The following is a 288,358-nucleotide window of genomic DNA, read 5'->3' on the forward strand; positions in this document are numbered from 1 at the left end:
CAATCTCGAGGCCGTTACTGGCGGTCAGCTGCAGCCAGGTTGGGGGTGGTGATAACAGCTGCTCTTTGCCCCAATACTTGTGGAATGTAGGGAGCCGGATGGTCGTAATCTGTGACCCCGTGTCAAGCATAGCCAGGGTCTCCACTCCATTAATTGTAACGGGTAACGTGGGACATTGTCCGATGAACTGGGGCCTCCAGTTTTCTGGATCTATTCCCGGGGTTTGCCCCGAGTTTCGGCCCTCAATCTTGGGGTGTCGGAGTTTAAATGTTCATTTTGGTCGCAGTTTCGTTCTATGTGTCCTATCCCATGGCACCGGCGGCATATCGGGCGCCCTTGACTATCGAATTGGTTGGGCGATCGCCGTACATACTCGCGAGGTGGTTCCCACCTGCCTCGGACTGGTCTTTGTATTTCGGGCCTCCACTCTGGTTCCCCGTAGGTGGGTGCCGGTGGCCTCGCCATTTGGCGCATCTCTCGCTGGATTTCTGCCATTCCGACGGCCAGCTCCTCCATTTGCTCTTTAAGCGTTTGCATTGGGTCTCCGGTGGGATACTGACCGCTCTGTATTACCGATTCTTGAGCCCGTGTTGATTTTTCTGTGCTGCTTGCTATGGCTCCCGTCGAGCTTGCGCTTTCTCTGAAGCCTAACAATTCTGGGTATTCTTCCTCCCTTCCCCGTTGGTTACCGACAATGGCGATGGCTGTCTCTTTAAACTCTCGGAAGGTTTTGCTTGGCATCTGTGCTTTCATCAGTCGTAGCTGAATCTTAATGTTTTCTTGGGCGACTCTTTCTACGAACTGTACGGTTAGGGCTTCATCCGCGTTTCGTACTTCCTCTTTGTCCACTGCCTGAATGGCTCTTAACATCTCTTGTAGGCTCAGGGCATAGTCCCGCAGTGTCTCGTTCGGTTGTTGCTTGCGAGCATATAGTTTCATCTTCAACTCCGGAAGAGTTCTCGTCTCAAAGGTTGTGGAAATTTTTTTTAAAACTTGTGCCGCATCTTTCTTGTAATCCATCGGCCATGAGATTACTTCTCTGAGCGCCGACCCTGTGAGTTGCCCTATTAAGATCTCCACTTTCTGCTGTTCATTCAACAGGTATAGTCGGAACATGGATTCCAGTTTGTTCTCGAATTCTGTGAATGAAGTCTTCTGTAGCTTGTCGTCGTCCCCGCTGTACTTCGGGAGCCATGGGGCCCCGAAATAGTATGGTAGGGTTATGGGCCCTGCCGGTTGCTGATCCATTTTTTACTGAGGGTATTACTCTCCTGATGCACTCGGATCCTGTTCGGTTTGACGCCAAAGTTATGTGGTGGCCGAGTACTGATGGGATTTCCTTCCCTTACCTTGTCCTCCAGAGACGAGTCAGGTTTTTTTTTATTCGGACATCCGGTGGTCAGGAGATAAATACTTCAATGAAAGGGACAAGGATTGGTCAAATAACTTGGGTTTATTAATAATGCGGTAAAGATAATTTTGGTAAGCCACCGCGCCACTGACCCCTTCAACTCAATGGTAATGACAAAATATTAATTTGATCAACATAGAGCACAATAGCATTTAACATATAATAACAATAAATAAATTTTTAGGTAAATCACATAACATTAACGATCAACTAAAACATTTGGTGCACCAATATTATCCCTGGTAACGTTACCATATTTTACACTCAGTCCTGGGTTGAATTGTGCACAGGAATTTAGTAGAAGTGCTGCACGTGGTTGGGGCCCATAAATTACTTTTTCACGCCAAATAAACTGATGATCTTTTGTATTACACAGTCTCTTTTGTGTGTATTCACAGACCTCTCTATTTTCTCTCCTCTCACACTGTTCTCAGTACATAGCTCAGTCTGTTTAGTGTGATGTCACAGATCTCTATACTGCTTACTTGTTTTCAGTACTTTCCTTTTTACTCACACCTCTCTTTGGCTCACTTCTTATCTTCTTCTCTTCTTACACTTACTTCACTTTTAATCTGCTTATAGATCACTTTGTCCGATTTTCATTCTGTCCCTATTTTTCTCTCTCAGTCTATGCAGACACAGGGATCTCTCTCCCTCAGAAGTCTAGAACTTTCCTCTTCCCACTGCCTTCTGGGAGTTCACAGTTATTACCAAAGTTAGTGGACTTGTTGCTATGCCACACACTCCTCCTTCCTGTTACTCCCGGCAACCACCAACCACTCCCAACTGTCACTTCTCCCTCAAGAAAATATATATATATTTTTTTTTTTAAATCTTTATAAACACTTTTAACAATTAACAAATTAAATTAACAAATTAAAAACATATAGATACACCCCAGGGTACTCAGATTTTGGGGCACCACAAATGCATTTAAATGTAGCGCTAGCAGACCCGGCGATCTGCCTATTTGCACAGGTACCTGGCGACCAGTGGAAAAAGAAAGAAAAAAGAGAAAACAGCCTGTACAAGCAGAGAAGATAGAAAGGCATGCTGGGAGGATAAAAAATGGAAAGATGCAGCAGTTGGAAGAAGACAAATCACAAACTGGTGAATAAGTTGAGGAGAGAACCATATGAGGTGTCTGGAGATGTCTGGGTCACCTGTATACCGATTGAGGCCAGAAGGACAGATGGGACTAGTAAAAACTTACCACAGGCAAAACCTAATACCCATCGGTAGGGATGTGAGATTTCAAAGTGATGATGAAGTTGACCACATATAGCTACTCAGCGGAAACAACCAGTTATATTGAGAACTAACCAAAGAGAGTGTCCAGCAGTGGAAAATAAAGAGGATAAGTGGGGGTATAACTTGCCTAGTCATGAAACTAAAGTCCCTGTTGTTAGTCGAGTGTGTGTATCCCAGTCAGAATCAATGGAGACGATTGCAGAGAGGCCAACGACTTTTGGAGGTGATAGATTCAGGAGCAGGACAAAAAGTTTATTCATTGGAGGAAGATGCAAAAGTTCTGTTCTGTTATTCATTAAATATTTACAAAGAGGATATCATTTATTTGGCAAGTAGTTTGGATGTTACTGTATGCTATTTCTACTAAAGAAATTCAGTGAAGAAACAGGGGAAGGGAAAAGCTGCCATTATTATGGATGTTACCAAAGCCCATAAACTTCAGTTGGGTACAAGTAAGATTGTTGTTTAACCAGAAATTGCTATTAAAGTTATTGGAGTGAATTCTAAGGCCGGGAGTTACGTGGACTGGGTAATTGTTTTGTATTTCAGGCTGCAAACCTCTTTCTATTGAAGCTGAAAGAAGAAGGGGCCTATATTCAAACTACCTTATGCATAGCTATATCCACTATATGGACAAAAGTATTTGGCCACACCTGTTAATTATTGAATTGAGGTGTCTCAATCAGACCTGTTGCCAGAGGTGTATAAAATCAAGCACCTAGCCATGCAGTCTCCATTTGCAAACATTTGTGATATAAAATGGGTCGTTCTGAAGAGCTCAGTGATTTAAAGTGTGGTACTGTGATAGGTTGCCACCTTTGCAATAAGATAGTTCAGGAAATTTCATCCCTGCTGGATATTCTACGGTTGACTGTAAGTGATATTATTAGAAAGTGGAAGCGTTTAGGAACAAAAGCAACTTAGTCACGAAGCAGAAGACCACATAAAATCCCAGAGCAAGGGTCAACAACCGCTAAGGCGCATGATGCATAAACATTGCCAACGCTCTGCTGATTCCATAGCTGCAGAGTTCTGAACTCTAATTTGTTTATTCAGGATGCATTGCAATTTTAAGTTTTTATAGATGTTTAAAGTGATTCAGACAGATATATGAGTAGACTTGTATATCAATATTTTAGTCTAGCAAGTGTTATATAAGTGGTATTAGAGGTACCTTTACTTTACAATAGGTCAGAGAGATCTGTTTCAGGTGTTATATGTCAAATGTTGTAGCGTGCTTTTTGTTAAGTTGATGTGATTGTATTGTTCACCCTATAATAGTTTAATTTTATAAACAATTAAAAAAAAACCTTTTCAAAGCTTTGCCTCAGCAATAAATGGGCTTCTAAATTCAATTCAGTGTGATTACATTTAATGTGGGTACCTGTTGTCCAGAAAAGGGGGGTGGAGGGTTCCTTAGTGTCAATCTGGTGTTGCTTAATCCAGGACACTACACAATGAAAACTCTGATGTAATTTGACTAAGGTGGAGGCACAGCGCTACTGTTGAAGAGAGTACGTTCAGACCATCTATAGACAGGACAAACGCATTGACATGCCTACATACAAGCCCTAACACCTCAAAGGGGTGTTACATTGGAGGCACTGCTGCTATTTCAGTCACCAACTCAGAGTTGCTTACCAGAAGATGAGCTCCGAAGTTGCCGCAAGGGGAGATGTACAGCTGGCGTGAGCAGCTCTCTAGAGACGCAGAAAGTTGCTTTGCACTCACTAGGGATTTGTCCAAAATTAATGTAGCACTAGCAGACCACATATATATATATATATATATATATATATATATATATACAAGTTAACCCGTGCATGATACTCATGCATTCTAGTCTAATCAATATTTATCTATCTATTTTTGTATTGATATATATATATATATATATATATATATATATATATATATATATATATTTCTTTTTGTATTGATTTTGTTTTTCCAGCACATCCCACAAATGGTTGGTCAGATTGAGATCTGTGAAATATTTATATCAACTAAACAAAATTTTATATTGAATAGTTGAGAAAAAGGGGCTGACCCTGGTGGAAGTGGATGAGATTCAAAAGTAAAAATTGATGAGAAGCGTTGGATTTGTACCCCATTGCTATAAAGTTGCAAAGTAGCTGTACTGGGAGGACAGCACCTATCTTCAATCAGTTTATACTAGAGGTCAAACAAGAAGAAGCATTTAATAGATGTAAGATATGGAGTGACCAAGAAGGCCAACATTATCAGTCTGAAGTCAGAATCCAGCATGAATGCGGAGTAATTGTTCAAAAGGAACAGATATAGCATTTGTTAGCCATTCAGCTGGCCAAGAAGGCTCCCAGACCTGCACCATCACCACCTTTTAACCCATCACAAAGAGGGAGTGACACCAGGAATTGATTTGAATCTGCCCAAATGGGTCACATAGCTCAGAGATGTCCCGGTAAATGGATTAAAAGAGTGCCACCAGAGAAGATGCCTTTCTTTGAGCAGTCATTGAGAAACGAGAAAGGGGGACCAGAAGACCTGAAGCTGGTACCCCGCAGAGAGCCAGTGTAAACACTATGGGGAAAGTGTCAACTAGGTGGAGCAGATTGCCACCTGGTCAAGTAGGTCCAGCAGCTCCACTTGTGCCTGCTCTACTCAATGGGACAATGGGAAGAAGTGTACTGCCCTCTTAGATAGTGGTTCACAGGTGTCCATAAGGTTTGAGATGTGGTAGGTTTTGGGAAGAGAATTATATATGTATATATATATATATATATATATATATATATATATATATATTGTGAGAAAGTACAGCATTCACAGGAATTCGACACATGTATGCTGAGCCATTTAACCGTTTATTATCAGTTGTCAGGATGGTAAACAGTTCCATCGCTGGTTCAGCAATCATATCCAGTAACAGTACACAAAAATCCCCACCACCTACATCCGGCTAGACATAGTTCCCCGCAAGCCGGCCACTTACTGGCATCGGTGGTCAGACCCACACGTACAGACAGTGCCTTTATCCTCCATCCCAGCACTACAACAAATCACAGCAAAGCAAACTGATTACACCAATGTGGAACACCTGTCCCTCTTTGCCACAATATATATATATATATATATATATATATATATATATATATATATATATCCATTCCTGAACAATGTTTGCAGTGTGGGTGCCTTATCCTGACCTGAGGGGGCCACTGTCATCAGGGAATACCATTGCCATGAAAGAGTGAACTTGGTCTGCAACAAAGTTGCTTGCCTTCTTCCATAGTGCATCATGGTGCCATCTCTTCCCCAAGTAAACAATGCATACGCAGCCGTCCATGAAAAATGAAAACGTGATTCAACAAACCAGGCCACTTTCTTCTATTGCTCCCCACGTGCATCTATGAGCCTTGGACACCAATGATTCAGTCGCCGGTTCACTAGTTGTCCTTCCTTGGACCACTGTTGGTAGGTACTAACCACTGCATACTGGGAACACCCCACAAGATCTGCCAATTTGAAAATACTCTGACTCAGTCGTCTAGTCATCACAATTTGGCCCTTGTCAAAGTCACTCAGATCATAGCGCTTGCCCATTTTTCCTGCTACCAACCCAGCAACTTCAAAAAGTGACTGTTTACTTGCTGCCTAATATATCCCACCTCTTAACAGGTGCCATTGTAACGTTATAATCAATATTACTCATTTGACTTGTCAGTGGTATTACTGTTGTGGTTGATCGTTGTAAATATATAATACAGGAATGGCAGTTGCTCAATTAATTTATAGGTTCACAGCAGGTGCTTGAAAGGGTGGGTTTATCCATAAATTAAATAATACAGGGAAAAATCCCCCAGCAACACTGCTGTGAGCCAGTGAAAGAGCTGCCTTTCTACTTGTACATAAAAATGCAGAATTCTCTGTTACACACATTTGCAAATGCATGATAAGCCACCGGCAGTCTTCCTTCAGCATTTAGGGTGGTACAAGCAATGTGTCCAAGATTCTATAGAGCAAAAAGAGAAGTAAACAGGGTGCCAACTAGTGTAGTATTATAGGAAGATAGTCCCAAAACCAATTAGGTGTATAGTATGCATACCAGAAATATGTAGCACATCAGCTCATCAACACATCATCCTGGATAGTTCCACTTGGACCGTATTTATATTCTCCAGTCGTGTGTATGAGATAGTCATTCAGTATTGCTTAATCCATTATACCTTGTCAGCAGATATAGGGAGAACACTTACAATGATTACAAGAATGAAAGGTTTATCTGTAATCTGCAGATAGTTTGTCTCTCTGGATTACAAATTACAGATTACCAGTTGTCTCAGTTACAAAATTGACCCTCCAGTGGGTCATAGGTTCTGAGTTTTCTGCTGGTCATAAGTCTGGGAACAGATGCTGATAGGGTTCTAAGAAGCAAGTTCACAACCTCAATGCGTTTCGTCACATCAGGACTTCATCAGGAAGATAAAATATACTGCCCATTCAGACAAATATTTATACCTATGTGGTCAGCCATTTTGCACATGTGTAGTGTGTAAAACCTACTGCGCATGCGCCCTACAGGCAGCATGGCAATAATTAAGCTATTTCACCATAAAATGTATAGGGCTTATGGCAAGAGAGGAGAACATTCATATGTTTAAAAAATTAACAAGATGCAACATCAGGATGACAACAATAAAAAAGTTCTTGTGGCCGTGGTCACAGACATTTGGTACAGGCGCAGTGCGCATCCGTCACTGCACATGCATTCCTAACAAAATCGCTGGTTTCAATTATGGAACAATATGAAATATGCACTCTGCTACATTTGTATGGCAGTGGCTTAGAGCCCTCTATATGAACAACCTACTATCCGATGCGGTTGCAACCTCATAACTGATACGGTTGCACCTAGCCAAGTGTAAATATGCACTCATTCCGGCGGCCATATTACTTGAGGGCATAAATACATAGGTATACATTATATGGCCATGTTACTTACAGGCAAAGGTACGTTAGTACATAGTATGGTATACAGTATGCATTATATGTGAAATAAAACACCATATTATAAAAGGGCATACATTGATTCACTAAGATCAACTTGTAATACCATTTTAAAATGGTTTGATTAGCTAAAAATTGGGAGCCAAGTTTACATATAATAATAATAATTCCAGAATACCTGCAATCGGCATAAAACATTAAAAAAAATTTTTTATCATCATGTTCACCTAGTCATGGTGAATACATACATTAATGGTTGTGGAATATTAAAAGATCACATCCTGTAAAGAACATATTGAACCAGACTTGTAAGATGAGGAGAGCCACAATAAAAAAAACAGTAAAAAATTCATCCAAGGAAACATCATATAAAAAAACATAATGTAAAAAAAAAAACATATAAAGCATAATAGAAAATCATAAAAGGCATCATAAAAAAAAGGAACAATTTCATATCCTTCATTAAAGCCATTTCAGGGCAAAGTATTTAACTGGAAAATCCAAAATATCTATCTTTGAGATGATTTAGTTTGGATATCCCCTCCTCTTGGGCCTAAGCGGACTTGTTCAATGGCCTTAAATGTGATATGGCTTGGATCTGAGTTATGCTTATTAATAAAACAAGTTCCAGATGTATATTGATATTAATAAATATACTAGGAAATTAACCTTAAAAAGGCATTTTTCACGTAAAGAAAAAGCTATAATTTCTAATTTTGAAACTACTTCTAAATCCGGATTAAAACCGGCATCAAAATGTTATCCCCTTGAGTCAAGAAGCAGTCACATTGATCTTTTTCAGGAACTTGTGGTTAAAGATTTATATTATCATAATTATGATAGGCCTCACAGTAAAAATCTCACCAAGGAAGACTGCACCAAACAACTGCACTGTAGATCAATATATAGACATAACGTATGTATCATATAATCTCAAGTGATTACAATGTCAATTTAGTCATATGAATTAATTGCAATAAAAAGGTTTCATTCACAGAGAAAAGAGCTCCGCAAAATACATACTAATAGATCCTTTCCAAGGAGCCCTTTCTTATTTTACTCCCATTATAATTCAGCCAACATTGAGGCTGCTTTGTGGAAAAAGCATATGAAAAGTCTCTGTTGAAAAGTGTGTGCAACACAATGGAGGAAACTATGTGTACTGTAGAAATAGACTGTGAGGCTTCAGTTAATTGTTGAACCTCCTAAAATAATGTTTTCATCACAAGATATCTTACAACCTTTACAGTGGGTGGCAGTATTTTGTACTTATCGTACTTAAATGTGGTGATTATAATTCAAAAAGACCTTCTTCTTTATTCAGAAGTCCTGTAGCTCACATAAGGAGCAACATTATTAGCTACAGTTTGATTTGTATAGGTATCAGCAGGGTTATTTCTTTTATAGCTAATTATAAAATATTATATATTTGAATGAATGAATGAAGAATATGAGAGAAGTTCAGCTTTCGTAAGTATTGTCCCCAATTTCCTTCCTGTAAGACTGCATCTAGCTACAGCAGAGGTGAAAGTTTGAGCCGCTCCCATTGTCCAATAAGAATCCAGTTCAGGGGCAGAATACTACATGGCCAGTTCCCATAGCAAAATTTGGGACAGGATCCAGAGCTGCAGCTCCCCAATGGAACTTCACTGCACATGCTCAGAAGAGGCTGCGGGTCTGCTCTTCTGAAGGGTCACATGAATTTCAGAGTCAGCCTCCCTTCTGGGCCCTGTAGTGGCGGTGGCTGCATCTCCTGCAGTGTCGGAAGTCCAGCCACTTTTTCAGTTGTACAACATTAGTTACTCCTTGAGCATCCTCTTTATATTCCTTCTGCTTCTGTTCACTATAAGGACTGGGCCAGGGACCAGATAGTAACTCAGGCGCATCCAGGGGGGTTTCCTGGTGCCTGGAAACACCTTCCCCGCCTGGGGCACAGTATGCTTGTGGAGGCTGGCCCTGCCCCGGGACCAGCCTCATTACAGTTCATCATCATCATCACCACTTATTTATATAGCGCCACTGATTCCGCAGCGCTGTACAGATAACTCATTCACATCAGTCCCTGCCCCATTGGAGCTTACAGTGATCGTTTCTAGACTCTATCTAGACCAGTGTTTCCAAACTCCAGTTCTCAGGGACCCCTAACGGTGCAGATTTTCCAGGTCACAAGTGAAATAATTAGTTTCACCTGTGGATCTTTCAAAATGTGTCAGTTAGTAATGAATAAACCTGTGCTCCAGCAAAGAAATATGGAAAACATGCTCTGTTAGGGGTCCCTGAGGACTGGAGTTTGGAACCAGTGATATAGACTGTTCACAGCACTCTCTCCCCCTGCAGTGTGTCCCTGCCTCTTTCTCCCTCACATGTCTCGTGTGCAGCAGCAGGACACAAGACATAGCACTGGATGAAGAAGGTTAGTGTGGGGAATTGTGTTCACTTCTGTGTCACAATGAGGGAAGGAGCTTTTAAGGTAAGTGGGGGAATTTTTTATGTATAAGTACAAATAGTTTAATTTTAAATATAGCTTGTTGCAATTGGTTTTGTTGTGATCTCCATAAAAAATAAAAAAATTAATATTTATACTTATTTATGTACATTTCAGTTAAAAGTTATGGCTACAGAGTTATTGTACTGTAGATGGTGACCCGTATTCAACTAAGATACGGTATTAAAAATGGAGCCTGGCTTGGATGGCATTTTAATGTAAGTGTGGGGGTCGGAAAGTGATTGTAGTGTAAGTGTAGGGGTGTCTCTTAATGTAATGCGGGTGGTGTGTAAGATATTAATTTCAAAATAAGGTGAGAGTGGAACTAATCATTTAATGGTGGGTGGGAACTTTTCATCTATTGATGGTGGGATATTTATTTAATGTTGGGGACTATTTAATTTAATGGTGGGGTTGGTGCAGACCTATTAATTTGGGACGAGATAATGAGAATATTAAGTTAATGCTGGGGTGGTTTGGGTGCTATTTAATGTGTGGCTGAATTTTGGGAGAAGGATTGCTATTTCTTTTTTCTTTTTTTATTCTTTTTTAAATATATTTTATTAAATTTTTGTCAAATATAAACGGTACAGCATATGCTATGATAATACAACTCATAACAGTATTAATAACGAGAGTTTATAATGCCAGGAGGATGTAAAACTCTGAACCACTACCGGGGGAGTGATCCCCCAGGATAATAACATGTAGACAGACGTGAATCAAAAGTATAATAGTTATGGAGTATCCAGAGTACCATAAAGGGAAGACGGAGAGTGGAGAGGAAGAGGAAACATCAGAATTTGAAAACAGAGAGGAGGAGGGGAGTAGTGGGGGGGGGGATATGTTAGTAGAGGGAAGAATAGAGAAGATGAAAGGGAAAACAGGTCCTAGCGAGACTCAGCTCAGAGAGTTACTGAAATATCTATGTTTTCATTTTTTAAGAAGAGGAATGTGCAGTGGTGAAGTAATCCTGCCATCTATGCCAAGTGGAGAGAAATTTGTAAGGGCGATCGTTAACTACACTAGTCATGTGCTCTAGGTTATATAGATACCAAACACTCTGAATTAGTTCTGAAATAGAAGGTCTCTCTGGCTGTTTCCATTTCCTGGCTATTAAGCATCTGGCTGAGGTCAGAATATGGCCCAGGAGTAACCACATTGTTTTGTGGGTGTCAGGAGGTAGTCGGGATTGCTATTTCTTAAAAGTGAATGTTAATTATTTAATGTTTGGGAGGAAATTGGTTTATTTGGGGGCTGATCCACTCAGTCAGGACTTTGTCTCAACTACAGTGACAGTTGGAAGGTAGGTGTTGTGGAGACGCCGGCTCCACACACGGGCCGCGGGCCAATCACGGCGCCCGCCCACGGACCAATCACGGCTCCCGGCCGTGATGAGGTCATAGGGAAGCGCCTGGCCCGGGAATATCGTCGGCGGCCACGTGGGAAGCGGCCTGTTCGGCGGGAAGTGAAGCTGGAGGAAGGACGTCTGGACACAGCAGCACCCTCAGCAGCAGCACCCTCAGCAGCAGCACCCACGGTAGCAGCAGCAGCAGCAGCACCCTCAGCAGCAGCACCCACGGTAGCAGCAGCAGCAGCAGCACCCACGGTAGCAGCAGCAGCAGCAGCACCCACGGCAGCAGCAGCAGCACCCACGGTAGCAGCAGCAGCACCCTCAGCAGCAGCAGCACCCACAGCAGCAGCAGCACCCACAGCAGCAGCAGCACCCACAGCAGCAGCAGCACCCACAGCAGCAGCAGCAGCACCCACAGCAGCAGCAGCACCCACAGCAGCAGCAGCACCCACAGTAGCAGCAGCAGCAGGACCGAAGAGGAGTTACGCTGACGTCGCGAGCGGAGGACCTAGACCAGGTAAGACCCCAGTGGGGACCACCCCTCCCGGGCCCACGCCCGCATCCTATCGGACACTCTTTACCCGGGCCCAGGGCCTTCTGCCGGCGTCCATTAAGTCTGCCTTTCCATTTGGTAGCTCCCGTTAGACCCAATAGGGCACCAGGCCCTGAGTAGATTCCCTAGGGCGCGAGGCCCTCAGGTCACCCCTGGGCTTTAGGCCCTGCCTTGGAAGTCTGTCTTTGTTCCCTCTCTCCCTTTTCCTAACCGTATCACCCTTGGGGCAGAGTAGGACAAGAACACACACACTCTGCTTTGATATTACACTTTTCCGTGTTAATAGTGTCCTGGGTATTGTACTGTGCAATTGAGTATTGTATTGTGAGTATTGTACTGTCAATTGAGTATTGTATTGTGAGTATTGTACTGTCAATTGAGTATTGTATTGGGGGGTATTGTACGGTGTAGTGGGCGGTTGGGGCGTGTTGTGTCTCCCTGCAGGGGTCGGAAAGTGGTGTGTTGGGACTGATCGCCGGGTGGACTCAACTCGTTCCCGAGCCGGTAAGTATTGTCTATCCCCTTTCCCTTCCCCCTTCCGTGTAGGCCCTGGTGGGGCAGATCCTTGGGCGGCGGTGTGGCACGACTTCTTCGCGGGCTGGGAGAGATCCAGGTCTCCCTCGGTGCCTTGGAAGTAGTGTAGCACAGCCCTTCTGAGTTCCGAGGGCGGTTCGGGCGTTCCGCGGTTCCACTGGGGCAGTACAGCCCTGCCCTGGTGAGTTCCGGGGTTGGTCACAGCCGTCCACGGTTCCATTGGGGTGTCTGGCCTGAGTTCCGGCAAGGTTGCCTGACGGTTCCAGGGCAGACGGTGCCTCGTGGGGTAAAACGGAGTCCGCCCGCACGCCGGCAGGAGACTGACGGTTCTGGGTGGGGACTGTGATACCTCGCGGCGCACCGCCGGCGGAGTGAGTCTTGTCCCCACACTTGTGGCCCTCCCCAGAGGGGAGTAGGGAGTTCGGGCGAGAACGTTCTCTACCCCGAACTCTTGGAGCCGCGTGGCTTGGCCAGAATAAAACGGAGAGTCGCCAAGCGGGGCTGAGTAACCCTCTAGTCCTGGGCGGCATTCCGGACACCCCCTTCCACTTCCCCCATTGTTTTCGTGCCTCTGTTCCTCTCGCACGCAGCAGGGACCGTGACTGCAGCAGAAGCCTCCTGCACTTGACGGGTTCCGCCCATAGCGACCCTCGGGATCAGGTGAGAACCTTTCCTCATTACAGGGGATCCTTTGAGACGTTCTTCGGGAGTACCGCTCTCACATTTGGCGTAGTCGGCAGGATCCCGACAGGTAACTATGGAGCCCACGGGCAACAACGACGATCCAGAGGGCCGGCCGTCTGGAAGGCCGGCGGGCGAGGAGGATCTGCCTAGTGCCGCCGGGAACGTCCCACGCGACGTGGAACCGGTAGGGGAGCCGGCGGAGCGCTCCCGAGTTGTAGCGATAGGGGCAGCTCTTTCTCACGTACCGAAGTTCGATGGTACGAACATAACGTTAGCCGACTGGGAGATGCAGTTACGAATGGTCATCCGGCTATATGGTGTGCCCCCAGACATGCAAGCGGAAGTGGCCGTGCTCGCCTTGGAGGGAGATGCCCGCCAGGCCGCACTTCTATGTGAGCCTGAACAGCGAAAGACTTTGGCGGATGTGTTGAGGGTCTTAAGCGATGTGTATGGGGACAAGTCTACCACCGCGACCCTGCGCAAACGTTTTTTTACCCGATTTCAGCGAGAGGAGGAGACCATCCCCAAATTCGCTATAGCCCTCCAAGGCCTGCTGGCGAATTTAAAGAAAAAGGACACTAAGGTATTGGGAGAAACAGATACCGTACTACGGGATCAATTTATCAACGGCTTACGTAGTGAGCACCTGCGAACCTATATGCAGGACCGATTGGAATTGTTGCCGAGCATGACCTTCCATCAAGCACAAACCACGGTCATCGCCCGGGACGACAATACAGGCAGCGGCCCGAGCACCGTGGCCGTGCAGCAGGTCCGCGCCCCCATCCCAGCGTCCGCCGCACCATGGGAAAGCTGCATCCGAGACCTGACGGACGTAATTCTACAGATGAAGGAGGACATGGGACGGATGCAGAAGCGGATCGAGGGAATACCGTCCGGCCGCGGGGATAGAGAGTATCCACGGAATGAACCAAGGGACGCCCCACGGCGACGCCCAGCGGACGGGCCCCGGTGTTGGCAATGTGGGCAGGTGGGACATCTGGCCCGTAATTGCCCCAACGCCGCACCCAGGCCGACTTTAAACTAGAAACCCTTGCGGTAGTGGGACCCACCGCAAGGGAAGCCGACTCAGAACGACTGATTGTTAATTCGGCTGAATTAGTAGGAGAGTGTCCCGTAGTTGTGGCTCGCTTCCAGGGTCACAACCAGCGTTGCCTATTAGACACCGGGTCCCAGGTCACCACGATGACAGCGGCCTGTTTCCAAAAGAACTATCAACATCTACAACAGGCCCAGACGGGGGACTGGATTCATCTCACGGCCGCCAATAATCTACCCATCCCTGTGGTGGGAGTCGTGTGGATGGAGGTGGAGCTCTACGGGCGCCCGTTGGGGAAGCAGGGCATTGTGGTCATAGACAGCCCGGAACTACGACATGGCCCCGTGATTCTGGGGATGAACATCCTCCGAGGATTAGACCATATGCTGTGGTCCGAGAGGGGTCCGGCTTACTGGAAGAAACTGGGGGTCCAACGACCGGTACAACAGGCGCTACAGCAGGTGAACCGCCTGCGAGTCCCAACATTTCCCCAAGGCCGTCCTGCTCCCCTGGGATCCATCCGCACGAACTATCGGCAGGAGGTGGTCGTTCCCCCTCGGCAGGAGCTCCTGTTGTGGATGAGGGTGGGGACCAAGCGGATGCTCGAAGGCCGGGAGGTGCTCCTCGAACCGGTATCCTCGGGCGGGACGGAGGAGAGCAACCAGAGGACGCCAATGGTTGGCCGTGCACTGGTCAGGATACGGGAAGGACGAGTCCCCGTTCGTTTCTGCAATATGGGCGACCAACCACAGAAAATACCGCCCAACACCCTGCTGGCCTTGCTCCACCCAACCACCGGAGAAGAGGTGGAAACCACTCAAGATGTGTCGTTGTTCCCCGACCCCCAAAGACCTTGGACCATGGTGGTCCAAGTAGCACCCCCGGAACAACCCACCTCCACCTGGAACGGACGGGTAATCCGTGAAAGCATGGATGTTTCAGAAGGTGACCTACCGCCGAACGAAATCCAACAACTGGAAGCGATGCTGTGGAGAAGACAGCGAGTGTTCTCCCGACACGAGGACGATTTCGGGCTAACGGATCAAATGGAGCACGAGATCCATACGGACGGGGCCGTGCCGGAGAGAGAACGTTACCGTCAAATACCCCCGAAGCTGTACCAGGAGGTCAAGACCATGCTGCGTCAGATGTTGGACAACGGGGTGGTGACTGAAAGCCGTAGTCCCTGGGCGGCACCGATCGTCCTGGTGCGGAAGAAAGATGGCACTGTCCGGTTCTGTGTGGACTATCGGAAGCTTAATCACTGCACCGTGCGCGATGCATACCCATTACCACGCATAGAGGAATCCCTCGCGGCGCTGGGCCGGGCCAAATACTTTTCTACGTTAGATATGGCAAGCGGCTATTGGCAGGTACCCGTGGCCGAGAAGGACAGGGCAAAGACGGCGTTTATTACACCCATGGGGCTATTCGAATTCCAACGAATGCCGTTTGGGTTAACCAACGCGCCAGCCACCTTCCAGCGACTCATGGAGCGCTGCCTCGGAGATCTGAATTTTGAAGCCCTGTTAATCTACCTGGACGACATCATCGTATTCGCATCCACCCTGGAGGAACACTTAGCCCGCCTAGACCTGGTGTTCCAACGACTGGAACGGTTTGGGCTGAAACTCAAGCCGAGGAAATGCCATCTGCTGAAGGATCAGTTGGAGTACCTGGGCCATGTGGTGTCGCGGGACGGAGTGCGTCCCACCCAGGACAAGGTATCCGCGGTGACCAATTGGCCAGCCCCCACGACCATCACGGAGCTTCGAGCGTTTCTGGGCCTCGTTGGGTATTACCGCAGGTTCATCAAGGGATTCTCCAAGATCGCCGGACCATTGTTTGACTTGCTCCGAGGAAGCCCTGCGGGAGCCAAGTCCCGAGTGGAGGCGTGGAATGCCCCCCACGAGGCTGCTTTCACCCAGCTAAAAGAGGAACTTACCCGCGCCCCCGTGTTGGCATACGCCGACTTCAGCCAGCCGTTCATCCTGTACACGGATGGCAGCCACCAAGGGCTAGGAGCAGTACTGGCCCAGATACAGGATGGTAAGGAGCGCGTGATCGCCTATGCCAGCCGGACCTTGCACGACTCCGAGCGAAACCCCGCCAATTACAGCTCCTTCAAACTGGAGTTCTTGGCAGTAGTGTGGGCCATGACCGAAAAATTTGCAGAGTACTTAACGGCCGCGGAGGTGGAGGTAGTCACCGATAACAGTGCACTGGTGCACCTGGACTCGGCCAAATTAGGAGCCTTAGAACAACGGTGGCGAGCCCGCTTGGCCAAGTTCTCTCATCGCTTCCGCTATCGCCCCGGCCGGAATAACGGCAACGCCGACGCACTCTCCAGATTCCCAGTGGTCATGACAACTCACTCCAAAGACGAAGAAGAGGAAGAAGTGGAAATCCCAAACTTCACGCGGTTTCACAAAATGGTCTCCAAGACACCGCTAGACGCCAGAATATGCGCCACCCTCCTTGCCAACCAGATGCCAGACTGGGCCGCAGAACAACAACGGGACCCCGGTATACGCCAGGTCTTCCAGTGGTGCCAGCAGGGACACTGGCCCTCGAAGGGGGAGAGGAAGCGCCTGCCGGTGAGCGAACAGAAACTTGTGGAGCATTGGAACCAGCTGGCGGTGCACGAGGGCGTGCTGCGACGCCGCGCCTATTTGGAACATGAACTACGGCCGGTGTGGCAGATTGTGGTGCCAGCCGAAACCACGCGGCGCCTGGCCGAGGAGGCCCATGTTCGAGGCGCCCACCTGGGGGCCATGAAGACAACCCAATGGCTAAGACAGCGGTTCTATTGGCCAGGGCTGCCAACGTTAGTGGAACAAGTGTGCCGTGAATGCCGAAGATGTGGCGTGACCAAACCCACCCAACAACGGGTGCCCGTCCACACCATCTCGTCGGGACGGCCCCTGGAGCTCCTCATGATCGACTACGTGGCTATCGGAGAGTCTACCCGCGGACACCAGTATGCATTGGTCATGACCGATCATTTTACCAAGTTCACCGTCGTGACCCCTACTCGGGACCAGACGGCTGAATCCGCCGTCACGGCCGTCGTGGAAGACTTCATCAGGAAGTACGGCTGCCCGGAGCGAATCCACTCCGACCAGGGAGCCTGTTTCCAGGGGCGCATCATGCAAGGACTCTGCGACATGTATGGGATACGCCGGTCTAGGACTACCCCCTACCACCCCCAAGGGAATGGCGGGTGTGAGCGCTTCAATCGGACCCTAATCCAGATGCTGCGAACCCTCGAAAAGGAACAGCGCACCCACTGGCCAGCCGCGGTGCCGGATCTTACGTGGGCTTACAACAACCGAGTACATAGCACCACCGGGTACACACCCTATTTCTTAATGTTTGGCCGAGCAGGGAAGGACATGCAAGAGCTGGCTCTGGGACCGGCAGAGGAGGAGCAATGGACATGTCCTGCCTGGGTCATGGAGCAACGGCGGCGGCTGAAGATCGCATGCAGCCTTGCCAAACACCACATCGAAGCCAAGATCCATGATGGCGCCCAGCGAAAGGCACCCCCGGACTTCACAGAAGGGCAGCGCGTCATTGTCCACGTGTCTAAACCGGCAGACAAGCTACAAGAGAGATGGGAAACCGCCCCCTATGTGGTCCGGCGGCGGTTGAGTCCAGAAAGCCCCGCCTACGAGGTTGAGTCCACCAAGGTACCCGGACTCACGAAAATACTACACCGAGACAAGCTGAGGCCCTGCCTGTTCCACCAGGCCCCAGCAGAGGACCCGGTTCCGGAAATCCTGGGACCCGCACCATGCCCAGGGGGTGAAACCGAGAAAGGGTGGGTGGAGGTACCCCGACCAGCTTTGCCGGGCTTCCCCCGAGATAAAAGATCGGACGACCTCGCAGAAGCACCCGGAAACGTAGGATGGGAGGCGACAACCCTACAAATCCCCACCCTTGGACCCCAGACGCAAACGGACCCGGATCGCCCTGTCCCTTCCTCTCCGCTAAGACTCATGGCGCCTCGGCAGTCACAGAGGAGCAATCGAGGCGTTCCGGCCCCACGATTCGCCGATCCGCATTTCGATTGGTCCCAAGCCGTCATTGCAGGGACTGCAATGGGAAACGTAGGGGGATGTGTGGAGACGCCGGCTCCACACACGGGCCGCGGGCCAATCACGGCGCCCGCCCACGGACCAATCACGGCTCCCGGCCGTGATGAGGTCATAGGGAAGCGCCTGGCCCGGGAATATCGTCGGCGGCCACGTGGGAAGCGGCCTGTTCGGCGGGAAGTGAAGCTGGAGGAAGGACGTCTGGACACAGCAGCACCCTCAGCAGCAGCACCCTCAGCAGCAGCACCCACGGTAGCAGCAGCAGCAGCAGCACCCTCAGCAGCAGCACCCACGGTAGCAGCAGCAGCAGCACCCACGGTAGCAGCAGCAGCAGCAGCACCCACGGCAGCAGCAGCAGCACCCACGGTAGCAGCAGCAGCACCCTCAGCAGCAGCAGCACCCACAGCAGCAGCAGCACCCACAGCAGCAGCAGCACCCACAGCAGCAGCAGCACCCACAGCAGCAGCAGCAGCACCCACAGCAGCAGCAGCACCCACAGCAGCAGCAGCACCCACAGTAGCAGCAGCAGCAGGACCGAAGAGGAGTTACGCTGACGTCGCGAGCGGAGGACCTAGACCAGGTAAGACCCCAGTGGGGACCACCCCTCCCGGGCCCACGCCCGCATCCTATCGGACACTCTTTACCCGGGCCCAGGGCCTTCTGCCGGCGTCCATTAAGTCTGCCTTTCCATTTGGTAGCTCCCGTTAGACCCAATAGGGCACCAGGCCCTGAGTAGATTCCCTAGGGCGCGAGGCCCTCAGGTCACCCCTGGGCTTTAGGCCCTGCCTTGGAAGTCTGTCTTTGTTCCCTCTCTCCCTTTTCCTAACCGTATCACCCTTGGGGCAGAGTAGGACAAGAACACACACACTCTGCTTTGATATTACACTTTTCCGTGTTAATAGTGTCCTGGGTATTGTACTGTGCAATTGAGTATTGTATTGTGAGTATTGTACTGTCAATTGAGTATTGTATTGTGAGTATTGTACTGTCAATTGAGTATTGTATTGGGGGGTATTGTACGGTGTAGTGGGCGGTTGGGGCGTGTTGTGTCTCCCTGCAGGGGTCGGAAAGTGGTGTGTTGGGACTGATCGCCGGGTGGACTCAACTCGTTCCCGAGCCGGTAAGTATTGTCTATCCCCTTTCCCTTCCCCCTTCCGTGTAGGCCCTGGTGGGGCAGATCCTTGGGCGGCGGTGTGGCACGACTTCTTCGCGGGCTGGGAGAGATCCAGGTCTCCCTCGGTGCCTTGGAAGTAGTGTAGCACAGCCCTTCTGAGTTCCGAGGGCGGTTCGGGCGTTCCGCGGTTCCACTGGGGCAGTACAGCCCTGCCCTGGTGAGTTCCGGGGTTGGTCACAGCCGTCCACGGTTCCATTGGGGTGTCTGGCCTGAGTTCCGGCAAGGTTGCCTGACGGTTCCAGGGCAGACGGTGCCTCGTGGGGTAAAACGGAGTCCGCCCGCACGCCGGCAGGAGACTGACGGTTCTGGGTGGGGACTGTGATACCTCGCGGCGCACCGCCGGCGGAGTGAGTCTTGTCCCCACACTTGTGGCCCTCCCCAGAGGGGAGTAGGGAGTTCGGGCGAGAACGTTCTCTACCCCGAACTCTTGGAGCCGCGTGGCTTGGCCAGAATAAAACGGAGAGTCGCCAAGCGGGGCTGAGTAACCCTCTAGTCCTGGGCGGCATTCCGGACACCCCCTTCCACTTCCCCCATTGTTTTCGTGCCTCTGTTCCTCTCGCACGCAGCAGGGACCGTGACTGCAGCAGAAGCCTCCTGCACTTGACGGGTTCCGCCCATAGCGACCCTCGGGATCAGGTGAGAACCTTTCCTCATTACAGGGGATCCTTTGAGACGTTCTTCGGGAGTACCGCTCTCACAGTGTCACAAAACAAAGTGGAAATTTAGGATTCTTCAAGATCTGAATGGTCTGGCTCTACCCACCATAGAGGGGTGTAATTTAAAAAAATGAAAATGTTCACCAGGGATCTCCGCAAGGATGCTTGGACTTTGCTGCTTCAACTTGCAGGTCGCGGCTCTGCGGATAGGTACCAGACAACACTGACAGGAGAGGCTAGTTAGAAAATAGGATCTGTTGGAGAGATATAAATACAGAATACCAGGCTTAGCTTAGTTACAGAAGACCCTGGATACCAGGAACAATTGGAAAGATGCAGGTAAAAGACACCAAGTTTAGCTTAGAAGCAGATGACGTTGGATTCCAGGAGCAATTGCAGAGGTGCAGGTAAAGAATACCAGGATAACAAACTAACACAAATCCCAAGCGCTCTAAACCCAAAAAAGTGTAGTCTCTTGTCGCATTCCCAACAAAGGGTTCCACCCCTTATAAAAATGGAACAATATCTGAAAGATTAGGAGTGCCAAGAAGACCAAACATTTCATAAAGAAAAGAAAAAAAGAGAGATGGATGGCTTCTTCTAAAATACAATGAAAATGTATTTATAGTCGATTTAAAAGATAAAAAATAAAAATTAAATACACTCTTGAGGGTGTATCCTTACTTGTACATAATGTGGGGGCGTCCAGGCTGCTAAGGAAGAAGAGATCCCTCATATGGTTCAAACAGCTGGAAGTAAAGTTTCAGTCTCCGTCTTGTGTGCTCCAATGTTAATGGATGATCAAGCTCCGTCAGGTGCACATCGATATGTCGATAATATCCATATAAGTACAAAATCAGGTCTATAGCTGAAGTGGGTCTACAGTTACAGGTATGCAACAAGATATTCCAGTGTGAATTATTGCTTCATAGAACACGTTTCCACTGCTCCACAGTCCAGTGTCGGTGTGCTTTACACCACTCCATCCGATGCTTTGCATTGATCTTGGTGATGTGAGGCTTCCATGCAGCTGCTTGCCATGGAATCCCATTCCATTAAGCTCCCGCCACACAGTTTTTGTGCTTACATTAATGCCGGTAGAAGTTCAGAACTCTTCAGCTATAGAATCAGCAGAGCATTAGCGACTTTTACACACCATGCGCCTTAGCAGTCATTGACCCTGCTTTGTGATTTTATGTGGTCTTCCAATTTGTGGCTGAGTTGCAGTTGTTCCTAAACGCTTCCACTTTCTAATAATATTACTTAAATTTCACGAACCGTCTTATTACAAAGGTGGCATTCTATCACAGTACCACACTTGAAGTCACTGAACTCTTAAGAATTACCCATTTTGTATCACAAATGTTTGCAAATGCAGACTGCATGGCTAGGTGCTTGATTTTATACACCTCTGGCAATGGGTCTGATTGAAACACCTCAATTCAATATTTAACAGGTGTGGCCAAATACTTTTGTCCATATAGTGTATATGTGTTAGTTTTCTGTACTTTTTGACAATTATTATGTTTATTTTTAGTAGTATTTGTGTGATAGCAATCCATTTATCTACTTTGTAGATTAAAAACAAAGGTGTTAAAATACTAACTAATGGCGTATTCCTTTTGTAAATACAGTTCTGTCCTTTCCCCTGTATTTAACCAATACCACTGGAGTCCTCCAGACAAGGTAAGAAGTGGGGGTCAGGAGAAAGCCGGAGAAGGGGTTAGCTGACTAGGAGAGCTAAGGGTGTCTTCTTAGGCACTGTTAGTATTGGAAATAAATGTTGGGTATTTTTGTAAGTATTTTAATTCCAATACTAGTAAAAACAGTTAATTATATATTTGGATGCTGTTGTGTGTAAATTAAGTTGATTTGTATGCTTCTATTGGCAGACACATTCAAATGTCCATATTTTCAAAACTGACAAACTGTTTAATACAATTTCTCTTATTTTTCTCTATCACTATTATTCTCCGGTCATTTTAACAAACAAACATTTTAGAGTATAACGATTGTTAAATGAATATGTAATGGTGCAGATTGTAGTCCACTAAGGTCTGTTTAGAGAGGACAATACGTAACTTGCTTACATCCACCATCCCGCCAGCAAAGCATCCCTGCAAATAATTTTCAAATGGTGGTAATTATGTATATGTTTACATTATGATGTTATCTGATAAGCTCTGTTTTTAAAGTTGTGTGCATATGGCTATAGTTTATAGTTAGCCATCATTTTCGCTCATTTGTTCAAATTCTTCTCTACTCCATGTTAGCATTAGTTAACTATGATTTAGAAAACTGAAAGTATGGGGGAAAAATGTTTTAATGACCAGTTACTTCTTTTTTCTAAAGATGATGGGAAATTAAAATCTGAGAAACAAAAGCTATTGATATTGCAGCCACATAATACCACATTAACAAAGAAATGAGCAGAAGAATTCTGGAGGAAAACCATCGAGGTTTAAAGAATTGTTCTGTCTCCATGCCCATTAAATCATTTAGTGTTGAGACTGCCAGCTATGGTTCCAATTAGTGCCAATTGTGATGTTGATTTTTTCATCGTGTGGACACCTGCCCACTTAAATTGGACTGAGACCACCAACTCATATTACATAGGCAACTTAATGGCTATCAAAAAGATTTCACTCGAACAATGGATTAATCAAGGGAAGTTTTGATAGGCAGTGGTTTCACACACTTTATGCAAAATTGTAAATCTCTGAATGTGTAATGCAGCAATGGGTGTGGAGTGGTAGCCCCCAATTCATAAATATTTTGTTAGTTGCATATATCTAGACATATATATATATATATATATATATATATATATATATATATATATATATATATATATATATACAGGGGTGCACGCAGGGGGGGTTTCTGGTTCTCCAGAAACCCCTCCCCTCCGAGAACAGGCACTAAACATTGCCCTGTACTGTACAGCAGCCGTGGCGTTGTCACAGAAGAGTCCATGGCAGTGCTGTATTGATACAGCACTGCTGCGGACGCTTATTTGACAGTGCTGCGACTCATCATTGCCTAAATGGAGCTGCTGCGCAAGCGTGGCCGCATGCGCAGCAGCTCTCTCTCTCTCTATGTATTTTTTTTTGGGGGGAGGAAACCCCCCCTTAAAAATCCTGCGTTTGCCCCTGATATATACACACACACATATATATATATATATATATATATATATATATTAGAGATGAGCGCACTCGGATTTCGTGAATCCGAGCCCACCCGAACGTTTCCGATCCGAGCCGGATCCGAGACAGATCCGGGTATTGGCGCCAAATGAAAACCTGAAACCGAGGCTCTGAGTCATAATCCCGCTGTCGGATCTCGCGATACTCGGATCCTATAAATTCCCCGCTAGTCGCCGCCATCTTCACTCGGGCATTGATCAGGGTAGAGGGAGGGTGTGTTAGGTGGTCCTCTGTCCTGGTAGATCTCATGCTGTGCTGTTTAGTTCTGTGCTGTGCTGTGTTCTGCAGTATCAGTCCAGTGGTGCTGTGTGCTGTGCTCTGTCAATTTTGAGTTCAGTGGTGCTGCTGGGTCCTGTGCTGTGTCCTGTTCAGTCCAGTGGTGCTGTATCCTGTGCTCTGTCCTTCTAAGGGCATAGTTATTTCCCCATTATTCCCCATTTTCAAAAAAATTAAAAAAAAGTTATAAAAAAAAAAAATAATTACAACAAAATTTGCAAAACCAATCCTGCAGTATAAGTCCATTGGTACTGCAATATTACCAAGTTCACACATTCAGCAGTTAAAGTCCAGTGGTACTGCAATATTACAAAGTTCACACATTCTGCAGTATCAGTCCAGTGGTGCTGTGTCCTGTGCTCTGTCCTTCTGAGTTCAGTGGTGCTGCTGGGTCCTGTGCTGTGTCCTGTTCAGTCCAGTGGTGCTGTGTCCTGTGCTCTGTGCTTCTAAGGGCATAGTTATTTTCCCATTATTCCCAAGTTTTTAAAAAAAAAAAAAAAAAACTTATAAAAAAAAATACAAATTTTTTTTTTAAGTCGGTCATCTTCCCAGAGGGGAAGTCGTAAGACCGCTAAGTCTTTCACAAAACAATTGACCGTCCAACAGTCGTTTGCCATGACCACAAAATACGATAGTAGTCACCTTATTGCAAAGCGTATAACTGCGGCTGTAACTGCTATGTTGGTGTTAGACGTGCGCCCGGTGTCCGCCATCAGTGGAGTGGGATTTAGAGGGTTAATGGAGGTATTGTGTCCCCGGTACCAAATCCCGTCGAGATTCCACTTCACTAGGCAGGCGATACCAAAAATGTTCAGAGAAGTACGATCAAGTGTCCTCAGTGCTCTAAAAAATGCGGTTGTACCCACTGTCCACTTAACCACGGACATGTGGACAAGTGGTTCTGGGCAAACGAAGGACTATATGACTGTGACAGCCCACTGGGTAGATGCATCCCCTTCCGCAGCAACAGCAACAGCTGCATCAGTAGCAGCATCTACAAAACGGCTGCTCGTGCAAAGGCAGGCAACATTGTGTATTACAGGCTTTAATAAGAGGCACAACGCTGACAACATATTAGAGAAACTAAGGGAAATTATCTCCCAGTGGCTTACCCCACTTAGACTCTCATGGGGATTTGTGGTGTCAGACAATGCCAGTAACATTGTGCGAGCATTAAATATGGGCAATTTCCAGCACATCCCATGTTTTGCCCACACCATTAATTTGGTGGTGCAGCATTACCTTAAGAGTGACAGGGGTGTGCAGGAGATGCTTGTGGTGGCGCGCAAAATTGCTGGACACTTTCGGCATTCAGCCAGTGCCTACCGCAGACTAGAGGCACATCAAAAAACCATGAACCTGCCCTGCCATCACCTCAAACAAGAGGTTGTGATGTGCTGGAACTCCACCCTCTATATGCTGCAGAGGATGGAGGAGCAGCAAAAGGCCATTCAGGCCTACACAGCCACCTACGACATAGGCAAAGGAGTGGGGATGCGCCTGAGTCAAGCGCAGTGGAGACTGATTTCGGTGTTGTGCAAGGTTCTCCAGCCATTTGAACTTGCCACACGAGAAGTCAGTTCCGACACTGCCAGCTTGAGTCAGGTCATTCCCCTGATCAGGCTGTTGCAGAAGCAGCTGGAGAAAGTGAGGGAGGAGCTGGTAAACCATTGCGATTACACAAAGCATGTAGCTCTTGTGGATGTAGCCCTTTGTACGCTTTGCCAGGATCCGAGGGTGGTCACTCTTTTAAAGTCAGAGGAATACATTCTGGCCACCGTGCTCGAACCTCGGTTTAAAGCGTATGTTGTGTCTCTGTTTCCGGCGGACACAAGTCTACAGCGGTGCAAAGACCTGCTGGTCAGGATATTGTCCTCTGAAGAGGACCGTGACATGCCAACAGCTCCACCCTCATTTTCTTCCACATCTATGGCTGCGAGGAAAAAGCTCAGTTTTCCTAAAAGACCCGCTGGCGGGGATGCTGATAACATCTGGTCCGGACTGAAGGACCTGCCAACCATTGCAGACATGTCTACTGTCGCTGCATTGGATGCTGTCACAATTCAAAAAATGGTGGAGGATTATTTTGCTGACACCATCCAAATAGACATGTCAGACAGTCCATATTGTTACTGCCCTCCAGATAGTACAGAGGGACCTGTGGTTGTGTAGTCCAGCGGGGACGAATTGATAATGTGTGAGGAGGAGGAAGTGCACACTGTAGGGGGAGAGGAATCAGAGGTTGAGGATGAGGACGACATCTTTCCTCAGTAGAGCCTGTTTAGTTTGTACAGGGAGAGATGAATTGTTTTTTTAGTGTGGGGGCCCAAACAAACCAATCATTTCAGCCACAGTTGTTTGGTAGGCCCTGTCGCTGAAATGATTGGTTTGTTAAAGTGTGCATGTCCTATTTCAACAACATAAGGGTGGGTGGGAGGGCCCAAGGACAATTCAATCTTGCAACTCTTTTTTTGGCATTATGTGACCATTCAACAGTCGTTTGCCATGTTCAAAAAGTAAAACAAAATGTCAACAAATTCAAAAAATTAAACCAAAAGTAAAATGCCCTGTCATAATTTAAAACAAGAGGTATTGACGTGCTAGAACTACTGTAGTGTTTATATGTTATAAACACTACACTTGGAAGTTGGAGGAGGTATTGTGGCCCCGGTACCAAATTTAGTACCGGGGCCACTCCACTATGCAGTCCAGATAGAGGTGTATCAGATATTAAACAATGTTGACTGTTGCTGCAAAATTTTTTAATAATATTGTAGAGAACACTACACTATGCAGTCCATAAACTTTTTTGGTAGAATTCAGACCCGTGGAGGGTTTTTTAATTATATTGTGGCCCCGGTAAAAAATTGTGTACCGGGGCCACCCCACTACGCAGTCATGAAACTTTTTTTTGGGAATTCAGACCCGTGGAGGGTTTTTTAATTATATTGTAGGGACCACTCCTCTACGCAGTCCAGATACAATTTTTGGTGTAATTAAGACCAGTTGATGCCGGTTTTCTTATTATATTGTAGGGACCACTCCTCTACGCAGTCCAGGTACAATTTTTGGTGTAATTAAGACCAGTTGATGGTTTTCTTATTATATTGTAGGGACCACTCCTCTACGCAGTCCAGATACAATTTTTGGTGTAATTAAGACCAGTTGATGCCGGTTTTCTTATTATATTGTAGGGACCACTCCTCTACGCAGTCCAGATACAATTTTTGGTGTAATTAAGACCAGTTGATGCCGGTTTTCTTATTATATTGTGGGGACCACTCCTCTACGCAGTCCAGGTACAATTTTTGGTGGGATTCAGACCATTTGAGGGTTTTTAAATTATATTGTGACCACTCCTCTACGCAGTCAAGGTACAATTTTTGGTGTAATTAAGAGCAGTTGATGGTTTTCTTATTATATTGTAGGGACCACGCCTCTACGCAGTCCAGATACAATTTTTGGTGTATTTAAGACCAGTTGATGCCGGTTTTCTTATTATATTGTGGGGACCACTCCTCTACGCAGTCCAGATACAATTTTTGGTGTAATTAAGACCAGTTGATGCCGGTTTTCTTATTATTTTGTGGGGACCACTCCTCTACGCAGTCCAGATACAATTTTTGGTGTAATTAAGACCAGTTGATGCCGGTTTTCTTATTATATTGTGGTGACCACTCCTCTACGCACTCCAGGTACAATTTTTGGTGTAATTAAGACCAGTTGATGGTTTTCTTATTATATTGTGGGGCCCACTCCACTACGCAGTCCAGAAAGATACCTCGTTGCAACATTTTGGACTAATAACAATATTGTGAGGTGTTCAGAATAAGCTGTAAATTAGTGGAAATGATTGTTATTGAATGTTATTGAGGTTAATAATAGTGTAGGAGTGAAAATAAGCCCAAAAACTTGATTTTTGAACTTTTTATGCTTTTTTCAAAAAAAAATCCGAATCCAAAACCTTTCGGCAGGTGTTTTGCGAAACAAATCCGAACCCAAAACCTCAAGAAAATCCGAATCCAAAACACAAAACACGAGACACCAAAAGTCGCCGGTGCACATCCCTAATATATATATATATATATATATATATATATATACATATATATATATATATATATATATATATATATATATATATATATATATATATGAATATTTCCGTGAGCTACACTCAATAGAATTACTATTTTGGTTCAGCTGTCCTATCTTATTTACAGTAAAATTATTGTGTGAATATCTTGGTGTATGTAAATCAGTGAAAGTGTGAAATAATCCACTTGTGTGTTGCATAGGTGGTTAGCAGTCCCCTTCGTCCAAGACCAATCTCCACAATGATTTCTCTTACCCAGCCCTTTTTTATGTGATATTATATACTCAAAGCCACTCTGGAAAGGCCACCTCTAATGACTTTGTAACCTAGGATTACCTGGACCCAAATATATTTACTCCCAGGAAAGAGCTGGATTTGGCTAGATTGAATCTTAATATGAAATGTTCATTCCATTTACAGAGTATCTTTAGATGGTTCCTATATGGAAGCTTACATTGTCCTGGCAAAGCTAAAGTTAAATTAAAGAAGATGAGATATTTGTTTTCTGTATGGAAGCTGCAAGTAAACCGGCCTGGTAGCGAGAGCATAGAAAAGTCTCAAGCTTGACATGGAGGAAAGCAAATTTACATTCTGGGCATGATGGCAGGGGTCATGTTCTATTTTTTATTGGATGAAATTAAGCTTCAATGGGGGATATGCCTTCTCCATCTCCCTTAATAGAAATATAATGACTTCCCTGCCTGATCCTCAGGCTATACATGCACACTCAACACTGGTAACATCTACTGTATTTCTTCACTGAAGAAATAATAACAAATCTCAGCTAAAATTGCTTATCTAAGGAAAAATACCTTTAAGAACACATGCAGATATTGAAAAAGTGCTATGTATAATGTTCATCCCTTACTCATAGTTGTGCAAAATAATGAACTTCTGTGGGTAGGGGCACCAAGAGGGAAGGGCGGGTATACAAAGTGCCCAGGCCTCCTTTGGGGACATGGTGGTGGCAGATTATACCAGAGGCAGATAAGCGCCATCTACTCATCCACTGCCACACATGACCTGGGAAAGTGGTTGGGTGGATAAATAGCTTCCTATTGGTCCATGTGGTTACACACCCCCAGACTGTGTGCACAGCACTAGCTTCTGCCTGTGCAAGTGCCCGAGTTTACTCTTAACAGCCCTTTCTGTAGGTATTCACAGACCTTCCATATTTTCCTGAAAAATTGCAGTATAACATGAATTGCATTTAATGTTATACTGCCCCCCCCCCCCCCTATTATCACAATTGCAACTTTGCATTTTAAATTTTTAAGGTTTCAAGGGAGAGAGTACAGAAATAAAAAAAAGGGAAGAAAGGAAGGGGGGGGGGTAAAGAGTGGGGAGCAGACATAAAATCGTATAGCTAACCAGAAATTCTTCAACACAATACATTACCATATACACTCTTCAGATCTAACTAGACAGGGAGTTAGGTTGTATTACAGAGGAGAGATCCTGTTTAAGGGCCAATGATGGATTCACTGATGCTGAGTCTGTGGGGCTAGACAAGTCGATAGCATGGATAAGCTTGGAATCTTCATCATCTGTAGTAAATACACGACATCCATTTGACAATAGGGGAGGACGGTGACATAGAGTATGGGGCGTCTAGTGTCTCCATGCGAAAGCTATAATGGATTTTCGCAATCACTTTGGAGTGTAAGGGGAGACGTTTGTTTCCAATTGCTGCCCTTGCAGCTATCAAAATGTGCCCCCAGACATATCTATGGTGTTTAGGTAATTGGACAGGATAAAGATGTAGGAGGGCCGCAAGGGGGGTTGGGGTTAATGATATGAACGTCATTTTTCGAGCTAGATCAAAAACCTCTTGCCATAGTTGTTGACCAAAATACATGAAATAGATCACTTACAGTTCCACACGCCAGCAAAATTTAGAGTGGTTAGGCCAAATCTTCTGGAGACGAGCTGGGGTGAGGTAGGTGCGATATAGTAGCTTTAATAACATTTCTATATGATTAGTACATGTTGATACTGCAGATAAGTTACTGTAAACAATTCCCCATTGAGCCAGGGAAAGAGAGATGTTAAAGTCAGCATCCCACCTGGTTTGGGAAACCTGCTTAGAGACATCCACTAGTCCAAGTAAATTTTGGTACCAAAATGTGATACCTCCTTTATTGTTCCCTTTGGTTAACGTGACTCTTTTTATCCTCTCTTGTTAAAGGTAGATACTGCATTCCTGATCATAAATTCATTCTTCAATGCAAAATCCACACCAGACAAGAGGATACCACATATTTTCAGGCAAGTATTAAATTATGATGCTGTTGCCCAAATTGTTGTTCAATGCTGCACATCGTCTTCCATGGCATGAGAGCTGTACAAATGTGTGTGATTTTTTTTCCATATTTTCTTGGTGGGAAAGGTCAGTCCTTTTCTCTTCAATGTCGAATAAGTTCCAAATGAGTTTTTCTATTTGCCATCCAAAAATTAGTGCTACATTTATACTTTCTTCATCCACTTTTTAAGTGAGTTTTTGCATTTGCCATCCATGTCTATTTTTTAAAAGTTAGTTTTTTCTCATGTGTCACCAACAGTACTGTATGTATCATTTTTTTCATCCACCAATGTCAATTGATGTGAAGGAAGCCTTGCCATTTGTCGTGCATGTCAATTAATGCAAAGTGAGTATTTTCTGTTTGCTATCCCTTAGTAGAAAATGCTTGTAATTGGCTGCCAGCGAAGAGGAGTCCTGGGGACGCTTTGCTTTGATTATCACTGAGCTGGTTGGTTTTTTATCTTTTTTCATCTGCAATACAAGAAGGAAGAAATTATGTTTTATTTTATACCTAAGAAGTGTTTTTCGTTGGGATTCTTTTATTAAAATAAAGTTTATTTTAAAATTGAGAGTACTTATTTGCTTTTAATATAATTGACAGGCAAATTAGGACCTGTGCTTATTATACTGTGTCCTCTGGTAAACAGTTTTGCCACATTAACCAGGCCACAACAGCCTAGATGGAGGTCATGTTGTTTTTTGCAGTCTTTCCCCTCCCCATAGAAGCATCAGTCCTGAGCTAACAAGCTTGGGACTGGCATTTACTATTATAGGGGGCCTGGTCTTTCTGTTATAGTGGAAACCAGCCCAGAATTTTTTGGCCTTCAAACCACCCTACTCCCGGCAACAGTAGAGAGGGGACATGATGAGACACGAACCCACAAAGTAAGGTGCAGGTATTGTAGTCCATTACGTTTGCCATATAGTCGAGACTTGCATGTGCGACGTTGGCCTCAGATCGTCTTGATCCAGCTCTGTTGCCATCCATGGGGTAAATGTATCAAAGTGCGAGTTTTCCAGCGTGTTTAAATCGTGGTAAATTGCGGGTGTTTACCCGCGAGTTTTGAAAAAAAAACTGGAAATGTATCAAGCTGCGATTTTGACACTGATGTTCAAAATCACTGGTCAGCTCTGGCGATTTTGGGCGAAGTAAACACTCCCGAGTTTAGCTAACTCTCCTGTGTTTGGCAAACTCTCCTGTGTTGTAATAGTGAGTTACAGCTCCGGCAGCTGTCAAAATGTAAAAGAATAGATAACAGTTGAAAAAAAAAAAAGCGTGAGGTCTCCCCACTATTCATGCTTAACCCTAGTGCTGCCTGACTAGTGCTGGTCCCGTGAAAATCGGGGAAAAATTTTGCGTGGGGTCCCCACGATTTTCACTTTACCAGCACTAGGCAAACCAGCCAGGGTTAGCGGCACTATAGCAGGGGGACGCGCGGCAGGGGTCCTCCTGCCATAATAACTAACCAACCCTCGAATGTTCAGCGCTGGGCTGGATTCCCTAGGGAGTGGGGTCTGCTGAAAAAACGAGCGGGGCCCCCCCCTAGAAAGAACCAGCCAGTGCTGATAGCACTAGGGCTCTTCCTACTACCCCTGGGCTGTGGGTAGTAGGGTAATACGGCGATAAAGTATAAAAAAAAATGGACGCCATTTTGTTTTGTGGAACTACAAGTCCCAGCCAGGTTGCCCAAAACAGTGTGGCCATGCTGGTGCTTGTATAACTACAAGCACCAGCATACTCACGGCAGCCAGGGCATGTTGGCACTTGGAGAACCACAAGTGCCAATATGCCCTGACATCCCTGGCTTGCTGGGACTTGTAGTACCACAAAAAAAAGTTAAATAAATAACAACACCCTTGTAAATACCACACATATTTATTAAAAATAAAAACCCCACAATAAATACACTAACCACCCTCATTAAAGCCACATCTATTTATTAAAAATAAAAACACCCCAAATACTCACCAAAGATGTCTTCTTTCTTCTTCCAAACATCCAGGCTTGCCCCAGTCCCAGGGCAATGTAACAGTGATGTGTTTCTACAACACACTGCTATCAAGCAGCGTGTTGTATCTGGCGTGTTTTGAAGCAAACTCTCCTGAGTTTGCTAACTCGCAGCTTCATACATTTGAGAGCTGTATAGCTGCAGTGGCAAACAGTCGGGAGTTTGATCTCTGGCGATTTTGCAAGTAGTGATTTTGACAGAAGCAGAACTCTGGCGATTTTGCATGAAATCTCAGCTTCATACATCGGCGAGTTTCAACTCTCCCGAGAAAATCGCTGGAGTTGCAAAATCGCACTTTGATACATTTACCCCCATATCAGTATTTGAAAAGTGAGCACAGTGCTATCAGATTTTTTTCAAGTGAGTCTTTCTATCTGCAATCCATATACATTTTTAGAAGGGAGTCTTTCTTTATTTGCTTATACAATATACGATAACTATATGAATTGTTGAAAAGTTGTTACACCATTATCAGCAGTGGCTATCCCCAGGCATCGTGGTCCTCATTCATATTGTCCCTGTTTGTACACACAGAACTGTACAATAGTTGGTGCATTCTTGAAACGCTGTATTTTCAATCATGCTTACAGGTGGACACTGAATACCCAGGACTACTACACCAGGAAAAATTACCCAGTTTAAATGGACATAAGAGTAAATCTCACGGTGTGACTGTTCCACAAAATCTTTTCCTATGGATTGTTATGAAGTAAGTGTTTTGCAGCACTGTGACCATTTTGTTTCTCTCTATTTGGTTGATGTCTACAATAAAAATGTTGTCATTGCAAAAAAATTATTGTTCTCTTTCAGTTTTTGGACCTCTGTATAAATTGTGTCTCAGCTAAGTGTCTTTGCCTTGCTGTGAATTGTTCTCCTAAATTTTGAACCTGTGCTCAGTACACACAGAACTCTTGAATACCCGGTGCAGTGTGACCCTGGGGTTGCTTTTGTGTTTTTTTTCTTTTGCAGTATTCCTTACAGATGGCTGCTGAATCCCTGGGACAACCACTGTAGAAGAAAAGAACACTGGGGGGCTCATGCTGGGTTGGGCATGTGCCCATTTGCCTAGTGTAAAATAAGCAAATTTGTTCTGGACTTGCCCACAAATAATGCGTGCCCATATCTTTGTGCCTCCCTATGCTTGGAGAGGAGGGGAAGGGGGGGCAAAAACAGTAAGGGAGTGTTCCTGTAATTGCAAACTGATGCAGACCCGCATGGGGACACAGACATGCCTGTCAGTAGCAGTATCACTTGCGGGTGCCTGACAGCTGGTGCAAATACACACTGATAATGGTGACGCTTGTCAGCATTAGCTAGACACATCTAATTGGCTGATTGTGGATTGACCTCTGAGGCTAATAGTGCTTTCTTTAATGATTATGTATTTAATGAATATTTGCTACCTTTATTTGTACAATTTGAGAAGGAATGTAATACCTGCTGAGGATTTCTAATATAAATCAAAATTAATACCGAATGTATTTTTATAATAAATGGTAAAAAGCTTATCTTGTGCTTATGACATGGTTTGTATCTGATGTACGCCTGACATAAATCTGGCGCATATGCTGCTGGTGCAGAGCTGGACACATCTAGAGATGCCTGCAACTCAGCATATGGGCGTAAACACACTCTTTTATTTCTCTTTGATCATTCTTTTTAAATGCATATGCATCCAACTCAGCATCTACCAATAGCTGTGAGCCCTTTTGCCCAATGATCAAAAATGTGTATTTAGCCTAAATTCCAGTCTTATAAAATACCTATGATGAACGTGTAAATGGATTAGTGAAAATATTTAAAAATATATGTCCATTTTTAAATCCAGGGTGAAAAGTACCAACATCCTACTTTTGCAAGGATGTAAAGTTTTAAAGCCTGCTTTTTACATTACATTGTTAGGTGTGCATTTATTATAAATGTTTACACATTATAGTATTTGTGCATGGTTAACAATGAGTATATTTAAAACATACACATCTAAAGGGCTCTGTATCTTGTTGCCCATGTAACCCTTATAAGCACCCAGATAATAGGGACAATTTGACATACTTCATCACACCTGTAAAATCACTATGATAATGACACAGAATAAAATTTTAAATTTACTGTACCGTAAACAATTTCATCTGCAATAAACCATAAGCAGTGATAAACAATAGTAGTAATGTTATGTAGCTTTATGTAACAACATACAATGACAGTGACATACAGTATAAATGTCATTGTGTAACATCATGTAATATATCATGTAATATACTGTAGTACCAGAGGGCAATGTGTGCAAGCGTTACATTACATACAGTGTTGTCAAACTTTAATATGTGTTCACATCATATCTGATGAGGTGTCAGGACAGAGACATAAACGTGGGAAGCAATATTGCTGATGCGTTAAATGACACATTGCATTTCTTTGATGTGCCATCTGTTATGCATGATTATTATTGCAATTGATCTCCTAACCCTCATTCATAGTTCACAGCTGCTTTTATTTTGAATTCTGGTTGTTCTATCTGCGCCCATTCCCATTTGCTCTATCAGCGTTATGCCTTTATTTTAAGCAATGGTTTTTTTCTTTCTGTTAAGTACATTGGTTTATATGCACATATTTCTGTGCATTGTGTCTTACTTGTGCTGTAACTGTGCCTAAATAGAGCCTACAAGGGTTCGCTGAAGAAGCACAGATTTCATCCTCATCTGGTTTCAAGATAACAGATCAGAGGATAAGACATTAACAACTTCAATGTAACTACAGTAAATAAATTTGATAGTGGAGAGAGGAACCCTAAACGCCCAGCGTGTTCATAGTGAAAGACTCTGGGAGGTCTACACTTGGGCAACAATGCACAGCAAATCCAAGCAAGTGCCATTATTTTGTCCCTGTGCTATCATCACCATCATCATTATTATTATATTTTTCTCTTCCCTCCTCTTCCATATTATTAATAGTCTTATTAACAGTTTTGTATTGTACTGCCACATTTTGGATGGATGCACTTGTGAGACTCCGCTGAGCAATGTGGCATGAATGGAACCACGTCTGGTGCAGGACAGTAGTGTAGTGGCAGGACAGGAGCATTTTAATGTGCCCTTTAAGTATATTTTGTACCTCATCTTCGAGTTTTAACACTAAATGCCTATGCAATAGACCGCCTGGAGGGCAGTTCCAAGTGCAGGGGGTGGCACGACAATGAATTTTGTATCATCAGGCTCCTACACCCTACTGCACAATGGTACAATTTGATGCAAATCACATCATCATAGCAGGATCCAGGCAGGATCTGGAAGGGTGGCCTACCCTGCTGGTAGTCCGGGATGACTCCCCAAAATTCATTAGTCTCCTGGACTGGAGAATAGGCAGGTATGGTTTATACCCCTATCTTTGGGCAAAACTCTTGGTTAATTAGCAGTTATCTATGCCAAAGCCATCTGACATTTATCAGGGCTAGAAATAGTGACAGATGTAGAGTGATACATGTGAGCCAGCAAGAATTCAAATAGAGTAGTGTACCACATTTTTTATTTAAAAATGTGCTTTATTTTGCATACAATTACAAAAAAACAGACATAGACATTGCATTCAAGTGTACTGCATCGTAGCACAACTGAAACACAATACACCATGAAGCATACTTTATAGCACAATACAAAACATGGCATATGGTATGTCATCCTATGCTATACATCAAGTACTGTAACTTCAATAAGACAACTGTATGAGCATAAATCTTTGCTTGCTGCTGATCTTACCTCTAATTTTATTTTATAACCCCTCTATGGGCACAAAGACTAGGATTGGAGTCTTAGACCCAATCATACCCTATCATCATCACCATTTATTTATATAGCGCCACTAATTCTGCAGCGCTGTACAGAGAACTCATTCACATCAGTCCCTTCCCCATTGGAGCTTACAGTCTAAATTCCCTAACACACAAACACTAGGGTCAATTTAATAGCAGCCAATTAACCTACTAGTATGTTTTTGGAGTGTGGAAGGAAACCGGAGCACCCGGAGGAAACCCACACAAACACAGGGAGAACATACAAACTCCACACAGATAAGGCCATGGTTGGGAATTGAACTCATGACCCAAGTGCTGTGAGGCAGAAGTGCTAACCACTTAGCCACCGTGCTGCCCTTATGTTTAACCTCAATGTTAAGTACCAGCTACTGTTAGTGGAACAGCATAGTGTGCAGTGTTTTGCTTGGCAGATTGCAGAAGAATGAGCTTTAGGATTAAAGAGATCGTTTGTGGCTCTGATATACCTGTTCAGGACTGTCAGTAGATCCTAACTGTAATAATCAGCAGGGACATTTTTTTTTGTAGGAGATCTAGTAGGAATAAACTAGAGATATTCACTGACACCCGTGTTCTGGTTCTGGTTTTGAATATGGATTAACTTCGTGTTTTGGTTTTGGTTTTGGCAAAACCACTCTTGCGTGTTTTGGTTTTGGTTTTGGATCCCTGATTTTTTTTCTAAAATCCCTATTTTTTTGCAAAAATGTTGCTAATTTTGCTTTTTTTTCCCCCCTACATTATTATTAACCTCAATATCACTTATTTCAAGTCATTTGCAGTCAACTTTAACCATCTCACAGGTCACAATATTATTTTCATACACTTTCAAACAAAGACTGCAGCGACCTGTCTGGATGCTAAGCAACATAGCAATGACTCAAACACATGGCAGTTCATAGCACATCTAGGAAACATTGCCACACAGCATTGGCAGAAAAGAAAAGTGGTGCAAGATGAAATTGTCCTTGGATCATGAAAGTTAGGCTCATGGTTCATTTGATCGCTCCACCCATTCCTTGGATAACTGTGGCAATTCTACAGCTAATACATGGCGACGAGCGCTGCCCCCCCCCTCCCCTCCGGGATGCGTGCTTTTATCAGACCCAGACCAATCCAGGGTGCCAGACAAGTTCATCACTGAGCATCAAATCAGCCCCAATTCCCAACAAATTATAACATAGTTAGGTACCTTTGACGTAAAGTGCAGATTACAAACACTTTGTGCAATACTGATGAAACAGCAGCAAAGTGGAAGGTAATACATTTACACGTCTATTTAGACATCCATGCTTACATTACTGTAGCTTTACAAATGCTACAAATGGCTAGACAACTGTTGTCAGGATTTGGGTAAAAATAATTCCACACATAAGAGGTGGATTTTTTGGTCTTATGACCAGGCATGACAATGGCCTTCTTCTTATCCCATGCAAGAACTGCTTTCACTAGGGCAGGACTTACACAAACAACATCATCCTCATCAACATCCTCATTAGCACCCTCGTTAGCTACATAAATATCCCCCTTATACTGTTGCAATTCCAAAGTGGCATCCTCAATTTGTGTATGACCGGCTACACTTGGGCTGTTCAGGCACACATCTGCAGATATGCTGAAAGTGGCCTTCTTTAGACAGGTCAGGATTATACATAGCACTCGGGGATAGACTCTCCTCAGGGATTTGTGTCATTTCTGAATCTGAACATACATTTTTCTCTATTGCCTTACTGTTTTATTTCAGCTTGGCTTTTACACGTAAATGTATTTGGACACCACGTTTAGAGTCTGAATGAAAAGGTCTTTCTTGGTCATGACTGACCTTACAAGAAGATGCCTCTGTGCCAGTTGCAGAACTAGCACTCATAGAGAAAGGGGAAGTCCTCATTCTTTCTTTGCCACTGAGTGTGTAGAATGGCATGTTGGCAATTTTATTTTTTTCTGCAGATAACTTTACCTGCATTACAGGTCTTTGTTTCTTGACCAAGGTAAAAGGTGTTTTTTTAAATTTTTGTTTCCCTGACTTAAAAACACTATGCACTTTAACATAGGCTTTAGCATATGACGTAGAGGGATTGCTATCATCATGACTGGTGCCAGCAGCTGCTTGGTGCTCCTGGTCTTCTGTGTACTGCTGTGAATCCATTTTAATAACACAGTACAATGTGACTGCAGATTAAGAACAACACTGCCAGCCCTATTTTTTCTATTTCAGCAATGACAATTAGCAATGGAGCTCTCCTCTTTGTGTTTTACCTATATAACACAGTACAATGTGACTGCAGATTTAGAAGACCAAGCCTGCCAGACCTATTATTTGTATTTCAGCAATGACAATTAGCAATGGAGCAATGGAGCTCTCCTCTTTGTATGTTAACTATATTACACAGTACAATGTGACTACAGATTTAGAAGACCAAGCCTGCCAAACCTATTATTTCTATTTCAGCAATGACAATCAGCAATGGAGCAATGGAGCTCTCCTGAATGTCACTGGAGACTTTGAAGAACACTGCTACCCCTCCTCTTTCTTTTCTACCTATGACGCTGCCCAACTGCACTAGAGATTGCCAAGAACTGTGCTACTCCTTCTGTGTCCCTCTGTGAAATGGCACTGGATCACCGTGGAAGGCGGTACTTATAGAATCCAAAACTCGCGAGATCCGAGATCCAACAACGTAACAATGATGTTTTGCCTCATTTTCAATTCCGAGGGCGCACGAAAGTACAGAGTCGGCTTGGTTTGGTACTCGGATCTGCTAAGTTTGGGTGTGTTCGGTTCTTGGGGAACCGAGCCTGAGCATCTCTAGAATAAACCATTGATGAATGAGCATGTGAGTGGGTACACTGCTGGTCCCTGGGCAAAGTGGCCCTGAGAAGGTTTCCTGGGCAATGAGAAGTCACGAGTGCGTACCTAGACAGATCAAAGAAGCATGGTTTCCCAAAAGCACAAAGTGGAAATTTGAGGGGCCTATAAATCTGGTGCTGAAAAAGTGTGGTATCAAATGCACCTCAATGTATGAAGCAAATAAAACCATCTTGTTTTTATTTTAAATAAACATAGGGAAAATTAAGTACAGAACTCAATATACTTTATGTTTGGATGACCTCCCATATGTTCAGCTTAACACTCTGCTGAATTGTTTGCTTTTTCTTAGGTGGGCTGCATCTCCAATGGTTTAATCCTTGATTGGCATGTTCACTTAGTATTTGTACTATAGCAAATTTTCATCTTTCAATGGATAGACTTTTCCAGTGCCTTTTAAAGTGATGTAAAAATCTTATAATTTAACTAGTGACTTTGACACAGTAAATGTCTACAAAAAGAATGGGTTTATATAAAACTACATATTTGTAATCAAAATGACCACTGACTAGGAAAGACTGAAATAACAGGAGTTCCAAGCCAAAGAGTGTGTCACATTATTGGAGGTGCAGTGATTACATGACATAAACCTCCAATTATCTCCAGGGGGTAAATGTATGAACATGCGGGTTCTTCAACACCAGCGTGTTCAGCGTGTTCGGCGATTAACTTTCAAGCGGCGCTGCATTGTAAAGGGAAACTTCCGTTTACAGTGCAGCGCTGCTTGAAATTTAATCGCCGAACACGCTGAACACGCGGGTGTTGAAGAACCCGCATGATCATACATTTACCCCCAGATCTCTTCAGCCAGGAACGCCCACAGCTTCTGTCTAGCTCAGCCAATGGTGTTAAACAATACAGTGAACTTAACCTTGTCCAAGCCTTCAACCAGGGCCGGTGCTAGGGTTCTCAGCGCCCTAGGCAAAATTTCAAAATACCGCCCCCACCCCAGGACACGCCAAATACCCACTTCCCAGACCCTCACACACTTCATTGGTAAAAAAAAAAAAAAAAAAAAAAAGATAAGCCTTACCTCCTACAGCGGTCTGGCTGCCGTGATGTTTTATAGAGAACGTTGTCCAGACTCGACTGCTGTCCAGGGGCAATCACAGAATTTCTAGAGGGGAAGTATCCAAGTATTAGATATGGGAACAAAAACTTGTGAGAATGGCCCATCACACTGCTCCCCGTCACTGCTTGATCATGTCCCCCCCTGCAGCATACTGCCCCCCCCATGTCCTCTGTCCCACCACCCCCTGCAGCTCCGTGTCCTCTGTTCCCCCCTCCCTCTGCAGCACCATGTCCTCTGTCCCCCCTCACCCTGCAGCACCATGTCCTCTGTCCACCCTCCCTTTGCAGCACCATGTCCTCTGTCCGTCCGCCCCCCCCCCCCCCTGCAGCACCATGATTTTATTTGCACGTCATGCTCTATTTTTGACTTGCAGCAAGTCAATAATAGAGCATGAGATGCCAATAAATTAATTATTTTATCCACCATAGTGTCTAAATCAAAGATAGAGCATGAAGTGCCAAATAATAGTCAGTTTTCCACCGCATAGTTTGCAAATGAAATATAGAGTATGATGTGGAAAATAGTCATTTTTATACCATTGAAAAAATACTATTTTCCACCTCATGATCTATATTTAATTTTCAAGCTATGTGGGAGAAAAATTAATATTATTTGGCACTTCATGCTCTATCTTTGATTTAAAAACTATGGTGGATAAAATAATTATTTTATTGGCACGTTATGCTCTATTATTGACTTTAAGCAAGTCAAATATAGAGCATGAGGTGCAATAAAATAATTATTTTATCCACCATAGTTTTTAAATTGAATATAGATCATAAAGTGTGACATAATAATAAGAAATCCCACCCCCAACATTTTTTTGGGTCTCCACACTTCCCCTTTGGGTACCCCATTTTTTATAAAATTAAATTAATAATACAAAAAATAAATAAAAGATAAAGATACTTACTGTTTTTAATCCTGAAGGCTGGTCAGATGCAGAGAGGCTCTTCTGTAATGGCTGCCCACCGCTCCTCAGCTTCTTTACACCAAAGGAGAGGGGTGGAGCAGCCGGTGCATGCTGGGAAAGGAGGGGGGCGCTGGGTAGCAAACTTTATTCACACTGTCTTTCACTGACAGACAGTGTGATATACATATTGCACAGGTGCCGCGGCCGCTGGGAAGAGTGACCCAGTGTCATCTGATCACTGACATCAGTGATCAGGTGTGTGACAGTGCGAGCGATGCGCCGGGCGCACAGTGAAGAAACAGTCCGCCGCCGCTGCACCTCTCTCACTTCTCACCGCTGACTAGATTATCAAATCTAGTCAGCGGCAGCGGCACCCTGCAGTTCCCGGCGCCCTAGGCAACTGCCTAAGGTTGCCTAATGGGAGCGCCGGGCCTGCCTTCAACTTAGACCTATCATGGTGCTTAGAAATTATTTTAGTCACCATTCAATATGTGAATCAAGAAAGTAAGTTAACATTCAACAGTAAAATAGTATGGTTAAGTAGTTAAGAATTGTGTTCACTTTGCTGATTCAAGAAAAAAGCCAAACAATGCGAGTAAATGCAGGTAAGGTATCAAAGCTTGAGCTGACCATTGACTTGAAACAAGTTCATTCATCTTATGTAACATTTTATATGCTAACAGATGTGAATATTGTGAGACAGGTAGGGTAAGAGTGTAAAAAATGCAATTCTATTAAAATGCAGATACCTGAGCTGTGTACTGTACATATAGTTTAGTAATGGAAGGTAAAGTCAACTTAAGCAGTGGATAGATGTTAAACCAAGTGTAAAACTCTTCTCTATGATGTGTATTAGCATTCGGACACTTTGAAAATTTTGATAAATTGACGGGACAAAGCTAACATCTAAATTCACAGTTTTCAAGGTCCAGTGAAGTTGAAAGGTGGCTTTTATGAAAGTGCATATGTTTAACTATGTGTTTCTATGGATTACAGTAAAGCTTTGTAGTTTTCAAATAATAACAAAATAAACCACAAAGATCTGTGAAGATTGATTTACTGTTTTCTTTCATCCATTTTATTTTATGGGCACAAAAGAAATGCTTATGAAAAAAATATTTAAAGTTATATTTTTAACCACTGCACTCTCTGCAGGAGGCTTATGCCTTTCATGGCACATATTTCCATATTGACTGTGATTCTCCAGAAGGTTTTGTTGACCTGTCAACAGATATTTGCTCTTGTTAATAATTGGGATTCCTCTGTCCTCGCACTGCGTTACAAGTACTTCCTTTGTTGGGTGTTTTAATGCAGAAACTGCCATTTTTGTGCATAATGTGCAAAATAGGATCTAGTGGAAGAAAACCAGAGAAAATCTTTTATGTATTGAATTCTGCCCTTGGTAAATTAGTTTTGCAAGAACAGACGTTCCCTACTTAAGTTCTTAAATGAAAATATCCAACAAGCTACTACCAATTTGTCTTGACAAGATCCATCTGGGCATGTGTGGCATGTGGGTGTGAAAGGGTTCGTCTAAAATGGCCCAAAATTAAATCTCACAATCTTTATTCACACTAAATTCTGCCACTACTAAAAATTTGTTCAAGAACTGTCACTCTTAGGAATTCTACAGTTACTCTCTTTCTTACCTGAAAATGAAATCATTACCTAATTTAATCAGAGATCTGGTAAACCAAACAATTTCTTGCATAAATATAACATTATTAAAAGAAAGCTTATATGACACATTAATTATTTAACAGCACAAAGACGGAATGTTATTAATTGTGATTTCATATGACAAAAAGTCCTAAAAATGGTGATAACAAATTGACATACAGAAATATAAATGCAAACCAGTTTCAAAATCATTTCACTACTTTTTAAACTTTCTTCTTTGGCCAAACCCCCTCCTCTGTGACATCAATGAAAGAGGTGTGCTGGTATGCTAATCTGCTTCACAACTGATTTATCAACCTTCTATTCAAGAAGTGTTATACTAATAAGTTCTGAAAGAATATGCTCAATTGTTTTACCACTTGAAATTCTGAAATGCTTGTTTAAAAACACCCTAAGGAACACATACACAGAAGTGCAGCTCAGCATACACACATAATTGCATTTTACATCTGCTTTTTGAATGTAAAATGCATCCAACTCTACATGTGACTTGTGTCCTTTGGCTAGATATTATATTTAACATGCATGTGTTTGGTATCAAAAGAGTTGTTATTTTTTCTGCAAATCCTCTTCCCCACTGTTTGGACACCAAATAATCTCATGTAAAATCCCCATGGTTTTGGAGATACAATCAGTCAGTAACTTTGACCATTATATGTCTTTTGATCGGCAGGCCCGATGAGAGAGAGGTAGCCTCTAGGGTGGCCCAAACTAATTAAAACAAAGAGCAGTGGCAGTATGGGGGCGTTGGAGTGTAATCTATGCATTAATATGTTGCAAATATACAATATATGATTGGCGGATCACTCCATGAATTGTTCATTTCTGTAAAGATAAAGTCGTAAATGGTACAGGCTATAAAGTGTGCCTCACTAATGTCCTGTTCTTAAGGACTGGAATGACGTTAATGACCAATTATAGAATAGTGCAATTATTGTATATATAGCTTGTTCCATGTATAACTATGTATGGAAATACCTTCTGTATTTGAGAAGCACTTTAAGACTAATTGTGGTGTATGTTTAAATGTTTTTGTATGGTCACTTTTTTGTTATATGTGACTAAAAATTCAATAAACAGTATCTGATTTAAAAAAAAAAAAACAAAGAGCAGGCACCGTGCGTCCCCACATCCTCTACTCGGCAGGGCCCGTGATCACTCTCCAAGGCCAGGGTCATCGTTCAACTGGAATAATTGGCCTCCTTGGATATTGCCTTGTTGCCAGAGTAGCATAAAGTTGGAGGACTTGTGCAGTGATGCCCCCACAATAGGATAGCTATGTCTCATCCGACAGTGCGCTGCCACTGGGAGACAGCATTTACTCTAACAAAGATTGGTGGGGCACCAGTGGTCTCTCACCTGGCACCAAAATGTCTATTTACAGCTCTGTTGGTGATCTTAAATATTATATTATGCCACAATCCACATTTCATTTTATTACTATTAAATTGCCTTTGGTGTAATAGTTTACCGAAGAAAACAAAGCTTTAAGTGCTAAGATTCTGCAGAAGGGTTTCTCACATTTTTACAACTTTTACAGACATATCTAATAAGGAAGCAAAAATGCAAAGTACAGATATGTTTATCTTTGCTCTTAGCAGCTAGAACAATTCAGAAGCCACAATGTTATGAGCTGTATAGGTTTGCTAAACATCCTCAGCAATTATCTTTAGCAAATAATCTCTCCCTTAACTTGTCAATTTCACTGTGTTTTTTTTCTAATTGACAATAATGATAATTGCATTGCTATTTGCAACATTGTAGTGACTATTTTGCTCATTTTTGCTAATCGTTATCTTTGCTATTTTGACCCTTTTAGACTTTTTAGCACTATCACATCAATAACTCATTCCTAGTTTTATCTTGTTACCCTGATGATGGCATTTATCTGTATCATCCTAATGTACAGTGTTGTGGAAATTTTCCATTTTATTTAGGGTGTTTTTAATAACTTATAATAACTTTTAATATCGAATGATATACAAAAGAAAGGTCCTGTGTTGCCTTAAAGTCTACCTGACACCTACACTCAGCCATGAGTTGAACCAATACTCTTCAGAATCCATTAGGAACTAGTAACATCAGTGATGGCTCAAGCCAGTGGTTCCCAAACTGTGTGCCTAGGCTCCCTGGGGTGCCTCGGTGATCTCACAGGGGTGCCTCGGCCAGGGCCAGTGGTAAGCAAGGTGGGGGACTACTTGGTAATTATTTTTGTTTAAGGGTGCCTTGAAAAAATTATGGAGACCCTAAGGGTGCCTTGAACTGAAAAAGTTTGGGATCCACTGGGTTAAGCAATTTGCAAATGGCTACCACTGTATGTAGCTGATGTTTACACTTGAAATAAACCTTTTAGACAATTTTCCTATCAATACATTTTATTTTTATTTTGCTGTTTTTTTTTCTCCTGTTGCTTGTATTTATTCGTCCAGCGCCTGTTAATCAAACCAAGTTTACAGTCCTGTTCCACACCTGTCACAAGTGCTGATCATTAATGAGTTATTACAGCAGTTTATTCTGCTGTTGACAACTTGCAATTTCTCTGTGATTCAGCTAGTTTGTCAGGTGGGAATTATGGCATGCCGTATGTGACAAAACACATCACTATTTTTTTTCCCTTTTTTTTTTTTTTGCATTTTCAGACTCACTCTCGTCCTCTCTTCACATCTCCCCCCTCCTCCTTTTAGACAAACAATATCTGGGAACTCAGAAGTAATAAGGCGGAATGCATAATTAATTACCCAGCTTGCTCTAATTAGGGATGAATAAGTTGTGTCCCTCTCATCATCGCAAATGTGGTGATGGGTAATACCAGTTTATGCTATATTAACTGCAAATATGCAATCCTTCTGAGTGCACTTTCCTTGATGAATTTGATGAATGTGACAATAATTAGCAGAGACAGATGAGAGCTAAATTACTACTGACAATGTAATGTTATCCCGCTCGAGGGCCTGGGAACATAGCAGGCTAACATGCCAGGGACCAGGGCCTCCTATTCCAATTAATATTCTTTTTTTTTTTTTTTTTCAGCGGGAAAAGGAACGGTAATTGTTTTCGTCAAAGGCTGCAGGGAGTTATCAGGGTAATAAAGTTAATTAGCAGAACAAACATCCTTTCACTGCTTTACCAGATTGAGGAAAAGAGGGTAATTCAAACTGCAGAAAGATATGACTAGATGAGATGATAGGGGAACGTCATTTTACATAGGAGGCCAGTAGATAATGTTATTTCTCTCCGCCTTTGGTTCTTGGCTTGGGAACCAAATATTTTCCTATTGTCATCCTTTATAGCATTTACATTCTGAATGAGAATATTATTTTAATATGGGATGAGCAGCAATGTAGTTTTCATGGGTTCACAAACTAGATATATACTTACCTTGTATACTTTGGATACAGAAAGGGAACTACAGTCCTTTCTGCATACCCTGTCTTCTGGGGGTAAAATCATTGAAGGCTTCCTAAATATTTGGCAGCTACAAAACAAGGAATAGCAAAATTAACAATATGGACTTTGAACAAATCAAAGAGGAAATATAACGAAAACTAAATACATTTAGTATTGTCCTCAGATACATTGTCTTTGTCATTATCTACTGATATTTAATTAGCAAAATCACAAATCTATGCTGATTTTCTGCAGACCTCCTTCAAAGAAACATGTTAATTGTAATATGTTCTACAAATCGGTGAACTGATTCTCATGAAGTGAAACATCTGGTGGAATTTGTAAACAGGAAAGCCTATGCCTTCTGCAGCTCTACTTTATACCTGTAAAATGCATTGGGGATATAATTGAGCAAGGGAGAAACACATGAAATTTGGGTCCCAGTACACCAACTATTTTGCTCCCTTCCCCCCTCCATAGATGAGAAGGGAAAGGGCTGTGTGCCGCCGACAAGTGGTGGAAGGGGCGTGGCCACAGCTTTTGGGTGTGGTCAACATGGGGCGTGGCTGCATCATTTTAAACAAACATGACATATTGAGGAAGATTCAATTAGGAAAAATGATGCAAGATGTGTCTCTGGAACGGCCACACAGACACCTTACGTGTATTTTTTTAGAGAAATATCTGCTGATCTTTGCTCGTGCCCGATAGAGATGCAAGCAAATATGAGCGCATATTTCACAAAAAAAATTAGGTAAAAATGCACAGCGGTGATGTTCCTGAGAACATCGCGGCTAATTGAATCTCCTCCGTTATGTATTAAAACAGTGTTGCTCTCACCTACCTGTTATTGCAACTTTCACAACCTGGTACTGGATTCTTGTATGGATCCTGGAATGTTGGGACCTGTTTGGAAAATGTATAAGTACATAAAATATTGAAATCTGAGCAATAAGTGAACACAGTACATAACACAGATCACGCAGTATTTAATACATACATTATAATAAAACATTACATTTATGACGCCATCCGCAGCCACTTCACGCCAAACACCAGTTGCATCATGCCTACCCCCAGCCATGTCACACCAAACACCAGCAACATCATGCCACCCCCCAGCCACATTACGCCACCCCCCCAGACATATCATTTATCTCCTCAGCCACATCATGTCACCCCTCACCCACATCACGCCACCCCCCCAGACATATCATTTATCTCCTCAGCCACATCATATCACCCCTCAGCCACATCACGTCACCCCTCAGCCACATCACGTTACCCCCCAACCACATCACGCCACCCCCCCAGACATATCATTTATCCCCTCAGCCACATCATGTCACCCCTCAGCCACATCACGCCACCCCCCCAGACATATCATTTATCTCCTCAGCCACATCATGTCACCCCTCAGCCACATCACGCCACCCCCCCAGACATATCATTTATCTCCTCAGCCACATTCGTCACCCCTCAGCCACATCACACCACCCCCCCAGACATATCATTTATCCCCTCAGCCACATCACGTCACCCCTCAGCCACATCACGTCACCCCCCAACCACATCACGCCACCCCCCCAGACATATCATTTATCCCCTCAGCCACATCATGTCACCCCTCAGCCACATCACGCCACCCCCCCAGACATATCATTTATCCCCTCAGCCACATCACGTCACCCCTCAGCCACATCACGTCACCCCTCAGCCACATCACGTCACCCCCCAACCACATCACGCCACCCCCCCAGACATATCATTTATCCCCTCAGCCACATCACGTCACCCCTCAGCCACATCACGCCACCCCCCAACCACCCCCAACCACATCACGCCAACCCCCCAGCCACATCACATCAAACACCAGCAACATCACATCACCCCCCCAGACACATCATACCACCCCCCAAAACACATCATAACTCCTCCCAGACACATCATTAACCCCCCCAGATACATCATTAACCACCCAAATGCATCAGTGACAACCCCACAGCGTACTTACATAAGCTGTGCTGGTCCTGCAGAGTGAGGAGGGCAACTGCAAATCTCGTGAAATTACTAAAGGTTTAGAGCTCCTCAGACGTGTGTGTGATATCAACCCCCTGACACCCCCCCCCACACACACACACCCCACACACACACACACACACACACCCACACCCCCACACACACACACACAAACCCCCCACACACCCCCACACACACACACACACACACACACACACCCCACACACACACGCCCACACACACACGCCCCCCCCCACACACACACACACACACCACACACACACACACACACACCCCGCACACACACACACACACCCCTGCAGGTGGGCACCTCACCCGCAGATTTTTTTTAAAAGCCATTTAAAAAAAATAAAAATATCTTGCTTGCCAATGGAGGTCCGGGCCCCGGTAACCTGTACCTCCCCCCCCTCTCTCGGAGTCATTGCTTGTGCCTTCTGAATGTGTACTTATACTGGGCATCATTATCGTATGCTATGTTATTGAAACTAAAGGTCATTTACTAACTGTAAAATAGGCAGACATACCTGTTTGATCACCTTGTGCATAGATAGGAACTTGCCAAATTTACGTTTAGGAAGTATCTTCACACAAATGTTTGCTATGACCATTTCTGAAGTTGCAGTCCCAGATATAAATGTATGTGGTGGAAAACTAAATACTGTCATGTTTAGGTCACCTCTTGCATAAGTAACTGCTTTTTTTCTTATAAAATATTGTCTGTTTGTCTCATGTTTTAAATTAAAGATAAGTAAGAGGGTAAGTCACATTTGTACTTTTTAATTTTTCTCAGGTTTGTAAAACTGTGAATGTCTGGAGCAAAAGGTGTCTTATTAAAGTTTTAGGTTGATATCTGTTGCCATATATTTTTAAGAGAAAGATGCTCTGAAGCGAAGAGGTCACTTAGCTGGGAGCCCCTGTCCCCCAAAAATGCACAGTCTCCACCCCCTGAAGCTTACTTAATTATCTTGTCCTGTAATATGAAATTGTCCAGATATATGCACATCATGTCATCAAATCACATTTGTGCTGTGGAACTGCAGTTTTGCAGCTTTCTAAATGACCCATAGTGCTTGTTGGAAGGAGATTACTTTGGAAATGGTAACAAGACTATATGAGGTCACAGTAAGAAATTAATTTTAAAGGGGGCTATTGAAAAGGGGAGCTTGGGGCTATACATGTTAGAAGATTGGAGAAAAATGAGTGTCAATGTTATAGTGTGAAAATGGCGAGTTGAAGACAAGACATTTTATTAGACACCACAAACTAGGATCCACTGAACGATGATTGTTCTAGATGTGAACAGTTTGTGCTGCCAGCAATCAGCTTTGGCTAGATTTGAGATGCAAAGTCTAATGTTATACTATTTTTTTTACTAGGGACCCCCACAAGGAAGTGATTGTTTTAATGGGCCACAGATCTTAGACCTAGCCTCACTAGGCTTTAGAGGACCAAAGATTATGGTCAACTTACAGGAAAAGGTTGAGGCAGGTGGAAATGGTACAGAAGTGATAACAAGTAATGCTTAAACAAAACAAATGCTAACACGACCTGAGTCTGACACAATTACTACACACTTACTAGCCACTAATAATGTCTATTATGGTAGATGTGCTTATTCATGAAGTAGGACAAGCATGGACACAGCATCTAAGGAGATGGAGACACAAGGACAGGTCCTTTATACTTCTTGTTTGGATATAGTAGTACTTTATCATTTGTTTAATTCAGATCAAAAACATGCCTTAAAGGTGACTTTACTTGTGCAAATATATGCAGGGTCTGTACAAATAATGAACTAATGAATTTTCATATCCAGTACTGTGCAGGTCACAAGTGAGGTCACCAGGGATTGTTTTGGTCTCTCTTTACAGTAGCCATTGGGTTGTTGTGCACTAGCATTTAAAGCAACCTTTAAGGTGCCCATGCACAGCCAGATCCAGACACATTTATGTTACATGTGACCAATAGCCAAATAGTCAAATCATATAAATCGAGCACATGAGGTTATTGTCTGCATGTTTTACCTGTCCCAGATGACATTTAATGTGTGGTCATTTTTTTGCTACACATGCTATGATTTGTCTTAGCCAACAATGTCTTAGCCAACAATTTGTTTTTTAACACATTGACATTCCCACAAGTGCCAGTGAAACTGGGAAGGTTACTGTGTTAGCTAGGGCAACATTATCCAAATCACTAAGCAAATATACAGGTGCAGCAGGGAGACCGTGAATATCGACACTTTACATTGGAGTCCAGAGGTCAACCGAATCACTACCTGATATTTTGGAGACTTTGCTGAAAACTAGATTTTTTTCCCCTCTTCTTTCGAATTAAGAAAGCAGGTGACTAAATCTGAATAAAATATTAAGATTCTTAATCACAGCTTACCGGTCACGTGAGTGATAGTGAGCTGAAAATAAGCCGCCCAGTAGTGAGTATTGTGCAAAATGTGGGCTAAATCTCACACTCACATTTACATACATGGCGTGTTTTCTTTTCTAGGCTCTCCCACAAGCCGTGGAAGAATAGATACACAACTGTTCTTTCTGCACTTCAATAATATTATTTAAAATGTCACAAGTTCAATATAATAAAAAAGAAATACTATATCACCAAAACATTTTCCTAATAAATTGCAAATAGGGACTGCTATGTGCAACAAAAGACACTACGATTACAATTAGCTTTGATGGTTGCTTAGCAAAATTGATTTCAATTATTTTTATTTAATTATTATTATTTTTTTAATTTGTTGTATTTTTACTATATTATATATTTATTTTATTGTTTTCTTTGTCTTATTGTACATTCAATACTAATATATATCTTCCAATTTCTATTTGAATGTTGGCACCAACACCGGTATCATTATCTCTACTATACTATCACATGCTATTTTTGCTCTTTTGCCATACATAGGTATTCCAGCCTCATCTAAAAAGATACCTTTACATATTAGGCAACTACCTACTAAAATCGCATGCATCTCCCAATCCACCAGCTACGGATTGAGGCAAACAGTGACAATGTCATACACTGTCCAATTACTGTGTGACTCTTCGTGCATCTGTATATAACAAGGGCACCAGTATCCAGCATGAAAAAATGTGAGGACTCCCCTATCCCCTTTTATTCAGCCAAAATCATTAACTTACGCCACTTAAGTTCTCATTATTTAGACTTAAATAATTAACATTTTAAATGGGAAGACATTCCTGTACCTGTGTTGTCTTATTTGATACATAAAAGGAAGTTCTAACTTCAGGTCATATGGTTTTTCATTTCAACAATATGCCAATTCTAATGTTGGATGGGGATTTTGCCGGAGAGCTTGTTAAAGGCCAGCTTACATAGATATTATCCATAGAAAAACTATAATTGAGATTTTTTAACAATTAAAATATAAACAGCCCTGTATTTCCAAGATCAGAATATGAAGATAGGTAACTTTTGCAGTTGTAAAAGTGTTAATATTTGCAGTAACACAGGGAGATACATTTGTAAAGGAGTGTTACAGGCTGTTACTATACTAAAAATTTCTCAAGGTGGACTAATTTGCCTCTGACATGTGTGTGTGTGTGTGTGTGTGTGTGTGTGTGTGTGTGTGTGTGTGTGTGTGTAACTGTGCACATATATATATAGAGAGAGATGTGTGTGTGTGTATATATATATATATATATATATATATATTTATATCTATAATATAAAAGCCTAGCGGCGTGTGTTAGTCTGTGTGTGAAAAAACAAAACAAGCTGCAGCGCCACCTGCTGGGCGGAGTTTACACTGACCTACTAAATTCTTAGCATTATCTAATATATAAAAGTAAAAGCCTAGCGGCGTGTGTTAGTGTGTGTGTGTGTGTGTGGAAAAAACTATTTTCTCAGAAAGGGCTCATCCAATTGACCTGAAATTTGGTATACTGACATTATTTGACAAAAAAATTAGAATAGTGAAGTCAGTTAACTTCCATCATCCCCCCTTCCCCACATGGGAGGGGTAGTAAAGGCTAAATTTACGAGTTGAGGGCTCAAACTAATTTTCGTGAGGTAATTTTACCTCATGAACACACATGTGTAGCGGCGTGTTTTAGTGTGTGTGTGTGTGTGGAAAAAGCTATTTTCTCAGAAAGGACTCATCCAATTGACCTGAAATTTGGTATACTGACATTATTTGACAAAAAAATTAGAATAGTGAAGTCAGTTAACTTCCATCATCCCCCCTTCCCCCCATGGGAGGGGTAGTAAAGACTAAATTTACGAGTTGAGGGGTCAAACTCATTTTCGTGAGGTAATTTTACCTCATGAACACACATTAAGAAGGGCGCTTGCGTCGGGAAGTAACGCTCTTCACCTGAGGAGGCCTGGGCTAGGCCCAAATGCATGACAATTTATGACAACCTTTTTAAGACCTTAAGTAGCCTGATTTGACTAGAATGCATGAGTATCATGCACGGGTTAACTTGTACATATATATATATATATATATATATATATATATTTATATACATATATATATATATATATATATATATATATATATATACATATATATATATATATATATATATATACATACAAAAATATACATGAGGATGCACTCAATTCACAGTAAGTAAATCAAAGCTTAAAAAGCTGTGCATAGTCCATAATTCAAAAAACAGGATCCATAGTTATTCAACAAACGAACAGACTAGCATCAGCTATAAGAAAAGTACAAAAGTTAATTGAAAAAAATAGAAAGATACATCACAGTTGTATGCTCTGCCCAATGATCGTTTCAGCTAGGTAGCTTTTATTAGGGGCCCCCCGATGGAAGCAACCTAACTGAAACGATGTATCTTTCTATTTAGTTCCATTAAATTTTGGATTTTTCTTATTGCTGGTGGTGGTCTGTTCGCTGAACAATTATATATATATATATATATATGTAGATAGATAGATATAGATATACACACACACACACAAGTGTCACAAGTCAGTGTTTTAATCCTGCTCCAACAGTTTACTTGCTTACAATTTATGACAACTGTTGTATCGTAGCATTAGCTAAATTAACTACAACCGCTAAAAATTGAGCATTGTTTAGACAATGGAGGGACATATGTAAAGTTGGCAAATATTTGAATTACATTTTCAGGCACCAAGTAATTCACCAGTGAAGGCAAGTTTTATAAATGTTTCTAAGTGTATTCACAAGTTTGGATCAGTCTGTTTTAAATTTCCCTTCAGCTTTCCTGACTATCATTTATAATTTATTTTACATTTAAAAATGTTTGTTTTTATTAAGTTAAATGTGACAGTTGATAATCTTAAAGTGCCAACTTCAGTTGCCTATGTGGGATAAGATCCCCTGAATACTTTGGAAGCTTTCCCTCCGCCAGTCCTGGATCTTCCCTAAGTCTGTCTTTGCCTCTGAAAGCACTGACAAAGCCATAGCGTGAACAGGCAGCAAATAAATATTTCCTCAAAATAAAGAATGTCAAATCATGTTGCAGGATGGTTGTTTATTGAAGGGGTTTATACAATTTATTCTGAAACTAATGAACAATTTATTCACATATTCAATTTACAACTAATTAAAAGGTGGCTCATGAAGTGTTTGAGCACAGAAGCCTGTATATTGCTAATTAGAAACATAGTAAAGTGCATGATTCATTAAAAGATAATAAACAATCACTAAAATTTTCAAACTACTTGCTGCACTTAAATACATCATAATAATTGAAATCATTGTGTTAATCACTGCAGCACCCCACCAGGACAATTGCTACTGAAGATGCACAGGTGTTTACTCAATGCAGCTCAAAGCCAGGTTCTAGCAACCTCTCACTCCTGTCTGCATCCGAGAGCAACTGAAACATAGGGCCAGATTTATTAAGGCACGCAAAACAAACGTAAATTGCATTTTTTTTCATTTTTTTTTTTTTTTTTTAAAAATGCACATAATTCGGGCATACACACATCCGTATTTGACTACCAACTCATCTGAAGAAATGTATCTACTGAATACAGGTCCAGGTGCGATCTGCTTTGACAGACACAACACAATATACGTCTAATACATATGTGGAATATAAAGTCCCAATAAAACCCAAAAAAAATTATTCAATCATTGTCATCTGTTAAAAATATTGTCTTTAATGATAAATTTAATAAAAAGAATAAAAAAAAAAATTCTTTCCTTTTTATTCCAATGAAATGCATTTATCCGGATGTTATCAATGTACACTGTACATGAAATGCATTTTTAAAGTTGCTCCTAACACTTACACCTGCCCTGTAGCAGGTGCAAATAGTAGAAAAGAAAACCATGTACCTTTAAGATGCCCAAAGTTTGAATCGGGCGCTGCTCCGTGCGCTTGAGCTCGAGCTTAGCATGCCCTTACTGTACATTGACTACATAAATACGTCCATTCCCCTCCCCCGTTCCGCCCATGAAATCGTCGATTGTCGTAAGTGTCCTTAGCACTGGATGATGAATTGGATGTTCTTGCGTTCACTGGTGTACAGTCCAGTTCTGGGCATGCGCAGAGCGATTTTCTACAAAATAGAGCACGTATTAACATTTACGTTCCCTAATGAATCAGGCCCATATTGTTCAGGATATTAGCAAAGGGACCCATCTGAGGTAGATGAGTGTCCTCAATCTGATCAGAATGCAGTTCTACATAATAAATATATATTTAGATATTTTCCTTTGGGTTGAGTTTGGTCTTAAGCTACCTACACGCACAGCCATTTCTACATTTTACACACAATCTTTTTAATTGGAAGATATTTTCACACTCAATATTTTCAATTTAAAGAATGACTGTATTTTTTATAACAAGCTAATGCATTTATTAAGGCTGTATTATATCATAGAAAACAATTTTGAATATATATATATATATATATATATATATATATATATATATATATATGTGTGTGTGTGTGTGAAGCAGCACCTGAGTAAACTTCTGTATGTGTAAAATTAAGGAAATGTCTAATAATACCTCAAACTTTCAATGCACGAAAACACATGCAAGGCAATTTAGAGTTGGTTAATTTTGCTAGAGAGTTTGTTCCACCCAGTAAAATCTGTGCACCTGGTGGACTTTCCAAGGCACATACACTATATGGACAAAATTATTCGGAAGTTTGACCATTACACCAACAGGGACTGTAATGACATTGTATTCAAATACATATACTTTAATATGGCGTTGGTCCCCTTCTGCAGCGATAACAGCTTCCACTCTTCCTGGAAGGCTTTTCGCAAGATGTTGGAGTGCTTCTGTGAGATTTTGTGCCCATTAATTCTGTAGAGCATCTATGAGGTCAGGCACTGATGTTGGATGAGAAGGCCTGGCTCACAATCTCCGTTCCAGATCACCCCAAAGGTGTTCGATGGGGTTGAGTTCAGGGATCTGTGTGAGCCAATTAAGTTCTTCCACACCAAACTCATCAAACCATATCTTTGTAGTCCTTGCTTTATGCACTGGGGCAAGTCATGTTGGAATAGAAAAGGGCCTTACCCAAACTGCTGCCACAAAGTTGGAAGCATAGCATTGTCCAAAATGACTTGGTATGCTGAAGCATTAAGATTGTCCTTCACTGGAGATAAGGGGCCTAGCCCAAACCATGAAAAACAGCCCCATACCATTATCCCTCCTTCACCAAACTTCACAGTTGGCATAATGCAGTCAGGCAGGTAACGTTCTTGTGGGATCTGCCAAACCCAGACTCACCCATCTGACTGCCAAACAGAGAAGCGTGATTCATCTCTTCACAGAACATGTTTCCACTGCTCCACAGTCCAGTGTCGGTGTGCTTTACACTACTCCATACGATGCTTGGCATTGGTCTCGGTGCAGTGAGGCTGCATGCAGCTGGTCGGCCATGGAAAGTCCTTCCAGTAAGCTCCCAATGCACAGTTTTTGTGTTTACGTTAATACAAGTGGAAGTTCGGAACTCTTCAGTTATGGAGTCAGAAGAGTGTTGGCAAATTTTACACACCATGCGCCTTAGCAGTCGTTGACTTTGCTCTGTGATTTTACGTGGTCTTCAGTTTTGAGTTGTTGTTGTTCCTAAATTCTTCCACTTTCTAATAATATCACTTACAGTTGACCATGGAATATCCAGCAGGGATGAAATTTCACAAAGTGTCTTATTGCAATGGTGGTATCCTATCACAGTACCACGCTTGAAGTCATTAATCTCTTCAGAAGAGCCCATTTTTATCACAAATGTTTGCAAATGGAGACTGCAGGTCTGGCCAAATATTTTTGTCCATATAGAGTATGTACAGTAAAATAAAATGTTTCCATTGGGGAAAAAACTCAAATCCATATATACCTGAGCAAACCTATCCATTCATACTATATATACTGTATGCACAGTGTTTTACAACACTTGAATTACTAAATGGGCAAAGGAAATGTAAAGTCAAGGGACTTAGGGCTAGATTTACTAAGCTGCGTGTTTGAAAAAGTGGGGATGTTGCCTATAGCAACCAATCAGATTCTAGCTATCATTTTGTAGAAGGTACTAAATAAATGAAAGCTAGAATCTGATTGGTTGCTATAGGCAACATCCCCACTTTTTCAAACCCGCAGCTTAGTAAATCTAGACAACTTAATTCTCTGGCGCTAATTTCTATAGCTAGTATTACTCTATATGAATACCGGTATCAAATGCAGCAATTTCAAAAAGAGACAGTGTCAAGTCTCTATATATAAACCAAAACAAAACCATTAGAAATGCACAGAATAACCGTTGATATAATTTTATTAATTCTAGCTAATGCACATAAGTATGTACAAAAAATGAGGACTGATTAATATCACTTGAATAAAAATCGATGGATACAAACATACAAAAAATTCTTGGCCAAGAATGAATATCTATAACACAATAAAAAATCAGATGTATTTAATACATATCACAGTGGTCTATATATAATGTAAAACAATAATAACATCTTTATACAAAAAATGTATATAATAAAAAAGAAGAATTGTTATAACTCTGGATGAGTGTCCAATATTTTCTAATGAGATCTATATGTAGTCTCTCACTTGTATGAAAAAAGATATAGAAGATGTAAGTTTGCGTTCAGATCCAAATAATACACCAATATTAGATATTAATTGTTTAGGTGTATAAGTAAAAAAATATTATTTTATTCCTCTTATAATACACTCGAAATATTGCATTTCCGTATAGATGAAAAAAAATTATCAGTTCTGATGTGCCTTTATTACCGCCAACACAGAAATCTCACATAAGCTGTTGTATATACTGGCTGAAATAACTGATGTCAGCGGAGCTGGTAGGTAAATCTTCTTACCGCTGAAGCGGCTAAACAATAATGATTCCAATGTGTGTCTCCAAAAGTTACTCAGTAGATCTTAACGTCAACTTGTAACGTTATTGAAAGTATACATACTAGTTTAAACTCCTCAGTATAAACATGACTCCAGCAATCAGCGGGTCCGGTAATGCTCTTCAATAGCTTGATGGATCTTAGCATCAGCGTGTGGCATATATTCACATCATACATAAAGGATTTACCTTCTCCATATGAACGTGATTCCGGCAATCAGTAGGTCCGGTCAGATTCTTCGGTGCGCACCTCCAAACGGAATCCGGATATACAACACACTTCAAAAGAAAGAGTTCCACTTTGATACAGTGTGTCTTAGTAGTTGTAAACTCCGCAATGTTGTGAGCAGCATAAAACAAGCGACGCATTTCGTCTGGATACCACACTTTCTCAAGCAATAAAGCTGTAGATCAGGAGCTGCCTTTTAAAGAGGAGATGTCTCATTAATCATAATTCCAGACACCTGTTTGTGGATCCTTTGAAAGTATGGGGAGACCTGTGCGTCTGATGGTGGAACTATGGGAAGAATTCTCTGGTACACTTTCCTGAGGAATCATGTGGTCATCCGGGGCAGAACGCGGCTGTAGATGAAATGACAGCCGATGGCTAGCGGTGGAGATTGCGTACCAATTATATCAACGGTTATTCTGCGCATTTCTAATGGTTTTGTTTTAGTAAATCTAGCCCTTAGTCTAAAGAAATGTATTAGGCAATGAGGTGACTGAAGAACTAACCCTAACCCTAAGATTAGATCGTACAGTTGCCGGGACCTGGCATTGCTGCTTTAAATACGGAAATTTCAATGCCGCTATATTATGTGACGCAAATGTGAATTGCCGGCACTTACCCTATTCGGAATTGATAGCAGGCGGATCGGAGATCTTGTATGTCTGTTTTATAGTAAGTCTACATTTCATTCATGTCAGACTCATGCTGTTGTGAATTCTTTTGTCGCTATATTATTTGTCAGAATAACTATCATCGGTATAACGAGTACCTCCGGTTTAACCTAATATAGTATAAGAGTGGTCTGGAGGCACGTGTACAAATAATAAGTTAGCAATAAAGTTAATGGTCGGTTGAAATAGACATTAAACAAACTCTGAACAGATCCATAAGATTTAAACTTACTAGTAAAAATCCCACAGTAGCATCTTTAGAGAAAGAAAATAAAGAACATCTTTAAAGGTGCAGTGTACACTTGAAATAGGATATTTAATTTGTATCAAATGCTCAAGTACGGTAATTGATTTTTCTGGTATGTGATCTAATAGAAGAGTTAATGAGTCTACTTGTCTGTTTATTCAGAGATTGATCAAAGAATAAGTTATTGGGCTGCCATCCAAATCACTGGATGAAAATGATGGTCAATGGAGGAATTAACGAGAACCAGTCTTTGATATCCACATCGAGTAGTCCAGGACCAAGTCTTGAAGTCCCTTCATCTCAACTTTCTAAATACCCTTGTAAATAAAGGACAATATAGGGAATAGATTTGGATGGATCAGATATGACCACAAGAAAATGTTTATCTTAAATGCCCCTATATAGTTCCTGTCCCATATTTCTCTGTTTGGGCTGAGGTCATAGATAGAAAAAGACCTATCATCCTCTATGCTTTATTGATCTTAATCTTCTGAAAAAATCATTTTTGATTGTTACTAGAAATATGAATATTTATGAAGTAAGATTCCATTCACTAACTTGTTTGCATCTTCTGGAACATATGAAGTAGAGAAAGCCAATGTGAAAGGGGCAATTTCCATGTATCTACAGCTTTTAAACATAACTTTTTGACTTTTGTTTCACCCATACAATTTGTATTAGGATCCACGGTTTTATTTTCCGTCTGAATGAGTACTGTGATGGGAAAAGTTAAAGGAATCAGATGTTGATGACCTAAAAAAACTTCACAGAGTTCCTGGAGATTTATGTGGCAACCTTGACCAGATTTCCTATATGGCTATCTGTTAAAGCTCCTCAACCCATACTAAATGCATCCATTGGCCAATACCTTGTGAACTTGGGAGGAAGTAGAGAAAAAAGGGACATGTTTAACATGCGTCCTAGCAAAAGTTAAGCATGTCTGCAAAGAAATGGTGACAGAATGCAGTCAGGGGAGGGGAGCAACTGTGACACCTTTGAATGGTAAGAATAATAAAGTTCTGTATCTGTTCCCATTTCATTTTGTGGTTCATGATAGTTAAGGATGTAGTAAACCCCTGAAAAGCTATACATTGGTGTATAAAACTCAACTTCAGAAGTAAGGTGATCAGTGTGTAAATGGCATGTAAATAATATTAAAATGAGATTATTGAAATTGGCTCAAGGTGTAAGGGAGGCATTTTTAGCAATGTATCTTGCTATGCAGAGGGGCGCATTTGCTCCCTGCAAAAGGACTTGAGTTTTGCCACAACTCAGAGCTGGTAATGTTCAGGTGCTCTACTTTTAATGGGATATATTCTGTCCCTACATGTTATGTAAGCGCCTGCGGGGAACAGGTCAGATGCACACAGAAGAACTTACTTTACAAACTATGGTCCGCTTACAATGCACCCTAGCCGCTGTCCGATCCCAGCAGATCAACAACTGACCCTCTGTTATCTCCAACCACTTCCCTCTACGGAAGAAACCGGAATTACGGCTGTGCCTACCAGAAAAGGGCTGTCCGAGACCACGGCAATGAGCGAAGACACTCTTAGTCAAGCTCGCTTGCCGCCACCTCGTTTTCCTCTTGCCAAGGCGCGGGGGACTACAAGCACTTGAGACCAGGAACAGTCCCGCCTCAAGTACCCCACTCACCTCTCGGTGAGGGCCTAACCGAAAGGGGGAATCGAGCGTTATACTCACCGGGCTCTGACTATGGGCCTTAGCCCCCTCTCTACCTTGGGCTCTGAGCCCACTGCCTATAAGAGCCTAGTGCCCAGTTACCTGGGCCTTGTGCCCCTACTAAGTGCCCATGGGCCTAGCGCCCAACTGTGGCCACGGGCCTTGTGCCTGAGTTAATGCTGAATATACTTACCTGCTCTGCGCAGGAAACTCATCTTGACTCACAGCCTTCTTCCGCCGGGTCTTCCAGACCCTCCTGCCGGGGACGCCTCTTCTCCGCATCGGCGCGGGTCTTCCAGCTGCCCTAAGGGCGGGGGCGCTCTCAGCCCTTACAAGGGCTCCCCGATGGCGTCTCTGGCGCGGCCCTTTCCCTCTCTTCTGATGCGCACTCTCTTGCAGCGCAGCCCAAACTCCCTTGCGGGGGTCCCTGGTGAATACCGGGGATGCGTTAGACTCCGCGCCTCCTTGTTCAGCTGCGTCAATACCAGCTAGTAATTCCTCTCTGAATGTGACACGGTTTGATTAAATACTTTATCTTAGTAACAGTTTAAAAGTAAATCATCTATATCTTTAAGCATAATCTCAGTCAATATTCAAATAGTTTTTGCGTTGAAGATTATTTAGTTATTTGTGTGATAAATTATTTTTTAAGGGTTGGACTGTCTCCCTTGTTTTCTAGCAGCATCCTCATATTGTTAATATACCAGGTGAGAGACTTTTTATGTATGTAGTTCTCTTTTGGAGGATGTCATCTTAGTGCTGGTAATTCTTATTTCTTTTATATTTTTAAAATTTCTAGGCACACTTCGAGCAATGAAATGAAAAGTTTTACACCGAGCAATGAAATGGAAAGTTTTATACGCACAAAAAATGTAAATGTATTAAAGACAGCCCCAATATCCACAGGGCCGGATTAACATAGGGGCGGATGGAATTGCACCTCAAGGACTTATTTTTAAATAGGCCCTTTTTTTTTTTTTTTTTTTTTTTAAAGACAGGAGAGGCCAGTTTTAGAGGGCCCATGGTCTTGTAGGGGTGGAGAGGGACATAATCACAGCAGCTGCCTGATTCTTGGCGGTCTCCTATGTTGCAGGCATCTATAAGGAAGAGAGAGGGTAGTGAGATTGAGGTTGCATGAAGCCAGGCAGTATTTATTAGCCACCTGCCATGCTGTCCATGATGCATACCACATCCTCACAGCACTGGTCACACTCCCTCCAATGGTATGACACCACACCACAATAACATTGCTCAGCTTCAAACCCCTATGGTCTTTAATATAGTATTGGAATTCCCCTCACTCTCATGATTAACTGAAACTACAAGTGAGGCTAAACCGAGCAGTATTTTTGGAGAAAAACTGAAAACATTTGAATGTGGTAAGTGGTTTGACTTTGATGTCATTTTTACACTTTTGTATAGTGCACATCTGGAGATTTTTCTGCCCCTTCGATACCCTATGCCCACTCTAGGTTGCGAAAACATCTTCCAAGAGTTGAAGGCAGGCATTCACACTGATGTGCTCTGGCCCGAACAGCCACGCACATCCATGGAAAACTAATCCCTATTGCTGGGTGACTCAACAGCACTTCATAAATTATCTATGTGACCTTGTATTATAGTTTTTTCAGGTTCTACCAGAGAAGGGCAGTAACTGTCTGAAACAATTGGCATTTATGGTGGCTTAGCTGTTAGCACTTCTGCCTCACAGCAACGGGGTCATGAGTTTGATTCCCGACCATGGCCTTATCTGTGTGGAGCTTGAATGTTCTCCCCGTGTTTGCGTGGGTTTCCTCCGGGTGTTCCGGTTTCCTCCCACACTCCAAAAAACAGACTAGTAGGTTATTTGGCTACTATCAAATTGACCCTAATTCTGTGTGTGTGTGTGTGTGTGTGTGTGTGTGTGTGTGTGTTAGGGAACTTGGACTGTAAGCTCCAATGGGGCAGAGACTGATGTGAGTGAGTTCCCTGTACAGTGCTGCGGAATTAGTGGCGCTATATAAATATATAAATAGCTGATAATGATGATAATCTATTGTTTTATTGATTTCTTGATTTGAATTAATAAAACTTATTGAAGGTCTTCTACACTGGATAATACTCATGAAGACATCAATATATGGAATAAGTGCATCTATCTATCTATCTATCTATCTATCTATCTTTCATACACACAGAGTGTGAGCACTTTAAGGTTTTTGTAAATGTATTAAACATATAGAGAAACATTGATTTTTCCTATTAGTATATTTTACTCAGATGTTCAGCGTCCAGGTAAAATCATTCAGTGAAGTGGATAGGGATGATTTCAATTTTCTAGTCTGTTTATCTATTTATTTTCACAATTCAGACTGCTGTGAGCGTGTATCACACATTTTGAGAATTGGATCTGTCTGTTTTCTTGAATCTGTCTGTGCTCCTTTGCTTGCGATCCTTGACAGATCAGTTAATCTGATCCATTCTTTCACGTTGCTGCTGTTTAAATCATGGGCAGCATGCCCAGTAATACGTAATTGTGTCTGTGCGACCACTGCTTCATTTTCCCCTGTGCTGCTGATCTCTTCTGTCAGTGCTACAATACACTTGTTAAATCGCTATTCAACAATAGACAAAGAGGCTATGTATCAAAAATGGATTCAGAGCTTCAAACATGTTGGCAAATGAGTCATGAACTTTGTGTCAGCATATTAATCTAGTTAAACTATTGTGGTCAGTGGTCATTTGATATAATGCAATGTAGACTAGTTGCATAAAGAAGCATATACTGTACAATCTAATGTATACAAATCTTTTCTTTCTGCTATCTTAGAGACTTTTATATTTTATGCAGTTAAATACCACTCAAAAACAATAAAACTAAGGAATATAAGTTAAGGAAAGTGAAAGCAGGGTTGACAAAGGGAATTGGGTGTAAAAAAGATAAAGTAGAAAAAAGCATAAATTAAATATGTTTTAAAAAGTCTTTGTCTCGGCTGCAAAGGGGTATAGATTATAGGAGGAATGCAGGAGATCCAGGACAGAGATTGACTTAATGATTCCTATTGCATATGTCATGTAAAAGAGATGTATATGTTATATGAGAGATATGTATCTATTATTTAAATGAGCTCATTTTGAAATAGGTTAAGTGCTTTCATTTATTTATTTTTTAAAAAAGTCAAAATTATTGGACTTCCATTGCTTGTTTGCCCATTTTTCACAGTACAGTCCTGATTTCTTGCAGGCCATTTGGACATAACCTTTTTTTTAGAAAACTTGGGGGCAGATTCAGTTAAGTGCAAAGTGCCTCCAGAACGGACCGAAACGCGTTATCGCGGATTTCCGTTCCCCCCCATAGGGTTGACAAGGGAAATCCACAATGTTGCGGTACCGTGATGACACTTTATACCTGCAGCAGCGATGTGCCGACTTAATTGAATATGCCCCTTGGAATTTATACTTAGTACACTGAACAGCTGCTGTGGTTTTGCAGAAAGCAAATAGTATAGTATTTGCTCCGTGGCCTCTAGGCAGTGTTGGTCAGGCTTTTTTTTTATGGAACAGCAAAGTTTTTAGTGTGAACTGCATGTACTATGCAACTATAATAGGGAGATGTAGCATTAAAGTGTAACACCCCTTAGTAGTGCCAGGGCTTGTATGTAGACGTATCAGTGCGTGTGTCCTGTATATGGGTGGTCTCTTTAATAGTAGCGCAGTGCTTCCACCTTAGTCAGATCACACCAGGGTTTTTGTTGGGTAATGTCCTGGAATAAGCAACACCAGAGGGAGACTAAGGAACCATTTGCACCCTTTTCTAGACCTTAGACCCACACATAAAATCATATCACACTGAAATGAATTTAAAATTTTATATAAAAATAGACTAATATAATGTGAAGACACAATTGTATAAACTTACCAAAAAGCACACTACACCATTTGTTATATAACACCTAAAACAGATCTCTCTAATATATTATAAACTAAAGGTACCTCTATTACCACTTATATAATACTAGTTATACTAAAATATTGATATAAGTCATATACAGATATCTATCTGAATCACTATAACATCCATTAACTCTTAAAATAGCAACTCAGTCCAGAAGCAAATACATATATATCTATATAGATACGCAGCTTTAGCATAAAGCAGTTGGAATATATAATAGCTGCTGCTTATGATGATGATGATGATGAATATAGGCCCCTTCCTCTTTTAACCCCAATATAAAGCAGTTTGCAGTCTGAAGTGCAATACACTGTCCCAATCCATATAATAGGCTCCTTGCCAAATAAATTATCTCCTCTCTGTAAATATTGAATGAATAATAGAAGACTTTTGCTGCTTTCTCTTGATTTGATTCAGTGCAATCACCCTAGCTTACTATCCCAATCCTCACCCTTGTAATAATATATCAGTCCTGCAAGAAGGTGTAAGTTAACTTTCTTCAGGGCTTCTCCCCACAACCCTATCTAACTAACACATATGGCTCAGTCCAATCAAATGAACAATATAAGAAATAGTGGTACTTATCAGACTTTCTCTCTTTAGTCCTCTGTTCAGACCTCTCACAGCAGCCCAGCTTATATAGCTTACAGTGCATCCTGTTAAGACAGCACTGATCTTTCTCATCACCGCCATAGCCCTTGCTCAGTACTGTTTCCTCTCCTCTCCCCACTGCTGCCTCTCCTTCTCCGTCCCTCTCAGAATCCCAGCTGCTATTTTCAACTGCTACCTCACTAGCTCCTCTTCCCCACTGCATGCTGGGAGATGCTGCTCTCTGCCTGCAGGGGAGGTATATAAAGTGTTTGTGCGGCCTGCTCAGGTCATCAGTGCTACAAAAGAATAGCTAACACAGGACTGAACAACTCGATCATTGAGTCACCATGGTCATGAGCTTAATTACTGGTATAGCAGGGGCAACAGCAGCTTTGGGGCCTGGAAGTTGACGGGAACTCATCAGGGATCTATGTAGTTTCCACACATGCTGCTCTGGGGCCCTGCTCCTGTCTGGCATCTCCATTGAGCGTTGTGCTCAGAGGAGAAAAGTGTGATTTCCACCATCACATAGGAGGTAGCTTATTAGGTGGAAACCACATTTGAGCCCCCAAAATGCCGTACATGTGAGCCAGCATTCTATCGCTCCAAAATTAATTTCTGTTCAGAGGGGAAGGTAACTCTGATAGTCCTCTCTGAATATGAAGTACTGAGCAGCACACAATGGTGTGGCTCATTAATGTAAGGGCAGTGGAGAGGAAAGAAGGAGAGGACACTTCCTAGAAACCTTGGGGACCCCTTCAAAATCTTGCTATGGGATGCCCATATTTCTAGTTATACCTTGATCATGCCAACTAAGAAATTTGCTCTGAGAAACAGCATATATTGGTCTTCCTATATTTTACCCTCCCTCCAGTCTCCACTCACTTCTGAAAGCCTACTGTCCACTCTTTATTCATCAGCCACTCAGCATTATCTTGTATAACATTCTACAACACAGTGCTTCTACTGACAGAGCCACAGCTGTATATTTACCAGAAACCCTGAAGAGATCATAAACTGTGATTTCTTTACAGGAGTGCATCTCTGTGCATATAAATAGGACAGCCTCATTGAACACTCTTCATGGGTTTTTAAAAGATGGGAACAATGCAAGCTGATGTAACAGTGTGCTGGGGGGGGAACAGGCTAATGTTGTATTAGTGTTAAAACTGAGCTCATTGTCTTCCCTCCTTCTAAATCTTCTTCTCATCCTTATTTCTCTATCACTGTTAACAATACCACCATCTCATCTGTTCCCCAACTCCGCTGCCTGGGCGTCACCCGTGACTCCTCCCTCTCCTTTGCCCCCCACATTAAATCTCTCGCCCAATCCCAATGCCTTCAACTCCGCAATATTGCCCGCATCCGGCCCTTCCTCAGGATACCACTAAAACCATTAACCACGTACTTATCATTTCCCGTCTTGACTACTGTAACCTTCTCCTCACCAGTCTCCCCCTCTCCCACCTTGCCCCCATCAGGTCTATACTAATCACTGCTGCGAGACTCATCTTCCTCTCCCACCGCTCTTCTTCTGCCTCTCCTCTCTGCCTTGCCCTATACTGGCTTCCTTTCCCCTACAGAATCCTCTTCAAAGTCCTCACCCTCACCTACAAGGCCCTCTTCCACTCCACTGCCCCTTACATCTCTAACTTCCACTCACACCCCATCCCGTTCACTGTGATCGGCCAATGACCTTCGCCCCTCCTCCACTCTGATCACCTCATCCCACTCCAGAGTCCAAGATTTCTCTCGGGCTGCCCCCCTTCACTGGAATGACCTTCCACGCTCAATATGAATTTTTGCACCTTTAAACGGGCACTTAAAACTCACTTCTTCCTCAAAGCATACCAGCCATCCACCTAACCTGCTCTCCATGCCCGATTTCCTCACCTCTCTCTTCCCCTGTCCCGCCTCTCACTTCTGCTGCTATTGTTCCCCTCTGACTCCCCATTGTGCCTCCTGTCCCTTTTCCCTCCCTTTAGGATGTAAGCTATCCCGAGCAGGGCACTCTTCACTCCTGTCCCTACCTAGTCTGCTGCTCTATCTTCAATGTGTAAGCTATGTTTAGAGCTTTGAAGTCCTGGTATTTTTTGTTTATTGTTCTGTATGTTTTACCCTGTATGGTCCACTGTCTGTAATTTGTATTGTGCTGCGGAAACCCTGTGGTGCCCTATAAATAAACATTATTATTAATAATAATAATAATAATAATAGTGTTCCTGTAAGTGGGCCCAGACTGTTAAGTTATTAGTGTTCCTAGGGGGCTGGCACAGACTGGTATATTATTTGGGTGCTGGGACTACTGTAATTTGTATTGTGCTGCGGAAACCCTGTGGCGCCCTATAAATAAACATTATTATTAATAATAATAATAATAATAATAATAATAGTAATAATAATAGTGTTCCTGTAAGTGGGCCCAGACTGTTATGTTATTAGTGTTCCTAGGGGCTGGCACAGACTGATATATTATTTGTGTGCTGGGACTACTGGCAGAATGATCTGTTATAATATTGGTGTGCTAAAGGCACAGACCATTATAATAATGGTGTTCCTTGGAACACATGCTGGCATAATAGTAATATGCCCAGGATGCACAGGCATAATATTGGTAGACTGTGTGACACAAATCTGGTATAGTATGTTGGAAATAATATTTGGATATACACTTCTATAGAAACCTGTCGTTTTGACACAGCATACAATCTAATGGCAGACCAAGGCATTAAAAGACCCAGTGCAGAAATTAGAAATAATGTCCCCACCTCTCCACAGAGTCCTCACGGTTACTAGAACACATGGGTAAACATGTTGCATAATAAAATTTAAAAGAAATTAGAATTTATGAATGTACACAAAGGGCCTGATTCAGAGTGCACTGCACATGCTCAGAAAGAGATGTACACAACTGCAGCTATTCAGACCTGCGGCTCTTTGACACTCCTCACGCCCGAAGAGGCATGAAGGTGGAGGAAAGAGGAGTTCTGACATAGGCAATGTACAGTGACGGGCGCAAGCAAACAATTGTATATGGATTCAGACTGGGACATAGTTGCAGATAAGGCTGAAAAATATTTTTTATTTGTGGATTGTCAGGGGCAGGGGTAAATAGCAGATGATGATGATGACAAGCACCCAAATTAGGGAACCACTTCTACTTAGATATTTGCAAATGATTTACAAACACTTATTGAGATTTTAGTGGTCGCATGACTATAAAGTAGGATTTGCCAAGCGTGATGTAACAAAGATAAAATTATTTTTATTTATACGCATTTCAGGATGCTTTTCCTGCTGTTTTAGCTAGGTTATTCAAACTGAAATGATGCTTCATAGCATTTGCGTTTGTAACATATGAAATAAAGGTTTTTGTTATTTTCAAATCGGTTGTGAATTGGGCACTACTCATTCCGACCTGGACACATCTTCAACTCTAAATACAGCGAACATGCTCATACACATGCTTGCGACTTTTCAATCACAAGTTGTAGCTGTGTTCCACTCTGAATCGGGCCCAAAACGTTTACATATGTGCATATTATACAGCTGCAATACTTATATATGTATATATATATATATATATATATATATATATATATATATTAGAGATGCTCACTGACCCCCGTGAACTAGTTTTGGTTTTGGATCTGGATTAGCTTTGTGTTTTGGTTTTGGCAAAACCACCCTCATGTGTTTTGGTTTTGTATTTTTTAGAAAAACCCTAAAATATGCTAAAATTACATAATTTTGCTCTTTTATTTGTTCCTACGATATTATTAACCTCAATAACACTAATTTCAAGTCATTTGCAGTCAATTTTGACCACCTCACAGGTCACAATATTATTTTCATACACTTTCAACCAAAGACTGCAGCGACCTGGCTGGATGGTAAGCGACAGAGCAATGAAACAAGTACACGGCAGTTCCTAGAACATCTAGGACACAGCACACAGCAGTGGCAGAAAAGATAAATCGGGGTCCGCCCTCCCTCCCACCCTCCGTGGTGTTGGATCTTTAAAAGGGATTCAAAACTCGCGAGATCTGACGACGTCACAATGACTTTTTGCCTCATTTTCAATTTCTAGGGCGCGTAACAGTACCAAGCCGGCTAAGTTTGGTTCTCGAGTAACCTAGCCTGAGCATCTCTAATATATATATATATATATATATATATATATATATATATATATGTATATATATATATAGAGAGAGAGAGAGAGAGAGAGAGAGAGAGAGAGAGAGATACAGAGACTGTGTTTTCCTTCTACTCCTGATGCAAGCCTGTCATCTGACATAATCTCATTCCATCCCTTTATTTAATGAAGATCAGATTAAAGGTGAAGTGAGAAAGACTGGGACCTGGTGTGGAAGAAAACTAAAAGTAATTTCAGAATATCTTTTATGTGTCTGTGTGCATAAATATAAATAATACAGACTGTGTAGAAATATATGGGTCAAAATATGTACATATATTATTTTTATAAATAGGTTATGTAAAATGTAAGCTAAGAGGACAAAGTGCGATGGTGCCCATAGACAGCCCCAGCACTTCTATATACCTGCAGCAGTTATGGGTACACAAATGCCTGTTACATTAATATGTAGCTGTGCACTTGAAGATGAAGTCTCAGTTTCAATAGTGGAAGAGCAAGAAGGAAACTTAAGCCGAACAGGGATAATAAATAATGACAACAGATGTTTGTAAACCTTGTGGTCCCATGTTCAGTGTTTTCATGTGTTGTCTTGTCTTGATGTGCTGTCAGCCTCCCTTCACCTGGGACTAGTGATATCTTATCAAAGCCTAAACAGCTCCCCTTCACAACAGGCAGATAATAGTGCCTTTCAATTTATCATAGTGGAAGCCTGAGAGAACCATGGGAACGATTGGTCAGGTGACAGCATGATAGACAGCTTGACAGCACTTAAAGCATCATGGGAAATGGCTGTCAGCTGATTTTAGAGCAACTAGGGAGATAACCTTCAGCGTGAAAGGAAAAACAAAAATCAGAATATTTGTGTAGAGGTTTATAGCTTATTCACAGCTCTCACAAAATACCCTGTGCCCATTAAAGGGTCTTTTGGAATAAGTGATCAGGATATCAATGAAACAGCATTTTTAATGTTTTCTAATCCTTGTTAACATCTAAAATATGTCAATTGCATCCAAATTTATTTTAAGAGTGCTCTTTGTCATGGAAAACTGCATTATGTGTCCCACTGATTTACGTCTCTGGGGATGACAAATACATATTTATTATACCATTTTGTCTGCCAGGTTATAAGATACAGTTTTATACTGTATGCTTGAAATGGGGGAGTGTAAACAATTAATGAATTGACTTATTAATATACTTTAGCAGTACATGGTTTTACTTTCACCTTATTTATTCTTAATTTTTTAAGGTAGGCGTTCCAATATATGTACTAAGAACCTATACAATAACCATATTGCTGCTGCATAGTTCTGAGTCTGGTTATTAACCCTTTTGTTGCTCTGAAGTTGAGAAAATAATGCACTAAGCACAACAGGCTAAATTTAAAAATTCTGATATTAATTAATTGCATTTCTCTTTACACACTAGCGGCCTGATTCATTAAGGAACTTAAATTAAGACAATTTTTATTTAAGTCTCCTGGACAAAACCATGTTACAATGCAAGGGGTGCAAATTAGTATTCTGTTTTGTACATAAGTTAAATACTGACTGTTTTTTCATGTAGCACACAAATATCAACTTTAAATTTCAGTGTACAAATAAGCTATCAAGTATTTTTCTGCTACATGAAAAAACAGTCAGTATTTATCTTATGTTCAAAACAGAAAACTAATTTGCACCCCTTGCATTGTAACATGTTTTTTTTCCAGGAGACTTAAATAAGAAACTTCTTAAGTTAAGATCCTTAATGAATCAGGCCCTAGGTGTAAATATATTTGATTTCTGTTAGCTCCTCACCTAAACCAAATCTTTTATTAAAGAAAAATATAAAACTTCTTTGATCAGTATGTGAAAGCAAATAGATTAAGTTGTTAACAGGCTGCACTCTCCCGAGTACAGGAGTATTATACAACAACATGTATGACCATCACACCCCCCAAGAAAATATAATATGCACAATAGCTTAAAAAATGACAATCATAAAACAGCCTTGATGACCCACAGTTCCACAAAAAATGCTGTGTATAGAAAAAGAATTCAAAAGTAATTTTAAAGGTGATTAACTGAATGTGTTGTTATTTTATGTTTGCTGTCATCTCTTTAGGCTTTTCAGCTGCATGTTTCCCTCTTTGGACACATAAAGTATGGATTGAGAAACCTGTTTCATGAAATGAAATGAAACAAACTCCATAAAAACCCATTGCTAGCTTGTTATTGGTAGCCGCACTGCAAGACGCAATGTATCACAGCTACAATGTGACCTGCTAATATCACATACTTGCCAACTCTCCCGGAATGTCCGGGAGACTCCCGAAATTTGGGTCGGTCTTACAGACTCCCGGGAAAGCTGGCAAGTCTCCCGCATCCCGCGTCATTTTGGCCCCGCCCCATGACAAAACAGCATATCAGTCGTGGGGGCGGAGTTTGGCTGTGCCCCGCCCCCTCCGCCCTCTAGACACGCCACCCTTCCGGATACAACTTGCCAAAAGTAGGCAAGTATGTAATATCACCTGACAGACATATTTCAGGTTTGGATTCTGCAGCTCTAACACAAGTTGGAAAAACTTAGGAAACACAACATTTGTTGACTCACAGACAACAAATTATAAGATCCCTTATGCATCCCAGTAATTAGAGTAATTGTGGCCTTTGACATCTTGGGGCCTGAGTTGATTCACTCCCGTGCATTGTCCTTAATCCACTCTTTCCTTAGTCTTACTATGAGGGCCTTCTATAGCATGTCAGACAAGGTCTTAACAACTATGAAAACTGTTCTATTTAAAATATAAATCCATAATTTAAGTAATGCCCAATAAATAAAATTGTATACTTGCCCAATTACTTTTTCAGAGATGGGCCATTGTTATAGAGCCGACTTTTTAGATTTAATATATAATACATATTTGTCTAGATTTACTAGTCAGCTTTTATCATCTCAAGCTATAACTATCGAAGAAAGCATTGTAAACTATATGTGTTTTTTTCACAGCTAGAAGGCAAACACAAAAACATAGCTTTCAAAATTAATATTTTTCAGTGGCATACTAAAATATAGTTAGTTTTAAAAGAGAAAGATTAGTTATAAAACCTTTTATATTTATGTTGATCTAAGTATTTAACAACTATTACTTCAGTGTAAGCAGGGCCGGATTAACCCGAGGTCTAACTGGGCTATAGCCCAGGGGCCTCGGGCATCCAGGGGGCCCTTCAAAGTTTTCAGCAGCATTATTGATCGGTCCGGGGGCGGGGGCGCCCCAGCCCGATCAATGCTGCTGAGCACAGTCAGTTCACTCCTCCGTCCCCGGCGCTCAGTACTCTGCTTACTGAGGAGATCTCGCAAGTGAACTCTCGCGAGATCTCCTCAGTAAGGAGCTTACAGCGCACCGGGGACGGAGGACTGAACTGACAGGTAAGCGCTTGGGGGGGGGCGGGTGTCTTACATTTGGGGCCTCACGGGGGAATGGAGGCGCCCTTAGCCCAGGGGCCTCCATTCCCTTAATCTGGCCCTGAGTGTAAGGTACATTTGTATGAATATGTTTATATTAGAAATATCAACAGCAGTATGACATAATTGCTCAGTAGCTGACATACTGGATATTTTTGGCTAGTGACATTATCTGCAGGACATAAATATGTGTAAAATAATAAATGATCTTATCTACTAGTCACAACAGTGATTTACAAATGTCCTCTTTTTGTGTTTCAATAATAAAGTAACATAGTAAGAAAAATAGTTATAGGTCACAATGTTAAAAATGTTTCATTGTATAACTGAAGAGTAAACAATATGACATTCCCCAATCAAACGAGCAAATCTATTATTGGATATTAGTGAGCTAAATAAAATTATCTGCAGAAAGAAAATAAATAAATATACAACATAATCCATTTGCTAAGTAAGAAATTATAAAACAGTGTCACACATTACTAAATTGCACACTTGAGTGCATCACCCTAATAAGAATGAAATATGACATATTCTAATAAATCATACTGATATACAGTATATCAAACGATTAGTAGAAAAATAATATTAAAGACTAGTTGGTCTTATATTAATCAAGGCATCAATAGACTAAAACTAAAAAATGTGATGTGAAAAAATAGTGCCATATAGAGTTTGATTGTGTGGTCAATAGCAATGAAATAATGAGGTTCCCAAATGAGTACTAACATAATGGCTGTCCGAAGTAGAAAGCTACTGATATCTGCCAAAGTGCATACCAAACGTCCACTGTTTTATTCAGTGGATCTTGGGTAGTCACCTTGTTTGAAATAGACTGGTGTGGTAACACTTTCAGGATCATGATAAAACTCAAATAAATAAGTAGTAAAAATGGAGGGCATCCTAGCACCACACTAAATAGGACAGGACAGTGGGAGTCAGATCTGTGCAGAGGAAAGAGTGATAAAAATATATATATTTTAGAACTGCTACATACGTCTCCTGATTAAACACTATTTTGCTGTGAAACTGGTCAATATTACTCCCACTTGCAGGTCCCAGTATCAACCATCTCTTGGATGATCCAGATCTGCCTGCACAGAAGTCCATCTGGTTGTCATTGGAATTTAATACTTTTAACCATATCATATTTCTTTTTATATATATATATATATATATATATATATATATATATATATATATAAAGCATTATTTTACATTCATTTCATTGCTCCTATGTTATTTTTTTTCATATACTCTTCAAGGGACCTCTGTCCATCCATTCCTGCTTGTGGGCAGCAGGTTTACATAATTGCAACAACAACTTCTATACCTCATCGTACTGGAATGCCGACATGTTTGGGAATCTTTGTTACTGTTTAAGTTAGTTATAAAACTAGTTAGTTAACTTGCAGAAAGCTTCTTACAACTGGCCAGTTATTGAATCATCTCCAGCAAATTGGGTCCAGCACAGCATATGGCCTCCTTTTCGAGAGTGCAAACAACATACACTGGCATTGACCTAAAACAATGCTCCACAGAGTGTTTTCTGCAACCAATACCTTTTCTGGTCTACCTCCCCAAATAAAGTAATGAATGAATGGCATGTCAGCCTCATTCAACAAGCTAATCCTTACTGTTTAATGGATAATGAATCAGCGCTGTGTATAACAATCCTTATAGTACTCCTCGGTACTTACACGTTTTGTTCAACAAAAATAGGTAAATGACAGAAAGTCCATTAACAGTGAAGTCCCTTATGCAGCACATCATTAAGGGTTAACCTGTGTCAATTTAATTTTTACACCTGACCACACAGGGATATGTCTACCTATTAAACACAAAGAACAAAGGGTCACACTTATCTGGTATTAGTGGGCCCATCTGGAAAAGAAACCGTTAAGCTGAAGGGGGGGGGGGGGGATTCTGGATCAGGACCAGCAGTAACTCAGTATATCAAGGTGTAATAATACAAGGATGCTCTGTTCAGGGAGAATAATCAGTAAATGTAGTCATGTGAGTTAAACTTATAAACATAAAATAGCAAAGTTCAGGAAGCAAATAATTTATTATAAGACAAGAATTGGGGTAGCAGGAACAGGACGTACAAACTTAGAACTGGACTTAAGTTGGCCATACATGCTGTGATATCACAGTGGGTATCAGGCAATTAGACTGATATCACAATGTAAATAATTATAATACGTTTTTATTAATATAGCACCTTACTCCCATCCACTTACATAAGTGGCACCAAAAACTACCACTGATGCCCATTAATGACCTCTCAGATTCAATAGAATCATTATGAACTATGTTGGCAAGTGTGGTCAGAATATAGCTGCTATCAGCCAATGTATGTGCTCATCTTGCCTCTGGGCTAACAGGCTCAAGTGATAGTGGAAGTATTCTGGTCCAGTTCTGAACAACTGGATGTTATTCACTCAGCCACACATGTCTGCCCGTATCTAACAATGGTTCTGTCACATAGGCCGAGTGCCAGGAATGTAGTGTGTGGACATCTTAAAAATGAAAATGACTCAGAAACAAGAAAGTCATATCAGTGTTACCAGCAGGGATAAGAACACTGAAATAGTGCAATACCTTTCCTTACATAGGAATGACTAACAGAGCCTAGTATTGAAAACACATGATTGTTGGGAGAGTATAATTATTGTGCTTCCAGGAAGTCAGATACAATGATGTCATCAGTGCAGTGGTAGAAGTGGACATTTAGAAAATGGTGGTATGAAAAATATAACAGGAATGTAAGTGCCTGGAATATGATAGTGTTACAGTGAAGGTAATAGAAGAAGTGTCGGCATGGCATATCACCGTATACACCCACACTTCCACCACTGCACCAGTGTGTACCATAGAAATACATAAATAAGCACTAGACTGAGAGTGGAACCTGAGAACAGGAAATGCTGCAAATAGCACAGGATTATTAAAAGGATTATTAAAAGAAAGGCAAATTTAGAAACTTTCTGTGTATCTCAACAAAGCTATAAAATGATAACAAATCTAACAGTAAACATCAACATGTATTGCATATGGCTTCTGATACCAATGATAAAATTCCAAGTCATAAGGTGGGGCTCTAGTCAGGTTGTTGCCAGCAACTGCCACTCTGCTCATATCTCCAGACCTACCAGAACGAACATCCAAGGAAACAGGTCACACTTGGAGCACTAACTTTTATTACATAATGCAAGAGAGAATGTGAGACGCCGTCCCCGCGCCTCCCCGCTGGCCTGGGACGGACATCTTCCCCTTGCGAAGCACTCCGTTGCTAGGCAATGGAGACGCTTCTTCCGGAAATTGCCAGGTGCATGCGCGCCCGTTGCCACGGCAACGGGACACGCGTCCCTACTTCTTTTCTGCGGTCAGCGCGTCTGACCGCTGCCCACTGTCCACCAATGAGCTGCTTCTTCCTCCTATTTAAAGATGGCTCTGACACCATTATGGTGCCAGAACAACTAGTTTATCTAGTCTCCAGCTTTCCCTATGTTCTATTGCATTCAGTCTGATTTCCTCTGTACTGACCCGGCTCCCATTGACCTCATATTGGATTACCCTTCTGTCTTGTACCACACTCTTTGGATTGACCCTTGGCTTGCTGACTACTCTTTGGTTCCTTGTTTGCCCGCACATTGCCAGACCACAGCCAGTACGACCACGATTCTCATCGCCACTTCGCAGATAGCTTCCTGGGAGAGCCGCGACCTGCACGTCGTTTGCCGCAAAATTTAAACTTCCTTGCGGGGGTCCCTGGTGAAGACCGTCGGCGTGTTAGACTCCGCGCCTCCTAGTGTTGCAGTGTCCATATCTGCAGGTAGCCGTATTCTCACATCGTGACAGACCAGGGGTTGGCAACCTTTTTCTATCAGAGTACCGGCTAAAATCTAGTCAAGCCCAGGTGTGCCACTTGTGTGTATATTATATATGTCGTATTTTATAATGCTAATATCATAATATTAATAGTAATGGGACCAAGAAATAAACATTATGCCACACAGTAGTGCCCCAATTCAAATTGTGACACAGAAGTGCCCCCAATTAATACAATGTCACATAGTTGTGCCCCCAATTCATACCATGCCTCATAATTGTGCCCCCAATTCACTGAATGCCAAATAATAGTGCCCACGATTTATTGAATACCACTTACATGTGCCCCCAATACATAGTATGCCTCATACTTACATTTGGAGTCTTCCGTTCCACAGCTCAGAGCTGCTGCACGAAAGCACCCGATGATGGCCGAAACTAAGCTGCTGCACATGCGCTGCAGCTCAGTTTCGGCCATCCTCGGTTGCTTTACTGGAGTAGTTGCAGAGCGCCAACGTGCCAGACAAAAGTTTTCTGTATGCCACGTCTGGCACGCTTGTTGGGGGTTGCTGACCCCTGATATAGACTTTTACCATCAATACAATAAATACAATTACTTAGTATTTCTGCAAAGACTGTCCTTTTCAATTAAAGGGTAATGAACTCCTGTTCAGATTTATTTTGATGCAGTTCCAATATTTGTCTTTTCTCTCTGCTTAAGAACTAGTTCCAGTTGTTCCACAATTCTGGAATGAGCACTAACCCACAATAATAATCTTCCTGTACGCACTATTCTATATGACAACTTTTGCTTACTCATTTTCACCTGTTTAACTAGTACCTAAATATTTATAGATAGCAATGCTGTGGTGATTATAACTTTTATGGATGCAGTTTTCAGTTAGTTGGTGAAACCACTTTTCCATGTTGTTTAATCCAGAGTTATCAGGGTGAAGTTGTTAGTATTCCCGAGTCCTGATGGAACAGAACTGGAGATTGGCAGCTGGCAGTCTTGACTTTCTTAATGGACAATTAAACAGTTTTAGCTATAGTCCTTCCTATAGCCCTGGTGGCTTGAGTTATCTGCTGCTGTCCTTCGCTCCCTACTCATCCCTACTCATCCTCATCTTTATACTGAACATATCTCACCATTATCTACTTTTATCTCATCAATTATTATTATTATTATTATTAATTTTTATTTATAGGGCGCCACAAAGTATCCGTAGCGCCGTACAAGGACAAACAATGGTACAAGGTGAAACAGCACAGTACAAGTAACAGTAAGCACTATAACTCTGGGGGCTCAGGCACAGCATGAAAGAGAGGGAGGGAGGGGAAAAGTGAGTATAGGCAGGTAACTATGGCCCAAGAGGGTGGGCACGGATGACAGGTTGAGAGTCACTGAGGGGAGCGGAGAGAAGCGAGAGGAGACAGAGGCAGAGGGACTGAGAGGAGGTGAGCTGAGTAGCTGGAGAGCGCAGTTAAAAGTGATGGAAACAGAAGGTAGGAAAGCCCTGCTCAAAGGAGCGAACAATCTAAAGGGAGGGGAAGACAGACAGACACATGGATGAGACGGAGAGACGGGAGAAACGGAGATGGAGTCGAGGAAGGGGGAGAAGGGAAGAAGGGATGAGAAAGAGAGGTAGCCGACCGGTGGGAGTTTAGGCATGAGACTGGAAGGCTTTAAGGAAAAGGTGGGTTTTTAATGTTCGTTTTGAAGAGGACAGATTAGGGGAAGTTCTGATGGAGCGGGGGAGCTTGTTCCAATGGAGGGGAGCGGCGCGGGAGAAGTCTTGGATACGTGCGTGAGAGGAGGTAATCAGAGGGGAAGAGAGGCGACGATCGTTGGACGATCGCAGAGAGCGGGAGGGAGTGTGAATAGAGATAAGGTTAGAGATGTAGGGAGCAGTGGAGTTGGCGAGGGCCTTGTAAGTCAGAGTGAGGAGCTTGAAAAGGATTCTCTAGGGGAAGGGAAGTCAGTGAAGGGCTTGGTAGAGTGGGGATACAGAGGTGGAACGGCGAGAGAGGAAAATAAGCCTAGCAGCGGCGTTAAGTACAGATCTAAGGGGAGCGAGATTAGAGAGGGGGAGGCCGATAAGGAGAAGGTTGCAGTAGTCCAAGCGGGAGATAATCAGAGAGTGGACGAGAGATTTGGTGGCATCCTGGGAGAGGAAGGGCCGAATGCGGGCAATGTTGCAAAGCTGGAAACGGCAGGATTTGGCGAGAGAGTGAATGTGAGGGGCAAAGGAGAGAGAGGAGTCGAGGATGACACCTAGGCAGCGGAGTTGGGGAACAGGGGAGATAGATGAGTTGTCAACAGTGATGGAGAGGTCAGAGGGGAAGGAGGTACGAGAGGGAGGAAAGACAATGAGTTCAGTTTTAGCAAGATTGAGTTTAAGAAATCTAGAGGACATCCAGGAGGAGATGGCAGAGAGGCATGCGGATACCCTGGAAAGAAGGGAGGGAGAGAGATCAGGAGAGGAAAGGTAGAGTTGAGTGTCATCAGCATAAAGGTGGTACTTGAGGCCGAAGGAGCTGATGAGTGCACCCAGAGAAGAGGTGTATAGTGAGAATAGTAAGGGTCCAAGGACAGAGCCCTGAGGGACCCCGACTGGAAGGGAGGAAGAAGGGGAGAGAGAATCAGAGGTGGAAACAGAGAAGGAACGGTCGGCAAGGTAAGAGGTGAACCAGGAGAGGACGGTACCGGAGAGGCCAATGGACTGAAGGGTGTGAAGCAGGAGGGGGTGCTCATCAATCCCTGATTCTCCCTCTGGTGTTTCCTCTCTCTATACTACTCTGCTGCCACATCACTTTCTCTGTTTGATTTGATGCTCTCGCTAAATCTGTTCTTTTAGTCGCTTTAAAATCTATTAATTAGTCAGTCTATATCGCTCCCGTGTCTTTACATTTCTATTTTACTTTCACTATTTTAGTACTAGGAATATTTCCTTTCCCTGTTGTAATCTGTCTAAATATCATTTCTATGTACTTAAATTGTTTCACTCTCTATTATTTTCAGTCTCTCTTACCCTTATTTTATTTATCTTCTTGCCTAAACTTCTTTTCCATTTCTCTTTTATTATAAGTAACATATGTCTGTATCTAGATTTTTGTGTATCGTTTCCTTGCTTCCCGGTAAGCCTGGAGTATCGGAACAGGGGCAGTCAAGGAGCATCACTGTGCTATTGATAGGCATAAGTACGTACCCTTGTCCGCTTGACGTACACCAGGTCTAATTACTACTGATTTTAAGCTTGGCGTCTCATATGATGCGTCTGGTTTAACATACATAAATAAGAACTTTTTTTTTTTAGCGTAGTCTTTTTTACTTACAATTTATTGCAAATGTGTCTAATATTATATTATATTATAGGATCTCCTTCCGACTGTCCGACTGACTAGCTGAGCAAATAACTGGCTGATTAACTGACTGACTAAATGACATACTAACAATATATATTTCTTTTCTTTTTTATTTTGTTGTCTGTTTTCTCTCCACCTTATCCACTTTTCTCTCACATTTCACTTCTTCTCGTAACCACTTCTTACCCTCCTTTTATTACATCTCTAACAGCTCTTTATTCACTGTATTATAGCTCCTCGTCTGATCCCTTGTCACCCTTCTCAATGTCCTCCTCTCTACCTGCTTCTCATTTTCTTTCCCACCTCTCCTCATACCTCTCTGCTCGCTCCTCACTCGTCTCTGCTTTCCCTGCTACTGCCCAAATGTTCTCTCTTCCATTGCCTCATTGGCTGGAGCTATCCATGGCTCAAGCTCTGGAGGTGTCACGGAGGGTCAGTCCGGTAACATCAGGGAAGGACATTGGTTCACTGTTCATTAATATTTAAAGGCACAGTGAGCCTTGCATTATATCATTACAGTTATATGCACCTAAATGCATACTTCTAACACCACTATGCATATGTATCTAGTTATATATGTTATAACTGCATATTTGATTCCTACACACTATTCATATTCTAACCAGTAAGGGCTCATCATTTTGCTTTATTTTATTACCCAGATATGTAGTTTATAGGACACTACAATATATTTTAATTGATTTAACCATAGGACAACAGTTGTTATTTATGTGTAAATAATAAAATACAGACACCTATTACACATATACATTGCACTCAGATATTTATTGACTCTAGCACTTTTTTTAAATAAAAACTGACTTGTTCTTTTCACTTTCCTTTTCACAAGTGGGCTTTCTAGAGCATGACTCAGGTGATTAAAGATGATTTACTACTTTTCTATTGTGCCATTTGGATCATCTCTACTACCACATCTGTGGCCGGACGATAGGGGCTAAAGCTGAATCGGATTTTCCCTTTTCCATCAGTCATATCATTGTAAACTCTTCAGTTCTGTAAAGAATCTCCTCTAAACAAATAAATGTATCCAGGGTAATCCTCTTTGAATAAGTGGAAAGCATTTAATCCCATGATTCTATAAATCTATAAGAGCTATCAAATTACTTGCTTATTTTTCGGTATTATCTAAATCTGTTTGTACCAGGTCTTGGTTGACATTTTCTCTTCTTTAGGAAGATCTTATTTGTGAGTTTGGTAGGAAGAGACGGGCAGCTGATCATTTTTTAAGATGTGAGGTTGATCTTCCAACTTCCATCTTGCTAAGTATTGATTTAATTTTGCACATTTGTATTAGATTGACTTAGATCTTCAATGTGCTTCCTATTTAGTATAAAACGTATTCAACTGGTTTTATGGTCTCCATGTGTTTTAATAGGTTTTGTAGAATAGATCACAAAACCTGTACTAGTGTCCATGACTTGTTATTTGATATGGACATTTACACATTATGATTCACCAGTTAGCTGATTCCTATTCTTTATTAGATATGTTTTAATCAGATATTTTCATGTGAAAACAAAATAATTCATTGACATGACTACATAATTATGGATGGGGAGCAAAGATGTATCCAATGGGGATACAATACCAATAGGGAAGACTAAGGGGGAAATTTGGCAAACAGGAGATTTCAGTTTTCTAACAAATTTCTCCCAGGAACTTAAACACTATTCCAAATCATCAAAATTCAGAACCCAAATTTCCAAGAAAAGCAATCATTAAAAACACACACGACACTGGTTATAAAGGATGCACAGTATATCTGGTTAATTAAATTCTTAGTTAAAAGCAAAAAATTCACAGCGCTAAATTCCCATGAATCAAAGTCAAATTAATTGCATACATTCAATTAAACAAAAATGTAAAATAAATCATATGGACATACTTTATTAAAATCTAAAATTTCCAAAAGATTAAAAAAAAAAAAATTAATATGACACAATACACATACAAATTCACCAATGCCAGAAAATAAGTGCACATAATATAAAAAATATAGCTATAACTATTTTAATCAAATTATACATTACAATGAAAAAAGCCCCAATAAATTCCATGTCAGCCACAGCACAGTAACCACTAAAGATTGGACAAATTTACCAGATTCACTAGAAATTTTACACAGATAAGAACGGTTTCCCCATTGTAGATATAATAACTCACAGGTGGCTGGGAGGTATATCCCCTTTGACCATGGTGAGCGGGTGCTGCACGTCCGAGAGGCAGGTGCACAATTCAAAGGTGTCTTTAGGAGAGGTGGGTTGGGGGCTGCCTAGTCCTCCACCCATTATGACAAGGGCACAACACTAATGTGATGCAGGCACACCCCCTTTCAGATGATGCTTCTTGTGTCCCAATTTAAGAATTTTTAGTGTTAGGTAACAAAAATGAAGGTGGTTCCAGGAGGGATAATCCCAGCAACTGATACGGGATTGTGCTTCCAATATGGCATGCGAACAATGTTAGAAATGGCAGCTCTGTCCTCTGCCCCCTACATAATCACTTTCTCACAAATATAAAACATTTGTGGAGGCTGTGGGAAGTACCCAGCAGTGATGAGGACTGCCATCACACCTTGGACAGTATTGTTCTAAAGATCTACTGGAATTCTATCTCATTTCAGCTGATGAGCTCAGTATGTTCTCCTGTCAACTGTCATTGCTGTTGCTATCCCTGTTCCTACTTTGGTGGCCTCCATGGCTTCTTTGCTTGCAGCAGCTGCCACCATAACTTCTATGTAATGGTTGCCAGCAGCTACCTGTTTTACGATCTCTATATTAACGTTCTCTCTTCATTCCATCCATACCACTCTACCCTAATCTGCGCAATAATGTCTGTCACCAATGGCTGATTTAATAATGGTGGCCAATAATGCTTCTTCTTACAGGAACCACGTGCACTTTCCCCACAGACAGCTACAATTGTCATTCTGCTACCTTACGTAACAATTCTTCCCCACACCTCCTAGATTGTAAGCTCATTTGAGCAGGGCCATCTTTACCTCCTGTTTCATGTCATTGCTCATAGTTTGTTTGTTTGTTTTATGATCCCATCAATGTACAGCATTGATTAATATTTTGACATTTTATAAATAAAAGAAAATAATAATATATAAACAGCCTCCAGTGGAAGATATAAATCACTTCTCGATCTAAATAGCTCTCCTCTGGCTAAATGTACATGCCTCCGTGCCGCAGTAATTAGGGGAATGGCCATCCCAGAGTATGAAAGCTCGGCTATATAAACAGCCTCCAGCAGGAGATTTAAATTGCTCCTCGATCTTAATAACTCTCCTCTAGCTGAATACACATGCCTCCATGCTGCAATAAATAGGGGACTGGACGCCCCAGAGTGTAAAAGCCCCAGCAGGCGATAGAAAGTTGTTTCTCCTTTTATCTTTAATTTTTCATCAGACAAATCGACAACTATGTGCACTGTTATAAAATGTTTGGCAGTAATAGTAGGATCTAGTGTCAGCACTACAACAGCTAATATTATGGAAATATATAATGTCCATATAGTGAATAAAAAAATATCAATATATCTGCAACTACTTGATGCATTTCCTCCTCTCCTGCCCACTATTTCAGAGGTGTATATGATTAATAATAATTTAAAATACACAACAACGCTACTCCCTATTCAGTGAGATAACATTTTACACTACACAAAGAGGAAGAGGGAGGAATCTGTTTTTTGTCTCCTAGTGTGTTTTTTTTGTTCATGTCTTTAGTTTAAAAGGGTGCACAGTAAAGCTGATTAGGAAGTTTCTTAATTAAATATAATGTTAGCACAGGAATGGTTAGAGAAGCAAAGCCCATGATACAGCGACAGCACATTTGTTTTTTAGATTTTCCATACTTGTGAATGTCATCGACCAACAACATGGGCAGGCTGATCTACACTAATACCCCATTCATACTGCACCAAAATCCCGGGTTTTTGCCGGGCGAGCTCAAACGACCCGGGTCTTGGTGCAGTATGAATGGTACAAGTCAAAAATCCCGGGTCTTCAACCCGGGATTTATCGAGGGGTAATTCCCGGGTCGGACCCGGGTTGCCTGCACTATGAATGGTGCAACCCGGATTTTTCAACCCGGGTTGCACAGAAAACAAGCTGATTGGCTGTCTGCCTGTCTCTGGAGGATTTGGAATTAGGCATTTCTCATTCATTTTATGCTTGCCAAAAAGAGGCCATTAATTTTCCATCTAGAAGTCTAGTCTTTTGGGGTAATCATTGAAATATGCAATGCCTAGCTTTAAAAGCTCCTACAACCTTCCCTTAAATATATGTTTCCCAGTCTCTTTATGCCTTTCAGAAAGCCCTCCTAGACTAGCACGACTAAATATATAAGCCAATTAGAGGTATCCTTTATTCATTATTGTATTATTGTATTATTATATTGTGTATCACCATTTTTCAGCCAATGAAAACTGCTCTGGTGATGACTCCCACAAATTGCCAGGGCACAGAGTTGTGCAGTATGAATGGGGTCAACCCGGGAAATTCCCGGGTCCGAGGTGCAGTATGAATGGTGTTTCTGAGCTGGGACGCTCCGAGCCCCGGCAAAAACCCGGCTTGAAAAACCCGGGATATTGCCGGGGCGGCAGTATGAAAGCGGTATTATCCATCACCCCAGCTTCTTACACAGTTGACGGGCACCTTTGTTTGCCATTGTGGGATTTGAGAGACTTTGTGAAATAAGACAAGATGGCAGCCAAGTACTTGAAGCCTGTTTCTCTGTGTGTAGTTTGAGTGTCAGATGGGGAAAAAAATATATTTTTTGAAGTTGACCTAATTTTATAAGATATAGTACTTAACCACTCCCGGAGCTAACTAACATGGGCTAGGCTACCATGATTTTGTACAGACCTGCAACACTAGGTTCTAACCACCCTGGTGCAGGCTTGCCAACTCGACTAATAACAATTTGACACAACTCTAAATGCACTGAAAGCAACAAATTTAAACTCTTGAACGTGTCTATAAAAATCTTTCATCTTTTAGTGATTTTTTTCATCTGTTTTTTATTCAATCTTATGTCATCATCTTCTTTTCTCTTCTGTGCCAATAAGCACACTGGTAGTAACTTGATAAAGGATCACTTGTATAGAACCTGCTCTGATCATTGATTGGTTGGTATTAAGGCTTATTTATAAACCACAAACATTGCTGACCTGCATTTCTTCTTTATTATACAAGTGTGCCTTGTCCAACATGCAGAGATATGGGTGTTGATTAATCAGAAGTTATGTATACTGTTTCAGAACATGGGTTAATTGTTAATTTGCTGAGAGCCAAAAATGACATTTAGCAATATAGTGACAGTAGGGAAGGGCTCTGTCCCTCTATTATAAGGAAACAGTTTTACAAAAGGAAAATGGTAGAAGCGACAGATCCATACACGGTAATACACATACGCAAGTTTTTGACAGCTAGACAATATTAAAAAACTACCAGGTAAGCAGTATTTGAAGCATCGTACACAAGCAAAGTTAGTCTATGTCTGTTAGTCGTATGTCTATCAATTTCCATCCATCTTGTACTGTACAAGTTATTGTTAATATATCATAGACCAGATAAATTGATTCTATAGGAGAGAGGGAATTTCACTTTTGTTCCCTCCCAACTCTTCCACATCTCTCCCCTAATGTTTGCTTTCACCTAGCTCATCTCTTGAACCTGTTCCTCTCCATTGGAACTTTCTCTTCAATCTTGAAGCATGCACTCATCTATTCTATCCTCAAGAAACCCTCTCTCAACTCTACCTCCCTCTACAACTACCATCCCATTTCTCTCCATTTGCTCACAAACATGAGAAGCTTGTCTACAACCACCTGACCCACTTTTCTTTCTGTTCAGTCTCCTCTTGACCCTCTGCAATTGAGCTTCCACCCTAGACACTCCAAGATTGCCCTAACTAAAGGCAACATGTCTAAATGGAGCTCATTATCTTCCCCCCTCTTTGTGTCAAAACCCCTCCTCTAGTCTCCATCATGGCTGACTACTTCACACTCTGTCCTATTTCCGCTGCCTTGGTGTCATAATTGACTTTGCCCTCAGCTCACTTCACACATCCAATCCCTTGTCTTGTCGTCTCCACCTTGCCAGAATATAGCCCTTTCTCACTCAGTATGCTACCAAAACCATAGTCTTATTATCTCCCACCTTGTTAACTGCAACCACCTATTATCTGGCCTGTCCTACCCATCTTTCCTCTCTACAATCTCTCCTAAATGCCACTGTGAGACTGATCTTCCTCTTCTGATGCTCAAAATCCATTGTACCCCTCTTCCATCCTATGTCCTCTCTGAATCTCACTAGCTCATATTGTCTCTGCATCAATCTCTCCCTTGACTGTAAGCTCTCATGGACCTCTCTACCATTTTTCTCACGTCTGCACCTTCATCATGAACCTTGTCTGTCTTTGTTATATTTTTATATGCGATTGTATTTTATATGATTTTTAACTCTGACTGTCTGGTACTCAGGGGGGGGGTGCTGGCAAATTTTAGCCCGGGGGGGGGGGAAGACCCAATTCAGCAGCCTATTTTAAATGAAAAAAAAATGCTGGTGACCCAGCCCAAGGTAGCCCACTATCGGACTAGCCCAGGGGACAGATGCCCACCTGCCCCACTGACCAGCCTGCCCCTGCCCGTGTTGCTTTGTTTTGTGGAGCATTACAAATAAACAATCATGATGAAGACAAGGTTGGGCTTCCTACGGTGTATGTGCCATTTATACTAGCTTGAAGTGAGAAATAACTTCATAAATTGGCATATTTGTAGAATTGAATTTGCTGTAAGCACAGAATGTACAATATATTATATTTATCTGCAATGACCTAATTAGAAAAAGATGAATGAATCTCTATATTAACTTTGACAATACTATAAGTACAGACCCAGTGAAATATGAGCAAAGTCTATGATAAATAATCAGTTACTTTAATTTGTTTGGGAAAGGAATGTGCAAACTATGAGCAGCCATTATGGGCTCTTAAAAGGGACCATTGACATGACAACAATGTATTTATCTAATAGTATTCTTAGCTGCTGCCAAGTCTTATTGTAACAAATAGGAAAGAGAGAGATGTAATAACTATCTTTTATCAGAATGAATACATGTTAACTGAAATCTTTTCTATGTTTCATCTTTTACAAAACAAAAATAAGTGCAATATTTTGAAAATCATCTTCTCAACTAGGAGAAATTAATTTAAAAAATGTTTGTAGCTCCTTTAAACTGTTACCGTTAACTGTCCCCAAGTTAAATTTTTGAATAGGGGTAAAATAACTAGAAAGCTATTGTGTGGTTTTTCTCTATCACATGATTATATCAATATATAGCTGCGGTACAGAGATGTTGAATAACATTTATTGCTTATGTTTAAGGTATTGTATTAGTGTATGTTTGTTATCTCAGCTGTTACAAGGTTTTTCTATATTGAAAATAAATCGGAGTTTTAGCTTCACATAAATCATGACTATAAATGAATTTGTATTTTCTTTCCCCAAGCAATTCTTGTACTTTAAAATACATGAGAGACTTGTCTTTGTTTATTAGTGGCCTCCCTGTATAATACTAATGCACTGCATTAGAGGAATCCAAGGCACTGAACAATGTCCCCTGGAGGCTGGACCGCTTGTAAAGAGAGAGTATCTGAGTATCAGCTGGACTCCTTTTACCTGCACAGAAAACATACATTCACAAGAGCTTGTTCAGAAATGTTTTAACAGTGCTGAGTTCCGCTCTTCTTGATGGGATTTAAATGGCTGACTGTGCCATATAAAGACTAAACAGCAATGCTCAATACCCTGTATAATTTAGTGCAACTATTTTAGCTATCAGGAAAGAAAGTATATATTCAATATGGATTTATTTCTGTATTTGTCACGCACAGTATTTGTTATCTTCAAGCATAAATATTTAAAGTGCATATATATATATATATATATATATATATATATATATATATATACCAATCAGCCACAACATTAAAACCACTGACAAGTGAAGTGAATAACATTGATTATCTCTTTGCAATGGCACCTGTCAAGAGGTGGGATATATTAGGCAGCAAGTGAACAGTCAGTTCTTGAAGTTGATGTGTTGGTAGCAGGACAAGTGTAAGGATCTGAGCGACTTTGACATGGGCCAAATTGTGATGCTAGATGACTGTGTCAGAACATCTCCAAAATGGCAGGTCTTTGGTGCTCTCAGTATGCAGTGATTAGTACCTAACAAATATGGTTCAAGGAAGGACAACCGGTGAACCAGCTCAAGGTTCATTGCTGTGCATGGGGAGCGAAGGCTAGGCCATCTGGTCCAATTGCACATAAGAGGTACCGGAGCAAAAATTGCTGAAAAAGTCAATGCTGGCTATGATAGGAATATGTCTGAACACAGAGTGTGGCTGTGTAGCCGCAAACCAGTCGAGTTGCCCATGATGACCCCTATCCACGACTGAAAGCACCTACAATGTGCATGTGAGTGCCGGAACTGGACCATGAAGCGATGGAAGAAGGTGGCCTGATCTGATGAATCATTTTTTTTTGCGCTCATGAGGATGGCCATGCGCTGGTGCGTCATTTACCTGGGGAAGAGGTGGCATCAGGATGCACCATGGGAAGAATGCAAGCCGGCGGAGGCAGTGTGATGCTCTGTGCAGTGTTCTGCTGGGAAATCTAGGGTCCTGGTATTCATGTGGATGTTACTTTTACACGTACCACCTCCATAAACATTGTTGCAGACAAAGTACACCCCATCTTGGCAATGGTAGTCCCTGATGGCAGCAGAATAATGCTCCCTGCCACTCTGCAAAATTTGCCAAGGTCGAGCGCACACAGCAGCCTCCGATTAAAGCTTTGGACATCTCTAATTTCTTTTTTTAAAATGTTTTTCATTAATGACTATATTATTATTATCAGGTGAGAATAACTAAATACTTTTTTTTCTGTGCACTCTGCTGGGATTTTATATTCCACATATGTATTTGTTGAATCCTACAGAGTATTGTGTCTGTCAAAGCCGAGTGCACCTAAACCCTTATTCAACAAGAGACATTTCTTCAATTCCATAGTTGAACACTTTCGTTCGTACGCCCGATATATGTGTGTTTTAAAACAAAACGCGCATTACATTTATTTTGCTTTCCTTGATGAATCAGGCCCAATGTGTGTTATGAAAACACACCAGCACCATTATATCATCGCCACCATTATATCAGCACCACCTGCGTTCTTGACTCTGGCAGGCTGGATCCGTGAGATTTTCATCATTTTGCTGACCGGAGAGGAATTACTTGTGGTTATTGGCTGTCAACCCCCTAGCACATGTATAACAAGTTCCTCTTCACATGTCCATCAGATCTCCCCACCTGCGATCAGATCTCTCCACATGCTTTCAAGCCTAGCCAAATGCCCTTTGCATGCCCCTCATACCTCTTCACATGCTCCTCAAACCTCTTTGCATGCCCCTCAAACCTCTTCACATGCTCCTCAAACCTCTTTGCATGCCCCTCAAACCTCTTCACATGCACCTTACATACCAATCAGATCTCCCCACATGCCGTCAAACATAACCGAATGCTGCTTGCTTGCCCATTAGACCTCCCTACATGCTATCCGATGTCACCACATGGTCATCAGCATCCCCACATGCTACAAGATCACCCAAACCTTATATGACATGGAACCTCCCCAAATGCCATATCAGATCACCCCACGTGGCACTTATATGTCATCAGACCTCTCCACATGCCAATTATATACCATCAGATCACCCCACATGCCTCTTTTATGCCATCAGACCATCCCACATGCCACATAAGACCACCCCACGTGCCACTTTTATATCATCAGACCGCCCCACATGCCCCTTATATGCCATCAGACATCTCCACATGCCACTTATATACCATCAGATCACCCCACATGCCCCTTATATGCCATCAGACCTTCCCACATGCCACATAAGACCATGCCACATGCCACTTATATGTCATCAGACCTCCCCACATGCCCCTTATATACCATCAGACCACCCCACATGCAACATAAGACCACCCCACGTGACGCTTATATGCCATCAGACCTCCCCATATGCCACAATAGACCAATCCACATGATCCTGATAAGCCACCAGACCCTCCCACATGCCATCAGATCTTCACAAATTTCGTTAACTCTAACAACATGCCCTTTAGTTACCACTCACAACACTCAGGCAGCTGCTGGAGTGATAAAATCACTGTAAGGTCCTGCTATAGTGTTCAGAAAGACACTTTGTAAAGCTTAGCTTAATACATAGCTATGTATTCCATAATTCATATATTTAGAGCACAGAAAAAGAGTAACAATTTACCAGCTGAACCAAGCATGCTTAACCTCATTAGTGTTGTATCGCTACAAGGATGGCTTCTTAATGACTAAGTGTTGACATGACAACATTTTCACAGACATTTTATACGTTAGACATGTTTTGTGTAAAGAGGTGTGACTAATTACATTTCTCCTTTTAGAACCAATATGTTCTGAAATTCCTCTCACAATATTCTTTTCTCTTTTTTTCAAGACATACCAAATAAGATAATTATACAGAAATTACAATTACCAAAAACATGCTACAGACTAAGGAAATTTGCATAAATTGAAATGTTCTTCTAAAATAAAGGTATTTCTATTGATGCATAATATTGTGAAGTGCAATTAAACTTGAAATTCAGAAATGTGTTGCATTGTAATGGGTTCCCAAGTTTCTTCATAAAAATCATGTGCGGTAAAGAAAAAGTTTGAGGAACCTTTATCATTATATATATTACTGCATGAGGAATTTGTATGTTCTCCCTGTGTTTGCGTGGGTTTCCTCCGGGTGCTCCGGTTTCCTCCCACACTCCTAAAAACATACTGGTAGGTTAATTGGCTGCAAACAAATTGACCCTATTCTGTGTGTTTGTGTGTCTGTGTCGGTGTGTGTTTGTGTGTGTGTGTGTGTGTGTGTAAAGGAATTTAGATTGTAAGCCCCAATGGGGCAGGGACTGATGTGCGTGAGTTCTCTGTACAGCGCTGCGGAATTAGTGGCGCTATATAAATAAATGGTGATGATGATTAATAACAGGCTAAACAAATTACGCCCCGAGCGTTTTATATGATTTTTACTTATTTACTTATTGTATTTACTTATTGAAAGTGCAGTTTTCACCCAACTCTGCATGAGCCCCTAAGTCGCTGCTAGAAGTTCTCAGCTCCACCTTTGACACTTTGACCCTACTTCATTCATCACTACCCTGTATCAATGTATTTTTAATTATTTATTTTCATTTTGGACACTTGATTATAGTAATCTTGGGTTGCAAACATTTTTTAACCTAATCCCTGTACATAAGTATTGCCTGAAAAGTAGATCAGCCTGTCAAAAACTTATCTTGGAACTAAAGTTGTTAATGTGAACTCCAGGTTTAACAACCACGTGATGAGGTGTACATATAGATAGGGCCTATTAGGTGTCCCTAAGGTTTACTGGGACAGTGACATTGAAGACAAGTAAGGAATAAATATTAAGCTAATAGCTCTGAGTAAAGCTGTGCAAAACACTTCCAATTTTCATAGTTTATGAGTGGCTCCGGCACTGTGGACCTTACTCACAAAACAAGATTGATGCACGCTGGAAATTGTCCCAATTTTTGGAGATGCCTTTGCGAGCTAGAACCTAGGACAAATGGAGAAATCTGAAGGCAGACACTGTGTATAAATGTCACAGCTATTTGAAACCTCCTACTTTTAGTAGCGCACATTTCAATCAAATAAACGTATTCGTTTTAGTCCTAAAATATTGCGGGAATTAACTTATTTTTTGTAAGTAAACATGAAAGTGAAGACATATTGGAACAGTCTTTATTACATGTAACACGTATGTTTGTGTGAAGCTCCTACAGGAATGTACCAAACGCATCCCAAATTCAGGTGCTCTTGCAAAATGAGAACATCTATGCACCCTACTGCAAAACAAGAAGCACCCCTAAAATGCACCCTTTCCTGTACTTTATCTCATTTTGATAGGTAGAGGATAGGGAATACCCTAATTATGCCCACCTCCTCCCATTACCAGAAACAAACTTCTGCTTCACCCAAAAATAACGCAGGTCTTTTACACCACAAACCAATGAACTTTGGCATTAATCCAGGCACCCCGAGCAAATTTAAATCATTGACGTCAGAGGATTTGACCCTGCAACTAGGCCGTTTTCTGCTTCTTAAATTAGGTTCAGTTAATGCTCTAAAGGCATGCTGCAAGTTAATACTAGCAAAGTGTCTGGTGTATTTGTCCACGTAGTTCTGTAAACCTACATTTTTCCAGCAAGATGTATGAGCAAACAGACAAATAACACTTATACTGTGAATTTGAACTGGTTTATGAGAACCTTAGTCATTTCACACAAAATAAATCATAAAATTATTGTTCACTAATCTCAATTTTATTTAATTTGTATGATTATAAGTAGTTACATTCTTGATTTAAAGCTATATGAATTGACTAGCTCTTTGCTTATTAGTATAATGACAATGCAAGTTTAGGCTTAGACGACTAAGATCTTTGCTTTTTAAGCTCCAGAGTTCCCTGTGACCAATAGCAGAGAACCTGAAATGATAGAAATTCACTGGTTATTCATTTGGTACTATTAATTAATTGGATAAGTAGATTTTATTTTCCTTAAAAGAAGAGATTATTAAATCTGTCACCATAACTTATCATCACCAGTTCTCTGCAGTTATTGGGTTTTTAAGTTTTCTAAGAACATGTTGAATCAGAAATTCAAAGTGGAGAAAAAAAATGTAGGTCAGTTGCAAATGGTGTGGGGAAAAGCAAACATTTGTTCAGTCTCAGTCAGTGTCACTGAGGGCAGTTCTTCTTAGTTTTAGTGAGGCAGGGTTCTCCTCCATCAATTAATCATTTCAACACCTCATAAGTGTGTATCCAACGGGGCCCCACAAACTGCTTTGTTCATCCAAAGACATGGAGATAACACTGAGTTACTTCCTGCATGTCACACAAAAAAGTGACTTTAATACCTGTACATATAATTCACTTTAACTCTAATTGATGTACAGTATGTTTTTAAAAGCGATTTTCCAATATTACTGGTAGATTATCATCATCATCACCATTTATTTATATAGCGCCACTGATTCCGCAGCGCTGTACAAAGAACTCATTCACATCAGTCCCTATCCCATTGGGGCTTACAGTCTACATTCCCTAACATACACACACAGACAGACAGACTAGGGTAAATTTTTTGATAGCAGCCAATTAACCTATGATATTTTACTGCTGTCTCTCGGTTACTTTGACTCACTTTTAGAGAACTATGTGCTCTTGTGATCGTACTATATATGACAGCAGCTATGGTAGCAACTAAATATGTTGTCTGACGCATATTTATTTTAGCGTTTGTTTTTTAAACCTTGATACATTTTGCTCGTAAACCCTTTGGGACAGACTGCTCCATTTTCTTTCTTTAATCATAATCACTTGTTTTACTTCATTTAGTCACCAACAAAAAGGCAAGTTTCCTGGGTGTTCATTTATTATCGCATTACAAGCTATTAGAAGCTGGAGATCCACCTATAGCAAAACTTTAATCCCATTCAAAATTTGATTGAATTTTAACAGTTTAGTGGCCATGAACATGTTCATTGTACAATCAGCATCTGACCCTGACATGAATCATGGTTCAAAATATGTGGTTCGCTGTTTGCTGGTTGCCAATACATAAAATTTGTAATTTTTTAAAAAAAATTCAACACTATATAGGTAATATTTTTATGTAATATAAAAGCATTTTAATTATTTTTTTTTTTAACCGCAAACACTGCTGTGTTAAAAGTTTAAAGAGTACCATTTGGGTCTGATGTCCACATTTAGTCTCAAACATGTTCAAGATGCTTTGCACATGTACCATCATGGTGGAACCTGTTCAACTTGAATTTAACTCTTTTTAAATTGCTTAAAAATTTGAGAAATTTTGACTAGTATCCAAATTGTTGTCCTGATATAATAAACCAGTTTGAGACCATTTGCCTAGGCCTGCATAACCCCATTGCATTTGTTGACAAGCTTTTAATTTAGTAGTGCTTCATATTTCGTACTATCGCTTTAGAATAATTATACATACTATACAAAAAAATTTAATTAATGGCTTCACCTGGTGAAAGGACAGTTTTGTTAACACAAAATTCGGATATGACTTTATCTTTCACAAGGTTTTATAATATAATTTCTGTTAGTACTTTCCCTCAATGAATGTGAGGTGCAATTTACTTGTGACAGTTAATATTTTTACAGAGCATTTTTTATTTGCTAGCAGTTTGTTTAGCTGTAGGGTCTTTCATCCACTCTTCAGAATGAATATCTATGATAAATTGTTTCTCTATGCTTGAGAAGCACTGTGCAATCATCAGCACTGATGATAGAGGAGCAAGACCCTTTGCTAGACATACAACTGTTGACAGAATTGCCCGGAGGTGTGATAAATGTGTGTGGTAGGACACTGCTTTGGACTATGTTGTTGAACAATAAACTACGACAATCAGAGACAGTAGGACTGTAGAATGCCTCAATATTTATTTGCAATATTGTCTAATTGAATCAAATAGGAAATAATGTAAGTTGAGGAATGATCAGTAGTTGTGAATACTTAATAATGGCATAGAGTGAAGGTGCATTCACAAAGGTAACATGTAAAGATTATCTGCATAGTGTACAAGATTAGAATCATTCTTTTTCTAATATAGAAAACAGAGAAGATTATGTTTTTGACAGTCCTATTTGAAAATGTAACCACATCTAATAATCTCAGCGGTCATTGTCAAGGAAAACATTCCAGCCATTTACCTTAGTGCTGGATTGGCATCCTGGACACCACAAGTGGGGAACCTTTCTTACCAGTGTTATTGGCTGTTGTCAGTATGAGGGCATTAATAGATTAAGGAATATGAAAGAAGAAATGTAGAAACTTTAAATGCTGTGTCCCATCTGTCACGATCTGCCTCCTGCAGCTCCTGTCTGCCAAGAACTATGTTGGACTTTTGCCTTTATGTATCCAGCCTGCAGTTCCACTGTTCCACCTAAGGGGCCACTGTGGTACTTGGACTGTTCTCCTACCTGTCAGAGCTAAGCTCATTATTCCGGGATGCTTAGCATCTGTCTCTGGCCGATAAAAGACTGTCTGTCCCAGCAGCCTTTGCCAGTTCATCTGTAGTCATAACCTCTGCTGGTTTTCCTGTGTGTTATACTTGATTGATCTCCTGGTATAGACCTCAGCTTGTCCCTCCATTTTGGCACTGCTTCCTGGGCCTCCTTACTCTGCATTGTTGTGATTTTGCACCTGCTTGTCCCTGGTATCGTGGTGGACCGTTTGGTTTTGATCCCTGGCTTGTTTGACTCTTCTGTGTCACTGTGTCGGCAGTCTATTGCTCCCCAAGCAATCCAACAACTACAGTCGGTAGCAGCTATCTAGCTATCTGGCTCCATTGTCTGCAAATGTTACACACTGTGTCTGATCCAGTCTCCTGGCTGTCTGCCTACCTGTGCCTCGTGCCTCCTGAGTATCCTGAGTCCCTACACCCGTGACTCCTCTGGTGCTTTGTGCCTCCTGAGTATCCTGAGTCCTGAAACCCGTGACTCCTCCAGTGCTTCGTACCTCCTGAGTCCTGACATCCGTGACTCCTCCGATGCTTCGTACCTTCTGAGTATCCTAAGTCCTGACACCCATGAATTCTCTGGTGTCTCATGTTTCCTGAGTAACCGTAGTCATCCGGTGCCTCTTGGCTTATCCAGGTATCCTGACAACCGTGATTTTACCTGCATCTCCAGCCTCAGAATCAAACTTGTCATCCGACCTCTCAGCACTGACTCTTTGAACTATATCGTTGTCCATTCTCCGCATCTGTGGCTTACTGGGTTATCTTTGCTATCACTGCCATACCCGACTGACTTGCACTTACTGCTTTACAATTTATTGCTTCCTGAAACCTTTGTAATCTGTGTTTAATAAAAACCACTTTGTTCAACTCTCTCATTGGTCTTTATATTGGGAATCCTGCCATCATCACTAATATGCCAAGTCAGGTTAAAAATAGATGCAGAGGTCTTTACCGTGACTGTGATGGCTCTGGTGAGGTGTTTGTTGTTAATAGGAGGGGAGAAGGTGCTGTGAAATTCTTGATTTTCAGATTTTGGATCCATAAACCCGATCATATCATATGTTTATTACCTCCTGATACTACTATCAATAGTCTCTCTTATCCCCCATGTAGTCACTTACTCCCATATCTTCCTCTGGTTATCTATTTTATGGTGCTATACATGAGACCTATATATTATATATTATATAGACTTCATATATTAATTTTGTTTTAAAAAATTATGTTGTACTTGAGAAATACACCAAATAAGGTGTGGTCATTGCTTACAACACAGTGCCATCTTGGCAGACATGTGGGAAGGTCTTGTCTGTTGTTTAGTTTCAGAGATTGTTTAAATTGTGTCACTGAGCACTATGACCATGTAACCCTGCAATAAATGTAACCACTTATTTTGGCATCCATATAATTGCTTTGCTTGTCTCCTTGCTATTATTCTTTAATGTCACCATTTCGGAATACTATTGTAAACCAGTGGGTTTTAACTAGGGATGAGCGCACTCGGATTTATGAAATCCGAGCCCACCCGAACGTTGCGGATCCGAGTCGGATCCGAGACAGATCCGGGTATTGGCGCCAAATTCAAAAGTGAAACTGAGGCTCTGACTCATAATCCCGTTGTCGGATCTCGCGATACTCGGATCCTATAAATTCCCCGCTAGTCGCCGCCATCTTCACTCGGGCATTGATCAGGGTAGAGGGAGGGTGTGTTAGGTGGTCCTCTGTGCTGTTTAGTTCTGTGCTGTTTAGTTCTGTGCTGTTTAGTTCTGTGCTGTTTAGTTCTGTGCTGTTTAGTTCTGTGCTGTGCTGTGCTGTGCTGTGCTGTGCTGTGCTGTGTTCTGCAGTATCAGTCCAGTGGTGCTGTGTGCTGTGCTCTGTCCTTCTGAGGTCAGTGGTGCTGCTGGGTCCTGTGCTGTGTCCTGTTCAGTCCAGTGGTGCTGTGTCCTGTGCTCTGTGCTTCTAAGGGCATAGTTATTTCCCCATTATTCCCAAGTTTTTAAAAAATAAAAAAAAAGTAAAAAAAAATAAAAAATTAAAAAAAAAAAAATATATATAATAATTATAACCAAATTTGCAAAACCAATCCAGCATTATAAGTCCATTGGTACTGCAATATTACCAAGTTCACACATTCTGCAGTATCAGTCCAGTGGTGCTGTGTCCTGTGCTCTGTCCTGCTGAGTTCCGTAGTGCTGCTGGGTCCTGTGCCGTGTCCTGTTCAGTCCAGTGGTGCTGTGTCCTGTGCTCTGTGCTTCTAAGGGCATAGTTATTTCCCCATTATTCCCAAGTTTTTAAAAAATAAAAAAAAAGTAAAAAAAAATAAAAAATTTTAAAAAAAAAAATATATATAATAATTATAACCAAATTTGCAAAACCAATCCAGCATTATAAGTCCATTGGTACTGCAATATTACCAAGTTCACACATTCTGCAGTATCAGTCCAGTGGTGCTGTGTCCTGTGCTCTGTCCTGCTGAGTTCCGTAGTGCTGCTGGGTCCTGTGCCGTGTCCTGTTCAGTCCAGTGGTGCTGTGTCCTGTGCTCTGTGCTTCTAAGGGCATAGTTATTTCCCCACTATTCGCAAGTTTTTTAAAAATAAAAAAAAAGTAAAAAAAAATAAAAAATTTAAAAAAAAAAAAATATATAATAATTATAACCAAATTTGCAAAACCAATCCAGCATTATAATTTATAAGTCCATTGGTACTGCAATATTACCAAGTTCACACATTCTGCAGTATCAGTCCAGTGGTGCTGTGTCCTGTGCTCTGTCCTGCTGAGTTCCGTAGTGCTGCTGGGTCCTGTGCCGTGTCCTGTTCAGTCCAGTGGTGCTGTGTCCTGTGCTCTGTGCTTCTAAGGGCATAGTTATTTCCCCACTATTCCCAAGTTTTTTAAAAATAAAAAAAAAGTAAAAAAAAATAAAAAATTTAAAAAAAAAAAAATATATAATAATTATAACCAAATTTGCAAAACCAATCCAGCAGTATAAGTCCATTGGTACTGCAATATTACCAAGTTCACACATTCTGCAGTATCTTGTGCTACATATAATGGAGACCAAAAATTTGGAGGATAAAGTAGGGAAAGATCAAGACCCACTTCCTCCTAATGCTGAAGCTGCTGCCACTAGTCATGACATAGACGATGAAATGCCATCAACGTCGTCTTCCAAGCCCGATGCCCAATCTCGTAGTACCGGGCATGTAAAATCCAAAAAGCCCAAGTTAAGAAAAAGTAGCAAAAAGAGAAACTTAAAATCATCTGAGGAGAAACGTAAAGTTGCCAATATGCCATTTACGACACGGAGTGGCAAGGAACGGCTTAGGCCCTGGCCCGTGTTCATGACTAGTGGTTCAGCTTCACCCACGGATCTTAGCCCTCCTCCTCCTCCCCCCCCCTACAAAAAATTGAAGAGAGTTATGCTGTCAGCAACAAAACAGCAAACAACTCTGCCTTCTAAAGAGAAATTATCACAAATCCCCAAGGCGAGTCCAAGGGTGTTGGTGGTTGTCAAGCCTGACCTTCCCATCACTGTACGGGAAGAGGTGGCTCGGGAGGAGGCTATTGATGATGTAGCTGGCGCTGTGGATGAACTTGATGATGAGGATGGTGATGTGGTTATTGTAAATGAGGCACCAGGGGGGGAAACAGCTGATGTCCATGGGATGAAAAAGCCCATCGTCATGCCTGGTCAGAAGACCAAAAAATGCACCTCTTCGGTCTGGAGTTATTTTTATCCAAATCCAGACAACCAATGTATGGCAATATGTAGCTTATGTAAAGCTCAAATAAGCAGGGGTAAGGATCTTGCCCACCTAGGAACATCCTCCCTTATACGTCACCTGAATAACCTTCATAGTTCAGTGGTTAGTTCAGGAACTGGGGCTAGGACCCTCATCGGTACAGGGACACCTAAATCCCGTGGTCCAGTTGGATACACACCAGCAACACCCTCCTCGTCAACTTCCTCCACAATCTCCATCAGATTCAGTCCTGCAGCCCAAGTCAGCAGCCAGACTGAGTCCTCCTCAATACGGGATTCATCCGAGGAATCCTGCAGCGGTACGCCTACTACTGCCACTGCTGCTGTTGCTGCTGTTAGTCGGTCATCTTCCCAGAGGGGAAGTCGTAAGACCGCTAAGTCTTTCACAGAACAATTGACCGTCCAACAGTCGTTTGCCATGACCACCAAATACGATAGTAGTCACCCTATTGCAAAGCGTATAACTGCGGCTGTAACTGCAATGTTGGTGTTAGACGTGCGCCCGGTGTCCGCCATCAGTGGAGTGGGATTTAGAGGGTTGATGGAGGTATTGTGTCCCCGGTACCAAATCCCCTCGAGATTCCACTTCACTAGGCAGGCGATACCAAAAATGTACAGAGAAGTACGATCAAGTGTCCTCAGTGCTCTTAAAAATGCGGTTGTACCCACTGTCCACTTAACCACGGACATGTGGACAAGTGGTTCTGGGCAAACGAAGGACTATATGACTGTGACAGCCCACTGGGTAGATGCATCCCCTTCCGCAGCAACAGCAACAGCTGCATCAGTAGCAGCATCTACAAAATGGCTGCTCATGCAAAGGCAGGCAACATTGTGCATTACAGGCTTTAATAAGAGGCACAACGCTGACAACATATTAGAGAAAATGAGGGAAATTATCTCCCAGTGGCTTACCCCACTTAGACTCTCATGGGGATTTGTGGTGTCAGACAATGCCAGTAACATTGTGCGGGCATTAAATATGGGCAATTTCCAGCACGTCCCATGTTTTGCCCACACCATTAATTTGGTGGTGCAGCATTACCTCAAGAGTGACAGGGGTGTGCAGGAGATGCTTGCGGTGGCGCGCAAAATTGCTGGACACTTTCGGCATTCAGCCAGTGCCTACCGCAGACTAGAGGCACATCAAAAAAGCATGAACCTGCCCTGCCATCACCTCAAACAAGAGGTTGTGACGCGCTGGAACTCCACCCTCTATATGCTGCAGAGGATGGAGGAGCAGCAAAAGGCCATTCAGGCCTACACAGCCACCTACGACATAGGCAAAGGAGTGGGGATGCGCCTCAGTCAAGCGCAGTGGAGACTGATTTCCGTGTTGTGCAAGGTTCTGCAGCCATTTGAACTTGCCACACGAGAAGTCAGTTCCGACACTGCCAGCTTGAGTCAGGTCATTCCCCTGATCAGGCTGTTGCAGAAGCAGCTGGAGAAAGAGAGGGAGGAGCTGGTAAGCCATTGCGATTACACCAAGCATGTAGCTCTTGTGGATGTAGCCCTTCGTACGCTTTGCCAGGATCCGAGGGTGGTCACTCTTTTAAAGTCAGAGGAATACATTCTGGCCACCGTGCTCGATCCTCGGTTTAAAGCGTATGTTGTGTCTCTGTTTCCGGCGGACACAAGTCTACAGCGGTGCAAAGACCTGCTGGTCAGGAGATTGTCCTCTGAAGAGGACCGTGACATGCCAACAGCTCCACCCTCATTTTCTTCCACATCTATGGCTGCGAGGAAAAAGCTCAGTTTTCCCAAAAGAGGCACTGGCGGGGATGCTGATAACATCTGGTCCGGACTGAAGGACCTGCCAACCATTGCAGACATGTCTACTCTCGCTGCATTGGATGCTGTCACAATAGAAAAAATTGTGGATGATTACTTTGCTGACACCATCCAAGTAGACATGTCAGACAGTCCATATTGTTACTGGCAGGAAAAAAAGGCAGTTTGGAAGCCCCTGTACAAACTGGCTCTATTTTACCTGAGTTGTCCCCCCTCCAGTGTGTACTCGGAAAGAGTTTTTAGTGCAGCGAGGAACCTGGTCAGTGAGCGGCGAAGGAGGTTGCTTCCTCACAATGTTGAAAAAATGATGTTTATAAAAATGAATAATCAATTCCTCAATGAAGTACAGCACTGCCCTCCAGATACTACAGAGGGACCTGTGGTTGTGGAGTCCAGCGGGGACGAATTGATAATGTGTGATGAGGAGGAAGTACACACTGTAGGGGGAGAGGAATCAGAGGTTGAGGATGAGGACGACATCTTGCCTCAGTAGAGCCTGTTTAGTCTGTACAGGGAGAGATGAATAGCTTTTTTGGTGTGGGGGCCCAAACAAACCAATCATTTCAGCCAAAGTTGTTTGGTAGGCCCTGTCGCTGAAATGATTGGTTTGTTAAAGTGTGCATGTCCTATTTCAACAACATAAGGGTGGGTGTGAGGGCCCAAGGACAATTCCATCTTGGAACTTTTTTTTGTTGCATTATATGACCAAGCAACAGTCGTTTGCCATGTTCAAAAAGTAAAACCAAATGTAAAAAAATTCAAGAAATTAAACCAAAAGTAAAATGCCGTGTCATAATTTAAAACAAGAGGTATTGACGTGCTCTAAAACTACTGTATTGTTGTTTATATTTTATAAACACTACACTTGAAAGCTTGAGTCTTTCAATAGAAAAGTAACTGTCCATTGCACGAATATTTGCAACAGGGACAATTTTAGGGTTAAGAAAGTCAACTAATAATAACACTTCGACGCTGTGTGTCTTTATAAACACTACACTTGGAAGTTGGAGGAGGTATTGTGGCCCCGGCACCAAATTTACTACCGGGGCCACTCCACTGTGCAGTCCATATTTAGGTGTATCAGATATTAAACAACGGTGACAGTTGATGCCCAATTTTTTAATTATATTGTGGCCTCGGTACCAAATTGTGTACCGGGGCCACCCCACTACGCAGTCAAGATACTTGTTTGGTGGAATTCAGACCAGTTGAGGGTTTTATTATTATATTGTGTGGACCACTCTATCTATACCACACTACAACTCTATACCACTCTATTTCCTACTTTAATTCTATTTCATACTTTAATTCTATTTCCTACTTTAATTCTATTACTAATTAATTACCATAAAGAGGAACAAAATAAACCAATTTTAGCAAAAGTATAATATGACTTAGACTTACAAACACTACACTTTAAAGATCGTGCCTTTAAATGAAAAAGTCAGTCTTCATTGCACGACTATGTGCAACAGGGACATTTTTTGGGGTTTACAAAGTCAAACAATAACACTTCGACCCTGTCTGTCTGGGGTCTCTCAATGACGAATTGTCTGTACCATGTTTGGAGGAGGTATTGTGGCCCCGGTATCAAATTGGGTACCGGGGCCACCCCACTATGCAGTCCAGATACTTGTTTGGTGGAATTCAGACACGTGGAGGGTTTTTTAATTATATTGTGGCCTCGGTACCAAATTGTGTACCGGGGCCACCACACTACGCAGTCAAGATACTTGTTTGGTGGAATTCAGACCAGTTGAGGGTTTTATTATTATATTGTGTGGACCACTCTATCTATACCACACTACAACTCTATACCACTCTATTTCCTACTTTAATTCTATTTCATACTTTAATTCTATTTCCTACTTTAATTCTATTACTAATTAATTACCATAAAGAGGAACAAAATAAACCAATTTTAGCAAAAGTATAATATGACTTAGACTTACAAACACTACACTTTAAAGATCGTGCCTTTAAATGAAAAAGTCAGTCTTCATTGCACGACTATGTGCAACAGGGACATTTTTTTGGGTTTACAAAGTCAAACAATAACACTTCGACCCTGTCTGTCTGGGGTCTCTCAATGACGAATTGTCTGTACCATGTTTGGAGGAGGTATTGTGGCCCCGGTATCAAATTGGGTACCGGGGCCACCCCACTATGCAGTCCAGATACTTGTTTGGTGGAATTCAGACACGTGGAGGGTTTTTTAATTATATTGTGGCCTCGGTACCAAATTGTGTACCGGGGCCACCACACTACGCAGTCAAGATAGATAGATGCGTATTGCGTATCATAGATAAAGTACATTCAGTGGTGTGGGGCAAATTGAAAAATATTCAAAATGCACTGACATTATCAAAAACAAGAGGTTGTCACACGCTAAAACTCCAACATGTATATGATGGAGAGGATGGAGGAGCAGCCGTATGTGTAGTGTAATGCAGATCTGTTGAAGGTTTTTTATATATTTTATTGTGGTGCCCAGTGCCCACTCCTCTACGCAGTCCAGGTACAATTATTGGTGCGAATCATAAAAGTTCAGGGTTTTTAAGATATTGTGGTGACCCACTCCTCTACGCAGTCCAGGTACAATTATTGGTGCGAATCATAAAAGTTCAGGGTTTTTAAGATATTGTGGTGACCCACTCCTCTACGCAGTCCAGGTACATTTATTGGTGCGAATCATAAAAGTTCAGGGTTTTTAAGATATTGTGGTGACCCACTCCTCTACGCAGTCCAGGTACAATTATTGGTGCGAATCATAAAAGTTCAGGGTTTTTAAGATATTGTGGTGACCCACTCCTCTACGCAGTCCAGGTACAATTATTGGTGCGAATCATAAAAGTTCAGGGTTTTTAATATATTGTGGTGACCCACTCCTCTACGCAGTCCAGGTACAATTATTGGTGCGAATCATAAAAGTTCAGGGTTTTTAAGATATTGTGGTGACCCACTCCTCTACGCAGTCCAGGTACAATTATTGGTGCGAATCATAAAAGTTCAGGGTTTTTAAGATATTGTGGTGACCCACTCCTCTACGCAGTCCAGGTACAATTATTGGTGCGAATCATAAAAGTTCAGGGTTTATAATATATTGTGGTGACCCACTCCTCTACGCAGTCCAGAAAGATACCTTGTTGCAACGTTTTGGACTAATAACTATATTGTGAGGTGTTCAGAATACACTGTAAATTAGTGGAAATGCTTGTTATTGAATGTTATTGAGGTTAATAATAGCCTAGGACTGAAAATAAGCCCAAAAACTTGATTTTTAAACTTTTTATGTTTTTTTCAAAAAAAATCCGAATCCAATACCTTAAATCCGAACCGAGACCTTTCGTCAAGTGTTTTGCGAGACAAATCCGAACCTCAAAAAAAACGAAAATCCGGATCCAAAACACAAAACACGAGACCTCAAAAGTCGCCGGTGCACATCCCTAGTTTTAACCTGTGGGTTGAGATACAAAAATGTATCCCACTACTGTTTAGGATTGCTAGCACTGATCATCTTTTATGTCAATTATTTTAGTTAATTAAATATTTAGTATGGTTTTTTATTATTCTACACAAGCATATTGTTTCTTTTCTATTATAGTCCAATCAGGTTTGAATACTAGTAGCAATATAATTAAAGGGCATTCTAAATCTAAGCTAATGACTAAACCATCAATCCTAAAATTAACCATGTGTTTACATCACTCCCGCCGTGTCACTTAGATGTCGTATTTGAGAAGAACAAAAGTTAACTGTGAATGGTGGATGACGAAAGTTACCGCCATGATCCTTTCTTGTTCTTCCTCTCCCGTCTTCTCATTGAAGCCAACCAGATATTCTAAATATACAAAATAGAAGTTGTGCATACTAATTTGAGCAAAGCTGCTTGATTATTTTAAAGTGCGCTTCATTTGAGGTGCAGGTGTGCCTAATGCACTTACAAGTATAATAAACCCCTTTGCATCTCTTGCGTGTTATCATGAAAACAACCAGATGGTCCTCTCTGTAGATCTTTGTTGAACACTAGAGATATCCCAGGGAGAGCCAGCTCAGTAGAATGGGCAGGTGTGTGATGTGCTCATATCACTGCTGCTAGGAGGCAATTATTTCCAGTAACGAAACATTCAAGCTGTTAAATCTCTTTTCTAAAAGTGTAAGTGCCACCTAGCAGCATTGGTCTTTACCTTTGGCAGCCTCTGATCTTTTTCCCTAAAGTATATAAACTGCTGCTAGCACATGGAAGAGGTGACAGAACCGTGCTTTGTAATACATCGTCATTTATGTATAGCAATCTGGGCAGTAGCAGACAACTTTCTTAGATGTTTTTGTTTCTACAAATAGAAATCATCACAGTTTGGCCACAACCTGTATAACATATCTCATATTATATATATTTTTTGTTTGAAAAGTGTGACAGACATTCCTTTTCTGAGTTGTCTAGACTTTATTTGCATTTTGAAATGCTGTTTTTGTTAAATATTTCCTTGTTTGCTCAAAATCAAATTCATGTGATTCAAATGTCTTTAATTATGTGCCGTCTCACTCATGTGTCCTAAATGAATCTTGCTTAATACTGTGTTCCCTTAGACAATACAAGACTATTGAATCTATACTTCAATACGTTATACGGTCATATTATTATGCTTTATTTTTATAGTGCCCACACATTATGCAGTCGGTACACTCAGGGAATGATGGTGGAAATAAGTAACACACAATGATATGAAACAGAAGATAAAGATGACCCTGCTCAGATGAGCTTACAGTCTATTTTTTTTATTACTTTTAACAGTAATAGTAATATAATAAGTGAGCTTAACCAAGCCTGACGTTCTGTTTGTATACTGCCACCACCACAATAGTTTTTAAAATAGATCTTTATTTTTACATCACAGCAACAACTGATTGTCCCCACTGGGCTCCTCTTACACTGTCACTGCCAACAATGTAGGCTCTACGCTATGGCTTACACACATGTAGCTGTCAGTGACGTAAATACCACCTTTAGCTAGGTTGTTGCCATGGATCGCACCTTAGATCTTCTGTGAAACAGGAGGCAGACAGATCAATCGCATATTTGTTATCCCTGTAAAGATTATAAGCTGCAGATTGGTATATTTCATGAGTTATATTAATTTAGTCAAAGTAGCTAAGAAAAGAATCACATTTTGCAATTATATTATAATATTTAACCCTTTTCCTCATAAATTGAAAATCTATTTGCTTGACTATGAAATTCCAATCTGTCCCGAAGAAGAAAAAAAAATTGCTTCAGTTATAGTAAAAAAATGGAAAAAAAAATTGCCAATGCTGACGCAGTGTTACTGCCTGGGGCGCACCTTTGGTATAGACCCCTGACAGGAAAATGATTAAGAGGAGAAGGGTTCAGTTATTGTTACACTTTAAGGGGGAGATTCAATTGGTCGCATTACTTTCACGAGTAACGCGGCCAATTGGATCCCCCCTTAAAGCGCACTATTACCGTTAGTACGATAGTTTCAACACTGATTGCTGCTCGCAGCTCTGAGAGCCACAAGCAGAAATACATGTTAAAATTACCGTTCGGTAGTAGTGGGCGGACTGCGTTACTTTCACGATTAATGCGGCCAATTGAACCCCCCCTAATAATTGGAGAAGCTGATGTAACTGCATTATATTGTACACGTAACCAGCAAAAGTAATGCTTTCATGTATCTGCTTTCATAACTTTCTAAGTGGAGCTCATCGTCTCTAAAGTCATAACACTATTTTTCAATCAAATAAACATTTAAGTACCAGATTGAATTGACATTTACCCGAAGGCATAACTCAAGAGGATGGCAAATGTAGGTCCAGGAACAATAAATTAAATTATCAAAAGATAGGAAAAACTATACTGAGGTAATTAGTGTAATTTAAGTCAATCTGTTGCCTATACAAAGTGAAAGCAGCCATTTTGTTGGTTGATCTAGTATTCATGACCATTCAGCCTGTGGATTAGCTAGCAACTAGTGAAATCAGTGAGGCATGCAGAAAATGAAAGGATCTCCAGAAAGAAATGTAAAACGTAAAATGTCATGTTCCACCACTCTGTCACACAAAAGAACAGAGAGCCTAGACCACACATGGGAAAGTGGCAAATGTTGCTTGTCCCCTGAGATTGCCTGGGAGTTATTTCACTGTTTACTGTCCTTGTGTTAAAGATTTAAATGGATATAGAAAATTGCAGGAGTTCTCCATAAAAATATAGACTTGGTATGTAAATCCTCAATGTTGACGTTGAACTAAACACAATACTGAAAACACTATTAAAACTTCATGTGAAAGTCTTTTATCTTTTTGATAGTGATCATCATCATCATCATCATCAACATTTATTTATATTATGCCAGCAAATTCCATAGCGCTTTACAATTGGGAACAAACATTGATAAGACAATACTGGGTAATAGTGATACAAGTATGTCATCAGTGAGGTTGCTTACCGAAAGCTGCCATATGGACCTGTTTCACATTGGAAGATACTGTGCTGCATAACTTGAGAGCTAATATAATATCATGATAATAGAAATGCTCAGCTGGACAGCTATAAGATAAAAAAAATGTTTTTGCTGCTAGCACAACTAGCTCCTTAATTCACACAGACGATTAACCTGAGGGACGGACTGTATGGTAGTATGCAATGAACTACTTGTAAACTGTAGTAACAGGTATATCACTATGAGACCTTCCTAAAAACAAAGTGATGGTAACAACACTACAGTATTTTACCTGTTCACCTCACTGTTGTTCAATTTAACATGTTTAAATAATTGCTTCTTAATTATTACAGTAACGTGAGGATTGCTTCAGGCTATTTGCATTTCTAAATTATTATCATTATTTGCTATTTCTGCTAATTCCTTACCGACAGACAGTAAGGGTATTTTATTAATTGAAATCACTCTGCGATTGTCCCACAAGTGTCATCATGATGGCACATATGTGTGTGTTCTCTTGTTCTACAGAACTGTGTATGGAAGTGTGCAGCACACTAGGAAGTGTACAATTTACACAGAATGATCTGTGGACCCTTAGCAGCTCCTTTGTGTGCTGGAGAGCTGCAGATATGGAGAACTGTTTGTGCAAAATCTGTAGAATCAAAGTTTAATGTCACCAAACTAGGGGCCTGATTCATTAAGGATCTTAACTTGAAAAACTTCTTTTTTTAGTCTCCTGGACAAAACCATGTTACAATGCAAGGGGTGCAAATTCGTATTCTGTTTTGCACATAAGTTAAATACTGACTGTTTTTGCATGTAGCACACAAATATCAACTTTAAATTTCAGTGTACAAATAAGCTATCAAGTATTTGTGTGCTACATGCAAAAACAGTCAGTATTTAACTTATGTGCAAAACAGAATATTAATTTGCACCCCTTGCATTGTAACATGGTTTTGTCCAGGAGTCTGAAATAAGAAGTTTCTCAAGTTAAGATCCTTAATGAATCAGGCCCTATATATCAAAATGCACTGGCAGGGCTGGATGGAGGCTCCTTATTTTACGTGGCAGCACCGTGCTTTTAGGCAGCACTAAATGACCAGAAAGATGTACTACTTTGGAGTTGGGAAATGCAGTGTGGTCTATTTAAAGTTTACCAAGTCCTTTGTGCCACGGTGTCACAAGAAAAGGGCAATACATATAGGTAGGCTGGCATATAACAATGCATTGCAATATAAGCTATTAAAACATATGTCACCTAAAATAAAAGAATTCCCATAACTCTCAGGAGGTACATGAAAGGTGAATGGAGGTCAAATAAGCAGTTCATTGGCAGAAGTACCAAAAAGATTTAATAAACGATGGAGGTGAGCTAAATGTGATCATGGGCATACTCAGTAGTGTAGTGGTGAAAGTCCAACCTTCCAAACAGCACAGAGGACCCTGACCATGGGTAATGGGGCTGTGATAAATATATATATATATATATATATATATATATATATATATATATATATATATGTGTGTGTACATACCTATATATATATATATATATATATATATATATATATATATATATATATATATGAGCAGTCATGCATATATAGATGTCACCCGATTGTCTTCGCTATAATATTCTGCAAACATTTAAGGAGCATTTCCTATAAATATAAATGTTCTTTGTAGCTGACATGTTTTATTGACATCTCTTGAGAATGTATGATTTTTTTTTTTATTAAATATAGGTCAGTGATTGTGGTTGATTAGTAGCACTTACAGCAATTTGTGGGAAATAATTGGCTGCCATACAAGTGATTGGACAGGAATAAATAACTGATCCAGTAATGATAGGTTAGTGTGTCCATGTCAAGATACCAGTATTTTAGATATGACTGATTAATATTATAATTGAAATGACAGTTCACTGAAATAGCATCGGCAATGATTTTCTATTTCTGAACCTAAGAATATCTGATGAGATGCAGGTTGGGATCTGTACTATAGAAATGCTGAGTGCATCCTGTGCTCATTGCTGCTTGTAAGTAGGAGAAGATCAGATGTCTCTACATGTGTGAGTGTGGTTGTGTCTCATTCTCCTTAGGTAGCACACATAGGGCTAGATTTACTAAGCTGCGGGTTTGAAAAAGTGGGGATGTTGCCTATAGCAACCAATCAGACTCTAGCTGTCATTTTGTAGAAGGTACTAAATAAATGAAAGCTAGAATCTGATTGGTTGCCATAGGCAACATCCCCACTTTTTCAAACCCGCAGCTTAGTAAATCTAGCCCATAGTGTCACACACCAACCCTGGATATATAAGCAACATAGTCACAAAATAAGTGACATTTTATATAGTTTTGAGGAGAACTAGAAACACTGACTAAAGTGGGTCATACATGCTCAATTTGGTTATTTTTGTCTAAACAGACCAACCAATGGTTATACACACCATCAAGATCTGAATTAAATATGTAAGACAGAACATGACCTCCATAGACATGTGTACAGGGTTATCATTCAACCCAGAAGTGTAGATCCATTGTAATCTATTTATATGGCCCAACAGCCAGACAACTGGATCAGTACCAACACCCACATGTGTTCATATCTAATATATATAAGCCTAGTGGCGCGTGTGTTAGTCTGTGTGTGTGTGTGGGGAAAAAAAACTAAGCTGCAGCGCGACCTGCTGGGCGGAGTTATACACTGACCTACTAAATTCTTAGTGTGTGTGGAAAAAAAACCTCAGAAAGGGCTGAAATTTGGTATACTAAGATGTTTTTAATTTGTTAATTTAATTTGTTAATTGTTAAAAGTGTTTATAAAGATTTTAAAAATATATATATATATTACTTGAAGGAGAAGTGACAGTTGGGAGTGGTTGGTGGTTGCCGGTGGTGACAGTTGGGAGTGGTTGGTGGTTGCCGGGGGTGACAGTGGGGAGTGGTTGGTGGTTGCCAGGGGTGACAGAGCGAGAGGAGTGTGATACTCAGGACCGCTGAGAGAGATCCCTGTGTCTGGATAGACATCTGGATAGATGTGTCGATAAAGATGAAGGATGAGGTGATGGAGAAAAATGATGAGGTGGTGACATGTGGACAAAACCACGTTAAAAAAGGGCGCTTGCGTCGGAAGTAACGCTCTTCCCCTGAGTAGACCTGGGCTAGGCCCAAATGCATGACAAGAACCTTTTTAACACCTTAAGTAGCTTGATTTGACTAGAATGCATGAGTATCATGCACGGGTTAACTTGTATTTATATATATATATATATATATATATATATATATATATATATATATATATATTATACATACATTAATCATCTGTCAGTTCAACTTTAGAGCACGCTCCCACTGCTGAACCACAATTTCACCAAATATTACACAGTTCAGAGAGTAATTATTTACTAATTGTTCATTTGAGCAACAATCGGGCGTGGAAAATGTTCACAGTCATCTTATTTATCACTCCGTTGGGGGCATGGTTCATGTTTTCACTATGCTAACTTTCACAATATGAGACTGATATCAACCGCCAAGAATGGTAATAGAGTGAAAAAAAACATCATATAATTAAGGTCTTCAGTTTGTGTTTCAGGTCCATTTGCAGTGTTTGTCTTCTTCCAGTGGGTGTCATTAATACATCTGGAACAGTGCAAAAGCACAGCACATTGCAAATATAATCTTACCACAGTGCCCAAGAGGTGCACGGCCTCATATTCATGGTCCATTGGATCAGACACTTTGTGATCCCCAACTGTTACGTTGTATATCTAATGAGAGTACAGGGAGAGCAGTACAGTCTTAACTTTGAGTCACGGGGTAGGGTAGTATTGAATACGGGTGTTTAAACAATAAGTGTCATTACAATGGATAATTCAATGTATCACACTATATCACACTATACATATGTTATTCTCTATGGGTCTCATTTAGAGTTGAACATAAGTCACTCTCTGAAGCGTATACTTTATTATGCTTGCACAGTTTTCAGTAGTTGCACTTGCTGCCCCGTGTGAGAATGGGGCTTACAGTGAGGGCTTGAACACGTATGTGTGGCACGTTCACTGGACATGGGTCCTATTCTGAGTAGCCTACATCTCCAGATATACCTGTGTCCAGGCTTATCTTTGTAAATACTTGACATCTGGTGTAAAGATATGTGCTGATGATGATGATGATGATGATCTCCCACGCGCACACACATTTATGCCTTAACGTCGTATATTTGGTTATTTCCTGACTGAAGAAGACTAACTATCATCTACATGGATAAGGAGAATACATTTTATCAGGTCTGGGCTGCTTGACTGTATCAATAATCCTAAACTCACCTTCTCCCTCTAGTATTATGTACCTGTGAGTTGGCCACCAATACCCTTATCCACTAAGTTGAGTTTTCCCTAGGGACGTTCTTAGGTACTATCTTTCACAGTTGATGACCAGTTCCCCCTTCCCCACTTCCCATCCCATTCTATAAAATATCTAAACATGTTTGTAATATTATAAAGATAAGATTTGAGGTTTACACATTTTCTGAATGTTTCAGTTTTACTATATCTTGCACTGTCTCCTCACTATGATTGTCTTTTATGCCCTACAATTTGTTTACAATTTGTTTACATCTATATTTGAAATTTGGAAAATAAAAAGTTTTACAAAGTTTTTTTAAAATAAAACAGGAGTAACCTCTTCCTAATAAAGTGAACCAATTCATTACTTGGAAACAGCCCAAGTCCAGGTCCTAGTAAAAAAAAATCTCGCCTGCTCGCCACTTAAAGTGGATATTCTTCTTTCTTCCAGATGGGTAATTCATTGAAAACATGAAAAACCATGTGGAGCGACGAGGACATTCAAATAGCAGAGCCGCAATGCCAGACAGCCTATCAGTATCTATTCCATATAGAACGCCTTCATTCTGATTGGTCAGAGCATGGAAAGGTTGCTCTGTATTGGTTGATAGTGGTGAGATCCCCACATAGGGTCAGCCACTAACCCGCAGTGAACCACATTCTATTACTGCAGTTCATTAATACATTTTATCAAGTAATTGCAACTTACTTTCCCTACTCAGAGGCGCACACCAAAAAAAAAACACGCGAGAGAGCGCAGCAGCTCCGATTCGGCAGCACTGTACTATACAGCAGCCGCGGCGCTGTCAAAGAAGCATCTTTGACAGCGCCGCGGCTGCTGTATAGTACAGTGCCGCTATGGTGGGCACTTAGTTAGCGGAGGTGGGGTTTCTGGAGACCCAGAAACCCCCCCTGCGTGCGCCACTGCTACTACACAAACACATGCTAGGTTTGATTTTGTCAGCAGCCAATTAACCTACCAGAACTTTTTGCGACTGTGGGAGAAAACCAGAGCACCCGATGGCAACTCACGCACGTGGAGCACATACCAGCTCCATACATTTGTACCCTTTCACAAATTCGGACATATAAACATGCTACACCTTACATTTAAAAGATTTACATTGCAATCTGAAAGAGAGTTAAAAATGTGTATTATAGAAAATTCTGGTGGTTTGTTATATATAGAATTTCCACACCGCCATATCAAAATATAAATAAATAGCATTTTATTTCTGCACGGAACACATTTCTTTCTTTGCTTTGTACTGTGTCCAATTAAATTTCTTCTTCCCCTTTTTTTGCATAGTTCCATGATAGTATGCTTTCTTTTTTTTTTTTTTTTTGTAGAAAATATTAGAAGTGAGTTGAGGATGAACTGAAATTGTAAAGTAAGTGTAAGTGTCCCTTAGAGTATTCCTGCATGGCTTATCTTTTCGCACATTCCCATTTTGTCTTGTGAGGATAGAATAGCCAATCGTGAAGAATAAAAGCTTCCGAATAGCCCAGTGGCATCCCTCATTAAACTCCTTTTATACTCTTCTTTTAAAGAAGCTGTCAAGTTCTATTCTGTGTCTGACAGGAAAGGCCAAATCTGCAGTACAGGAAGCTAGGCGCACGCACACACACACACACACACAGAAAGAAACTTTTTGTGTGACTGTTGTACCAAGCCAGCACAGTGGAAATTTCGAATCATGTAATTTACTCTGGAGGCATTTACTGTACATAGCCAATAGTAATGGTAATTTATCTCATTGTTAAAGTGAAAAGATAACCATCAGTCAGTTGTCAATTGGTCAATTGCAGAAGTGATGAAAAGAGACCGGTAGGAACAATCACGTCTGGGGCTATCTGGACTATTTGGTGTTTTTAGGAAAATATGGGTTCTGGATTCTATGGATTACAATGGAAAACTACAAGCCTCTAAATAATAAACATGCAGACACTATAAAATTAACAATTTGTGGAAATATGAACTTTGAGTTATATCTTAACTAAACTATCATAGTTTAGTTAAAATGCTACCACTTTTTATTGTTTAAAAATGTTAATGCTCAGCAGAAATGTTGAGTTTTGCTCTAACATCACGTGAATTCATTTAATTTCACAATTATTTAAAACTTGTTGCCTAGCAGCAATTTTACATTTGGTATGTGTTACACATGTAATAGTAAGAGGTGTGACACTTTTATTTGTTTTGCCTGTTCCTCAAATATTTAATTCATGTTTTGTTATGGTTCTTAAAATATATAATTCTGTGTTTTCTGAAGCACCGGTCTTTATAACTCCAGATTAGATCCCTATTAATGTTAGCTCTATTAATATTCAGCATACCAGAGGCTGCAGAAGACTGCTATGAAAACAGTGTTACATCACCATCTTCTGAATACTGTAAGGAGATACATTCATCGCGACGCTATTGTACTCGCTTCACAATTTCCCTTAACAGTTTTATTTTAATTAATCCCTTGTTCTTTTTTTAAGTGTTGCAATGTTATTGATTTTAGGTTTCTGCTCTTTTGGCTGTGGTAGGTAATAAAAAGGATTACAGGCCTCCAGAAAGATGAGATATCATCAGCCTGTAATCCAGCCCGCGGTTTCCTAGATACCGTATTGTCTATTCTGTTCCGCTATGTGAAAAATGTTGAATATCAACAATGGGTTTCAGTGCTGTATTGTTGAGTTTTGTATGAACTAATCTTCCTTCACTAAAAAAAAAAAAAAAAAAAAGAAGTACAGCTTTGGACAAAGTCTATAGCCAGTGCATTTGTAACTCCCAATGCACAGGGTCTGACTGTGCAGGCAGAAGACATTGTGCTCATTTGCTCTGCTCTTTCCTATAGTTCCCCTGCTCTCAGGTGTCTGCACCTCTTGTTTTCTTGCCACCTGTTTGGGCACTATTTCTGGGAAAGTCTCTGGACATAGCAGCTGTAGTAGGCCATGCGGAAAGAGTGTTGTCCAATGACTGGAAGGTAAGCCTGTACTGAACTCCTCTGGTGTGTCACTAGTTAACAGTAGGGGATTGTTGATGTAACTCTTTGATATCATCCTATGACTGAAAGAGCTGTAAGACAGTATCGGTAAAGTAACTGAAATATACGTATTTATTAAACGCTATATTAAATGCTTTATGCTTTTGAAGACAAAGTTAACTGTACAGCAGACAGTTATTCATGAAATACACTATTGTGTTTAATTACCAATCTCCTTGTTAAGGAGCCAGACTTTTTTTGATCATACCTGCATAAAAAATAGTAATATTATTAGTATTGAGTGTACCATAGCTATCTATTATTCCCATGAATGTCATTTAAGTAGTGTCATTAAATATTAGTTAATGTCAGCAGAGGGGGCACGGGGGTGTCAGGAAAGAGATCAGTCAATATTATAGTATAAAATATTAATTAATTCAATGTTTAACTTTACAATTAACTGTTTTAGATTTTTTTTATTTTATTTCAATTCTAGTTTCTTATTTTTTTTTCTGTGCAACTTTAAAGTTAAGCAACTAGTGACAGGTGCACAGGCTGATTTGCTGAACAGAATTGCTCTAGTATCTCACATACACATGTAATGTAATGATAAATCCATGCCTGTGCAGCTAGCCTCACATATCCTGTACGATATCAGCACTGATCTTTTACAGGTACAGCTGTAGGTTTGATACCTTTAAACATTTTAAAAGTCGTACTTCCATAAATGATTGTCTGCCAAGGTAATGACTCTGTAATGGATGCGTACAATTGAATTAGTGCCCTGCTGTAGATTGGCTATTCTTACCTCCGCACTTTAATCTCACTCTTAAAATCCATGAATTGGAAGGAAGTGCAGATAAGAGTTGCTTAAATCTGCATTTAGTGCCAGGCAATGATGGCCCCCCTATGAAACCACTTCAGATCCTGAGCTTGCGGTGGTGAGCCTGAATTTTTCCCCTTCCTTGAGCATTATTGTCAGTCAATTATGAAATGGAACTGAACCAGAAAATCTGGTACAGTCTGGTAATTAGTACAAAGAGTTTCCAGTCTAGTGTAAAGAGAGAGATGCAAGAGCCCCAGCAGCTACAGATACAGTTTTGATCAGCCTGGACACTACTTTCCCTTCTGCTTGATTACCTCTTAAGTTACTGGCTCCATCCTTAAAGGTCTGCTGCAGATGCATTGGTACTTATGGGCCTAGATTTGCTTTTCTATTGCTCTCTTTGTAAGGTGCATCCTCAATTTTTTCAATATGTCATTTTAGCTCATCGCACATTATGCCTTGCACAACAAAGAGAAAATGTATTAACACATCTTGAATTCAAGGGACAGGGAGCTAAGCACTATATTTTCAACTCTTCTGTGTATTTCCTGTATTTCCCGTATCGATTAGTTACTTCTGTGCTGTTAATGCCCCTTACTCCCACATTAAGCAGCTTCCCATGACGACAACGTAATTGCAATTATATATCAAATATCAGTAGGTGCATGTTGCTAAAGTGTTAAAAAATGCTTCTGTGTATGCTTATTAATTAATACAAAACAACATCTTTATACTATTATCAGTGATATTTCAATTACTTACAGTAATTATAGTAGTTTTAGAAATGTATAAGTGTTTTTTGGGGCTTATGGAACAAAATCTCAGCTCCACAGAACCTCCGGTCATTATCAGTAATAAATGTGGAGAGGATGCAACTGCGGTATGAGAAAATGATCACATGGGCTAAACCAATCCTTATAATAAACTACTGAAGTCCATATCATATGCATGCACTCATCATTTAAACAATCTACCTAATAAATAGCTGTGAATATGTTTCTGTATGTATTAAACATGATTCTTCTAATTAACATGTCATACTGGAAATGTAATATATTGCTGTGTAATATACACATTTATGAATAGTGTGTTCCCTGACGTGTTCACAGTCTTTAATCTTGTTTTAGACTTTTGTCTGTCCCACATAATTGATACAGGCAAGTTTGACGGGTCTCTGTTAAATATCCATGTTTTTTTTAAATATACTTTGAGTGTATTAAATTAGTGGAACAGTCTAAATTACTGATTTGGTCAACTACTTAATTCTATCTGGACATGTTCGCACAGTGTAATCTCCGGTGGTTAGGGAGGTAAACAGTGCTAGACAGCAAAGCAAGGAATGTTGACACATTGAAATGTTTCCACTCTTTGTTCCTAAGTAAACATTTGCTACATCACTGACTTTAAAGTTTGTTTTTCAAATGGATTCCCATTAGTTTCCATTGCTCTTCATCCACAGAATTTTCCTATGGCACAATCTTAGTTCTTGTAGAGGTAATTCATGTTTTCCCTGAAGCTCTTGAACAATACAAATATTCTTAAGTGTACTGGTAAGTATTTTCATATAAAAAGTCCATATGTTTGATGCTGCTTCAGAAGTGATTTATTGAATAAAGCCAGAGTAATATAGGGACATAAACCTATTTATGAATTTAAATATTTGGAAAACATATATGGCTTATCTGGTGAATTATTCCTTTATTAGAATTTAAGTTCATATTTTATAATTATTTTGTTGCTGGTTAGAGATGAAGAATCTACGATATGCATTACAACACGGAGGTTACCTTGTGTTCTGACTTGGACATGTTGATGTCTAAGTGTAACATGAAGTCCATATCCATCCGTTCGTCAAAACAGAAGTTACTGTCTACTCACGCTTGCCTCAGAGCATTTCACCAAAGTATGAAGAGAGAGGTCACACAATGTCATGTGTCAGATCAGAGTCATCTACTATCTAGCTAGGGAACGTGTGATGTCAGTGTATCAAGTGTACAGATAATTGAGTTATGGAAGGAACATTTATTGTGTTCTGAATTTAGTTTCTTCATCTTAGGCAGTAAAATAGTTCATATTAAAAAGAACAAAGATTAGCTAGCTCTATTCCTGCTAATTAGAATGCTACCCTCCCAGATACATATTAATTGCAGATTACAAAAATATGAACTTTGTTTCCATCTGTAATGTTTCTACTAGTGAAGGTACACATACTGTCCACAAAAACTGTTTTAAACTCAATTATGGCAATAATTAAAATAAACTCTTCGAAATAGGTTTCACTAATCCCAAAAAGGAATGTTTTGAACAAGTGCAGGAAAGTCGAGGATCATTTTTATTGTTGATTCCACAGTAAAGATAACTCAGCAAAGTTAGGATTAAATGGTCCTTTTCCTAATCCTGATAAGGCTGTATGGTTTTTGCAAACTGTAGAATTTAATTAGCTATATAAATGCCAGAATGACAAATAAGGTGCTATTGTCTTGATATCTCTCCAGGAATTGGTCTTTTAAAGTAAATTTGCTGTATTAATCACCTAAAAATATTTTTGATCGCTGAATTAATAGCTTCAGGCTAAACCAGGTACTCATTGGCATAGGTGATTGCCTCTTAATTACTGTATGGACGCTTTCTATTCACTCTTATTAATTCATGTTTTCTGGCAAAATCCCAAAAGGCAGCCTTCCCCTATATCTCCTAATTACTTCTGTAATTGAATTTGCCCACTTTTCAAGCCTATTTTTCTAACCTGACTATATGTATTCATTCTTTATTGTATCTGTCCTGTGTCGGTTTTCAGCAAAGCAGAATGTACATTGATTCTTTTCCCGTTTCTCATTAATTTTCAAGAGCTTTGCTACATGACTGTTTTTTTCAGCCTGTCAGTCCTATTGCTTGGTCCAAAGAAGATGCTTATTATTTAAGGTTAGGTAAAATAGACTGAAGTTAATTAATTCATTAGTAACTCCGAGCCAATTACTGCAGCCTCCGTTTACTTATGCACTTGTTAACAAGACACAAATGAGAAAAGGCCAATGACAAATGGACATCCTTCAGAAAATGACTTAGCCCAGTACAGACACTGCATCTGGGGATTTATCATGTGTATATCTAAGATGGGAGATTTTGTTCTGTTAAGTTTCAGTTACTATTTAGAGGACAATGCTACTTCATCCTGGTTGGAATAATTAAATTTGACAGTAGTTCATTTCTATGCTATGCATACCCTTTTATATCTATAGTACAACATCCCTATTAATTTATAGCTATTATCATTGTATCATGTGTGTAAATGGTATGGCTTAATTTTTTTGTGGTCTCTTTCATCTTTTCATCTATTTAAAATAATAGGATAACTACTATTATAATAACTTGTTGAAGAAAAAAATTACTAAATAAAGGATCATATTTTGACCTTGAATTGATGATTTGTTGGGAGTAGAGTGTCTGATCAGGTACATCTGGATCTCTGTACTATTTAGGTTATTTGCGGCAAAAAAAGCTTTACGCGCTATAGGAGCAGTCTTTCAGTGATGTCCCCCTTTTTTTGTAGAAAACACACTTACCATGTGAATAAATGTGTAGGGCTATCAACCGACGAGGTTCACACTAAAACTTTGTCTTCTCAACATAGCAACATGGCACCAAGTTAGTTGTCCTGCGCAACATACAGCGTAGCTACAGATGTGACACTAGAACGTTCTCTCTACACATTAATGCCCTGCAGGTACAGGTAGAATGGAGCCCCGTGTGCATTGAATGCTTTGCAAAAGACATAAAAAAAGTTTGTATGATAAGTGTAGATATGTTAGCCTAGTTAGTCCTATATAACAAAATATACAGCTCAGTGTAATATTGGTGTTATAATTTCCATGGTAAAAACTATTAGGCAAATTATTTTCGTACTAGGTCATTGGGGTGGAAGGTGGAAGTTTAAGAAGAGGAGTTGTGCGCTATCATCTGTAATACCAGCGCAGTCTCCGCACAATAGACACTATCAATCTTCTACCACTGTTGTATTCACCCATTGTAAAAGCACTCATTTAGCAACCATACATTCAGTACATTTTAAATGGAAGATGAAGCATTAAATGGTAGTACTTAGTTTCATGTTACATTAAATACTATGGATCCATTTATATTTTAAGCATGAACTGCCATGCAAATCATTTTAGGATGAGTGAATTTAATATAGGCTTATTAGCTGAAATATAGATGTCAAATACCATTTATTAATGTAAACTGCCTATAATATTACAAATTAATAACCCTTCAAGTATTTTATCAGACATGTAGAACTAAACAGAAAGAGAGGAAACCTTCACACTGTGCTGATCAGTGACTTAGAGTAAGCTCAAAGCTCTTATAAATATAAATGTCATCTGCTCCAAATCACAAATTGACTTATCTTGATTTGCCAAAATTGGCAGATATATATCCATGTGATATATCTGGCTGTTGATGTCTATGAAAAAATATGAACTGTAATGGAATATCGGTAGATGAAGCAAATCTACTCACAATATGCTGCAGGTTGGGATTGCACCTTGTGTAAGACAAGTCCAATCAACTCCAGAGACAGGCATATCATTTGGTAGCGGCTTTATTAGGCCTAAGTGCAAGAGCACAAAACACACAGGGACTATATACAATTTAGACACTATTTACACCAGCAGTGGGCAATACACAGTGGGGCATTATAACGCACTCCTACCTCTTAGTAGGCTTTATAAAGGGTATAGGCCCATCCACTGGGAGGAAGGGCAGAGTTACTCTGTGCTTCTGGAGAAGTTATCCCTTCCTATGTAAGCCACTTTTGCAGTCCTTGGAATTGAAATCAATCTGCACCTACTTTTGCGGGATTGCATGTCCAACTGGAAATACTTATAGTGAAAAGTATAAAAACGTTACTTTAAAGTCCAGCCTGCTAGCATGTTAGGACCACCTCCTTCATGAATAATTCCACTTTTGTCCTAAAATACTGCTTGGTGTATCCACTTTTATATCTTTAATTAATTATATCTTTAATTAGTCATGAGAGAGTGCACATTTGTCACTTTTGTGTGTTTAAATGTTGGTCTAGTTGCACTTAGAGGGCCCGAGTCATTAAGGAGAGCAAAGCATAAAAAAGGAGTACCTTTGAATCTGGGCAAAACCATGTTGCATTGGAGGGGGAGGTAAATTTAAAATGTATGCACAGATTTATAGTTGGGGTAGGGCATGTGCTAGTTCAACTTTAAATTTCAGTGTAAAAATAAAGCTATCAAGTATATATGTGCTACATGAAAAAACAGCCAGTATTTTTCTTATGTGCATAATAATAAATTAATTTTCACCCCTTCCATTGTAACATGGTTTGTCCAGGAGAACATTTACTCCTTTTTCTTGCCTTACTTTCCTTAATGACTCAGGCCCAGAGAGTTATTTTCATACATTGCGCTTGTAAGGCCTTTTAGGCCAAAAAATACTTTGCAGCCCCTGATAAATAGAGTATAAATCCCAAAATGCTCTCTGCTTACCCCTTGAATCTCATTTACATAATTACATCCCACAAAATGATATCTAGCTTTTACATATGGGGCTATAACGAAGTGCCCACACCTAGCAAACATTGTCCGTATTTCACCTCCGCAGTTGCTGGTCTTTTCACATGTAACACCGTTGGGCATTGCATTTATACTGCTGCATTTTTGCACTTCTGTAAATGACCTAAAATGACTTGTAGTGAAAGAAACAATTGATGACACATAACGTCAGCTAATAACATATTCCTCTTATTGCTGTTATGTACACTAACTAAATATTTGTGTTTTAAAGGAAATGTTGATGTTATTATCGGCATTCATTCTGTGGGACACCCCTGAGAAGACAGTCCTGCATTACTTACAACTCTTTCAGCTGGTTTTGTCATTGATAAACTCTGACATTGCATTGTCTTGTCAGTGGACATTACGCCTGCAGTACAGCAAATATTTTTTTCTCCTTCTGACCAAAGCATCTTTCAGACATTCCCTTCTTCTATTGATTTGTTTTCTCCTTCCCCTTTCTCCTTCTATTGTTTTCTTATCATAGCTGCAGGTTATTACGTAGGAAGTATTGATGGGAGTGGATGGTCTGGGTCGATGGAGAGCTAATGCATCCCTAATCCTACCATTGTTACAGAGTTATGCTTTACTGTGGTCCCTGATGGGGAAAAGGTGCAGAGCTGTTGATCTGAGTTTCATTTGTCACAAACCAATCCATCAATCAACCCCCAGCATGTCTGAATTGTGAATGACATGTGGGTCTCGGCTGAAAGAATTCGATAACGCTGTTTTGTCAGATTGCTCACTTTCCTTTTTCGATAAGAAAGTATATTGGCACGAAATAGATAAGCATAGATTTGAAGAGAGACGGAGACATATATGACAGTAGAGGTTATAGATTTTCTGTATTAATTCTACTTATGGTTAAATAACATTGATTATGCCTTGCTATATAGTCCACCTATACTGACTGTAATTGTGGAGTTTTTAAACCAATAATAATTGCTTAAGAAGATTTTTTATGGAGCCTGGGAATTTATCCAGTATATTGATTTAAGTGTTAGTATCCCTAAGGAACTATCAACTTCACCCATGAACATTCTACTGTGTCTCTTTACATCTCTACAAGTCACCTCCTACAGTTCTGTTCATCACTTTAATGGAATTATCAATATACCACACTGAATTACAGTTGTTACATGGAATTTTTCTGGTATGCATTTTATACGGGAATGACAGATTATTTTATTGGAAATTCAATACAAACACATACCTTAAATAAAGATATCTGGAGTTGCAGATGATCTGCTATTTCTGTGGCAGAAAATATGTTTCAATTATGTGTTATGTTTTTAAATAATTGGATACTTGTTTCATATAGGAAATAAATCATATGGGGCCTGATTCATTAAGGTTCTTAAATGAAGAGGTATCTTATTTCAGTCTCCTGGACAAAACCATGTTACACTGCAAGGGGTGCAAACTAGTTTTCTGTTTTGCACATAAGTTAAATACTGACTGTGTTTTCATGTAGCACACAAATATCAACTTTATATGTCAGTGTACAAATAAGCTATCAAGTATTTGTGTGCTACATGAAAAAACAGTCAGTATTTAACTTATGTGCAAAACAGAAAACTAGTTTGCACCCCTTGCAGTGTAACATGGTTTTGTCCAGGAAACTGAAATAAGATACCTCTTCATTTAAGATCCTTAATGAATCAGGCCCATAGTATGCATTAGGAATATGTACAAAATCATCACGAGAAAAAAATTAACTATGACTGTTCTGTAGTTCTTCTAATTTCTCATACTATGTTGTTATGAACTCCTGTTTAGAAATTGTGGTATTTTCTTGTAGCCTATACCCTCCAGAATACAGTAGAATACAAAAAGCAAATTCATTATTTTGCTACCCATTTATTGATGGATTGCTATCATCAGTTAAAGGGTTAACCGTTCTGAACAATCACTTGCCAGTTTGAAGTCAATCAATAACATACAACTGTTTATTATATTGAAGATTACATAGAACAACCTACCAGAAATGTAAGACAAAAATAAATTGCCAGTTAAGAACGCAACAACATTTTTCTTTCAGAAGAGCAGCCCAAAAAATAAGTATATTCTCAATTTTTGTTATGGCAAAACATATCTACATATTTTTTTTAAATAACTCCAATTACTTCTACCTGGAAATATTTCTATGTCTCATTTTGATACAGACTTCAGAAGTTATAATTACGGTGAGAAATTTGGTATCTCTGTACCATTATTCCAGTCATTGAATTGCACACTTTAATATGTTATGAAAAAAAATACAGCTTTCTGGATATATACAATTTTCTTTTCATCCCTTCTTTCAAGTTAGCATCATGCTGAAAGATATGTTTAAACATTAAATAGCTCCATAGGTATGTTGACTGTGATTTCCAAAAACAAATTCTTCTCTGCCATAGGAAGTTTGAAAGTCATTGTGTTGTACCCATTACAGTAAACAATTTGTAGTATTAGAAAACGTATTGAGATGCCCTGTAACAGTTATGAGACTGTTAACAATAAAAACATTCCGGAAGCCAAGATGTGGGACTTTATAGTTAGCCCCAAGTATTTTTAAATAAGATCTTTCTTCTGCTGCTCAGTCACTTGCAAAGTGGAAAAAATCAATGTTGGAGTGCTGTAGATTTGTTGGATAAATTACATGTGCTTGGCTGCTCTATTGTATCTGTCCCATATTTCCAACTAGATACTTTTAGATGGAACGATCCTATAGCACACATACTCAATATTGATTTTTATAGATTAAACAGAGCTTGAATTGAACTCCATGGGGCCAGTAGCATGAAGAACTTAAGATTTCCATTTCTTCACAGTGGGAACCCATTCCTGGTAGATGCTTATTAAGAAAGATTAGTGTCTTCAGAAGGAATGCTCTTACCGTATGACTGGGCCGGCAAATGTAAAGTACAATGTATGAATTCTTTTGTGTTACCTATTTTTTAAGGTTTATTATAGTTGGGTGTTTAAATCAATAGCTTCGGTCTCTTTTTTCCTAGCACTGTGGTGACTATGTACAGTAATGAGCCCCTGCAGACTATAGGGTCAGTATATAGTTACAATCTTGTAATCATCAATCCACCTTGTACCTTACTATGCAGTATTATTTAAACAAGCCTAAGTAGTTTTGTTTGTGGATATAATTATTTTATGTGTATTTTATATTATTTATGTCTTTTATGTTGACAAAGTAGACTTCTTTGTAATCAACTAATGACTTTCCAGGAATTTCATGTAATGTTAAGTGGATATCCTGCTTCACTGAGGTATGTAGCAGTTGCCTTGGTATATCATTTTTTTTTGTCCTTAAACTTGCTGCTGGAGTTAGCACCGTACAGTAAAGATTTCCTGTTCCCTTTGTAGAACTTCTCAAAATTCACTTGAAAATGTTGCAATGTTCAGCTACACAACTATTAACAACATAGGTGGCCCAAAAGTCACCAGACTATCAGGTAATCGGGTCAACTAGTGTGTATTATTTATGTATTTTATGTTGACAATTTATGTTGTATTTTATGTTGTATTTTATGTGATATACCAAGGCAACTGCTACATACCTCAGTGAAGCAGGACATCCACTTAACATTACATGAAATTCCTGGAAAGTCATCAATCATAGTTGATTACAAAGAAGTCTACATATAAATCTATATGTATAAAATACATATATAATACACACATGTTGACCCGATTACCTGATAGTCTGGTGACTTTTGGGCCACCTATGTTGTTAATAGTTGTGTAGCTGAACATTGCAACATTTTCAAGATGCCTGGACTTCACTGCAAAATTTAAATCAGTGCTCTCGTCATCTCCCATCACCATCAATATGGCAATACTACCTTTTATATATACACATTTATAAGAACATCTGTCACATACAAATTGAACACATACATTTTAAGACAGTACAAGTTTTGGCACCCAAGGTGAGCAAATTACACCACTCATCTATTTACGTGCAGCACGGTGGCTCAGTGGCTAGTACTTCTGCCTCACACTCCAAGAACATACTAGTAGGTTAATTGACTGGTGACAAAATTAAGCTGTGTATGTGTTAGATAATTTAGATTGAAAGTTCCAAGGACTGATGTGAGTGACAAAATATTCTATCTACAGTGCTGTGGAATTCGTGGTGCTATATAACTAAATGGTGATGATGATTTATGTCTCATAAGCCATATATACTGTCTTGTTTTCATTATTACCATTCACACATTACCATACCCATAGATCCACACATTGAGCACAGTGGTGGTGCCCTAACATTATTCCAACACTGACTCCAGCACACTGACTCCAAGCAACAGAACACCACCTAGGGATGCTGGAACATTTCAAACTGGTTAGAAATTCAATTGATGGTCATCAGCTTGAGGGTCTTGAACATATTTGCAGTACAGTCTTTCATATACACCGATTTATTTTTGCATCTTGAAACTAGCAGCGTTCGTTGATCACAGTGCATGCTCCAGGTTTGCATTTCCTGCTTGCGGCTCATGTTAAAAATGTTAAAATAAAGAATTAATTAAGTATTTTATAATTTTTTTAATTTGAAAAAAGAACGCTACTGTATTCAAAGTTCATTGATCATTGTTCATGTTCAAGGTTTGCCATTTTCATTAGAAAAGTATTAAAATGGGTTCAACTCTGGTCAAACCAGCTTGAACATTTTCAAAACTGGGGCAGCACAGTGGCTAGTATTTAAGTGGTTAGCACTCCTGCCTCACAGCGCTGGGGTCATGAGTTCAATTCTTGACCATGGCCTTATCTGTGTGGAGTTTGTATGTTCTCCCTGTGTTTGCATGGGTTTCCTCCGGGTGCTCCGGTTTCCTCCCACACTCCAAAAACATACTAGTAGGTAAAATGGCTGCTATCAAAATTGACCTTAGTCTCTCTGTGTGTGTATATTAGGGAATTTAGACTGTAAGCCCCAATGGGGCAGGGACTGATGTGAATGAGTTCTCGGTACAGCGCTGCGGAATCAGTGGCGGTATATAAATAAATGGTGATGATGATGATGAAAACTGTATTGCTTGTATTTAGCTCAACTTTTTTAAACTGTCAACTAATCAGTTTGAGAAAAAGCTTTAATACCTTTGAGCATGTCTCTCATCTTACAAAATATTAATTACAAGGATTAGCAAGTAGTTTAGACACTATTTTCCAGTGATTAGTATATAACTCAAAGATAATTTTGTAGTGACTAGTATACATTATAGACCCTATGCAATCAGGCGTAACACAGACTTCTCTACTGTTGTCTAGTATGCAATACAGACCCCATTCTCTGATGGTTAGTATGCAATACAGACCCCATTCTCTGATGGTTAGTATGCAATACAGACCCTATTCTCTAGTGAATAGTATGCAGCACAGATCCCATTCTCTGGTCGCAAAATATGATCCAGAAATGTTTCTCTGGTGGCTAGTAAACAACACAGACACTATTCTCTGGTGGCAGATATGCAATGAAGAGCATATTTACTGGTAGACCATAAAGAGCCAATTTCATAATACCTAGTAGATTATATACAGACCCCCAAACTGGTTGCTAATGTACAATACAGACCAGTATTGGTGTAAACCCAATTCAGTTGCTACGGGAAGAGCCAATGGAACAAGTCTTATCAATGAGAAAGCTACAAACTCTCTAATTGCACCAGAAAACATCAGGGAACAGTTGATACTTTATAGATGGCTTTTGTCCATGGCACAAACTTCCTGATGCTTTTAATATGCTGTCTGCTTGAAGTTTTGGCAGCAGTTCTTGTAGAGATGAGCTACAAAGAGGGGCAGCATATTTTATTATATTATATATAGAACTATACTGAACATGCTGGATAACTGGTTTAAAAAAACAGGCTGCCCTGTACAACATCAATGTGTACCTAAGTCACTTAATACTGATCTGTGATACAGCACATATAAGTGGTGATGATATTTTCATTGATGTCATAGGGAACCGTGACTATAACATGATCAGTATAACTACATTGGTGCTTAAAAACTTATAGAAGAAAAATGCTGCTTATGACAAGAGGGAGTCTGTGATAGGGGGATATGCTCAAGCATTGATTTTGTCAGTGCTGAGCCAGAAGTATTTTGAAAGAGCGGAGTATTCATTTTGCTTTAGATGAGAAGCATTTAACAAAGTACCTTTAAAATGTGTGCAAATTAAATATATAGCATGCTATAATTTTGACTATATTCTTTGTAAAAATGCAAGCAAAGTGTTACTTTTTTCTATTAAATATATATGTGTGCACATACAATATAGATTTCTGGGTTGTGTTATGCTATGATCAATTCAGTATTTATTCAATTAATAACTTTAGATTTGCGTGTGACTGTGGCACCATTCTCATAAACTTCTGTCAATACAATGGTGAAGTTCAGGAAGATTTGTTTGGATTTTTCTGATGACTGCAGTGTACAACTGCCGTTGCCACACCGCAGTTAAATGGACAAGAAAGTATGGATACTTTCTCCTTCATTAACAGAAATTATTTTCGCCTATTGCCCAGTAACTGAAACCATATCGCTCTCCATGCATTGAGATGAAAGCGTAACCTCCTTCCCCTGCCCTATGATCTCATCAGAGGGAAAATAATTCCTCTTTGTCCTTCTTTAATTTGCTGTGATATCTTTTCAGATACTATTGATCCCGACCCACCACATCTCTTTCTCTCTGCTCTGTGTCTACACGTTCATCATCATGAATTTGTCAGTGAATATGCCTATCATGTCCTGTCCTCTTCCTGCCTCTGTCGCTATGTCAATATTTAATGTCACACTCTCCTAATCCTGTTATCTGCTCTGTCCTTCAATTACTGGCTAAAGTTGGTAAATATACTAGGTCAATACATCCTTCTGAGTTACTCATATGGAATCATAAATGTCACAGATTATATCATTATAAATTAGAGGATAGAAATCTAAGCAAAATAAGGGATATCACATTTAATTTATGAAAAACACAAAACAAAAATGGGAACTGTCACAATTACCAGAGTATTATATTGTTTTGTATATTGCCCAGAAATGGGAATCACATACTACCATGGATAACGCTCCAGCACGATATAATAGACCTATATGCTGTATTTAGCCAAAAAGCAACCTAAATATTTAATGAAATATCTATTAAGTCTGTTAATTACCTTTACTAGTTGGACATTACACAGCTACTACTCTTATACTGCCAATTCTTAGATACCCAATTTGGTCTCCTTAGATCAGGAATGACCATGAGCTAGCAGTGTGTGATCTTAGGCAAATACCCTAATTGTGTCCTATATTATCAGGTAAACAATTTTGGTCTAGTGTGTGGCCAAATGTGTCCCAAATCATTTTACATGACAGTTGAGTGATTGGTTCTGCACAATTATACCATGAAGAGCCCTTAAATGACCTTACAACAGACATGCTGTTCTTACAATCTTCAGGCATGTCTCATTTTCTTTTTTGTAATCCTATTGATGAATGTCTGGAGAGAAATTTTTGTATAGAAATTACACCTAGGTGCTTCTTTTCCAGAGTAGACAACCTGAGCCCAGGCAGTCTGTCCTCATAGCTAAGAGCTTCCATGACACTTACCTAATTCTGTCCTTGCATTTCTCCAATAGATCCAACCAAATTGCCTGACATTATTTTTCCATGTGTTACCCGCCCACAAACATGTGTTCCAGATCTCCCAGGTTGTATGAATTAAGTCTATTAAGATTTGATGGCTTTCTGTATGTCAGGAGCAAAGAGCAGTGTCAGACTGGGGCATGAAGTGTCCACTGGGCAAGGGGGGAATGCAATGGTAAGTACCCTTGAAGGGTCATGGCCAGCCACCCGAGAGGGTATTGCCAGTCAACAGAAAGGCAAGACCAGCACTAGAAGTAGTGCTGTCAGCTCACAGAATAAGGTTTATCTTTTATTTTGGTACGTCTTAATTTTACAGATGCCTCTGTAGCTTCTCAGCGCTGTGTCACTTCTTCCACTTGAACTGTTTTGTTTTTTTTCCAAATCTCCTACTGCCGGCCTCAAATCAGTGAATATATCATGTCAGCCAGGCAGCAGAAGATTTTGACAACAGCAGCTCAATTGGAAGTAGCAGGATGGCGCTGGCATACTGCAGTGACGCTAGAACCAAAAGAAGAAAATAAACTTTCTTTAAATAAGTTTAAATGAAAAAAAAAGATGTAAGTTATATATTATCTATATTTTAAATATTTTGCACCTAGAAGGCTATTTTATAGTCATAAAAAAATTATCATTAAAGACAATAATATGTTTATAATAATAGTAATATACTGCACACGCACTTATCTAGATCAAAGTTAATGTAATCTCTTCTTTCATTTTCTCTATCTCTCTCTGTCTTCTCTCTTCAGATGTCCCCAGTGCAGCTACGAAAGTGGTGCAGAGAGACCAGCCTAGAGTCTGTTAGGAGAGTATGGTGACAGGTTAGATAGAGCAGCACACACACACTCACACATTTCTCATGCACACTCACTCAGACACACACACACACACACACACATTAACACACAAACTCCAGTACACTTATCTTACCCCGCTGTGTTGCCTCCATCTTCCTCCATGAATCTGGTGTAGGTAGAGGGAGTGTCCATGCTCCGATTGGCTGAGTGACTGTGTGATATCACTCAGCCAATCAGAGCACAGTAGAGTCTGCAGAGGAAACTCATCTGTCTTAGAGCTGTATTGGGGGGTAGTTCCATGCAGGCTCTTAGTGCATGTATTGGGGGGCAGGGCCCTCAGAAAGCAAGGACCACCAGGGATTTCCATGGCACCCTGGTGGGCCAGTCCAACCCTGGTAGAGAGACTGGACCTCTAATTGTGGATTGTCTGTGCCTTGTAGTATGCCATTTATCACTGTTTCTGTGTGTAGTCCAGCTGTTGGATTTTTTGGGTCACTTTTTGTATATAGTGTTTAAGTTTCCATGGGGTATCGCCTATGTTAACTCTTTTAAGTCTTTTTAAAGACTGAGGCAGTGATTGCTTTTTAGAGGTAATTGAATATATTCGGTTGTAGTGTGAATCTGAACTTGATTGCCTCCAAAGTAATCCCACTGGATGATCATCACCTCAGCATGTTCATCTGTGGAATTTAAAAATAATAAGGATTTATGGCTGAATTTATGAGAGCTTACTTGCTTCATTATGTGTAGTAACATATTTTAGTGAAGCAAAGAAGTCATGTGACATTGCGGTTCGCAATGAAAACCAGCGTTGGGTAAGAAAAACTGAGTAAACAGTATATTTATGGGGACAATTGTGAAGAGTAAAGGGGATGGATAAATAATACATTGCGGAAAAACATTTATTTGCCTTGTATCATGGTTGTTTTGTTTGCGTACATTGAGATACTACGTACTTTCCTCAGGACCACTACTTGTTTTCTATTTAAAACCTTAATTCACAGTAAATCATTAACATCAACAGTATGTAATACATTAATATTGTGTGTGTTCATTTTCAATAACATTCTTAAAATCAAGCCTGTATATGGCAACCTTGTACATTGTGTATCTTCATAAAGTTTTAGGATTCCATGTAGGAACCTAGTGTTAATTGACTCATATCTTGAGATGAATATGAAGGCCTAGGACAAATTTGTCTCTCATCCTATTTTACAAAAAACCTTGGCTGAACACATAAAAATGCCCTGTATGCTGTGGTGACCCATTGTTCAACAAACTGATACCGATTTTAATTGTTCCAAAATATTTTCTTGTAAGTATCAGAATCAAAATACGATATCACAATTTATTATGAAGGACAACATGCTCATCTAGCATTTAATGGCTATTAAAAAAACATATATATGCATTTCCTAAGCTTTATCATTCATCTGGCTTCTTCCGAACAGATGCCTTAACCTTTTTATGTGGAATGTAAAATGTGAACATAATTATATTTCAGTACTACATTTGCATGAGAGAGTCAACATGTTGTTTTCATATCTGTATTCTGTTTCAAATTGTCAAGCGGTGCAATTTTAATTAGATCTATACACACACGTTATACTGGTCAGACTTTTTAGGATCTAGTATGAGCTTACCCCTTTTTCTCCCTCACCAGACAAGTTCCTATTCACAAAGTGAGTGGAGATGGAGTGAGTATGAGTGGAAGGAAAAAGTGGTTATGTGAAAGGAATTTTATGTCATACCCCATTATTCCACTCATGCTTTCCATCGTGAAACAGCATTTAGTATTGACCGCACCCCGCCTCATTAATTATCATCCCTTATTGCAACAATAAGGGATTATTTGCTGAGGCTACTTATCAAAAGGTCATTCCGAGACAGCGCATCCAATAGAGGTTGTCCCGGTGATGACTTCGCTTTACTTTTGACCTGGGGTCTTTAGTGCGATTCTTTAGTCAGGATCTGAAGATCCTTCTCCTGTGATACTCCCCTCATAGGACAGAAACGTTAAGCATTTTGGATCTTGATAAATTGGCTCAGACCGCAGTTCCCAGTGAAAATTATGGGGACTGCGGTATTCTGCAATACTTAGCCTAATGCAGGAGATATATCTGATATCTCCTGCGTTAGGCTTTTGTTACATTACTAGGATACTAAAATATAAACCATGGGGAAAAAAACATTTCAACATGGTTTTAGGCTTGATAAATAGGCCCCAGAGTCTTTACTTTATCAGCATTCTGGCATTATATGGGTATCATTCTTCCTCTCTTCTATACTACTGTAATAGGCAAGCACCATATGAGCAGAGCTCTGCTCCCCATATTTCAAGCATACTTGAACAGGAACAAACTTATGGTAACCCAATCACATGGACTATACGCAGAACACATGAGAGTGAAGCATGTACTTCAACAGGGCTCATTGTCAGACGATGTGCACTAACATCTAGGAAAACAGAGACAATATCCAAACTAGAATAAGGTAGTTCTACCAGAACACAATAAGGTATTATAATCCCTCAATTTAAGTAGTAAAGCTGTCTGATCTATGTATACTATTGTTTGCTCTGAATGAATATGCAATTTACTGGTGATTTAATAGTTGGACTTGTTTAATTCAAAGGGTCTGTAAATTAATCATGGTATATATTTTATTTTCTAAAGCAAGTCTTCATTAGATTGTTATGTTTATCCTCACATCAATTTTAATAAGGATAATTTCTGAAAGTGTAAAAGCACACTGCAGATGTTGGTTTGTCATGTCGCACCCCTACTTTTGCACAAATGTCCCAGTTTTTACAGGGAAGAACATGAATTTACAGGCAAGTTGGCTGCATCTGCAGGTGAGCTAAACTTTGCACTGTCTGAAGTGATAAATTGAGTGATCAGTTACCTTCCTCGCCAAATGTAGATTAGCCAAACAACTGTGCCCAGTTTCCAGTTAAGTGAAAAATTTATATTTTGTTTTGCAGGACAGACTTATTTAAATAAGCTGGCATAGTGGAAAAGTTGCATTTAGGAAGTCATTACCATTTTGTGCATAGACTAAGAGCCTCTACCTCCCCAATAAAGACTTGAATTCTAAAGCTAGCCAGAGGGCTTAAACCCCAAACCTCATCCATATAATGGAAAGCAATTTGTACCTTCCAGTTGCACTTTTATGGGAAAGGTTTTGTCTAGGCACACTTTAAACAAAATAATAAAAACATGTAAATACCCAAAAGGGCATGCAATAAGACCAATCCCAAAGTCCTCTCACTTCTTTAATGATGAATTTAAGATATATATTAAGCTAAGCTGACCAATATTTCAAGAGATAATTTAATTTATTGAAGGGTTGGCCTTTTAGTGAAAGTAGGTTGTACTTTCTAGAGACATTTCTGGAGTATACGCAAACCTGCAAATGTAAACACAGATTTTAGGAGAGTGTTTCCAAAAGGTGTGAAATACACTTGATGGACCATTAGGCTCACTTGTGCAAGACGTAAAGCAAGGAGAGCTTGCCTTTTTTGTGGTTCATAAATGGCCCTTGACATGGGTAGATTACTTCATCCAATGTATGCAGGTTCACAATAACTAACATAACTAATACTGATTTGACCATGATGTTGTTTTGTTGTGAACATGTTTAATTACATAGCAAGGATTCTGACTGGCAACAAAAACTTACATCACCTACTACCTGAAAAATATTTTCACTATTTTGACTGTAAGTATGTCAACTTTAATTAATATTATATCTAGCTCATCAAAATTTAAAATCATGCAACATATGCTCATAACATTTATAATGCATGTCATCAATGTATCGGTGCCACATGTAAGACATATGATATGTTAATCTTTCAATCTCAGTAGGGTTTTACTAATTGTTAATAAAGTTTAGCAATGAAATTTAATATAAATATGCTCTCACATAACATAAGGTAGAAGATAAAAAAGCAGAAAATGAGGGCGGCGCTGCACGAGGATCACTGAATTAGTCCTTAATAACACTGGTGGTCCTTTGAGAGATAGACAGGGCACTAGACAGAAGATAAAAAAGGATTAGACATTTTTGGAATTGGCAAGGATAAAAGCATGTGAAAAACAAGCGAAGACAGGGGGTAGTAGAAACCTAGAAACCAGTGTGAACCAATATGTGCAGTAAGGGTAAGTCATAATAATCAACAAATAAAGAACATGAGCTTGCTAATCAAGGGTTTCCAAATACTATGAAAGATTCATTATTTGTCTTTAAGATATCTGATTATGTTTCATTGATTTTGATTCAGTCAGTTTTCTTTTGACAAGTGATGATTTGAAAAGGGACACATTAGACATTAGAAAGATAGAGGAAATTAGTTTGTATAGAGAATTTTTAACGTTTGGGATACCCTTGTTCAATGCAGCCTCCCATAGAGACAAGTTTAATATGCACTGAAGACATTTTTGCAATATACATGGCAACAAAGCCTTCTCCATTTTTAGGCACAGGAAACATGGATCATAGATCCCACTTGGCTACATCTTTTGAATCAGAGTGCAGAAGCAGAACATTAAATAGAGGACTCGACAAAACTGTACCATATGCATTTGTATCAGAACTTTGTAAAGTGCCTCCAAGACTTGTATTAATGAAACCTTTACCCATATTATATCTTTACTCCTCTTACTCCGGTATAGCTGCCAGGTCAAATTTTCATTGGTCCACAGAAATGCTTGCCACTGCTGGCTCAAAATACTAGAATCCCATACACTGAAGATATATTTCCTCCTCATTAATATAAACTCCCTCATGAGGGGACATTAAGAAATTGGCAAGATAATACATTGTGCAAAAGAAGTTTGCATGAGCCAACAACAGTTTCAGACATTAAAAGCATGGAGATGGGTTGCTCTGGGAAGTATTATATAAATCTAGTGACAAAATCTGCAGATTAATGGGTCTTATTTCAAATCCTCTGATTTGGTTCCATTTCACATTGAAGAACCTTATCATATGCTTACAACTTGAGAAATGCGATTTACTGCTATTATTTCCATTGCTGTTTATATAATTCCTTTCTTATTTAGAAATAAAATTGTCATCCCAGTTCTACTTCCAAATTAAGATATGGGTAGTTATGAGTGTGAGATAATAGCTGTCATTCACAGTTGGTCATGTGAGGTCACACATCTTGATTTTTTACATCTTCTCCTGAAGATATCCATATATCATCCAGTATTTTGTGTTGTTTCATTCAAGTTAGTTTTATGGATTACATTCTTTTGATAAATATTTTTAATAATGATTGAATATTGCCAGATAATGTTCAAAGTTGTGGACCCCAGAATACATTCTACTATCATTGATATTCAAATTAGCACTTTTTGCATGAATTTAGAGGACACTCTGCAAGCACGTTAGGTTCACATTTTAAAGTTTGCACTTTCTTTTTTCTTTCCACATAAATATGTAGAATTCAACCCCTTAGTGATTTAAGGTTCTAAAGATGCCTCAGAGTATATATGAAGTACATGTATGTTGGATGTGTATTCTCAGGAGGTCTACTCCAATATCTTATTTGTATTTGTGAAGGCCTTGGAAGAGCATGAGCAGAGGCAAGTGACAGTTTGTAGGTTTTGCCAATCATCAGTGGCACACATAGAATATGTGGCATCTTGTGACACTTTATCTTCATTCAGTATCTCATATTTTGAACCATCTACTGCTACGTTATGATTTAGCCATCTCATAGCCTACCTGAGGATGCCAGCAGGAATGACTTTTGTGGGGCCCTCTACCCAGAGCATGGTAGAGAACAAAATAATGGCAGTATGCATCTGTCCAAACAAAGAAGAAAAACCCTGCATAGAAAGCTCAATTTTCTGGCAGTAAAATGGACTTTGATGGATACATTTATTACTACCTCCATAGAACTAAATTTGGACGTTTTGATGGATACAAATCCCTTTATATCTTAATGGCTTTCCAGCTAGCTGTCATAGGTTTCATTTGGATGGTTGCATTAACTATTTTTAAGCTTGAAGTATCAGCCTGGTCAGAAGAATGTAAATGCAGTTGGAATGTCCGATTGGATTCTACATAATCATGTTGAATGGATGAATATCCTGATCCCCAAGGTGTGTCTCAGACAGCAATCTATCCACAGCATAGAAGAATCCTGGCAGAAGAGGTTAGTCTTCATAGTGAAGAATGCCACACTTGCATTGTAATCTCACTAGCATTCAGACATCATTCATAAAAGCACAGTATCAGTGAGTTTTAAAGAGATACATAAGTGTAGTTAGAGTAGCAAATGGGCTTTCACTATACTGATGCTACCCCATTAATGAATGTCTACCCTATAGAACAGCATTTCATATTCCTTAACATTGGAAAATGATAGTTGCCCTCCTACAAAAGCACCATGAAGTTGTGCTATGGGTTATTTATGACAAGCATGATTTGTTGGTTTATGAGCGAAACTTAGGAGATTCTATTGGGCCTTAATAGTAGGTATAGTATTACTGTTGCTCATAACTTTTCTGTTTTCAGTGGAAAATGCTTTCAGTCAGGTCTTGTATATTTGACACAGATGGAAATATCACGTGAAATTGAGTTAATGTGCAATGAATGTTTGTATAGTGAGGAAATAATTTGTTGCATAAACTGATTAATGTCAACCAGATAATGTACTGAGCAAGTTGTAGAAGAAGATTCAACAGGAACTTGTATAATATGTTCACTATTAACATTAGATGACCTTGCAAGCCTCTCTTGATGGCTATTAGTTGTATTATGGGCAATTTTCCCCACGTTGAAGCAAAAATCTAATGAAATTAGAGCCTTCTAACCACAGTCCTCTGCTATGTTTTAGGCAATTGGAAATTAATATAATTATAATGCTGAAGGAGCACAGATCCATTACTCGGTTCTATACAGTTCCTGCGATCAACTCTTTATGTCTGCCCAAAATAAAGTTATATCAGTACTTCAATCAAGCCCTGTCAGCTTTCATAGTGGGATATACAAGATAAATCATACTTACCAACTTTTTTAAGTTGGTGTCCAGGAGACTCTCTGTAGCAGGTGGGCGTGCGGGGGGCGGGGCGCCGAAATTGCGTCATGTTGGCCCCGCCCCTGCGACGTAATGATGCAAATTGCGTAATATGACAGAAGGGGGCGGGGCTAAACGCAGCGATTCACCGGGAATCGCGGCGTTTGGGATCTAATTCTGCCCACTTCACTAGGAAGTGGGGCACTTCCTAGTGAAGTGGGCAGAATTCGGGAGATTACCACACTCGCCCGGGAGTCCGGGAGACTCTCGCAAAATGCGGGAGTCTCCCGGACATTCCGGGAGCGTTGACAAGTATGAGATAAATGTATGCATTAGTTATGTTAAGAAACTGTAACAGGCTGATCTGCTAATAGGTCCTTCAGTTGGAATGTTATTAATGATTAAAATCTATGTCCCGAACAGCAAGCCAAGGTGTCCAATAAGCTTGTGATGCATTTCAATAAATGAGAAAATGGCAGAAATGAGTCATCAACTGCCAAGAGATTGCAGTAACGGAATGTGTCCATCTCTTACCCGACTATTGCTCACCACAGCGACAAATCCATCATAAACAGCCCTGTTCCTTGCATAACATCTTCATACTTTGCTCCCCTCCAATGCATATGAGGTGGTACCGGCACTTCAAAGACCAGGGTTGTGGCGCTGAGCTATGACATCATAGCCCAGTGCCACACTCCCTGCCCATTACTAAAATGAAGGACACCATTCACTATAAAATATTGTTTTTGGGCAACCATGAGGCCCAGTATAGAGCACTGCTGCATATATGTTAATACAAAATATTTAGAATGGTGGCACTGTGGTTAACATTTCTACCTCCCAGTGCTGGGCATTAGTTCAGCTCCCACTAAGAAACACAATCTGTGTGGATGTTGTATGTATCTGACAATATGAAATAGACAATATACAAATAAGCAATAATAATATCTATCATTTCCAGAGATATTTTGCTAGTGAACTGGTACATCTAAGCATATCACTGGAAATACATCTAAATAGACATTGGAGTACTGCCCTTCTCATTTTGTAATGTTTAATTTAATTACAATGTGCTTTTTTTTAAAAATGGAGATATTTTTAAGGGATAAACATCTCCAAGAATAAATGAAGGAACTGTGCTGGTGTTCAGCTAATAGACTGGAAGACAGCAAGTCTGGCACTACCACTAGGCAACCTAAGGCAGTAGCATAGTTTGCCAAGTTTTAGCACTGTCTAAAGTACTGAATGAGTAACGTAATGGCATTTATTTGCTGTTGTTATTTTCCACGTGGCGTCCCTACACTAGACACCAGCCACATGGAGGCGAAGCAATGTAAGAAGCTGGTAGCGTAGAGCTGGACTATGATGTCCCAGCCCAACGCCACCCTTTCAGTCTGACACACAGAAGAAGAATATGCTGCCCACCTCTTGCTCCAGACAAGGTAAAAAGCTAGGAGGATTGGGCTAGGGGCACAGCGCCTGAGTGGGGTACTCAAGAGGTGTGACATCTAGAGTGCCCAAGGCACGTCTAACATCCCTGCACATAAGCTCTTTAATAACAAATCCTATGATTGCATGATGTGATATATTGTCTTTTTAAGCTGCTGTATATTGGCAATCTTTATTGTATGATTTGCACATCAAGTTTGTTACCACACTTTACTACACTTTATTTACTTTTACACCGTTTTACTCTGAACAGCCCTGATTACAATTTAATAAACATGGGTCCATTGTTTTGTGATTTTTTGCCTGATTGAAGTGCTTATACTGATCTAAATTTGTCCATCGTGCTCTTTTTCATCCATTTGCAGCACATTACCATATTAAGAGAGACGTGCTTCGATGTCTGAGCCAGCAGAATGTAAGTGACATGCACTGGACCTCATTTAGGAAGCATACTGGATTCTCACCGCAAAGCACCTTTGTTTTGCGCTAGAGCTTCTAGACGCTCCTTCCAGCACCCACTCTCCACTCAGGAGATATTTCCACAGAAGTACACCTAGGTTTGCAGGGAGGCAAAAATATCTGAAGAGGCTCTGTACAAAACCCACCTCTTTCATTAGAATTTTTGCTCTAAAATATTGCTCGGTTTAGCACCATTTAATGCTTAAATTTATAATCAGAGAGAGGGCACATTGAGTCTTTTTTACATGTGGCAGTTTTGGGTATTAGGGCAAAGTGCCTCTACAAATGTGGTTCTCCATCAAAGTATAACTGGAAGGTGGAAAATAAGTCTCTTTAAAACTATAGGAAAAGATATAGGAGAGAAGAGGTTTTGTGGAGTGAAAGCTGTTATGCACCCTTCCCCACAGCAAGGAATGTGCAACTAAAGATGTGCCCTTCACCTCTATATCTTTTTTATTTATTTTTATTTTAGCTATCTAACTTGCAAAATTAAATTTCATATTTGCAATGCTACACAAATCTAGGCACGCTAGTGCACCCACTCTGTACTTAGCAAGGAACTGCCCTTGACTCGTGCAAACTCCTATTACTAAACCAGCACTAACATATTACCCCATTAAACAGTGAAATTTAGGTGCACTGAAGTACATTGAGGTGTACGGCTTTACCAAAAATGATATGTCCTGTGCCTTGGCAGTTAGGCACATCACGAGTTATCTCGTCGCCCTTCAAACCACACTAGTATTACTGCATGCTCCCTGATAGGTGCATTCAGCTCCCCCTTCAAATTTAGAAGCAGGACATACATCCTGATAAGGTTGGGCAATAACAAGAATTCCCCGATGATAAAGGTATTAATACATTTATCATCAGAACGATAAATATGGTAATAAATATCCATTTGGCATATATAGAGTACAGAGAGCTATCTAGTGACCCATGCACTATATAGAGAGCCATCTAGTGGCCCATGCACTATATAGAGAGCCATCTAGTGACCCATGCACTATATAGAGAGCCATCTAGTGGCCCATGCACTATATAGAGAGCCATCTAGTGGCCCATGCACTAAATAGAAAGCCATCTAGTGGCCCATGCACTATATAGAGAGTCATCTAGTGGCCCATACACTATATAGAGAGCCATCTAGTGGCCCATGCACTATATAGAGAACCATCTAATGACCGCTTCACAATACAGAAAGCCATCTAGTGACCCATGCACTATACAGAGAATTATCTGATAATCCAGGCACTATATAGAGAGCCATCTAGTGACCCATGCACTATATAGAGAGCCATCTAGTGGCCCATGCACTATATAGAGAGCCATCTAGTGGCCCATGCACTATATACAGAACCATCTAATGACCGTTTCACAAACAGAAAGCCATCTAGTGACCCATGCACTATACAGAGAATCATCTGATAATCCATGCACTATATAGGAGCCATCTAGTGACCGCTTCGCAATCCAGAGAGCCATCTAGAAACCCATGCACTATATAAAGAACCATCTAGTGACCGCTTCATAATACAGAGAGCCATCTAGAGACTATGCACTTTATAGAGAACCATCTAGTGATCCATGCACTATATAGAGAACCAATCTAGTGAGCCATGCACTATATAGAGAACCATCTAATGACCCATGCACTATATAGAGAACCATCTAGTGACCCATGCACTATATAGAGAACCATCTAGTGACCACTTCACAATAAAGAAAGCCATCTAGATACTATGCACTATATAGAGAACCGTCTAGTGACCGCTTCACAATACAGAGAGCCATCTAGTGACCTATGCATAATATAGAGAACCATGTAGAGCCCACTTCACAGTACGGAGAGCCATCTAGTGACCTATGCACTATATAAAGAACCATCTAGTAACCGCTTTACAATACAGAGAGCCATCTAGAGACTATGCACTATATAGAGAACCATATAGTGACCCATGCACTATATAGAGAACCATCTAGTGAGCCATGCACTATATAGAGAACCATCTATTGACCGCTTCACAATACAGAGAGCCATCTAGAGACTATGCACTATATAGAGAACCATCTAGTGACCCATTTTTTTGATTGAAAAAGTAGCTTTATTTGTATAAAGTACAAAAAACACAGGTCATACGTTTCATTCAAGTGTACACAGTACACCGTAATACATGATCATGCATACATTTTAGTGCAATACAGGGCATAAAGTACAAGACATGACATCCTACACTATATACATCAAGTACTGCACTAACCATTCAAACTTTAAACCATTTTACACTGCAATAAAATTACATTGGGTGTGAAGGGGAGGTAGGTGAGAGGGGTAGGGTGGGGGAGTCACAAGCAAAAAGTTTTTTTATAGAGGACAGACACAAAGGGAAGGGTGCATAAATAGACATTACATTCAATAATACTTCATGCTGTGAAAGGGGAATGGGTTGGAGGGGGCAAGAGGGGGGAGCACAAACCAAAGTTTTTTATTGAAAATAGATACAATGGGGAGAAGGAGAAGAGGGAGACAACAATCAATAACAATCAATCGTCGTCTTCATCTTCCTCAGGACTGTCAAGGGTGTTATAGTCTCTTGGCAGGCTGTGGATCAGCCTGCGACAGTCCTGGATGGTCATCTTCTCCTGCTTTAAGGTGAGGCGATTCCTAGCAAGCCACATAGCGTCCTTAAAACAGTTCATAAGGCGCCAGGCCTCCTGGATTGCCCCAACGGTGTGTGTCCCAGGAAATAATCCATAAAATACCGAATGGTATGAAAGGCAAGTCCTGGGCACACTGTCCTTAAGTTCATGTTCCAGGGCATCCAACAATGCCTGTGCAGTGGGGCAGTCCCAAAAGATATGCTGAGCAGTCTCCCTTCTGGTAATACAAAAGGGGCAGTGAACATATCTGCACAGGTTCCGGGAGTGCATGAATGTCCTGAGAAGCAGACCCCCCTGGATGGCCATCCATGCAATGTTCTTGTGTCTATTAGTCAACCTCTTAAAGGCCACATTCTCCCAAACATGTTTGGCCGTAGCTACAGGGACCCCTGGGACAGACTCCATAACGTCCTTCGCTCTGATGATCTTGTGGATAGTTTTAGGCTTCCACAAGTCTGGTTTAAGTCCCTCCAGATGGTGCTCCCTCACAAATGTCCAACATCCAGGTAAAACCAAGGAGTAGTCCAGTTGTAAGGGAAGGAGCTGTCCCACTTGTCCCAACCAAGGTTCCTCCAAAGAGGCAAAAGGAAAAAGCGGGACATGGACTTCCCAGCAGAGCAAATGTTCTTTTCAAGGAGTGTCCTGCGGATGCAGTTGCAAACAAAGAAGGCCCACAGCATGGTGGGGATATCGGGGATCCCTTTCCCACCTTTGTGGGGCTCCTTGTACATCACTGACCGCTTCACTTTGTCCATTTTGGATCCCCAGATGAAGTGAAAGACTGTCCTCGTGATGGTCTTACAGACGGCAGCAAGAGGTGGCCAAGCTTGGGCCGTGTACTGCAGAACGGGAAGAATCTCGTTGCGCAGCACCAGTGCTTTCCCTTCGATGGTAAGGTCTCTGAGGCTCCACAGTCCAACTTTCAGTCTGACTGTCGCCAGTCTCTCTTTCCAGCACTTCAGGGCCGCCTCCTCTCCACCAAACCAAATGCCAAGGATTTTGATGAAGTCCGGCTTGATTGTGAAGGGGAATACAGTGGGGGACCATCTAGTGACCCATGCACTATATAGAGAACCATCTAGTGACCGCTTCACAATACAGAGAGCCATCTAGTTACCCATGCATAATATAGAGAACCATCTAGTGACCGCTTCATATTACAGAGAGCCATCTAAAGACCCATGCGCTATATATAGAGAACCATCTAGTGACCCATGCGCTAAATAGAGAACCATCTAGTGCAGTGTTGGCTAACCCGTGACACTCCAGGTGTTGTGAAACTACAAGTCCCAGCATACCATTCAAGCAAAAAGCTGCTATATATTGGCAAGCATGCTGGGACTTGTAGTTTCAAAACACCTGTGTCACAAGTTAGCCAACACTGATCTAGTGACTGCTTCACAATACAGAGAGCCATCTAGTGACCACTTCACAATACAGAGAGCCATCTAGAGACCCATGCACTATATATAGAGAACCATCTACTGATTGCTTCACAATACAGAGAGCCATCTATGGCCCATGAGCTATATACAGAGCCATCTAGCGACCCATGGACTATTTGAGAGCCATCTGGTGACCCATGCACTATATAGAGAACCATCTAGTGACCCATGCATTATATAGAGAACCATCTAGTGACCCATGCACTATATAGAGAACCATCTAGTGACTCATGCACTACATAGAGAGCCATCTAGTGACCCATGCACTATATAGAGAGACATCTAGTGACTGCTTTAAATACAGAGAGACATCTAGTGACCCATGCATAATATTGAAAACCATCTAGTGACCGCTTTATATTACAGAGAGCCATCTAAAGACCCATGCGCTATATATAGAGAACCATCTAGTGACCCATGCACTATATAGAGAACCATCTAGTGCAGTGTTGGCTAACCTGTGACACTCCAGGTGTTGTGAAACTACAAGTCCCAGCATACCATTCAAGCAAAAAGCTGCTATATATTGGCAAGCATGCTGGGACTTGTAGTTTCAAAACACCTGTGTCACAAGTTAGCCACCACTGATCTAGTGACTGCTTCACAATACAGAGAGCCATCTAGTGACCACTTCACAATACAGAGAGCCATCTAGAGACCCATGCACTATATATAGAGAACCATCTACTGATTGCTTCACAATACAGAGAGCCATCTATGGCCCATGAGCTATATAGAGAGCCATCTAGCGACCCATAGACTATATAGAGAGCCATCTAGTGACCCATGCATTATATAGAGAACCATCTAGTGACCCATGCACTATATAGAGAACCATCTAGTGACTCATGCACTATATAGAGAGCCATCTAGTGACCCATGCACTATATAGAGAGCTATCTAGTGACCGCTTTAAATACAGAGAGCCATCTAGTGATCCATGCATTATATAGAGAGCCCTGTAGTGACCGCTTTACAATGCAGAGAGCTATCTAGTGACCCATGCACTATATAGCGAACCATCTAGTGACTGCTTTACAATATAGAGAGCCATCTAGTGACCCATGAACTATATAGAAAACCATCTAATGACCCATGCACTATATAGAGAACCATCTAGTGATCCATGCACTATATAGAGAACCATCTAGTATCTCATGCACTATATAGTGATCCATCTAGTGACTGCTTCACAATACAGAGAGCCATGTAGTGACCCATGCACAATACAGAGGGCTTGTACTTTACACTGATATAAAACACTGACATTTTGACATGTTTATTATTATTAATGTTTATAATTATTGTGTCTGTAGGGATAGGCTGATAATAATTTAGTAGTGCCCCCAGTTCATATAATGTCACAGAGTAGTGCCCCACAGGGCAGTGTATTTTATATAGTACATGTCTAGTACAACTCCCTGCACTGATCCCTCCTTAGCTTTCCTGAGGTTGGAAATAGTTAGGGTGGAAAGTGAGGGCAAGGGTTCTGCTACATCTTGTGAGTCACTGAGAATAGTGAATCACTCACTAACACCGACAAGCATTCAAGCAAGGAGAGTCTCCATCGCAGACTGCGTCTGACCTTAGGGTGTGCCTAGGCATACCCTGTATGCACGCCTATGGCTAGTAGTGATAATACTATGGGACTGGTATATTCCCCATCTTTACCTCCCATCTATCCTTGCTAACTTGGGACTGTCCAAACAGTGATGGTCTTTCCTACCTGTTCTTGCAGCTTTCACCACCTTATGCTGGTTTTGCACCTTGTCAGAAAAGAGACAGGCACTAAGCACCTCTTGAAAAGCCTCAGCACTGAATTAATAGTCCTAAATAACCCCCCGCCACCACAATCATCCTAACATTTAATGAATAGCCCCCACCAATAAACAAATAGCCCCTACCAGCCATTAAATTAATAATGTCCACCTTCACTCTACCATTAAATTAACAATCCATGCCCCCCACACACCAACACCATCCACATTACACTGAGATTCCACCCGCATTTGCCTTCTCCCATCCGCCTCCAGAGCTGTATACTGTATACTGTATACTCATATGTCTGCCTCCCTTGCCGCCTCCCTATGTGAAACAATACACGCATTTTAGGAGACATGCGGACTGTAATCATGATTTTTAATCATTTTTAAGAGCCCCCCATAGTATATCTTACAAATCTGCATGGTCATTGTAAAGTACATACCTTGTCATTGTATTGCCCATTCCAAAATAAAACCAGATTAAATTTTTAATCAACATTGTTACTATAGCCATATCTATTGCAATGCCCAAGTAGATTCAGCCTTTGAAACTGGACAGGCAAGTGTCGTAAATGTGCTGAAACAACTTCAAGAACTATTGTTCAATTGTATTTGATAATGTTTCCCCCACCAGAGCAAAGATGAGAGGAAATTTAAAAAATCATTCTGCAACATATTCAGCATGTTCCGCATTTGACCCAGAAATGTCACACGCTTGTCGGGCGAAATGTTCTGCATGGAATCCCCTCTATCATTTTTGTTCTGCCTGGACTTCGTTCTTATTATACCACAAACACACCATAGAGCAGAACGAATTGACAGTTATCATCCTAGCTCTATTAATAGACTACAAATTCCATAAAAACATGCAATGAAAATTAAGAAATATAGCTCAAAATTCAGTTGAATGGAGAAGTAAAAGCTTTTAAATAAGTCTGAGAAACAGTCCTGGTGCTACCTTACATGCTTCCACCAATTGTGCTTCCCTTCCTCCATAGGTTAGCAGGAAAAGGTAATTTTGATCCCTGGGGTACAAACTTTTTCATCTTCTGATTGGAAGACTTGATTTCTACCCAAACATCAGACTATTTTCAATGAGACACTTTTTAAAGCTTTCAGGGACACTTTACCTGGGAAAGCAAATTTGTATGCACATTTCAACTAATGTAATAAAATATTACACTGTGTGATAGTAATACACATAATGGAAGTTTCTCAATCAACTTATAAGTTTATAGCAGGTACTAGAAGGCAGTGGCGGATCCAGGGGGGGGGCGATCGGGGCGATCGCCCCCCCTAGCAGACACTTGCTGCCGACGGCAGGTCCGTCGAGCCGTGACAGGCAGGGACAGTGTGCTGCCCGGCTGCTCTGATTGTGTAAAACACAATCAGAGCAGCCGGGCAGCACACTGTCCCTGCCTGTCACGGCTCGACGGACCTGCACATACTGTGCAGCCGTCGGCAGCCTAAGATGTTAGAAAGGGGCGGGGCCTAAATCGCCCCCCTAAATCGCCCCGGGTACAGCATTTTTCTAGATCCGCCCCTGCTAGAAGGGAAGGGGTAAGCTAGGAAATAGGCAAACACAAAATCTCCCAGCATACTGCTCTGAACTAGTATAAAAAGATGCTTTTCTCTTTGCACATAAATGCAGGCATCTCTGTTACACACATTTGTGGATATATGATAAACCGCCAGCCACAGCACGGTGCTCCTGCTAATAGAGTGGTCCCTTTATTGGGTCACATATTCATGTGATTTTAAATTGAGAGATAACTTACCAAGAGGTACCCCAGGAGCATCCAAATGTCAATATAGGACCAACACTCCCCCTCAGCTACTGATCCCATACATGCCTCACAGACAATAATACTCTATGATATTGACTAGTATTGAAGACATTCCCAATGTCTCATCACTCTCTGGATTTTTTTGTAAATACAAAGGAAGGTCAAATGAGCATTTTTAGGAGAAAAAATGGAAAAATTATATTGAATGGGGGGAGAAAACCTAAAGTGCTAATAAAGTTACATTTTTTTCTCTTTCCATTATTATATTTATGGGGCAGCACCAAAAAGCAGAACTTTATATGCACTATTGGTTCATGATGACCACCATGGCCTCCAGACCTATTCACATTTCTGAAGGTGACTTCTCTCCAGTGACCTGTACAGTGCTGTTTCTTGCTTCCAATGTCTTTTCCTATACCATACTTTTTTGGAGATCACCCTTCCGGGAGATCTCCAAAGTTGTCTGTGTCTTGAGGCCCTACCCCTGCTATACACTACCAATTTTGGCCTATTATAGCAGAGGGTGAAGCCAGAATGACGCAATTAGCCCTGCACCCACCCACTTCACCAACTTAGCGTGCAGGATTCGGGTGGTTGCCCTGCTCTCCTGGGACTCCAGGAGAGCTCCCAAAAATTCTGGAGTCTCCTGAACATTCCGGGAGAGTAGGCAACTATGTCCTGTACAACAAAGGATGTGACCTACTAATTGCATACATTGTATTCCAACCAGGTCCATCTGTGGACACTTTCAATATCCAAGCAGGTTTCCCCTCAACTGATCTAGGCGTGGAAGTAAACACAGATCTACTAAGCTGGTAGACAGCTCACACCTTTAGTAAATCACCCCTTAAGTGTTCCACTGTTGTATCCCACTACACTGCTTGCTAAAATTCATGTCTTTTGAAATTAAAGCTCCTCCTTCTCTGTCCTCAGCTGAGGTTGAAAGTATATGACCAATAATTGTGCAATCTGGATTTGTGCCTGTGTACATTATATTACATTATCATCATCATCATGATTTATTTATATAGCGCCAGTAATTCTGCAGCGCTGTACAGAGAACGCATGAACATCAGTCACTGCCCCATTGGAGCTTACAGTCTAAATTCCCTAACATACACAGATAGACAGACACACAGACTAGGGTCAACATTATGATTAATTATGTTTAAGATACCATACTTTAACCCATTCCTCTATTCTGATCCTTTTACTCTAAATCACTTTCAGTGTGATTTACTAAAAGTAGAATTCCCCCAGCATGTCAGACCTGTATTTGCACCAAAAATACAAACAGTTTATTAAAGAAAGAATTAGAACTATTTAGCTGTAGGACGTGAACATAGATCTGTCAAGCGTTCTGAAAACTTTTATATATAAATTTAGTTTAATTCTTGTCTTATACTGAGTCTGACTTCTACATAAATTCTTACTCTCCATTCTCTTGCAGACCACACTATTGTCACAAATGAAGATATTAAACAAAACAGGACTAAGCAGGGGAGGACTGGCAAATTTTAGCCGGGAGGCAAGACTTGACTCTGCAGCCTATTTTAAAGGGAAAAATAAATGCAGGTGGCTCAGTGACCCAGCCCAAGTGTCTTCTAAAGGAGAAGTCTACAAATTGCACAGCCTGGCAAACAGTAGTCATGTTTAAATGCTTGTACATCACAAAAAATGCCAATACTAAAGCTACTATTTGTATATTAAACAGTAGTGCTGTGATTCTGGGCAGCTGTAATCTCCCATACACTTGCCTATGTTTTGCCCTATATATAAGTCAAAGTTTAAACTGTGCTATTTCTTCAATTTATTGTGAGATACAAAATTAATTTAAGAAGAAGCCGACAAGTGGGTCTGCAGAGCACTGATTTTTTTTTTCCAATGCATCTACTTGATCCCCGGGTCCATGAGGACTGGAAGCCCAGATGGGACTGCACATGTAGGAGAAGGAAGAAGAAATCATTACAAAGTCCTGCCAGGTTATCACTTTAGGGCCACCCCCTTACTTAATTACTTCTTTTCATTATTTCTTGTAAAAACATTGCTTGTTGGACTATGTTTCATGTCTTAAATCGGTAATGAGAGTAAGGAGTCAACTTTATATCATGGGTCAAATTGCTACAAACTGATGTTTTCATTATATTTGTAAACAGGGTTTTATTGAAAGAGAACATGTTAAAGTCAGTTCATTTTGTGGGACAAAAAAGTTCAAATTATATGAGTAAGCACATACTTCAGATGAGGGTGTCTTGATGCACCCCCCAAAGCTATCAATCTCCACCTCTTCAAGACCACAAAATAAAGGGGGTCATGTAGAGTTAGATGCAGAGTGCGATATGCTGTATATAACACGTTTTACTTCTGCACTTCTTAGCTTGTGGTTATATGAACACTGAGCTCTTGCGCTTAAAATTGAAGAGGTGGAAGGGGGGCAAGGATCATCATCATCATCATTTATTTATATAGCGCCAACATATTCCGTAGCGCTTTACAATTGGGGACAAACGTAATAAACTAATAAACAAACTGGGTAAAACAGACAAAGAGGTGAGAAGGCCCTGCTCGCAAGCTTACAATCTATGGGATAAGGATGGGTGTGTAAGCATAGCCAAAATACATATGGGTGTTTTGGAGCAAATGTGACATATACAGACCAAGGCACATGTGCCTGGCATGGGGGTGCTTGACCTCTGATGTAAGTTACAAACTGATAATGAGGATCAACTGAGATGCATTAGGATCAACATTCCCATATTGAATGTGCCATTATTTCCAAAACTATTTACATCTGCGTTTTAGATGGAAATTGCATCCAAATGTACATGGTGTCCAAAATCTCAATTTATATGTAGGCACAGAGTAGTAATGCACAAAGACCACATTGAACAAGAACACATGTGACCTGCCAAGCTCCCTCTATTGGAAGTAACAACATTTTGATCTCCCTCAGATAATGCCATCTTAACACATTGGAGCCGATCCAATTTGGCCACGTTAGTGTAGGAATAACGCAGTGCTAATTGTATTACCGTTGATCCGTCATTTTAACCCAGATTTTTACTTGCAGCCCAGAAGGCTGCAAGCAAACATCAGCTTTGAAAGTGCCCTACTAACGGTAATACTGTGCACTATTACCATAGAAATGGTAATAGTGTGCAGGCCGCGTTATTCCTAGAATAATATGGCGGAATTGAGTCAGCACCATTAAGTCATACTTTTAGCCATATACATGGCAACACTCACACACTAAGTTAGGTACATGACAAAAATAAAAAGTATCTGCACTGCAGGTCTTAGTAAACGGCCACTTTAGAATTAAAAACCTTGATAAAGTCAAATTAAGCTCTAAACCCCTAACAGGCTGGAACATATAAATAAACTACTTTCCGCACAGATCAGTCAATAAGAGAACTGAGTTGATTAACCGGCTTGTGTTCTAAGAACCCTGGTCTGTTCCCTGTGGACTGGATCAAGAATTATATCAATAAGCTATGTAATTGTTTCTTTTTCTGATTCACTAAAGTAGTTCACAATAATTAACACCTAAAATTAAATAAGTTTGTTTCAAAATATTTAACCATATTACAGACAATCCAGTAAAGTTTATTATAAAAGCCCTCTGATTATTTCAGCACAGTATAGTCAGGTTGTATAAATTCACTGATTATATCATTATATTATGTCGTTTTAAATATTTAAATTAAGTGAATTTAAATAGTGTATATATTTAGTTATTTAAAGACCTATAGCTATGGGTATGGGAAAATTATCTCTTTATTAAAAAAGTGTAGCTGCTTATTTGCATCAAGTAACTCTACACAAATCACTACCACAGACACATTTAGATTACCACATTGTTTATGTGTCAATATAAATTTTTACCCTTTGCTATAAATGCATTAAGTTTCAAACATTATTTTTAAAGAGATTCTGACACTCTTAACTTGTATTCTCTTAATCAAAAGTGATTCAAGCTCTCAATTTCATGTTAGCCACGTGTTATATAAATGCTTACATTTTAGATGTTTATTCTGGCATTCTATGCAGATTACACTGGTGGAAGTGACCCTGTAGCAGTTTAAAAGTTAAAATGATAAGATGCAAAATAACTTTTGAGGGAGGAATTGGATAAAAACCGGTGTGTGGATGGTGGATAAGGTGTTTCAGTTGGGTGCCATTATTTTTTTTTAAATGAGTTTATAATATTAAATCATTACTACAACAGTAAAACTGAAACTTGCTTAACAGCTGCTTCAAATACCACCCTATAAATCGAAGTTTCAAACTCCAGTCCTCAAGTACCCCGAACAGCTCACGTTTGGTACATGTCTATCTGAGAGTACAAATAGATGTACTCACCTCAGTATGATGTAAGACATCCTCAATACATGGCCTGCTGGGGGCACCTGAGGACCAGGTTTTGGAAACATTGCTGTATAGTCATTAAGTTTAGTGGTAAGGAAAGACAAGTAAGACTTCTAGTGTAAGGACAATTGTCTGGATCGTTGTATTGTGGTGACAGATGTTGGCAAAAAGAACCAGCTAAAGCTTACAGCTGTGCGCTACACGACATCACAGTGCAGTCTGACAGGAGGGGAACAGATGTTCACACAACTCTCAGCCTCTGCAGTCACACACACCAGCACTTTCACTGTATCTCTGGGCTCATCTTCTGTCGTAAAAGTTGGGGAGAGGTATAAATAAATCACATCTTTTCTTTACCCTTTACAAACACTCTTTGTGCACACACAGCTATTATAGAAACAATTCTACTTTTCCTGACCTACTTGTGAAATTCTACAACATGAGAGTAAATATGACCATTAACACATTCTGCATGCACTGTGTGCAGTTACAGCCTGAGAGTGCCTGTGAAAATTAACCCCTCCAGTGCTGCCACTTTAGGACCTCTAAGGGTTAACACGTCCAGCGCTCCATCAGATTGGTGGAGGAAAATGTAACATTTTGATAGGAAAACATAGGACTGATACTCATTATGGCTGACAGATTAAATGCAACCCACATTACAGCAATATAAAAACTAAGAAGATTAACCCTATCTGTAGATTAGTAATAGAGAACTATTGTTATTTGTGGCAAATTAAAGCCTCGTTAAGAGTTGCTCTTAACATTAAAAGCTGGTCTCCAAAGTGATTTAGTCATTTAAATGTTATGTTAACAATTAGCACAGGCCTTCCCTGCCTCCCAGTTTGTATAGAAATATGGTGCTAAATTGTAAATTTTCCTGTGCTTGATTCTAAATTACTCCCCACACTTAATTATGAGGATGAGAGGGGAAGCCTTATTCCTCTTTGTTATAGGATAAACTTTCAGTAATCCCAAACAAAGGAGCCAGTTCTGGAAGATATGGGATTTGCTGCCGGATTATGGTCTCAGAGATAATGATGTGCAGTCAGCAGAAGCACGGGTTATTTTAATTCAAATAAGCTGGTAAACAAACCACTGACATGGGTGATGGTGAGAGAAGCTGTCTTCTGCTCTTACATTGCCTGGCCAATTTATAGGGAAAATCTATTATACCTCGTTCTCCATGTGTGGAAAATTAATAAAAGATACAGATTAAACTACCCGCGGTCTATTAAAATGACAATGCATCGCACCATATATGTAGTTTTCTGTCTGAAAGGGGCACTGGGACATGGCAAGTGCATTAAATAAGATGGTGTGATTGACTTTCATTCCACATTGCTGTCCTTGGAACTTTGCAAAGAACACAATTGTAAAATGAACATGCAGGGCTCAGTATTGCACCCAAAGCAAGCAATATTACCCGTATCTCTAAATATGTCAAAATAACACTGAGTTAACCCTTTAGTAGGATTGTTTGAATACACTAAATATGGGCATTGATAATATCCGATAATATAATTGAAATGATGGTAACATATGCTATGCGGAAAATACATATATATATATATATATATATATATATATATATATATATATATATATATATATCATACAGTATATAATATTGCCGTATATTAAGGGATTAAAAGACAATCTTGAGTTATAACGAAGAATTGAAGTATTGGATGGATTACAAGCAGAGGACCAGTTTACGATACAAACCTCTGCATACATACACGGGTTGCGATTCCAAAGGGTGCTGCAAAATATCCCAATGTCAAATTTAGATCTCGATATATTAAAAATGAACAGTCTGTAACAATATACCGTACATACATAAGAATAACGCGGCCGAATTGAATAGTCCTCCTAATATTAAATTACGCCTGTACATAATCGTTGCCAATGTTTTTTTGTGGAAGTACAATCATTGTAAACTTGAATTTGCAACTTTTTACTTTTCTACATTTAAATATTAGAAGGCGATAGCAGAGTCGATGTTGCATCATGCAGTTTTGTAGATAAATCGTGTCATATAAATCCAATTAGTTAGGACTATGAGTTCGATGTTCTGCTATAATCCCATTTCTCACAACGTTTGGAGATTTTCGAGAATCCCGGCATTAAGGAATAAAGGATGTATCGCTTTGAGAAAGAGTCATTTTCACCCAATAAGACACTTATCTGCTCTCACTTTAATCAGAATATTAAAAAATGAGTATAAAATAGTAGTCACAAATCTCATACAGATTATTCAACTAGTTCTAGGGGTTAATAAGTAGCTAGGTAGACGAGTATGCTTTCCATCTCTTCATACTTTCATTGACTTAATTGTTGTAATTATTTTCAAAATAAATTGACGGAAGGAGAAGGACGTGTTCAAATAAAATACACTCTGCTTACAGCAGCGTTGGGGTAATCTTTGTAGATACTGTACAGATAAATACTACACAAGCCGAGAAAATTCTAATTTCAGTTCTGCCTCAAATAGCATCTTATATTTATAATTACAACACTATTTCTAGAGGGTGATGGGTGCATTGTTACTGAGAAATCCTACTGTGTGCTATTTATTGGAAGTGCAGAGCTATTTAAGGAAATAAGCAAACTTGTTCTCCTTTTCCCCAAATAAGAGTTAAAGGTTAAATGAAGGATATGGTACCTTTTGGAGTTACCTCAGTACTGCATCCACACTCCGCAGCTTGGCGCAAACAACTTGACCAGCAACTGAATAGTTAATGTACAGAACATCTGCATTCATCTCTCCCCATTCATAGCCAATCATGCGAGGTAATGAGCACAAATATGAGGCATATGTTAGCAGCTGACTGTGTGTTTACCTGGGGAACACGCTACCTGCCGAATCATTGGTACTGAGCATCTGGCAGCGTACACACACCGTGGTCAATACACTTTTGTTGGGATATTTGGCGTCATCAATTTTGTTTTTAATTAATGATCTAAAAACTAGATTGTCAATGTCACGGACATGTAATAAAATAGAGAAGATAGATAGATAGATAGATAGATAGATAGATAGATAGATAGATAGAAAGAAATTTATTAAACTGCATGTTGTTTTGTGATAATTAAGGCATCTCATATATATTTTTTAAGGGATAAGATCAGTAATTTAAACTCACCGACCTAAATTATGTATTTACCCATCAAAACTAAAATTAACAATAGGGATTTGGACAATGTGTACTAAATTTGCTAATATTATTTTGAATTTCAACCTTGAAAATAATCTAATGAATTGAATCTTTTCAAATAGTCAGTGTAAACTCATAAGTCTGTGATTTATCACATTGTTACTTATATTCCTATAAGGAGCAAGATATGTAATGAGTGTATATCGCTATAAACAATGCTGGATAGCTGTGAATACTGACATGTGAAACTCTTCAATAACCTCAAGAAACCTCAAACGCAGTCAGTATCTTCTTACACCGGTGCAGTATTGGTCCAAACTGTATGCACAGAATAAGCCATTTTTCATAACTGACTTACATGCATACATTTTTACACAATGTAAAAATGTCATATTACTTCTTTTTCACATAGTTAACTCTTGCTATGCTAGGGACGGAAGATGTGTGCTCCTCTTACAAGTTACAATTGGTAGAGTGCCAGAATTGTGCACTGATCGCCAGGGCAGAAGTCACAGAGGTGGATTACTGTCATCTCGGGCTACCGGGGGGAAAAGCAAGTAGTGGCATTAATTCCCATAAAAGGTAGACAAACACAGTCAGAAACTAACAAGTCCCCTGCTGTGGTACTTTGTCTACGGGTTTTCAAGTCCTCACTAACAGCCTAGACCTCAGCAGAGTTCCTCATCCTAATGCTGTGAAGGCTTAGTCCAACCTGTAGGCGGGTAGGGACACGCTTCATAATAATTAAATGGAGCAGTGAAGCAAGGAGTGTAACATCGCTTTCCACAAGAAACACTTAAAATTGGTAGACTGTGTGTGTGTGTGTGTGTGTGTGTGTGTGTGTGTGTGCGTGTGTGAGAGAGAGACAGAGTGTGTGTGTGTGTGTGTGTGTGAGAGAGAGAGAGAGAGAGAGAGAGAGAGTGCGTGTATGTGTGTGGAAAAAAATTATATATATATATATATATATATATATATATATATATATATATATATATACATCCATAAATGTATTGTAAGAAACAGAAAAATGCTGAGTACAGAACAATTGGATATTTAAGGTGTTATCCCTGTCTTGCCTCTACGTGTAAGTTTCTGTTTATGATATCCACGTATTGATTTGGGCTATAGCAGTACTGACCATAGTTCTCCTGTTCTCTAACAAACTTCTCATTTCTTAATATAATAATGTTGAGCTGTTATTCCTGTCTTGCCTTTACGTGCAAGTTTCTATATATGGATATCCACATATTGATTTGGGCTGAAGCAGGACTGACCATAGTTCTCCTGTTATCTAATAAACTTCTCATTTCTTCATATAATAATGTAGAAAACTGTACAAAAAAATAAAATAAAAATCAAACTCCTCTTAGGAACGACGATGAAATATACCAGCAGAAGTAGAAAAATAACTTAGAGAATGGTTCTATTAAAATATGAAGAGATCAGTTCAACCTTGCAATGTCTTTTTCTGAAAAAAAAAAAATCTTTATCAAATCCCTATTCTATGGCTTCAATAAACAGAACCCATTACCTCACGGCTGCTTTTGTTGGCCCTATACAAGAGAGAACAAAATGGTTATTCAGGGGAACGCTTTAGATTTTTATTGTGGGTAGTATGCACAAAGAGCACTGTTATTGTATTAAAAAGAACCATCTGTAGCAGAAACAATGCCATCAAATTATCTTTGAATACCCACTGAAAAATATAAAGCTTTTTTTTTCTTATGTAGGGTGGGGGCTTACAGCAGTGTTAGGATAACTGATTTTTTTTTTTGTGTGTGTTGTTGTCGGTTCATTCTTCTCTTAAAAACATCCATTTGGGTTTTAAGCCATAAACGCTGCTTCTTGTTCCAGGAGCTGCAGTAAGGAGATGGGCAGGCAGTGGAGAGCTGGAGCTGGAGCCGGCTGGCGGGATGAAGGATTCAGCTGATGCAGAGAGCTCTGTTACCCCGCATGGAAGGGTGCATGGTCGGATGGAGGCTTGGAGCTCCTAAGACAAACGTTTAGGGTTCCTGCACTGCACGGACTCCCCTTTATTGCTGCCAATCAAACAGTTGGAAAGACAACACCCCGAGTTACTGCCACGTAAGTAAATGCAAACCCAACTTTGACACCCCCTCCCCCTGAAGCAATTTTATTTTGGATATACGAGTGATCGGCAAACCCGCCCATGTGCCAATCTTCCATGTCGCCGGAACTCTTGTTGGGTTCAAGCAGCCTAGCTCTGGTTCAACGTCTCTGCCTTTGTGTCTCTGTTAACCTGTTTACCGCTGGAACAGTGTCAGTTTTGACGTGTTCAGGGCAAGTCAGGATATAATCAATGGGGTTCTGGCTGGATGTTCCTGACAACTGCCTATTGGGGATATTTAGGGTTTGGGGACTGGTCAGTTGGTCAGATGATAAGGGTGTCATATGTTTTTGGTGATGCTCATTTTGTAGCGTTTCTAGCCCCTTCACCCCACCAACTGTATGATGAAGAATTCAGTAAACAAGTGTTTAACAAGCTATGGAAAGTACATTGTAAACCAAATAGGGACTTGGAGCCAAAGATTTACATGTGTAACAAATACAGTTGTTATCATTTTTTTTTTTACTAAATCTCGGATCTGGAAGTTGCTGTAAGCACCATACAAATATCTCACTTTTATACGATGTATCAGTCCTGGGATAAAATTCCTTGATGCGTGTAAACAATATAGTAAAAGCATTCGGAGGCTCTAATAATAACATACTTTTTCTTATACTATAACAGATTTCTTTGCTTTGTTCTTACAAGTTTTGCAGTAGTTAACATTTGACACTTTGTTACTTGTTATAGGACCAGACATGGGACATTGATCTCGCCATTAACACAGAGAGGGAACTATTTAGTGTATAGCAATATTCTAATTAAAGTATGTGTCAACAGAAAGTCTTGTGGACTGTAATGCTTGCTGTAATAGTGTACAGTGCCGAGTATTACCTTGCATGCAGTGTTATCATGTAACAAATTGAAGATCACCATATATATCAATTTTGTGAAATTCTTATCCAAGTGTTTTATTGGTATGGAGATGGAGGCACATGCGACCCACGGTTACAGGTGATTAACCTGTGAATTGCTACAATTGTTCTGTATATGATGCTCTCTTATCACTTCCATTATCGGATATTTGTTCCATTCCCTGCTAGGGATGACGCAGGACATATCTTACTGCTGACGTAAGAGCATTGAGTTGACACGGTAGAGGTGTATATTGGTCTTAAAGCACTAGTTTTCTTATGTGGTTTACCATGCAATACAATGCCTATGTGTATGTGGGAATACAGCTCAGTGTGACCACTGTGATCTTCAGGCTCCATGCCAGCTACATCTCTGAAAAATGTGTTTTTTAGATTGCTCTTTGGCGCCTCTTCCGACTCCATATGGAATTACATTCTCCTATATCATGCAGAGGGACCCTGTAGGATTTCTAATGTAGATTTTTTTTATTCCAGAAAGCATTGGCTTTAATGAATAGTGTTCAAAAAGAAAGCAAACTATTTACCAATGCTTTAGGTTATCTAATTCAGAAAATAGTTCAATCACTCTATCTATATTCGCCTAAATAATGCTCCAAGGTAAGAACTGAACATGTGAAACTTTTTTTTAAATTGATACCATGGTTTTGTTGTCCACTAAGTTTAATATTTATATATTATATTCCCGAACAAAAAGAAAAAAATAATATGAAGGGTCATCTTGGTCTGAATGATGTAGATGTGATTGACAAGGGAAAAGGTGTTTAGGGCAGGCCGTGCTGCGTTATTTACAACCCACTGCTTGATATAGAGCCTTTGTTAGGGCTGGAAAGCTAATTTACTGCTGATCAAAAGCGCCACATAGTTAAAGGACTGGTAATGACTGCTAATTTCATTTCAGCCTTGTACATCCCCAACTACTGTAATTAAGGATGGGCCATTTAAGTGCAGGTGAAGAATATTTTTTGCCATTTTTTTAACTTCAACATCACCAGCCTAGTCCGCACATAAACACCGAAGTTATATTACAGCTAAATATTTCTGTATATTCCTGTATTGTACTCGGGACCTTCCTAGAATTTGGCCAATGATTTGCATGTAAAACACTATCTGTAATTTTACCCAACTTTTCATAATATATCAGATGATTTTCTCAAAATAGTAATAATAAAAATAATAATAATAATAATAAATAATAATAATAATATATTTGGATAAAATGTATACGATCTAAAAATAATAGTTACAAGAAAGAAAAGCATTTTGAATGGATGCAAACGTGAGTTCTGAAATTTAAATAGAAAATAGATACACTATTAAACAGATATTGTAACAGTTTCCCTTGCATAATGACTAGAAGTCTGCATTAGAGTGCATTTTGCAAGTGACATGTTATTTCTTTCAGTAGGCTTCAAAGGGCAGCAGGTCTGCATTTTTGCAGATGGTCAAAACTGATAGGAAAAAAATATTTCAGTCTTTCTTCCTTTTTATCTGTGTAGACTAAAGAGCTGTAGTAGACCCCGCTAAGATTGTATGATGTATCTTTAGCAAGTGATTGAGGATGTCTTAGATGTGTGGCTGTGTTTAGCACGTTGTCTTGAGCCCCCCCTGTTGGACACAGTGGGAGCTGCACAGTGCCAGTCCGAGTACAGCACATGTCTTTGGCTTGTGTAATTTTCATTATAGAACTTTTTCCCCCTGACAAAAGCAGGAAATATATGTCAGCGGAATATTCTAAATCCTAATTGAGAGAAAGGTCTACCAGTGTTAAAACGTTTGAAGAATGAATGTCAGACCTGCTCATTTATGTCATTGCTTTCTTCATCATTAGTTCCTAAGATATGTTGAAAGTTTAGGAGGTAATTTGTCGGTATGATTAAAACCTTATACATTCCCCATTAACTGTATCATTTGTAAGGAAGCCTCGTAATCGTTTTAATACGCCTTGTTATCCTGTCACAAAATAATAACCATCGTACTAATGTATGGTGAAAAGTATAGATTTGGCTATAATATCTTATATTGCGTTTTATTGTATTTTAATAAAGTGAATTATGTTGTTGTTTTTTTTTTAAGTAGTCTTTTATACAAACACTGATCCCCAGTCTGCCTTTCTGGCTAGTGGTATATTGGAAGATGTTTGTTAGATATTTACACATCCAAAGAAGGAAAATTGATACATATGTAGCAATAAATATAGATGCAATTACTTTTCGAGACAAATCTCTTTATTCTTCAGGATTTAACAAGGGAACGTAAATGTTCCGATTATATATGTGTGCTATTTCAAAACTCATTTTCACTAATCTGATTAACTGACCTATTTCAATATTTTCCCGATGTGTCACTTTTCCTAAAGCTACAGTATGACCTACCTGTTCCTTTTTCAGTGCGCCTTCTATATAAAACTGTACAGTTACTTTTCTCCCAGCGATCCACAAATTGAATTTATATTTTACAGCCATACTTTTCATTTTGAAACCTACAGTCCGCTCATAACGATATATTTAGGTCACCGGTTATTTTATAATGACATGGATCACATAACCCAGTTATTACTAGTGCTACAGGATACCCCATAACTAGCGATGAAAAGGTATAATGTGTTCTGCGTAGAAATAGGTAGTCTAGCTTATCCAAATACATTCAGATATCTGAAAATGAAATGCCATGCTTTATTATATCCCCCAAACCCAACATCTTCTGTCATTGTGAATTAATACAATTGACACTATTCGCTTGTTAGCACAAGGAAACATACACATGGTCGTCCGCACAGAACACTGTATTTATTGTATAAACTATCTTCATAGTCATTTGTCCACTTACAGCATAGCAAAGGTGTGAACGGCCATCAGTAACTCTAATATCTGACTGGCTAAATTGAAAATTATTTGAACTGTGTATTCATTACTTCGGGTATGTTCTTAGAGGCTATTTGACTGGCCTTAATACCTACTATTAACATAGATTATCACAGGTTAACAACATATGGTATGTACGATAATAAATATGTAAAATGTCTATCTCATATCTATCTATATCTATCTATCTACCTATCTATCTATCTATCTATCTATCTATTTATTTCATATATATCTATCCGAACATCAATCAGTTTGTTCCTTTTTTTCATTCTCTCTTTCTTTTCCTATTCTATAATGTGCATGTCTTAGCTCTCTCTCCCCCTATCTCTCTATTTATTAAGCAAAATATTAAAAAGATAACCGCTATGTGATTTTTATGGCATAGAGAAGTAAGCATATAGCATGGATGCTTATGTAAGATAATGACAAAATATTTATTTGAAATCCATGTTATTTCGGTGTGTAGAATCAGGATGAAATAAGGTGGTTGGATGTGAAGACTGGTGCGCTGAATTCCACCGCTTTTCAAGAGTCCTTGAATGAAATGATTGGATAAATCTGGGTCTGGATAAAGCGCTTGTTATTGCCTTGTTCCCTGGTACATATAATGCCACTTCTCAGAATTACAATTGCTTTGCTTCCTCATCGTCCAGGAACAAAGCCAGGGCGAAGTAGTTTCAGATAATCAATAATATATTTCAAGGACGCTCTTGTGGTACCGGGTAATTGTTCTGGAGTATTGAAATTAAAATCTCATTGTCCATTTACTACTGGGGCAAAAGCAGACTTTCGCATTCATGTCTACATTAAGTGAATCTGCAAATACCTTTATAGATTCAGTTCCAAGTGTTACTACAGTGTTCTATAACAAGACAATAAACGCTCTAAAACTATTTACACGTTCACAAGAATTATTAATGATGAAGCATCTTTGACAAAAAGAGTTACATATTGTGAAACGTTTTATATTCCAGTAAGACTATATTGGTCGGATAGGTATATGTGTGTGTATATTGTCAAATAAATATATGTGTGTGTGTGTGTGTGTGTGTGTGTGTGTGTGTGTACTATATATATATATATATTTATATATACACACACACAGACACACACATATATATATACAGATATAAATATATATAAATATATATATATATATATATATATATATATATATATATATATACTGTATATTTAGGCCTCGCTCCATGTAACAGGTGTGAGGATTGCTTTTTTATCAATCACATCACCTAAATCAATTTCCAACGAAATGAAAACTTTTGGCTGCCATATTTGACATTTTGTTCAGGATTGAGTTAGCAAGGCATTAATTATTTCAGAGGGAGATAAAACTCTCATTCCCCAACAGTCAAATAGGCCCTTTTCAGATTTTTAATTACAAAATAAAATGAGGCCAGCTCTTCCTCGCAAGGGTTTGTGAGTGGTTAAACAGAGCTTTCCCCCCAATACTGGTGGTCGTCTGCCTCAACTAATTAGCAATGCTGAGAAATTCCTGTTAACAAGGACATTCTCCCAGTCCCCGCTGGTCCCCTGCAGTTCTTCATTTCCATAAGAAGATTAGGAGTGCAGGGAACACACTGTAATGCAGATGCAGAAAAGAAGCGTTTTTATAACAAGCAATATAATAGTACGATGCTTGGCTGGCTCTCACCTAATTACCGCAACTTAAACCTCTATTTGCTTCTCAGGACAAAAATGCTTCTGCTGTTCTCTGTACTTTACCAAGACTTTATGAAGACTTTGTCCATCAATACCCTGCTTTAGCAACAAAAAACAAACTTTTCTTTGGCCCTGTAAAATTTCGGGCGCCATTTTTAAAATATAGATAGGAAAAGTAAAGAAAAGTAAGGAAATTAAGGAGTATGCTTTTCAATTTCTATGCACATGTGATTATCAAGATAAAATATATGCAGATTTTAAAGGGGTGATGGAAGTCGTGTATTATTTGATATTGTACCGGTGTATAGTATGATATAATATATATATATATATATATATATATATATATATATATATGTATAAACTTGGATATTAATTTGATTATTTGATTTTTAAACACTAGTTAATAATTATGCTGTTTCATTCATTGTAAAATCAAATACATTTCTGTAAATCAAAAGCTTTCAATCTTTAGAGATTGCACTTTTGAAGCCTGAAAGAGGAATAAATGTCTGCCCTGAACGTTATTACGTCTTTATTGAATAATATAATACACTTATTTGTTAGTCAATACTCACTGGATTGAATATATATCTTTTTTTTAATATTGCACTTTAGAATGAGCACTATTAATTGACATATTTCAAATATTTTAGTTGCATGTTGCTATGACAGGGATTAAGTTGTCCATGCTTTTCTAATACAACATGCCGTCGTACTTTAGATTACTAAATGGTGTTGCGCCTTAAAATACTGTTTACGTTTATAAAACGGAGATAAATCGGTTTAAACACACTGCAATCTTATAACTTGGACAATTTTAACTAGTTTAAACCGTTGCTAAAGAAAACAAGTCTAAAGAACAATTATGAAACAGTAATGTTGAATTGTAAGATAAAACAGCGTACCATTAATTATAGATAACCTCGATTTATTTGACTGCTGTATAGAGACCAATAGTTTACGTAAAATACAGCGATGTGTGTTACCGCGGCCAGCCATTAGAAGGCGCTCGTACACTATTAGTGTCTAAAGGACGTTTCAAAGAGCCTGCTCCTTTTTAATCCAATGAATACCCACTTTAATATCAATTGGAGGAAGATCAGAAAATCTCTAGTGTGATGTTCAAACTTATCTCAGAGTATTTCTTCTGCAGCAAACTGCGTCTCTGAATTTCTGATTCCGATAAACTTGGCACATTATCAGTGTGTTATATATATATATATATATATATATATATATATATATATATATATATATATATATATGTGTATGTATAGATCCTGATATATATCTATCCATATTTATCTATATATATTTTGTGTGTGTGTGAGTGTGTTTCAAAATTTACGCATAGTCAATGTTATACATTCACATTTAAATTGTCCTGTGTTACTAATATTTATTTGCGCTTGTGTGTATTTTAGGTCCACGGCTCAGTACACGGGAATGGAAGTAATCTTAGAAGACTCTTTGTTTGACACTGTGTAGTTACAACAACAGAAACACAACTACCTATTTGTAACGGCCATGCTGCCATTTCTTTTAGTATTGATGTATCCCCCCATTGAAATCTTTATATTGTGACAATAGAGCAGCTTCTGAAATTACACTTTGCCTTCCCCCAATTCTTTCTGGACAGAGTCAGATTCAGCAGACACTTTATAATACACTGCAGTGAGCAATGGGTCTCTCACTTGAGGTTTTCTATGTTCTGTAGAAAACAGAGGTTATGCTGTAGCGTCACTTGGCCTTTTTCTGAAATCATTCGTTATGTGAAAGCAGTAGATTTTTTTCCCCTTTCTTAAATGAACTTGTATTTTGGATTATGCTGCCTGAAATGTGTTTTTTTTTTTTTGTTTAATCTGACGGCGGCTTTCTTAGCAGAATTAAGAACTATTCGGTTGCTATGGCGAGCCCTTCTTTTCTGTTTGTATAGAAAGCGATTGTGTGGACTGCTGGGGGCATTCAGAGGGGGAGGGCAGGGCTGAGAGCAGTTATGTGCAGGCAAGTGGATGCCAAGAATCGCAAAACACCTGCAACCACAGGCCCACATTTTTTTCCTTACTTACTTGATACGTGCAAATAATGACGATTAAAGCTACAAATCATATAGTGATACCTTTTGTGGTATCAAAACGAAATAAATTCCCAAACTGGGCACCAATCCTGGATCATAATCCAATCTGAAAATCTGCACAGTACTTGTAGCTCATTTTGTTTGTGTCGATCCCTTTTAGAATATATATACATATATATATATATATATATATATATATATATATATATATATATGTATACATATATATATGTATACATATATATAATTTATATATATATATATATATATATATATATATATATATATATATGTATATATATATATATATATATATATATATATATATATATATATATAGCAAACAGGTTTGCAGCTGCATGTAATCTACAACTAAGTAGCATACCGTTATGCATCTGTATTTTTATTTCTCATTCAGATGGGTTAATTCCGTACCGTAGTAATTCATGGGAAACTTTCAGCATTGCAGTTAGAGAAGACCTGTTTTCCCCCCACTTCCTCTCCTAGGCGTGTGTGACCTGTTGCTACTGTGAGATAGGAGGGGGAGTGGTATTACCATAGGTTGCTGAGAGTCTGCTCCCTCCCCGTGTGCACAGTCTGCCGGCCCCTTCTAACCACGCCCATTTCATGCAAAACTCAGCCGAGGGCTGCCTTTGCCTGGAGAGGGAGCCGCGTTCTGATTGGCCAGCAGAAACCCATTTATTCCCTGACAGCCCCCATCACATGGATGGTTGTCTATTAACTTGTTTCAAAAAAGTAGCAGGACTTGTCAAACGCGCAGGGATGAAAAGTAGTTTGCTGGCTATCTGAGAGCAAGAGGCACAAGAGAGACACAGAGCAAGCACAGAGTTTGTGACTGGGCAAAGCATCCTCAGCTTCTGAGTTTGGACAGACTCTTTATTTTCTTGGCTACAAAGGCTACCCACAAAGCTGCGTGAATGTACAACATGATGGAAACCGAGCTCAAACCTCCCGCCCCCCAGCAGACTTCTGGGGGCAACGGGAACTCCAACTCTGCGGCCAACCAGAAGAACAGCCCGGACCGAGTCAAGAGACCCATGAACGCCTTCATGGTGTGGTCCAGGGGGCAGAGGAGGAAGATGGCCCAGGAGAACCCCAAGATGCACAACTCTGAGATAAGTAAGAGACTGGGGGCCGAGTGGAAGCTGCTGTCTGAGTCTGAGAAGAGACCCTTCATCGATGAGGCCAAGAGGCTGCGAGCCCTGCACATGAAGGAACATCCGGATTATAAATACAGGCCGAGGAGGAAAACCAAAACCCTGATGAAGAAGGATAAGTACACCCTGCCTGGGGGCTTGCTGGCGCCTGGGGGCAACTCTATGAGTTCTGGGGTAGGAGTTGGGGCGAGCCTGGGAGCTGGGGTTAATCAGAGGATGGACAGTTATGCTCACATGAACGGCTGGACAAACGGGGGTTATGGCATGATGCAAGAACAGCTCGGCTACCCGCAGCACCCGGGGCTGAATGCACACAACGCGGCTCAGATGCAGTCCATGCACCGCTACGACGTCAGCGCCCTCCAATACAACTCAATGACCGGCTCCCAGACCTACATGAACGGCTCCCCCACCTACAGCATGTCCTACTCCCAGCAAGGGGCCCCAGGTATGACACTGGGTTCTATGGGCTCCGTGGTAAAGTCAGAGTCAAGCTCCAGCCCGCCTGTAGTCACTTCTTCTTCCCACTCGCGGGCTCCATGTCAGGCAGGTGACCTCCGGGACATGATCAGCATGTACCTACCTGGTGCAGAAGTGCCAGAGCCAGGTGCCCAAAGCAGACTTCACATGTCCCAGCATTATCAGAGTGCTTCTGTACCAGGCACAGCAATCAATGGCACGCTTCCTCTATCACACATGTGAAAACAAAACAAAAAAAAATCAAAAGAAACTTTTATTAGAGTTTGGACTTTTTTGGACTATTTTTGTACAGAGAAAAAATGGGGAGGGTAAAAAAAAAGACTTGTAAAGAAGAAAGGAAATTACACAAACATAAAAGTTCTAGGTAGGAACTTTTCAGAATGTTTGCAGAATTATTTACCAATAATATTTAGAGCTAGTCTCAAAGTGATGAAAATGTTTTATTATTTGCAAGGAACTTTTGTACAGTATTTATCAGATAAACATGGCAATCCAAATGCCCATTGTTTATAAGCTGCGACTTTGCCAATCTTTTTACAGTCATAGGTCAATACAGCTTGAATTAAGCTGCAAGAGGGGAACAGTTTTTCTTAACAATTTGGACATTTTATTCGTTTAGATTAATTGTACAAAAGAAAAAAAAAACAGGACGAGTACTTGCAAAAACAATTCCTCGGTTTTACATTTAAAAAGGGCAGACAAAGTGTATTTTTTTTCTACTTATTGTTAAGAGCAGACATGACTCAAACAGTTGTTAATTTATAATAGGCTGTTTTCAAAGTCTTCATCCTGTTCAGATAAAAAAAAAGCAACATGAAACTACTGTGTTTGAGATATTTTCTTATGGTTTGTAATATTTCTGTAAATTTATTGTGCTGATATTTTAAGTTTTTTTCTCTCTCATTTTCAGTAGATGTATTTTAAAGACTCGGCTCAGTTTGCCGAAAGTCCATGTATATATATGAACTAATTCCACCCTTATAACAGGTACATTTCCAACTTAAGTTTTTACTCCATTCTGCAGTTTGAGATAAATAAATTTTTGAAATATGGAATCTGACACTACGTTGAGTCTTTGATTTATTTTGTATCTGTTGAAATGTATTAACAGCAAAACGAGCTTGTGTAAACGTGATATCGTTTAGAACAATATCACCAATATTAATTTTTAACATTGGCTTTAAAATTTCGAAAAAAAAAAAAGCATTAGCTTTAAATTGAAGTTAATGGTTGTATGGTGACAATACATTTTATATCATCGGGGTTACTGTAGTCCTAGTGTAGTCTTCCATGTTAAACCTAATGTTTTCTAATCAAATGCATTTTAATAACAGAGTCATGTTAATGTGTTAACAATGATCAGTGGAGATGACATAGAGCCAGCATAATGGAACATCTATCTCCATACAAGGTAAATGTTGCTTTGACATTTGGTGATAAAGTGGATCAGTGTAATGCATCCGTCAAGCTCTGCTTCTACTTTGTATTTTCAACGTAGAAGAACAAACGTTCTCTGTATTGCAAACAAATTGCGCCTATTACAGCTGTTTTAATCCTATCTCTAAATTGCCAGCGGGGTCCAATACTGGATAATATCTCAAGCTGATAACAAGCAAAAAAAGAAGCCTTGACTCCATCAATTTGCAGAAGAAATCTTCCAGCTATGAGGTAGATTTTCACTTTTAAGGCTGAATAATGCTGCTTTTTGATCTGTGTAGAGTGGTTTAACCATACGCTTTCCGTGGCTAGCAATTACATCAAATGTACTTGGGTAACTTAATTCATTTATAGGGTATTGATTATGGCATAACGCTCCTGGTCACTTGTTATGGTTTTGTCATAAGAGGCAGTTAGTGATAACAAATGATCATTTTTTTTAAAGCCACCGTTCTCGGTTAGTTGTGTGTCGCCTCAGATGTCACATAAGTCTTTATAGAGCGTTTGTTTGGAGAATGCAGCTTTAATGTTTATGCAAATTCTGATTACTTTAACCTTCCTGCTGCTTGTTAAGGGTGAAAGGGTTAAATCGGCTTTGTGATCTTTTGGCCATTAATTCAAATAACCACTATACTCTTAAATTACTTCAATGAGCACCATCGTGTTGCAGGCCAGAATGCTTCATTAAGGGCTTTAAAAGAGGCCAGTGTCATTATTTAACTCGCATATTATAGGTATAAAAAAATTAAATGTAAATATGTCGAATTTCCATTTACATATTACATACTGCTGTTACCACCCTCATTGTCAGGCCAGCGCGTAGTGAAAGTGTTCTTGTCATCTCTCTCTCTTATATATATCTGTCCAGATCTTGTTCAGGAGTTACCTATAATCATTATAGATCACACGCTCTAAATATACGCTAATATATGCCGAGACAGAATTCAGAGCTGCAAAATAATGTATGCCAGGATTTTTCTTCTGCTAACGCATGTTTGGCTACTCATACAAGAATACCGCGTGTTATTTATTAAAGTTATGTCAGGCCATATTTCACTGCAACTTTTTACAAAAAAAACCAAGTATGCATCTTACATTTTCACTTAATTAATCTATCTATCTATCTATCTATCTATCTATCTATCTATCTATCTATCTATCTATCTATCTATCTATATATCCTCACACACACATATCCTACAAATGTGTTATTGCTTTCTTTGACTTGCTCATAAAAGAAGTACATATTTAATTTGTAAATGGTTTAATGTATTCTAATAACAAATCAAGTTTTGATATCTTTGTGCAAATTCTTCTAAAATAGAATCTGACCGAAGCTTATGCTAGTTGATTGTAGTTTCATTATTCTCTATTACAGATGCACTAAACATTGGTACCTATATCTGCAGTTGCCGTGCCCGGTAGTCCCTTTTGGTTTAAAGTAGTTTCTCACTAACGTTACATAATGTTTAGATTAAACCATTGATGAGATTAAAGTTTCCCATGTGAATGTTTTAAACAAAGTGGTAAAATATTTTGTCGAACAGAGGAGTAGATTAGCAGGCATCCTTGCCAAGGCAGACTAACTGGTAATACATGCAGTCTCAGGGGACAAGAGCTCACATTAACTGCTAAATGAATATTTGACAAGGGCTCACTCTGAGGCATTATTACTACAATCGCATCCCTACTGGACTTTCAAAGGGTCATAGGCCATCGGTTCAATTAATTATTTATACCGCTTGTTCTTGCACTGCGTTTTACTGCAATTGACACGTTCTTACAGTTGGGTCTCTCTAGAGATCTAGATATAGTTTTTAAAAACATAGAAGATATGGATGGGGAATAGTCCTGCATGGACATAAATAGCATTGGTTTTATCCAGTCCAGTCTTCTGTACATGCTGTAGTGTTGCCACTCTTGCAGAATAAATAAATATTATATAGATATATAGATAGATCAATTGGAGTTCATAGTACAGAGGCAGAAACACGTCAGGAGGCTATAATTAATTACCCTCTGGAAAAATTCACCTATGGCTGACGTTTGTGCTGTAGAGTACTGGACAGTTTGTAAGCTGCCAGATTTCTCACATTAAAATAACAAACGATCGCCCTAGGACTGCGGGCTACATCGCCTAGCCCCAAGGTGATGGGCCTCCTTCTCAGGCCAGGCCAAGGGGGACCAAACCCTGCTCTCCTGCTAGCTAACTGTTCTTTCATTGGACCGTGATAACTTTCTTTTTTTTTTCTTTCTGCCGCTGATTTTCGTTTTTGCAATTTAAATGAGTTGTGTGTTGACAAATTATTCGGTCTTTTGAAATTTTGAAGCCTTCTTTCTTGTTGAAGATAAAGGCTTTACAATAGTGGGCTGGCGTGGTATTGGAACTCTTTTACTAGAGAGGACTGAGAGTAAGGCGAGGGTTTTGTCATTTAAGTAAATAAACAGTGCACTGTATTATATACAAATTGTGTCGACTGTATGCAGGGTTTTTTAAGGTGTAGTTAGAAGCACATATATATGCATGTAAATGATACAGTGCTATTACTATTCTCTAGTACTCTACATTACTGTATCTAATCAGCACACACATTTACTGTGCTATTTTTTTTAACAGACACACACACACACACACACACATACACACACACACACACACACACACATATATATATATATATATATATATATATATATATATATATATATATATACATATATATATATATATATATATGGCCCGTAATACCAAAGCACGAAGTGTGTTATTGTTGGTAATTTTATTTAGTAGACCGTCATACCAGGGAGTCTTTGCTGAAGTTTTGGATTTAGTAATGGCAATCTGAACTGAGTGTAGAGAGCTCCTAAACTCATCCGAGGACCAGTTGGTGTGACGTCATTGTACCCCAGTAACTGGTTGGAGCTTTCTCACATTAAACTGGCTGTGCTGCTTGGCCAGTTAGTGGGATTTGTTAATTTACAACACAAAATTACCGGTTATATAATGGGAAGCTCAGAAGCCACTTTTCAGCAATCTGTCTCTACAGCCTATAGTTTTCAATATTTGCTAAGAAAGACATACCTAATCGTTTTTGGAAGTTCTGTTTATTACTATATTATCATCCTGCATTGTAAAAGGCTTTCTGTTCTTTTGCAAGGAAATGTTTATACTGTACTTCAGTGGGTCTTTCAATCTCTTATTCATGATTCCTCCGATAAACTGGCTTTTGTCTAGAAATCGTGACACTCTGTTTGGCTGTTGGTGTGACTGAATCATCTCACGGTCCTAAATCACCAATGTTAGCAAAGTATAAATACACAATAAAACCTTGTGGCCCTGAGGAATGACAGCAGGTATTTTATATATAAATGCCCTGCCGTTTACATTAATGGCGCAAATGGACCGCGATATTTGTATTAATTTCGTGTAATGGGGATTTTACGTGCTATATTTTGCAGTCTGGATCGCTGTTAAATGTGTCATTCCGTATTCTTTCGGAATGGTGTTTTTTAAGCTCTTACAAATTGCAAAATTGCAGAAGACACAGAAATAATAAATGTATTAAAGGAAGCAGTGTATTCTCGGGAGCCCCTTATCATCTGCCTGCAGACTGACTGATCCTCTGCTTTATGCTAATAAACCACATGACGTCACTCTGCCGTCTTTTGGGGAGAAGGTTAGAAATTATCTTATACTATAAATGTTAGTTCTAATATTTGTCTTCCATGTATAACACTTATACACTCTGTTTATGTGTCTGTTTTGGAAGACTGATTTTTTGGACTGGGCTTCAAACACAATATCTATCTATCTATCTATCTATCTATCTATCTATCTATCTATCTTTCTATCTATATGTCTATCTATCTTATCGTAAATTTATGCAATATATATCGCTAACATTTATTTGACCTTTTATTAGGTGTTATTCTTAGGTGATTGTGATGACTTGTGTAGTGCATTCATTATACTAATCCCTACATCCCTCCCTTTACTACATAAATTGTTTTGCTACACAAAGTGGCAAAACAACTCTTTTTCTTTTTTTTTTTAATGAAATATCCACATATTTATTCTTAATACTGCTTTCTCAAGCGGAAATGCAACAAGTTTCAGCAACTTGTTTTCACCTGGACTTAGCAATTTGTGCCATTTGCGGCTCAAATATTTGTGTCAGTCAACAGGTGTCTTGAATAAGAACAATCAATATTATATACTTATATATACATAAACAAGCGCAGGACGTTTTTTTTTAAAGAGTTTGTTATTCCTATTTACACTTTAATACTTTTAAATATATAGAAAGAAACTGCTGTAATACCTACGATTATTGCTTCGTTTCATTGGCTGATTTGCATATTTTTTTATTTGGCTATTTCAAATAAAGCAGGAGAGCGCATATATATATATATGTGTGTGTGTGTATGTGTGTGTGTGTGTGTGTGTGTGTGTGTGAGAGAGGATCGTACAGTGTACTTTGAAATAGTAACCCATGAGTTTGTAGTGTGGTGTGACAATGCGCAGGTATATTGTAGACTTTTTTATGTTTTTAGCCTACTCATCAATCAATATTAGGCTATAGTTAATTACTAATATGTAACATGTATTTGCAAGTGAGCTTGCTTATGGGTCAATACAGAATTAATACATTACATAATACCCAACAAAGTGCATACATTTTCATCTACAGAAACATCCAGATGATGAATAGTTTTCGGATCAATCATTTTAAATACTACTACATGGGAATATTTTTTGTTTATATATCTATTGTGTTTACCTAACGTGAATCGTGTAAAAAAAAGCATTACAGACTAAACTAATAAACTAGGATTTAATTTTATTGCTAATACTTGGTAACTGATTGATTCACCATTTATACACAGACATATACACAGATGGCCATGAAACAAGTAAGGCTGACTTATTCGCCACGCCGTGAATTTGGATATTACGCTGATTTTCTCTACCTCTATCTCACACTCCATACACTTTACATAGCTATGTTGGTGAACTGGAGGAACACGCTACACTCCAATCCATCTCAAATAGTTTTAATTAATACTCTGCAATACATTTTAATTAGTCACTTATTTAAGCCATTGAAAGCTAGTGGATTGGGAAGAGTGCAGGCTCTCTACCATTGATATCCCCAAATCATCTGCAAATATATGTCATTGTGAGATTTCTGAAACGCTCTCTGATGAGCAATACTCAATTTTTTGTGAGGGGTGAAAAGCAGTATGAAATGGGATGAATTGAGTCCTGTCAGAGATGTCTTCTACTTGAACAGTCTGTTCTGGTGAATGTCAGGAGCTGGGTTATCCAGTGCAGGTGCACTGGTGCTGGGGGATGGAAAGGGAGGGAGGGGTGGGCTATGTGCTCAGCCAAAAAAGCACATTCTCCACAATAGACCACACACTGCCAGCCAGCATGGCATCGACTCACACTTTGAGAGTTTTTTTTTCACCCTCTTACACAGTTCTCAGTTCAGAAAGTGGCTATACAGTACCACCAGCAAGGGATCTTTAATGAACATTTGTCACTTGTATGACAAACACAGAATTTCTGTCATTCTGTATAGGAAAGAAACATTCTTTACCACAGAAACATCTTACTAAAACATATCTTTCTTTTTCTTCTATTATACATTAGATTTAGTAATATTGACATATTTGAATGCGTTTTAAAATCTAGCCAATTATCTAATAAACACAAAATATCTGCGAGGCAAACTGATTTAATCATTCTAGATTTCTAATAAAAAATAATTGAAAGTCGTTCATGCTATTTGTCTTTTATAAGCAATACTAATTGTTTGTATCTATGATTTATGTTAGAAGTGCATAGGTAAGATTAACCCAATCCTAGCTTCAGTGGCCCCCGTTAATAGAGTTTTCCTCTTGTCACTGTCGCCTCATTCCAGGCCTCTTAGTTCCCCTCTCCCGTCTCAGCCTGCGTGCAGCAGATTAGGACTCTTTAGGGGTGGATTGCTGGAGCATTGCACTGCAAAATTGCTTCTTGTTTGCTTATAAAAACCTATGTAACCGGAAAAACTTTTATCTGAGTACAAATGGCATCAGCTTCTAGTGTATTTTGCAAGTATCTATTTGACTGCAACTCGTTAAGCTCAGAAAAATAACAGTCAACCATTATTGTTTTGCTGCAGCTAAACTATTTTCCTGCATCGCTGTAAATGGATTTCATAACCATGCAGAAAACAAAAACGCTGCGAGGAAATGAAAAGGAAAAGTGTGCAACTTCGTCAGTGTCTGGAATATTTAGCATCACTTCAGTGTGTTCTGTAATGCTCTATGTTTTATCTGTGTAGGTGATGGCGTCTGACGCTGGCTGCTCCCCAACTCAGGCTGTTATCAACGTATAGGAGAGAGTCAAGCGGCTTCAATCAGCAACTTGTCAAAGTGCTTCTCTCTACACAGTTGACTCCGGTGTGTATACCACCATCCCCAAATTATAGGTATGAAAAGCCGTGTGTGACAAGGACATGAGGCCACACAACCCCTATAGTTCCAGTCTGGCGTTTTTCCGCACTTCTTCCCCCATGTTACTTAATATCCTTTGTGTAGTGTTCACGCACAGACCCATAATTAATCCCCCCTGATTAATGCATGCTCTGTGCCCATTGGGGAGTCAGTACCTTGGTTTATACAGCATGTATCTAAATGATAAACCTGTGATGAAAATTCTGTAGAAATCAGCAGTTTTCTTGTGCTTTGCCCAATTGCTCAGGAAGATATCACATTTGAATTGCATTTAAATACTATGTGGATTAAAAAAAAGGAGTTAGTTTTATAAAGCATTATATAATAAGGTATGCCTTAATCTTTGTTTCTGGCAGATTAATTTAATTTTGATAACATATTGCAATTCCTAGCATTCCTGTGCTGTGTTTGTTCTCTATAAGACAAATAAAATACTATTGACACATAGGGGCTACTAATTCGAGTTAATATGATCTTTATGGCAATATAACAGCGGATAATTGGCCTATTTTTCTGGACAACAATGTAATTCACAATAGCTTTATTATTTAATAACTTCAACCTTTAGTTGGGAGGGCCCCGGCAGAGAAGATCTTTTCTTTCTAGCTGAAGTTGTTGGGGAAGAACAATAGGAATGTAATTGTACAGATTTCTGAAGATGACTTGTGGAAATGAACTGTTTAGATATGGAGGGTCCCTCGGATGTCGGCGTATTTGCCTGCCCCTTAGCACCCCCCTACCAACGCAGGATTTACAGAGAATTCTGTTGTGTTCATTGCCTAGCAACAGCTTGGATATTCCCAGAGTAAATACACTCCAGAAGCCTCAGACCTATATATCATGGACTTGGAAAAGTCTATAACCTCAAACCCCCGCCAGAGACATAGCTGGCTCTCCTGTGAAGTCTGCACTATATTAAAAGCAAAATCTTGAAATAATTCAACCTTTCCTTTAGAGAGAGATACAGAGAGAGGGAGAGAGAGGGGATGTGTGTGTGTGTGTGTGTGTGTGTGTGTATATATATATATATATATATATATATATATATATACACACACACACACACACACACACATACATATATATATATATATATATAGTCTCACTCGGTGTTATAATTCATAATGTGCTACCTGTTTGTGAACAAGTCACAGAGGTGACAGCCAGCGAACACTCAAAGGAAACTTTCCCCAAACAGGAGGCTTGAACAATGCTGATCCTCTGCCTGTCCCTGCTGGCTCACCCCAAGCGTGGAACAATGTCAGCTTTGATGCACTTTAAGCAGGGACAGCAGGGGACTGTGGTGATGTATGGCATTCTTCATCCTAGTGCATCGGATCCTGGGAGAAGGAGGAGGAGGAGGAGGAGGGGGCAGAAGTACAAAAATAATGCCACGATAAAAACCTCAAACTTTCTCACTCTATTTCCATACTGCTTTACCCCCTAGTTTGTAGAGCTAAATATATGCTGATGTATTGCTATAAAGCTAATCGTTACTTTACATTAAATATTTTTTTTTTATTATTTAATTCATTTTTTATAACCTTTTATGATAGACCAATCTATTATTCAAGTTCAATATATATATATATATATATATATATATATATATATATATATATATATATATATATATATATAAAATTTTATTTATTTGGGAGTATATATTTAAAACTAAAATATTTGGTTTAAATGTACGGTCAATATTTTAGAGTCTCTTTCATTTTCTAAGAATTAAAATATTAACGTAATAAACGTCATTTCCATATTAAACAAATAATAGTAAGTAAATTACTATTTTTTTGTTCCTTTACAATATGAAAGCAGCTTTGCATGGCATGGCATTTTTAATAGCTATTAAAATATTAATTTCCCGTTTATAACGCTCTCAGAATAGTCTGCGGCTGCTAACGTCTTATCTTGTTTTCTACAGTTAAGCAATCATATTTGAATTCGAGCAACAATACAGTGTGGACTATGTTACTATCCTAGCTTCCGCAGTGACTATGGATTGTTTTCATCCGATAAAATAAAGCGAAGAGTCCGCGAATATTCTATATCGTTTTATACGATCACAAGGTAGAATTAAGAAAGATGAATTCAGAAATAGTAACGTGTTGTTTTTTTTGTTACTCATAAATATATTTTAATTGCCAAATAAGGAAGTTTACGCTTCTTTTTATTCATTTTAGTAGTTTTTCCTTAATATAGTGACAAGTAACACCCTCTCACTTTTACGCTTTATGCTTAAGCAATAAGCTCAACCCACAATTATTTAAATGCATATAAAAGCAGTATATGGATACGTTCTAATAGGTGTAGTCTAGAAGTTGAGGAAAACCATGACCTGTTTGCCATTTTCAGCAATAAGTAAATGTACAAATGTCATAGACAGGGGGACAAGTCCCTTTTTCTTGGAGCAGACGTAGTTGGGCTACTGGTGATTTAAAGGGCACACAAGCAGTGAGCACTCTGCAGGTGCACACAGTACCAGGGCCATCCGCACTTTAATGTAGATTACTCTCCAAGTCGTTTGATCGAGGCTTTAAAACCCTTTACAATTGCCAATTATGGAATAGACTGTATTTTTCTACTAATAATAATGTCTTAAGGGTAAATCCCCGGGGCTTGGAGATTCATGCACAGAGACAGTTCTCTTGTACCTGCAGAGTCAGTTTTATTATGCCAACTTGTGGATATTGCTAAGGCATAGCCCCTAGTTTTATTGGGCCAAGAGATCTCACAATAGCAAAACACCACACAAAGAATATTTCTGGCTCTCTACCTCAGTGTTTTCTGTTTTGCTTAATTTAACTGCTTCACTCCATCACTGTAATAACATTGTGTTATCTTAATCTCTGTGCTATCTATCTATCTATCTATCTATCTATCTATCTATCTATCTATCTATCTATTTATCTATCTATATATCTATTTATCTCTATTAATCTATATTGTTTCTAGTAATGTAAGTTAGTGGAAATCTGCTATTGCATTTGGAGAGGCATTTCGGACGTAGCTTACATGAAGAACAAAACAAAGATGGTAGTTGTGGCACGGAATGCAAAGGGTTACACGTCAATAAATGTCACATTTGCCCAGTGCAGAAAGTTTTCTCAGTCCTTTTCATTGACAGTAGGGAGGGGCAGGGGTCCAGCCATTCATTAGCCAGCACCAGGCAGAAGCATTTCTGCAGAATGTGCTCCCAGTCCCCGGTGAAGGGAAAGTTTCAACAGCAGTCCCCTTTGTTCCCTGGGTCTCCTTCCCAATTTCAGGCTTCAGCAGCACATCCCCAAGTTTGTTTGTTAATGACGCTATTGCCATCTGGCAGACCCTACTTATCCAAGAGATATCAATCTCCCAGTTTATCTGCTCATAGGATCCTTACAGTAGGGAATAAGGCGACAGTGGTCTATGCTATGGTCTATTTGTGAGAGTGCAAGGGAACATATTTTTTTATCAGCATATAAACTTGTATCAGTCATGTATCAGTCATGTTATGAATAGTCCTTAACGGGGGAATTTTTAATACATTTTTTACTGAATATAATGTGTTATGGAAGCAAAATATTAAGTACCGAAATAATACATTTTTTAAAACATGATAACATCTTATTATTAAACTTCCTGACTATATGTAGTTCAAATGGGGGCATTTAACAAGGAGCCTACCAGATCCATATACTGAGATGCATGGAGTATTTGTCGCCCCCACACCCACAACGATGTACAGTAAACATCCCATCTTGCTGGCTCTTTCTATTAATGTCAGCCTATCTGATCACAAAGGTACATTCCATCATCTCCCAGACCGCTTTCAGCAGCCACATCACAAACACCGCACACACTCCCTCATACATACACATATTACATGTATCTTTCACGGATTGTTTGTTATAAACTCCCTGCAGCAGCGTTCAGGGAGTCTCATAAACGGGAAAACTAAGTGTGGGAATAGACCAGCACTGGGTACTGTTCCAAATAATGGTGGCTGAGCTTGCTGGGGTTTTACAGTGTAATGATGTTTATTAAATATTACTAATATATACATAATATATAAATAGTACTAATATAATATCCTGTCCCCCTCGGTCATGCGTCTGTGTTATACAGAACCCAATGACCATGTACCAGTCCATCTTCAATAGGAAAGCTGTAGCCCTGTAGCTGATGTGGAACAATAAATGACAGGATATACATGCTGTGACTTCTAGTTCCACAACAGTTGGAGGGCTAAAAGTTTTCTAAGCCCGCTGACTGTTAGGTCTTCTTTTCCAAAGCCAATTTAGAGTCCTAACAACACGGCCTAATGAATGATTAATTGATATTACACAGTGTTGGTGGAATTCTAGCACGGCCTAACCCTGATAACACATATGATATATAATCCCTCCTCTGGACCAAGGCAATGCAGGTAACTGGTTAAACTGCGTCGTGACCCGTTTTTAGCTTATAAAGTAGATTTGGACAAATTGTAGACCTAACCAATTTAAATAAATGCACTTTTAATAAGTGATCATTAAAATGGTTATGCTAAATATAGCCCATTATATGCATGACTTCTTCCTAAAGGGTAGCTCCTTTTCTCAGGGCTGTTCGCTTACTCCTTAACTATAGCCTGCTGGGGAAACCTGATTATGCTGGATCCATACACTTCTATGGATTTCATCAGCCTAATTAATGCCTTTTACTGTGGTCCACGGACCCTGAATGGCCTTTTCGCTATCATTTGATGAGTGGAGGAATGTACGAAGAAGGACATTCACAGTTTTCACCCTCTCTATACTGACATGTAATGAATATTAAAAGGGAAGTGTGTCCTCGTTCTTGCCACATCATCCCACGGACCCAGATCATCTGTCCATTCCCAATCCTCTATCTAATATAGCCAATATAACCATCATCCAGTGTCCTGCCCATGCTGATGAGTATTGTATATAGCAATTATGTTGTAATCTTGACAGGTCTCTGTTCTAGGGTCGTTTATTATAATTCATATACTACGTACAAATGGAACGTTATAGTGTCAAACCCAAATGCAAGGTGTGCGTGTGTAAATATATATATATATATATATATATATATATATATATATATATATATATATATATATATATATATATATTATATATATATATATATATATATATATATATATATATATATACATATATAATGTTTTACAGTCAACACTAATGAAGAAGACGATGAGAGAGGACGCTCCTGCCCAGGTTCAATTCTCCATCTTCTCCATCTGTTACTGGGACCTGGCTGGGCAGACCGGAGACTGTAACAATCCCGCAAGAGTCATTGATCCTAAAACTTGACACCATGTAAAATTCGGTTCGTTACTTGCCGCAGTCAGTGCCTGCGCTTGACATTGTTAATAATTGCCCGGGATTATGGGGATTGTGCAATCAGACAAATCAAATGAGGAGATGCCATTAATTGCTCAAGAGAGCTCAGAAGGATAAAATGTGATTTCTGCTAAATTTGGAATGAAAACAACCCCCTTCCCCCTTTCCCCATTAAATACAGAGAAGAGGTGTTAGAAAGTTTTAAATCAACACAAATAACTTAATAATTCAACCCAACGAAATTTCAGAAAAGGAACTAAACATTATTAGAGATAATTGCGTCATATCTCGTGCTTCCTGCCTCTCAGTAATGATATATCTGCGATTAATTCGCGAGACAGGGCTATGATCTGTGTTACTGCATTGCTCCTTTGCCGTTTTATTAGGGGATCTAATTCATACAACCACTACTATATACTTTTTTTTAACACCAATTAATATACTTCCCCAGTTCTCTTTCAAACAGAGCCTCCAAGTACTCTGCGCCAATCACATGTGCATTTACAGGTACACACAGTTCACTTATATAGAAGGCATCAGAGGGGTTTATATAGATGACATATTTATTTGTTTGAATGAGCGTGTAAATCTTATTAGAATCTTAATGTTATTTTATTTCGATATGAATAAAACCCATTCTGTATTTTCCTACATTGTATTCCATGTTGATAACTACCCTTTCTTCCTAGATACTAGAGTATCGCTTTTATTGACAGTAACCCGTGATCACCCAAGGTATCACAGTGTGGTCGATGCTTACCTCTCTCTTGGTTAGGAGTAGGGCATGCTGGGTGTTGAAATAGCGGATACAAATGTGTAATCCTAGCACCTTTGTGTTCTGTTCTGTGCCTTGGATTACTTTCTGTATAATTACCTAGGTAGACCCCACTGCTGTAGCGGCGCAGTAGAGGAAACTAGTCCAGTATAGGTTTTGGCAATTTGGGGGCCCTAGTGCCGGCACTATACTTAAGGGAAGTTCGCACGCTGATCAGGTAACAGCTGAACAACAGGGCTATTGGAGTGGGGTGGTTATCTCTGCTTTCTGCAGATCACAGTTCTGGCACTCCCGGCTTGTCATTGTGTCCTCTCATAGAAATGACATCCTGTTAAAACGCACAGGATCAGGCTATGACTAAGGTTTCACATGTGAATGCTGGAAATATTATACACAACTACAACTACATCTATCTATCTATCTATCTATCTATCTATCTATCTATCTATCTATCATTATTAGTGATGCTTTGGATCTGATTTATTTTAGGAAAGTCTACATCCCAGAATGATAGCTAGTGCTGATATTATCCACATATTGAAGGTATTATCCATAATAAATGCAAGCATTGCTTTTTTAATCTATCATTAATTCTGACAACATTTAGCTCAGTTATCCATCTCTTAATTCAATTGAGAGAGATAACTTCCTCTTTTCCTGTGTTTGCAGCATCTGTATAATGCCAATGGCTATCTTTAACACAAGGTGAAGACAGATTAAGCAGACTTTCTACTAGTTTGGAAAGAAAATGAGAATAAATAAATAAAGACTTAAGTTGCACATACATACCGCAATTGTGACAGCCAGATTTACCGTGTATGGGAACCCTTAGACATATGCTGTAAAGGGAAATAACACCATAAACATATTTTGTCTAATTTTATAATACATAAAAACTACCTATGTATCAGGCTAGAAATTGTTCAAGAGATGTTTACTTATTTTTGTAAATTTACCCTTTTATCAGCCTCCACCTAGCTACTGTGATTTTGGGGATAATAATAAAAAAAATAATATTAAATGTTTTTTTATGATTTTTAGCAAAGCTGCACACATTCTTTATTGATGTTTAATAGCAGGAATGGCATCTCCACTTTAATCAAAATGCCCTTTCACTTTTATTTATCATTTCCTCTGATCTCTCCCCAGTAGAGTGCTTCTTAACCTTTTTGGTGTCTGGCACCTCTTTGATTCTCAAAATATGTTTTTGCACCCTCTTGAAAAATATGTTCAGAATTTTATATTAGCAAAACATAAATTTCTTGCAAAATACTTTTACATACATGATTGTTAAAATTCGTAAAATGTGAACATAGTTTCAATTCTCAATGACTATATTGCTGTTTATAATCAATAATAATATCCTTGCATCCAGGATCTTTTTTTCTAAATAGACATCCACATGTCATCATTTGATTATATGCAGAAATGATGAAAGTACCATCTCACATCGAGGGTGATAGCAAAAAGTATTGGTAACTCTATTGGTGCCTTTACCAGTGGAAATGGTACTGACTGAAGACCTCAGACTTGTTTTGTCCATTTTTCAAAGAGGTTTATTTACTAAAGCTTCTAAAAAGGAACAATGGAAGTGTTGACCTTAGCAACCAATAAGATTTTAAATACCATTTTCTAGAATGTTCTCGATAAATGATAGCTAGATTTTGATTGGTTAATATGGGCAACACCTCCAATTTCCTTGATAGAAGCTTTAGTAAATCTACCCCTAGATCAGCTCTAGGCTGCCTGTGGCCCTCCAAGCCTGCAGCTGTGGCCCTCAGCACCTTCCTCCTTTATTGTAAAGACTTGATGCTATAGCTTGTAACACTTGTTTAAAACCTCTGCTGATATGTTATTACAGATAGGTGTCTGTTTATTTCATTAAATGTATTGCTCTAATTACTGAGATTAATATGCAGCCCCTGTGAAGGATAGAGGGTTGCACCATGTGGGGCCTGGAAAGTATCAGGTTGCTGATCTCTGCCCTAGATGTTAAAAATTATTTTCTGTTAAAAATCTGGAATCTGGTTAACAACTACTGTCTTAGTGGATGTTTGTTACATAATTACCATGAACTTAGTCATAGGTTATCTACATAGTACATTGTAACCACTATTATAGCATTAGACCATTGGCCCCACAGTCAGCAATCTTCATTGCAGAACCATGCATGCGTGGACATATTGTTTGCAGCAACCATTCATTCTCTTCAGCTCAATATGACTTTTAGGCAATACAATTCTCTATTGCTATAATTATTCTTTCCCATTCTGTATTTTCATTTTTCAAGAACTGGTTACACATACTTTACTTACATACCTTACACTTGGTACATGTAGACACATAAACTTGTATCAACATCATCATTACCATTTACAGAGAACTCACTCACATCAGTCCCTGCCGCATTGGAGCTTACAGTCTAAATTCCCTAAAACACACACACACATACACACGTCAATTTTGATAGCAGCTAACTAACCTACTAGTATGTTTTTGGAGTGTGGGAATATACCGGAGCACCCAGAGTTTTTGGAGTGTGGGAATATACCGGAGCACCCAGAGTAAACCCACGCAAACACAGGAGAACATACAAACTATACACAGATAAGGCCATGGTCGGGAATTGAACTCATGACCCCAGCGCTGTGAGGCAGAAGTGCTAACCACTAGGCCACCGTGCTGCCAAGCAACAAATGACATGTTGTAAGTGTACAGTAGTAGAGAGGTACAAATATTCAGGTGGAGAATCACTGCTACAAGCAAAAGAAATAGACACGAAAGGGGATGGCTAAAACAGGGCAATTTTCTCCAGATATTCTGCATATGCTACAAACCAATAATATGGAAATCATTAACTTATACCATGCAGAAGAGGATCTGAATCTTACATGTTTACAGGTTGACAGTATGTTTATGAAACCTCTCCCAACACTGAACCTCTAGAGATTTGACAGTTATTGATTTTGAAAACTGCATTTTCCATATAAAATGTAATAAGATATAAATACACCCACAAATCTGTCATTCCAGTGGGGAAACTTGCCTGAGTGGTCAAAATGGTAATGACAAATAAGAAATCCGAATAGACGCTGCAACTTAACATAATATTGCTGCGACACTAATGAATGAAGTGACGCTGGAGTTGTCAATATACAAACAGCTCCTCAGAAGTATGTTGTTTGGGTCATCATCATGTCGTTTTACACCAGACCTCTTGGAAGCATATCTGAGTATGCATCCAAGCCTAATTAGGTTGTATTATGTCTACACGCCCTTACTGCACTCTCCGAATGCCCATCTCCAGGTGTAAGGGACCAAAGTTCTAAGATAAGCACAAATCTAAATACGGACGCATTTAGGTGTGCATGCACAGTACAGAATTGCACATTTTTTGTACCATCATCATCATCACCATTTATTTATATAGTGCCACTAATTCCCCAGCGCTGTACAGAAAACTCATTCACATCAGTCCCTGTCCCATTGGAGCTTACAGTCTAACTTCCCTACCATACACACAGACAGACAGAGAGAGAGAGAGAGAGAGAGACTAGGATCAATTTTGAGTGCAGCCAATTAACCTACTAATATGTTTTTTGGAGTGTGGGAGGAAACTGGAGCACCCAGAGGAAACCCACGCGAACACGGGGAGAACATACAAACTCCGCACAGGTCGGGAATTGAACTCATGACCCCAACGCTGTGAGGCAGAAGTGCTAACAACTTAGCCACTGTGCTGCCCCACAAAATGGACTTACGTCAAACTCTAAATCAGACCATTATTTAGAGTTAGGTGCAAATCCAGCTTAAGGGTAATAATTTGTACCTGGACAAAACATGTTGTAATGTAACATGGAAATGCAAGTAGTTTTTTTTTACAAACAGCGGAAATACTACCTCCTTATGCATGTAGCACACAAATACTGGGTAGCTTTATTTTAACACTACAATTTAGGGTTAAGCTGGGATGTGCCACACCAACTCTAAATCTGTCGGCACATTTAAACCCCCCCCTTGCAGAACAACATGGTCCTGCCAAGCTGCAATATTGTTCCTTCAGGCTAGATTTCCAAATTAAACATGAGACCCAGAGGGTGTATTGTGCAAATATAAGAGTACTCTATCTTTGGTCAGCCAGAATTAAAAATAACTTTATTATTGGGGAAAAGTGAATGTATGCAGAACTCTTCATGTCACAGCAGTGGAGATTCTTCTCATATCTAGGTGTGTTTTGGCTTTACGGACAGTTGTGTATTTAGTAGAAATGTACTTATTCAGAACCAGAATATACATTACATAGCCAAAAGCATGTGGACACCCCTTCTAATTAGTGTTTGGCCATTTCAGCCACACCCATTGCTAACAGGTGCATAAAATAAACTATAGAGCCAGGGCCAGTGTTGGGCTTTTCAGCACCCCCCCCACCCCACTCACCAAATTTGCACATGTGCTGAAACCCCTATACCCAGTACATGCGCCTAAAGCCACTGCGCATTTCGCCAAAACCCATACTCTCTGAGCATGTGCCCAAAACCGTCTATACCCTGCACCAAAACCCCTGTACCCTGCGCTTATACCAATACCCGTTCTATTGGTGCCCTGGTAAACTCGACTCCCTCCTGCTGCACTTACCGCGTTCCGCCGCCTCTGCATGCAATCTACATAGTCATACATTAGCAATAGAACGGGTTGATTTGAAGAGATCAGCAAATTTTTACTTTTTAAAGTCAGTTCATCAAATTTCTGTCCTACTAGAGCTGCCCGGGACAACTGTAAGTGCTGTTCTTGTGAAGTGGAGATGTCTAGGGACAATAACAGCTGGGATGCAAAGCGGTAGGCTGCACAAGCTTACAGAATGGGATCGCACAATCAGCTTCACACGAGCCTCAGATCGTATGTAAAACTCACCACCATTGGACTCTGGAGCAGTGGTAACGTGTTCTCTGGCATGAGGAATCACGCTTCATCATCTGGCAGTATGATGGGTGAATCTGGGTTTGGCGGATGTCAGGAGAACGCTTCCTACCCAAATGCGTACTGCCAACTGTAAAGTTTGGTGGAAGGAGGCCATTTTTTATGGTTTGGCCTGGGCCCTTTAGTTCCAGTGAAGGTAATCTTAAAGCTACAACATACCTTGACATTCTAGAGAATTGTGTGCTTCCAACTTTGTGGCAACAGTTTGGGGAAGGTTCTTTTCTGTTTCAGCATGGCAGTGCCCACGAGCACAAAATGATTTCAACCCCATTGAACACTTTTGGGATGAATTAGGCCAACTGCGAGTCAGGCCTTATCGCCCAACATCAGCACCGGACCTCTCTAATTCTCTTGTGGCTGAATGGATGCAAATTCCTACAGCCATGTTCCAAAATCTAGTGGAAAACCTTGCTAGAAAAGTGGAGGCTATTATAGCAGCGAAGGGGGGACCAACTCCATATTGTTTCCCATTGTTTTAGAATGCGATGTTGAACAAGCACATATGGATGTAATATTCACACTTTGGGCCATGTACTATATACAGCAACACTCTCCTTTTTTTATATGTATTCCCTTCTCTACCCATATTCTGAAAGAAAAAGACTCTCTTACGACATAACTATGCAGAAAGTTTAGCATCTCATTTTTTCATTAGAGTACAGGAATATGTGCACATTTATCAAAAGGCGAAGACCAAGGGTGGAACTACAGAGGCTGTAGCCATTACGGGCGGGGAGGTGAAGGAGCCCGGCAACGCTTGCTGCCTCCTCTGAGGTCCCTACTGTACTCTCAGTAGAAGCCCCTTATGAGCTGCCATTTGTGCAGTGGGTGAATATGCCAGCATGCACATCATCATCACCATTTATTTATATAGTGCCACTAATTCCGCAGCGCTGTACAGAGAACTCATTCACATCAGTCCCTGCCCCATTGGGGCTTACAGTCTAAATTCCCTAACATACACACTCCGACAGACAGACAGACACAGACTAGGGTCAATTTATTAGCAGCCAATTAACCTACCAGTATGTTTTTATGGAGTGTGGGAGGAAACCGGAGCACCCGGAGGAAACCCACGCAAACACGGGGAGAACATACAAACTCCTCACAGATAAGGCCATGGTCGGGAATTGAACTTATAACCCCAGTGCTTCGAGGCAGAAGTGCTAACCACATAGCCACCGTGCTGCCCTATGCACATGCTGAGAAGAAGCCCCTACTTTTTTGGGAGAAGTCCAGGGGAGCCCAGGGGTCTAAATCGGCTTCATCAGGCCCCTTCCCACATTTTGGGTTGGGACCCTGTGATGCAGTGCTCCACCCTTGCGATGGCCATTATTGCGATCGGTCTTGTTGTCGCTTTCCCTTGATACAGCACAGGGGATACAGTCGGTAATACCCATGTAATAACAGCTTGATCATAGTTCACTGTGCATGCACACGCAGGTTAGCCGGCTCTTGTATGCGCACATCTGCAAAGACCGGCCCGGCGGAGCGCTATGATGACTCTTACCACTCTAGGCTGAGTATCGCTCAGCTGCCTCTGTGATATCTCTTTGTTAAATTGTGGAGATGACTGATTTTTCACAAAAGTTGTATATCAAATTATAAATAGACCTGCATATTAGGCAAGTGCAAAACTGCTTCTTGTGTTTGGAAAAACAATGAAAAAGTGAAAATATGAATAAATATTGCGTTGCACATTTTAAAAAAACACAGCAAAATCTGTATTTCTTGCAACTCTTTAACTGACTTATCTCAAATGTTTTCTAATTAAAATGTTAGTATATAAGGGATAGTGTATCATATACTGTATAGATTATAAGGATATGAGAATTTACATCAGAGTTCCATGATGAATATAAAGGTACAGCCTAAAGTCTCATGCATGGTCATTGATCTGTTCTCTCCACATACATTACAAGCATTCATGTCTGTCTATCTGTCTATATGGACACTAATCTGCAAGGTTTTCAGTTTTCATCAGAAAATCCTACACATGACAGATTAGTATATATAACTCCTGACATGTTCATGGTGAGCAAGTGAAAGTTACTTTGAATGCAGTTCTCATTATAAAATTGATCTTGGTAATAGTATTTTTAGTTGCTTTCTGTCCAAGTTATCCTGTTACTAACAGCTGACGAAGAAACATCTGCACTAAGTACCTCAAGCATTTCCAATTCCTTTTGTGACGAGTAGAATTACTTCAAAAATATGTGGGAGACATGAGAATTAGACATTGTCCATTACCTTTCACTAATCATGGTCACATACAAGTCGATACTGCCATTCGGTGCCAGGCTGCGTTTTTTTTTACAGATGCGTCTATGTGGCCCTTGGACAGATCACCACCTGTACCAACACCACTCATCTGCCAAGTAAAGTTTTTGGGAGGCAAAAGGTGGGTCCCTTTATAGCACGATCATTTTGACGCAAGTCACAAAACTAAGGTTGAATGAGCTGAAAATGCGGAATTATTAGCAATGTCTTAATAATAATCTGAAAAATAAAAAAACATTGCACTGCCCCTCGGCACGGAAGGGGTTAATCCGGAATGGCACTTCTGTCATGTTTAGAAACTGTCACTGAACAAAAGGAAAAGCAACTTTGAAGTGACAGTTCCAGTTATTTTTCTGTCAGGTTCAGGCTTAAAGTAAGTGACAGCTGTGGGTTTCCTATCGATTATGTGGCATCCTTATTTATCTGTTGAGAGCACCTAATAACCCATGCACAGTGACTCCCTGTACAACCACCTAGTGCTGCTGTATCCGCAGTCTTGGACGGAGCTGTTCATGAGCCCAGACTATGCTTTTTAGTAATAAAAATGTGACAGCTTCATATTTTCTATCACACATTAGTACAACCAAATACCTATGCAAGAACAGCAAAATAAAACGTCTATGCATAAAATGGAAGTCAACGGCCTTATAAGAGCAGATCGATGTTGATGACCGTTATGGTATAGGGTATAGAAATGTATACTTAGATCCCACAGCAGGTTCATTTTGTTACTTATAATACAATATTCCCTCTAATCAAAAATCACATTGATATAACTATTGTATATTTACACACATTATTTACAACAGATCACACACATATTAATGTAATCTTTGTATTATGAGCAAATATGCTATCAGTCAGAGGTTTCAATATGCCTTAATGGTACATAATATGATCTGCTCTTGGCAGACTCTCATTCGTCACTGGGTATTGTTGTTTTTAGGGACTGTTATTGTCATATGTTAAACTTCCTAAATAATTGCAAAAATAATGTTTTGCTCATACAGATACTTGCTCACCCTGTATTAGTCATTTTCACTCATGTGCATGTGAGCTTTGGACTAGGATTTGGTTTGTGGTAATTGTGCCGCTATTCTTTAGTCTTCTACTAAGTAGGAAGGAAGACTGTAGGTGCATCAGGCCTTCAGACTTACCCTGGAGCAATCTCTTCCCGATCAATACAAGATGCCCTCCTTTCTGATCATTAGAGAGGAAAGGTCAGCCCTCATTATATACTGTGCGTGTTTTTGTGCTTTACACTTGCTTAGACACTTACCATTGCCACGTATATTACATGTATTTTATGTTTATGCCTAAACCTAATACAACATATCACATAAAAGAGATTTTTTCCCACAAAAGAACCATTAAAATTTAGGTAACAAATACAGTATTGTGAGTATTTGCTTTCTCGGCATATTTGAATTTTGCACTAAATCTAACCCTGATCACAGTAGTCAGGCTGAAAATAGGGCTAAAACAAGGGTATACATAATTCGCATTTCTTAAAGCAGCAATCCCACATAGAAGTTTTCATTTTTTTTTAAATAGTAAGTTAAGTACCTTTAAACATGCACCTGATTTTTTATAGTTGTCATTCTGCAAATCATTATCTCCTTTTCAAAATCTCTCTGGAGGTCACAAAATATGAATGTCAGACATAGGCATAGTCAGTCATGACAAAGGCTAACAGCTCTAACCATGTTATGTGAAGGCAGAGGGATTTACATTAAACAGGAGCAAACAGAGCTCATAACGGCCTGCCAAAGACTTTCTGCTCAATAGATTGTGTGTCATGCGACTGTGGTTGTCATGGTAGTCAGCAGCATTATAAATCATTTATGACAGCCTGAAGAAACAAACCAATGGAAAATTGCAAATGCCAACATTATTCTTATTTTCTGTCACAGTGATTTATGTAAAAAAATCCTCAATTTTTCATGAGGTTGCTGCTCTAAATTCTTTCAGAGCATATAATCTCACACATATATATTTTATTTCAGTTATAACCCAAAGGCTAATTCCACCCAACACTGATAATGTAGTTTGGGGGTTGAATTAATTAAGATAAAATATTTTTTGTTGTCTGTTGCTGGATTTTTATAGTCATTGGGGGCACAGCAACTGCAGGCCAAGTGCTTTTATAGAGGTCACAGAAATTCAAGGTGATTTCTAATATTCTTAATAATTTATAGTAAATGATGCATTATTTCTTCTCTTTGTTCTAAGGAACACCACGCTGATGAGAAAATAAGTCACCTATTTAAAGTGATAACATTTGAACTAACTATTTATACAGATATTATTTAAAGTAGTTTATAAATATTTTAACATAATTTGTGTATTACCCCACAACAATATCCAGAGTACTGTACACAAGAGGTACATGTAGCATGCCATATGCAAATACAAAGTGACACAAATGAGGGTCAGGTTCTAAGAGGAAAATGTCTGAGCCATATTCACATTCATGATGGGATCAGACTATGATAAAAATGCACTGCCAACTTGGGAAATAGATACTCTTGCCTTCAGTGAAAAGGGAGCACCCGAATTAGTATTTTCCTTTTATATCACTGACAAAGGATAATTAATTATTTGCATGGACACTTAGCAAAATATAAAACGTCGATACATGAAAGACTGACCAACTGATGATGGGACCATAGTCCATGAGCTATTAGTAATTCTGTATAGCATGCAATACTGTGCTTTAAAAAAATGGGTTAAACATATCTTTATTGTAAGAAGGATGCCCATTGTTTACCATTGTCTATTAGTCAACAAATACTGCCCTTAACGCTTCTCCAAACCTCAGAAAGTGTGTCCATGAACCATATGGATCAGAGATAGGGGATAAGTGCATCAAACCCACTTCTTAATAATAATAATAATAATAATAATAATAATAATAATAATAATAATAATAATAACAGTAAATAAAATTACACAATGACGTTGAAAAAATAATTACAGAATTCCCACTAAGGGATTTACTGATCAACAACATGAAGAGACGAGTCCCAACATTTTATGTTAAATAAAGCTTGCTTATTTGTGAAGATGATTTTTCGATAAGAGTCCTGTGCAGGTTTAAAATGCATGTATGCTCTTATATGTAGACTATGAGGATATAAGAGGTTACCGATGAGTTCTGTGACCCTATATAGGTAAAAGGTCACAAGAAGTTAGTCTGTACCTATCATAGAACTTAATCATAATATCCCTATAACCCATAGTAGTGCACAGAGATGCCACCAAAATAAGGTTTACATCTAAAATCAAATAAAAAAAACTTTAGTTAGATAAATAATGGTGTCAATTAATTCACTTTTTACGTGACTCCATATTCACATATGTCATTTTTAAGACAGTTGCAATAATAAAAGTGATTTTAGAACTAGGATTGATTGAAATTACCCCCACATATAATGCCACAATTTGTGAATGAGGTGCTTAATATTATTAGATAGATGCCTTATTTATGCAATGAGGAAACATCTGCTTTTAAATTACTTGTATATCTCTTGTGTTTCGTTTCCTGTGGTAGTTACAATATATATTATTACATAAAATAATGCTTCTTATACTGAGCTCTAAAGATGTCACTACTAACTAATAATCATCTTTATCATCTTACCTGACTATAACACTGTAGTGTACAGTACATTAAATCTACTCATGTATTATACTGCTACGCACTGTTTTTATTAATAAGAATCCCTCATCCTAAATGTGCAGCTCCATTAAACTTATGTAATAAAGAGAAATAATAAGAGAAATAGGGACATTAGTTTAAGAGGGTCTCAAAAAGCTTCTGGACTACTGTTCAAAATCAAAATCCTAAATGGCTGGTGGAAGGAAGTTGAAGAAAACTTTTTTTTAATCTGTTTAGTGGCATTAACTTGTCAAATCTGACATATTAAATGTTGTCACAATTTTAGTGTATCATATACGTCTAATCTGTTCAGTAGATGTCCCAAATAATGGTCTGTGTTGTAAGTAAAGAAAGGATCACTACAGCATGATTTTTTAATAGACGTTCCTTCAAGGTAGGATTTAGCATTTTCCCTTACTTAGTAAGTATGAGAGGCTTGGGCTGCCCAATCACCGTGGTAACTGCCAGAAAAATCCCCCTGATTTTTGAAGAGGTCAGCTCCCCGGGTCATCCACTCTGGCCTCTCCCTGAGCTAGGCCTGTCAGGCCACAGTCTGTAGTTAGTCTAAGTCTGGGTCTCGCCCTGCAAGGTCAGCTAATCCAGCTCTGATATAATTTTTTTGAGTCAGTTCGTGGCCTACTCTCACCAGGTGGCCTCTAAAATCGATTGTGACCTTCTGGCCTTGTCTAACAGAGGAATAGCATCCAACCTAGGAAGGAGTTTACACAGGCATGACAGCTTTCCGCTGAGCGTTATTAAGGATAGCACCGACCGTTTGGGAAAACAAGGATGTAGGTATAACCAGATGACTGTACATCCGAAAGCATTGCATTGACCATTACGAAAATTGAAAATGTTTTATTTCTACCATTACATATGAAAAATAATGATACAAAGCACTAGGACAAATGTCTTTGATAAAGCAAAACTTTTTTAAAACTTCAGTGGATAGTCACCTGAGAAAGTCTTGTGGACTAGTTATTTTATTACAATTTAGTTTAAAATGTAGAAAAATCTAGATAATAAATAATAAACCTACTTTGGATTCCACACAGAGGGCGTTTTAGAACACTGCTGATGAACCACTAATATTTTGATATAATTGAAGATGCATTGTGGGGACATAATTAATGCTGAAACGTGTGTGTAACAAAGTACTCTAAGCTTGTCAGCAAGTGAATCACTGCTCTCCTGGGTGGCTCTGTCCCTTCCCATTACTTGAACTTGACTTACTCTTCCGCATACAGATACAAAGTTCAATTGAAAAGTTTAGTTGTGTGACTAATGTAACAAACTCTTCATTGGGGTTTGCGTGAGAAACATTGTATATTACCAAACACCCCCTCCAACCAAAAGGTTAACAAATGCATTAATTTGAAGGATTCAAAGTGGGTTCTGAATTGTTGTAAATAGCAGATGTAGTATAGAGTATTACTTATGACATGTATAACTCCTATTCCTAGTATGAGTTAGACATAATACTGCCAGAATTCTATTTTTATTTTGAGCCGCACAAACACACGGCGAGCATTGTACGCACCCGATTTATTAAAGGATAACTATACTTTCATGATTTTTAGGAAATCTATTTTGAAGGTGTAACCTGTATACTATATTTAAACATTACCTCCCTAGTAGAGTGTGTATAGCAAATATAATGTCCAAATACATGGACTCAGTGGCGCACGCAGGGGGGGGTTTCCGAGTCTCCAGAAACCCCCCCCCCCCGCGCTAACTAAGTGGCCGCTATAGCTGCACTGTCCTATACAGCAGCCGCGGTGCTGTCAAAGAAGCGTCCGCGGCGGTGCTGTAGTGTATACAGCACCGGCGCGGACGCTTTTTAGACAGTGCCGCGGCTGCTGTATAGGACAGCGCTGAAGAAACGGAGCTCAGCAGCTCTCGTCGGGGGGTATTTTTTTTTGGGGGTCAGGGGGAAACCCCCCTCCCCCCCCGACAATCCTCCGTTCGCCCCTGGGACTTAAAAATGGGTGCTGACCAATAGGTATAATACCTCTATTAACCTGATTATTTAGTAAATAGCACAATGTCAAACATTAGTCTAACCTTAAAAATTGATTACTGCTTCTTTTTAGGGTTGTTGTGCCAAACTCCAAAAATCAGTCTAAACAAACCAACTCCAATATAAGTAGCGCATCCAATTCATATAGACCATAGGATGCCACCATCTAGTAATACTCATCGAATAGAGATTGTTAATTAAACAAAATTAATATCTATTAAAAACATATTCATAAAACACATAAAAAAACCCAATTACTATACAAAACACAGTATCAATTAGGAAGTAGGGCTTTCGCTTCAAAGCTCCTCCCTTTAGTGCACATCGGGGAGTATGCTCAGATGTTTAAATCGGCAGTTAGTCTCAATAGCAAATACTGAATATTCAGAAATAAGTGTCACTTCAACATCCTTAATACCAGTCTGAGGAAATACCTCTTCTCTCGCTGATTTTCCCAATGCAGTGCACTTCACAACAAGCCTGTTAGGATCGTGGTATATGAAGTCTGTGTCGGCGGTTCCTCACACCGCAGACTACAGACACCAAGAGGTATATTTACTAAACTGCGGCTTTGAAAAATTGGAGATGTTGCCTATAGCAACCAATCAGATTCTAGCTGTCATTTTGAAGAATGTACTAAATAAATGATAACTAGAATCTGATTGGTTGCTATAGGCAACACCTCCACCTTATCAAACCTGCAGTTTAGTAAATATATCACTAAATCACACTCCCCTACAACTTTAAAACCATGGCTTCCTTGCTGTCAGTCTTTATCCAGTGGACTGAGCTTCTTGTTCCTAAGTCAACACTCCTAGACCCAGGTCTTTCTGGTCCAAAGATATTTGAATCTAACTGTCTGCCAATTGATCAAAGTGCAGTCCTGCGGGTGTGTATAGCATTACCTGGTCTGAATCTCCTGCTACTATCTCAGCCTGACCATAGTGAGTCCTCTGTTTATAGATAGCCCCTTCTGGTTCAAGATAGAATAATGATTTACAAAATGGGCCATTAGGGTTTATTTTACACATAAAACCTCTTGTAAAAACTCTAGAGTTAGCTTTAAAAGAAAACAATAGTTTAACATTGAGGAATTAGGTCATTTGTCTTGTTAGGCTAATAATAGCCTCATTCTTGTGTGGGGGACACTTCATTTGTCAAACACCAAAGCGCTTCAGATTTACTCCAAGTATCAAAAAAAAACATTTTTATCCTATCACACATAGACAAAAGATGAGATGATTTGGTCCATGCCAGAGGCTTGATAAAGGTTCATAATAGTTCACAACACTGTATCCTCTATTTGTCTCAACAGTAATTTTACCGTCATGTTTCTTACAAGAAAATGTATTTATTGTGTTCAGTTGTTTTCAAAACTTTGGCACCGATTCCCTGATTAAAAAAAGGGTGCATTTTCCAGTAAAATGATACACATTCCCCGGGACAGAATTATATCATTTAATTGTTAACTAGTTATATGTTGGCAACTTCCTTATTCAGTTTAATCAGTGTCTTAAAGAAATCAGGAGGTATACTAGGTTTCTCATATAATATTAGTTTTACAGACATTGATGACTACAATTATGCCAAAATAGTAGCACTTTTTTCACACTGCCTTCTATGGAAATAGTATGTTTTGATTATACAAAATATGTCATAACATTATTAAGAACAGAAAAGTAGCAAAGTATCTCATGGTTGCCAATTTTTATTCTGGCCAGAATTCAAACCACGTCATAGAGCAGAATGAATTGACACTGTTACTCTCCCAATTTCTTGGAATGGTGAAGCAAAGACGGAACTCGAAAATTGCATTGTCGGAACGTCACACCTCTGGGAAGTGGCATGCACATGACATTCCTCCTCTATATATATATATATATTAAGGGAGCGGTGATGAACAATGGATGATGAAGTGCGGAATAACAGGAACAATAACAGGGGCTAATTATATGTATATATATATATATATATATATATATATATATATATATCTATATATATCGGAAATACATTTTGAATGCCATTATTAGTGTGTTTGTTATATTATTTCTATATTAGATTTGTGCTATTGTTATTATGGTTTGCTACATATTATTTTAAATCGTTACTGACCCAACTGTTTTATACAATATTTGGGGAGCAGGGAGTAGGAGCCGCGCCTGGGGTGGAGCCTACTGCTTTTAAATCTATAGGCACACTCCTTGCACACAGACCACACATCCATTGGCAGTGCAATAGCAATAAAACTAGAGATGGTCACTGACCCCCGTGTTTTGGTATTGGATTCGGTTTTGGATCTGGATTACCGTTGTGTTTTGGTTTTGGTTTTGCAAAACCGCCATAGCGTGTTTCGGTTTTGGTTTTGGTTTTGTTTGGTTTTGTTTTGCTATTTCTGAAAAAAATACAATTTTTTGGGTCTAAAATAACTTAATTTAGTGCTCCACCAGTTTCTTAGATAAGTGAGGTAATTCTAAAGCTAATAAATTATGAAAAAACTGTTTAATCCCTGGTAGGCCATCCTTAATGCGAACACTTGTCTGCAAATTATACAGTCAAACCTGGTTGTCTACCTCCTCCATCTTTGATTATTGGCAATGTAGCCATCATTTTGGGTGTATATTACACCCTACACTTATAGTTGAATATTAAAAAAGCAGCCTGCACAGACTGTGGAGCTAGAAAGTAAAATTAAATGGACCACGGTACTTTGGTGGCTATCTAAGCCCCCCCCCTCCACGTGTAGTTGAATATAAAAAAAGCAGCCTGCATAGACTGTAGAACTAGAAATTTGAATATACAAAGAAATGGACAAAGGCAGTTTGGTACCTGTCTGCATCAGATCCCCCCCCCATCCACGTGTAGTAAAATAGAAAAAAAAGCAGCCTGCATAGACTGTAGAACTAGAAATTTGAATATGCAAAGAAATGGACAAAGGCAGTTTGGTATCTGTCTGCATCAGACCCCCCCCCATCCATGTGTAGAAAAATAGAAAAAAAGCAGCCTGCATAGACTGTAGAACTAGAAGTTTGAATATACAAAGAAATGGACAAAGGCAGTTTGGTATCTGTCTGCATCAGACCCCCCCCCGCCCCATCCACGTGTAGTAAAATAGAAAAAAAAGCAGCCTGCATAGACTGTAGAACTAGAAATTCGAATATACAAGGAAATGGACAAAGGCAGTTTGGTATCTGTCTGCATCAGATCCCCTCTCCACTAGGAATAAAATAGAAAAATATTCAGCCGTTATATAATCTAGAATATAAATAGAAATTGAGAAAGGCAATTTGGTATCTGTCTACATCATAATCATCAACATCCTCATTAGCGCCCTCGTCACCTCCATAAATCTCCCCCTCATCCTCTTCTATTTCCAAAGTGGCATCCTCAATTTGTGTATCACCGGCTACACTCAGGCTGTTCAGGTACACATCAGCAGAACTGCTGAAAGGGCCCTTCTTTATGGGTACACTAATAGAATGCTCACGATTAGACATACCACTGTTGGATGGACTCTCCACAGGGATCGGTGTCATTTCTGATTCAGAGCAAACATTATCCTCCTATGCCTTACTGTTATCTTGCAGCTCGGCTTTGATGCGTAACAGTAGTTGTGCACCACTTGTAGGCTCGGTAACATTTTTGGTTCTGCCACTAATAGCCAAAGGTGAAGGCCTCATTCTCTCTTTGCCACTGTGTGTGTAGAATGGCATGTTGGCAATTTATTTTTTATCGGCACTTAACTTTTGCTCAGTAACACTTCTTTTTCGCTTCATTACAGTAAATTTTTTTTTGGTTTTTGTTTTTTGCACTGATTTGGAAACACTCTGTTGTTTGACATCGCCTTGGCCAGATGACGTACTGGGAACACTAACATCAGGACTGGTGACAGAACCTGGTTGCTCATTCTGATCATATGTGGACTGCTTTGAATCCATTCTGAGCGCAAAGCCCTTGTAGTGGTAAAAATTATTTGGTAAGATGCTGCTGACAGATATGACTTTTGACAACCAGAAATAGTTATGCACAATTATGGGGGACACCCCAAAAGCACTGAGGAGTGCTAAAAATTATTTGGTAAGATGCTGCTGACAGATCTGACTTTTGACAGCCAGAAATATTTATGCACAATTATGGGGGACACCCCAAAAGCACTGGGGAGTGCCAAATATTAAAACAAAATTATAAACCTATATCCTCCTCTCTTCTCTAGCGATTTTTGTTAGAACAATTGCAAGAAGAATATTGTATTCTCTGTCCCTGCTCTAATCAGCCTGTGACTACACCCTGCTCTCTCCCTCTGTCAAATGGCGATGGATTGATGTGGAGGCGTGAATTTATAATATTCAAGTATCGCGAGAACCGAGCCTCGATTTAGATTGGGAGCGGGCGGGAGAGTACCGAGCTCCTCAGTTCAGTACTCGGATAGCCAAAGTTCGGGTGGGTTGGGTTCTCGGGGAACCGGACCCGCCCATCTCTAATTAAAACATAGAGATTGCACTGTCCAACATAACGGCATAAACATTTACACCACTTAAAATGCTCAAAGCAGTGTTATTCTATTTTAAATACTCCCCTTGCAGAAATGTACTTTTAAGGTGCACCTAAAATCTGGATTATCAACTTTGTTTACCCTAGTGTAATGCACCCAATAAAAGCAAATACTGAGAACAGTGTTAAAAACAGGGATATTGGGAAGTATTGACTAACATTGCAGAAAGTTGCAAACCTGTACTAAAGTCATATAAACTAATCAAGCATTTGCTTTCATTGTCTAACTTGCACTAGATGGATCAAAGCTAACTGCTGATTGGGTGCTATGCTTTTAGTGCAGATAATCACCTTTCAGCTGTGTTAAGCTGGGTACACACTACACAGTTTTCATCCAATAATCGGCTAAATCATCCGACATACGACTGCTCGTTCAAAAGTCGGGTCAGTGTGTGCAGTGACACGATGGTCGAAAGTCTGCCCAAATGGACGATTGTCGCCTCATTTGGTTGGTCTTACCTTTTTATATTTTCGTTCCAATCTCGTTTCCGCTGTGTAGTGTGTATAAACTTCCGACCGATCCACAACAGTGAGTACGAAATTACAGTCATTGCTCATGACAACATGACTGTAAAAAGTCGCTAAAGGGACGTCCGCTCTTCCCTTTATCGTCCTAAACAAGGCTAGTGTGTATGCAGTCCATGGACCGAGCGATCGGACCATCAATCGCATGTAAAATCGCTCGGCATAAAGAGTTGGTCGAAATTTCTGTAGTGTGTACCCAGCTTTAGTAATTAAACCTTTCTAAAAGGAACTGTATCTAAAAATAAGGAGGAATTGACTTTTATGCAAATGGAATTTTAAAAACAATATATTAGTTTCAATTTCAGTATTGGAAACAATGTGATTAATTTATGGACTGATGGTGGTCTGCAGAAATCCTACAACAGCGGTTGCTGACATCACGGGGCTGCTGGCTATCACATATGTTTTTATGTTTTGGAGGTGATGTTCACGTTTTGCTTGACAAGATGGCTTGTTTTCTATGGACAATGAAGGGAGTGGGGAGAAGCAAGACTCTCGAAAAACAAGGATGTAATACAGTTAAAAATAGACTACATTTTGTAGACAAAATATTAAAATGAGTTAAAAATGACTGGTCATCCCAGTTGCCAGAGTTCCCATTTTTGCAGGCATTGAATGCAGAGCTTTTCAACTACAAATAGCTCTTTATTCTAAAATCACTATAGAAGTGGTGTTATCTGCTGCTTACACACAACATATTAACAATATTTTTAACATTTATTTGTTGTTATAACACAAGACAGGGTATTAAGAAACAGACAAACAGGTAAAAGTACAGAGTACTCTGACTGCAACTGTCAGTAGGATGCCATTTACTCTTTCTAGGCACAGAGTATAACACTTTGCAGAAGTATGCACAAAATAAGTGTTTAATAATTATAAACCAAATGTATGACATATGAAATAAAGGAAGCCCCGGTGTAGCATAATTGGGCAGGAGGGGGTGGGTCAAATCTGATACCCATCGCAGTAAATTGCATGTGCTTGGAGTTATTGTTTGCATCAGAACTGAACCCCACTAAACTAATATATGCTAATGAGAAAATGATATGACATTATTTTGATAATAAAAACAAGATGGTAGGGAAAACTTATTCTGTGCATGTCACATATGACATTAGTGAAAATCACTAAAAATGTTAAATGTGACAGCCTGGGTCTCACGGTTGCCGTGGGCAAGAGAGCATAGAGCCACCGTTAATATGCAACAGAAACAAATATTAGAGTGTTATAGATCCACCGGCCTGCAGTAATTCTACAAGTGGTTAACATGACCTGGCAGCTGTAAAGGCTATGTCCATCTCTGAACAACTCTCCCTATTTACAGACATCTTATATGCAGGGCCGGATTAAGGGAATGGAGGCCCATGGGCTAAGGGGGCCTCCATTCACCCGTGAGGGTCCCCCCCGGTGAGCCGAGCCGACCCCAAGGCACTTACCTCCTTCTCCTGGCATTGCAGTCCTTCCCCGGCGCGCTGTATGCTCTTTACTGAGGAGATCTCGTGAGAGTGAGACTACAGCGCACCGGGGAAGGACCGCAGTAAAAGTGCTCAGCAGCATTGATCGCGCCGGGGCGCCCCCGCCCCCAACCAATCAATAATGCAGCTGAGCACTTTCAAGGGCCCCCTGGATGCCCGAGGCCCCTGGGCTGTAGCCCAGTTAGCCCTATGGTTAATCCGGCCCTGCTAATATGTACTCTGTCAGTGGGGTCCCCCCATAATTCCACCTTTCCCGGATTGCAGCTACACACTGCTTTCACTGACCGGCAGAAGAGAAGATAGCAGTTAGCACTGGCAGTAGAATCTGGGCAAACTTCCTATATATATATATATATATATATACACATGAATGTGATTTCTGGTTGAATTAAACAGTATCACCAGCACTAACAGCTATCACCTCTCCCTGTTCTTACCGCAGAGCAGGGCCTCCATTCCCCCGTGAGGGCCCCCCACCCGTGAGCCGAGCCGACCCCAAGGCACTTACCTTCTTCTCCTGGCATTGCAGTCCTTCCCTGGCACGCTGTACGCTCTTTACTGAGGAGATCTCGTTAGAGTGAGACTCACGAGATCTCCTCAGTAAGGAGACTACAGCGCGCCGGGGAAGGACCGCAGTGAAAGTGCTCAGCAGCATTGATAACACCGGGGGCGCCCCCCGCCCCCGACCGATCAATACTGCTGCTGAGCACTTTCAAGGGCCCCCTGGATGCCCGAGGCCCCTGGGCTGTAGCCCAGTTAGCCCTAGGGTTAATCCGGCCCTGCCGCTGAGAAATCTGTGACTGGGGAACCCCCATCAAAGAAAATCATAGCATGGGTTATCCCACAGTTTAAGTTTCATGTTCCCTTAGCTGTTTCTAGCAGCACCTTTATAGACCCACTAATAAACAGCAAATATTGTATTATATTGTTGGTATATGATTGTTGTGTGTATTGTTTCTATTTTATATATATTTACTAGTCTGCCAAGTATTTTTTTTCCTGAACCAAAGTGCCATCTGTGATTATCTTTTCCTTAACCTTCTAAATCTGGGATTTTGTAACCATGGTTGTGATTTTTTGGGGGTGGGTGGGGGGAGAGTAGGGGGCACATTGACATTACTCATCAGTCCCATGCTAGTTTTGTTTAAAAAATGCTGGTGTTTGGAAAAAAGGGTTTATCAGATCAGCAGTGTATGATGCGCGCATGCAGGGAAACAAAGAGCCAATGCTAATTTCAGTAGTGCTGGCAGCATGACATGAGGCCCCAAAATAGGCTGAACAAGGCTTCCCTTACGCCTAGAACAAAAATACTGTGCACTGTAAAGCTGTTAATGCCATAACATCTCTGCCTGGAAAGTGGCCCTTTCATTGTCAGCTGCGTTTACACAAACTTTCTCTACAGCTTCATCATCTAGACTCAAAGTGCTGCCGTATTGCTGCATAGTAGGAATGCTTGCAGGTCCTTTCAACAGAGAATAAATATTATTTTATTTATCTATACTGACCTTCAGATTTACAGCTGACAAAATAAAACAGGTTGGGCTTAGACTGTTAAACTGCAAACATTACACAATCCAGTTTATACACAGAAAGACTCGCTTTACTATCAACGTATAAACCTTATGTGGCTGTGAAGACAGCAGGATCACTTTTCACAGGACTTTTGCTTCAAACTAGGAATTCTTCTTTTTCCAAGATTTTCACTTCTGATAGATTTGGAATAAGGGGTTAATGGGAAGTGAGAATTATAACAATTATAATTATTAGGCACCTGAAGGATTTAGCGGGTAGCTTTTAAGGACAGTTTCATATCGATGTTACATTTTTTTTTATTCTAACACTGGAGGTGCCCTAAACGTGCTGCAAACAATAAAAATAATTTCAAAAAAGTGTAAGTCAGTTAAATCATTGTTGTTGCACTGCTGATGCAGAAAGCTAACGTCACCAGCAACCAGGGGAGGGGCAAGACTCGACTTAACAGCCTATTTGGAACATTTTAAGGAAAATAAATACTGGTGGCCCAGTGACCCAGCCCAAGATAGCCCACTATGGGTTCAGGCTGGGGGGTCAGATGCCCTCCCCTGCCCCCCAACCCAGCCTGCCCCTGCCACCACCCTGCGGCTTTATGTCACCTGCGATTCACATATTGGACCTTGTTTGGATATAACATGTATAGTAAGGTCAGGTCAATGCAACCACCCTGTGTGGATGGACTAGGTGGTTTTATAAAGATCAGGTGCAGGAGAGATAGAGGGATGACAGACACTCAAAGGGGTATTTATGTCAGCAATTGGTGACTTAAATGATGCAATAAATAGTACTACGCCTGCGCATTAAGTTCATGCTCTCTCTCTATTTGGATTAACATTGAGGGGAGTTTGTATATTTTATACTTTATTTACTAATTTCTCAATCAGCTCAGTTGTGCTAGTGCACAAAATATTTGTCCGTCCCTACGACTCTGGTGTCATTTTAGTCCTACAGTGTGCTACACAGAGTGAACAATATTTGCTTGTTACCTTACTAGGCCAAAGACCACAACAGCTAGAGATGGCACCATATACCCTGGAGGCACGACACGCTGCATACCCAGTCAACCTCCAACAAGAACCCTTCTTTATCCTCTCCTGTTTGTAGTAAGAATTATGATGTTACTGCCCTTCTGTTGATGAGTGAAACTGTGGTGGGCTTCGAGATAGATCCTGTAAGTGTGGCGTACAGTATAACAGCGACTCCCATTCATTAGGAACCCATGTGTAATAAGCCACCAAAAAGAGGGACAGCTGCAGTTTGGAGGAACAAACAACGCAACTCATTCTTATGAGGCCAAACTTCCTAATGTGCTGCTGGGCAGTTTACTACAGCTAAATTCTTTCTGTTAACACTGTATTTGCCGTTGTCCGCTGCAATATGTATCTCATTGGGTTGTGTTGTATATAGGTTAGTTACCATGTAGGAGTCAGTGTAGCACCTACTTTACCATTAAATTACATGGATTTTTGTTTCAAAATCAACTTTGGCAACAGTGTTAAAGGTTTAAAATTTACTTTAAGGGAAATGTACCACCACAAAAATTATTTTTTTAAAAAAATTACCACAGGGTCTTCAGTATATAAAAAAATATTTAGAGTATACCCATGTGTCCATATAGAACCAGGGGCCTGATTCATTAAGGATCTTAACTTAAGAAACTTCTTATTTCAGTCTCTTGGACAAAACCATGTTACAATGCAAGGGGTGCAAATTAGCATTCTGTTTTGCACATAAGTTAATGACTGTTTTTTCATGTAGCACACAAATACTTGATAGCTTATTTGTACACTGAAATTTAAAGTTGATATTTGTGTGCTACATGAAAAAACAGTCAGTATTTAACTTATGTGCAAAACAGAACACTCATTTGCACCCCTTGCATTGTAACATGGTTTTGTCCAGGAGACTGAAATAAGAAGTTTCTTAAATTAAGATCCTTAATGAATCAGGCCCCAGGTGCCTATCTAACGCATTTTTTTTATTTTGTTTTAACTGATTTACAGAAGGTTCTTTCACAAACTTAAAATGTTCATGGCATCAACATATAGAATGACTATAATAAACAGTAATTTATGGGAAGAACTATAGTGAGTATGATGGGGATGGGTCATAGTAATAGACAGTGAAAATTAATAGACAAGTCTGTAGAAATAACTTTTACTCATTATAGATTACATGCATGAAAAGTAAAGGCAGTTTATTCATCTCCATAAATCAAAAACAATGATTCGGTAACTTCTGTAACTAAGAGAAATCACTGTCTGCAATCTTGGAATGGCAAATGGGTATAGTTGTATACAAGTAATAAACCATAATGTAAAATACATCAAATTAGTTGACATTATCTACAAAAATCTGCAGTAGGATGAAGCTCATTAGGATCCTTTATGGATTGATACTGACATCTTTATGTATGTAAAATGCCCTAATATCACTTTGGTAACTGAACAGGAATTTTGTGATTGGGCATCTGTTTTAATGAGCTACTAAAATGGAAACAGGTGCAGAGCATTGTAGTGCCACTGCTGTACTTACACCCACTGTCAGCACCCCACTGTCAAACTTTAATGGCACAGAATACTGTAAATTCCAGGACCCTTTCTTCCTGAAGATCTGAGTGTCAGGATGTTCCTATTTACTGGAGTGGAAACAATTCCAGTGGTTCTGGAATTCCTGCAGGTGCTAAAGATCTCTTTCAGTGCAGATCCCATTCCAATGTGTCACCCAACACATGAGCGTGGCCTTATTGTCTATATGAGTGACATCTATGGGCTATAATTGCCTGGAGGCAAGTACTGCACACTCACACACGGTACAGCATAGAAAATATGAATTAGATGGGTTACATATTTTTTCGCATACTTTAAATGTAATATACAACCACTCTGTAATATAATGGCACTGTATAACAACTTCATGAGTGAAGTAACTAACTTACATGTAGATGGACACTAAGAAAAAAAAAAGACTATTTTGTAAAAAAAACCAAAAAACGCTTGTACTTTCCAAATGGACCATAGAGCCAAAAGTGAGTTGAGGTTTTAAAAAATGTATTTATTTGAAAAATAAACAAGAACAGAGCTATATTATTATGCCAAGTTTCATATTGTCATATGGGTTTTATTGTAGAGAATGCTTAAATATATTGTTTCTGAAAGACTTATCAAAATGTATGACATTCTGTAAGGCTCCATAAGTGGTAATCAATATGACTAGCTATATTTACAGATATAGATGTTCATGTTACATGATAACCTTTCCTTTTTTGTGTACTGCCCATTGATGGGAGTATTATATGCTTAACATATAACAATTATAAACCATATTCTATAATTAAACTATGTTTCTTGGAATGCATGAATTATAGTACTGTACTGTTGCTATGTAAGAACATTGTTCATTTTTGCTGCTGACTATTTCTTATATTTTTTTACAATTTCTTGAATCCTCAGCATTTCCCTTCAACATTGCATAGAGTATAAAAAATGGACATACAAATGCATACAGTGATTAATAACTTATGCAACTCTGATCAGCACATTAAAATATGCAGTACCAACCTTCTACAAGCCACTTTAGTTATGGAATTATGTCGTTTGTAATGCTTATTAGTATTAAATAGTAAACTTATATTTAAATGTAATTACAATGTAATAATGATAATATTAGATAGAAAATATTAAACAGAACCATACAAACACCATCCCTCTCAATAGAAAAGAAAAAATATGAAAAACATACTCACACAAAAAGGGCAGGCTAGATGGATGTTTACTTTTATAATGCAGCAAAGTTTTACATTCTATGGGGCATATTCAATTAGCTTTCCGGTTTGCGGTAACGCGCGTTACCGCGAATCCTGCGCACTATTGCCGTTAATACGGTACCGCATTAATGCAGATTTTCGTACGCAACCCTATGGGCTGCGAACGAAAATCCACGTTGATGTGGTAACATGGATTACGTTTTGCGGCTGTTCCGGCGCGATCCCGCGGACCGGAAAGCTAATTGAATATGCCCCTATGTGTTTGAATGTAACCTATCAGCATATTTAATATTGATCTACTTGTCTGTCTGTGTGTCTGTCTATCTGTGTATGTAAACATGTAGGGCCTGAGTCATTAAGGCAAAAAAGGAGTAAATGTTCTCTGGGACAAACCATGTTACAACTTAAGGGGTGCAAATTAGTTTATTATTTTGCACATAAGTTAAATACTGGCAGTTTTTCCATGTAGCACACAAATACTTGATAGCTTTATTATTACACTGAAATTTAAAGTTGATCTAGGACATGTCCTACCCCAACTATAAATCTGTCCCCACATTTTAAATTTAGCTCCCCCTCCAATGCAACATGGTTTTGCCCAGGTGCAAATGTTACTCCTTTTTTATGCTTTGCTCTCCTTAATGACTCAGGCCCGTAATCTGCATTTTTTTCAGAAAATTTTAATACAAAAAACTTCCATGCTGAGATTGAGAGAAAAGTAAGGACATGGTAATACATTTCAACTTCAACTTTATGGGCATATAAGGTACTGTATTAATCATGTTTTAATGTACATAAACATAACTATAATATAATAGTATTTAATATTATATACAATATATACTGACAATAGTTAACTAGAAATTACTGGTTTCTATAGCAAAATTTGGAAAGTGCCAGTGCTCCCCAAAACCACTTCTAGCTCCTAACCACTACTTGTCTCCTAACCACTGCCAGACTCCAAACCACTCCCTAGCTCTTAACCACTGAATGGCTGCAAAACACTTATTAAGGGCTAGATTTACTAAACTGCGGGTTTAAAAAAAAGTGGAGATGTTGCAACCAATCAGATTCTAGTTATCATTTATTTAGTGCACTCTACAAAATGACAGCTAGAACCTGATTGGTTGCTATAGGCAACATCTCCACTTTTTCAAATCCACAGTTTAGTAGATATACCCCTAAGTTTCTAACCACTGATTGTCTCCTAGACACTGCTTTTCTCATAACCACTGCTTGGCTCCTAAGCACTGAATGTCTCCAAACCACTCCTTAAGCTCCTAACCACTGCTTGTCTACATAGCACCAGGGTCGGACTGGCCCGCCGGTGGACCGGACTATCCACCGGTAGGCCCCGACCCTGAATCGCTCCCCTCTTCGTTGGTGAGGGGAGCTAGAAACTTTAATAGAAAAAAAAAAAGAAAAAAAACTCACGTGACCGCAGCGCTGGCTCCGTCCGCACTGAATGCCGGGCGTGACGTCATCACGCCAGACGTTCAGTGAGGAGCGCCGGCAAGACAGAGGAGAAGAAAAGGAAGAAGCAGATAGAAAAGGTAAGTGATAGGGGAGCATGGAACAGAGAAGGGGGAACATGGAACAGAGAAGGGGGAGCATGGAACAGAAATAGGAGTATGGAACAGAGAAGGGGGAACATGGAACAGAGAAGGGGGAGCATGGAACAAAAATAGGAGTATGGAACAGAGAAGGGGGAGCATGGAACAGAGAAGGGGGAGCATGGAACAGAGAAGGGGGAGCATGGAACAGAGAAGGGGGAGCATGGAACAGAGAAGGGGGAGCATGGAACAGAAATAGGAGCATGGAACAGAGAAGGGGGAGCATGGAACAGAAATAGGAGCATGGAACAGAGAAGGGGGAGCATGAAACAGAAATAGGAGCATGGAACAGAAATAGGAGCATTGAACAGAGAAGGGGGAACATGGAACAGAGAAGGGGGAGCATGGAACAGAGAAGGGGGAGCATGGAACAGAAATAGGAGCATAGAACAGAGAAGGGGGAACATGGAACAGAGAAGGGGGAGCATGGAACAGAGAAGGGGGAGCATGGAACAGAAATAGGAGCATAGAACAGAGAAGGGGGAACATGGAACAGAGAAGGGGGAGCATGGAACAGAAATAGGAGCATAGAACAGAGAAGGGGGAGCATGGAACTGAAGGGGGAGCATGGCAGTGTGAAGGGGGAGCACAGACAGTATGGCAGTGTGTGAAGGGGAGCCAGGAGAAGGGGGGGAGCAAAAGCAGCATGGAGGGTGCAGTGTGATTATAAGGAGGCACATCATGGTGATGAAGGGGCGCAGTAATGTGTGTGTGATGGCACAACGGGCTTGTGGCAATGTAATATGTGTGTGGTAGGTGGTGGCTAAATAATGGGTGCTATTTTCTTTGTAGGGTGAAGATGGGGCAATTTAATTTTATAGTGGGGACTATTAATTTAAGATGGGGTGGTTTGGGGGCTATTAATTGAATGTGGGGCTGAGTTTGAGGAGCATGAGGTATATTTATTAAATGTGAATATGAATTATTTAATGGCAGTGACGGTTGCAGGAAATAGGTATATTTATTATATGTAAATGTGATTAATTTATTGCAGGGGCTGTCTGTTGGGAGGGAAATAGGTTTATTAAATGGGAATACTATTACTTTTATGTTGGGGCTGGAGGAAGTCCTAAGTATTAAATGTGGGTCCTATTGATTTAACGCCGGGGCTGGTTGGAATTTTCTAAATGTACCCATTATTTTTTCCAAATAGGACCCCTCAACATTCCAGGAACCAGACAAGCCGCAGCTAAAGAAACCAGCAGCCACAGGTGGTGACAAGAACAGGTAGGACAGTCTGTCAAATGTTCTGAGTCTAGTGCAGGCTTGGCTAACCTGTGGCACTCCAGGTTTTGTGAAACTACAAGTCCCAGCATACCCTTCCAGCAATAGGCTGCTATATATTGGTAAAGCATGCTAAGGCTTGTAGTTTCACAACACCTGGAGTGCCACAGGTTAGTCAAGCCTGGTCTAGTGGGATAATCCCGATTTTTGGTGACTGTTCTGCCCAATCTAAGGTGCAGATCAAGACTGTACTCTTTATACACACTGCATTCTTTATATACTACACTATTGTGCTAGCTGTCCTTTGTGAGCTGACCACTCCCCCTCTAGTGTCTGGTCCCGCCTCTTTGATGGTTGGCCACACCCCCTCTGGTGGGCCCCTAGCGTTGCTGTCCCCTGGTGGGCCCTTCATGCCCCAGTCCGACACTGCATAGCACTGCTTGTCTCTTAGACGCTGCTTGTCTCATAACCACTGCTTGTCTCCTAACCACTGCCTGGCTCCAAACCACTCCTTAACCTCCAAACCACTGCTTGTCTCCTAACCACTCCCTAGCCCCTAGCCACTGCTTGGCTCCATACCACTCCTTAAGCTCCAAAACACTGCTTTTCTCCTAACCATTGTCTGGCTACTAATCACTGCCTGGTTCCAAACTACTCCCTTGCTCTTAATCACTGCTTGTCTCCTAACCACTGCTTGTCTCCTAACCACTGCTTGTCTTCTAATGACTGCCTGGCTCCTAATCACTTCCTGGCTCCAAACTACTCTCTTGCTCCTAACCACTGCCTGGTTCCAAATGGCTGCCTAGCTCATAACAACTCCCTTGCTCTGTTTCTTTGATAGGGGTGGCCCAAAACTGCACAGCATAGGAGCAGTTGTCTAATCCAGTTAACCTGCCCTGTGAAAGGATAACCATTAAGTGTTTACATACTGTATATATCTGCTATTATTGAAGTGTGTTGTGAATAATTGCTTACTTTAATAAAATAACCACTTGATCTGTTGAAGACTTATTATTCTGTCTCCCTCTCTCCATTACTGACACAAATAGTTATGCCTGTGGCTACCAGATCTACCAGGTAATACTGGTCAAATATAAAATACACATTCTTGGTTGCATTGCAGTCAGTTCAGGTACAGGGTGCATATCTGCCTTGTAAAACTATATGCATGCACTGGATATGGCAAATAATAGCTATTGGGGAGGAACGTTTCATTGCTGGGCCTCATAGAAAACTTTGGGTATGAACCCAGTGATGCCACTCTAACCTTCCGGGCCACCTGCTCTTTCAAAAGAGCAGAGAGTAGAAGTGCTCTACTAAGCATACATGGCATGTCCATGTGCCTATTCCACATGCGCTGGTCGGAAGAGAAACTCCACTTTGGCAGCCCCTTCACCTCCAGGCCCTGTAGCGGCTGTACCCAATGCACCCATGGTAGTTAATGGGTGCAATAATGCAGAATGTGCATTACATTTATGGCTAGTATTGTATGTATGATTTTGCAACCCTTGCAGCTTATTGCTGCCTATGACAATAGTAAACATAGCAGGTGGAAAAATAGAAGTTAAAATAGATAAACATCCCTTTGCTAGTTAGCTAAGCAGACTTGCTACTGTGATTCTAATAGCTTCAGCATTTTGCTGAAAATATAGAAAGAGCACAAGCAGTGGTGGTATAAGATTACTTTTGGCCCTGGGCCGTAATCAAGACATGGGCCCTCAACACAGCTCGGAATAGAATACAGTCATGTCCAAAAGTTTTGAGAATGACACAAGTATTGGTTTTCACAAAGTTTACTGCTTCAGTGTTTTTAGATCTTTTTGTCAGATGTTGCTATGGTATACTGAAGTAACATTACAAGCATTTCATGAATGTCAATTGTCAATTACATTAAGTTTGTGCAAAGAGCCAATATTTGCAGTGTTGACCCTTCTTTTTGAAGACCTCTGCAATTGGCCCTGGCATGCTGTCACTCAACTTCTGGGTCACATACTGACTGATGGCCGTCCATTCTTGCCGAATCAATGCTTGGAGTTTGGTTTTTGCTTGTCCACCTGCCTCTTGAGGATTGACCACAAGTTCTCAATGGGAGTAAGGTCTGGGGAATTTCCTGGCCATGGATCCAAAATTTTGATATTTTGATCCCTGAGCCACTTAGTTATCACTTTTGCCTTATGGCAAGGTGCTCCATCATGCTGGAAAAGGCATTGTTGGTCACCAAACTGTTCTTGAATAGTTGGGAGAAGTTGCTCTTGTAAGATGTTTTGGTACCATTATTTATTCATGGCTTTGTTCTTAGGCAAAATTGTGAGTGAGCCCTCTCCCTTGTGAGAAGCAACCCCACACATGAATGGTCTCAGGATGCTTTACTATTGGCATGACACAGGACTAATGGTAGCGCTCACCTTTCCTTCTCCGGACAAGCATTTTTCCAGGTGCCCCAAACAATCTGAAACGGGATTCATCAGAAAAAATGACTTTACACCAGTCCTCAGCAGTCCAATCCCTTTACCTTTTACAGAATATCAGTCTATCCCTCATGTTTTTCCTGGAGAGAAATGGCTTGGACACCAGGCCATCCTCCAAAAGTCTTCACTTCTGTGTGCATGCAGATGCACTCACACCTGCCTGCACTGGTGGTGCCCCAATTCCGCAGCTGAATCAACTTTAGGAGACGGTCCTGGCACTTGCTGGATGTTCTTGGGCACCCTGAAACCTTCTTTACAACGATTGAACTTCTCTCCTTGAAGTTCTTGATGATCTGATAAATGGTTGAATTAGGTGCAATCTAACTAGCAGCAATATTCTTGCCTGTGAAGCCCTTTTTGTGCAAAGCAATGAGGACTACAAGTGTTTCCTTGCAGGTAACCATGGTTAACAGAGGAAGAACAATATTTTCAAGCACCACCCTCCTTTTAAAGCTTCCAGTATGTTATTCTAACTCAATCAGCAGACAGAGTGATCTCCAGCCTTGTCCTCGTCAACACTCTCACCTGTGTTAACAAGAGAATCACTGACCTGATGTCAGTTGGTCCTTTTGTGACAGGTCTGAAATGCAGTGGAAATGTTGTTTTTGGGATAAAGTTCATTGTCATAGCAAAGTGGGACTTTGACATTAATTGCAATTCATCTGATTACTCTTCATGACATTCTGGAGTATATGCAAACTGCCATCATAAAAACTGAAGCAGCAGAAATAAATATTTGTGTCATTCTAAAAACTTTTGGCCATGACTGTAGGGAACTCCACCCAAAACTTAAAATTTAGTTTTGGAAGGAGGAATAGTAAAATGCAAAACTGGATTAGTTGTCAGCACACCTCTAGTGAACTATTCGTAAAAGCCCATCTTGAGCAGAAAGCAGCATTTTGGGTGGAGTGTTCTTTAAATATGAGTGTGACTTGGTACATGGGATGTGTCTGCATTTCCTTACACAATTATCTATTTGAAGGATGCATACATTGGACAGAATATAAGCCAGGCAATTACATCTAACAATGGCCACAATATTGTACCTACATGTTCCATGTCCCCAATAGTGTCCAGCACAGAATTTATACAGTAGCTCCAATAGTGTCCGACACAGAATGTATAGAGAAACTCCAATAGTATTCAGCACAAAATGTAAACCGTAGCTCTAATAGTGTCCAGCACAAAAGGTATACAGTAACTCCAATAGTGTCCAGCACAAAATGTATACAGTAACTCCAATAGCGTTGAGCACAGAATGTATATAGTAACTTCAATAGTGTCCAGCACAGAATTTATACAGTAACTCCAATAGTGTTCAGCACAAAATTTATACAGTAACTCCAATTGTGTCCAACACAGAATTTATACAGTAACTCCAATAGTGTCCAGCACAGTATAGAGTAGGCCCAATTTTGTTTAGCATATAATATATACAATTTCCACATTAAGGTATTCAGACCAATTTTTATCCCGGTACTATGTTTACTACTCTACTTTAGTACATGGCTTAAAAAGGGTCATAATTCTCAAAACAATTCACTGCTACACAGAACATGTGAGACAGTTGGATTTACATTTTAATAAATGTAGATGTTTTTATCACTTATGAAGCTGGTATGATATTGCATAGTATATTAGTGATGTGGTGATCCCCAATATAATTATTAAAGTTAATGTTGGATATATGCCTTCTCTTCTCATTGGATTATAATTTAGTGGTAGTGATCAGCAGCAGTAGTAATGTGCCCATACATGTACCCAATGTCAGTCAGCAGTTGTAAAGCATTCATAAATATGCACAGTAGTAGTGATAGACAGCAGTAGTAATGTGTCCATAAATGTACCAAGTGTCAGTCAGCAGTTGTAAAGCATTCATAAATATGCACAGTAGTAGTGATAGGCAGCAGTAGTAATGTGCCTATACTTGTACTCAATGTCAGTCAGCAGTTGTAAAGCATTCATAAATATGCACAGTAGTAGTGCTAGGCAGCAGCAGGATTGTGTCCATTATTATGCCTCTCCTGTTTTGACTGCTGTCACCTTTGGTGTCTGAAGAGCCTCCTTCTCCCCCTCTTTCTGTTTCTCAGCTGCAGTCACTTTCTCATCAATCAGTTAGTGGCACAGGCCCTTCAGTAACCCCATGGTGCTCCTGTAATGAGTAAAATAATTTCTGCACCTCATCTTTGGCTCCACTAAGTTGTAGGCATGGGTCCAATGGGTGGCTGCCCAAAACATGCCATATAACCAAGATAACATTTACTGTATGTGCAGATGGCAAAAGTGTACAGAAAAGACCTTCATATGCACCAGTACAATCCTAATTTTCTTTTTATATCTGCCTTTTATTCCTAGTTAGAAAAGTTGATTTATTTTTCCATGCAACTTTGACTAAACTATGATTGTAACATGTGTTATTATGACAGTTCAAACACAGGACAGGATGGATCTGTGTGATGTACTTACAGTAGTTACAGAGGACCAGGCCTCACTTCCCTTTTAACTGAGGTGTGAAACACTGAGACCTTTAAAACAAGATCGCTATACCCTTAAGGCAGGAAAAATAGACCTTGACAAAAGCTGATTACATGCTTGCAAATCACCCAGCTGCTGCTTTCTTTACTTACCATGGCTTGAAAGAAGATAGTTTTCTCTGTGCAAAGTTTTTTTCTTATGCTCCATTGGGTTTTCCACTTCTTGATCAATTAAATCCATTGGCCAAGTTATATTAACCCTTAAAGGGCTCCATTCACCAATATGGGACTAAACATTCTAGAGAGAAAGAAAGCAAAATTCATATGAATAATAAATTGTATATTTGCAGTGTTTTTCTTCCACAGTCATTTTTGTTAACCTTTCCTGCAACAGAAGCCCTCTTTATTATGAATGCCAACGTTCTGATTAAATATTTATTTGCTTGATAAAAATGCTATTTGGGTACTGTTAGTTTGTAGTTGATAAACATAGTAAACATATTTGTAGTTTCTCTAGACTTTCACTGTTATACATGGGAATGTTTTATCTGAATGTCACTTGTGTTCCAGGTTCCTAAATCTCAGTCATTTGGCTGCTTTCTCTAACATCGACAACAACATCTTATTATAATAAAACACTGTACTCCTAATATCTAGTGTAAAATGTTTTATCCAGCAGAAAGAAACCCAGTATCACTATAAAAAATATTCTCAGTCTCTTTTATAAGAATAACAATTATTATTATTATTATTATTATTATTATTATTATTAAACATCTTTGGAAGATATGACTGGAAATAAGTGTTTTGTTCCAAAGTAGCAGAGTACATGGGCTTTCTAAATTAACCCCTGCTGCTCTGGGGACGACATGGAGTCTATACAGTCTAGGCCTCCCTGTGGGGAAGGAGGAGTTAATAAAAAAAAATGAGGAAGCTGATAGTAAAGATGTAGTGAGTGTGCAGACTGAAAAGGTGACTTGAGCATGTGGCATGAGCATGTGACAGGTTCTGAGAGGTATTTACAAGGTGCCTGAGAAGGTAATTATCACCCAAAACAGGCTGCAGGAAGTACTTTTGGTCACCTCCAATGAAGAATTTGTAATGAGCTGGAGGGCCTGATTTTCAATGGATGATTTGCCCAGAACAATGGCCCCAAACAGAACAGAGTAAAAGGCTTACAAATGGTAACCTTAGAGGCAGTGGGCTCTTTTCCCATCAGTTTAAATCAGTTTTCTAGTCGATAACATTTTAAACTTTTACATGACAAGTGGGTTTAGTAGTGTAAGAGAAACTTAAATGAATAATAAAAGGAGATATGTATAGCGATTTAGCTGGCATGGAGGAAGTGAAAAATCCATGTGTAATATTTCATAGGCTGCATGTTTAATATGAAGGAGTTTTGCTGGACAGTAAACAGTTTGTCCCTTAGCAAACGACAAAGTATATGAGCTGGTAACAGTCCATATTATATATTCCTCATGTGGGAAATGATGAGACAAATCACCCATCCAACGCATTATTCCCTACTGTGTCATGTAAGTGTTGTTATTAATGTGCTCATAAGGGATTATTAAAGTTATTTGTACACAATACATTTTCCTTAAGGCGTCCATACCTGCAGAACATTTATTATGCTGATTATTCAGTGAGCATGTATATGGCCAACTGACGGTGTTTGGGTAGTTTACGGGCATGGATAAAAATGAGGTCAGCGGATGATCACCGTCGGCCTGTGTGTGCGGCCATCTGTCAGCAACTCTAACAGGCATGTGCTTTTAGTGACAACAAATACAGTATATATAAATATTTTAGTGTTGTTGTCTGGAGTAAATGTTCCTCTATTTCCACTTGCCATGTCTGCCTCACTTTCACTTTTCGCGACCTGCCATTGTCTAATGCCACAGTTGTCATCACTGCTGGGATGGTAAATGTTAGTATCTACAGCGTTACCTCTCTTGGTTGAAGAAGGAAGACATTTAAAACGTGTTTGGCCATAAGACTCCCCAAGACATGGTAATAAATCATCCTTTGTTTTTTTTGTGGATATTTGTTGTTAAACTTCTTATAAAGCCCCTTCCAATAAATATATTAAAAATATAGTTACAGCTGTTCACTTTTTATTCTATTTGTTGCTTGGACACTTTGCTGTGCTTTTTGGTTACGTGGTCTCTCGTATGTTGAACAATTGTTTTTATAAAGTGTAGTAATACCTAGGGGTAAATGTATCAAGCTGAGAGTTTTCCGGCGGGTTTGAAAAGTGGAGATGTTGCCTATAACAACCAATCATATTCTAGCTGTCATTTTGTAGAATGTACTAAATAAATGATAGCTAGAATCTGATTGGTTTTTCAAACCCGCCAGAAAACTCTCAGCTTGATACATTTACCCCCTAGTCTGAATAAGTATACAATAATAGGTAGAAATAATAGTCTTGTGATACTATAGTATCAGCTATATTTGTACAATAATAGAGTATTATTGAAATGAATACATAGATAGTTAGCCATAAAGAAGCCTCTTCAACCTCAAAACAGCATCATCTCTAAGAATACTTACATCTGATCAGTCCTTTCATCTGGATTGGGAAATTCTGTATCAATATTGGCATTGAGACAAGTGGGGAGATTCACTAATGTGTGGTTTCACCAAATCGCAGGTTTTCACTGTATTTGATGTGAGGCTTGAAACTGTGCAACTTAATAAAGACAGGACCGCACATCAAATGGCATGAAAGAAAACCACAAGTCTCAAACCGCATTGGAGGTTTGGAGACCTTACTGGGATATCTATTTATTGAGCAGTGGTTTGCCAAACTGCATGGCAAGCTACCAATCAATAGCAAAAATGAGGTGGTTGTGACAGGGGAGATAGCTCAAAACTTATGCTATTTGAGTTATCTTGCTTATCATAAAGGGTTAAAAAAAAACAAAAAAACATGTATCCTTACAAGATGTGGACAGGCTGTGCAGTTTACCACAATAATAGGGTGCCAAAAGGCATTGGGGAACTCCCACTAGTGACAAAAGGCACCATGCTAAACAGGCTGGGCTGTTTTAAGGCTATTAACAGGCAGACAACACACTTGTGTCTCCCTGTCATAGTATAAAACAGCGCAGCCTGTCCAGCATTAAGCACGGTCCTCCAGACGGGAGCCCGTATAAATGAGCGGGTCCACTCACCTAGAGAGGCATATGCTGCGTAGCACTGGGCCCCTCCTAGTACACCTGACCAGGATGCACATAGGTGCAAGTGTTTACTTGCACTTGTAGTGCCCCAATAGAGACCAATAAAAGTGACCCAATATAAAATTAAAAACATGTACCCCCAATGAAATAAAAGTTACCCAATAAAACTAGAAAAGGCCCTAAATGTTTTTTCTCACTTGGTCTGCCATAGTCCAAAAGGGGAGCTTGTAACCTATAAGTTTTAAAAAGTAAATACTAATAATAAAAATAGAGGTATAGACCGCTTCCGAATAGCATGAACAGCAGAGTGATGCTAGCTCCAGGGTGGTCTTTTGCACCACACAGCCAATTACTGATAGCCACTCTCTTATTTAGCTTATCTCTAACTCAATAATAACACTGCTCCTCTCTACATGCAACATGAACGCTCCTCTCTCAGTCATGGGCCTTGTTAGTGGCTGCATACACATTTATCAACAGTCAACTGATAATTATCCAAAGTATTGGACTGTTTAAAATTCATGACCAAGAGGCCTTTTTTCCCAAAATTGCCAGTTGTTTTGGGGAGTAATTAAACTAATTCATGGCAAATATAGTTTCTCATAACATTTCATTTTGATCGTTATGTTGCTTTACAGAATATACTATATGGTCCTATATATACCGCCACAGATTGTTTGCATTTGTTTACCTTACACTGCTTCTGTAGGCCCTTGTGCATACTTTGCAAATACAATATGTATTTACTTTGGAATGGGTATTGTAATATTTAGTATCAATAGCTTTTCCTGCCTCCATAGCAAACCAAAGAACCTCAAAATGTAGAAAAATGCTATTTTTAAAATGTGTTAATATTATTATATATGATTTGTTTTTTAGGGCCACTGAAAAGTTCAAGAACACCAACTCAGAAACATATAACATATACATCACAATGATAAGATGAAAGGGTAAGTAGCCATTTAAAACATAGGGAGCTCTTCAATTCACAATTCACGTCGTTAACATGTTACATTTTAACCTTTAACCGATTCAATTTCTCTTCTATTTGCTCTTGCAATAGTGTCATTAGCCTCCCAGCCAATCCCAAGCGTTTTCCCACTCTTCAGCCACCACTGTGCAACTAGATTTGGAAACCGCTTATTAGCGGAGCGGCTATTGACATTGCCGGTAAATTCAGTACACAGCCATTTAGTGCTGTTACTCTTAGTGAGCAGTCTAGCATCATCTCTAATAGGTTTATTTTTTTTTACAATTGGACTATAAAAAGTAGAATTTTCAATTGGACTACGATGGAAGATTTTATTTTATATTATAGCAGTTAATGAAAGGTTGCGGTGATTTCTATTAAACTTTATTTTTAAAAATGTGATTGTGTTTTTGCATTTATTGTTTTGTATAATAAGCATGTATTTTAGGGACCCCTTTCCATTATACTAGAACTACAGCTATTGTGGAACTACATGTTCCAGTACGCACTGACAGCCATTAGCTAGAAGAATCTTATGGTGTTTGTGGCTCATCACCTTTCTTCCTGCTCACCTAACTCCGCACTTTCACACAAAGTCCAGCATTTTGGCTCTAATAAGTGGAACTTTGGACACTAAAGGGTGTGTTTCTTTCACATCCGCAAAAAATGTCTACATATCAAACTAAATTGAAAGAGCTCCATAGAGTTTACATTATTGCAATAATGAAACTTACACATTTATCTAACATTAGGAGATGATATAGTAAAAGTGATCTCTGCATAAAGCCAACCAACTGGATTCAGCAAAAATTTAAAAGAAAGCAAGGTACTAAGACTATTTATGTTAGTATAATGTATGCATTTAATGTCAGAAGGTATGAATATTATGATCATATCTGTTTCTCAAATTGTCTGTTACACTCTTAATTTCTCAATAGTGCCTACAATATTTACCCTCATATTTAGTTTCAAACTCATCATGCAAGAATATGGACTTTTGTGAAAAAGTGACTTAAAATATTTAAAAGAAACATGAAATGCAGGATACAGGGTTTCAGTTGATGATGGTACATAATTGTCCGGTATAGAATGCATCAGATGTGTTGATATGGTGCCGAGTTCTCCATAGAAGTTGGAGTTTACCAGAACAATAAAGTTGGATTAGAAGTAAAGGATAAACTAAAATCAGGTTCTAGTGCCAGGTTTGAATTCATAGTGTGTTCCTGGTGCTCACTACAGTTTGCTAATGAAGCTGACTCAAGACAGAGCCAAGCCAGTGAAAATACTCTGCTTACATTTCCTTGTTGTTATAGTGATGTCATAGTTCATAGCTAGGATTTATTTATATACATTCAACTTTAAATATTTGTATTAGTTGTTAACTGGCATAGTTTAGTTAGGTGAATTTTTAGGGACATATTTAGCATTTTCCTAGGTCTGGCAAGAGGTCAAGGTGATGACAACAATATATTTAACAATGACCAGTAGGAGATGGGTGAAATCTCAGCTTTAGATCTCCTGACCTGAGTAAAGCTGGGTACTCACTACAGGGTTTTTGTCCAATAATCGGCTCAACCAGCCGACTTACGACTGCTCATTCGATAGTCGGGCCAGTGTGTGTAGTGACACGATGGTCGAAAGTCTGCCCGATTGTCGCCTCATTTTGTTAGTCGTACCGTTCAATATTTTCGTTCCAATCTCCTTTCCATTATGTAGTGTGTGTAGATTTCAGACCGATCCATGACAATCCTCCGATACTTCCTCGACCTAGGAGGCGTGTGTATGTAAATTTGTGATGCCTGTACCAGTCCCATGTGGTGCGGTATCCGCACATCCCAGACTTGTGTTTTGTATAGATGTGTATTGTACCTGTCGGGGGCAGACCATTACACTTGTGTAAATCACGTGTGTTATTACCCTTTGCATCTATGTTGGAAACCTCTTCATATTTACAATTTATAAACTTATACCTTTATGAACTATTAAACTTATAAAGTCATATTAACCTTTATTAACTAATATTTGTAAAATACCCAGAATAAACCACACAGTGTTCATGCAACAGTTTTATTGCAGTAAAAAAAAAGTACAATGTTTTTTATTGTAGAATATGACAAGTGAAATAAATAATATTACACTTTAAAGGTGCTAGTGGTTTGTGGCAGAACAGTTCCAGACAGCATACACATTATCGTTACATGCCCCGCAAATGTTGCTTCAGTGAGTATGAAATCAAAATCATTGCTCACGACAACATGGCTGTAAAAAGTCGCTAATGGTACGGCCGCTCTTCCCTTTATCGTCTAACTCTAAAACAAGGCTAGTGTGTATGCACTCCATGGACCGAGCGATCGGCCCATCGATCGCATGTAAAATCGATCGGCATAAAAAGTTGGTGGAAATTCTGTAGTGCGTACCCAGCTTAAATGAGCTTGCTCATTCAATTATATATGGTAAACTTTGTTGAAGTTGTGTGAAGGAACTACTAAATAGACAAAGGTAAAATGATAATTGGTTGAGATGTACGGATAGTGGTTCTGTTTCTACTAATCAAATACCAAATTACATATTTACACAAATAATGCCTGATAGATAATACACTGTATATAACTCCAGAACCAACTATGAATAGAATAAAAGCACTAATTAAGTATAAGTATATAATATATGTACAAAAAAGTTTCAAAAGTACCAAAATGATTCAAACGAAACCTAATTTGATCGTAAATTTGGATTAGAAAGTACTTATCATCCAGGGCTAGGTCTGCATGCAAATCTCCTTCAAGAAGTTCTGTATAGGTCTCTAGTGGTGGATCGAAGTTCATATGATGGATTAATGTTTCAATCAAAGGGGTGATTTATGGGTGTGAAATGTATTATTGCCAGATTGCAATCTAAAATGATTTCTAAAGAATTTCAAAAGAGAATTGTTAATGTTTATGAGACTGAAAATGGTGAAGCAAACTCCTAACATTGTTCCTATTCTCAGGGGTGTTAATCCAACAAAAGTCACTCCATGAGTAAGGCGTACAGCTCCCTGGACATCTACTGAGCCAGAGTTCAGGCTAAGGATCTGCAGGTATCTCTTGGACATGTTCATGGACTACTGAACAATAGAGCGATGCTGACAGGTCACCAACGAGGAAACCGTTGTCCTTCACAAAGAACATTACCACTCTGCTCAAGTTTGCCAATGACTACATAGATTATTTACAAGGCTCTTTCCAAATGTGGACTTTTTTGGCATACAATAGTCAATTTATCCCAATAGTGAATGTAGGGTCAAGAGTTCAATAAAAACATGTAAAATGCAGTTTGTTGTGTGTTTTTCATTTAATTTTTTATTATGATTTAGATCCCCATTTTAGTAAACAATCCAAGGGGGAGGGCTGGCAAACTTGGCCAGGAGAACAAACATAATGAATTGTCCTGTCCCTATGAATACTGGAGATAACAAACATTTTGTTACACATAAATAGAGACTTGCACATACAAAGCAGCTATATCGCTTAGCCACATGTTATGATGATAAGTATTAAGTTTGACAAAAGTAAAAAACATTAAATCATGTCAATGCTTTAGGTGAGTGCTTTTAGACATGTAAGAATTTATCCATTACTGTGATTAAAAAACAACAGTTATACATGAAAGCCCTGTTCACTAGGTGGTACATACTGGAAACACACTTGTTAAAGTGTGACACCCAAGGCTGCTGACTGACAAAGTCTTAAGTCTGTGACAGTCGTGGTTTCCAGAAGAAGAAAGTTTAGAGCTGTGGTTTTGCAGGTTTCTGGAAGGGAAGACTTTACCAAGCGGCTGTGAAAAAGCAAATACTTGGTATGCATAATATATTTCATCATAAAAGGCAACAATTTGCAGCTGTGCTGTGGCTAATACCTAAATATGTAGTGAGCACATTGTGGCAATAATGAACAGTGTATACATTAGACCCAACAGTCCATCATATTACTGTATACAGCCTCAAGCCATGGTAGACAGCCAGTGTCCTACACTTACAGTATATCTCCATGCACGACACATACAGATCTCCCAGGGACAGCCTCAAGCCATGGTAGACAGCCAATTTCCTACACTTACAGTATATCTCCATGCACAACACATACAGATCTCCCAGGGACAGCCTCAAACCACGGTAGACAGCCAATGTCCTACACTTACAGTATATCTCCATGCGCAACACATACAGATCTCCCAGTGATTGCCTCAAGCCATGGTAGACAGCCAATGTCCTACACTTACAGTATATCTCCATGCACAACACATACAGATATCCCAGGGACAGCCTCAAACCATGGTAGACAGCCAATGTCCTACACTTACAGTATATCTCCACGCACAACACATACAGATCTCCCAGTGACAGCCTCAAACCATGGCAGACAGCCAATGTCCAGCACTTACAGTGTATCTCCATGCACAACACATACAGATCTCCCAGTGACAGCCTCAAACCATGGTGGACAGCCAATGTCCTACACTTACAGTATATCTCCATGCACAACACCTACAGATCTCCCAGGGACAGCCTCAAACCATGGTAAACAGCCAATGTCCAACACTTACAGTATATCTCCATGCACAACACATACAGATCTCCCAGGGACAGCCTCAAACCATGGTAGACAGCCAATGTCCTACACTTACAGTATATCTCCATGCACAACACATACAGATCTCCCAGTGATAGCCTCAAGCCATGGTAGACAGCCAATGTCCTACACTTACAGTATATCTCCATGCACAACACATACAGATATCCCAGGGACAGCCTCAAACCATGGTAGACAGCCAATGTCCAACACTTACAGTATATCTCCATGCACAACACATACAGATCTCCCAGGGACAGCCTCAAACCATGGTAGATAGCCAATGTCCTACACTTACAGTATATCTCCACGCACAACACATACATATCTCCCAGTGACAGCCTCAAACCATGGCAGACAGCCAATGTCCAGCACTTACAGTGTATCTCCATGCACAACACATACAGATCTCCCAGTGACAGCCTCAAACCATGGTGGACAGCCAATGTCCTACACTTACAGTATATCTCCATGCACAACACATACAGATCTCCCAGGGACAGCCTCAAACCATGGTAGACAGCCAATGTCCAACACTTACAGTATATCTCCATGCACATCACATACAGATCTCCCAGTGACAGCCTCAAACCACGGTAGACAGCCAATGTCCAACACTTACAGTATATCTCCATGCACAACACATACAGATCTCCCAGTGACAGCCTCAAACTATGGAAGACAGCCAATGTCCAACACTTACAGTGTATCTCCATGCACAACACATACAGATCTCCCATTGACAGCCTCAAACCACGGTAAACAGCCAATGTCCAACACTTACAGTATATCTCCATGCGCAACACCTAAAAATCTCCCAGTGATAGCCTCAAACCATGGTAGACAGCCAATGTCCAACACTTACAGTATATCTCCATGCACAACACATACAGATCTCCCAGTGACAGCCTCAAACTATGGTAGACAGCCAATGTCCAACACTTACAGTATATCTCCATGCACAACACATACAGATCTCCCAGGGACAGCCTCAAACCAGGGTAGACAGCCAATGTCCAACACTTACAGTGTATCTCCATGCACAACACATACAGATCTCCCAGGGACAGCCTCAAACCACGGTAGACAGCCAATGTCCTACACTTACAGTATATCTCCATGCGCAACACATACAGATCTCCCAGTGATTGCCTCAAGCCATGGTAGACAGCCAATGTCCTACACTTACAGTATATCACCACGCACAACACATACAGATCTCCCAGTGACAGCCTCAAACCATGGCAGACAGCCAATGTCCAGCACTTACAGTGTATCTCCATGCACAACACATACAGATCTCCCAGTGACAGCCTCAAACCATGGTGGACAGCCAATGTCCTACACTTACAGTATATCTCCATGCACAACACCTACAGATCTCCCAGGGACAGCCTCAAACCATGGTAAACAGCCAATGTCCAACACTTACAGTATATCTCCATGCACAACACATACAGATCTCCCAGGGACAGCCTCAAACCATGGTAGACAGCCAATGTCCTACACTTACAGTATATCTCCATGCACAACACATACAGATCTCCCAGTGATAGCCTCAAGCCATGGTAGACAGCCAATGTCCTACACTTACAGTATATCTCCATGCACAACACATACAGATATCCCAGGGACAGCCTCAAACCATGGTAGACAGCCAATGTCCAACACTTACAGTATATCTCCATGCACAACACATACAGATCTCCCAGGGACAGCCTCAAACCATGGTAGATAGCCAATGTCCTACACTTACAGTATATCTCCACGCACAACACATACATATCTCCCAGTGACAGCCTCAAACCATGGCAGACAGCCAATGTCCAGCACTTACAGTGTATCTCCATGCACAACACATACAGATCTCCCAGTGACAGCCTCAAACCATGGTGGACAGCCAATGTCCTACACTTACAGTATATCTCCATGCACAACACCTACAGATCTCCCAGGGACAGCCTCAAACCATGGTAGACAGCCAATGTCCAACACTTACAGTATATCTCCATGCACATCACATACAGATCTCCCAGTGACAGCCTCAAACCACGGTAGACAGCCAATGTCCAACACTTACAGTATATCTCCATGCACAACACATACAGATCTCCCAGTGACAGCCTCAAACTATGGAAGACAGCCAATGTCCAACACTTACAGTGTATCTCCATGCACAACACATACAGATCTCCCATTGACAGCCTCAAACCACGGTAAACAGCCAATGTCCAACACTTACAGTATATCTCCATGCGCAACACATAAAAATCTCCCAGTGATAGCCTCAAACCATGGTAGACAGCCAATGTCCAACACTTACAGTATATCTCCATGCACAACACATACAGATCTCCCAGTGACAGCCTCAAACTATGGTAGACAGCCAATGTCCAACACTTACAGTATATCTCCATGCACAACACATACAGATCTCCCAGTGACAGCCTCAAACAATGGTAGACAGGTAATGTCCAACACAGTGTATCTCCATGCACAACACATCCAGATCTCCCAGTGACAGCCTCAAACTATGGTAGAAAGCCAATGTCCTACACTTACAGTGTATCTCCATGCACAACACATACAGATCTCCCAGTGACAGCCTCAAACTATGGTAGACAGCTAATGTCCAACACTTACAGTATATCTCTATGCACAACACATACAGATCTCCCAGTGACAGCCTCAAACAATGGTAGACAGGTAATGTCCAACACAGTGTATCTCCATGCACAACACATCCAGATCTCCCAGTGACAGCCTCAAACTATGGTAGAAAGCCAATGTCCAACACTTACAGTATATCTCCATGCACAACACATACAGATCTCCCAGTGACAGCCTCAAGCTATCGTAGACAGCCAGTGTCCAACACTTACAGTGTATCTCCACGCACAACACATACAGATCTCCCATTGACAGCCTCAAACCACGGTAAACAGCCAATGTCCAACACTTACAGTATATCTCTATGCACAACACATACAGATCTCCCAGTGACAGCCTCAAACAATGGTAGACAGGTAATGTCCAACACAGTGTATCTCCATGCACAACACATCCAGATCTCCCAGTGACAGCCTCAAACTATGGTAGAAAGCCAATGTCCTACACTTACAGTGTATCTCCATGCACAACACATACAGATCTCCCAGTGACAGCCTCAAACTATGGTAGACAGCTAATGTCCAACACTTACAGTGTATCTCCATGCACAACACATACAGATCTCCCAGTGACAGCCTCAAACCACGGTAAACAGCCAATGTCCAACACTTACAGTATATCTCCATGCACAACACATACAGATCTCCCAGTGACAGCCTCAAGCTATCGTAGACAGCCAGTGTCCAACACTTACAGTGTATCTCCATGCACAACACATACAGATCTCCCATTGACAGCCTCAAACCACGGTAAACAGCCAATGTCCAACACTTACAGTATATCTCCATGCACAACACATACAGATCTCCCAGTGACAGCCTCAAACCATGGTAGACAGCCAATGTCCAACACTTACAGTAAATCTCTATGCACAACACATACAGATCTCCCAGTGACAGCCTCAAACAATGGTAGACAGGTAATGTCCAACACAGTGTATCTCCATGCACAACACATCCAGATGTCCCAGTGACAGCCTCAAACTATGGTAGACAGCCAATGTCCAACACTTACAGTGTATCTTTATGCACAACACATACAGATCTCCCAGTGACAGCCTCAAACTATGGTAGACAGCTAATGTCCAACACTTACAGTGTATCTCCATGCACAACACATACAGATCTCCCAGTGACAGCCTCAAACTATGGTAGACAGCTAATGTCCAACACTTACAGTGTATCTCCATGCACAACACATACAGATCTCCCAGTGACAGCCTCAAACTATTGTAGACAGCCAATGTCCAACACTTACAGTATATCTCCATGCACAACACATACAGATCTCCCAGTGACAGCCTCAAACTATGGTAGACAGCCAATGTCCAACACTTACAGTGTATCTCCATGCACAACACATACAGATCTCCAAGTGACAGCCTCAAACTATGGTAGACAGCCAAAGTCCAACACTTACAGTATATCTCCATGCACAACACATACAGATCTCCCATTGACAGGGGCGGAACGGGACATTACCAAGCCCCATAGCCAAACTTTGGGAAGGGTTCCTGCTCTGCTCTCCTGAGAATGTAAGAGGCCAGCACATGTGCAGTGAAGACTCATTTGGGGCATCTCAGTGCATGTGCCAGGCCTTACGTATGCGCAGAAGAGTGTTTTTTTTGGGGAAGGTGGACCAGCATTGCTGGACCACCTTATCTCTGGGTTCCTTAGTGGCTGCACCACCTGCAGTGGAAGTATGTCTGCTGGGATGTGATAAATGAGGGGGTGGGAGAATAAATATGTGGGTCCTTGAGGTCCAATTCTAATACAAACCACAGCACTCAGTAATACAAAAGTGAGAGCAGTGTGTGTGTGTGTGTGTGTGTGTGTGTGTGGAGGGGAGGGGAACCATTGCATCACACTCACTGATGAAACTGTTGAATCTTGATTTCTGTGTGCATGTATATTTAAATACAAACATTTTTCTGATTGAATGTATAAAGTGGCAATATGTCTACCTGTAAGGCCAGATATACATTAAGCCCTGCTTTAGCAATTTTGGAAGAATCTGTTTTTAGGCGCATGAACAACACAGCAATGCCCATCAACTAGCACTTACGTGTCTCTGTCCTACCATATAAAACAGTTACATTGTGCAATTTGGGAATCTGTTTTTAAAAAACTGCCTCACATGATCATTAAATCATGATTTTTTTTACTTATTTATTTAATAACCTTGACAATCATTGGTATAATCTCAAACCCTTCTTTACCATTGTAGCAGATTATTATCTGCCCTACTTGCCCTAAGTTTTGCACATAGTTTGCCCTTGTTGGAAGACTTTCTGTGTTATTTCTCTTTAATTTTTTACTGCTATTTTTCAAAACTTCATGGACTTTTGAAATGTGATTTAATACGGATTAAATATCTTTCAGTAACTCATTTCTTGAGCTTTCATGTTACTTTCTGTCTATGTAGTTTTCTCTGTGAATTAATGTTTGAAAAACACCATACATTTTCCAGAGTTACACAATACATTTATATTAATAGTTATCTTAAAATATGCAATATTGCAGTGTAGAAAGTATTTACATACAGGATTCACTGTGCAAATACTTATTTAACATAGTCATTTTTAATTCATAGTGGGAAAAACACCAGAATAAATGAAATGTAAGAGAATAAATTGTCAATGTCAGTTTTTGTTGTCCTGATGATTTAACTTGTGAAAGTCAAATGCCTCTGGTCAGTGACCTCAGTCTAAAAAAGATCATGTAAAGTAGCTTTTATACAGACTGATTCAAATATAATCCAAAGAAGTTATTATATCCAAGCCAATTGTATAGTTCACTCCTTGCTAGTCATTAGTCTCTAGAGATTAGGTGGTTTTCAATAATATTTAATAGAATAAGGAAAATATTATGTTGAAAAATAAATATGTTGTTCAAAAACAGAAGATAACTATGGAAAATATTTTTGAATAATACAAATGGTAATATTTACATAATATGTAAAAATAATTGTTTAACCAAATTTATTTTAAATATCTTGTAGAAACATTCTATGTACAAAGAATTTTAATTACATAAAGTCTTACTTTGCACCCCAAGGGTTAAATCAATTAAATCAATGTTGTATGCTATGGGAACAATTTAAGAAAATTAATGAGAAGGTGATATCTTTACAAGATCAAATTATGGATCCAAGATTGGTCCCTCTTACAGCTGAATATTAATTCTGTATGACAAATCTGCCCCTTCTGATAACATGAATCTGCCTACTTAAATCTTTCACTCTCAGGGTATCAGGGCCTCCTACAAACAATTGTCCTGGTGTATGAGATACATTTTTATTTCTTTATTAAAATAAAATTCAAAATGCATTTATAAAATAAAAAAAATCCTGCCAGCAATGTTTTAGATTTACTCTGAAATTGTCTTTGTTTTATTCTTATAAAAGTGACAGATCAAAAAATAAATTGAATCAAATTAAAAAGGGAAAAACATTGAATCAAATCCAAAGAAATACTTAAATATATACAAATTCCCCAAAGGATAAAATCCTAAGAAATGCCAGCTCCGCTTTGTAATACAAAGAAAGAAGATGGGTGGTTTTATTTACTATGATATTTGTACTTTTTACAGGGAACATTTAATATTTAATAAAAATATTTTTGCTTGATCACTGCTTCCTCTAATTCAACAGTTCAATTCCTAGATAATGCTGTGAGGACACAATGTATAAAAATATTTAAACATTCTCAGATGTTACATTCATGTCTGTAAATATATTTATTGTGGCACTGGGCAAATGAACCTGGATACATAGTCATGGTAATGGCAGAAAACTCTACAAAGGAGAACCGATTGTCTGAAAAAGAAACACTTTAATGAAAACAGTAAACAGAAATATATATAAAAACATAAAATCAATTCATTAGTATACAATAGAAATTCTGGATAAGACCGTAGTTGTCAGTAGAAAACTTTAGTCAAATAATATTAAACGCATAAAACTCATATCATAGTGGAATAAGTCTAAATTATACAAACAGAATCTTGCCACTAAATATCACAATTATGGACTAGATAATATTTAGGAGAAATAAATGTTCCCATTAGATAATAATCATTCAATCATACTTCTCCCCAAAACAGTTTTCTATACCTATCAACTCCTCTTGAAGTTGCATCAAAATTTTCTACCCCCAGAACAGATAGACTGTACGGATTACAATCGTGTTTTTAATGAAATTACACACTAAACACGATTCCTTTTATCACTACCCATTTGAGACTTGCCCCTATAAGGGTTAATGTGCAAATTTGTTTTGGCTCCTTATCTGCGCTGTTCCTTTTTTGGCCATTGATGTTTTCTTATTAGGGGCTGACATCTCCCCTAACGAACACCTGCATCTAGGACTCTTATATTTATTAATACCTATTGACCCTAGATTGGTATTTTTTAGCACCTGGTATAAATTTTCCTCAAATGAATCCAGCCACCCTAAGGGCTCATGCAGTAGCTCCAAGTATACAGATAACTGGCTGTCATGGGAGACTTGTAGACATGTACTTCATATATTGGATACTGTAGTAATAGGTAGGGTTCAATACTTTTGCTAGTACCTCCTTAATACCATATATATTATTATAACAAATTAAATATCAAGTAAATTTCATGTCAATTTCTATACAATTCCAACCTAAATTGTCACTAATTGCGTTGCTGGACATTTGACAACCAAATAATATAATTTGAGTAAAACAGCTTCTATCAAACAGACCAACAGAGGGAGGAGCAGAGTCAGGAAAGCAGCAGCTTCTGAAAGCATCCAAATTGAGATCACTTTGCTGCCAGACATTAAGCGTCCTTTAAATGAGTGCTGGACCAGTCTGCCTGCTGGGAAAGGGTTAAATCTGTCATAGTGTCATTAATCACTCAATAATCATAGTGTGTTATATTATATGCATCTATTTATTTTATACTAACATCAGATCTTTACCCCACAGTTTTTAACAACAATCAAGACAATTTACAAAATATAAAAGTAAAACATTCCCCAACACAAATGAAGATTACCTCTGTATATTCATGTCATATATATATATATATATATATATATATATATATATATATATGTTACATTGGAAATGTATGTGTAATGTGAATGGTTATTTTTGAATATAAATAGAACTACTGAATGGAGGCACTGCTTTTGGAAAGCGTCTTGAAGATGTGTCAAGTTACTGTAATAAGTGTTTAAATGTACACCATGAAAATGACTTCCATGTAACAAAGTTTATATCTAAGAATATAGTATTTACAGTATAAAATAATGTATCTCTGACTTCATAGGTTATAGTATAATAATATGTATAGTGATAATAAAGTCACCTCAGATTTTGGTTTATACAGAGAATGAACACTGAGTTGACTTTAAAAATCCCTTTCATTTACATAAGAGGGAATTTTATTACAAAGATTTAGAAAATTGATATTTATGTAGTAAGTAGCATTTGATAATACAAACAGAAGCACCTGGGCTTAGATTATCAGTACAAATGTGAAATAGAATAGAATTTTTACATAAGCAACAGTAGTGACATTATCAAACGTTTTCATATAGCTTTACATGCATGTAGGGCCTGATGCTGAATAGGTCACAAAATGGGCGTAAATTACACTAAAAAAAGCTGCCCATAGAAATAGTATATTTATGCCCATAGAGGGTCGGTCTGGGCCACCCGGGGGCCAGGGTATCCCACTATAGGCCCCGACCCTGATCGCTCCCCTCTTCGCTGGTGGGAGGAAGGCTTTAAAAAAAAAATAGAAGAAAAAAATACCCATGTGACTGCGGCGGTCCCCGAGAATACAGAAGACAGAAGAAGAGAAGAAAGAAGCCAATAGAAAAGTTAAGTGCAAGAACGAAAGCAAGGGGGAGTAAAGGCAGCATGGCAGAAAGTGAAGGGGGAGCACAGACAACATGGCAGCGAGTGAAGCGGCAAAGGCAGCATGGCAGAGAGTGAGAAGGGGCAAAGGCAGCATGGCAGAGAGTGAGAAGGGGCCAAAGCAGCATGGCAGAGTGTGAAAAGGGGTCAAAGCAGCATGGCAGAATGTGAAGGGGGGCCAAAGCAGCATGGCACAGGGTGATGAAGGGGTGCCCGGAGAAGGGGGAGCAAAAGCTCAAGGGGGGCTAGGAGAAGGGGGGAGCAAAAGCAGCATGGTGGGCCCCTAGCATTGCAGTCCCCTGGTGGGCCCTTCATGCCCCAGTCTGACACTGCGCCCATATGCTGAATTGTAGGTGTCAGGCATACATACACTCACAGAACCAAGTCATAAGCAAAAGCAGGTCATAAATACAAGAAAAGTTTGCTAACATTTGTTTTGACATAGAAAACCACATTTGCTGTTAGGCTTGATATAATACAGCAGATATATAATACTCCTCGCATATGAAAGTAGCAAAAAAATCATTTTTAAAATCTGCTCACAAAATCATGTAATATATGCATATATCTATTAGCCTCAAAGGATTCACAATCAGCCAGTCAGAAGGTGTTAGCTGTGCAAAAGATACAGCTCCTGACAGATATATCTCATACTTGCCCACTTCCAACTCCAGTCCAGGGTAGGTCTCCTGGACTCCCAGGAGTGCAGGCAATTCTCCCACATCTTGCCCATCGGGAGCCTCAATGACATGATTCATGGTGAATGTTGTCATTTTGGCCCCGGTTCCCAAGACAAAATGACGCTCTCTTTTTGGGGACAGGGCCAAAATAACGCAATTCGCCTCCTTCCAACCTCCCACCACACCCTTTCTCCAGGATCTCCTGGAGGGTAACAAGGCAAAGTTGGAAAGTACGGCATATCTGGGTATCTGTGTTTGTGGCGTCAGCAGCATTTGTATGTACGCCCTTACTGTACTCAGCCTATGTTAGACCGCCTCTTCCCCCTATGTTAGACTGCCTCTTCCCCCTATGTTAGACCGACTCTTCCCCCTATGTTAGACTGCCTGTTCCCCCTATGTTAGACCGCCTCTTCCCCCTATGTTAGACTGCCTGTTCCCCCTATGTTAGACTGCCTCTTCCCCCTATGTTAGACCACCTCTTCCCCCTTTCCGCTTCACCAGTCATAAGCAGTCTCAACATTGCATACACAAATATACGTGCGCTCTCTTTCTGGACAGACACAGTGCAAATTTTCTGAATTTACTCTACGCAAACCAGCATACATCCAACTCAGAATCAGGCCCACAAATTATGAGCAAGCAAATGGCAACATGACTTGGCGATATGTAGTGTGCTAGCAGCTTTGGCTTTCTGCAATAGGGAGAACTGCTTCTACAGTGCTCAGTGGAATGTGGACATATCTCATTCATAAAATTCTGTGATACAAAGTGAATCGTCAGTATTACACAGTCAGAGAGTAGGAGGCATACAGAGCCCAGCATTGTCTCTTTCTGATGTGTACAGTGATGCATTTCCTCTGTCTGCCCTATTATCAGCTGATTTGTTGGCATTTCAGGGCTGTACAGTCATATGGAATACAATCATTTATTTTCATACATTGTTTAGCCAACAAGATTCCAGTGCTTTCCATCCCTTAACTAATCCCAGCCGTTTAACAGTTACTGTACCAAGGCATACTTTCTCAAAATAAAGTGGGGAATACTATTGGCTATTGTTGTGCAGTTTTTGATATATAGATATTTCTGGAATTTGTAGAAACATTCCTAATATACTAAACAACATTTAGCATGTCTTCCTCATAATACCATTCCCATCTTCATTAAAATGTTTAGCAGTGCTCCTCGCAGTGGCTACAGTAGATGACATTTGGTAATATTGTCTGTGACATTATCACCGAACATCAGTTATTTGCCTTTTTCCTGTATAAAGGATCAGCAGAGTAATGCAGTGCTTTCACAAAGTAAATTAAATATGAGAAAGTTGTATTATCTGAGTTATCATATAATGAAATATGATATTTTTCACTTGAATGGAATTTATTTTGATATTTAAAAATTCCTTTCAAATAGCTAAGCTTTGTAACCTAGAAATATGGTTTTGGTTGTTTATGAAATAAAATGTTAATATAAAACATTGTTCCCTCTTAATACTATGTGATGTTGGTGACTTTTTAAATTCTTATATCACAGTACACCATTGTGCTTTTTGTTCCCTTGGAGCATATGATTATAATTAAATATTATCCCTATAAACCTGCAGTTGCTGTAGTTACACTGCATGTACCTCTGATTAAAAACTTCCCCTTCCATTGCCTTTGTACACAGCTAATTCACATGCTCAGGTGCTTCATGTACAGTAGTACTCCGGAACCGCATAGGCAATATGTCAAGTCATCATAACAAACAGCACCAGTGTGGCTTAACATAAAGCAACCAATCAGCTGCTAGTTTGATCAGCCTATTTATGTTTGAGTATTGAAAGCAAATATCGCATTCACTAACATACACACAGAGAGAGAGACTAGGGTCAATTTTGTTAGCAGCCAATTAACCTACTAGCATGTTTTTGGAGTGTGGGAGGAAACTGGAGCACCTGGAGGAAACCCACGCAAACACGGGGAGAACATACAAACTTCTCACAGATAATGTCATGGTCAGGAATTGAACTCATGACCCCAGCGCTGTGAGGCAGAAGTGCTAACCACTTAGCCACAGCAACCATATCCGTTTTCATCGCTCCACATACTGTCCTGATTTGACCAGTGGCAAAATCTTTGCAAATAAACTGTTTGCTTGTTGTAGGTCAGCAGCTTACAAATATATAATATTATTCACAAGTTTCTACCATTCTTCCTCACATTATCATTTTTGTAGATCAACTTATTAAGGATGTTTACATAATGGGTTTCGTTTACAGCAACAATATTTGACAAAATAGACCCTGGGTGTGCCATGTCCCCCAGGGAGCACGCTTTGCACTTCTAACATTTCAACCTTCAGGACAGAAGTCCTAGCCGGTGGCACAGAGGAACAGTCCATTAGTATGCTCATTAATACATGTCTGCTTAAATGTTATTAAATAATGTACATTTCAATGATTTCAGTGAAGCTTTAGGCCACAGAATAGGGTTTGAGGAGAATATTACTAAAGTTCAACATTTTAATTACACGTATATGGATAGTTAACTTTTATTATAGAAAAAAGACTGAAAAAAACAAGATCATGGGAGTCCTAGATACAAATATTTCTGGAGTAATAAAAGGATATTATCCATACATCTATGCATCAGACCCAACACATGGACAATGTTGAAGAAAATAGAGGCAAGGGGATTTTGGTGTGAAATCGGTAGAAACTCTCCGAAACAGAGCAAGTAGTGAGCTATGTCATTAAGCTGCCAGTGTGACAGTATTGTGCTAACTGCTAAGTTACAACTAATGTTGTTCTATTTATTTAAGCATGATGTAACACAAGGAAGCTATGTGCCACAGCAGTTGCTAACTATACGGCTACATGGATCTCACAATTCACACACACAGTGAAAGGGACATCATGGAATTGTTATTTATATTAATGTTTAATACAGGTTTTATTGCTTTGTAATTACTGTGTAGCAGTCCTACAAGAGCAACTAGGTCTCTCTTTATGATATCTTGTCCTCTAATCATGGCGCTGGGCTCTAGCTGCCTAGATTGTGTTCAGCAGGGAGAGAAGCACTACTTCAGTCCTAAGAAGAGGTTGTCCGGACAGAGCTGTGGGCGGGGCATGGCACACAGGCCACCACTCAAACTCCACCCCCATTGACTAACTTCAAAAAGGACACTAACTGCAAGATCAAAAACATCTATTTTATAATATTATAAATAAATGACAAAAAGGAATCAGCAACAACTATAGGGATAGGCAACGTTTTGGTGGAATTTACATTGTGGTGATGGTCAGTAGGAGAGGGCAGGGACATGACAGAATGCAGTTCCTGCCTGAAATAAATGGCAGAACAGCATTTCATCATCTTCCCAGTCTATCCTAGATGGAGAGAAATAAAAAACAAAACAAAATAAAAAACGCTGCATCTCCAGCAAAAACCGTAACAATTGAGAATTTGTGTAAAACATTATCCACATAAAATATCTTTCAACTACAGATTATGTTTAAACATAAATTAAAATGATGCTTTTGATTATAATGCCCATTTAACACAGTAAGTTGCAAAAACAAACAAAAAAACATAGAAACTTTAATTTTCACCTATATAATCTAATTATAAACCTAACATAAATCATGGGTGTTAAATACACAATAAACATTAACCCTGGTCTACTGGATAAAACTCTGTTAGACCTAAGTTGCTAAATGTAGCATTAGTACAGTAAACAAACACATGACATGTAAAATGCAGATATGACAAATAAAGGGAAGCTGGTATATTTTTCAGCATTATTACAAATGAAAACAGGCTTGTTAGTAATGCTTAAAGAATACCTGTAACATAATTATAAAGTACAACAGATTGCTGATAATACAATATTTCAGTATTTATCCTATTTGGGTTAATTTAGGATACAAGTCTAAGTTCTTTATTAAAGTCAACATTATTCTTGGCACGTGTTTTTCTCTTTGCTTCTTTAGGATAGGAGCCAGAATATGAGTAGAAACTAAGAGAATTTATTTGCCATTTTTATTGGCTTATGGCACATAAGATAGTCGGCCTTTTTAAGTACCAATACTTTGATAACGTCTAGTATAATCTGTTGTAGTCCAGTCTCGCCAGGAGGTTTTTTTTTGTTGTTTTTTTTTTATCCAACAATAGTAAGACATCTGCAGAGATGGCAACACTCGTTACTAAGGCCTAGACTTCAGATCTGCCTCTACCTGTTCAACTGTAAACAAATCATCCAAGGAGAGAGCAGGGTTTGCCGAACACCTTGGTCACACACTAAGCAAACTATCACCAGGTGTGCTTGCTGAACATACTCTCCATCAGCGTCCTGTCATGCATAAGATGTTTATCCAATTTGTCAAGATAATCTTTCCTCAAATAAGCCCTGGGTCCAGGCCTCAGAACCTCCTGAACGCAGACCATATAATGTATCTCTATTTTTTTCACTTATTTTCCTTTAATCACTCTGTCAACTTTCCTCAGAGCTGAAAGTAAACTGAAAGTAATTCTATCATTCCTAGCAGTTAGTGTTTAGCTGGACAGCTCGTCCATTACCTCAAAATTAGGTTTAAGTAATAACCCCCTTCTAAAAAACAATAATAATTTTTTTTGTGCTTTTCACAGTGGGATACTGCAATAAGCCTCACAATCTGTTTATTTTGCACACTGGATTGCCACTTGATGACACTTATGTGTAATTTATTAAGCACATTGGAAAAGTAATTAGGGCTTGTTTTGCCACAGTTTCTTATGTGCTGGTAGCATCACGTGTCATGTGATCCTACCTGCATATGATATTTCTAGTATTTGATGGTAGATAAGCTCCTAGCCCACCTAGACAGCTTTACCCTACCATATCTTACCCATTTATGGTTTATATAGCAGAGTTTTGAGTGCCAGTGTCAAATATTTGATATTTTCATTATTTGTCTTCATGTTATACTATAGTGTTTTATTACCAAAAAATATAAAGTGTTTTTTTTTTGTCCCAGGTACTCAGTCTTAGGCTATATCTACAGTGATGTTTTTTCTGGATTTCGGGAGCAAATGGTCACAGGTGGGAACATGAAGCCCTATGTTTGTGTCATTTTGCCCATGTGACCAGCACTGTGGAAGTAGGTTTATGCTTTTTGTAGGTCATATTTATTGTTATGTCCTATCCATTTTATTTTACACAATGTATGGCAAACAAGAACATTAATGAAAATCAATAAATCAACTAAATTATTTTATACTATTTAATGTGGTATCTACTCAACTTTTTCTTTTTTACTAGTAGTAATCTTAAAGTTATTACACATACATAATACTTCCATACAAAGTAATGTGGTGTTAATTTAACAAAAGGGGTTAACCAAGACTATCAGAAGCTGCAGATATTACACTTGCACAGAGTTGTGCCAGGCATGTGAATTAGGTATATCTTGATTCTTGAGCAAACATTACCAACAGGAAACAAAGTGTTTTTTTTAACTCTGTAGCAAGGCTGTTATTTCATAATATATTATAGGTGTTCTTAAATAGCAAAATACGATATCTGTCAAGGGCCTCCGAAGTGGCTCCCATTACAGCAAGGGGGCTGCATGTTGCTTTCGTGAAGCAGTTTTAAAGTCCATACATACCTAGTGAGATAATATTTTTCAGTACATATTGTTTATTGCATTGTAAATCACATTCATTAACTGTCAGTGTTTCAATGCATAAAACAATTTGCATTAAAAGTCATAGGTAGCTATGGGACATTAAGAGATCAGAACGCAAACAGTAGGAAAAGACTACTAAACAACCGTAAACTTAGGATTTTAATTTGCACATATAGAAAATCTGCTAATTAAATATGTATTAAAATATGTGTTGAGGAAACAATTAGATACATTTTCTAGACAGACTCAATTAGACACAGGATGACCCGATGTGACTCTAGGTCAGTCCGCGTAAACACGAAGGAGATATTACAGAAATCTCTGCTCATTTCACCTCGTGTCCCATAGAGGTGCGCAGAAATATGAGCGGAGATTTATTACCATAATAGTCGCCAATATGTGCATCTGAACATGAGAGTGATGTTCACCAGCACCTCGTGCTGTATTGAATCTGCCCCAAATGGTAGGTTAATCTATGGCTGGTAGAAAGGTAATGATCAATCCAATCCCAGACTAATCTGATACATATACTGCGTGACTGCACTGTGCTCTCTCTGTGACATCTTAGTCATTAGGACCAAAGAAGAGAAGAGTTAGATCAAGAGATTGGATCCTACTGAGGTCCACATGCAGACCCTGCCCTGCTAGTTCACCACCCCTGTTCTAAACAATAAGCAAAGCTGCCTGCATGACCCATTTCCACAGTGCGATAGTATTCTATTCTTGTGTTAACAAATTTGCAATATTTTGGTCTAATTGTTTTAATACTACTAATTCAGCCCTTGCAATATGAAAATATGTGCAAAAACAGAAGCAGAACATATTAACCTGATTTTAAATGGCTCTGGAAGGTACTGCTGAAAGGTTTATAGTGCACCCTACACACAGTGCAGGCAGTCACTTTGTAGTGTGAAGCGGTAGTCATGAGATTGAATGCAGACCATGCCTCATGCCTCAGCAATGTCACTAGTTCCTAATGAGTACAAAGGCTGAATTTTGGTTCAGAGTGTATAGGTGATGGGCCAACGTCATGGAAAAAGTATGGATTTACATTATATTATATTACAAAGTTGATTTCTTACCTACATCATTTTTAACTTACTAAACAAGGGGCTTAATCCAGTTTTATACAACAATCATATTATTTGTTATTTACCTTACTTTTAAGATTTTTCATCAAGTGTAGACTGTAAGCGTTTCAGGCTACTAATTTAGAAATGATTTGTATACTGCTTTGTAGATTGCCTACATGTCTTAGTTTTAGTTGCTGATCTGCTGTTAATTCACCAGCAGGGTGGCAGAACCTGATTACTGGGCAGGGATAAATGCCTGAACAAATGCGTTTTAGCACTAGAGAGGTTTATTCCCATCAGCAGGAACTGAAATATTTGTCATACTCTGCATTACTCATGGCTGGCCCAGGTTCAATTAGACAAGTCTATGACAGTATGCTCCTAAAATTATTATTTGATACATTGTAACTTGACCCAGTTCACAATGACCTGATTCCTATACTCTCTAAATGCAGTAAACTCATCTGAATTAGTTGATTTTTATTACATTTACTGGAGTGACATTTAGGGCCTCATTTAGAGTCGTTTTAGGCGCATCGACCAAAAAACCACTATCACGCATGTGCAGCAAGCACCATATCCGCCTGCATCTTGGATGCAATTTACACTTGCGACAGCTTGCGACTTACTACGAGGGAAAGGGCGGAATGCAGAATTGTGAAGGTGTGACCGCGTAAGTAAATCCTAGTCGCAGTGAGGCGCAGACGCAACACACGTCAAAAATGGACTAAAGCTGTGCGTCAGGAATTAGGTGGCACAAGCGGTTAGCTAGCTGCAGGAACTGCTCGCAGCTCAGTAGGGTATTGCGAGTGGGATGCAACTGGGTTTGTTTGTCACTCGTAATTACCTACCAAGCTGCGACACACTCCCACTCCTACATGTCTTAGACGGACTTTGCGTCCGACTCTAAATGAGGTCCTTTATGTGTAATTGTTACTTTATGTGCCTTTAGAGTCATTATTGTAAATGCAATCTTATAAAGCGTTGTGCATTTGTAATTCAATTTACTCCATTAATTTAGCCCATATTACCACAATTCAAAATAAGTAGCAGAAACATGACAAAAGAGCGCTGTGTTTTTTAAGTGATAGAAGTCGGAGGCTTCTATATACGTTCACGTATATATTAGCATTTCCAATTCTCCATGTCTGTCTGCGCTCAATGTCTGGTTAGGTATTTAAACACTTAACCTGCAGGGCCCGACATTGCCGCTTTAAATTCAGATGAATAAAAGTCACGATGACACTAAACTGTAGTGCCGGACAGCTCTTCATTCGAAATCACTTGCAGTCAGCATACTGCTCCATTGGTGATCTGCACAGTCGGTTTAAAGGTAAGTCTATTAATATTTACATCGATTTTTATTTGTAGGTCAAGTGGGTGTCGTAATTGTGGTAATCATATTAACCTATGCCACCATAGTGTGCGGCCGCCGGCATCCAGCACCTGCTAGAAGTGAAGGAGGTGGCGAGGCCAACCACTGACAGACAGAGTGCCCCCCAGGAATAAATAGGTAGATAGATAGATAGATAGATAGATAGATATAGATATGTACATAATGCAGCCATATTTGCTGTAATCATATCTTTCTTCCTTTGCTTTCTGTTTTTCAGACATTTTAAATGATAACATTTTGGTTTTGCACTGGGTGTATTAAGTTCCTGCTTACAGCTCTGCCAAGGAGAAAGCTGTGTCTTTTCTCTATAAATGCGATACATCATCATTAATAATGACAGTGCTCATTTACATTCATATTTTGTACTGCAGGCGCACTTATGTCTATTAATTAGTTATACAGCAGCAACAATGTATGTATCTTTGACATGTTTACAATTGTGGTGCAAATATGGTACAACATTAAACAATGGATATTAAAAGGAAGCAATTAGTGATTACTGAAGTTGTGCCCCAAGGTTGCTTTAGAAAAGTCAATCTCAGTTGTTGCAGCACAGTATTCTGCCACTGTTACAAAGTAAAGCAAAAGCACCCTATAATGGGGCATGACTTATTTATTTTTTTGGTATGACTCCAGTATGACTTGATCAATTGGAAATATGTGGGTGGACAAATCTTTTTATGTTAGTGGGTGGAGTCTCCAACAGATCCATTCTCAATGGCTGCTAACTGCATACAAATTTCAGTGCACTCACCGAACAACATGATATAACACCCAACCTATCAAATTATTTTTCATGCGATCAGATTTTATTCAGCCCAACCAGTTTTTTGAACTCATACACATACAATTGGTGGATCCAATCTCATTTTTCTTATGGGTCTCTTTTTTTTTTTTTGGGGGGGTAGGGGGGCTTCATAGTCTAGGCAGTGAATTTAATAGTGATTTTCCTCTTGCACTCTAAATTGAAGGGTCATAGAGGTGTATGCATCAAGGCAATCAAGCACTTAAATCATGTGGAAACAAAACTTTTGGTCATGACTGTAGGTAAGACACTACAATATAGACAGAACAATACACTGCCAAGGATTAGCATAACATTACTGAGTGGATAGGCAGTGGCGGATCCTGAGGGGGAGGGGCTAACGTTCCCCTTCCAGTAGTGGGCTGCTAGCTGCACGAATGAGCAGTCAAAGATGAAACACTACATTGATTTGGAGCAAAGAATCATAGAGACAAGTAGAAACTAGTTTGAAATATCAAGTTATTTAATTACAAAAAAAATTATCATAATTGTTTCATTTTTTAACATAATACATTTTGAGATATGTTGAGATATGACTTGAACACTTTGGATTTTTTTTTGCAACTCACAAAAATGAGGAGATGCAGTTTGTACTTGATTTACGCTAATGCACCTAGTATTCCACCAAAATACTTAGGTTTGTGGGGAAGACAGCATTGTTTGTAGAGGTGCTGGGTGAAGCGGGAGCATCCTTGCTAAGTGCAGAACATTTTTACAGATATGCTCAGTTTCGTGGACCTTGGTAACAACTAGATTTCATTTCACAGATAAGATTATTAAAATGAGATGAAGGAGTGAAGAGTGTGCATTTTTGGGGTTGTTTCTTGCATTTCAAAACGTGCAATGCAGCCATCTGAACTCTGCAAAAACACTCTAAACTGCCAGAGTTCAGTCTCATTCTATACTTATAATGGGCCATACTTTGCACCATCCATTTCCACTTCTGCTGAGAAACACATTTCATGGTGCACTTTGTAATAAAAGAAATCATACATTATATGCTTTGGTGGGAACTGCTATATTTGATATTTTGGTTTGTCTCAAAGAAGTAGACAATTTAGACAACACTGACCTGGAATTGTCATGTGTGGTGCTCCAGTGATCATCAGAGATGGCTGCAGACCTGGTGCTAATGTTAGGCAGCTCAACGCAGTTACCTATGAAACTGGGATTTGAAAGAAGCCACTGGGGCTCCCCTCACACCCACCTATGCAGTCAACACAAAGATTACACCACAGGGCTGGCGTCTGAACTGTTAATAAAAGGCTGCAGAGAAAAGCTGGTGGGTAAAAGACATGCAAGGGAACAGCAGGTAGGCAGCAGGGGACATGTAAGAAAAAAGCCTGGTGGGCAGAGGGGTATATTTGAGAAAAACTGGTGGGCAGTGGAGTGCATGGGAGAAAAAAAGATGGTCGGCAAAAGCCGGAAGCGCACTTCTAGGCTCAATTTCCCCAGTCAAATAAAAAACTTCAGCCACTACATTATTTGGTGGGAACTGCCACATTTAATATTTTAGTCTGCTTCACGAAAGTTTAATCATCTGAATGTGTCCATACAAATACCAATGTTATCTGCCATGTTGGCCAATTTAGACCGATGGGCATTTATTTGCTTTGTGCTTAAATTTTACCTTCCCCCCACACATGAGTGCATCAGGACTGCAGTCTAGAAAGCCAGTCAGGATGAGGTAAGAGTAATTATTTTTTATTTTACAAAAGCCAAGTGTTTGAAGGGTTGTAAAGTGAGTATTAGGGAAAACCAGGGTGCTAGGCTGAACCTTTGCATAGGGTGCTGAGAAACCTTGGCTAAAATAGATTTTAATAATTTCTAGACAAAAATACAGTCAGCTGATCTTCACTGTTGTTATGTGCAGATGATCATTGGCCAGCGGTACACACTGAGCACCATGTCATTAAGCCATTCAGCCTGGCCACATCTGACCGTAAGGTGGTGCCCACCTTAAGCTAAGCATTGACAGCAGTAGCAAAATCATCTCCACTCAGCTAAAGTGAATGCAAACACAAATAATTTTCTTATATTTAGCTACATTTTCTAAGAGGAAAATTTCTTTGAAAAACTGTAATAAAAAAGTGTCTTAAAACTTGATGAGCTCATATAAAGCATACTTTTTAAAAAAGATCAATTTGTGAAGTCCCACTGTGGATTTAAATAATTAAAAAAAAAGAATATGTTACCATTTTGGCAGATTAGATAATATTGAGTGGATTGCCTGTGATCTTGCTGTGTTCTAACTTGGTGGAAGATAGTTGAACACTGAGCAGATTGAGCAATCGGTGAAAAATCACACATAAACCCTGGCTAAGTACTGATAAGAATTCCAAAAGTAAACAGTGAATTCCTACTAATGGCTAAGTCACCACACTAAGATCAAGTCTACATACACACCCTTAGTTAAATATGATTTCATTAACTCAGGTTACGTGGCTCAGAATTTTCTGATGCCTGTCAAATTAAATTAAGTACATATAACTAATCAATCATTTTCAACCATGTTTGTCTTTGCTAGGGCAGTGCTTTCAACAAGGACAGCTGCTAATGTTACTGTGCAGGCCTCTCACCATGGAATACACTTCACAGGTACTAAGGCTGAAGAACAATTCATAGGGGTCTCAGAGATCTTATTCTTTATGTTTCATCGTAAAATGAGGTTCTTCTATACATAATATATATTGTATATCTAAGTTATCAAATTTTGCCATTTGTCAACAAAATGCTTTTTCTACTGTACTATACCACTATATCTACTGTACTATATCTCATACCTATATTACTGCTATATTGTAAATACTATTGGTCTATTACTGTAGTCATGTAGGTCATAGAACCATCATGGGTTGAGGTTTAGGGAAAGGACAGTAGATAAACAACTTGGTTTGTTTACCATACGTGCTTCTTCCCCATTTGGTTCATAGTTGGTGATGGCCTATTTAGTTCAAATTATGGGAGACAATGTGTTGGGGACGGTACAGCATGAACATGCTGAAAACTCAGTTATTAACTTAAATTATCACTTCCTCATAGAGAGCATTTTTTTTTTTTTAAAAAAAAAGTATACAGCAGCAGACAGTTATGTGCACTGCTGATAGCTTGTAAGAAATACTAATCCTTTAGGAAGGAACATTATCAACTTAAAAAAAAAATAAAATAAAATATATATATATATATATATATATATATATATATATATATAGACACAATGGGCCTGATTCATGAACGAAAGTAAAACAAAAAATGAGTAACTTTGAACCTTGGCAAATCCATGTTGCATTGGAGGGGAGGTACATTTTAAATGTGAGGATTTATATTTGGGGTAGAACATGTCCTAGATCAACTTTTAATGTCAGTGTAAAAATAAAGCTATCAAATATTTGCGACCTACATGAAAAAGCAGCCAGTATTTCCCTTATGTGCAAAATAATAAACTAATTTGCACCCCTTGCATTGTAACATGGTTTTGCCAAGGTTCAAAGTTACTTGCATAGTCATTTTATAGGCACCAATAAGATTCAGCTCCCTCTAAGGATAGGAGGATGCACAATGCAGCCAACTATCTCTTATAGATAATTATTCAAATAATACATTGAAGGAATTTGTAATGGATCAGATCTTGGTGGCTGCTTTGAATAGATAAATCAAGACAATGTGGGGAATTGCCACTTCACAACTTCACTATAGGGCCTAGTAAATTCTAGTTATGATCAGAGAGTTCTGAAAATGAACGTACTTAAAATCACAAGTGTGTTTCTTTAATATCCAACAGCACATGAATGAGTTAACATCTCTGACCCCAGGTCAGCCAATGGCTGGCAAGGGGAAGTGCTTAGGCCTTACATAGATTCACTGTCTGCCTGTAGTCTGTCTCTTCCACTGCACTTATTTTTTTCACCATCGAAGCTAATTTCTACCTTTCTTTTCCTCTTCGTCACAGAGCAGGCACAATTTGGTAGGAAAGCACTACGATCAGCATCTGATACATAAGGAGCTATTGGCTACAGGTCGCTACTCACTACCAGGTAACAGTGGCTCTTGGTCCCTTAGTGAGGAGACCCCTTGATCTGCTTAGTGAGGGCAGGTCATTGTGAGCCTAGAGCGGGTGTAGTCACTCTGACGCCAGATTTAGCGCCGGCCATACTGTAAGGGAGGAATCCTTGGTTAAGTGAATCCAGGACCAGTTATCCATCCACATATAGTTCAGTCATCACTTGCTAGCTCTCCTGCAATGTGCTTTGTCCGCCACCAATTCTTACAATTGATTTAAAAATAAACTGTGACCTATTGATTTGCCAACCCAAAAAATTGTCTGTGTCTTTATTTCTTATATTACTAGAAGTTAAGTATAAGGCAGACATCCATAATGTGCAGTTTATGTCACTGATGAGTTTTTATTATATGACAAGAAGCAAGACATTTTATGTATTCTTTGTTCAACCACCTTCCACTAAGACAGTGCTGCTTGTTACTCTACAATTCTTTATGAATATAACAAAGAAAATAAACACAATATTACTGTGAAATGGAAAGATACAATGATGTTTTCTGTACAATCTTATCTGAGTGTTGTAAGATTTACAGAAGTTTAGCAATGTAGCCTGCTGGCTAGGTTTTTGTTACCCAGGAGTTTGTGACAGACTAATCACAATTACCACCAGTAGCTTTGCAAATGACTTCTTATAGAACATGGAAATTGTCATTTAAAATGTCAGCAACCAACATGGCACAACTCCAATGTTATTTCCATGCTGGCCCTTAAGGGAAAAATCAGCTTTGTCTGACATGGTAACATTATGCATGAAACCTGCGATCCCACTTAGCAGCATGTAGGGAATTTACAGTCAATTGGAAGCACTTAGCCATGTTACACCTCTGCCATTTAACATTTGATATGTTTAAGAGGCTTTACACATTTTAAATCCCAGAACTGTTTCTGAATAGAACAATAATGAGTGAATATGCCATACATTCCATTAGCATGTAGCAATGACAGGAATTATAGCCAGGCTGCAGAATGCAATGTCCATGTTAATATTATAGTGCATGTAACTTTGTAATGTTTACAGGCATGCAGTGTAAACTCTATTTTTACGTAGCAGTTTTAATAAACAATACAATATTTAATATAATACATGGATATGCAGATATAATAATACATGGCTATGCAAACGTGGGGCCGTGCAATGTTCTACTAGAAAAAAAATTTCAGGAATGGAGTTCTTCTAACATAGACATGCCATTCTCCATCCTGGTACTTTCCAACATTAAATGAAACTGTTGCTATAATAAATTAAATATATACAGCTCCATTTCTCCTTCTGCATGGATCTTACATATTCTTCCACCCTCAGTACAGCCTCTCCCTGCTCCCCTGTTTGCAGGCACATTGTGGGCTGTTTATCTACTTTTCTCCTGAATCCACATTCTGAAGACTACAACCCACTTACACTCATCCTGTCTCCCCCTCTCAGTCATTGGGGTACTCACAGGGGTTCCTCTAGAGTTCTGATGCTTTGTAGCATATACTGCATTTACCCCCTGAACACCCAGGACCTCCCTCCCCCTCCCGGGTCCTGGTGCAAACTATTTCCCCCAGCTGCCATCTGTCGCACACAGCTTCCGATCCCCCATGCCAGCCTTGTTGCTAAGCCACCATCCTGATGTGTCTCCTCTGGGTCCTAGTGCCAAGCCACACACTCAGCCGCTGCGAGGTGTTAATGACAATACCAGAGGGTGTATTACAAATATAACAAATATTACCTGTCACTTCCAGTTACAACTACGTTTATTTGAAATTCATTATAAGGGTCTTTTGCTGGTTGGTCAGTATGACTAAACTGACCAGTCACTGCATCATGTGGGCTCTTTTGTCTGAACATTTGGTGATCATACTGAACGACACAACTAACACAGAAAATAGCAGGACTGAATAGAAACACATTGTTAATAGTGCAGTACACCACAGTGACAACAAGAAAGTGTGAATGATGCTATTGAAAGCAATGTGCTAACCAGTCTTTATGTCTCGCACACTATTCCCTCCAGTGTTGGACTGGGGCATGAAGGGCCCACCAGAGGACTGCAGTGGTAGAGGCCCATGATATATTGTGTGTGCGCCACTGCAAAGAGGCGTGGCCAACCACTATGTAGTCAAGCCTGCTACTAGAACTGGTGTGGTCAACCCACAAGATACATTTTACTTTTTTCTTTTGGTACTTGTTAATTATACAAAAACCACTGTAGCTCCTCAGCGCTGCACTGCTTCAAACACTTGAAATGTTTTATTCAAATCCACTGCTGCTGGCCTCCAGTGAGTAAGTTATCATGTCAGACAGCAGGTTTGAAAACAGCAAGTGGAAGCCGCAGCATAGCGCTGGCAAGCTACAGTGGCGTCCATACCAAAAGAAAAAAGTAAACTTTATTCATTTAAATAAGTTTAAGTTAAAAAAAAACATTTTATATAAATTATATAGTATCAATGTTTTAAAATATTTTGCACCTGAAAGGCAATTAATATTTCTGAAAAATATATTTATAATAATAGTAATATATAAAATACTGTCCATGCACCTGCCTATATCAAAATTAATGTTATTTCTTCCTTCTTTCTTTTTTGTCTCTTTCTCTTCTGTCATCTCTCTTCTGATGTCTCCAGTTCAGCTGTGACATTGGTGGAGAGAGACCAGCCTAGAGTCTGCTAGGGGAGAATGGTAGTAGGTGAGGTACAGGAGAAGGGAGGAACAATACCAGCAGGGAGTGACTGGCAGCAGGAAGGGTGAGTGTGGCACTGTTGTCTGTAACTGCGGCACTGGTGGCAGGAATGGTTGGGGGTCCCTGGCAGAGGCCACATTCCCCCCACAGTAAGGGGCAGAGCAATAAATAAACACAGATATGATCAGACGCTATGGAATATTCATCAGTTCCAATAAGAAAACTCATTATTGAGCTGCTGTTTCTCGTAAGTAATGCACATTTGATAAATCCAAAATGAATAATAAAAAGAAAACAGCGCTAAACAAGAATTTATAGATAAAAAATATATATATATCAGAGATATTACCTTCCAGTGTCAGAAAATGCATAGGAACTGGCTCGGTATCATTGAAGAATATATACAATATTTATTTTCTCATAAAAAAACCAAAAAAGTCTACATATTTCATTCACAGCTATAAAAATATATATAATTTAATATACTATACATTGATAATATTATATATCTTTCAATTAAAAGTAAATATTACAGAGGACTTAATAGTATAGGTCTCTATGACCTAGTGATGAGTTAAAGGCCATATAAACAGATTTAACGGTATAAATATGTAAATTGTCAAAATACTCAAAACTCTGTATTGCTTTCAAGCATAATACAGCATTAGCATGCAAACTTCAAGAACTCAATGCTCACTGTAAAATATACGCCACACTACATGTTAGTGACAAAGCCATAGCTTATGTTTGAGACTTGTATAGAATTAATAGGAAGATATATATATATGGATAGATGATGATGATGATAGATAGAAAGATAGATAGATAGATAGATAGATAGATAGATAGATAGATAGATAGATAGATAGATAGATAGATAAATAGATAGATAGATAGATAGAATCCGTATAATGCATAATAAATTGTATATTTTTTCTACAAGTGAATGAAATATGTAGATGTTTTTGAGGGTTTTTTTTATTAGAAAATAATTATAGCTTTGTTCTCTAAGGCAGTTCCTATGCTGTTTCTGACATTATGGAATGTAATAGTAATTAACAGAGCAAAAAATAAGTAGTCAATATGCTCTATGAATAAGTAATTAATATCAGGTACTCCCTCATCTCACTGCATTGTAACACCAAACATCCAATAATTTAAACATAATTTGTCTGCTGCCAGAAGCCTTCCATATACACAAACACAGAAACACACTTACTTCCACACACAGGCACACCCACTTCCACACCCACTTACTTCCACACCCACTTCCACACACAGCCACAGACACACTCACTTCCACACACTCACTTCCACACACTAACCTCATCTTGTCTCCAGCTCAGGTTTTCCCAAACCCAGTCCTCAGGGCTCCCCAACAGTGCAGGTTTTCCGGATCACATGTGACATAATTAGGACCGCCTGTGGATCTGTTACAATGTGTCAGTCAGTAATGAATACACCTGCGCTCCAGCAAGGAGATATGGAAAACCTGCACTGTTCGGGAGCCCTGAGGACTGGGTTTGGGAAACCCTGCTCCAGCTTCTTTCTTCTGTGGCTTGGGGCAGTGTGGGTAGTGGGCGTGTCTATGCTCTTAATGTCACTCAGCCAATTGGAGCACAGCAGAGGATGCTAAGGAGTTCCTGCTTGAGCAGGAAACTCCTCGGTACTAAAGAGATGCAGGCTGGGAAGGGGGCGGGGTCATTCGGCAGAGGGGCCCACTGGAAATACCCCTGTGGCCCAGTATTACCATGATTCCCTCTACCCTGGGAAACCTGGAAACAATACTATTAAAAATTTAATTTTCCCTTTAATAGATTCTAAATGCTCAAGGCCTGGTCATATTTACCACATGGACCAGTTTGTATCGTGAGTTACATCTATATGCCATTATTTGTATCTCCCCAACATTGTTGATTAACACTAACAATAATAATGTATGGATCGCACACACTGTTGAATTCAGCCTTGAAAACAAGAAGATGGCCAGGACAATATGTCCTTTGTATTTTCTTTATTTGTATGTCACAAAAATTGTTCAGATGATCTTTGCAAAATGGAATTTGGTATTTAGAACATAGCTTACCATATAATAATCAAACCTTACATAGCACAACAGTAATACACAGATTGTGTGCTACAATATTTAAGATAATTTAAGATACCTTATGAGGATAGAATTGGGGTGACGTGATAGGCTATCACTCTCTAACCCAAATAAATGTAATTCTAATTGTTTATTATATATGAAATCTATTCATGGTCACCAACCCTGCCAGCCACTGGTATAAAGCAGGAAGATGACAGCACAGGTGCATCAACAAACCCTTCACCCCTAATCTAGCTCTTGCTAGAAGAAAACAGTAATATGAAATTCAATGTAAATGAATGGCTGGAAAGTTTCGGATATTGCATGCTGGGTACAAGTCTTCCTTTCATCGTATCTTTAGGAAACATAGGGGTTTGTTTATCAATAGACCCCTTTTAGTGACAATTAGACTGGTTTTATTTTTATCATCACAATTTACCTCAAATAGCAACTTTGAACTAACAGCATATTGATATTATTAAATTATTTTAATTTTTGTCAGCAATTTAAAAACACACCAGGCAAATTATAGTTTCCCTACATAAGTTATTTCTAATAAGGTCCTCACCATTTCCTAGCATTTATTATGACCGCACAATATAGAACTTTGGCTCCAGTCTTTTGAGGTGAAGTTACTGAAGGAGCAAGTTGGACTATGGTTTTATTGTGTTTAAGGTCAATGTTTCTTGGACTATTATTTATTAATGCTGGACATGGGATTCTGTTGCAGACAACTGAAGGTAAATGGACATTTATTTGAGTTATTTTTACTAAGCGGATATAAATCCTTTTATTTGGTCAATTAGAGACATAGACACATGCATACAGGTTCTAACTCACCTGTGTTTAGAGGTTAGATATATGATGATAATAAATAAATTAACTCACAGGGTTACATAAGGTATTCACATACTGGTACAGTAAAAGAGAATGTCAGGTGCAGAGACTCCCCTGTCTTTAAAGGAACCCTCACTGTTACCTTAATAGTTGTCTGCTCGGTGCTGATTGACAGAGAGAAGAGCTGAGACATTTTCATCACCATAGTACTGCTATGATGGGAGGTGTATATAGTTAGCTGACTCTTATCCAATCAGGTGGCACACTCAGAACACACCTCCGGCTCTATAAAGTTAGAATTTTCCACTCAGGACAGTCTCCAGTGCAGAAAGATTTCTGGCTCTCCTTTATATCAGTGCTGAGTGGTGGCTGCTATTGGTGGGTTTGCCACGGATATGTTACACTCGGTAAGTACATAATAAAGTGGGGAGATTTCCAAAAATGGACACCTATTGTATTTTAGGTCACAGTACATAGTCAAATGTGTAACATACAAAAACAGAAACACGTCCATAAAACAAAGAAAATCTCATTTCAAAGTTTCACTTGGTAAAAGGATATATTGTTCATTATCCAGAACTTAATATAAACATTGATGTATCTTTTGTATTTTTCACCAGGCCTTTATATCAGCCACACAGATTTTTTTCACTCTTTATTACACTTGGTGTTGATGATACACAACTCTGTCTGGCTGATATAGAGGCATTAGTTTCAAAAAAGCCAGAAAGGAGGCAATTGTTCAGTACAAATTGCAGCCTAAGGGCTAGATTTACTAAGCTGCGGGTTTGAAAAAGTGGGGATGTTGCCTATAGCAACCAATCAGATTCTAGCTGTCATTTTGTAGAAGGTACTAAATAAATGAAAGCTTTAATCTGATTGGTTGCTATAGGCAACATCGCCACTTTTTCAAACCCGCAGCTTAATAAATCTAGCCCCAAATGTCATTGTTGTTGCAGGTATATATATACCTGTATATAATATTGGGGAGCCTGTCAGGGCAGGACAACATAGGCAATTATACATGAATACACGCACCACTGCTGCATCATATACAGACATCAGCTGCACATGATGTAGTGTAAATTCATCATGTAGGTAGATCACCATACTATGTCTGTGCCCTGAAGAGGAGAGGCCCCTCAATTTTTGCAGGTTAACATACCTAACCGTGATACAAGTTAGAACTTATATTTTGGGGCAGCACGGTGGCGTAGTGGTAGCACCTCTGCCTTCCAGCACTGGGGTCATGAGTTCAATTCCCAACCATGGCCTTATCTGTGTGGAGTTTGTATATTCTCCCTGTGTTTGTGTGGGTTTCCTCCAGGTGCTCCAGTTTCCTCCCACACTCCAAGAAAAATATACTGGTAGGTTAATTGGCTGCTATCAAAATTGACCCTAGTCTCTACCTGTCTGTATGAGTCTGTCTGTGAGTGTGTGTCTATATTAGGGAATTTAGACTGTAAGCTCCAATGGGGGCAGGGACAGATGTGAATGAGTTCTCTGTACAGCGCTGCAGAATCAGTGGCGCTATATAAATAAATAGTGATGATGATGATGATGATATTTTCAATGTAGATGCTGTGAGGTCCATTACATTTAAATCAGAAGACAAAAAAGTATCCACCAAAGAGGACAGATTGTTTAATGCATACACAACACCCTGTATCTATTTATTTTTCTTGGCTACTTTAAGAAATGTAATGCTAATTGTTTATTTTTTATGAAATCTATTCAGTGTCACCAACCCTGCCAATTACTGACATAAAGCAGGAAGATGCCAGCACAGGTGAGTAAACAAACCCTTCACCCCCTAATCTGCCCTGACCCTATTCTCCTTAACCATGACAAACATGAGGAGAGCCAACCATTCGATCTCAGTCCTCGACAATAGGTACTAATGGTTAAAGTGCACTTAAAGGATAGCACAGTATATTGTTACTCTCCAGCAACTGTCCTACTGACGCATTTCTTGACATATAGTGACTTTATCAAAGATATTAAGGCACTGTAACAATAGAGGTAACCCTTTGAATTTGTGAACCAACAGTCACACAAAGGGGAAAGCAGCTGGAAGTTTAATTAAGTAGCTAATTAGGTCAATTGAGAAACAATCCACTTCAATCATACATATGTAGATAGATAGATAGATAGATAGATAGATAGATAGATAGATAGATAGATAGATAGATAGATAGATATAGACATAAATAAATATATATATATATATATATATATATATATATATATATATATATATATATTGGGAGCCATTCACTTTAAGTATTATAACAATAATTGTATAAGTGTATCAGTAAAAAATTAAAAATAATAAATATAACAGTAGATATAACTATAAAAATAAAGGGAAAAATAAAACTACAAGTTTAGCCCACTGAGCTGTAACAGAACTACTTACTACCAGATATTTCTCTAATCTAAACAAATTATTGTGCCCAATCAGCTGAATAGGGTTAAATATAATAAAACAATATAATATAGAAAAATTAATAAAGAAAGTAAGTAAATTAGAAGTAGAACTAGTTTCCTATATTTCTATACAAGGGATTCAAACGTGTACTTTATTGTGAACCTCGTCCAACTTAATAAGCCACAGAGATGTTTTATAAGAGTGGAGGAAGAGGCATGATGTTATTCACTCTTAAATATATATAAAACAAAAATCACATGCAAAGAAAAATAAAAATAAATATAAAAAATCCTCTTTTAAATACCAAGGAAACATATAAGTGTAATCAAACTTAATACATTAGTTTAATCATTAACCAAGGAAAATAATAATAATATTAATAGGGTTCCATTTATACTCTACACTATCAACATATAATACCACCTACAGAAAGAAAAAAACACTAAAATGAAATTATAAAGAGTCATTTAACCGCTCAGAATGAAGTGTCCCTAGTTTGACTCTTTATAATTTAATTTTAGTGTTTTATTCTTTCTCTAGGTAGTGTTATATGTCGATAGTGCAGAGTAGAAAGGGTCCCCTATTAATAATGGTTCCAACGACCCCTGTTAATGAAATTAAGTTTATTCTGTTAGGAACCCCTCCAGCCGGCACAACCCAACCCGGAGTCTACTCTGCCAGTCAGGTGTTCACTCGAGCCCCTGATGGTGGGGACAGACTGGGCCGCAGACTGACAGAGGGTCGTGAAGTGTGTACCGGCTGGGGAGAACCCAGGCAAGAAGAGTCAGGTCCACGCAGAGGTCAAGGGCCGGCAGCAGATAGCAGTATCGATGAACAAGCGGAGGTCAGAGGTCACAGGCAAAGTAGCAGAACGGGTAAACAAGCCAAGGATCAGGGTCACAGGAAACACGAGCGAAGTCCAATACAAAGCCAAGGGTCATACACGGGAAGTCAAATATAGATATCAGGATACAGGAACTGGAACTAGCAGGTCAGCAGACTGGAGCACAGAAGCTATAACCGGCAATGAGGTAGCAGGCCTCATTGCCTTAAATACACAGCTGGCCCAATAGGAACTTACATGCACCCCTGCAGACTAATGAGCAATATGACTCCAGACCAATCAGGGCTGGTCCCTGATAGCTTGATAGTTACAGGCATTTAGCCTGCATGTGTGTCAGACTCCTAATCAGCCCACAGGCTGTGTCCTCTTTCGTGTCTGCGCCCGGCTTCCAGCACCGTCAGGACGCAGCGCTACATAACAGGCGTCCGGCCGTTGCCTTGGCAACCGCCGGGTAGGAAGGGGAAGTGACGTCCCGGTCGTCATGGTGACGGCCGGGACGCCAGGGCACACGGGAAGCGAGCCGCGGCGGCTGTGAGTATCGCCGCGGCTCGTGACATATTCACCTAATGTGTTTCTTTCTTGCATAGATGTAATTAAGGTGCGCATACTGCGTGACTTGACCAATATTCCAGCAATCATCATAGTGAGTGTTTTGAGTGTTGTAGGAGGAGTCTGCCTTTTCTTCTGGTAAGTTACAAACATCAACTACAGATTGTGTTACAGTACATTTAGCTAGAGAAAAGGTGTATTATTACTATATTCTTATTACTATTAATATTACTAACCAATGTAACAGATATAATCTGGTTGGCTGAGAGATGTGTATGTTTCCAGTCTTTTCCATGATCAGATTTAGCATTAGGTACAGTAGGTGTGTGCCTACAGGGCTGTTCATGGCCTATAAATCCACAGAAACACACACTACTCAACAACAAAACAAATGATGTTTCCACATATAACAATGAAATGATATCTGTCTCTCTCTCTGTTGAATGATGGGAGATGTCTGATCCTCAAACTTTTGGTTTGCTGAATTGATGAAGTGGTCAATAAGACCATGCAGTTTCCTCTACTTTTTAGTGTTTCACATGTATTTATCGTTACAAAGACACATAGAAAATAAACTGTGTGTAACTATTAATAAAACTGAATGTAATAAAGTTCCCTGTGAAAGTAAAAATTGACCCATTTGGCATATAAGTACCAATATATTTATTTTTCATTGCCCATTAGTTTCATGTCAATTAGTACATTCCACAGCACCTGTCCTCAGTCATAGCTAAATGAGTACTTACACATACAGACACATGGCTCTTTATATAGCTTTCCCCTAAACTCACACCAACCTCACATCACTAATTATCACTCAGATACAACAACTTACAATACATAACATTTATATATAGCAAAGCACAAATTATGATATAGTACTACAAAATAATACAATAGTGTGAATAAATTTAAACCTGGTTAATCATAAGGATCAGAGTCAAAATTCAGACTTGGTTAAACAGAGATTAAAGTCATAATTTCAATGAAATTGCCATCCAAGTAACCCAATGGTGTAAATTTGAACTTGATTAATTCTATGGGTCAGTCATCATTTAGATCGATTTAATTGTAGAGGAAACAATAATGTGCCACAGTTACCAGTCAGACCAAGACTTCTCATAGTACAGATGGCAGGCGCCGTCTTCGCACTGACACTTGGTGCAGGAGATGGACGCCTGCACATTTCCGGCAGCTGCAGCCCGTTGCCTAGCAACGGAACGCTCCCTTGTTCCTTTGCATGCTATGTGTCTGCATGCCCAGTTCAGAACGCTATCTCCGCTCTCCTGTCGGCGGTCAGCGTGTCTGACCGCTGAATCTCCATCACCCAATCAGGGTGCCAGAGTACTCCCTACTCCAGCACTACCTGAACTTCTGATCCAGTGTTCTTAGGTCCTGACTCGGCTTGTCTGCTACTATTATCCAGTGTTATGTTTTGGTAATTCGTTGCTCGGCTGGTTTGACTATTTGGCTTGACCTGACTTCTCTCTGGATCTTCCCTGTGTACTGCACTACTCATTTGGCTTGACCTGGACCGCCTGACAATGCCTGTCTGCTACTGTTGCTACACCGGTGACTGTCTTGGAGAACCGCGACCTGCGTACCCTCTGCAGCTAAGGCCATACTCCCTTGCGGGGGTCCCTGGTGAATACCGGGGGTACGTTAGACTACGTGCGTTCCTGTTCAGTTGTGCTAATACCGGTTAGTGGCCATTTCTGCAACTACGTGACAGTATACTCTGGCCACATGAGTGGACTGGACGAACCCTCAGCTCGAGACCTTCTGCTCCACTTAGCACAGAAAGTGGGTCAGCAAAACTCCAATCAGGTACAACTCTTGCAATGTCTACAAGGGGTTGTTTCTCGCTTAGACATCCTACAGGGGTCTCTCCGACAAGTCAAGCTGCCCTAGCAGTAACGGTTTCCACTGCAGCCACTACATCTACTGCTAGCACCCTTAGTTCCGGAAAAATATGATGGCGCCCCTAGAAATGTTTTGGGTTCCTGAACCAGTGTACTATTCAATTTGAGCTTGCTCGGGTAAATTTTGCCTCCGAGAGGACCAAAGTGGCTTATATAATTTCCCTCCTCACTGGTCAAGCCTTGGCCTGGACTTCTCTTCTCTGGGAAAGGGAGGATCCTACGCTCCGGGATTCTTCCACCTACATTAAGAATTTTTGGAACATCTGTGATGAGCCCGGCCGTGTTTCCTTCACCGCCTCTGGTCTATTAGCTCTTCGTCAAGGTTCACTTACTGCAGGGCAATATACCGTGCAATTTCGTACCCTGGCCTCAGAACTGTGCTGGAACAATGAGGCTCTGGTAGCCACCTTTTGGCAGGGGTTGACTTTATTGTGGAGATTTGGGTCACCTTCTTTCCTCATGCTCCAAGGGGCCGGGAAACGCTCCATCCTAGGCGTTGATAGGGGGGTCGTCCTAGGATCCAAGTCCCTCACTCCCTACTCTTTGAGAGATTCCGAATTTCTTATGCCTATTGCGCTATTTTCTCCGGATGTCCCCCAGCAATTGATAGCTTTTATGGACTCTGGATCCGCTGGGAACTTCATTTCTGCTGAGTTGGCTTCCAAGCTCAGTCTCTCCATCCTTCCATTGCCACAGCCTCTGGCACTGACCGTGACTGATGGTAATCGTATCCCCAACGGTTCCATCGACTGCATTACCAGTCCTTTATGGCTGTCGGTAGGAGCACTTTCCTCCGAGTGGATAAGTTTCTTAATTCTTCCTCAGTCCGTCAATCCTTTTATTCTGGGCCTTTCATAGCTTAAAGCTCATAGTTCGCAGTTCGATTGGTCTATCTATCAAGTCATTTCTTGGGGACCTGCCTGCAAACAACATTGTTTCACTGCTGTACATCCTCCTAAGGCTTCGATCTCCTACCTAGCCTCTACCCCACAGCCAGCTCTTCCTGAGGCCTATGCTGAGTTTGTAGATGTGTTCAGCAAAGTTGCAACTGAGTTCCTGCCTCCTCACCATCCCTGGGATTGCCCCATTGACCTTGTATCCATCAAGAGCATCCCTAGGGGCAGGGTCTTCACCCTATCTCTCCCTGAGACTCATGCCATGTCTCTGAAAATCTCAAACGTGGTTTTATCCGCAAGTCTTCTTCACCAGCGGGTGCAGGATTTTTTTGTAAAAAAAAGGATGGTACCCTTAGTCCCTGCATCGACTACCGGAAGCTGAATGCTATTATGGTTAAAAACCGTTACCCGTTATCCCTCATATCGGAACTCTTTGATCTGATCCGTGGAGCACAGATTTTCATCAAACTGCATCTTAGAGGGGCCTATAACCTTATTCGTATTCGCCAAGGTGATGAGTGGAATACCGCCTTTAATATGAGAGATGGGCACTATGAGTACCTTGTGATGCCCTTTGGGCTTAGTAAAGGCCCTGTGTTTTTTCAAGAATTCATTAACGAAATCTTCAGAGATCTTTTTGTATCAATCAGTAGTCATCTCCCTTGATGATATTTTGGTCTTCTCCCGGAACCTCATCTCTCATTGAGATTGTGTCAAAGAATTTTTGTCTCGGCTCCGTACCAATCACCTGTATTGCAAATTGGAAAAGTGCCTTTTTCGAACAACACCAGGCCCCCTTTCTTGGGTATATAATCTCTGGCATGGGTCTTCAAATGGATCCCAAAAAGGTAGAATCTATCCTTTGTTGACCTCAACCCTCTGGCCTAAAGGCTACCCAGCATTTTATTGGATTCTGCAACTATTATCAACAATTCCTTTAAAACCTCTCTTAGTTGATCGCACCCATCACGTCACTTACCCGTAAAGGTGGACCAGCTAAAAACTGGCCATAGTAGGCAGTTTTGGCCTTCAAAGTTCTTAAGGTAGCTTTTGCCACTGCTCCTGTCTTGAGACAGCCTGACCAACTACAACCGTTCTTTCTTGAGGTTGATACTTCCTCGGTGAGCGTGGGAGCAGTTCTCTCTCAGAAGAATACCGTTGGCACCTTCTCTCCATGTGGCTTCCTATCTAGGAAATTTTTACCTGGTGAGGCCAACTATAGCATCGGAGACAAGGAGCTCCCGGCCATCAAGGTAGCTTTAGAAGAATGGCGGTACTTGTTTGAAGACGCTCTCAATCCTATTACGCTATTCACAGATCATAAGAACTTCACCTATCTGGAATATACCTGGTGCCTTAACCCTCGTTAAGCCCGCTGGTCACTTTTTTTTTCTAGATTCCAGTTGATCCTGACTTATCGTGCTGGGTCAAAAAATTCCAGGGCCAGTGTACTGTCTAGGTTTTTTGATCCTTCGGATTCTTGCCATTTGGACGTCAGACCTATCATCAGTCCACTGAAGATTCTGGCCTTGACTAAATCCTCAGTTAACACCCTCCCCTGTTGGACAATCTTTTGTGGAGATCCATCTTCGTCCCAGACTGTTAGCTTGGGCCAATGATTCCAGATTTGCTGGTCATGCTGGGGTTAGGAAGACCATAGCTCTTTTGTCTTGCACCTATTGCTGGCCTTCCTTGAGTGCTGATGTTCACAAGTATATTACAGCTTGTGGAGTATGTGCTTGTCACACAACACCCAGGCGTCATCCAGCCCGGCTTATTCTTCCGCTACCAGTTCCAGACTCTCCTTGGGCAAGCATCAGCATGGATTTTATTACTGACCTCCCCAATAGCTATGGCTTCAATATTAATTGGGTGGTGGTCAATCGTTTCTCCAAATGGGCACATTTCGTCCTTCTTAAGAAATTGCCATCTGCTGCCAATTTAGCCACTCTTTACAGTAAAAATATTTTTCGGATTCACCATGAGATCATCTCCGATAGAGGTGTACAATTTATTTCAAGATTCTGGAGATCCTTTTGCAACAATCTAGGAATCAAGCTTAAGTTCTCCTCGGGATACCATGCCCAGACAAATGGTCAGACTGAGCAGGTCAACCAGGATATAGAGACTTTTGTCCGTTGTTACTGATCTGATCACCTATCCTCCTGGAGTGATTATCCACATTGGGCAAAAATTTTGCATAATATTCATCAACATGAATCCTCTGCAACATGTCCTTTCCATACCATCTTTGGCAGACATCCCGTACATCTCTCATTTTCAGAAGTGCATTGGTACCTGCAGAGAGATGGTCTGTGACTTTTCGAAAATTTGGACTCGGGTACAATCTAAACTCTTACAGTCCTCGGAATGGCATAAACTATTTGCTGATCGCCATCGTAGGAAGATTCCAGTTCTTCACACTGGGGATAAGTATTGACTGTCCACACACAACTTCAGACTCAAGCTACCATCTATGAAATTTGCTCCCCGATATATTGGTTCCTTCCGCATCTCCCATATTAATAATGCGGTTACCTATAAGCTCCATTTACCTCCTTCACTCCGCGTGCATAATTCATTTCATATTTCTTTATTAAAACCATTGATTCTTAATGAATTCTCCAACTTTCAGCCTCCGCCTCCTCCCATCATGACGGCTTTGGGCAAGGAATATGAAGTTGAACAAATCTTGAAATCACAATCCATTAGTGGTAAGACTCAGTTTCTCGTTCACTGGAAGGGCTATGGCCCTGAGGAGAGGTCCTGGGTGGATAAGAAAGACCTACATGCTCCCCACCAGCTGTCAAAGTTTTTGAAGAATCAGACTTCCAACTCTTCTTCTTCAGGGGAGGGGGGTACTGGCAGGCATTGTCTCAGACTCTCCGCACTGATACTTGGCGCAGGAGACAAAAACCTGCGCACTCCCTTGCTACTTTGCACGCTATGCGTGTGCATGCCCAGTTCAGTCGCCTCCCATTTCTAGGCAACGGGATGCTATCTCCGCTCTCCATCGCCCAATCAGAGTGCACCTTATGGTTTATATAGTGCCCTCGGACACCTGTTGGGTGCCAGAGTATTGGTTCACTCCCAACTCCAGCACTTCCTGAACTTCTGATCCAATGTTCTTATGTCCTGACTCGGCTTGTCTGCTACTATTCTCCAGTGTTACGTTTTAGTACTTCGTTGCTAGGCTGATTTGTCTTGACCTGACCTTCTCTGAATCTTCCCTGTGTACCGCACTACTCGTTTGGCTTGACCTGGACCCCCTGACTATGCCTGTCTACTACTGTTGCTACACTGGTGACTGTCTTGGAGATCTGCGACCTCCGTACTCTCTGCAAGTAAGCCCAAACTCCCTTGCGGGGGTCCCTGGTGAATAACGGAGGTACGTTAGACTCCTCATCTCCCTGTTCAATTGCGCTAATTCCGGTTAGTGGCCATTTCTGCAATTCCGTGACAACAGGTATAGGCACATTAAAATATAAGTGTGTGTGCATAGGATTAACATTCTCCCGGCATGAGATGGATAATAGGTAATATAAAGAAGGAACACATGGTCACTTATATGTATGATGGTGAATGTGTGTGTATGCATGGTATTCCAGATAGTTGGGATTACATTAGTGATGATCAAATGTCAAGAAGAATACTCATTTGCTATTTCCATGTCAGCCTGGTGCCTCCAGCCTCACAGTAATAATAATAATAGTAATAAAGAAAAATGAATGAAAATAATTTGTATCCATTTTGCCCTGTGATATATTCTGCCTCTATATACTGTTAGATTTTCGTGTGGTCTGTAACTGAGCCCTTTTCATTCATTTTTGCAGTTGTAGAAGACAACAAAATGAAAATCTGGATGTGGAATCCAATTTTATCTTTCCACCAGGTAATGTAACAGGATCAGCTCAGTTATATCTTTGATGAAATAGAATTTGATAGCTCAGTAACTGAAATACATCAGTGTTATATTATTGCTATTATTGTAATGTGAATGCATGACTTTGTAAAACTATAATTGTACATATAAACTGCATTGTATCAGAAATCACAAATATTATCATGTGAGAGTTTTTCTGAAAAGAATGTGGCAAACACACTTGTGTACAATATACATAATATATACACAGGGATGCCAAGAGGAATCTTAGACCACGGAATGGCTTCTTTTTGGGGCCCTATAGGCTGAGCACACTGCTTTTGGGGTGGTATCCACGTGGACACCCCTCTTTGGCTGAAACCTTGGCAAATGGTAGTGCTGCATGCTCTTCCTAGGAATGTGGACCAGTAGGTAGCTTTTGGTGAATGCAGTCACTTTCTACACCTATAATCCATCCCAGATGGGGCTGTGGATGTTCCCCAGCTATAACCTTGTACCCTTTAGAACAAAATGGACTTATTCTGTTTCTATCATAGTGTTAATTTTGAATGCTGTCTTAGTTGTTGTTTGGCTTAGATTGATGATGTCACCACCCCCAGGTTGCTTCTGCCCCAAGGGCTACTTTCTATTCATGGGACGGTTCTCTTCTTCCATAAATACTGGGAGCAGTTTATTGTTGATGCTGATTTGATTTTCTATGGGCTGATGCAGAGTTCAATTGCTCTAACAAAAAGTGCAGCAAATATAGTGTGTTTACGCAATATGCAGAGCAATACACATCTCGGTTTCACATGGCAGCATATGCGCCTGGTTTACGCCAAGTCATTATCATCAGCGTGTATTTGCACCTGCCCTCTAGCAGGTGCAGAAGATATGCCTCTTTACATTCATGTACAGTACATGTGTTTCTGCAGGTCAGCATGAGCCACGTGAACACTGCCTTACTGTACTCGGCCTAAGTCATATCCCCCCTATTCAGCCTCTCCTGCATGTCTGCATTGACGCATATGTGTCTCTTCTCTTTGTTGGCATTTGTAATGCAGATTTGAGCAATGGGCAAACTGGTGTAAGTGCAAATCAGCATCAGGCCACTAACGTTTATCTTAGTATGTTTCAGGGGCGGATCCAGACTTTTGCTATACCCCGGGCGATTTTAGGGGGGGGGGGGATTTAGGCCCCGCCCCCTTTCTAATTTCTAAGGCTGCCGGCGGCTGCACAGTATGTGCAGGTCCGCTCGGCACTGACAGTGTGCTGCCCCGCTGCTCTGATTGTGTTTAAAACACAATCAGAGCAGCCGGGCAGCACACTGTCACTGCTGAACGGACCTGCACAGTGTGCAGCCGCCGGCAGCAAGCCCCTGCTATGGGGGGCGATCTCCCCGATCGCCCCCCACTGGATCCGTCACTGGTATGTTTTCAGTTTTTATATTGTTCCCTGTTCTCTGCCCACACACTCCCCCATACCTGCATCCTCCCTCCCTTGTGTCCCTTCCTCAATCGCCTTTCCCTCACTGGACTTGGTCCACTTATGTAGCAACGAGAGCCATTGTCTAGATTAATGTTTTATGGAGAACTAGTCTTATATGAAACATTATGGTTACTATGAAGGAAATTTTACATATAGTTTCAATTAATGCTAAAGGCCTGAACACCCCATAAAGAGACTCTGAGCAGCCTGGTCCTTACAGGTTGATAGTATGGATATAGCTTTGATCCAGGGAACACATTTCATACACAATGCAGTCCCTCCCAACTTTAGCAACAGACACTTCCCTCATGCTTTCTTTAGTCATTTCAGCAGGAAAACTGAAAGGTTAGACGTAATTTCCGCTAAACATTGGCTGTTACTAGATGTAGAAGTACACAGGTTGGAAGAGAAGGGACCTCTAATGAAATTTAATATGTGTAATAAAGAATTTACAATTGTTAACTTTTATGCACCCAAACAGAATCAACCAGTGACTTATAAGGTGCAGGATGAAGCTTCTCAGAAAGATGAGAAGACAAGAGAAGAAAAGAAAAGAAAGAAAAGACTGGATGCACCAAACACAAAAACATAATAAAAACATAACTTTTAGAACATAACACAGTGCTTGGTTTTATTTCCCTATATATGCATGCTTATTTAAGCTAAATATTATATTTAGTTATATAATCATTAAAATATTATTATTTATCTATATTATTGTTATTATTATTATTATTATTATTATTATTATTATTGTTGTTGATTTGTAAGACACCGCAGTACTCTGCAGCAGTGGACAGTGGGGAAACAGACACTAACCCCAAATGCCTCTTTAATACATTTAGTACCTTTCCTGCACTCTCAGCACCATCATCATCATCATCATCATCATCATCATCGTTAATTAGTATGACATCACAGATTCCGTGGCGCCTGACATACTCATACAGATATGACCTACATGAAGACAGTTTACATAATGACAGGAATAAGGGTACAATTGAGCAGAATAATAAAAGTGTGGATGCAAGTAACAGAATAAATTGCATAGCATACAGAAAAAGTCAGCCTAAGACATAACTGGGACAACCAGGACGACGTGGACAGACATGGTGAGCGGACAGACATGTGGTAAGAGTTTACACTCTAGAGAGAGGGGAAAGAGAGATAATAAGTGCAAAAGGGCATTGAGCCTAGTGGTCCAGACAGGTAGCAGAGGAGATGGAGGATAAACAGCGTAATGCGAGTACAATTATATGGTAATGTGACGAATAGCAGAGTAAACATAATGAATAATCAGACTGTACACAGAATTCAATGCTGGATGTGGATGTGGGGCCTTGGATTGGAGGATTGTTCTGTGGCAGGCTGACCGGGATGGTTTAGACCTCAGGATTAGAGCATTGCTATTATGGCTACACTGTGTGCTAGACTGCACCAACTCTGCCTGCCTGGTGCTTTGGCGTCTTAAAGCTTCATCTACAAAGTAGAATGGAACAACTTTTTTGCTTCAAACGTTCATTTTTCTGCATTGATAAATGACACTGACTTGTTCCCTAGCCAGTTATCTGCACCAGAATCCACAACTGCCATTTATTGTGTGAATACATTGACCACAACATTTTCAAAGCAAACAGTTTGCATGGCACAAAATCCTCCACACTATTTCCCATTCTCTATAATCGTCAGAGGGTCCATCTGTATTAATTTTCACAGTGCTAATTAGTTCTGACATGTTGTAGAAATGCACAGCTTCCTTGTAATAATTATAATCTGGAACAATAATGTCGCTATAATTTACTTTCTACTTTTGGGTTAAATAATCACTTCATAAATTCCTCTTGTAAGAACAGTTAAGTAGGAGAGTAGCATCGTTCTAGAAACAAAAATAACAACTAAGAATCTTGAAATAGTTAAATATAAAAATGTTTTTAATTACTGAACATTGTTACTGGGGAATTATACCAATGTTTACAACAAGGATAGGCATGCCATTTACTGACAATGGATAATGCTTCTGTCTGCAACTAATGTTTTCATAATCCATCTACTATATATAGGCAGGGCCGGATTAACCCGAGGTCTAACTGGGCTATAGCCCAGGGGCCTCGGGGATCCAGGGGGCCCTTCAAAGTCCTCAGCAGCATTATTGATCGGTCCGGGGGCGGGGGCGCCCCCGGCCCGATCAATGATGCTGAGCACTGTCAGTGCAGTCCTCCGTCCCCGGCGCTCAGCAATCTGCTTACTGAGGAGATGTCGCGAGAGTTCACTCTCGCGAAATCTCCTCAGTAAGGAGCTTACAGTGCGCCGCAGAAGGAGAACTGCACTGACAGGTAAGCGCTTGGGGGCCTCACGGGGGGGGGGGGGGGGGGGGCGGCGGGCAGCTCACATTGGGGGCCTCACGGGGGAATGGAGTCCCCCTTAGCCCAGGGGCCTCCATTCCCTTTATCCGGCCCTGTATATAGGTCATTAAAAACAAATGTGGAGAACATCTAGCTGACTGCTCCTATACAATATAACCCCCCCTGCCTAATATTGTGTAGGTCCCCTTTGTGCTGCCGAAACAGCTCTGATCCATCGAGGCATGGACTCTACAAGACCTCCGAAGGTTTCCTGTGGTATCTGGCACCTAGGCTCATTGGTGCAAAACCAAGGCATCAGGTGCACTTTGTAAATACCCCCAGTGGAGGCAACAGGTGTACTATAACAGGTTAGAATTGCATTATAAATTACTAACAAATCAGTGCTACAACAAAAGATAGGATACCACGGACATTAAAGACCAGAGAATGCATGTGAAAACAGAAAAGTGTTTGTTTATGAGTGAGTAAATCCAAAACGTAGTCATGCAGAATGCACTCTGTGCTGTCTATCACATCATGGGAAAAACTGAGGAACCTTTGTACAATTAAGTAATCAGCTGCTTTTGGTTACCCCTAACAACTTGGCTAGAGGAGAAATTACTAAGCAAACAGGCAGCAGAATTAAAAAAAAGAATCTAAAGCCAATTACAATAGTAAAAATTCCACATTCCCTGGGCAGGCAACAACTTTCCCATTAAAAAAAGAGGAAGCGGGTTCTGGTGCTTCAGAAAAGCTTTTGGGAAATATTCACATACCCACAAACTCATCCAGATATCAACCCACACACACAGATGCAACAATAATCTAACTGCCTAACAATCGGTTCTAAATGTAACAACAAAATCGAGTTTGAGCAGTAATTACACTGTCATCATTTATTTATATGGTGCCACAGATTTTGTAGTGCTTGACATAATCATACAGATATGGCAAACATAATACCAGGTACATGGGTATAGTTAAGCAGAATAATAAATGTATATTTGCAATCAACAGAACAAATTGCATGGCATACAGAAAAAATCTGCATAAAACATAACAGGGACATACAAGGAAAACAGAGAGTGGACAGACAAGCAACATAAGTAAAGTTGACCCTGAGCGCTTACAATCTATAAGGAGGGGGTAATGAGAGACAACAGGAGTAAACAGGGCCGGACTGGGGCTAAAAATCAGCCCTGGCATTTCAAGCATACAGGCCCATCTCTGTTGATGAGCATGAAAAAACTGGGTGCCGCTAAGGGCGTGGCCACATTATGTTGGGGGCGTGGTCAACATGGGGCATTGATACATACATTATAATTAAACATTACATTTATCAGGCCCTCCCTATCATGCCACCCCTCCACCCCAGAAGCACATTACAACACCCCCAGTCCACTGTACTTATCTATGCTTCTGATGCTGCTGACATCCATCAGAGTGGGAACGTCCTGTAGAGTGAGCAGGGAAACTCTAAGTCTCACAAGATTCATAAATCTCATGAGACTTAGAGCTCCTTGGCTTTGCTCTGCAGGCTGTGTCCTGTCCAGGAACTGGGAGTAGCTATCCGCTCCCTCCTGCTAACCAGAGCTGGACTTAGTCTCAGGGGGCCCTAGGCACTTAAGACAGGGGGCTCCTATGATGTAATATGGTTATTAGACACATTTTCAACAAATACATAGGCAATACTGTGAGCACTACTGTTAGGTGCACACAGTTCTGCCTTCACAAGCAGTACAATGTGAAGTAGGACATACCTCCCAACTGTCCTTGTAGTCAGACCAAATCCTGACTAAGCGGGACAGTCACCCACCAAATTCAGGACAGTTGGCAGACTGTCCTGCTCTCTCTTACCTGTCTTGTCATTGTCACCACTTGTGGCTGCTGGTGTCTTTAGATCAGTTGCTGCCTGTCTGGATCCTGGAATGTTGGGGGCCCTATTTGGAAAAAAAAAATGGGTACATGAAAGTTAGAAAACTCCAAACAGCACCGGTGTTAACTCAATATAGCACCCACGTTATAAAATTAGGCCTCACTCCAGCCCCAACAGTAAAATAATAGCATTCCAATTTAATAAATAAATCTATTTCCCTTCCTCCAAACAACCTCAGCAAGAAATTAAATAGCATTTATGTTTAATAAAAATAACCATTTCCCACAAACATCCCAGGCATTAAATAATTCATAAACACATTTAATAATTAGACCTCATTTTCCCCAAACAGCCCCACATTCACTTAATAGCACACATTATAGTCATAAACTGTCCCCCACACACATTATAGTCATATACTGTCCCCCACACACATTGGCCATTTTTATTTCCCCCCTCCTACAGCCATTGCCCCCCCCTGCAGACATTTTCAATTACCCCCTCTTCCCCCTGCAGACATTTTCACTCACCCCCCCTTCCCCCTGCAGACATTTTCACTCACACCCCCTCTTCCCCCTGCAGACATTTATTGCCCCTCTTCCCCCCTGCAGACATATATTGCCCCTCTCCCCCCCCTGCAGACATATATTGCCCCCCCTGCAGACATTTATTGCCCCTCCCCCCCTGCAGACATATTCCATTTCTCTCCCCCCCCTCCCTGCACACATATTCCATTTCTCTCCCCCCCATGCACACATATTCCGGTTCTCTCTCCCCCCTCCCTGCACACATATTGCGTCTGTCTCCCCCCTCCCTGCACACATATTGCGTTTGTCTCCCCCCCTCCCTGCACACATATTCCGTTTCTCTCACCCCCATGCACACATATTCCGTTTCTCTCCCTCCCCTCCCTGCACACATATTGCGTTTGTCTCCCCCCCCCCTCCCTGCACACATATTCCGTTTCTCTCACCCCCCATGCACACATATTGCGTTTGTCTCCCCCCCTCCCTGCACACATATTGCGTTTGTCTCCCCCCCTCCCTGCACACATATTGTGTTTGTCTCCCCCCCTCCCTGCACACATATTGCGTTTGTCTCCCCCCCCTCCCTGCACACATATTTTCTACACTTACCTCAGCACTGACAGCTGCCTCCACTGCAGCTAGTCCTACACGGGAGCCGGGCCGGCGCACAGAGCCGTCATGACGTCACACGTCATGACGGCTACACACAAAAAAAAAATATATATATTTTTTTTAATTTAAATCGGGGTATCGCAGGGAGCCGGACCGGCCCACACTGCCACCGGCCCTTCTGGCATTTGCCAGAAGTGCCAGATGGCCAGTCAGGCCCTGGGAGTAAATGTGTTCCATGCAGATAGCAGAGGAAGTGGAGGCTAAACAGTTCAAGTCGCAGGAGGGTCGACTGAAGTGGTGACAGAGGGACAGGGGTAGTGATATTATCTGGGAAGGATGGGGAAGATCAAGGACAGGGGAAGTAAGGTAGGATGAGAGATAGTAGAGGAAGAAAATGAGAAAAAGATGGAGAAGAAGAGACAGGTGAGATAGGGTAGGACAAGAAGGAGTGGAAGATAGACAGATGGCTGTGAAGAATTACTGAGGATGGAGAACCATGGAGGTAAGTTGGAGAGGTATGTCGGAGTGGGCAGAGGAGGCAGATAGTACAGTGTTAAGGCAGAAGAGATTTTCAGCTGTTCAGACTCCTCTGAAGCAAGACATCTGTGGGGCAGGCTGCAAGCTCAGTAATTTGGCTGTGAACCACAGGTCTGCCAGTGGTGTGCAGGTCAGAGCTCAGTGGTCAGGTAGGCTTGTGTCAGAGCCCAATATAGTGAGAATGGAAGTAGAGATTTGCAGATTATTGGCCTAATCTTGTCATGGAAGGTGGGAACAGAGATCACCAAAATGTGTAGACTAGGTTGCTGTGCAGCTAGGTCTCAAATATGATACAGATGTGTATGAATTAAATGATTGGTTGTAGAAAGTAAGCTGTATGCCTGATGAAAGCAGTAGGCATCAGGACTTCAAGAAAATGGTCATCAGTGGGGACATTTATCCAGTGCGCCTTTAATAGCCAGAGAACTTTGGGGCCCGCTATAGTTGCAAAACAGCTTGTTCTGGTAAGGGATCTTTAAGATGCAGAGTTACCTCTGGTAGTTGTAGGACTGCCAGCACTGCAGTTACCTTCAATCTGGGCTTTGAGGATGGCAGGATGGAAGGTAACTAAACTGCAGATGCAGTAGACCGCAGATGTAGGGAAGGCCCCTGAGATACTGGGCCTGATTCATTATGGAAAGTAAAGCAAAAAAACTGAGTAACTTTGCACTTTGGCAAAACCATGTTGCATTGGACAAATTTAAAATATGATGAAAGATTTATAATTGGGATATCTTATGTGCAAAATAATAAACTAATTTGCAACCCTTGCATTGTGACATAGTTTGTCCTGGAGAAAACTTTAAGTCAAAGCTTCAGTTTGACGCATTCAAGCCCAGGATGATGGTTACGTGTAGCAGCAGGGTATAAGGGGGAATGCGTGCCAAAATTTGCCTATCCAGCCTGATGAATGTAGTTTCTGGCAGGCTTACATGTTTACCTGGAGAATATGGTGGGCTTGCAGTCACCAGGCTTTTGTGGCCTCCTTCGTGTCTTCTGAGAAGGCCCAAAAGCTGGACCCCTTATTAGTCATTTTTTCCTCTGATCTGGGTGCTGAAGAGCAGATGGCCTGATTGTGGGCTTAGAAGTTCAATGCTCCAGTTAGACAAGTGCGTGAGAAAGATCAATGACAATTGCCTCAGAAAATGACATTGTAGAATAAGCATATTATTGCTCAATACCAAGGCGAACCTCACTAGAAGACCTAAATTTAGCACGGTGCACAGTGTCAAGGTGACTTTAGGCTACAGAGGCCAAGACGTGACTTCTTGTTCTCTGAATATGATTGATAAAACTCAACTGATATGGTTTAACTCAGGAAAAGAAATGTTAAATAAATCAGGGGTAGATTCTCAGTCTAGGGGTAATTTATAGGAGTATTTGTAGAGTCCAATGATAGGCACACATAAACCAATTACAAAATAAATGTTACATTGTGACATAATTAATTACAGACAGCCCTGAAATTCCCTTACCGTCATAGCTACATATTGCATAATTAAGGTATAAACAAGCAATATTTTAGGGGATTAAAGGAAAGTTCAAATTACTTAAGGTTGTGGGTCCAATCTGAGCAGAAGCAGAGACTGCGTTCAGCTGTGGTTTATATATTTCCAGACTTGCGCTTTTCTGTTACCATCTAAACATCTGAGAGATGTTGTGCACAGTGCACTCACTCTATGTATGTGCAACACAATAGGTATGATTGCATGGAACAAGATGTGTTGCTAATCCTTATTTCTCAAGTTCATAAAGGACTTGATGTCAGTGAGTTGTCTGTACAGCGCTGCGGAATTAGTGGTGCTATATAAATAAATAAATGATGATGATGATGATGACCCCAAATGTTGTCAAATAATGTAGTCTGACAATTCATAAGGCACTGCAAACGTGTTATATTTGTAAATGTGTTGTGTAAGTCAGCGCCGTACCTTAACATTTTAGCGCCTGGGCCAAGAAACAAAAATATCGCCCCTCTAGTCCTCAATTTTAACTAAATGAACCTAAAATACTCATAAACTGCGCCCCTTCAGCATTGTGCCCTGGGCGGTCGCTCCTATCGCACAGCCCTAGTTACAGCCCTGATGTAAGTAGTCGATGACAAACTATGTCCAAAGGTCACACATGCAGACTTTGTCAGCTGATTTAATTGTTTTCAATTAAAAAGGCCATTACATAGACCATTACACAATGTGTGTGTCCCAGTAGTGTGTATAGGTGTTTCAGCAACTGATATGGTGCCCTTCTTTTCCCTTATACCAGTGCTATTCAACTTAAAGTATACAATACATGAGAATAGTAAGAAGCATACAGCACAGTACTGTGCAGTAAGTCATACATAAAAAAACAGTTTCCTCCCTTTTATTTGTGTTTGGTGGATATCAAATGCTTAAAAAATATGAAAACACAAAAAAATATCTGTCTTCTTGATAAATCTATTTTATCCTCCCTCTTATCTTCTCCAAAAATAAAAAAATAATGGTTCTAGCATTAAAAAAAATTCCCCCACATCCACAGTACATTATCTTTTTTCACCCTCCTTCGCAGTAGAATCCGCACATTGAATAGGTAGAATGTTTCCCAAGCAGTGTAGAGAAACAATCCAAAGGAAGCCCTGTGATTTCTTCCAATGCAGGGCTTCAATCCTATGAGATCACTGGTAGTTGGACTGGAACCACCATGGTTTTCGTTTTTTTGTAGTTGTTTCTCAGTGAAGCCACACGTTTTCCTGATTGATTTGTTAGCAACAACAAATTTAATGCAGTTGCCAGTTGCTGTGAGACTGTAGCCAAATCTGTCACTTATACTACTTGGCTTTATAATGTTTCAACAGAAACTCTTGGATCGGGGAACTGACACATGCAAGAGCCACCAGCATAGGTGGGAACTACTGGCCCAGAGATTTCAGTAGTGTTATACATTTGCTGAATGGAGCCAATGATTGACATTAATGTAGTAAACAACACCCAGTGTGGCAGCAGGGCTTATTGAGATATGAATTTAATTATTTTATTATTGCTATTACAAGGTCAAGGGCAGGTAGCAATAATTTATAAATGGATACATCGTATTTACATTTGAATGTAGCTGCATTCATAATATTTTTCTCTTATAACCTAATGTCAGACTAGAACTCTGCTGTGCATAGGAAACATATATTTCCTAATGTTCAAGCTTTATCCCAAAAATGTTACTTGGGGATTTGTCACTTTCATGGTGACGTGGGCTGGTATACCATATATGCCATAGAGCCACTACTCCTACTGCTTTAATTGTAAACCTTTCAAATTCCATTCGCTCATATTTTCCATACCGCCACTTATAAATATCCCCTTGGACCACTGTGGTGAATGACATGAAAGTGGGGGTGATCCATACTTATTCAACACAGTTTGAAAATGGTTTTGCCTGAAAAAAAGACAAAACAATGATTTAGTATTTAGGTAATAAGGGGTCTATTTATCAACCAATGATAGCCCAAAAAAACGGAGAAAATGACTATCACAGGGCTTCACTTAACACCAGGTCAGTATGGTGTAAGGCACCCGATCTGCCTGTCAGCCCTAGCCAGAGAGCATAGAGATCACATAGAGATCGCATAGAAATCGCATAGAGATCACATAGAGATCACATAGAGATTGCATAGAAATCGCATAGAGATCACATAGAGATCACATAGAGATTGCATAGAAATCGCATAGAGATCACATAGAGATCACAGAAGAAGGAGCTTCTCTCAGTCTCTCCCCGGCTGCTGCTGCCCACAGTTCCTCCCCTCTTATGAATGCAGCTGCCAGTCAAATCTGTATGTCTCCCTACAACAAAAATCCATAAATAATTATAAAACATACTTACATACATTATACATATACAAAAATAAAAGAGTATGCCCCCCTCTAGAAATAAAGGGGTTAAATATCCCATTTAAGTAATGGACAGCATGTAAGCAAGTATGTCTTTAAAAAATAATGTAATGTAAAAAAATAAAGCTTGCAATACGCCCTTGGTATACATGAAAATACACATGTGTGGATATTTAGCTGTGTATGCCCAATAGAAAGTTAGGAGGTGGATGGTGTCTTCAGCCCAACGCTGTAGCATTAGGTTGCTTCGGAACAGAATCATTTGAATGCAGATGAGCATTGATTTTCGCAGGAGATTACAAAGTATGGGAACAATGTTAATTATTAGCTGTAAAAGTTTATTCATCGCTGCGTTAGACGGCGATGCATAATGCTAATTAGCGCACAGCCCTAGCCACCAATCATAAATAGACCCCTAAGTATTTTACATATGCACATTATCAGTAACTTGCTACTATATTGTTTTATAATTACTCACATTTTAATTTGAGGACACAAGTGTGAATAGTTTTGTGAGTGAGAATCACAATTCATAGATACCACCCATTAATTCAGCAATCCCACATAGTATAATTCCCATGTAATTTTTCTTAGCTGTCTTCCTAAAAATTGTTATTGCTTCTTCAAAATCTCTCTGGAGGGCAGACAAGTATGGCCGCCAGTCACACACATACAGACGCTCAGCATGTCATGTGATGGCATAGAGGAGAGAAGAAGAGGGAGCATTTTATATTGTAGACCAGAGAACTTTTTTACCTTTTACCCCCAAATATATTTACCCCCTTGATTTGAAAGGAAGGAAGTCATATATTATTAATTATTGGAATTGAAAAATTGTATTGAATCTATTCAAAATTTCTTTGAAAGCTTCAACTTCAAAACTTCAGGTTTTGGAGAAATGATGTTGCTGCATTTATGATACAAGAGCATCAATATTGGGGCATTTTGATGTCAGAGCAATTTGGATACAGTCTTCAGTGTCCAATCGATTTCTCTGCTTTGTTTTTTATGTTTTTTTAGAGTGGAAAATCCTTGTTCGCAAAGGTAGGTTGTTGCAAAAGGCAGCAACTTTTTGACTTCCTCCTCATGTGCAATTTTGAATGCCTTTGCAGCTGTAGACATCCAAAAATATGACAGATATGCTTTGTTTTCAAATGCAATACGTGCTTCTTTATTGCATCGGAGCTCAAGAAGTACCTCTGCCAACCCTTGAGGCTCTTTTCTTCTCAACAGCAATTTCACATTTAAAGGGGTCTACAATCCATATGATAGCATGTGAATCGGCAGCATTACCCCCAGGAATTTCATTTTTACCCCATTTGGGGCAGGGGCGGGCTGGCCCGGGGGGCAGGGAGGCAACGGCCCCCCGGGCCGCTGGGTCAGACGGCTATTAGGGCCGAGGGGTAGGCCGGCCATGCAAAAAACATAGTTTCCCCCCCGCGGCCACATCTGATGACATCAGATGCGGCCGTGTCAGTGCACAGGTGGCCACATCACATGACAGGGGATGCGGCCGCGTCATCAGGTGGCCGCATCCCCTGTCATATGATGCGGACGCCTGTGTGCCCCCCGGCCATCCCTCTCCCAGCCCGCGCCTGATTTGGGGTAATTTACCCCTGTTCCCTGACCACTGTTGTAGACAGAGCTCAGTGGAGCATTCCAGTGGCTGGCACTCCTACACGGAGCACAGGCTATTGACATGAAGTAGAAGCTTCTTAAATATGAAGATGCTGGCTGCTGCTCCTCCTCCATGACAGTGATACAATCTGAATGTTGCTCCTGGCTGTGATGTTACAGACACGTACCACACTCCTAATCTGAGGAGTAGAGGATGCAGCCTCCACCTCCTGTCTGCCATATCAGCAAAGTACTTAGTATGGGGTGCTAAGTGCACTACAATCCTCATTTTGATACGTGTGCTGAACCTTATTATAATGCATTTTTTTTCCATTTTACGTACTCTCTGACAATTGATTATAAATGATACAACACAGGGAATTCAAAACAGTTTTCAAAATGCAGATTAAGAGGAAGTGTATTGTAGCACTGAGCAATATTACGTCAAGGAAAGTCGCCACCTATAAATATGGCTCCGTACAGAGAGCAATTTCTGAAACATTTTCTGATTAACTTGAGCTGTCCTTACAGCCACATAAATGAAGTTCCACATAGCTCCTCCTGTACAACATGATAACATTTTATGTGGCTTTAGATATATTGTAATTTTTTATTTCATATCTGTCTCATGACTCATTGTAATTTCATAGAGAGAAAACATACACGTGTTTTTACTTCCTTTTTATTTTGGTAAAAGCATTCCTAGATATAAGATAAGACAGAATGTGCAGGCATTTTAAAGTTGTATTACATTACTTTAAGCCAAAATACCCATTTATAGAATATTTCAATAAAGGTTACAGAAAGTGCAATATTATTACCTGCTTTATTTAAGCGACACCTAAATTTAACTTTGAAAGATCACATATAACAAGCATGCGGATAAATACAAAACATGCATTAACAGGAAAGAACACATATAACATGCATGTGTCAGGAACCCCTCCAGCCAGTACAACAACACCCGGAGTCTGCTCTGACAGTCTGGTGTTCACTGGAGCCCCTAGTGGTGGGGACAGACTTGGCCGCAGACTACAGAGGGTCGTGTGATGTGTACCAGCTGTGGAGAACCCAGGAGCAGAGGGTAATTGCAGACAGCGAATCCAGAGAACAGGCCGAGGTCAGGGGTCACTTGCTAGATAGAATCGTCAGAAAACACGTCAGGGGTCGGGGTCACAAACAAATCAGCAGAAACGAAGGTACGAGCCAAAAGGTCAAGGGCACAGGCAAAAAGATAAATCCAGAGTACAGGCAGGGGTCATACACGGCAAACAGAGGTCCAAAGGTTTAACACCAACAGTACAGCAGCAGGCAGCAACACAGAGGTCTGGAAGCTATAACCGGCAGGGAGGCTAAGCCCTCCCTGCCTTAAATACTACCAGCAGCCAATCAGAGCCTGGCTCCGAAGTATACACAGCCCCCTGCATAAGTTTAAATTATCTTCATTAATTAGCCCGCAGGCCAGTGGGGCCGATGTGCGCATGCGCCCGACTTTCTTTTGTTGCCGGGACGCGGCGCTGAAGAGGAAGCGTCTGACCGTTGCCTTGGCAACGGCCGTGTCACGGCCGAAAGTGACGTCCCGGTTGTCAAGGTGACGGCTGGGATGCCGGGGAGCCCAGGAGACGAGTCACGGCGGCGGCTTGTACCGCCGCGGCTCATACCGCCGCGGCTCGTAACAGCATGTGGATAATTACAAAACATGCATTAAAAGGAAAGAACACATATAACATGGCTGCGGATAAATACAAAATGGAACATGATTGTAATAAGAGTAATGTTTAAAATCCTATTGTTATTTCACTTGCAGATCAAATGGAGGTATGTTATAACCATATAATGTGTCTACTCATGATCTCCTTCTTTGGTTCTAAAAAGACTGTTATACCTATAGTATATTGAAATTTTAGCTTCAAAATAATGAATTATTTACAACTATGAGAAACATGTTGTCTAGTTATCCCAGATGCTCAGGAAACTTGCTGTTAGTGCCATTTAATCAATGCTATCAATGCTAGTACTGATCTCTATGCTCTATGACTATTAAATAATGACACAGATAATAGAGGGTTATCAACACTTTTTATTCCAATACCCAGTTTTCCCCCATGTTCCAATAGAGTCTGGTATCTTTGTGATGTATTCCCCTGAACCTGCTATGTATAATGAGCGACAGGATGGACATTTTGTGTACTTGTATTTTATATGTATAGTTTATAATGGATAGAACTGTGCACTGTGTGCATGTCATTCTATTGTAAACTGTACTGTAAATAAAAGGCAGCCACACAACAGACAGAATGTCCCTGGAACCTCCAGATAATCAGGATACATAAGAGGTTCCAGAGAATGTTACAGATGATTGTTTGCCCTACAGATACTGGACTATATAGAGGGTTGTGGAGACAATGGGATGGAGGAGAGGGGTGTATGGGCATACAGCTCGGTCTATGAGTACTAACATTTAGTAAATGGTGATCCCCACCTTGAAGGTTTAGCCTGGGACTCTCCAAAATCCAAACATCCCCAAGTGCCAGTACTTCTGGCTAAACAGTTTAAGGTCTGTACTTGTAGATGTTACTAGTAACTCTTTTTTATGTTATTGAATATTGACTACCTCCTTATTTCCCACATTGGCAGTGATTGTTAATTCAGTCATTGAGGAGTTTAAAATAAACCTGACCTGTCTAAACACCGCAAAATGCTCAGCTTTATTAGGGTAATGAATTTGAACAGAAATGCAAACAGTTTGGTAAAAATTATATTTTCCTTTGAGCTTAACATACTTTTTGCAGTGGTCGGGTGTGGTATGTCATACCACCACGTCTCCTACTGCTTTCGTTGTAAAACTATCAAATTCCATTCACTTACATCCACATTACATTTTTCATGCCGCCACTTCTAAATGTCCACTTAGACCAGTGCTTTTCTGTATAAATCACTATACTTAAAATACATTAGTTACTTGCATTAATTTAGCATAGCATTATATCAGACATACTGCAGCACCACACTCCCATATCATACAGTACTGTCTTCTATAATATATAATATTTCTTCACCAGAGCACAGTTTTGAAGCTACTAGCTGTGGCACATCATCCAAATGTTGACAGAATAAAATGATGTGTTGTGCTTCTGGGTGGGAATTCAACAACCTTCAGGCATAGAGAGCATCTGCCAGTTTGCACGTATGCATCATATTTGGGCACCTTGTGTTGAATTAGTGCCAGTAAGCGCCTTTGATGATGTATGATTATTTATTATATGATAATCTGTCTTGTATGCAAATAGTCTTGATTGTTAGTTACATACCTGGTAAAATATAATTATGAAATCTCTATCTCTTATTATATGAGGGTGACAAGAATATCATAAATTTGACCTTGCCAATGCTGACCCTTGAATTGTCAGTGGTACATGAGTCTTTTTTAAGTCCTAAATACTTTTTTGTGCCAGATGCCATCCTGTCTGACTCATAAATGGACATGTTGAGCACACTTAAGTCTTATGTGAAAACAAATCAGGTGAAATGATCTATCAGATGTTTACTAAACTTTTATTGATGATTGTACAATAACAAGTGCAGAAAGGATTTTCAGACGATGTCTGAAATCACAATAAGCAGAGAATTCTACCTGTCAAAGGTTCTCATATCCTTTGATACATTTTGCATAATTAAATTTTTAAAGCACTGAAATCATGTAACGTATGTAAAGCGAGATGCCTGTGTTTCCTAGGGTTATGTAGCTATGGGTATAGGTAGATGTCTCCTTGTCTGATGCAGTGCATCCACCCAAAACTGCCACTCTCCTCGTGGTTATTGGCGATTTCTACCAGGGGCTGACACTCAAAGGATAATTATTGATTACTAAGTGAAACACTCATCAGAAGAATGGGGCAAATTACTTAGTGCATTTATTAGTGGATGTAACAGATGTAAGAATAGAGACTAAGTGGGTGACTTTATGAAGAATAAATACTGGCCTAGTCAAAGGTGACCAACCAGGCTTAATTTAAGCCGAACACAAATTCAATTTAATAATTAGTGGCTTGTGGGCATGATCAGATGTAAAAATATGTATTCTATGCCAAGAAGGCAATTTGCATTCAACTTAACATGAGCCACCAGATGAAAAGAATTTACATGTTTTATCAATGACAAATTGAGTGAAAACATTTGCATGAAGATCAGCAGTAATATAATGCAGCTTCACATGAATCTCAAAGATAAAGATTTCACATATAATAACAATGATAATATACAGTTGATATATAATAACAAAAAGAAAGATAATACAGTAATGAAAACTCCAAACTCTTATCCAGCAATCATTCAAGTCTAAGTAGATGGGACTATTACAAGCAGTTTTCATAATTAGACCAACAGGCAAACACACCTTAAACTGACAGTGTCTATTTTTACAATAGTGAAGTGGGTATAAAATGTCCCTCTAATGGTATCAGTTTAGTAACCATTACGCATTGATGATTAAGCATAACAAATATAGTCCCAATACCATACATTAAGAAAGATGGGGAGAGGAGCAGTCCTGGTAGGATATATATTAGGGAACAGGAGGAGAAGAGTACTCCCAACAATATATAATAGAGAAGCAGAGGGGAGAAATAGTGATGGCTGTATTAAGAGAGTTCAAGGCCTGACCTGTAGTTACAGCAGGCAGATATCAGAAGAATCAGCACCATGTATTCTGCAGTGAGAAGTTTTACTCACACATGCTGTAGCCAGAAATCAGTTCTGGAAGCCTGGTGGTCACTCAATATAGGGCTCAAGCTCTCTGGTGGAATAAGTGAATGGATTTACGCCTTCTCTACTTGGCTAAGGACAGGGGCAGACTGGGTTGGGGGGCAGGGGGCATTTTTTCCCTGGGCCAGTTTCCTAGTGGGATACCTTTGGCCAGGTCACTGGAACATCTACATTTTTTTCCTTTAAAATAGGCTGCTGAGATGAGTCTTGTCCCCCAGGCCAAGATTTGCCAGCCATCCCGTGGCCAAGAAGTTGGTAAGTCTAAAGTGGGCACCCAGACACAGTTGAACAGCTGAAATAGACTTGGACTCCCTCTGGATAGCTGGACTTAATCTGGATGCCCTGTGGATACCTGGTGCACATCTGGACTTCCTCTGGACAATTGGACCAGATTTGGACTTTCTATTGACACCTGCACCAGATTTGGACTTAATGCCTAAACCAATTTGGGCATCATGGTAGCATTGAAGTTAGCATTTCTGCCTCACAGTGTTGGGCTCATGAGTTCAATTCCCGACCATGGCTTTATCTGTATGGAGTTTGTATGTTCTCCCCGTATTGCGTGGGTTTCCTCCAGGTGCTATGGCTTCTTCACACACTCCAAAAACATACTGAAACGTTCATTGGTGCTGACAAAATTTGCCTATTATGTGTGTTAGGGAATTTAGACTGCAAACTCCAATGGGCCAGGCACTGATTTGACAAATATTATTTATACAGCGCTGTGTAATTGGTGGCGCTATATAAAAATAAATAATACTAATCTGGACACCTGGACTGATTTGGCAAATGTTGTTTCAATCTTGGGCTCACCATTCTTTACCTCTATAACAGCTATCTATTCTCTAATGGCACTAACAACTATAACAGTACCCCTCTCTGGCAGTTCTCCTTTTTATGGCAGCTCTCTCCTTTCTACTAACACTCTCTTCACAGGCAGGTTTCTGCACCTTTGGACAGTACTCTCTTCTCTAATCACTCTTCCTCCTTGGGCAGTACTGTCCTCTGTAACTGCTTTCTCTACTTCATCAGTACTCTCTTCAAAATTATCTCCTTCCTCTGCAGCAGCTCTCTTTGTCATGTTCTTTCCCCGCTATGGCCGCACCACCATCCTTGTTCACTCTCCCGCGCTGGTTCCCCTTCATTTGTGACAAAGCACCCTCTGGTAGCGCGCTGTGATGTCACTTCCTCCTTCTCATCTTAGACCTATTGAGGGACGTAGATTCTGGGCTGGGGCTGAACAGTACCGCCTCCACAAGTGGCTCCTCCTCCCCTTCCTCTACATGAATTTTTCCACTGTGTGTTCATGACTGTCCTGACAATTATACCCTTTTCTGGATCTTGTGGTTCTATTCTTGGGCATAACACTTATATATTGACATTATTTATCTTAAATTTTAACAAATATATTGCTTGCTCCACTTTTACTGCCTCTAATTCAACATTTCAAGAGAACCCCTCGTTATTTTATTAAAACACAACCCACAAAGAAGCAACTCTTCTTTATTGACCTTTATGAATTATTGCATGGATGTCCTGTGCTTTTCCTCTTTCTTTATTTTTTCTTTGCTTTTTTAACTTGATGTGGATGATATTGTCACTGGAAAAACAATTGCATGGAAAAATATATCAAAAGCACATTGCTAGCACAGCATTTGTCTGGCATACTGCTAATGTATTGTTCTTTATGAGATTGACCAGCTTATACCCCATTCATACTGCACCAAAATCCTGGGTTTTTCCGGGGTCGAGCTCAAACGACCCGGGTCTTGGTGCAGTATGAATGGTACAAGTCAAAAATCCCGGGTCTAAAAACCCGGGTCTTCAACCCGGGATTTATCGAGGGGTAATTCCCGGGTCAGACCCGGGTTGCCTGCACTATGAATGGAAAAACCCGGGTTTTTCAACCCGGGTTGCACAGAAAACAAGATGATTGGCTGTCTGCCTGTCAGTGAATCATGAAGAACTGTGGGGCAATGGTGAGGGGTATGTTTTATATTACAGATCTGTGTGCAGCATATCTCACAATGATTCTACTGTGCTGTGTACATACATTTTTTGGAACTGAAGGTGACCTCCCAGTTTTATTTATTCTTTATTAAAAGGGGAAAGAGTAAAATGTAGTAATTGGGTTTGGATTGTAAGAAAATTAAGAACATCAACCAGAATAGAGCTACAAGTACACTAAATTTGGAATATAAGTAGTATATAAAGGTCATCAACAATTAAAGGTCATTTAGCCAGTCCCTGCAGCTGTATAATGCTCATTCTTCAGCCACAGAGGGGTCACAAAGAAGAAAGCTCAATGTACATGTCAAGTTGCTGCCTCGTTTTATTACCATAGAGTAAAACTAAATTCTAAGCACCAATAGTTATTATCCCTGCACCTTTAAATCACAATATCTTGGTACACACCTTCCTACCATACCTTTTTGTAAATATTGTGCAGGAATCCGAATGATAAGTTCAGTCGCTGAGTGATGAAGAAAGGTACTTAGATCCCAAATACTATACACATTATTATATTGATTGCGTGAATCATCAGATCCCCAGATTATGAGACATATAAATGCTGTGTTCCAGCATTAACCAGTCACCTTTCAATGACATCACCATTTTTCAGCCAATGAAAACTGCTCTGGTGATGACTCCCACAAATTGCCAGGGCACAGACTTGTGCAGTATGAATGGGGTCAACCCGGGAAATTCCCGGGTCCGAGGTGCAGTATGAATGGTGTTTCTGAGCTGGGACGCTCCGAGACCCTGCAAAAACCCGGCTTCAAAAACCCGGGATATTGCAGGGGCGGCAGTATGAAAGTGGTATTAGATCACGTTTCCTTTATTCAGAACATTTTGTAAAACACAGTTATTTTCTAGACAATAACAGGTATGATTCAACTATGACAATCATGAACAGGCGAAATTGCAATGGTAAACAGCTGAGGAGTATGCTGGTGCTATATAAATAAAAAAATAAAATAATAATAATAATAATAATGATAATAACAATAATAATAAATACCTTTGTAATATCCCATGAACTAATAGGAGGAAGTATCCACCAAGGCAAAATTTTGCACAGATTGTATTTTTGGATGCAGTTAAAACATTTAAATAAATAGGAAAATACATAGAGGGCCTGATTCATTAAGGCACGCAAAACGAACGTTTGTGCGTGTTTAATGTAATTTGGGCATTCGCACATCCGTATTCAACTAGAAACAGATCTGAAGAGAATGTCTCTTGTTGAAAATAGATGTATGGGCAGCACGGTGGCTAAGTAGTTAGCATTTCTGCCTTACAGCATTGGGGTCATGAGTTCAATTCCCGACCATGGCCTTATCTGTGAGGAGTTTGTATGTTCTCCCTGTGTTTGTGTGGGTTTCCTCCGGGTGCTCCGGTTTCCTCCCACACTCCAAAAACATACTAGTAGGTTAATTGGCTGCTAACAAATTGACCCTAGTCTGTGTGTGTGTGTGTATGTTAGGGAATTTAGACTGTAAGCTCCAATGGGGCAGGGACTGATGTGAGTTCTCTGTAGAGTGCTGCGGAATTAGTGGCGTTATATAAATAAATGGTAATAATAATAGGTACATTCTGCCTATACCGCACTTGCTGTACTGAGACAGACACATTATACTGCAGGAAACATACAATATTTATGTGGAATACTAAGTACCGGTAGACCGTACAGAAAAAAAAATCAATTATTGTTAAAAAATATAGTCATTAATGAAAAAACATTACATTCCCCTCATGAAATTCATTTATTAGGATGTTATTAATGTCTACTGTACATAAAATGCATTTTTACAGTTGCTCTTGATTGCAAACACATGTTTTAGCATACATACGCGTCCATTATCACTAACACGCGGCACTTACACCAGTTCTATAGCTGGTGCAAGTGATACGAATGAAAACACGAAATGCCAAAAGCTTGAATCGAAGGCCGCTGTGCGTGTTCATCGTTAGCACACCCTTATTGTACACTATGTGCATATGTTCCCTCCCACCCCGTTCCGCTCATGAAAAGATGAATTGGATGTTCTTGTGTTCACTGACATATAGTCCTTTTCTGGGCAAGCGCAGTGCAATTTAACGCAAAATATGACATGCATCGGGATTTACATTCCTTAATGAATCAGGCCCACTTGAGGATTAAAGACATACTAACCCATTTTTTAAAGATGTTTCATATGATTTTTCTTATAGAGTTATATATAACGATATCTATTTATCTATTGATACATATATATATACACACACATAAATAAACAAATCTGTGCATAAAGGCTTACAGTATAATCTGGCTGTGCCTGGTACAAACAGCAGTTAAACTGACAATTTAAAGCACCCCCATCGTTGTAGTTGTATTTTCAGACAAGACCTTCTCTTATATGTGCTATGATTCCCCAAAAAGTCTGTCTGCCTTACCCCCCTTCTCATGTACGCCTAAGTATTTTACTTTCTTATTATTTTTAACAGGAAAATTGGTGGATGTTGTACAGAAGGGCAATGGAGGGAGGGATGGAACGGAGAGGGAGCAAAAACTGTAAGGTCCGTGCATGGCTGCCTGCTGTGTAAGAAAACATATTGTCTTTCAGTAGCTCTAAATATGTTTGCTGCGCCTATGCTAATGTATACACGTTTCAGACTACCGTGAATATACCACTCTGTAGTGTTATCTGTTTACTGTATTGTACTGTTATACCATGTACTGTCTTGTTGTTTGCCCTCTGTACGGCCCTGCAGACCCCAAGTGGTGGTCTATAAATAAAGATTAATAATAATAATAATAATAATAATAAAAATAATAATAATAATATTTGTCTTCCACAGAAATGGCAGACAGCATATATATATTTACACGTTCACTTTTCCTGCACAAAGCACTGATTGAAAAGCAAAACAACTTTAGGTCAGTGACCTTTTTAAAAAATAGAGTTAAAGACTGCTTAGAATTAGTGACACAAAAGTAACTTAAATTAATTATACTTGTATATGCCAAGGACTGATTTTGGACAATGCAATAAATAACATAGACTTCTGGTACATGCTGAGACCACTGACTTTGAATAATGATGTAGCTGGCTGGACATTGGTGCTAGGAAAGTAAAATTTGGATTGGGAAATTTATGAAAACCAGTGCAAAGAGAAAAAATGGTGTTGCCTATAACAACCAATCAGATCCTTTCATTTATCTAACACTGTTTAGAAAATGAGAGCAAGCATCTGATTGGTTACCATGAACAGCAGCAACTTTATCCATTGCATCAGTTTTCATAAATGTTCTCTAGTGTGCTTAATATATTCTTATTTCTTGAAAGGGTAACTATATATAACCTATAAACAGGTAGATTTTCTTCATTCACCCTTCACAACAGGCAAACCATTTAAAGTCACCAATGGCTGCAGAGGGGGTTTGAGTGGGAGGGCCAATCAGAAGATGCAATCTCCAAAATTATAGCTTCTGTTTGGTCCTTTCACACTCTCTCTCTGCAGCGTCTCACCGCCCAAGTTATTGGTCGAGCAGTGAAGCAATGAGTCCTGAACTAGGGAGTCAGCTAACACCTGCTCCATAGAACAGCCCTTGGTGCTCCGGGAAATAACTCTCTGGGTATGATGACTTTTTCACTCCTACCTGGGAGTGCTGCTATATCAGCCACTTGATAGGTCTGAAGTCTCTTGCCTCTTTATCATGATATTTGGCTGTAAAACATGGTCTATGTGATAGCATGCTAAAATACTATTATTTTTATATGCGTGGTAAAGTATCTGTAAATTAGATACACACATTAAATGCAATATGCTAATTATATTTATTTGACATTCTTCTTTTCTGTCATTCATCTGTAAAACTAACCAGAAGTTTGTGTATATGAACATAGCAATGTAGTTTATTTTACACCTATCCTGATCTGTGAGTGACCTTTGTCCTTGTCAGATTACGAGGCAGCCAAATCCATTGACTGATCAGGGGAACATGTGTTTAAGTGTAAAGAAGAGTGAAATCTTATGCTGGGAAAAGACCTGGTTTTTAATAAGCTTTAAACAAAAAAAAAGTCTTCCCTAGGTGTTAATTAGAATCTAGGTTCAGGTGCTAACCTCTTTGACTGAGCGTGTATATTGAGTAATCGTAGGAAAGAGGCCAATTTCAGGCATAGCAGCAATTACTGAATTAGTAGAAAAGTTCAAGTAGCGCTTCAGATTTCAGATTATTACTAGGTTTTCAGAAGGACAGGTAATCCTGTAGTGACTGGGAATAGCCTACACCTGTGTGTATATGTGAGTGTATGTGTGGTTCAGTACATTTTATAATAATGAACATTGCAACCTTACATGGAATATTTCAGTTTATGATAACTGCATCTAGAGTTTTATCATATGAAACTACAGTGTTATGTTTTCTATGGCACTTTGCACAAGTAGTATATTCAAATATAAATTACTGATATTTGAGTTAGCTCAGACACATAAATGAACTTGTTTTAAATTGATTCCAATGTTTTTGCTCCATCTCGGTGCTAATTGAATTGATTTGAAAACGCAACGTTGGATACAGTTTATTAACTGTGACGAAACACTTCAGGAGCAGAATAACTTAACCTGTCTTATTTAGTGACCTATTTTAGTTTGCCTCCAGGTGCTGGAGACTCTAAGCTGTACTCAGATGTCAGACAGGTGTTACCAGGAGCCTTGAGATAGACCACCGCCATGACTCGGTCAAAGAGAAGGTGGGGACATTTCATCCTCAAATGTCAAGGGGGCAAATGTAAAAGTGTTCGTTGCACTATATTCAATATTTAGAATTTTCGCTTTTGAAACAAATGACAATAATTGTGGCCTGACATTAAGAGAGCACTATGTTAAAAAAAATAGACATCTATACATGTCTATTAAACGAAAATACAAGACATTCAAGACTCGGACTGACTGAAATCTTATTAAAAACTTTTAATATGCAGCAAAGTTCCAAACCAAATATTTTAGTTGGTGCATCTTTGGCTAAATTTGAACATAATTTCACGATAATAAAAAATTATGTTTTAACATATTTTCAAAGAGGCATGTAAAATAGGGGGGAAAGAAGAAAGAAAATCTGCTGTAGCATAATGTTAAAGGACAATTTCTATACACAACCTATCATTGGAAAACGCGAATGGAGTTCTCAAACAAATATGGCAATATATCCCATTGCAAGAAACTAAGACATTATTTTAGCGGAAACAAATTGGAAAAGTTAAGGGGTTACCAATAGCAACCAATCAGATTCTAGTCATAATTTTCTGGACTGTACTAGATAAATGTTAGAAGCCTTTCAGAAGCCTTAGTAGATCTAACCCCCAGCGTCAGGCAGGTGCAATCCTCTTACTCCTCCATAATATCTCTGCTGCTGAGCTTTTCTGAAAGTAGAGTAGTCGAGATTCAGTGCACATCATACCTTGTTTGCATTGCAACCAATGTCTTGTAGTAGAGATGCTGCACTACAGTGTATAAGCTTTAGATATGTAGCTATCATGTAACTGTAGATATGGTGCAACATGGACTTGGTCATTCTGTCCAAAGATTACAAAGTGATACCGTAAGTGAAAGAAATGGTAATGGAATATAAGACTTCTTTTAAAGTAGATATATGCCAGTAAAGTTAGGGCTATAGAGAAATAGAGGTTTATTTTGACTTATTTGCTTGTCAGAAAAAAATCTTTTTATTTTTTTACATTGTTCATGTTCCTTTTGTAGTCGCAGTAAGGTAACAGTTAGTTTTTTAAAGGTACTCAATATGCAGCCATTTTTACCTTGTATGTATTCTTAAAAATTACTTAGACGTTTTAAAATATTATTGTGCATGTAACGTGAAATACCATTGTTTAAAATGAGCAATACGATGCAAGCAGCATCACTTATTACCTCTAACAACAAACAGACCCTAAAAGACACCTAATACATCCAAATAAGGCACATACTGCACCAAGCTCCCCAATTATTTTACAGTCCTATTATCAAGGAGTAAGGGGTAGATTTATGTGCTAGATAAATAACTAGAATCTGATTGGTTGTTTGATCTTTTTAGAAGGTTTGATATAGCTACCCCTAAATTTATTTTGAAAATTGTCATTGTTTTTCTTTAGGCCATCTTTTGATCCTTGCTCCCACCAATTCTGCCTAATGTGTTGACACACAGTTATATGATGCACCATTCCAAAATTACTTTTCAATTTGCCAGACCTGTCTGCATCATGTAGAACATGGAAAAGGCCATGAAACTACCTCTGCTCAGTTTAGGCAAAAAATGACAACATCAGTCCTAGCCATAAATATTTTGTGCTCAAAACCTCTGTCTTATAAATTTCCAAACATGAGAATTAGTGTTTGGGAGTCTTCTTACTCATACTAGTGCCAGTGTAGGCTTGTTTTTGTGTGCATGAATGTGTGTTTATCTATTGCATTATTTTAATAACTTTCATTACTGTAAAACAGAATGAGACCACCTACATTAAATAGTTCACAATTACCATGGGAAAATGTGTAATTTACAGTCAGACTGCAGGCAGTTGGTTAGATTTGTAACATTAAGCTTGCCTGGTCTATTAGGTATTGAGATGGTAAAGTTTGGAGAAAGGGAGTTTAAGCTCAGGGAACTTACGTTTACATTTACTACCTCCTTTGGCTCTATTTATATTAAAGTAATTGTATGTCAAGCAATTACTGTAGCTCAATTAAGCTGCGAAGAAGCAATTTTCTTTTTATGTAACATCACTATTACTATACAAAATTGTAATCAGAAGTATTTTCTAGACATCAGTTACCCACAGTACATTACTTATTTCTATTTTAGTAAGCTTTTTCCCCAAGCATGCTACAAGGATACAAATGATGATGTCTGCACAAGCACTCAAAGAAGTCATTTACACCTTATTAGTTGTACCCGTATTTGTAAATCTATAAAAAAGTTAGCTGAAGCCAAAAAAAATTGTCTGATGTTATTGGCTATCTATTTATGTTGGGTTCGATTGCATTAAGCTCTATTGTCAGATGAATCAAACATCTGATTTATATATAATACATTGCTTTATTTGGAAATGTATTTGCCCCTCTCTGTAGCTTTCACAATATTTAATACATTATACTGCCTCAACATTTTCTACCTGTAAAAAACTGGGGTATGTATACGTGTAAATGAGAAAGTGTAAAATGAGGAAAAAGTCTAAAAACATCTCAAAATAATGTATCTGGGAAAAACTATGATGTAAATTTGAAAAAAAGGTAAAATAAAATCAGGGAAATTAAGTAGAGTAAAATTAGGGGATGCAAAGGATGGGTTTGACTGTATGCCACTCTATGGGTTTGACTGTAGTCCACTCTATGGGTTTGACTGTATGCCACTCTATGTTTGACTGTATGCCACTCTATGGGTTTGATTGTATGCCACTCTATGGGTTTGACTGTAGTCCACTCTATGGGTTTGACTGTAGTCCACTCATTGGGTTTGACTGTAGTCCACTCTGATTGTCAGTCTGCATATGTAGTTGCAGGTGTGTCTTCTGTGTAACCAACAAATACATCATTAGCTATTTCGAAATAGAAAAAAAAAACATAAAAAAACCTAAAATGTAACAATTTACATTGTTTTTTTTATAACAACAATATTTCTTTACAATTTAAAAAATATAGGAATTATAATTTTTGATACAATAATTTTGATTTCTCCAAAGTAATGTTTATTTCATCAAGGCAGTGATGGGCAACCCAATATACTTCAAGGGCTACACATGCAGCCCACCAAACCCCATAAGTGTGGCACATTACCATTAATTTCAGGAATGAAAAAAACCCTCAAAATAACCTAGCACTCCCAAATAACTCATCTCAGAATGCCCCCACCTGCCACATTTCCACCACATGACATTCATAAATGCCACTTGTTATTAAATAGCCCCACATGCCCTCAGGCCCGCACTTGTACAAAATTCCCCCACATGCTCTCTTAACCCCACAAGCCTTTTCTAAACAGAGCCCCAACATTCCAGGATTCGGCCAAACTGAAGCTGAACTTAAGACACCAGAAGCAACATAAGATTGTCAACACTGAAAGAACAGACAGGAAAGAGCAGCACAGGGTTGGAGAACATCTAGCACTTGTATAGGGCTAGGTACACCCCAATAGTAGGATGGCTACGTTTCCTCTGGCAGTGCTCAGCAGATGAGAAAGCATCTACTTCCACCAAGAAATGGGCCGGGGGTGCTGGAAGTCTATCTTGCCCAGGGCACTAAAATCCCTAGTTACATTTCTGCCCTCACATGCCACTCAGACCTCCCCACATGCCACTCACATACAACTATGACCTCCCCACGTGTCACTCAGTCCTCCCCACATTCCAATGCCACCTCTCCCACATGCAACTCACACCTTTCCCACTTATCCCCTAATACCTTCCCCACAAGTCCGCAGTTTGCAGAGGGGGCTACGTGATGTGTCATCGCTAATATGCAACTTGCAATGTTGGCATTTAAAGTTGATGCAGATGTTACCCGTCCCATCCAGCCAAACAAAATTTTGGAATGGACACTAAAATATAAAATAATATTTCATTGTATCAAGTTTTTATTCTCAGTTGTTTTGACTGATTACCATTGTTTAATTTAGAAAGATTAAATTACTATGTAATAAGCATAATTACTAATACATACAGTGTGATTTCTAATCCTGAACTCTTAAATGACATCTTCTGATTGCCAGTCTGCAATCCGATTATGCCCCCGATTTCAACGTTCCAGGGCCTCTCCTCCCCCCCTCGTGACCTGATCCTGAGAGCTGGCCTGCTGGAAATTGTACTATTTTTCCATGCAGTGATGGAAATTGAGCACACTGCATCCTATACATAGTTCACAATAGAACTTTATTGTAAAGAGGTGGGTGGACTTCAGTGCCCAAAGGTCTGGGCTGGGGGCTCCGCTACTTGTTGTACATGAAGGGCATATTTCATTAACAAAATCTTGTCCTTTGGAGTTGGCCTTTAATCTGGATTGCAAGCGACAAGGAAAATTACTTTGACTTTGAACATGTTTGGATCTTTCTAACCCGGTTTAACTTGATAATAAAAACCAGTATTCGTAATAAAAAAAGGATGCTAAAAGAACAACAAAAATAATAAAGTCAGATTACATTAAAATGTCTACTGTTTAATAAACTAGTCTTTGAAAGCACCTAAGATAATGTAATGTAATACAGTTACTTTCTCTCTCTAAGATCACAATATAACTAAACTGAATTGTTTCTGAAAAGGTTAATATGATCAGACAAAACTGAAAAAGTTAAAATATCAGTATTGTAAAATGCAGTCCTAGGATAAGTGCACACACTAAGAAACGGATGAATCCCAGCAAAGTGTAGTAATAATCTTTAAAATGCAGTATCACTGGAAACACCTATAACACCTGTTTTGTCTGCATCAATTACCGGGTTGTGACAGGATAAAAAGGTGGACATCGTCTACATGACACAGGTCTCGGGATTGGATAAGAAAGCTCTAAGCATGTTTATGGACTTGCCTTTGCTTAGATCTTGTTGCTGTTGTTTAAGGGAGACAAAAAATGAAAGGAAGAAACTAATTTTGTGTTATTTTGTTAAATAGCTGTGCTTGTATGTACCTATTTATTTTATCCTCTCTTAAACCTCCTTGACATGTGTTGATTGGTATAATGTAGGTGTCCTGCAGGTGTGTGGGCTGTCATTTTTTTGGTGGTGTTTGCTTAAGATAGTTTGCTGTCTGGAAGTTTTGATATCTAAGAGCTGCTCCAAGTTGTGGCATGAAAGAGCTTGCAGCCTGAACACAGAAATACATTTGCTAGTCCTTCCTAATCTGAGTAAGTGCTCGTACACACGTGCATTGAAAAACAATGCTGGTTAAAAGTGGAGACAAAATCTTGTACTTTGTCCTCGCTTTTAACAGAGTATTAATAGCATGTTCTTAAAGCTTCCCTACAGCATAGGATACTATGCACTTTGGGGCTGATGCAGAGTTGGATGCAAATTGGGAGTAAATTACCCATAAAAAAAGCCTGGAAATATAGCTAGCAAAGCGAATGTGTCAGAATCGCGCAAGTCTACATGAACGCATGCGCGCACTGTCTGTGCATTCTCAAAGCGATTCCACGCAAGACACGCTACGCAAACTGGCGTTCGTCCCACCATCAGCCCCTTAATGGGCATTCCTTTAGAATGCTATTGTATATTACCAAGCCTTAACACTTCTGAACGCTGCATGCAATGTTAAAATTGACGCAGAAAGTGTATGTGTGCAGGTCCAGAGTATTTAATAATGCATTTTAAAACCTTATAATTAACTCCAATGTGTATGGGACATCTGTATATGTTTCAGGACTTCAAAATGTCCATGTAAAAGAAATCCAATAGCCTGAAATATTGCACAAGCTCTACAGTAAGCTTTTAACACTTAAAATCAAAACTATTCTGTAAGCATAAGCTTTTCCCCAGAGAAACACAATTGTTTTAAATTTTATGGGAAACTGAGAACCTTCCAGCATACTTGCTGAGAATATCTAGTGGTCGAAACATTCTGAAAACAATTGTTTTAATCATATCATATTTCCTGAATCCGCATCTATGAGTTGGACCTCAATTTATCAAAATATTTATGTATGTCTGTATTTATTTATTTTTTATATTGCATACAGTTTTATGCAGTGCTTTATACATTTTGTTCAGGCACAGCTTTTGTGTCCAGTCGATTT

At 39.9% G+C, this 288,358-nt stretch overlaps 1 protein-coding gene and 2 long non-coding RNA genes across 9 annotated transcripts in view; all 3 read left to right on the top strand.

Annotated features, from left to right (window-relative positions):
* Positions 1-30,098, top strand: part of LOC142142750 (uncharacterized) — a 411,021-nt gene extending 380,923 nt beyond the window's left edge. Inside the window, exon 3 of the long non-coding RNA XR_012689312.1 lies at positions 30,018-30,098. This is a non-coding gene — a long non-coding RNA (uncharacterized LOC142142750). The remainder of the gene's footprint in view (positions 1-30,017) is intronic.
* Positions 30,099-32,737: 2,639 nt separating this feature from the next.
* Positions 32,738-215,212, top strand: LOC142143911 (uncharacterized). Of its 7 annotated transcripts, none has more exons than XR_012689597.1 (7): positions 32,738-32,849; positions 154,820-155,050; positions 172,020-172,166; positions 174,125-174,270; positions 203,789-203,880; positions 214,958-215,028; positions 215,142-215,212. It is a non-coding gene; the product is annotated as an uncharacterized LOC142143911 (long non-coding RNA). The 7 variants fall into 7 exon arrangements; XR_012689594.1 differs by lacking the exon at positions 32,738-32,849 and adding an exon at positions 113,810-114,002; XR_012689600.1 differs by lacking the exon at positions 32,738-32,849 and adding an exon at positions 113,810-114,002 and having other exon boundaries at positions 172,020-172,137.
* On the top strand, positions 163,305-165,310 carry SOX2 (SRY-box transcription factor 2). The gene has a single exon (XM_075202184.1). The coding sequence runs from the start codon at positions 163,531-163,533 to the stop codon at positions 164,470-164,472; it is 942 nt and encodes a 313-aa protein (XP_075058285.1). The 5' UTR covers positions 163,305-163,530; the 3' UTR covers positions 164,473-165,310.
* Positions 215,213-288,358: the final 73,146 nt, after the last annotated feature.

Source organism: Mixophyes fleayi, chromosome 3, assembly GCF_038048845.1.
Source record: "Mixophyes fleayi isolate aMixFle1 chromosome 3, aMixFle1.hap1, whole genome shotgun sequence".
Lineage (NCBI taxonomy): Eukaryota > Metazoa > Chordata > Amphibia > Anura > Limnodynastidae > Mixophyes > Mixophyes fleayi.

Bases quoted from the DNA above. Each gene is read 5' to 3' on its own strand.
- SOX2 (XM_075202184.1), top strand. From the start codon at position 163,531: ATGTACAACATGATGGAAACCGAGCTCAAACCTCCCGCCCCCCAGCAG.